At 41.2% G+C, this 283,978-nt stretch overlaps 20 protein-coding genes and 11 non-coding genes across 42 annotated transcripts; 21 read left to right on the top strand and 10 right to left on the bottom strand.

Moving 5' to 3' along the window:
* Nucleotides 1–14,275: 14,275 nt before the first annotated feature.
* On the bottom strand, nt 14,276–15,312 carry LOC129091760 (mitochondrial import receptor subunit TOM6 homolog). The gene is made up of 2 exons (XM_054599455.1): nt 15,264–15,312; nt 14,276–14,484 (listed from the first exon to the last, which is right to left on the bottom strand). The coding sequence occupies exons 1-2, from the start codon at nt 15,310–15,312 to the stop codon at nt 14,351–14,353; spliced, it is 183 nt and encodes a 60-aa protein (XP_054455430.1). The 3' UTR covers nt 14,276–14,350.
* Nucleotides 15,313–15,373: 61 nt separating this feature from the next.
* On the top strand, nt 15,374–17,900 carry LOC129091759 (NADPH oxidase organizer 1-like). The gene is made up of 8 exons (XM_054599454.1): nt 15,374–15,485; nt 15,597–15,677; nt 15,768–15,840; nt 16,218–16,401; nt 16,492–16,688; nt 16,801–16,911; nt 17,120–17,469; nt 17,607–17,900. The coding sequence occupies exons 1-8, from the start codon at nt 15,411–15,413 to the stop codon at nt 17,898–17,900; spliced, it is 1,365 nt and encodes a 454-aa protein (XP_054455429.1). The 5' UTR covers nt 15,374–15,410.
* Nucleotides 17,901–28,013: 10,113 nt separating this feature from the next.
* Nucleotides 28,014–37,548, bottom strand: tex2l (testis expressed 2, like). Its single transcript, XM_054599453.1, has 11 exons — nt 36,163–37,548; nt 34,062–34,262; nt 33,299–33,629; nt 32,236–32,504; nt 31,840–31,989; nt 31,634–31,733; nt 30,973–31,105; nt 29,859–29,996; nt 29,176–29,385; nt 28,270–28,390; nt 28,014–28,187 (listed from the first exon to the last, which is right to left on the bottom strand). Exons 1-11 carry the CDS (start codon nt 37,546–37,548, stop codon nt 28,014–28,016), a joined length of 3,213 nt encoding a protein of 1,070 aa, XP_054455428.1.
* Nucleotides 37,549–44,186: 6,638 nt separating this feature from the next.
* On the top strand, nt 44,187–46,039 carry neurl2 (neuralized E3 ubiquitin protein ligase 2). The gene is made up of 2 exons (XM_054599420.1): nt 44,187–44,964; nt 45,924–46,039. Exons 1-2 carry the CDS (start codon nt 44,187–44,189, stop codon nt 46,037–46,039), a joined length of 894 nt encoding a protein of 297 aa, XP_054455395.1.
* Nucleotides 46,040–47,141: 1,102 nt separating this feature from the next.
* On the top strand, nt 47,142–49,806 carry msrb1b (methionine sulfoxide reductase B1b). The gene is made up of 4 exons (XM_054599352.1): nt 47,142–47,313; nt 48,033–48,175; nt 48,285–48,402; nt 49,176–49,806. The coding sequence occupies exons 1-4, from the start codon at nt 47,259–47,261 to the stop codon at nt 49,190–49,192; spliced, it is 333 nt and encodes a 110-aa protein (XP_054455327.1). The 5' UTR covers nt 47,142–47,258; the 3' UTR covers nt 49,193–49,806.
* Nucleotides 49,807–65,856: 16,050 nt separating this feature from the next.
* LOC129091299 (heparan sulfate glucosamine 3-O-sulfotransferase 6-like) lies at nt 65,857–85,249 on the top strand. Its single transcript, XM_054598869.1, has 2 exons — nt 65,857–66,682; nt 83,681–85,249. The coding sequence occupies exons 1-2, from the start codon at nt 66,177–66,179 to the stop codon at nt 84,297–84,299; spliced, it is 1,125 nt and encodes a 374-aa protein (XP_054454844.1). The 5' UTR covers nt 65,857–66,176; the 3' UTR covers nt 84,300–85,249.
* A 19,041-nt stretch (nt 85,250–104,290) lies between these two features.
* On the top strand, nt 104,291–109,288 carry meiob (meiosis specific with OB-fold). Of its 5 annotated transcripts, XM_054599292.1 has the most exons (14): nt 104,302–104,389; nt 104,622–104,736; nt 104,922–104,979; nt 105,149–105,280; nt 105,510–105,582; nt 105,755–105,950; nt 106,945–107,045; nt 107,237–107,289; nt 107,476–107,571; nt 107,711–107,803; nt 108,113–108,257; nt 108,388–108,574; nt 108,896–108,982; nt 109,070–109,288. In XM_054599292.1, the coding sequence occupies exons 2-14, from the start codon at nt 104,680–104,682 to the stop codon at nt 109,181–109,183; spliced, it is 1,392 nt and encodes a 463-aa protein (XP_054455267.1). In that variant the 5' UTR covers nt 104,302–104,389; nt 104,622–104,679; the 3' UTR covers nt 109,184–109,288. The 5 variants fall into 5 exon arrangements, with proteins under 5 accessions (XP_054455263.1, XP_054455267.1, XP_054455265.1 ...); XM_054599288.1 differs by having other exon boundaries at nt 104,291–104,367; nt 107,237–107,571; XM_054599290.1 differs by having other exon boundaries at nt 104,302–104,382; nt 107,237–107,571.
* A 659-nt stretch (nt 109,289–109,947) lies between these two features.
* On the top strand, nt 109,948–113,695 carry mlst8 (MTOR associated protein, LST8 homolog (S. cerevisiae)). The gene is made up of 9 exons (XM_054599054.1): nt 109,948–110,024; nt 110,330–110,511; nt 110,900–110,951; nt 111,050–111,212; nt 111,297–111,372; nt 111,534–111,686; nt 111,797–111,921; nt 112,013–112,176; nt 112,920–113,695. The coding sequence occupies exons 2-9, from the start codon at nt 110,383–110,385 to the stop codon at nt 113,036–113,038; spliced, it is 981 nt and encodes a 326-aa protein (XP_054455029.1). The 5' UTR covers nt 109,948–110,024; nt 110,330–110,382; the 3' UTR covers nt 113,039–113,695.
* Nucleotides 113,696–114,210: 515 nt separating this feature from the next.
* Nucleotides 114,211–118,018, bottom strand: bricd5 (BRICHOS domain containing 5). The gene is made up of 7 exons (XM_054599430.1): nt 117,965–118,018; nt 117,567–117,704; nt 117,324–117,473; nt 117,097–117,204; nt 116,780–116,782; nt 115,592–115,742; nt 114,211–114,305 (listed from the first exon to the last, which is right to left on the bottom strand). Exons 1-7 carry the CDS (start codon nt 118,016–118,018, stop codon nt 114,211–114,213), a joined length of 699 nt encoding a protein of 232 aa, XP_054455405.1.
* Nucleotides 118,019–118,572: 554 nt separating this feature from the next.
* pgp (phosphoglycolate phosphatase) lies at nt 118,573–122,025 on the bottom strand. Its single transcript, XM_054599196.1, has 2 exons — nt 120,863–122,025; nt 118,573–119,674 (listed from the first exon to the last, which is right to left on the bottom strand). The coding sequence occupies exons 1-2, from the start codon at nt 121,455–121,457 to the stop codon at nt 119,349–119,351; spliced, it is 921 nt and encodes a 306-aa protein (XP_054455171.1). The 5' UTR covers nt 121,458–122,025; the 3' UTR covers nt 118,573–119,348.
* Nucleotides 122,026–122,216: 191 nt separating this feature from the next.
* On the bottom strand, nt 122,217–125,192 carry zdhhc4 (zinc finger DHHC-type palmitoyltransferase 4). 2 transcript variants are annotated; one of them, XM_054599135.1, is made up of 7 exons: nt 125,060–125,192; nt 124,633–124,755; nt 124,431–124,504; nt 124,114–124,292; nt 123,231–123,356; nt 122,857–123,101; nt 122,217–122,755 (listed from the first exon to the last, which is right to left on the bottom strand). In XM_054599135.1, exons 2-7 carry the CDS (start codon nt 124,753–124,755, stop codon nt 122,456–122,458), a joined length of 1,047 nt encoding a protein of 348 aa, XP_054455110.1. In that variant the 5' UTR covers nt 125,060–125,192; the 3' UTR covers nt 122,217–122,455. The 2 variants fall into 2 exon arrangements, with proteins under 2 accessions (XP_054455110.1, XP_054455111.1); XM_054599136.1 differs by having other exon boundaries at nt 124,114–124,208.
* Nucleotides 125,193–127,950: 2,758 nt separating this feature from the next.
* grid2ipb (glutamate receptor, ionotropic, delta 2 (Grid2) interacting protein, b) lies at nt 127,951–163,490 on the top strand. Its single transcript, XM_054599311.1, is given in 27 exon segments — nt 127,951–128,026; nt 128,942–129,195; nt 129,346–129,675; nt 129,763–129,917; nt 139,082–139,360; nt 141,647–141,732; nt 143,821–143,890; nt 145,840–145,992; nt 146,176–146,331; nt 147,233–147,384; nt 147,661–147,792; nt 148,956–149,041; nt 149,307–149,457; nt 150,167–150,468; nt 150,986–151,030; nt 151,561–151,841; nt 151,843–152,323; nt 152,813–152,965; nt 153,336–153,423; nt 154,010–154,099; nt 157,337–157,533; nt 157,620–157,775; nt 157,860–157,946; nt 158,032–158,161; nt 158,495–158,613; nt 159,762–159,926; nt 163,419–163,490. Coding segments are annotated over 27 exon segments (4,446 nt in total).
* A 2,190-nt stretch (nt 163,491–165,680) lies between these two features.
* arhgap17a (Rho GTPase activating protein 17a) lies at nt 165,681–193,423 on the bottom strand. 3 transcript variants are annotated; one of them, XM_054598436.1, is made up of 22 exons: nt 192,898–193,423; nt 185,814–185,853; nt 182,016–182,120; nt 181,776–181,808; nt 181,236–181,312; nt 180,447–180,558; nt 179,718–179,794; nt 179,409–179,526; nt 178,646–178,714; nt 178,372–178,453; nt 177,188–177,315; nt 175,591–175,702; nt 175,070–175,151; nt 174,845–174,925; nt 174,626–174,739; nt 174,357–174,448; nt 173,607–173,757; nt 172,433–172,711; nt 171,521–171,669; nt 170,203–170,745; nt 170,073–170,094; nt 168,013–168,053 (listed from the first exon to the last, which is right to left on the bottom strand). In XM_054598436.1, exons 1-21 carry the CDS (start codon nt 192,948–192,950, stop codon nt 170,090–170,092), a joined length of 2,502 nt encoding a protein of 833 aa, XP_054454411.1. In that variant the 5' UTR covers nt 192,951–193,423; the 3' UTR covers nt 168,013–168,053; nt 170,073–170,089. The 3 variants fall into 3 exon arrangements, with proteins under 3 accessions (XP_054454410.1, XP_054454412.1, XP_054454411.1); XM_054598435.1 differs by lacking the exon at nt 170,073–170,094 and having other exon boundaries at nt 165,681–168,053; XM_054598437.1 differs by lacking the exons at nt 170,073–170,094; nt 172,433–172,711 and having other exon boundaries at nt 165,681–168,053.
* Nucleotides 193,424–196,677: 3,254 nt separating this feature from the next.
* On the top strand, nt 196,678–203,238 carry lcmt1 (leucine carboxyl methyltransferase 1). The gene is made up of 11 exons (XM_054599060.1): nt 196,678–197,058; nt 197,519–197,610; nt 198,052–198,173; nt 198,659–198,735; nt 199,344–199,405; nt 199,539–199,641; nt 200,880–201,000; nt 201,186–201,287; nt 201,396–201,487; nt 202,228–202,325; nt 202,541–203,238. The coding sequence occupies exons 1-11, from the start codon at nt 196,973–196,975 to the stop codon at nt 202,561–202,563; spliced, it is 978 nt and encodes a 325-aa protein (XP_054455035.1). The 5' UTR covers nt 196,678–196,972; the 3' UTR covers nt 202,564–203,238.
* Nucleotides 203,239–204,498: 1,260 nt separating this feature from the next.
* On the top strand, nt 204,499–207,873 carry LOC129091515 (aquaporin-8-like). Its single transcript, XM_054599176.1, has 5 exons — nt 204,499–204,755; nt 205,095–205,221; nt 205,598–205,806; nt 206,790–206,924; nt 207,831–207,873. The coding sequence occupies exons 1-5, from the start codon at nt 204,499–204,501 to the stop codon at nt 207,871–207,873; spliced, it is 771 nt and encodes a 256-aa protein (XP_054455151.1).
* Nucleotides 207,874–209,420: 1,547 nt separating this feature from the next.
* On the top strand, nt 209,421–211,536 carry LOC129091304 (aquaporin-8-like). Its single transcript, XM_054598878.1, has 5 exons — nt 209,421–209,802; nt 209,921–210,047; nt 210,157–210,371; nt 211,060–211,194; nt 211,283–211,536. The coding sequence occupies exons 1-5, from the start codon at nt 209,543–209,545 to the stop codon at nt 211,326–211,328; spliced, it is 783 nt and encodes a 260-aa protein (XP_054454853.1). The 5' UTR covers nt 209,421–209,542; the 3' UTR covers nt 211,329–211,536.
* Nucleotides 211,537–211,977: 441 nt separating this feature from the next.
* Nucleotides 211,978–213,441, bottom strand: hbae5 (hemoglobin, alpha embryonic 5). Its single transcript, XM_054598400.1, has 3 exons — nt 213,309–213,441; nt 212,773–212,980; nt 211,978–212,194 (listed from the first exon to the last, which is right to left on the bottom strand). The coding sequence occupies exons 1-3, from the start codon at nt 213,401–213,403 to the stop codon at nt 212,066–212,068; spliced, it is 432 nt and encodes a 143-aa protein (XP_054454375.1). The 5' UTR covers nt 213,404–213,441; the 3' UTR covers nt 211,978–212,065.
* A 3,937-nt stretch (nt 213,442–217,378) lies between these two features.
* Nucleotides 217,379–218,524, top strand: LOC129091853 (hemoglobin subunit beta-like). The gene is made up of 3 exons (XM_054599559.1): nt 217,379–217,532; nt 217,639–217,861; nt 218,290–218,524. The coding sequence occupies exons 1-3, from the start codon at nt 217,441–217,443 to the stop codon at nt 218,416–218,418; spliced, it is 444 nt and encodes a 147-aa protein (XP_054455534.1). The 5' UTR covers nt 217,379–217,440; the 3' UTR covers nt 218,419–218,524.
* A 1,439-nt stretch (nt 218,525–219,963) lies between these two features.
* zgc:163057 (Hemoglobin subunit alpha-D-like) lies at nt 219,964–223,517 on the bottom strand. The gene is made up of 3 exons (XM_054598800.1): nt 223,118–223,517; nt 222,336–222,540; nt 219,964–221,208 (listed from the first exon to the last, which is right to left on the bottom strand). Exons 1-3 carry the CDS (start codon nt 223,207–223,209, stop codon nt 221,080–221,082), a joined length of 426 nt encoding a protein of 141 aa, XP_054454775.1. The 5' UTR covers nt 223,210–223,517; the 3' UTR covers nt 219,964–221,079.
* Nucleotides 223,518–233,869: 10,352 nt separating this feature from the next.
* Nucleotides 233,870–273,082, top strand: rhbdf1b (rhomboid 5 homolog 1b (Drosophila)). 5 transcript variants are annotated; one of them, XM_054598587.1, is made up of 19 exons: nt 233,870–234,267; nt 258,406–258,551; nt 258,673–258,806; nt 264,527–264,755; nt 265,171–265,377; nt 266,155–266,277; nt 266,536–266,678; nt 266,779–267,033; nt 267,130–267,241; nt 267,364–267,438; nt 268,077–268,238; nt 268,832–268,932; nt 269,159–269,222; nt 269,412–269,506; nt 269,972–270,047; nt 270,363–270,463; nt 270,632–270,785; nt 270,878–271,101; nt 271,902–273,082. In XM_054598587.1, the coding sequence occupies exons 2-19, from the start codon at nt 258,435–258,437 to the stop codon at nt 272,095–272,097; spliced, it is 2,568 nt and encodes an 855-aa protein (XP_054454562.1). In that variant the 5' UTR covers nt 233,870–234,267; nt 258,406–258,434; the 3' UTR covers nt 272,098–273,082. The 5 variants fall into 5 exon arrangements, with proteins under 5 accessions (XP_054454562.1, XP_054454564.1, XP_054454563.1 ...); XM_054598589.1 differs by having other exon boundaries at nt 233,871–234,267; nt 264,527–264,635; nt 271,902–273,081; XM_054598588.1 differs by lacking the exon at nt 233,870–234,267 and adding an exon at nt 237,884–237,949.
* On the top strand, nt 249,455–249,548 carry trnai-uau (transfer RNA isoleucine (anticodon UAU)). Its single transcript has 2 exons — nt 249,455–249,492; nt 249,513–249,548. It is a non-coding gene; the product is annotated as a tRNA-Ile (tRNA).
* trnai-uau (transfer RNA isoleucine (anticodon UAU)) lies at nt 250,331–250,424 on the top strand. The gene is made up of 2 exons: nt 250,331–250,368; nt 250,389–250,424. It is a non-coding gene; the product is annotated as a tRNA-Ile (tRNA).
* trnai-uau (transfer RNA isoleucine (anticodon UAU)) lies at nt 250,886–250,979 on the top strand. Its single transcript has 2 exons — nt 250,886–250,923; nt 250,944–250,979. It is a non-coding gene; the product is annotated as a tRNA-Ile (tRNA).
* trnai-uau (transfer RNA isoleucine (anticodon UAU)) lies at nt 251,800–251,893 on the top strand. The gene is made up of 2 exons: nt 251,800–251,837; nt 251,858–251,893. It is a non-coding gene; the product is annotated as a tRNA-Ile (tRNA).
* On the top strand, nt 252,355–252,448 carry trnai-uau (transfer RNA isoleucine (anticodon UAU)). Its single transcript has 2 exons — nt 252,355–252,392; nt 252,413–252,448. It is a non-coding gene; the product is annotated as a tRNA-Ile (tRNA).
* trnai-uau (transfer RNA isoleucine (anticodon UAU)) lies at nt 254,099–254,192 on the top strand. Its single transcript has 2 exons — nt 254,099–254,136; nt 254,157–254,192. It is a non-coding gene; the product is annotated as a tRNA-Ile (tRNA).
* On the top strand, nt 255,249–255,342 carry trnai-uau (transfer RNA isoleucine (anticodon UAU)). Its single transcript has 2 exons — nt 255,249–255,286; nt 255,307–255,342. It is a non-coding gene; the product is annotated as a tRNA-Ile (tRNA).
* On the top strand, nt 257,199–257,288 carry trnai-uau (transfer RNA isoleucine (anticodon UAU)). Its single transcript is given in 2 exon segments — nt 257,199–257,236; nt 257,253–257,288. It is a non-coding gene; the product is annotated as a tRNA-Ile (tRNA).
* On the top strand, nt 257,743–257,836 carry trnai-uau (transfer RNA isoleucine (anticodon UAU)). Its single transcript has 2 exons — nt 257,743–257,780; nt 257,801–257,836. It is a non-coding gene; the product is annotated as a tRNA-Ile (tRNA).
* trnai-uau (transfer RNA isoleucine (anticodon UAU)) lies at nt 270,194–270,287 on the bottom strand. Its single transcript has 2 exons — nt 270,250–270,287; nt 270,194–270,229 (listed from the first exon to the last, which is right to left on the bottom strand). It is a non-coding gene; the product is annotated as a tRNA-Ile (tRNA).
* A 3-nt stretch (nt 273,083–273,085) lies between the features above and the next one.
* Nucleotides 273,086–273,179, bottom strand: trnai-uau (transfer RNA isoleucine (anticodon UAU)). The gene is made up of 2 exons: nt 273,142–273,179; nt 273,086–273,121 (listed from the first exon to the last, which is right to left on the bottom strand). It is a non-coding gene; the product is annotated as a tRNA-Ile (tRNA).
* Between the last annotated feature and the right edge of the window lie 10,799 nt (nt 273,180–283,978).

Below are 283,978 nucleotides of genomic sequence, written 5' to 3'. Positions count from 1 at the left end.
ACATGATGTTAGTGTGGCTACATAAAACAGAAATGCTACAGTTGTTTGCTATGCTAACACATACCTGTTTACGACCAAACACGGGCACACACACACACACACTCGCGTTCACACAGGAGGAGGGAGGGAGGGAGGGCTCCGGCCGTCATCAGCGTTTACACCATAGCTCGCACGAAAACCCTGAAGCAGCAACAAATAGTCGCCCTATCGGACCAGACTACCTTTTGGCCCGGAAGTGACGCGCAAGTGACAGGAGCGCAAAAAGAAGAGGCAGGTGGAGGATGGCTGCTTTTATACCGCCCACCTCATGACGGCCACTAGTGGTACTTAACCGTAACTAACATGGATAGCACCTCTATCCTGCTACATTCTACCCCACCTTCTTGGATCGTCGTCCCGACGATCAACACAACAAGCTAACTCCAGGGTCTAAACAAGGCAGACACTGAGTTGGACACAGAAGCAGAAGGGTTGGCCACTTGCGCCCCTCCAGCAGGCCGCGGAAGACGATGCACATTCGGGTGCTGACCAGCCGTTTGACGTGGGGTCCGGCGTGGACCCATGTTGCTGGAATCAGGGCAAGTGACCAAAGGAGAACATGAGGATGCCCCCGGGTTGGAAATGGATGAAGGCCCTTGGGACATAATTGGTCCGGCGGATGGTATGGCAGAATTGGCCACAGAAGGTCGTTGGTCAAGGACTAACAAATCATACTCAAATGAAGGCTCCTCTTCGGGAGATGGTTCGTCCCTGGGTGACGAGTTGTGGGAAGAGGCAGGACGAGGTGAGTCCACCCCTACGACCGCCTTCAGCATAGTGCGGTGGACCTGTCTGCCCTTTGTCTCATCGTCTACTGGCGCAATAGTATACACTGAGCCACCCTCTCTAGGCATCCTCAACACTCGATACTTCATCGAGCTCCACCGATCTCGGGTCTTCTGGGGCCCCCTGGCCCTGAAGTCGCGCAAGTACACCAACTGCCCTTCCTGCAAAGGCAAATCCATTACATGCTGATCATGGACTCGCCTTCGCCGAGCGGCAGCATGTTTCAAGCGCTCCCTTGCGCCTTCAAAGGCCACCTCCAAGCGGGCTTGATGCTCTTGCACCCACTCATGGATGGACCCCCCGACCGGGCTCTCGACCCTACCCAACAAGAAATCGAGTGGTAGCCTTGGTTCCTGCCCGAACATCAAGGCAAAGGGAGATTCTCCCGTTGATTGGTGGGGAGTCGTGTTGTAACAATAAAGGACGTGAGGAAGACACATATGCCAATCCCTTTTACGAGACACTGGCAGAGTACGCAGCAGGTTGTGGAGTGTCCGGTTGAACCGCTCGCATTGACCATTTCCTTCGGGGTGGTACGGGGTGGTACGTGATTTTACGATACCATACAAGTTACACAATTGTTGAATGAGCGAGCTTTCGAAGTTACGGCCCTGGTCAGAATGCAAACGAGCGGGGACACCAAACTTATAAAACCACTCTGACACCAAAACCCTTGCTACGGTGGTTGCGCGCTGGTCCCGAGTAGGGATAGCCATGGTGTACTTACTAAAAACATCAGTAAGGACCAAAACGCTCTCTAGACCATTCTGGGCCGGCTCTAGATAGTGTAGTCGATGGCAAGGATTTCGTTGGGGCGGGAAGCCAAGAGATGTCCCATGACTCCGTGCACCCTTGGGTGAACATCCTTGGCTACTTGACACCTCTCACATTGCTGACACCAACGGGCTACATCGGAGGACATAGCAGGCCAGTAGCATCGAGACCGGAGAAGCGCCAGTGTTCGCTCCACCCCTGGTGACCATGCTCTTGGTGCACTTGGGTCAGGACCTCGTCTCTCAGTACATTGGGTAACAACAGCTGGTACATGGCTTCAGCACCATCAGGTCGGAACACTTTTCGGTACAGGACATCATCCCTCTCAAGCAGGCGATCCCACTGCCGCAGCAACACTAACGTAGCTTGGGAGAGCTGTGCCCGCTCCTCACTACTAGGACGCTGCTTCCTCCTCCAAAACACCAACAGTTCCTGTATCACAGGGTCAGTCTGTTGAGCGAGACGAAGTTCAGGCGGAGTAAGCTGTGGCATGGCTGTGATGGTAGCTTGGGTGGCCTCTGCCTTTCCCAAACCCAACGCTTGCTGCAAAGCCTTCGGTATGGTTGTCCCTGGAAGCATCGCCTCTACATCCTGGGGACCAGATGGGTGCTGACGAGAGAGAGCATCGGCATTGGTGTTGCTCTTCCCTGATCGATACTTGATCTCGAAATCGAAAGAGGCTAGCTGGGCTGCCCACCTCTGCTCAGTAGCAGCCAGCTTAGCAGAAGACAAATGACTGAGGGGGTTGTTATCAGTATACACAACACATCTATTTCCCAACAAGTACTCTCTGAACTTCTCTGTCATGGCCCACTTAAGGGCCAAGAACTCGAGTTTCATAGAGCTATAGTTCGCCATGTTCCTCTCTGTAGGTCGCAGGCCCCTGCTAGCATAGGCTATCGGCCTCACCTTGCCCGCCTGAGTCTGAGAGAGGACTGCGCCCAAGCCACCATAGCTTGCATCGACCTCCAGAATGAATGGAAGGGTGAAGTCTGCATAAGCCAACACGGGCGCAGTGGTGAGCTTCGCTTTCAGTGTTTCAAAGTTCTTGTTACACTCTTCAGTCCAACACCTGGAAAACCGCTGGTCAGGCTTCTTGGTGCCACCACACTCAGCCACAGCCCTATGCAGAGGAGCTGCCAGTTTAGCGAATCCCTCCACAAACCGCCGGTAATAACTGGCGAAACCAAGGAAAGAACGAAGCTCCGAGGCAGTAGCGGGAAACGGCCAATTAGCAACCACTTCAATCTTGGCCGGATCTGTGGAGACACCATCAGCCGATATCACATGGCCCAAGTAGTGCACCTCTTTGCGAAAGAACGAGCACTTGCTGAGCTTGGCTTTAAGCCCCTCGCATTGAAGCCGCTCCAGCACCACTTTGAGTCGCTCCAGATGCTGTTCAATAGTGGAGGAGAACACAACAATATCATCAAGATATAACAATAAAGACTGACACTGCTGGTCACCAAAGATGCGTTGCATCAACCTTTGGAAAGTGCTGGGCGCATTACAGAGCCCAAAAGGCATTCTGTTCCACTCAAATAAACCGAAAGGTGTACAAAACGCGGTCTTTGGCCGGTCGGTCTCAGTGACTGGCACCTGGTGATAGCCACTGGTCAAGTCCAGGGTTGAAAACCAGCGAGCACCGGACAATGCGTCCAAAGACTCTTCTATGCGTGGTAGAGGGAAGGCGTCTCTGCGGGTCTTAAGATTAAGCTGCCGGTAATCAACGCACATGCGTAGTTTGCCACCCTTTTTCCGTACCAACACAATCGGGGACGCGTAGGGGCTGCTACTCTCCCGAATTACTTGAGATGAGAGCAGTTGATTGATGTGTTCCTTCACCACCTCATACTCTGAGGGTGGAATGCGCCTATAACGCTGCGCCACTGGAGTATCATCAATCAAAGGAATGTCGTGGGAGATGAGGTTAGTACAACCCAGATCGGTGTCACTGGTGGAGAATACTGACGCGTAATGTCCAAGTAGTGACCTCACCTGACCCTGTTCACCAACCGACAATGGCGACACATCCACATCGTCCACCTGTTGCTGCACACTGGGTGAAGCTGTCTGGGAAGACACAGTGGCCACCTTTGATGGCACCTCGGTGACTCCTGCAGGAAGGCTGACCACGTTCACGAAGTCCAGTGTGCCAACAACAGTGCGGGGGTACAACATAACATCGTTGCAGCCAACATTAATAACAGGTATATAGGCTGTACCCCTTATAACGCAAACTAAAGAAGGGGACGCCAGCAACCCCGCAGGCAAACCAGCATCCAAAGGCTCAAAAAGTACCGTAGAACCTGAGTACTGCTCAGAACATGTGGCGGCCACCATTCTCATAACACCACCCGGAATCTGCCAGCTCCTCTTACCCCTGACCTTCACCGCCCCTGGAGTGTCTGAGGGAGATAGGCCACTTGCATGATGACACTGTTGCAGTGCCTGCACAACTGGCTTGGGGGCTTCAGAGATACAGACCTGGGAGAACAACGCTACACCATGTTGGCCAAAAAGGTCCTGGTAGCACTTACGAATCACGTTCATCCCCAGGATACCAGGCACTCGAGAAGGCATGCCACCAGGCGGGTCCCTAACCACCAAAACACCGCATTGCGGCATCAATTTGCCACAAAGTTTCACGTCAAGTTCCAAATATCCGAGGTACGGAATAGTCAGACCGTTGGCAGCTCTGAGCTCCAACCAATGACAAGAACGGAGGCGCTCCTGGCCCCAAGGTTCAAGATGTTGGCGAAAGAAGCTCTCAGAAATGGTAGACACCATGGAGCCGGTGTCCACCAGACAAGGGACCTTCATGCCGCCCATATCGACATCCAACTGGGGGCAAGACGAAATCAATCCAGACGCATCCAGGTTATGTGAAACAGCTTGAGAGCCAGTGGCGGCCCCACCCGAACTGTGGCTCTGCAGTTCGATGGGCACTAGTTTTCCGACATAGAATGAGGGCGAGATTGTCGATCAGCATTCAAGGGGGGTCGTGAGGGAAACTGTGAACGAGAGGGAACGCGCTCGCCATTACACTCATTTGCATAGTGTCCCGGCTGGTTACAACGCCTGCATATTAAAGGCCCAGGCCGTGGTGGACGACGGTACTGGTTGGAGTTTTGTAGCTGAGCAATGCTTCCCACAAGCTGATCAAGCTGCTCTTGTTGACGCTTCAACATCTCCCTCATCTCGCTCATCTCAGACACCGCGGTAGGTGGGGCAATAGCCTGGGGGGGCACCATGAACACCATACTGGACACCATACACTAAGGGGACCGAGTGGCTGCGACCTCTCGCACCACCAGCCAAACCCTCACGCTCCCATCGAATCGCCTCGGCCCTCACCTCAAGCAAGGTGCTATCAGGTTGGCGACGCACCAACTGCTTCAACTCGCGTCGCAAGGAACTATTCAAGAGGTGCTCGACAAACTGATCTCTCAGAAGGGCCCCGGCGTGTGGCATGTCAGCGGGGGGCGCACCGCTTCACTTTCCCCATGAGGCTCATCAACGCGAGGGAGAACTCCTGAAGCGTTTCTCCTTCTTGTTGACCTCTGGAAAAGAAAGCTTGCTGCACTGCAACATACGACTCTGAGCACCCATACAGCTCGTCTAAAATGGCAAGTATTCTAGCGGGGTCCTCTCTCTCAGAGGCAGAGCGATACTTTATCTCCTCCTTGGCCTCTCCCTCTAGGTGGTCGAACAAAAAAAACGCCTGGTCAGACCGGGACAGATGTCGAGCCCTCACACTCGCCTGCACCTCCTCCACCCACTCACTCAATCCTACGCCTGTCCTTCCCCTAAAGATGGTACACTTCCTATCCCTAGGCACAAAAATTAGTCTCTCTGCTACAGAGGGAACAGAAGTAGGAGAGGCAGCAGGTACTGCTGAAGAGGTAGACGGTAGAGCACTTGAGCCAGCCTGTCCCTGTCGCAACCGCTCATTATCTGCTTTTAACTGTGCAATCAGCTCTCTAAGTTCCAGAGTTTCCTCCTCCATGATTACTACAAACTCACTACACTACTAGTAGCTACGATGATGCAAAAGCACCACGAAAGTCAAACCTATAGTGAGGGAGAACTCCCTCACGAAGATCCACGAGGGGCCACTGCTGCTTTGTCTCTGATCGCCCCAATCTGCACGCACAAAAACAAAATTTAGATCGCACCAAATACAGCGAGCAACACAAAAAAAAAAGAAAATCAAACAAATATGTATACAAAGGAACACACGTCTCAGCCGTTCGAAAAAGAGTGATCCTGTCAACAACGCCAAATGTGGCAAGGTGGTAAGCGAAAGGAAAATAAACTAAAAGATCTAACTAAGAAATAAGAAAAAGGAATCAACAACGCCACCCTGGGAATTTCACCTCAGGGAATTGATGTAAAGTGCAAAGCACACAGGTAAGTCCACTCGTTTAGAAGGCATGAGACGTAGTTTAAATGTCATAGAAAAATACAATTTATTCAATAACTTCTTTCCTCTTCAATGCAAAATCTTCACCATGCAACAAAAAGAAAACAAACAATCCACACGAAATAGTTGAGATAAAATAGTTGAGATAAACGCAAAACTAAGTAAGTAATCAAATCAAAAGAAAACAAACAATACACACAAAATAGTTGAGATAAACGCAGAATTAAATAAGTAATCAAGTCAAAAGCAAACAAACATGCAAATAAGTAAAACACACATTAACACTCATGCACACACAGATGGGGGGAAACCCCGGTTAAAAGACACACTGGATGAGCACCCTTGGTAGAACTACTCGGGGGTGCGCCGCAGCGACAGGCGGCAGTAGGCACGAGGTGCCAGCCGGAGCAAAGCACGTGAAGTAAACAAAGCGGCGTGCAGCAGCAGTGAAGCGGAGTAGCGTGGGAAGACAATATCAGCCTGGCAAAGCAGCAGCGAAGCGGAGTAGCATGGGAAGACAATATCAGCCTGGCAAAGCAGCAGCGACCCCAATGAGCTGATTGCAGTTGGTCCTGTTTACGAAAACATGATGTTAGTGTGGCTACATAAAACAGAAATGCTACAGTTGTTTGCTATGCTAACACATACCTGTTTACGACCAAACACGGGCACACACACACACACACTCGCGTTCACACAGGAGGAGGGAGGGAGGGAGGGCTCCGGCCGTCATCAGCGTTTACACCATAGCTCGCACGAAAACCCTGAAGCAGCAACAAATAGTCGCCCTATCGGACCAGACTACCTTTTGGCCCGGAAGTGACGCGCAAGTGACAGGAGCGCAAAAAGAAGAGGCAGGTGGAGGATGGCTGCTTTTATACCGCCCACCTCATGACGGCCACTAGTGGTACTTAACCGTAACTAACATGGATAGCACCTCTATCCTGCTACACTTATAAAGCATTAATTAAACATTGATTAATGCTTATTAAGCATTAAATAACCATTAATTAATGCACCCTTATTGTAAAGTGTTACCTAAAATATAATACAAAACCACACACCATCTCCTCTTTGGTAGGAGATGAACTTGATTCTTCTGACACTGATCAGGCCCCATCCAATGAATATGAAAATGAGACCGTCGTTGAGATGGAGGAAAATGCACCAGGCCAAGACTCCTTTTCAGACTCCTTTTCCCTTTTCACTCCCATTGATGATGCTGAAGATGTCGAGCAGACACGTCCACACAGGGCCGCTGACAGGTTTGGCTGGGCCCGGGACAAAATTCTCTCAATGGGCCCCCCCCCAAAAAAAAAAAAAAAAACCACACACACCTCTATCTCACTGGTAGCCTGTTCTTCCTCTCTCTCATCCTGTTTGGTAGCCTGTTCTTCCTCTCTCTCATCCTGTTTGGTAGCCTGTTCTTCTTCTCTCTCATCCTGTTTGGTAGCCTGTTCTTCTTCTCTCTCATCCTCTCTAGCCTCTCCTATAAAGGTGAACATATTTCGATAAAAAGGGCTATATCTAAATTAACAGGGGTCAAAATGAACCATTTAAAAAAGAACAAATTGAAAACCCCTTAATTTGACGATTTAACACAGAAAAGAATAGACTGATCAACTTGGCTAACTCTATCCCAAAGACTACAAAAGTTTAAAAATCTAAGGTTTTTTTTTTTGTTCCCAAAATTGTCAAACGCCGAAACACAACCACAGAATTCCCTTGTGCAGCTCCCAAACACATGACGTCGGGATGACAAGCCCATTTATTACGGATAAACCAAAAGGATTATTTACAACTTTAATTGGATAGGCTATGGATATGGACTGAGTGAAGTTATGGCTTTCAGAATCATACCACAATAAAACTCACGCTATTGTATTCACTTAGAGCTCATTAACTGCACATTTCATCGACCATTTTTCACTTGACCAAGGGGAATCATGTCAAGGGTACTTTTATTTATCGCCAGACCCGCGTTTATGTCCGCTGAACTTCCAGAGAATGTTTGGGGAACAAGGCGGAGCCCATTCATCTGGCGAGTTTCAAGTTAACGGCAATCAGAAACTAAGTTACAGGCTACCCCAAAACGTCACGTTTATAACCCATTCGTTACATCCAACTCTATCTAAATGGCAATTTCACATGTTGCCATGCCACTGGCTTATTTTAAACCATGAGCCGCGTTACACTGGCTGTAATTCAGCTGACTGGGAATGATTCTCAAATCAATTCAGCCTGATTGGAGTGCGCAGCGCGTGCCTGCCTGAAACATTTGATTTGGACATACATGGGCCTATTTGCGGGGTAATGTGCATATTCTAAGATTCAATTAGATATAGGCGTATGAAACACAGTGTAATAAAGCCGTTGTGGTTATCAAATTATTCAATGCCCCCTGTCTGTCTGATATTGATCTCCGTGTGACTTGCTCATGTGGTGCTGCGCTAATATGTTTGACACGCCGCCTGTGCCTGTGTTACTTGACGACGGGGCTGGAAAAAGTTGGCCGTGTCTTACCTGGCTGTGCTGCACAGCTGCCTTTACTGGTACCTGCAGCATCACCTGAGTCTTTTCTGAAATATTTATAAAGAGATCCCCTCAGGCTTTCGGCTTCTTCCTCTCTTTTTCGCCTTTCTTTTTTTTTCAGGGCTCCTGACTTGTGCATGTTGAATCAACTCGCGCACTGACCACTAATGGAATGATGTCGCCAAAATGGTTTGGTCTCTCCAAAGACCAAACCATTTTGGCATAGGGGTGATAGGGGGTTATTGGCCGTTTTTTCAAGGGCAATGAAGGCAAACAATCTAGGAGTCATTAATTGAATGCAAATAAAGCACTTTTCTTCTCTAAATCAACACATTTTGAAGTATACATACAATAATTAATCCCAACTTCATGGGGGTCCAGTTATGGGCCCCCCCCATTCCAGGGCCAGTCCAGGGCCCGGGACAACGTACCCGTTTGTCCCCCCCTGTCGGCGGGCCTGCGTCCACATCTTGAAGAAGACTCATCTGCTGATGATGATATTGGCGATCCAGACTATAAACCATCCTGTAATGAGTCCTCTGCCCCTGAAAATGAAAACAGCCTAAACAATACTGTCCAAAGGAAACGAAATAAACGCCTCAGTCCAGGAACATGGAAGCAAAATGAATCCAAGGAGAAACGTCTCAAAGGAATGCCATACAACCTCAAAGGTGGCAAAGAACGAAGTGCAAAGGCTATGGGCCCTCCCTGTAACTCGAAGTTCTGTCAAAAAATCCCAACTCGAGGCTGCCAATCCATTACAGAAGAGCAGCGGCAGTGGATATTTCAGAAAGTTTGGTCAATGAACACCTGGAAAGAACGTCAGTTATACATCACTGCTTTGGTCACAAAGGTTGACATAAAGCAAAGGAAAGTTGCTGAGGGATCCCGACGCAGTATATCATTTTCCTACCAACTGAAACTTCAGGATGGAAGCAGTTGTAAGGTGTGCAAGTCACTCTTTTGCTCTACAATTGGTGTCCCTGAAAGAACCATTACACACTGGCTGAACGAAGACACCATCGACCACGACGATCAAGCAGCAGCCCCGCCATCTAAATACGGACCTAAGAGTGGTAAGCATGCAAAGCTGGAAACTTGTGTCACAGATTTCCTTAAGGACTGGTTGAAGGACCTGCCCACTGTTGATTCACACTACTGCAGAAGCACAGCAACCTACAAAAACAAGAGGTTCCTTCACCCAGGCACAACCATCTCCCAACTACATAGGGAATATGAACAGGCGGCTGCAACTGTTGAAGTGAGGGCAGTTGGGATACGACATTTCACAGATGTGTTCCATGAAGAAAACTATTCCGTATTCATCCCGCGAAAAGATCAGTGTGATGTTTGTGTTTCATTCAAGCATGGGAATATCAGTAAGGTTGAGTATGATGCTTCTTCGACAACTTGCCTCATCAATAGGCATCAGTCAAAATAAGTGAGAATAACCCAGCTCAGATAAGCTGGAGGGAGAAGTGAGGAGATGCACATGCCTCCTCAGCGTTTTGTTAAGTTATTAACGTTAAGGCTTAGGCCTACCCTTCCTCATGGTCTGTTACAGTAGTGGGAAAAAAAAGAAATGCACTGTTTTGCCTCACTTATTCCAGAATTAATTCGGCCCAAGTCAGGTTCAAAATTTAGTAAATCACAAAGGCATGTTCATAAATTGGCCTAAGTCATCTTATCCTCTTATGTTACACAATTGACTGACATCATTATTTGTATATCAATAGTAATCTATTGTCATAACCTTTGTGTTTGAAATGATTCATAAATATCATATACTCTATATATGGTTCAGTTTTTTCTGTTTTCTGAACAACTTGAAAATATGACTTAGGCCATTACTTTAAGAGGGTGACGGTATATAACTCTTTGTCTGTTGCTTAGGATTTGACATATCCTACCTGTCCACCCCTCGTCCTCATCCAAACATACTGTTCACAATGTTGTTTGTTCATTTTATAATGGATGCCAAAGCCAGTGTCAACTTTATTGGTTCCTTTGTTAGTTTATTTTTATTCATATGGAAAATCTCAAGTACACCTAATAAGTAAAATTATTCTAAAGCCAAACACCCAAAAGGTTGAAGTTTGATTTATTGTCATTGCACAACACAAAGAGTTGCAAAAAAACCCACTTTTTATGGAATGTGAAGATGAGTTGAGGAGTCTGACTGCCTGAGGGAAGAAGTTGCTCTGTAGTCTGGTGGTATGATAGCTGATACCTCCGTATTGACTTATTCATATGGAGATTTTCGTATTAGCATTACTACAGAGAGTGACATACTCCATGAAAAGTCTCTACAGCTTTTGGAACCGACTGAGAGATGGTCCAGCTGTAATCAGCCGTTGCCGCCTTCAGAAAAGGGCGTTGCTTCACGTGGCGTTTAAAAGAAAAGGATGGGTAATTTCTCTACAAACAAACTTTTTGCACCACCTGCATGTTCAAACCGAAAGTGGGGCCTTTTTTGTATCTGCATACAAATCAACGAAAGGATGCAAATTGACCCAGTTTAGACGACCGGAAAATTTAAGACAGAGCTGGAAGAAGAAGAATCCAATGGAGCTGTTTTTTCTGCCTCTGACATGATGTACAGTAAAAAACACAGCAGACATAAAACCCATGAGTGAAATATGTGAACGCTTATAATTAAATTGACCTATTTGGCTCTTGTTCAACACTGGCTCTGTCTTGTTAATAGCAGGCTAACACGTGCAGGTCAAAGCCTGCTAATAACCGTCCGGCTGCTCAGGAAACTAGCTCAACTATCTCTTTACCTAGTTTTTTTATACTAAATAAATGAGTTTTAATATGTTATTTAAAAAGAGAATGAATTCACAACAGGAACTCAATAATATTTCACAGAAAACATGTCTAAAATTTAAATTATATATATATAGCAGTCCTGAGTGAAGTTTATAAAGAATGAATAACAAAGACATGAGTCAGTATTGGTCCTTCCCCCTGTCCTCTGTCCTTCACCCTCTGCTGATGGGAGTACCTCAGGCTCTGATGGTGAAGGGATAAGAGGCTGCTTTGTCTCAGCCAGCAGCTGAATTTACAAGCATTTTAAGATACCAGGCAAAAAATGCTAACCTGTTAGACTACAGTCAGGTTTCTATTTTAGCTTGTTTGCAACAATTCACTATTAGCCAAGCTAGCTTTGCTTCTGTAATCATAGTGGCATGCATGAGAAACTGTAGACAGAGAAGATTGAAAAAGCGCTTTTCTGAATGTACATGTTTATATTTGTTTGACAGGTGTATTGGCTTTTAACTGGCCAAGGTTTTATTGCACTGTAACAGTAACTAGCATAATTGTCGTAGTTATCGTCATCTCACCTGAATCACTTCACTGTCTCTACCGCGGCCTCTCTGCTTCGCTCAGTATGTGCTTTTATGAGTTTGTGTGTGTAGTTGGAGAAGCTCGGCCCGACACAGAGAGCTAAGGAGATGCACGGTGCAGTGTGTTAATAAGTTACACCAAAATGTTTAAAAAGTAAGGATAAAAGTTATATAATTAGCATCGAATCATGTTTAATACCGGGTGTCGGTACTCATCTCTATTCATTTTTCTCAACATTTTCTTTCTTTTTTTTTGGTCCTCCAAAAGACAAACATGTTAAAGTTCCTGCACATAGTTGAATCAGTTAACATGCAGCACTTTGATGGATCATGACAAATCAATTAAACATATTATTGCTGTGTATTAAAATACTTCAATAATACTTTACTTTGGTATATAACTCTTTGTCTGTTGCTTAGGATTTGACATATCCTACCTGTCCACCCCTCGTCCTCATCCAAACATACTGTTCACAATGTTGTTTGTTCATTTTATAATGGATGCCAAAGCCAGTGTCAACTTTATTGGTTCCTTTGTTAGTTTATTTTTATTCATATGGAAAATCTCAAGTACACCTAATAAGTAAAATTATTCTAAAGCCAAACACCCAAAAGGTTGAAGTTTGATTTATTGTCATTGCACAACACAAAGAGTTGCAAAAAACCCCACTTTTTATGGAATGTGAAGATGAGTTGAGGAGTCTGACTGCCTGAGGGAAGAAGTTGCTCTGTAGTCTGGTGGTATGATAGCTGATACCTCCGTATTGACTTATTCATATGCAGATTTTCGTATTAGCATTACTACAGAGAGTGACATACTCCATGAAAAGTCTCTACAGCTTTTGGAACCGACTGAGAGATGGTCCAGCTGTAATCAGCCGTTGCCGCCTTCAGAAAAGGGCGTTGCTTCACGTGGCGTTTAAAAGAAAAGGATGGGTAATTTCTCTACAAACAAACTTTTTGCACCACCTGCATGTTCAAACCGAAAGTGGGGCCTTTTTTGTATCTGCATACAAATCAACGAAAGGATGCAAATTGGCAGCAAATTGACCCAGTTTAGACGACCGGAAAATTTAAGACAGAGCTGGAAGAAGAATGTATGTGTGCCTGAGAAAAAACCTTTCAGTTGTACATTGATTAATTTACACTCACTTTAATTGACTAATAGCAATGCATGAATGATAATGTAGCCTAGAAATAAGTATGCTTTTGTGTTATCAGCTGAAAATATGCTAATTTTCACCCATATAGTAACCTGTTGATACCAAATATCACAGACTATTGGCGCATCCAAAATAATGACTAGACACTTTGGATAAGACAGTAATTCAATGATTTGCTGAAAACTTTAAAAGAAACGATTGATACCACTCCAGCTCTACAACATAATTCTGCCTAATCTATAGCTGATTGAAATTTGTCAGACACAAGATCCAGCTAAACCTGTCTGACCAGAACCTGAAATACCTGAAATGTTGTTTGTACCTGAAATCTAACGTGTGTGTGAAACAAGCTGTCAGCAGATAGTAAAGGATTACCAGTTTCCTGTCAGAACATGTTCTTATTTATTCATTATATATATTTTTGTTGTTGCTTATTGTATGATTATTTATATTGTCCATATGTGTACAGTGTGTGCTGCATTATAACATGTTCACAATGCTGCTTCATAATGGCTAAGTTTCACATAAACATGTCAATAAATTCTTATTTACACTTAAGTAATAAGGAGTTCCAATTCAATAAATAAAGAAAAGAAGTGGGTATGTATTTGGTTAACCATAGCTTTTCAGATATTTCTACATTAAATATGTTGTATACTCTGAATATCTGAATACTATGCTTTGTACATCTCTAGCCACATTTAGCTTTTTGATATTGCTTTTTTCCCCTATTTTTGGAGATAAATATCCAAAAGTAATAATAACATTACATTACAGTCATTTAGCAGACGCTTTTATCCAAAGCTACTTACAATCAGTAGTACATATTACATATCATTCACCCATTGGCTACTATGCAAGGTGCCACCATCAGACTCTAACATTCATGCAACATCCAGTCCACACCGACGGCAAGCCTTCGGAAGCAACTTGGGGTTAAGTGTCTTGCCCAAGGACACATCGAACCACCGACCCTCTGATTGGAGAACTACCTTGCTCTCCACTACGCCACAGCCGCCCCAATAACAATCTTCATGATATAGGGTCTTGTTTTTAAAGGTGTCAATGTTCTTTCATATTTCAAACTCCACACAGAAGGGCCGCCAAACCCGGGATTTAATATACACCGAACTTCCACAATGGTAACATGTATTTGTCTGGTTTTCTCTAACCTTTTTTTTTGAAAAATAAAGAAAACTATTCATTCAGGACCCTGGTTTCTTCTTTGTTGGTCCAAGACACCATTATCCTGGTTTTAGAGGCGATGTATTTTGAATCCGTTATGTCACGGGCTGAGGAGACAGCAGGTCAAAATCTGAGAGATTTCTTGCAACCCAAACACCAGCTGCAAACAAGCCCAGGTTGACCAGTAGATTCCTCCTGAAGTCGTTTCTGTCTGTTGCAAACCGACAAGCTGAAACAGAATAATTGTGGGAATGTTTTTCCATAACTGTCACGGTGTGTGGTGTGGACCCAAAAGCAGGACGACCAGGAGACGGATACAGTTCTGGCGCTTTATTTAAAGCAGAGAACTCAGCATACAGACAGGCAGGATAAGACTCACAGAGGGAAACAGGCAGGGGATCCGGCAGACAGAAATCAGAGGAAGCGGAGGTTAAACTCCGGGTCGGGGACAGAAGGCTGAGTCGTTGACCGGGGCACAGGCAAGGCAGGTAAGTCCAGACAGGCAGGCAGGGTCGGCAACGGGAAATCAGTCCGGGGAATAACGCTGGAAGGTCTGGCATAATGCGGAGTACGATCTGGCAGTGAGTGTGTGTGAGACTGGTGTTTAAATACTGCAGAGTTGATGAGTGGATTGAAGGCAGGTGTGTGTGGCTTGGAGCAGGTGAGTGTGATTGCAGAGCAGGTCCAGGTGTGAAGTGAGACAGACAGGAGGAGTGGCAGACCCAGGAGGTGGAAAAACACAGCAAACTGCTGTGACCACAACAATAACTGTGACTCTTTAACATCTGAACGATGTCAAAATGTTTTCACACTCAGACTTCCAGCTTTGTCAATTATGAATATATTCTCCGCAATATGGTGTCACTGAAATGTTAAAACTAGCACTACATTCTTTTGCATGATATCTGACTTTCATGCCGACTTCACTAACAGACGATCCAGTTACACTTGTGTGACAAAGACTCTGCATGTGTGCATACTTTTTTCCAGCCCTCAGGTGTTGCTCACTCAGACTCCTCCTCCGTTCTGTGAAGCGTATATAAAACGCAGCAAACATTCAGATTTTTGTCAGAGCAGCAGAGGCAGTTCAGCTCGACACTGAAGGTCAATAAAGCAGCTATTCATCCTGACAGCTCAGACACAATCAACTGGACGATGGCCGTTGATCAACGCTTCATAATCAGTGCCCGCATTATCGGAGCCGTCCACAGGGACACACCAAAACTGAAGGTGAGTGAAGACCTCAATTGTTATTTATTTTAGGGGTTTAATGTCTCTGCTGTATTTGTGTGTGTGTGTGAAAGTTTCTTGTCTCTCATCATTTATTTTCTCTCTCCACAGATGTTCATGATATCTGTGTTGTGGTCTGACGAGACTGAAGTTATTGTCTACAGGTCCTTCAAGGATTTCAAGAAATTTCATGTAAGACCAAAGAAACCCACTTGCTGTACTCGGTGTGCTGTTTATATTGTAGGAAAAAATATTAAATTAAATGTTTATTCTTTCCAACAGAGGCAGCTGAAAAAGAGGTTCCCTCACCTGAACCCTTTCAGGAAAAACGACAGAGTGATTCCAAAATTTACAGGTAAGATTACTTCAACTGTGGTTTACAAGATGTATTTAAATGGTCTCTTATGAGCAACTGTGTATTTGTGGCCATTAATTACAGGAATAGCCAACTGAAACAGTTAAATATCTAAACAAACATGGTTTGTTTAGCTTGCTTGTCCTCTGAGGTGCACTGATGTATCCTTAGAGCATCGTTTCAGTAGGCATTAGTGATGTGTCTTATTTGTGTCTTTCTTTGGTCTTTGTTGAAAGGATGTAAGCATTTATAAAAGACCATGGAAATGACATTCAAATATTTCTAAGAAAGATGCTTTATAAATGTATTTCTTATATTCCTCTTCCACTCAGCATATGTTGTATTAATCCTGAAACTGTTTCCTCTCCTCTCTCCAGGGCAGGTCAGGAGGAACAGTCTCCAGAAGAAAGGATCCAAGCGATCTGTCCAACGGATGAAGTTCCTGGAGAGCTACTGTGACAAGCTGTTGAAGTGCGACCAAACTGTGACTCAGAGCTCAGAGGTGGCTCAGTTCTTTATGCCCAAAGACCATGACCTGCAGCCAGACTTCACCAAGAACAGGTAGGTTGTCATGTCAGTGTTTAGGTCAAATCATGTGAGTGTTTAATAGAAGCTCTTGATTCTTAAATGACTGACTTTTCTCTCACACAGCATCATGATCCTGCTGCCTGATGGCTCAGGTGGAGGAGGGGGTGATGTGACTCGCCAGCATGCAGGCAGCATCACTCACCCGTTTGTCACCCAGACTTACCGCTGCGTGGCCGCTTACGAGACAAAGGATACCAAGAACCGTCCGTTTAAGGTCGCTGTGGACGAGAAGCTGGATGTCCTGATCAAAGACCCTGCAGGTCAGTGCTTAATGTTTTTAATGTAGTTACTTCCATGAAAATCAGTAAAATCCTTGAGCTACCCCCACACCCATTTCTGTGATGCTGAAAGTATGTTTTATTTCCTCTCCAGGTTGGTGGCTGGTGGAGAATGAAGATAAGCTTTTGGCTTGGTTTCCGGCTCCCTACCTGGAGTTATGTGAAGGAGAGGATGATGATGATAATGCTGGTTTCCAGCTAGCAGGTGTGTGTTACTTGCATTCACAGTGGAATATTAATGAGCAAGAATGCACGTAAGAAGAACTGATGTCATTTAAGCATCTTGATTACAGAGCTGAACCTTTGTAAGCCTGACATTGGTGTGACATCATGTGGCAAAAACTCATTTTAATGAAGATAATATGTAGCTGTACAGCAGTTCCTGAGCTTGTTGTCTTGTGTGTGACCTTTAGGTGCCCTGTACTGTGCCGTGAGGAGTTACTCTACTAAGAAGGATGACGAGGTGTCTGTGTCCATTGGCTCTGTGGTGGAGGTGCTGAGGAAGTCTGACAACGGCTGGTGGCTCATCAGGTTCAATGGAAAGGCAGGTTACATCCCCTCCATGAACCTGCAACCATACAACAACCCACGGGCAGGCCTTTACAGCCTGCAGAAAAAGCTGCACAGCTCCACTCTGAACCTGGCAACCAGCAGGGAACCTCAGGCTCCTCGTCCATCCGGCATCAACGAAGAAAATAGTCCACAACGGGATTCTGCAGGTCAGTCCAGAGGAGAGCCCAGTCTGCCAGGGCGTCTCCACAAGGCCCGATCTCTGGATGTTCTCTCTGAGACCTGGTCGCAAACGGCGACGGAGAGGGAAGCCTCAACCTCAGAAGGCAGCGCAAGCAGCTTGAGCAACACAAGCACTGAGATCAGCTTCTCAGACTTCTCCTCAAGCAGCGAATCATCAAGTCCAACAGTCAGTCCTTCAGCCTCACCTCATTTGGTGTCAGTGACAGTGGGATCAGCATTCCTGATCTCAGCCTCTACGACCACCGAGGCTCCAACACTAGCTCTGACAGCTCTGGATCTTTAAGCTCCAAAGGAGGTGAGACGGCTTCAGTGGCTCCCAGGATGCCACCCAGACCAAAAACAGAGGAGATCCTGACCCGCTGTACCACCATGACCCGCAAGGCAGCCCTGGCTACGAAGACCCGGCTTCAGATTCAGCCAGAGTACATCCACAGCCGCTAGGGAATCACAAGACTTTGATTCATGAAGTATTCATATAACTTATGTTACCGGTTAGACCCCATAGGGTCTGTCAGTCAAGTGTGTTTTGTGCGGCATTTTAAATATCTTGATTTCAATTTTTTGTCATACCAGAGATTGAAGATATAGTAATATTGGCTGGGATGATTAACGTCGGGCTCAGTGTGACAGGAACTGGGATTTGATGATGCATGCCACTATGATTACAGAAGCAAAGCTAGCTTGGCTAATAGTGAATTGTTGCAAACAAGCTAAAATAGAAACCTGACTGTCTGTAGTCTAACAGGTTAGCATAGTTTGCCTGGTATCTTAAAATGCTTGTAAATTCAGCTGCTGGCTGAGACAAAGCAGCCTCTTATCCCTTCACCATCAGAGCCTGAGGTACTCCCATCAGCAGAGGGTGAAGGACAGAGGACAGGGGGAAGGACCAATACTGACTCATGTCTTTGTTATTCATTCTTTATAAACTTCACTCAGGACTGCTGTTCAATGTTCTCATTGGCACCCAGATATACTCCATGTCATTAAAGAAGATATTGCTGCACCAGAAGGGAGCAATACTGAGAGCAACACAATCTCAAGTGCCTATGTGTCAATGGGTCAAGAGTTATGTGGAAGCACTGGGGCTGGAGAAGGAGAATGTGTTCTAGCTGTGGTACCAGTAAAACTGAAATCCAGAAAGAGTGAAAGGTATGTAGAAACATATGCCTTCATAGATCCTGGGAGCACTGCAACCTTTTGCAGTGAGGAGTTACAGAAAACCCTAAACCTTAAAGGAAAGCGCACCCAGTTTCTTCTTGACACAATGGGTCAAGACAAGTCTAACAGTCACAAATTGATGAAGAGTTGTGTGCTTTCAGACCTAGAAGTATGTGGAATCGAAGAAAACGCATACATTGAACTGCCAAAGGTGTTTACACACAGCCACATTCCAGTAAAGAAAGAAAACATTCCACAACAGGAAGATATTTCACAGTGGCCTTACCTGAAAGACGTGCATCTCCCACGCATTGAAGCAGAGGTTGGTCTGCTCATAGGGGCCAACATCCCAAAAGCCATCGAACCATGGCGTGTCATAAATAGTGAAGGTGAGGGGCCATATGCTGTCAAAACTGCCCTGGGATGGTTGATAAATGGACCTCTCAGAAAGGGAGAAGACCTCAAGACAGCCAACGGTAAACTGCAGAGCTACACCGCTAATCGCATCTCAGTGGTGGAGATAGAAGAATTGCTAGTGAAGCAGTACGATACAGATTTCCCGGAAAGAAGTTGTGAAGAAAAGGATGAAATGTCTCAAGAGGATCGCCAGTTCATGCACCTAGCCACGAGGTCGGCAAAGCTGGTAGATGGACATTACTGCATGAGTTTGCCACTGAGAAACGAAAATATCAAAGTGCCAAATAATCGTTGCATTGCTCAACAGCGGGTTGATACACTTAAGAGAAAATTCAAAAGAACTTCCATGAAGATTACAAAACCTTCATGAAAAGCATAATTGAAAAAGGTTACGCCGAAAAAATACCCAATGAGCAGCTCAGTCGCGGTGATGGCAGAGTGTGGTACATTCCTCACCACGGGGTGTATCACCCTAAGAAAAAGAAGATAAGAGTTGTTTTTGATTGCACTGCTACATATCAGGGAACATCACTAAATGAGCAGTTACTCCAAGGACCAGACCTCACCAACACACTCGTTGGTGTCTTGTTAAGATTCAGAGAGCACCCTGTGGCACTTATGGCTGATATAGAGTCCATGTTTTATCAGGTGAAGGTCCCGGAGGGAGATGCAGATCTGCTACGGTTTCTGTGGTGGCCAGAGGGTGATACGAATGGCAATGTGGAAGAGTTTAGGATGAAGGTTCACCTTTTTGGCGCCACATCTTCCCCTAGTTGTGCTTCCTATGCCCTAAGAAGAACTGCAGAAGATGCAAAAGAAGTAACAAGCACAGAAGCAGTTGAGACAGTGCTAAAAAACTTTTATGTCGATGACTGTTTAAAGTCAGTGTCAACAAATAATCTGGCAATCAGCCTAGTACAAGACCTCCAAGACTTGTGCTCCAGAGGAGGTTTCCATCTGACCAAATGGGTGAGCAACAGTAAGACAGTCTTGTTGTCTATCCCTGACAAGGAAAGAGTTCCTGAAGTCAAAGACCTGGACTTAGGCCACAACACACTTCCCATGGAACGTGCCCTTGGGGTCCAGTGGTGCACAGAGACTGACAACTTCAGGTTCCAGATAAATGTGCCAGACAAGCCTGTCACTAGACGAGGGATCCTGTCCACTGTTAGTTCTATTTTTGACCCTCTTGGTTTTTAGCTCCACTCATGTTGCCAGTGAAGCTCATCTTGCAAGACCTGTGCAAAACGAAGCATGGCTGGGATGAAGAGATAGAAAATGGACATGCAAAAAGATGGCATGAATGGCTGTCAAATTTGGAGATGCTGGCAGGATTTAGTATACCCAGATGCATCAAGCCAGAAGGGTTTGGACCTCCACAGTCAGCACTGCTGCATCATTTTGCTGATGCTAGTGAGGATGGTTATGGGACTGCATCCTACATTGTGTTAACCAGCCAGGAGAACAAAAAACACTGTTCTCTTCTAATGGGGAAATCAAGAGTGACACCACTGAAGCATGTCACAATACCAAGACTGGAACTAACAGCAGCTGTTGTGGCTGTCAAAATGGACAGAATGCTCAGACAGGAACTTCAAGTCCCATTACAGGAATCAGTTTTTTGGACTGACAGCACAACAGTGCTTAGGTACCTTTCAAATGAAAACACTCGCTTCAAAACCTTCGTAGCCAACAGAGTTACCACAATAAGGGAACATTCTCAGCCTACCCAGTGGCGTTATGTCAACTCAGCGTTAAATCCAGCTGACCAGGCTTCTCGTGGGTTAAAAGCTGAGAAGTTCATTCAAAGCAAAACGTGGAGCCAAGGTCCTGCCTTTCTGCTGAAACCAGAAAGTGAGTGGCCAAAACTATTGGATCAAAAGGATTCAGTGATAGAAGAAGACCCAGAAATCAAAACATGTGCTGCAGTCATTGTGTGCAGCACAAAAGACAGCCTGGACCCAGTTAACAAGCTAATCAATTACTACTCAGGGTGGTTACGATTGAGAAAGGCAGTGGCATGGTTTCTCAGACTAAAGGAGACACTGATGCAACTAAAAAACAAAAGAAGACAGTTCCAAGCTACTATCAGTCAAGCTGAGAACAACCCAGAAAAGCAGAACACGCTTACACAGCAGATGAAGAAATTCAAGTCAACAATGAAACCAAGTCCACTATCACTGGAAGATTTGGTTAAAGCAGAAACAGAGCTCATACGGCTAAGTCAGCTACAGGATTACACAGAAGAAATCAGTGCTCTGCAAGGAAATCTACAGACTGGACCCCCTTTTGCAGGATGGGATACTGAGAGTTGGAGGCAGGCTTAATAAATCTGCGATGCCACAGGAGGCTAAACATCCAGTTATCCTCTCAAAGAATTCACCTGTGGCCAACCTCATACTGCAACACATCCATCAAGAGATCGGACATTGTGGACGTAACTACATGCTTGCTATGCTGCGTCAAAAATATTGGATCCCTCAAGCTAGCTCAGCTGTCAGGAAAATAATTTCAAGATGCACCGTGTGCAGAAGATTCAACACAAAGGCTGGTAGGCAAAAAATGGCAGATTTGCCAGAAGACAGGTTGCTGCCTGATCAGCCACCCTTTACCAATGTGGGGGTTGATTTCTTTGGTCCTTTTGAAGTCAAGCGTGGACGGAGTCTTGTCAAACGCTATGGCGTGATTTTCACTTGTTTAACCGTGAGAGCTGTTCATATTGAAATAGCCCACAGTCTGGACACTGATTCCTGCATTAACGCCATACGTCGGTTTATGTGCAGAAGAGGACAAGTGACAACAATGCGTTCAGACAACGGAACAAATTTCGTTGCTGCAGAAAGAGAACTGCGTGAGGCAGTTGAAAACCTGAATCAGACAAAAATACAGAACACCATGATACAAAAGGGCATCAGGTGGATATTCAACACCCCAGCAGCTTCTCATCAGGGCGGCATATGGGAAAGACAAATCCGTACTGTGAGAAAAGTGCTAAATTCTGTGGACAACAGGCACTAGATGATGAAGGACTCCAAACTATCATGTGCGAAGTCGAAGCTATCATCAATAATAGACCTATAACTCAAGCGTCAGACGACCCTAACGATGTGGAGGCCTTAACACCTAACCATTTGTTGCTGCTGAAAACACAACCCAGCATTCCACCTGGAATCTTCGTCAAAGAGGATCAGTATGCACGACGACGATGGAAACAGATACAGTACATGGCGGATCTATTCTGGACCAGATGGACCAGAGAATATTTGCCACTCCTTCAGGACAGACAAAAGTGGAACACCCTACAGAGGAACTTTGTGCCAGGAGATATCGTCTTGATAATGGATGAAACTGCCCCTCGCAACTCTTGGATCATGGGTCGTGTAGTAAAGACATTACCAGACTCCAGTGGAACAGTCAGGCGAGTCAGTGTAAAAACCAAAACCAACACACTGGACAGACCCATAAACAAACTCTGCCTGCTGAAGCAAGCAGTGGCAGTGTAAAATGTATTTACCTTTTGAACATGATGTAAACGAATGTATGATTATTGATGCCTGTTGAATATTTTATGGCTCGTTGAAAATAATATTTGGTAATTGTTTTGCGGTCAGCATAAGCAATTAGGGGCTGGAAATGTAAGAGCCATATTAGACTTCATAAGATGTGTTCAGTTATATAGTAACGAAAAATGTTGAAATGCTCCTTTAGTTACGCTACTGACGACGTCATAGCCAATAGCCCTCAGTTGAGGTTAATCAGTCTGCGGAGCAAGACAGTTTTTTGAACGTAGTGCCAAGTTGAGCACAGAATGAATCTTGTAACTTTGTTTTTTGTCGAGTAAACTTTTAAAATGGAGTTACTGCCTCTGAAGAATCATTTCGCGTCAAGCTCATTGCAAATACGCAGACTGTTACAGTAGTGGTAATGTGGATCACCAGACAGAGAGAAGATTGCCGCTACAACTGCTATATATATAATTGAAATTTTAGACATGTTTTCTGTGAAATATTATTGAGTTCCTGTTGTGAATTCATTCTCTTTTTAAATAACATATTAAAAATCATTTATTTAGTATAAAAAAACTAGGTAAAGAGATAGTTGAGCTAGTTTCCTGAGCAGCCGGACGGTTATTAGCAGGCTTTGACCTGCACGTGTTAGCCTGCTATTAACAAGACATAGAGCCAGTGTTGAACAAGAGCCAAATAGGTCAATTTAATTATAAGCGTTCACATATTTCACTCATGGGTTTTATGTCTGCTGTGTTTTTACTGTACATCATGTCAGAGGCAGAAAAAACAGCTCCATTGGATCAAATATGTACCTAAAACAGTTTGTCTTGGAAGTTCCTTTTTCCTCCTATCTTGTTCCTGAAACTGCCTTTGCAGAGAAGTCCAGTCTGCTACTAAATGATGGGAGCTTGAAATGAACAGTGCTTCTGATTGTGATAGAAATTATCCAAATTTTAGAAGTTTTAAGATGAATAAATATATACTGTACCGACTTACTAATACTATAAAAGCAACAACAAAACCAAAAAAGATTTTGTAAGACACCATAAATTTCCCCCAAAAATATATATTATTGACCATCTTTAGTGAATGCTAAGGTAAAAATGACCTCTCATATCTATGGCAGTATTTATTTATAAAATAACTTCAGTGAAAAGAAACCATGGACAATTATTATATTATTGAAATATTTACAATGAATGAAGACATTCTGACATGTCTTCATTGTCTGGCAATGAGTTTAATAACGGCTGAATTCCATTTAGCTGCTTCAGTGTCAATGTCCTGGTATTTTTCATGCTGGCTAACTGTCACAGTCATACTGGTAGACTTGAATAGAGCAATCATTAATGTGATTTTAACACTTTTAACACGTGATTTTAGTTAAGTATTTTAACACTTAATGTGATTTTAACACGTGATTTTAGTTAAGTATTTTTTTCAGATCTTTTTCTTAATCCTTTGCTTTCTTATTGTAACACCCATCCCATGTAGCTATATGGTATTACGTTAATCTGCCAGGTGTAGTAGTACTATGGGCGGGGTCCTGGGTACAGTTTTAAACCTATCATGTTCGGCATTGAGCCAGACATAACACCCATTAAGAATGAAAATACGCCGAACTTTAGTATTAGTAACATTACATCCAAAGTGATGAATTGTATTTGTAATTGTAATTAAACATTTTTCCTAACACTGGCTCTTAAACATCTAAATGCAAAATCCTGAATAGTATACTTTCTGTAGAAATATTTACTTTTCCTTTGCTTATGGACATCATGTGCTTTACTTCTTATCATATACGGTTTCACATAAAAAAAAAAAAAAAAGAAGCTTTGCACCAAATATAAATATTGGGAATGTTTCTGGTCATACATAACAATGATGGCGGTGTACAGTGTGATATGTGTCTTATAAAACTACTGACTGATTAAAAGTACATCTCGTGCCACTTCCTGATGATTCCCGGTTACTGTGGGAAACAATAGCTAAACACACACACCCATGCACACAAATAGTTGCCATAGAACTGGTTTAGTGACATCAGTCTAACCAGAGGGCATCTTTTCCCATCAGCAGCACCTGCATGATGGGAATCTCTGTTAATGCTAACAGCTAACATAAGGATGATCCATTCAGTTACATTATGATGCGTTCAGGCTCTGTTCAGTTAAAATTTGTATTTGGCTAAGGTAAATTATAACCTATACAAGTTGTGTTCAAATGAAATCTAGTGGCCAAATACTCAAAATAAATACATCATTTGTAGGAGATGTTTTTTACAGCAATATAAAATAGATATAAGAGGGGTCATTATGACCTAATAACTTCCTAACACTAGTTTTAGGCAGCTTATAATAAATATTTAAAACTACTAATGGCAAGATGACAATGACAATATAACAAAAAACGATCTATCAGGCGAAATGGATCTATCAGCAATTGGTATCAGCGGCAAAAAAAAGTGATCAGGGCATCACCAAAATTTGGTTATTTTCCTTTTTTTTGCTGATCTGATCCTTGACTCAAAACCATAATATGAAGTAATAGTTGCTGTCTATATAGTACCTGAGGATAACATTTTTCCCTCATCACTTACCTTGAAAATGATTTAAGAAGAACGATGATACTTTGAATGTACACATAGGCATGTGTGTGTTGGAACGAATAAAAAAACAAACTTATCTTTAAGGGTGAGAGCAATCAGTCAGTCATAGGCATATGCTGTTAACAGGTACAGCAGTGCTGTAGAAGTCCCTGCTAAATGATGAACAGATGCTGCCCTCTACTGTTCAACAGTTTAGAGCTGCAGTTGGTAACTAATAATAACTTTGTTACATTTGCTCAAACCGTCACTATATCCTGACAAGAGTACATGAGATAGATCATCTTTAAAAAAAAAAAATCAGTTTCCTCCTCCTCCTTTTATTGCTCCTAATTGCATTGCAAGATTCCACCGCGCCCAAATGAAAACAACCAATGAGAGCCAAGAAGTCCCTCCAACGCATTATCAATAATTACTTGGTTATGGTGCAAGTTTGGTTCAAATCAAAGGACCAGGCTATACTCATACTATACCGGAATGTGAAACATTTCAAAATAGTTGATGATGATGATGATGTTAATGACTTCATGTAGATTATTTTTAAAGTGAAATAATAAACTTTGCTGCAGCAAAGAATTTGCATCTCGTCATTAGACACTCAAACACATTCCTAGGTCCTGTCTAATGAACTGTCTCAAAATAACTCAACAGTGTCCCACAGAGCGACATGTGCACACACATACACACCCTCCCACACATAATCACACATCTTTCCCATGTGATTTCATTTCATGCATCAGTACTTTGCCTTTTATACAGGCTGTTTTCCCACCACGATCTGTTGTCGTTTTGTTGAACAGTTAAGTTGAATCTTTGCTTTTAATCTTGTCTTCTGTGTTGTTGATTTACTTGCTTGTTCTTCAATAAATGACCATTATCTTCTACTGCGTTTGCTCCCATGTTTTATCTCAGGGTTGAGATGGTTGTATTTGAATAAATCCTGAGCTAATAAGACATGTTTCTGAAGCATTAGAGCAGAGCTCAAAACCATTACAGAGTCTCTTCAAGTGTTAAAGAAGCCCAGAGTGCTTGCAGGGAGTAAGATCTGTCGTGTGGAATGCATGAGCCTGCTCACCCAAGCCAGTCTTTTTTCTCCATCTTACATGTTTTGTCTAAATTTGATGGTGTTAGCACTGATGTTACGTCATAATTATTGCCCAGCTTTGGTCATCTAATATCCAATGTAGCCTTCCCACTTAATTGCAATGTTTTTTAACAGGATTATCATTGCATTACCTTAACTTTATTTCTGATAATCCCTTCGTGGATAAGAGCCTACAGTAACTAACATATTTGATATACTGTCAGTGTGAGCTTAAACCCCCCATGCATTCATATTTAACCACTATAGCCCCTATTTTACCAAATGGATCACATTATTATCAATAATGCAATATATACCGAACCGCAATGATTGAATGCAATAACAAAGAATAGTTATCAAAGAATCAGGTAATTCACACCTCTTTGTATACCCTGGTGACCCAAATAAAATACAATAAAATAACACCCAAGGTTTTATAATTCAGTTTGTGGTACAACAATGTTGGCACGCTTGTTATAGCTAATTTGACATTTTCAAGGAGAATATTGTATGTACTCACTGTCCCTTGGAACTCAGCGAACTGTTAGGAACATAATTTAAACAAACCTGTCCAGCAGTGAGCTGCGGGATGAAGAAACTCATCCTGAGGCTCAGCACGTGTGCATAAAACACACGCTCCTCTGACATGCAGTTAAGAGGCCTGAGCGCCTCTGCTGCAGCAACACCTCTGGCGGCACCGGAAGCACACTAAAGTTACCTTCAAAAGTCACAAACACTCGACGTTCTATTTTTAGCTCACTGTACTTGTACATATCATTTCATCTCACAGTGTCCACACTTACTCAGTAACTCAGTAAGTCTCTTCTTTCAGCTAGCGAGTGCGCACGTGTCAGTTAGGTAGAAAGAATGTATGAAAACAGCTCCAACTCGGCTCACTATGCCGTCTTAACAGGTTGCACACTGAAACAAAAGCTCTTAACTTTGAAGAACAACATTAAATGAACAGGTTGTACGAAACTTAAGAAGCAGTTAACGGCTCTGTCTTTCACACGGAAATACATAACAAGGACACTATTCTGTCTGACAAAATATAAGGGGTTTGTGCTTTATTTTCTAGAGTTTGATGATAGATTACATTATGTGTTGCCCCTTTGTTTTAATTATTGAAATGCTTTGTTCATTATTTTTTTCAGTTATCAATAAAGGTTTTTTTTCTACTTCATCCTAATAAGGATCCAGCCAAATAGCAAATAATGTGTTTTAGGGTAAGTTGATGGTTGATGATAATTTTTCATTTTTAATTGTTTTTGGAGATTTGCCATATGAATAAATATAAATATCAAAAGAAACAGTGTCAGTCCAGAAGCTGACACACAGGTGAAAACCTGGAAAATGAACAAACATCATCATTGACATCTTTAATATACAGCAATGTTATGTTTAATTGTTTAGGGTTTTTTTAAATCATGAGGCATTAAATTAGGTATATGCAGGAACTGCAACAAGGGCTCCTTAAAGGATTGACAAAAATGTCATCTTTGCTGTAAAAGAGAAATGTAATAGAAAAGGTAGGTGTTCTTCAGAGTTTTATTTCTTCATCTTATATCCAAAGTGACATTGAGCTGTAAACATCATTGCAGTAATAATCTCATGGGGATCAATCATATGTAAACATTTGTAAAAGGTATCACTTGTAGTCGTTTGTACAGCAATCTGATACAAAGAAATCCCTGACTCTCCATCAACCACACAGTTTCACTGTGAATTTAACAAATCCACATAGCAGGGTCCAGTTGTCCTTTGATCATCAACACGAGGCACTAGTCAGCCTCTGCCCCAGGGGTCTCAGGTGGGATCCTCTCTATGGACTCTGTGGAGGAGCTTTGGGAGCGTTGGGACTGAGTGGACAGGTGCTGGGAGGCTTGAGGGCTGTCCACCCCTGAGTGCATCAGGGGTAAGTAGATGTCATCCATGTTTGGGAAAACAAACACTTTCTGGAGAAAGAAAAAAATTATGATTGTGAGGAAAGCTAAGAAAATGACAGCACTGTAGGTGCTGTTGTCTATTTATTTTTACCTGAAACTCGTCCTGCAGTTTCTTTTCAATCCACTCGGTGACATGACAGAAAGTCACCTCCCTCTCCCCTAGTTTGGGACGGACATGCAGATCCAGCTTTGGGGGCACACAGAAGCTGTACCTATAGAAGAGATTTTAACATATCTATCACATCTTTATTGAACAGCTGTTTTCAGTCTCATGTTGTCTCAGTGCTCTAAACAGCTCCTAGTACTCAACAAGAATGGGTTGATAGAATAAATAAATGTTCTTTTGGCAGGAGGTTTGGTGCGAGAAGTGAGTCACACCACAACAGTGACAAACACAACATGCTGCTGAACATGAAGCAATTTGTTTTTGAATTCGCATTATTTCTAGAGCTGTAGTGGGTTTTAAGACATGCAGGAATTTGTGACAGAGAGTGCAATTTATATAAAAATGCATATATATATAGTTTGAAATAAGGAAATCAATCTCAATGTCTAGAGCTGACAATCTTTGCTTATCTTATCGATCTGTATTGGTGTGGATTTGAGTGTGGATTGTAACTAGCGACACATCCCGGTTGAGAAATGCCAAACTGGGTATGAGGTCATTGAGAAACAAACCTTAAAATGTCCAGCAAATTATGTCTCTTTGTTTTAAAAAAAAAGTGTGTATGTTAACATAATGAATATCGGCAGATATATCATTATCAGAACTGTGTTTGTGTTTTCAAAAGAGAAATTATTCGAAATAATTCTGAAATAATTTGAAAAACTTCACAAATAATTTAATTTGCCTGCACAAGACTTACTACACATTTTTTACATAAACACAAGAAAAGGGAGTGAATACATGCAAAGTGCCATCTGAACAAGACAAAGTTGTTTTTGTTTTTTATGAACTGTGGAGAGAAACTGCTCTAATGCCTCCCTCAGTATTTACCATATCCTGTCCGTAGGGGGCGGCGGGATGTTGACGACCAGAGTCCCTGACAGCTCCTGAACCTCCACAGTCAGCAGCAGGGGCGTGTTGGACATCTCCTCAAACTTCTTCTTAATGAACTCGTTCTCTGTCGCCTTCTGGAAGTACTTGGATTTAGCGATTTTGTCCACAAATCTCAAAATCTTCCGTCCAGTCTTCCCGCCCCCTGTGCTGTAAGACAGGATTAGAGGAGAGGAGAGGAGAGGAGAGAGAGAGGGAGAGGAGAGGAGAGGAGAGGAGAGGAGATTTAGTATTCAGATGCTAAAGTCAGAATTTGAGGAGAAATGAGAGTCTGAAATGTGAATGAAAAGGAAAGCGACAGCCATCTGGAGTGTGATGTGAGTGCAGATTAGTTTCTGCTTTAGAAAAGTGAGCATTCACAACACAGAAGGGTCGAGGTAACACTTAAAGGTGTTGTTTACTAGAAGTTACACTTTCTCCCCTTTTAATTAGCTGTTTATGTAAAAGTCTTTGACTCACGATTCACACAAAAGTAGCAGGTGATGGCACTTTTGTGGAATTCTTTAATTAACGTAACCCACTTTGAACATCTTCTTTCTGATGTTAGATACAAAAAGTCATATAAGTTTATGTACTAGGCAGTATTTCTGTTTGATACAGCGTACATTTATATCAGCATTTACCCATCAGGAGCTGGTGTGGATCCTTTCTCTCCCACTGGAGCTTGAGGCTCAGAGACAAGCGGCTCTTCCTCATCAGATGAACCAGCGCTGGAGGACTCCTCATCACTGTCCGCCAACACGCTGAAGATGGGCCTAGAGCTGGAAAGAGAAGATAAACGGATAAGTTATTGATGGGCGGATGGATGTCAAAACTACGGCATGCATGTAAGCATCAGTACTACAGAACTTTTCGCATTAAAAGGCTAAATTTAACTACTCAGACTATATGGACAGATGCACACACTGCAATTTCTGTGTCTGTGGCTTGAAAAGATTAACTAACATAAGTTTTCTATCTCTTCGTAAAGCTTCAGATGCATCACAGACAGCTACAGTAAAGCTCCACCTTGACTGTAATCCCCACCACTGCAGGTCTATGACAGGCAGGTCTACGCTAATCAATGTAATGTGGAGATCTGCTCTATAGATCAGAGACACAAGGGATAAAGGGATGGAAAGAAAGGTGTGTAGGTGTGTATTTGTGTGTGGGCTATATGATACGGATGATTTACTGTCATGTGGGCTATCACCCCTGCTACTCGGCCTGTGAATATGATGAAATAAACCTATAGATGATGTGGCACACCACAAAGAGCAGACATCCTACAGCCTGTAAAAACAGCTGTAGGATGTCTTCCTTCCTTTTTGGTTGGAGCTTCCTAAAGTCTGAGGAAATAAGCCTGGTGATGACATCAGGCGGGGGAATTATAACTGGAAGCTATTGAGTTGCATGATGGGGATTGGAGACTTCAGAGCCTATGAAGCCTAATACTTCAGCAAGGATTAAAAGTCAGAATCAGCCTATGCTGCTTCCATTTTCAACATAAAAAAAAGATATGATACATAAATCAATAGAAAATGACAGAAAACTGTATCCATAGTGCTCACCCCTATCAGTCAGTAGGTGATACTAGTAGTGGCCGCTGCTACTACTACCATAAATGATAATATCACATTATTTTATACACAAAAGGAAGTTTAGAAGAACTGGCAACAGACAAAAAGCAACAAATACAAAAACATATTCAGAAAGGGTAGGTATGTTGTGTGTGTGCATAGTGTGTGTAGTGCTGACCGTGGGCTGCCGGCTTCAGTTGTGCAGTCGGCATCCTGACCGCCCTCTTTACCCAGCTTGGATAGGTTGAATTTTGTCTGCAGGGTCATCTGCAGGGCTCCAGTGTAGACCAGCTGCAGCTCCACCCACAGGCCTGCAGCAGGCAGCAGGAGGAGGTCAACACCAGACCACCAAAATCAACACACAACTCACAGGCACACACACTGCATGGTGGGCAGATTAAAACAGCTTTCACAGCGATTATCGAGCCTTGAAAATTAAATTTAAAACAAATTACGATGGATTATAAATCCCCTTTAGGAACTGAAAACAGGATAATTGGTTGACGGGCGGTTGTGTAACATTGAGTTGGAGGGGGGAAACAGAAAATATCATGAGGTCGGGGCATGCTGACACACTTTCCCCTCGTCATCAGGAGTGTTGTCGGCCAGATTGCCTGATTTTAAAACACACACACATATACACAAGCCAATATGCTCTAAATGTTGAAGGCCGTGGCGTAATGGCTCTCCTGTGAGATTTCAGCAGGATAACAGCATCTGATCTAATGCTCTGCAGTACTCAGCTGTAATCACATGAGCAACAAGTAATCTCCACACTCATCTTTTGCGTGTGTTTGCATATTGGGTTCGTGCATGTTTCTGTTGCAGTCCTTACTCACCTCTGTGGTTGACCTCTGGTCTGGAGGTAGCAGCGATTTGGGGCATAGAGCAGCCCATATCCAACTCAGTCAGAGTCAGCTCATTCATAAAATAAGGCAGCTGTAAAATAAAATATTAAATTAGATAAAATGCATTACATTCATTTTTAGCCCTTTTTGTGACTTAAAATTAACACAGTCATTTTTTAATATAAAACTTCTCGCACTCTGATTTTGCTCAGCTTCTTCTGGATCTTGCAGGAAACCACGTCGGCCCAGTGCTTCTCCCGCAGGAAGTCCCAGAAGATTCGACCAATTAGAGCGTTAGCCCACGCAGTCTGGCTCGTCCCAGGCTGCTCAGCTAGATCACAGGTACACTATATTAAAAGACAAATGAGTAAGAGCTAGGGGAGGACAAGAAAGGTGCAGGTTGAGTACAATTTAGAGCTAAAAACAGAAGAAGAATAGTTTTATTTACTTTATATTAAATGCTGGAAATGTCACAATGCTACTTTATACTGGTCACACTTTACTTTCTGCATATGCAAACTGTCCAGCTCTGGAATGTCCCTACAGCCTCACTTCATTTGCTCCACCTAATTTTATCGGCAAGCATGACTTACATTTCCTTTGATAGTGGGACTTGTCTCTGTGCTGCTGGCTCCAGGACTTGAGAGGGGGGTCACCTTCTCTGTGGCCAGGAGACGAGCCATGTAGCTGGGGTAGTCCAGCAGGGAGAGGCCCCTGGTGCTACTGGAGGCCTGATTGACAGGAGCTGAAGGTACTGCAGATGTGAAGGTGGCATCGTCGTCACTGCTGCCCACTCTGCTGCAGCTTCTACTGCTTGGGGCATTGCCTTGGGCAGCAACGCTCTGTGCCACTGCTGGCTCACCTGGGACAATACAGGCAGCATTTGGAAATCAATACATATACGGTTATAATAATCATAGACAGAAAAAGTAATTAATTCCATTTCCAGTACAGCAAGCGCAGTCCACTTTGCCTTTTCACCGACCAATCTAACTGCTTCTACTATAAATTAAGCTTTAATATTTTACTTCAAAAGTTGTGCAGCCGTCCTTTCATAGGTAGGCTTTTAATGTGAAAAAACCCTCAGGAACCGCAGGATTGTAAATATAGCATGCCTCTGTTGATGTAATGATGTAATTAGTGTGGAAGTTGACATCGTATACAATTTACCACGTCAGCTTGTCGCTTTGGCTAGAGCTAGGCTAGCTGTTTCCTCCCATTTCCAGTCTTTATGCTAAGCTAAGCTAACTGGCTGCTGGCTTTGGCTCAATGTAAAAACACAAGAATGGTGTTACTGTTCTAATATAACTCTGCAAAAAAAAGAAAGAAAATCACAATATTTCCCAAAAGGAGGTTTGACTGATGACACCTCAAAAGACTGATTATTATTAGATAAATCAAATGCAAATGGGTAGGGTTTTGTATATTCCAACCTTTCTTCAAAACACAGTCAAAACAAAGCAGCTTTTTTCTGATGCCTTTGGCCTGTCATGTCACAAATCAACTGTGAGATCTGTGTGTTCCCTTGAAAGGGATAGGCTTTGAAATGCAAAGAATTGGAGCATGTAATCCATAATCCACACATATATAGCATTTGTATAGATGCCTTATCTGGAAGCCTTCTCTTCTCTAATGCATTATTAACGTTTCTCGTACCCAATCTGGACAAACATCTGCCAGGCCTCTGACCGTCCCTCTCCTTTTCCCCCTCTGTATCCATGGATGCAAACAGGAAGTGACGAAACCACTCTTCTTTCTCTCTTCCTGTGCGTCCAAAGAGGTATAGAGTGGTGGGAAGGTCACAGAAGTGTTTGGAGGAACTCTGTTGTGGACTTGAAGTTTCAGCTCCCGATGCCTCTCCACGACTCTCCTCCGGCCTTCCTCCCTCATCCTCCTGGGAGTTCGATCCCCCGGCCAGTTGGATGCAGATGGGATACTTTGGATTCCACATCCTTTTCCGAGCCAACACAGATGGCAGCAGGAATACCTTTGGGGATCAGTAGCAGAGCTTTGTTGCGGCAAAGTAAAAGGAATGGGTAATGCAGTGAGATGTCCCATTTATGCATCATTCATTAATTCTGTTGTTGTGATTTAACCATTTCATCTTAAATAAACTTTATTTTAATTATGCTTTTCTCCATCTTTGTTTATTAACTCTCAGGCATTCCAACATCAGTGCATTAATTTATCCTATGCATTCATTAAATGGAAAGTAACGCTATCACAAAGTTGGACGAAGTTTACTGCAGCTCTGCCCTACATATTGTATCATTACATCAGCAGAAACTCAAAATATATCAGGCCTTCACTTTCCTTTGTTTATACCATTAAAAAAAGATACAACAGCCTCAGATACTGAACAAAAATTCCCATAACTAAGACAAAAAAAATCCTATAACAAGTTATTTAGTCATCATACTTTGCTCTTTGCGAGCTGAAAGGAGCGTGACTTGACGAAGGCGGCCTCGTGGATTCTCTCATCGTACGTGGCCCGGCGGCTGATGTTGTTAAGAGGGGACTCCAGACGGAGACAGGAGCCCTCCAGGGCGGCAAACACTGAGTGAGTCAGAGCTGGGTGGTAAGTTTCTGGGTCGTAATCATGTATCTCATTCATCCAGCCCTAAAAAGGCAGAAAATTGTTAATGCAATCATCACCATCCACAGTTTCAAGTGAGTAATAAACGTGGTATCTGGAATTGTCATGTTGTGATGCTTGTAATCAGCCTAAAAGTGAAGTAAACAGCAGCAAAAAAGTAAATGTTATTTAGTGTGTCTTTTGTTTGCCCAACTATCAAACCAGATCAATTCTTCTCTGTGGATTTCAACACGAATGGTTTTAAACATGGACTAATGAGTTGAAGAACAAATGCAGCCAGAAGGCGAGTCTGCAAGCTGAGAGAGGATCAGTCATCCATGATAATGTTGGTACTTGGGATTATGCATGGAATATAACAAAAAATAGTTTTGAGTTTTTGAGAACTTGATTTGGCCTCCTAGGCAAGACTTTTCTTCTGGATTCATGCTGTTGTCAACAAACTTGATAAATCAGAGAATTTAGGTTACAGATGATTCAAACTAGCAAACTGAACTCAGAGAAGATATATTCTAGTTTTAGCCATAGTGGTAAATATTGTCATTCAAGCCAATCAGCTAAATTATGTCAAAAGTTACGTGTTAGAACTAATATTGGGAAATGACAGCCTGGCGCAGTGACTGTCAGGAAATACTGTCACCACATGATTGTGTAAAATTAAACCATTATGTTGATAATTGAGTTTGAGAGATGCTGGCAGGTGAAGTTTTGAACTTCAGACAGAGCCAGCTAACTGTTTCTAGTCTTCATGCATAAGAAGCATAGATATACAGGATTGTAATCCACCCTCTCTACTGAATCTCTGCAAGTAAGTGAACTTTCCAAAGTTATTTCTTTAATATCTGGACTTACATTGGACAAAGTAAATTCAGATTCTTGGACAAAACTATGCAGTTTGATAGATAAGACCATTATCAGTTAAGAGCTTTAGAGAACACTTTGCTCAGTCTAAAATATGCTGAAGTGTTCATTAGGATGGCCACATGTGAACTGAATGCTACCATATAATCCCCTTTAGGAGCTTGATGCTCCCTCTTAATGTTCCAATTTACTAATAAACAGTGTGTCAGTCTTTGCCCTCGTGTTGGAAGTTTGCCCTCAATTAAACTCCAGACTGTTCTTAGTCTGTCGTCTCATTACAAGAAACCTCGGAAACCCTGCAGTTGTAACTTTCACATCTCAACAGCCGTCGGACTGAAACCGAACCGCTAATGACCAAACAAGGGAATTATGTCGACACTGAGACAGTAGACCCCCATTCCAACCTACCGCCACCCATCTCCAACCCACAACTGTCCCTCGCACTGACAAATTACAGCTTCCTCCTGCCTATATCCTACACTAATGGCCTCAGGAGCTGCCAGCGTCTGGGCGGAAGCTGTCCTCTCCAGTTGCCTCGTGTTTCAAGCTCAGCCAGGAGGAGAACAGTAATTACCACAGCAGCTCTGATAGGATTTTTTATTAAAGCTTTAAATTGCACTCTGGGAATCTTATGTCGTTACGTGCCACTTTCAGAAGCTTAGGTGCTTAAGTGACTTGACATTGTTCTTTCAGAACAAATCAACACAAGTGAAAACTAATTACAGGTCTTTTTTTTTTTTTTTTTACTGTAATTGGAATAAACATGAATTCACTTTTTAAAGTGAATTCCGATATCTGTGACTTTCTGAGTTTGGTTTCTCCCCGTTCCCACTCTTTGTGCAAGGCTAAGCTAACTGGCTGTAGCTTCACACTGGACAGACAGACATGAGAGTGCAATTCATCTTCTCATCTAACAAAGAAATGAAATTCAAAGCCTGAGTATTCAGGTGTTTGATAAAAAGACATGTTGAAAAATGTGTTGATATTAGATTGAGACAGCAGTGGCTAAAAATAAATTGACAACCAAAATGTGACACTTTCCTCCTTGATGACTCATCAGATTTACCTTGAGGTTGTCAGGCTCAGTGCTGACAGTGCCACCTGACAGAATCCCCTCTCCTAACAGAGTCTGTGCTGGTCTGTGTGGAGGTACAGAGCAGCAAGACCTGGGGGAACCCATCCTGATGAGTAGCAGTCCCAGTAAGAAGCCCAGTGCCAATCCCAGAGCCAGGCCAGAGAGGTATGGACTGAGAGGTAGGATGAAATAGCCATAGGACAGCACTGCCACACAGAATAAACTCATGCGTGGCAGAGGATGAAGGGGTTGAGAAAAGTCGGAAGTCCTAACCGGGGGTACTGACATCGTGGGCGATCTCCTCGCCTGCTCGTGAGTCTCCACGGCCAATACCTGCATAACGTCGCCGTCCGTACATATTTCCAGCTCCTCATCCCTGTGATGTTGTCTGTTGTGATGCACAGGACAGGGGCCACGTTGGCCTCTCCCAGGATGTCTAAAAGAAGGCCAGTCAAACACAGGCAAAACATCAGCCTCTGGTTTTCTAGTGCTCCTCACAGGAGACTCAGAGAGAACTGTGTCCGTGCTACCTTCACGCCCCAAACTTTTGGAGCTGACCTGGTGAGCGCCTTGGCTCTTACACTGGTGTCTGGGACTGCCAGCGCTCTCCTCTCTCATGATCTTACTGAACATGCTGCTCAGAGGCTCTTGCACGGCCTCTGAGAGCTTCCTCTTGGTGTCCTCCAACTCCATTTTGAAGAAGCCCCCTCTCAGACCCTCTCCGCTAGGGGAGTGTGAGCTGGGAGAAGGGGGTGCGGTGCGGGAGTCCCCATTGCTGCGGGTTTTTGGCTGGGTGAGCTGCTTCCACATGTGGAGGTTGAGGCGGGAGTCTGACTTTGACTGCGACACCTCTGGCTCTGAACGGGATATCTCTGTGGAGATGGACTTCACAAGGCTGATAATGGGCCTAGGTCTGAGAGTGGAGCTTTCTTTGAGCTCCAGCTCTGTGGAGAGAGACTTGACCAAGCTTGCAAGGGGTCGGTGGGTGGGTGAAGAAGGGCCTGGGGAGAGGAAGCTGGGCCCGGTGGCGGAGCAGTACCCCAGAGAGCCAGGGTCTGAAGGGGAAAGAGGGACGTGGAAAGCTTGGGACTGCAACTTTCTGTTGTCCTCAACAGAAGGCTGCCTCTCCTTGGAGAGAGAGATGGAGGGGTAGTCGTCATCATGGTCGAGGGAGAAGATGAGCTCACTGTCATCCAGGCTGTCCCATTCTCCCTCTGTCCCAGTCAGCTGGATCACAATCCCTCGAGGGAGATGCCTCTTGGTCCCAGTGACTGGGGAGAGGCCAAGAGCTGGGCTGTGGGGCTCCTGGAGAGTTCTGCCACCTCTTCTCCCTTTCTCATCGCTTCTTCTCTCCCCATTTGTTCCACTGTCCGCCATTTCTCGACTTTACATTGCACAGCCAAGGCACCTAGGAGTCAGTGAAAGAGAATAAATAAAGAACACGGTCAGCTACTTTATTAAGCCTCGAAGGCTGAACAAATAAAAGCAGCGAGAGAAGGAGCCACGGAGAGAGGGGAAGGGAATCTTTTCTTCGCTTGTGCCTCTTTTTAAAGAAACTGCTTACCTGTGCAAACTCTGCATTAATGTGAGAATGACACGTAGTAATCTGAAGACTTTCGACCCTAATAAGCACCTCTCCCAAAGCTGTTGCTCCACATACTGAAGGGGTTTTAGAGGCATGCAAAAATAGACAAGACAGACTGTCTCCCCCAAATATTGCACAAACTAGGGCAGCTCAGGCTTGGATCTAATGTCTTTTGGGGCTGATTGGCTGTCTATATAGAATTCATTCAATCTCTGTGTTTTTTGGACGCATCAAGATGAATTGGAAAATAATAGTTTGAGTAGAGATGCAGCCTTTAGGGACTTTAAAAAGAGGATTTATTTTTGGCTTTGTCAAAATTGTTATCTCCGGACAGATACCTATACGTCATGGGAAAATAAGGCATTACCCCGTTCACTCTCTGAAGTAGTACTCAGCACGCCATCTCTCAAAGGAAGCAACTACAGTGTCTTCAAGCCTCACCCCCTACAGAGCTAACTGTCAGCCGAGTCACAACCCTACCTCCTACCTAGCTCTTCTCGAGCTGTTTAAACAGTTTCTTATGTAACTCTGAAATTAATAGTGAGGGGAGTTTAAATATGCCTCCCCACCCCTTCATCCACCTCATGTTGCTTTTGTAACACATTATGCAGCCACCACCCACTGACTTGTCAAAATGATGCTAAGGCCACCACAGAACAGGAAGGCATGTGTGTTATCAGCTGTCATTAGTTGGGAGAAAAGAGCAGCTCTGCATCACTGGACACAACCTGGGAAACGGCAGGCCCAGTGGGGACCCTTTTCACTCGCTGTATCTCTGGGTCAAGTGCCCTGCTCTTGCAAGTCAAACCCCACCTCTGACTGGTTGCGTTTACGTAACTGTATTACAGCGCTTTGTGGCACAATTTCAACCAATTCCACAGCAGCTGGTGGATTCTGACTAATCTGCTCTCACCCAAAATGGACGGTGGGGAGATAAACCTCACAGACACACATGCAGCCAGGCGGCATTAGACCCTCATCAAAGCTTTTCACAGGGTGGGAAGAGGGACCAGGACCTGCTGCAAAGTGCCAGAAAACAAACACATGCGCTCACACGCACATCAGGCAGGCTAAACCACTGTTAAGATAACAATGTTACGTCCAGGCTAATTGTAGAACACTATAACAGGACTGGCCGATGTCGCCATATTGTCAAGCTAGTTTGGAAGCTTCAGTATTTGGACTCTAGTTGCTGCTGTATTTTTTGTTTTTTTTCACTAATCCAAATGTTTGTTTATTTAGTCGCTGCAGCTTAGTCATCTTTTTTGAACAACCTTATTGTAACTGGATTTGAAATAAATAAAAGGACCAAATCAACAAGTTAAGGGAGATCTTTAGGCCTGGAGTGTTACAATGTCCACTGTGAAGAGGGCTTTAAACTAAAACATGTTGTTTTAAACCAAAACATGTTGGTTTGACTGCAGACTTTCAAATAAGACTAAGAGTCTGCAGGCAATGCTATTATTTCTGTGATGCTTCACTTACAGTATGTACCATGCTAGCATGCAAATCATTGCTAATTAGCACTTAAGACAAAGTAAAACTAGGGCTGATGGGAATGCCTTTAGTTGTTGCTAATAATCTGAAGTAGTGTAAAAGATGGTGCAGAAATAAAAAAAAACATGTTATTACAATTCATCCTGTGGAGACATGAATGCATGCCAAATTTCATGGGTATCCATTCAGTAGTTGGCACGATATTTCACTCGAAACTACAAACGATGTATAGATCGATAGAGCCACAATGCTAGCATAATATAAATAGAGGCTCAAATTGACGTTATTAAGCAATAAATGCATTATATAGCCAGACTCAGGGAGTTGGTAAGAGTTGATGTATGGTATGCATAGATTACTGGTCCTTTTTTAAATATTTATTAGAAGAATTCTTAACTTAACGGTACCCAACAAAAACCCTAATATTGCAAAAAGGTTGCAATCGCTGGTGACTTCCCAAACTGATGATTTGTGGTTTAAATTGTCACAGGTCAAACTGAGTAAAACTTGGACAAGGATAACCAAAGAAAGGCAAGAGCAGAAAGAAGAGCTGGCCGAGTGCAGTATTGTAAATATAAAAAGTGCAAGTATTTTAATCAATATCTGCTTCATTTTAGGTGTCCAAGCATATTCTATTTGTGGGAAGTCATTTCAGGTTCCTTAACCAGCAGCATACAATGCTTAATAATAAACTCTAATGTAGTAGCTGTTAACATGCTCCATAAGGCTGCGTGTGAAGTACAGGATGATCGTGTGACGAATGTAGCACGAAACACATCACACATCTGCTCTGAGTGCACTGCAATGTGTTTGATCAAATCTTTACCATCTCAATCAGTGAAAGCATCAGCCTAACATTATATCTCAGTGTGTTTATGTAGAGGTTTTTGTGTGTTTGCCTGTGCCACCTTCTGATCAGACACGAACAGTAACAATCTCAGATTAACATTAATGCAGGGTTTAACTGTGAAATCTGACAAATCACACAGCCGGATTATAGGCTAAACCAACATTTGGTGGAGTGTGTTTCCAAGCTAGCTCATCTCCCTGACCCTGTGTTGATTGTAGCTATTAGTGACGTCACAATCCTTCAGAGGACCGATTGCTATCAGTGCTCTTGTTTACTTGAGGTCAGATGCAAATGCTTATGTACAGGGTGCAGGGGGTCACTGTTTTGATGAGTTGGAAAATAGATTGTAACCAAGGCTTTTCTTTCAAATAGTTCACATATGTCTGCATAGTCCATATGTCCACATAGTGGCTAAGCCTGTTGATCCCCTATGAAAAAATGACAAACTTTGTCTGGTCCTATAGCTTCTCAAATGTGAGAATTTGCTGCTTTTTTTGTCATATATGAGAATAAATTTTGTTTTTTACTTTTAGTCAAATAAAACATGAAACTAAAATATGGCACATGGGCTCTAGGACATTTCCCCCCCCTCTACTTTCTATTATTTCACTGGATAAATAATTCAATTCAATAATTCGACAGATTAATAAAAAATAAATACAAATTGTTAGTTGCGGCGATTCCAGAATGGGTAAAGTACGCCTATGGGCTAAAACTGATCTGAAAACAAAATTCAGTAGGGTCATATTACAGAATCAAAATGTAAACAATACAACACATGGCTACTTGTGCTAAACTTCAGGTCACATAATTCAGTGCAAACCTTCCGCCTTCACCCCGAACGCTGCACTCGTTTTACTTATGGACGACTAACAAGTGTGACATGCAGACAAGACAAGTTATAGTTACTGAGAAAATGCTGCAAAACGCCATCAATGCTGCACTGTCCGGTATGAGACCCAGGCAATACATATTCTTGCAGACTCCTAGTCTTATTTATTTTTTAAATTGCGTTGCAAATTTGTGTAGCGCTGATGATGTTTTTGCAAGGGGAAACAAAGAATAACAACATAAATGGAGAAGAGGAATAAAATATACTTACAGAGAAAAATGATTTGCATGGAAATGTGACTAAACCCGCCGGTCAGGGATGTCGTCTGCCGGTTCCCTCTCCATCTGTGTGCGCAAGGACCGCGGAGTGAGGAGTCTCAACGCTCTCACTCACTCTCTATCTCTCTCTCTCTCTCTCTCTCTCTCTCTCTCACACACACACACACACACACATTCTCACACACAAATACCTCCCCTTCACCGACTGCCTGCATCCAGATGTGTCATGCGCTGCCGAGAATCACAGCTCACCAAACTGATTATGAAAAGCATGGCCGCGCTGCATGATAATCCAGATTAAGAGTCCTGCAGCCCCAACAGACGCACACACACACAAAACTCACCCACACTACTTTGCAATCCACAGTGTATTTGCTGTCTATTTGTATAAAACACGGTGGGAGCTAAAATTCAGCTTGAGGGTTAGTGTAATGTTCTAATCTGGGTACTCAAGTATCCAAATTATTACTAATAGGTCAACTTTTTTTGTTCAGTGGCAAAAAGATGGAAACAGTCCTGTGACAATAAAGAAAGAAAAAAGAGGATATAATAATGAATGTCATCCCATCTCTCTTTCTCCTTCCCTCCTTCCATCTTGGCCTACATATTACAACCCAGAAGCCCTAGAAATGACAATGTGAGGAACAGGCCTAGTGGTGTGCAGGCTGCAGCTGGGGTGAGAGACAATAACCCCCATCCATCAGTGACTTGAGGACAAACTCCTGAATAGCGTGGCTGGCTTCATGGAATGACTGACAGTATCACCCAAGATCCCATATTACAGGAATATATGCGCAGAATATTTTTATTTATTAACTGTTGCATTTGTATGATTATATTTTGCTGATGTCTTTATACTGATAGTTTAATTTATTTGTATTAAGCAGGATGATAATGAAACTTAGCACCAAGGGCGGAAACATGGGAATAAAGTTGCTTTTTATCTGCAATTTTGAAATTCGACATGGACTTTTAATGTTTTATAATGTCCTAAATCCAAACAGGGAAAGCTCCATACTATCAATAGAGTAAAAAAAAAAGGTTCGAATGCGGACATTATGCAACAACGTGAGGGCGAATGGCTTTTTCTTCGACAAAAATCCCATGTGCCTCAATTTTGGACTCCTGTAGGATAACATGGAGGACAGAAACAAGTAGAGTCTTCCCATGACAGAGCCATCATGTCATCAGCAGGGCACAGCTCTGTCCCACCAGAGGTCCATAGGAATTTTACATGCTGACCTCAACAATGTTACGGTTGTGGACCGCCAGCAGCAGTCACTGAAAGTCAAACTGACTGTCCTGACTCATCCTTTGTCTGCTGTTCAGCCTGGTGTCTGTGTGAAGACCACCTGGTACAGCGCACCAGAGCTCATGCTGCATATTCCATTTAATGAGGCCCTGGTCTTGTGGTCTCTGGACCCACTCAATACCAGAGGATTGACCGTGATGTGCTTAACTTTATCAAAGAGACTCTGGGCCAGAGTATGTGCTGGACAGTGTGAAAAGGAACAGAGAGCAGTTATAAGCACCCTTCCATCTTGCAGACCTTGAGCAGGTGATGAAGATTCAATGTTGACACCAGAGACCAGCATTAATAAGTAGATCTGGAGAAGGAGAATCATCATAGGATTGATGATAAAAAAAGAAAATTATTATTATTATTTATTATTATTATTATTATTATTATTATTATTATTATTATTATTATTATTATTATTATTATTATTATTATTATTATTATTATTTTGTGATTAAAAAGGCATATATTTCACATAGAGAGAAAAGTTGGTTGCAAAACTTTGGCATAATGGTCAATGCTAAGCATTGTGTAAGAAAATTAGAGAAGTAATGTCAGTTATACAGCAATATTTATGCTTGTTTACATTAGCTAGCAATAGCCACCATTCGATAGTGGTCATACCAGACCAAGTAAAGCTCTAGAAGCATACTCCCCAAGTGTAGTAAAGTGAGTAAAGGTGTGTTTCATTTCTCAAAAAGATACCTTTTCATTTTCTAAGCAAAATAATGTGTTTACTTTTAAGATGTAGTTTCACTTTAAGCTATAGGGTTGAACAGTGACCTCTGTCCCACATCCAGCAAGGACATCATTTCTTAACTGCACACAGCAAATTACTTAAAATTAGACCTGTTATATAACCAATGATGGCTGTAGTGGGTATAAGGGGTAGCTCTAATTAACATACTGTATAATTAATACGACTTGATAAAAATACCTCATACCTTAAGACTGAAATGATATGATGTAAATCAGCAGCCTTTACTCTCAGTCATACAGTATATCATGAATATAAAATCTGCTTATGGTTTTCCTTTTAAAATATAATTCTTCTTCATATTCTTATGCTATAACTCCATTATCATAATACATCTCCACAGCCCTCTCTCTCCTGGTATATTACTTAATAATATAATTGCTGCTTTACATGAGAATGAAACCCAGACTGTATTCGCGAGGCATGACTATATTTAGAGTGCAGCTATGAAAGGCTTGCTGTTCAACATATCTCCATGGCATATGGTTTTATGAAGGGTTTGTGAAATTGAATGAGTGCCGGAGCCCAGAGGCCTTTGTTGCTCCATCTAACCCCTTTTCACTCTTTGTGCATGTCTAGTGTGAGTGAGTGACTGTGTGCATGTGCAAGTTGGCCACCCCCCCTCAACACACAAACACACACACACACACACACACACACACATACACATCACACATACCTTGCCATCTGTTGACATATGCAGTTCAAAAATAGCCCTCCACCAGAAGCTTCTCTGAGTGGCCCACAGACAGGCAGAGCAGGGATCTAGTCTTTCGTCTGTGCAAGTTGCTGCGCCTCTACGGAGACCATGTGCGTACCGGCAATAGTCCGAAACCTTTGCAAGGCTGTTTGATTGGCAAGTTTCAGTAAGTCTATCTCTGTTTCTTGTGGGGTTTTTTTGACAATCCAATTGAAAATGCAGCCCTTTCCCGACCAGTTCATGGAGTTCCACCCGATACATGGCTCAAATGTCAGACTGGACATCTCAGGAACCCAGGCCACCCGTGTGGAGAGCTTTGCAAATGGAGTGTGTTTCAGCAAACACCCTCTGAAGCCCGGGGAGATTTTCCTCATAGAGATCGAGGACAAGGAGCTGGGCTGGTGCGGCCACCTCCGGGTCGGCCTGACTGCCAGGGACCCCGGAAACTTAGACATGGTACCCGAATACTCCATCCCAGACATGACAGACTCAGGGGACAGCTGGGTTTTCGCCATCACTCGCAACCACAACAAGATCATAGAGGATCCTGGAGCGGGGGGTCAAGAGGCTGGAGACGGAGGACTGGCTGGGGGCCGGAGGCTTGGAAGAGGGGAGGATGGAGATGGAGGAGCTGAGGGAGATAGAGGAGTAGGAAACATCAAAACAAAGACTTTCTTTACTGACTCTCACTTGTACATTGAGGATGTTCGGATCCCCAGAGACAAGCTGGTCGGTCGGAGCAGGCCCGGACGCTACAGCCACATTTTGGACGACTTGTATAAGACCAACACCCTACCTCCCACAGCCAGACGCAGCCGGATAGGAGTACTGTATGTGGCTAAAGGGCAAGACCTGGCTGATATGCACATTATCATCAATGGTGAGGACATGGGAGCCTCGGCAAAGGGGATTCCCTCAATCCAGCCTCTCCATGCTGTGGTGGACGTCTTTGCTGCGACCAAGTGTGTCCGGATTGTCCAGGTGGAGTATGGATGTGAGTGTTACATTGATACTGTTAATCAATCATCATGTTACTGCATAACATTTTGCAGGTGATCCAGAAAAAGACACAAAAACAACCGAGAGATGTTGTTTGTAGTCATTTGAGCCTCTATGTAGTCTATTTGTGTCCCTTTGAGGTCACTTTGTGTCTCTTTGTGTTTTTTTGCATCTCTTTGTATTTGTTTTTAGGGTCTTTGTAGTCTTTTTGAGTTACTTAGTAGTCATTTTGTGTCTCTTTGAGGTTGTTTTGCATATCTTTGTAGTTTTTTGGGGTATGTTTTGGATTGTTTTGCATCTTTCGGTAATCGTTTTGCATCTCTTTGTAGTCTTTTTGAATCTCTTTGTAGTCATTTTTAGTTGTCTGTGGTTGTTTTGCTTTGTTTTGCATCTCTTTGTAGTATTTTTGAGTCTCTTTGTAGTCGTATGTTTTTGATTGTTTTGCATCTTTTTGTAATCATTTTGCATCTCTTTGTAGTCTTTTTGAGTCTCTTTGTAGTGGTTTTGCATCATTTTGCATCTCTTTGTAGTCTTTTTGAGTCTCTTTGTAGTGGTTTTGACTCTGTTTGTGCTTGTTTTGCATATTTTTGTAATCGTTTTGCATCTCTTTGTAGTCTTTTGGATTCTCATTGTGATTGTTTTATGTCTCTTTGTAATCATTTTGAGTGTCTTTGTAGTCTTTTTGCATTTCTGCCATTTTATGGAGTTCTGAGTCTCTTTGTGGCCATTTTGTGTGTGTTTGTTGTTGCTTTACAAGAAATGCTTTAATTAAATTAACTAATTCACCACACTTCTACATCTGTATATAGGCTCTGGCCCAGAGACCCATTCAGTAATCCATCCATACTTTTAATGCATAATTCTTCATCAATTCTCTTTAATTTTCTTCATTACTGTGATTCTGCTAATCCACACACGGTTTGTGTCTTTTGTCTTCTTTCTCTGTTGCTTCAGTCTCCTCCTTGCAGACATTGTGTAGGAAAGCCATCCAGAAGCACATTGTCCATAGGATGGCCATTGACTGGCTGGAGCTGCCAGAGGCTCTGAAGCACTACTGCAAGTATGAATGAAGGATACAGACCTGCAATGGACAGAAATATAATTTCTGATTACTCTCCCTGTTTCTACCAAGAAAAATATATTTATTTTCATGACTGAAGCCTGTGTCTCATTTTAAAAATAGATCTAAAAGTGTTTTTACAGCTATGCTATTGATACCTGCCAGACACTGATAACGCTGACATGATTTCTCTGAGAGGACAACTTAAATAAACTCACATTATTTGTTAGGTTGTCTGTCTCTGTCATTCTGCAACTTCTTCACTCACAGCGTAAGTGTTAGGAATGTCGCTGGTATTGTTTTCACCTTGTGCATCTATGTGTGCATCATCGTGGAAAAATGTTGTCCTGCAGACACACACTGTGGCTGGAAACTACCACAGTACTTTCCCAGGTGTGTATATGTCTGCCTGCAGAAAGATTTTATCAAACGCTAGAGTCACCGTGCAAGAACGGAAACTTTACAGGTGTGTAGGTTTTTGGCCCCAACCCGATTTGTTGTCATAGCTGGCAATATGTTCTCTGACTTATATATATGATCATCCTCAGCTTGCAAATAAGAGAGCCATGTCTCGTGGTTTCAAATAATCTGTCAATTTAGATAAATGTAATGATCAAAGCAGTAGATAATTCAAGTTAAAATGGGAATGTGATCACCTCAGCTGTAGTAGGTGTTTGCATGCAACAGTAAGAAGGTTCTATCCGGGTGATACTAATACATTTTCTCAGATATCGAGTCAGACAATCAGACAACCTCATGACAGCAGGAAAAAATAAATAATTGGAATGTCTCCTGAATTTGGGTTTTTACAAAATATGTTTGAACGAAGGAAAGTCTTGGTATGTGACATGAAACGGTGACTAAGAGGGAAAACATACAGGCTTGTCAGAATCTTAATTTGATTCAAACTTTATGATACAAGCTTTAACAAGTACTTTCTCAAAATGAGGCAGACTGTGGTGATGATGCCATCTAGTAAATCTGTTATAGGATGTGTACAAGGGGTCAGTAAAGTCCAGGTGCACTCTTGTTGTCAGACACTGACATCTGGTGTACATACAGGTAACTGCAGTGGGAGGAGCTCCCGTTTAATCTCCATCCTGGATCACTTCACACGAGAGGAGGAAAAACAGGAGAGCGTCCGTTCATCCGTCACTGCCGTAAGAAGAAAAGACTGAACCAGATTTATATGTGCTTATCCTTAAGCTGACCCGTGCAGATACTGCAGCATGTCTTTCTGTAAGTTCTTTGGCGGTGAGGTCTACAAGGATCATTTCAAACCAGGTGAGCAGGCCCTCCTATAATCCAGACCCTCCTTCTGGTCTGGATTATAGAGGTGTTCGGCCAACGTTTGGCTTCATATGGAGGGCTTTTAATGGCAAACTAGTATTCAATTGTTATGTAATATCACAGTGATGGGTAGAGAGGAAGGGCACGGGGTGTCACGAAATTGTCAAATTAAATAATTGGTAATTTTTACCATGGTATATAAGATTTGTAAATTCAAAGTGAAGTTTCTAATAGAAATTAAAATAATAATAATAATCTTATTACTAAAAATAATAGTAATAAGAAAGCTGTTGTTGATAATTATGGTAAGAATTCAGCAGTAATAACAGTCATTTTATTTGATATTGAAATACACTTGCACTAAAGTTGTGGTATATTTAAGTAAATTGACCTTATTGCAGTTTTTCCAACCTAGGCGTTTGACCCCTTTAATAAAAAGCCATTTGGCCTCCTCCTCTTTGATGACACAAGTTTTCGGCTGGTCAACCAAAGACAGATTTTTCTTGCAATAAATGTATTGAGTATTTCGGAGAAAATGACAGAAAAATAAGAATAAAATACACCTATATTTTGATTCTTTTCTTGGGAGTTTATCCCTTTCATTATAAGTTTTACCTTTGGACCGATTTTCCCTATTACATAAAAAAACATCTCTAAGGGGAGAAATGAAACAATGCAATGCAATGGCTTTTAAAAGTAACTGTCCCCTGCAGGTATGTATGTGTGCTCCCAGTGTAACCATCCACTGTTCTCCAGTCGGTCCAAGTTCGCCCACTCGTCTCCCTGGCCGGCGTTCACTGACACCATCAGAGAGGACAGTGTCACCAAGATGATGGAGACCCTCACTGCCTACAAGGTCACAGTCTTCTGAGCCCACCTTTGTTTTTCAGCTGCTGCATCATTTCACGCACATCAAGCAGGATGTTAGCCAGGAGGATGACGTGAGTGTGTTTTTATTTATGCAGGTTCTGTGTGGCAAGTGTGGCAACGGGCTCGGCCATGAGTTTGTAAATGACGGCCCGGAGGAAGGAGTCTCACGCTTTTGAATATTCAGTCACTCGCTCAAGTTTGTCCCAAACAAAGGTAAAATGACCACAGACGTGAGAGAGACATATGCATGTGTGCAGGCCAGAGGTTTTATTGTGAATGAGGACAGCTTTAATTTAGAGGAATACTCTAAAAAGTAGAAAATAATAATGAGATCCCTTAACAGCGAGGTCTGTATATTCTGTAAAGTAGGTCGTTGTCTATGCAGAGAGATGTTGGTTTTGAGTGTGTGTGGTTTTTTTTTTTAAAGATCCTTTGTGCACAAAGCATAAATTCAATCCTATTCACATCCATTCCTCCAGGGCTGCAGCAACAAAGTGGCACAGGCCATAAGGAAGGCGTATTAGATCCTATAGTATAATAATAATATAATAATACTCCATTACAAGTAAAGGTCAGTCATTCAACAGCTTTCTTGAGTAAAAATACAAACTTATATACAGCATAATGAACTAAAAGTAACGATTAAGTCAATCTAAAAAAAAAAAAGATTTATTGATTGCATTGAAAGCATGTTGACATTTTTAGTTTGCTGTCACTGACCCCTACATGACATTTTAGAAGCATGTGTTTTTGATGTAAAATTGTTAATAAAAACGTAAGTTAATGTTTTTAGATACTTTCCATTACTGTATTTGCGCCTAACTAAAAAATGTATGTCTATTTTCTAATTTGTCCACTGACCATCGATGCACTGTTCTGCTTCTACACTACACATTCATCTATTTTTGTATGTTTTGACTGATATCATATTTTTTGTGTATTTGTGAATCAACATTTTTCGTGTTTCTCTTTTGTCTCTGTCCCAGTCAAGGACAAGCAGTGAAGAGCGAGGTATGAGTTTCTACTCCGGCTGCTGTAACTGCGGCTCAGTCCAGGACCAGTGAACAGGTCGGGTCAGTGTGTGACGTGGACGGGGAAAAGGCCTGAGAGGGACGTCCTGTCCACTGAAGAATCTATGACCAGCCTGTGACAAAGTGACCGGACCTCACATCTGCAAATATTCCTTTACAAAAAAAAGTTACATTCCTCAAATACCTCATACTTAAATACATTTTAACTCGATGATAATACATTTTAAAATTTAAATCATATCAGTAGATGCACATTATCTTATTAAGAAATTATGAATTTTTGCTTGGTTTTTCACTATCTGTTTAATTTTACATGATATTGCTGCTATCAATTACTCCTAATTACCTCCTAAGGGTAAATGTAACCGTATTATCTATGCACTGGAGAAGCTCACATCAGTCCACTCTTTTAGTATCTGTTTTGTGTGTTTATTTCAAGATTTTTTTGAACTTTAGAACTTTTCTATATTTGCATTTTACTTTGAAAAATTCACCTAGAGCCAAGAGTTCAGTGGACAAATGCAAAACATTTTGATGACTGCTTGTTACATGATATTGATGAGGAACAAACAATAAATAATAGTTTAATAGATTTTTGTCATGTCATTATTTTCAGTGAAGGTACGTCAAGTACTGTACTGTACTGTACTTGTATATTTCTATTAATGTAGTTTTATACTTCTAGTTCAAAACAATTCAAAGGGAAATAAAATACTTTTTACTTTATCACATTTATCTGATAGCAATAGTTTATTTATGAATTAAGATTTTACATTCCAAACATATGAACATAAGAAACATGATGCACTGTAATAGATTAAACTACCCAGGTTGAATACAACACCATGTTAAGTTGTTGAAGTTCCTATTCCTCTAAAATTAGCTCTACTTCCACTGACTATAACAGTGAAATGCCACTATATCAGTAATTATAACTTAAGAACAAAATATAAGGCACAAGAAGAGAAACTGATGTTCCTCAAACTGACCTCTAGATGGAGCTATCATCCTGCTAGATCACAGATAGTCTGATGTAAACAATATGTGATACTATCTGTTTTTGTACAGTGTTTGGTGTACCTGCAGGTGTAGCAGCTTGCTTGTTATGAGCATAAACTGTCCGTGTTTGTTGTCGTGCATTAATTATGAATGTTGGTTGTTTCAATAGCTAACATGGGCCCGGGCTCTCTCTCTGTGGTGCAGCTCCAGGCCTTTTTCTCTGGGCTCTGGGGGTTGGCAAAGACCCCGAGGTTCAGAGGAGTAGACCGGCCGCCTGGTGAGAGACCGAGGGGTATCATTACAAAGGAAGTAGCCTAACACACACATACACACACACACACACAATCACAGAAACATGCGTGCTAATCACAACACAGACTGCCATACTCCTCTTGGACAATTCTCTCACGTCTCTTTTCACCTGATGTTATGTCATGCATTGATACCTTCACATACAGCATTCACACACACACACACACACACACACACACGGCAAAACACACACACACAAAAAGACGCAAGCTGTCCTTCATTTCATTGGTCTCGCCACAGACAAGTTAAGTTTGAAGCATGTTTTCTTTCAAAACATCACTTCTTGTAGTGTGCAATTATGAGAGGTCATCATAACATGTGTTGAGGTCGTTGAACTCTCGGCATCAACAATTTGATTATTCTGGAGCACCACTCCACATACATGCAACTGCACTTCTGCACGCTGCCAGAGGTATTCAAATGAATTTCAGCCCTCAGTGTGATGGAGAAGCCTGACCTTGCATTGAGGTTGCTATGGCTGAGTAAATCTCTTCCTGTGTTGTCTTGGCAGGCAAACACTCAGCAGTTTATTCTTTCAGTGGTTGTTTTCACCCAAGATGCCTTGCTGTACTGTGAGTGTGTGCATTTTTAGCATAGGTGGTCCCGCTAGTAATCAAACCCACAACCTTGGCAGTGGTGGGGTTATGCTCTGCCCATCAAACTGTACAGGAGTGGCTATGTATGATAAACATAAAGCAAACACAGGGACATGACAATGTGATTGCTACGTCAGTTAAGTGAGGTGAGCTCTAATTAAAGCAAAAAAGCAGCCCTTGGATCATTTTACGCTGTTCCATCAGTCTTTGAGGTTTGATGCATTCTGGCCGTAATTTACACTTCTACACACTGTACTTTAATTTGTCATTTATGCTAGGTTACTTCAGTCTTTCCTCTCATTAGCTTTCCCTCATCACCCATTCTACATTTTCCTTCATCCTTTCTACTTATTTTTAGTTTTTTTCCAGCTTCTAATAAAAAAATCACCCTAATGCAGAGCAACCACTTACCCGCTACTTTAGAAGGACATACGCGCAAGTTTAAGTAACAACAGATGAAAAGAAAGGCTGTGTAAAATATGACTCAAAATGTTATAAATATAAAAATATTTTCAAAATGCAGCACAAAAGTAACCTGATGAAGGTCTACATACCAAAACGTTGAGACTGAATATACTTATATGCAAGTGAAGAAGACAGTGTGTGGGAATTTTTTTGTTCTAAAATGCAGCACTGTAAAATTATATTTTAATGTAAACTAGTTCTAGGCTTACCAAAATATGCATCGGCTTCTTTGAGTTTTAAGGTTTAATGCAGTGGTTAACTTAAGAACTAATGTTAGTTAGCTACTTTCAATGAGTAATGTCAGAATAATGTTACTCCCCTTTGAACCTGCTATAACTTGGGGAAACTGGCTAGCTTCAGATTGAATACAATGAAAACACATTTTATTTAATACAAGACTAGAAACAGGGATTTATTTTGATTGTTTTTAATATTTAACAGCCATGCTAGCCGATCTGTGAGGCTGTACTTGAGCACCGTGTTGCTTTGAGTTAAAAGCTAATGTCAAAGTTCTAACATGCTCACAATAATGACTATGTTAAGAAGGTATAATGTTGACCAATGTAACCATGGGTTAGCATGCATGCTCCACATATCTGACCGTTGGAAAGTTTAAGTATTTGTCCAAAACATAGGTAGACTTTACAGATATTAGCCGTTGGCCGGCTGGCAACGTACAGTACACACCAACCGCATTATGTTCGGCCAGTCTCTCCTTTTTTTTCTCTGCTCTGTACTTTGGTGAAGAAGATTCATTCACACCAATGTTGCCGTACTTTTAATTTTCAATTCAGAGACTGAACCATTCCTTTCATGGTTTTCTTTTTTGTTCTTTCATTCGTTCTTTGCCTTACTAGATATCTGACTATATTTACATAATATTGTCCTCTGTTTAAAGAAAATACTTAATCAAAATAACAATTATTCTCCTTTCAGGTTGATATAGGTAAATGATAGTAGTTTTTCTTTCATTGCTTCACTATTCTATTTTCCAGTAAAACCAGAATTCAAAGGAGTGTTTTGGCAATAACAAAGTGTCATGTGTCTGGACCACAACTACCAAAACTGGTTTGAACAGACATGCAGTTCGTAAAATGTGCCCAACTATGAGACGAAAACATAGATAATTTATGATTCATATTCAGACCCAAGCAGCATTTTGGGTTTCACTTTGTGTTTTCCAATGATAAAATGAAAGTATCAACAGAGGAGAAGCCCTCTCTCAATGCAGTGTAAATTCAAGAAACCTTTTTTGTACCAGGGAACTTGAGGTTAATGGTGAATCCCCTCAGAGGGAAGACATTACGCTGTTGGGTCACACAGGCACTGCATTAACCCGGCTGCCCTGAGACAATTTAAACACAGGGTTAATGTTTGATTCAGTGGGGGAAAGCGCTACCTTCACAATGTTATAAAAGGAAAGGGTATTCAGAGGACAGCTGCATCTTCTAAAAGGTATTTTCTTTGCACTGTTGCATTCAAGAACCCCACCTTTCCTTTTCTTTGCTGTACTGATCCATTAAATGTTAAAAGTTCCGGTAGAAATCCCCAACTTCAAAATGATTGAAAGGGTAAATGAAACCAAAAGAGTGTATTCTATGAAAGTAAATGCTTCGGTGTACAAAACAAACACTTGTTCAGACTTGATCAACATTATTTTAGAGAAAGTGCATTGAAAATCCTCCATTGTACCATTTTCCCCAAAGTGGATAAACCCCCAGGGTTTTTCAGAATAGACGACATTTCACATTTATGGTCCGTAATTTCTTTGGGTTTCAGCTCATGAGCTCCAGATCAGATAAGATGATTATTCAAAATTGCCCCATCAGTCATTGCTAGCCCTGAGCCAAAAAACAGGTGGATGACATGGTGGTTATTAGGCCATATTAGAGCAGGATGTCGTGCCAAAACACACACAAACACACACTCACAGAGACAATGGTTTTGTTATGGGAAAGTGAAGCGCTATACTCTACATCTAGATTAAGAGTTAAATTTAACCATTAAACATTCATGTAAATGCCTCCACTCATAGGGGCAGCTGCTACACAATGAAAGCTGTACCACACCAGCATCAGGGCATGTTAGTGGTATCCTGTCCTACAGGAAGATAGTCTAATCTCCTTTTTTTAGGATTAGTATACAGAATCTGGCCTTCCTGGTTAAATCTCACTGTTATTGTGAAATGGCCGCCCCTCCCTCACCAACAGAAACTGTGGTTTGAATGTCGTGCTCTCAGGAAGACAATCTTAGGCCTCAACTTGCTCATTCACTCAAAGGCGTGTGATGTCATTTCGTACTAAAGCAATTATATTATGGTTAACTGCTCTTGGCAGCCAGCTAGTGTATTAACAACAGGGTGGGTCTGTGATGTCAGCAAAGTACCGCTTATAGAGTGATAAATTTCCCCAGGAGTGATTGTTGAACATTGGTGCAACATAATGAAATTTAATGGATGCAAGTTCACCTTTCAAGTGGGACAGTATGATAGCGGATCTCCTCGAACAGAGCACTAAAGAAGGAGTAGAGATGTTTCCACTTGTTTTTTTTTTTATTTGTTTGTTCAATTGTTAAGCAGTCCTTACTTTTGCTTGAAGCTCTATGGCCTCAAGCAGTTACTCCACTGATATTATTTGCACTTCCATAAATTTAGGAAATTCATTTTAAAACAATTGGTAAAAATCAATTCAGCAGAAATCGAGATATTTGCACATTGGGAGTCGCAATTATATTCTCCCCGAAAAGTCTTATTTACACATGCTTGTACCTTTGACTTTTTAAGGAAGAAGCAGATTTTTCTGACGCAGTTGTTAATATTTTGAGCCAATATGCCGATCAAGCCGTAGAAGAGCTCCATCTGTGAGACACATACCTGATTAGAGGAAAAATGAATGGTACTTTTACTTGGAACCCTTGGCACCCCAAATATCTCCTTCCACTTTGCATAGCCTCAAGATCTCTGGTTTGAAGCCACCCTGGAAACTCTGTTGCTTTTCGTACTCCTCTTTCTCTCCCCAGGCTTAGTAGTATTATTGCAAATGACACGTAAATGACCTACAAGCGTAAAATCTGTGGAGATTTGTGTGACATTTGACACATTTTGACACCTAAACTGTTAATGTTATTGACATTTTAAACAAATACAACAGTAGCTGTTTATTAACAGGGCTCAAGCAATGCTAGCCTTGAGTTTAGGAAAGTAAGTCTGGTAACAAAAGCTTTAAATTTGAAAAGTATGTTGTGTGAAGATTGTGTGGTCAGAAGTTTAATCATAAACTGTCTACAATCCTCATCATCCCGCAGACAGCTAACCAGTCCATCAGTGGGACAAGAGTCACTTAGCATCTGGGCTAAATTATGCTCCATCCTCTGGACACACAGACAATCGCTACCATCCATCTTGATGTCCTGACATGTGATGCCTGTAGAGTGCAGCGCCCGGCTCACCAGGGTCCGCCTGTGTCCCCAATGTCAGCGGCATCTGTCAGGTCTCCGCGGACCCCACACACCTATGGCCATGCATCATACCCAGAGATACAGAGCATTGAGCTGCGGCTCAATAAGTCGGTGAGCGGGCGGCACAGACAGCGAGGTATCGACACCTTTCAGCTTTAAATGGGGTTTGAGCTAGAAGGCAACAAGGGTGTTTGCTGACTTATTGCCTTTCTTCTTAGATGTCTACCAATTGCTTGGATTGTCTAAGTCGAATGTGTCTCAGACGCTGCCTGACAATCCAACAAGCACTTCATTTGAAGCATACTTATGCCTTTAACAACTTCAAGTCGGCATCATGTTAGATGCTTTAAGAATGTGTAAAAACTTAAACACACCAAATGTGCATTCAAGACTCTAAATGTAAGGATTCATGTATTGCTTGTGGAAAATCTATATGTGTGCTCATCCAAACATCAAAAAGCCATATATTTTAGCACCTTTACATTTAGTTCCACTGAGAACTGTCGATAGTTTGTTTTGTGAATTACACAGACCATGACATTGCTTCTGGAAAAACATGTTTTCAAAATGATTTTGTTGGGTATTTTATTCCTTCATTTGAAGGTTAATAGAGGACAGGTGACAGGAAGTAAGGGAGAGTAAGATTGGTAATGACAAGCAGTTTCCTGGCCTGACACAAGCTGGAGGCGTTGCGGTTCATGGTTGACACCTTAACCCCGAGGCCACAGGGTTCCCCCACTGTTTGAGATTTTAAACGTCATTTTACAAATGAACTTCTATTCACCTCCATTCTAATCTGGGTAAATAAAACCAAGGCTATATTTGAACAGCCATGATTAGAAACAATAAATGTAATGTAATGTGTTCTGTTTTGTTCTGATGTCTCTTGTTGCACTATCCACTTTGCTGCTGTAATCCTGCAAATAGTCCCCAGCTGTGGGACTAATAAAGGATTATCTTATCTTATCTTATTTTAAGGTAATTTGCTAGAACTGACCCTTTAATAGACAACAAATGAAAAGCAGGACCAGCTATACCCCGGTTCAAAGTTTACAAAAACTGCTTTCTGGCATGTCTGGCAGCAGCAGGTAGAAGCACATCCAGGTTGAAGCTACATCCGCCCAATCATCACCGTCTGGTTTCCCTTCATGCTTAGTCAACATGTCTGCATCGCGGTTGACAGCGCCGCTGACTGTTTGTAAACATCGTCTCTGAGCGCCGTCTAACCGCGTTATCTTCAGTCCCGAGAGCAGATAACAGCCGAGCACAGCGACCGGGATCAAAGCTGCTGAGCTCCCTGAGCCAGAGCGACGCACGTTCCAAAAACTATTTAATCAGGAGCTTTTCTCTTGGCCCCCGCTGCAGACCTGGAACTGTGATATGCTCTGAAAGCAGACTTTGCATGTGTGTGTGAGTAAGTGTTGTTTTGTGTGGTGGCAGTGGTTAAGGGGGTCATGTTTGTTTAGGCTGCCTGTCCCTCTCAGTGGGTCAGGTTCAGGCTCACAGAGGTATAATTCTGTGGTGAGACTGCTGAAGAACTTACTAGTTTTCAAAGTTTTCCTGAGGCCCTCACGCTCCACACTCCATTGATTCCCACAGCTTAAATCGTCCAATAATCAAATGGAGGATTCTATGGCATGTTGACGAAGTTATAACTTTAGAAAGCTGGGCATCCAGACCAATGCTGGCATTAGTCATTTTTTTATTCTGTCCTTGGGTTCTGCTAACTACCTATCAGATGGTCTACCAGCGCGGTGCGTGTCTATATTTACAGCCGCGTCCAGCTTCTGATATATCGTCCTCCTGCATGGATTTCATAGCAGAGAAGAAGGGACCAGAATGATTATAGGCCAGCTTTTCGTTGCATGAATGACATCATGACTGTAGATCACGGAATCGTATGGTTTTGGAAATCCTCTATACGCGGCGCAGTAAATCGCTCGGTAGCTGAAGCGTGCGGTCCAAGATTCTTGGCTTAAATGTTTGAATTTGATGCAGAGGAAAATGGAGGGTCAACGAGGGGATGCCTGCTTGCGAGAACACACACACATATATACTGTGCTCACGTAACCTGTGTGAGTGGAATGGAGAGCTGATCAGCACATTTTACAGGGTGGCCTTATTGCCTTGAGTTACAGCTGCCAGATAAGCTATCAGAGGAGCTGATTGCTTACTGCTGTGGAGTTCAGCACAGCTAAGCTGATAGCACTGCTATCATTAAAAAAGCCCGACGTCACCTGTACTGTGTTTGGATATTGGCTATTTTATGACCTAACTTTTTGTCCTACTCCACGTGAAACTTTTCAGTTAAAGGAATAGGTCCTTTTCACAGCAGCCATTTCAAATGTCAAAATGGCTGCTTTGAAAAGGGCCTATAGTTTCTAAAATGCATAAATTTGCTATATTGCTGAGAGTCAGATGAGAAGATCTGTACTGCTCTCATATCTGTCATAGTTTAGTAAATGAAGGTCCCCAATTAACGTGTTCTTGATTAATTCTGTGTAAGGTGTAGCTGTTATTTGGATTGAATCACCTGATCAGATTTAAAGAAAACCTGCATGTATAATGGTGCTGGCCTTTAATAATGGTGATGTGTGGGGGAGTTTGGTGACAACTTTCTTTGTGTGAGACAGATTCCATCCAGGTGAGATAACCGGCCAATTAGTGGTGATATGGAGGGATTTTTTAAATTTATTTTTTAACTCTGGACAGAGTCATGCTATCTGTTTGCCCATGTTCTTGATCGTATCTGACTTCTCGTAAGAAATTGAGATTGAAAAAGAAATGTGAGATTAAGAAAGTGAGATTTGAAACACTGAACTACACGAACCATGGCTCCCAGTTCCCGAAGAGTGGAATCTTCACCTTTCTTTTGTAATGTTAAAATTAATGTATTGCAAGAGGAACTAACTCCTAAGCGTCCCATTGTTTTGCTGAAAGTAACATTTTGTTTCAACCACTTCCTTCTCTCGATCTTGTAGCAACAGAGATGTCAGATGTCAAGAGATAAGCTGATTTTTGTCTGCATCTCAACACTGCATGACGCTCCTGAATCCTTATCTCCTCCTGTATTGTTACACCACAATGCTATAAATGGGCCTAAAAAGCTGGAAGCATGTGATCATATCAGCGTGCTGTCATCACATATCCACAGATCCTCATGGATTTCACCAAATCCTATTACACAGAGAGTACATTTATAATGACTCAATGAAAGTCTAAATATTTGTTTTAGTGCAAAACTAATGTTTCCTCTAAGCAGGAACCATCTGACGTTAATTTGTTCCACTCAAGTTTTTCTCTCAACCAAGATGCTTTTCCCTTCACAGTTTATACAATAAAAAATCTAAAAAAATCAGGCAAGAAATAAACACAAATGAACGGTTGCTTTTGGTTCCTGTAAACAACCAACCCAGAAACACTGAGGTTTTATTAGAGACAATGGCCACTGTTTAACCACAATGCCCTGCAGTAAATTTGATAAACCAGGGAGGCATCATGTTGGGTCTCATGGAAGCAGCTACTCTCACCTTTTCCCTCTGCAATGACTCAGCTGTGAACTGGCAACACCGTTTTTTATTATTACCCACAAACTTCCCCATGTCACACAGATAAGCTACTATCCTGTGCAGGCATGCCTGGCACTTTACGTGCCTTCTTTACTCCACAATTGAAAACATCTTTCGAGCAGCAAGCACGTAGCCACACCCATGTGATAATGCACGGTGCTGCCGTGCCCTATACTTACCCAGCTCGCCGCAGAGCTCTGCCCTGCAGTTAAAGCTGAGAATATGGCCCTGCCACTGGCTTTCACACAACACACAGGCTAACAGTGCACAGATGTAAGGAATCTCATTGGCTGCTGCGTGCGCTGTGTTTGTAAAGTTTTTTTAAATGGTCATCTGCCAGGTTTTGTTTTCTTGTTGACATCTTTGGTGCCGAGAACAAATTCCTACATGTTTTTCAGTGCTGAACTAGAGTAACGTCAATGAAAGGGTTCGTCCGGTGGTTGCTGCAGACCTTTGTTCCCTGGATGTTGTGTTGATGGAGTATGAGATGTGTCTCGTTGTAATTTTTTTGCAGTAGGAGTATAATCAGCCCCCACAAAGTCATTATACTTGCTCTCATTTTGGCCAACAACGTAACTGCAACAAAAAAATCCTTGCAGGCCAAAAAGCATTTTGCCCATAGACTTCGATTAAATAAGAAAACTCCTGTAAAATGTAATACAGGCAGCAAACAGCAACAAGATCAATAATAAGTCTTATCATGGTTTTGTATTTATATTGTAAATTTGTATTATTAATGTTTTATGTAATATCTTTAGTGACCCTCTTTACATCCAGCGCCATCATTACCACACACTTTTGTATTTTTACCAAATATTTACAAAACTAATGACATTTCAAACCAAGATGGTGAAAACAGTAAATAGTAAACATGTCATCTTAGGGTAAAACACAGGTGTAATTGATCAAATTAATTATGGTGCCATTCTATTCAAGGTGTCACAGTCATTCGAGGGAGGCAGCATGCACAATACCAAGGCCCTTGCCAACCTAAATGGAACAGGGCCATGATTAATGTTATTAATTACACCTGTGTTCACCCTTCAATGGCATGCCAAAATGACTGCTGTGAAAAGGGCCCATTGATGCCATATGGGTTTGATTTCTAGTTCTTATAATACAGTCATGGGTAATGCGGCATTCACATGGGTACATACTGTACATGCCATAATTACATGTAGCCGGGAGGGACTAATCGTTCATGTCAGCCTGCTACTTGTCATTTGTCAGCCAGAGATATCAGTAATTTCTGACAGCTTAGCTCCTTCCTTGGTAAGCTGTAAATACTTTATTATCAACACACCTGTGCAAAGCCACCTTTAAAATTATATCAAGTATTAAAACTAATAGACCTAAAATCATTTCATCAAATTCAAAAAGAAAAACACTTAACAATCTCTCAGAGGTGGAAATAACGAATTACAGTTGTAAAAGTCGTTTTTTGTGTACTCCAAGGCTATTTTTTTGTCTTTTTAAAAAAAAGTAATTTTACATTTAATTAAGCATCACACATATAGTACTTCGCTACATTTCAAGACGCATCCCTTACAGTTTCAAATGTTTTAAGTTTACATGTAATGCAATTAATTTTGTAGCTTATGTTATTTAATTCAAAGGTATATCATAGACACAGTTAAACTTGAGTAAAATTTCTATAAAGTAGTACTTTTACAAGATGAAAATATTCTAGTACTCTTTCCACGTCTGCAAAATGTGTAGCTAATTTAGGCTAATTTCCATTTTTCTGGTGAGACCACAAGATCAGCAAATTCAGAAACCAAAGTTCGAATAACAGAATGAGTCTAATGGGATCCCTACTGCTGTTAACAAAATTCATCTTCTTATCATCTAACGTCAGCTGTGCTTGCTGCTGACATGTAAAATCACTTTATAAGATCAGTTATCAGGATAACAGCATTGGAAGTGTAACAGCTTTATCTGAACTTTGGACTGAAAAAAACCCTGCATGTTACTCATCCTTTAATCCCTGCTGGCCCTTTAATGAGGATGATGTCTGGGAGAGTTTGGTGACAAGTTTGTGTGTGTGTGCGTGCGTGCGTGCGTGCGTGCGTGTGTGTATGAGAGAGACACATTCCATCCAGGTGAGTTAACAGACCATTTGAAGAGCAGCTCTTCAGTAGCTAGTCGCATGCATTGTATCCTCAGTGATCCGCCACAATACTGGGACAATGCTCTGTATTCTCCTGCGGGACAATGACTGCAACGCCCTTCTGGACAACTTGAGAAGTCGGGTGTATTCACTTTGACCTGAAACAGTGAGGGGATTAGCTATTGTGAGTAACACAGAAACAGAAAGCCTTTTAAAAGAGACACAAAGCAGAAAGTCAGTGATTATTCATGGGTTTGGAAAAAAATTCTGCAATCCCACCACCAACTGATACTTGACAGAAATTTAAAGTCACTGTAACTTTAAAAAGACAAGGAAAAGACCACTTTTTATACTTCCAAATAATGACAATTTGGAATTTTCTCTAATGCTTCTGGAAATGTGGGCTGGTCAACATCTGTTGTCATCCCGAGTAGAACGCTCTTATTTTAGTAAGCCAAGAGCTGGCCCTAATGCCTCTTTAGGGTTTTGATCAATTGTATAATTCCTTTTGGAAGATAAAATTTGGTTTCACTTTCAGAGATGAAGTATAATATTTGGTGCTGCCACTAGTTTGTCTGAGTGTAAAGTCAAGGTGCAAGTTTTTATTGGACAGTACAACATCTGCATCAAAAAGTCAGTTAGTGGACCTTTTAAATTGAGATTATTTTGTCACAATACAGCAAGTTACAGTGGTTTGCACTTCCTTGTTGAACTTTAGCAAGTCCAGCCTTGGGGTACTCTGTATTGAGAAAGGCTTTGAAGCAGCCGCCGCAGGTCATCACAGGGACTTTACCGAGGATTACAGAGCACAACAGTCACTGCTGGGCTTTGTACAGCTGTCTGCCTTCCCACAGACACAGACCTTACACAGGTGGGTAGGAATTCAACACCGACGATGTCATTTACAGATACAGGTGTGTGTGTGTGTGTGGGGGGGATGCCTTTCTTCAGGTGTTCCTCTGTAAACTGTGGAAGGGAGCTAAGTTCCCATACATTAGACTGTCATTCAGGATTAGACGGATACTGCACATGATAGCTGATATTGGCCTAAATATACAGCACACTCTGCAGATATGAGTTTCCTTTTTGTCTGCAGCTACAATATAGTGATAACCCAGAGATTTTTGTCCATTTGCCCATGTTAATGATGAACCAATTATAGCATATATTTTTATGTTATGACTTATGTTTAACTCAAGTATTTCACTATAACATTTAATTAGCTTGTATCCCACTATGGTAATTAATTGTATCAACAAAAAACAAACCAATAAACATAAATGTTCAAATTCAAATATGACCAGTATTGATACAAAATGTTGCTGAATTTCGCCTAAAAAGCAAAATATTGTATCTTTATTTTGACAAAATTGAGTTAAGACCTGAATATTACTCTGTTTTGCGATATCAAAATGTATAATTTCTGAGAAAGCTAAAAACCAAGCCAAATCTAACTGTATTCTTTATGAAAACCACATTTATTGGACTCTGCCACATAAGGCACATAAGAGAGGGCTAAAAGAAAAGTTAGCTAGCAGGACAATTAGCCATGTTTTGCCTTAGCAAAACCTAAAACTACATTACTTCGTAATTGTCCTCTACTGTTATCTGTAAAAATGTAGAGAATTATACGTTGATAAAATTTGTTTGTTATTTCACATAACTAAATGACGCCAATTCAATCATGGTGGACAAAACGCCTAGCTAACGTAAAACTACGGCTAAAGCTAACTAGTTTAACAGAAAAGGATAACAGCTTTCTCAGCTGGCATCTTAACAGTAAATACATTTACTATTAAATTAATAAACAAAATAAAGTTTATTTTAAAAACAAGTCAAAATGGAGACGAAAACTGACAATCAGTTTGTAGATTCACCTTCGCATCCCATATAGATTTTCCAAAGGCAGAGTGCCCTTAAAAGATATCTTGCAGACAAATATGAGCCACTTTGGCGTAAAATTGCCGTCAAAAAAAATAAATCCTTTGAACCTTGCACTTAGAGAAAAGACGCCACAGACTCTATATGGAACACGTTAAACAAAACAAAGCAAGCCCACATTATTGATCACTTTGACTACAGAGTGGCACGTCTCCGATTGTTTTTCAACACCACAGCGGATCAATATGGAGGAGTGCTCGGAGAGTACAGAAGGGTAAATGATGCCTTCTCTGTTTAGAGACTAGGGGGAATTGACATACTGCCAGGTTAGAGGAGGCCTGGGTCGATAGATATTGTCATCCCCCTCAGATTTATCATCCATATGGATGTGCTGCCATGTAGCACCTCACTTATAGTTCAACATATAGGGTGAAAGTGCCAATAAATTGTGATTTATACCGTAACACATATATTGTAAAAAACTATTTTTGGAAAATGGGTTTAGTATCCTGAAGCATCCATTTCAGAACCGTCTGACACTGAAGGCTCATTATGGGTTTGGTCAGTCCAGTTTAACTCCACTATGGCACAATGAATCGTACCAACTCCACAGTACATCAAGCATAATGTCATCTCCTCAACCGTTAGTACAAGGATCCCAAGTGTGGTTGAAAGAACAGTAGTGAGAACAATACTGAAAATCTAGAAATGTGAGAGTTTTGCACTCCACGGAGAGACCTGTGAACAATTGAGCTGCAGCTCTGTTGAAGTCTGGTATTTTTAGCTTTCTGTTGGTTAGTTACTTTTTTCCGGCTATTTTTGCTTTCTATTTTGACATATTTTGTTTGAAACCGACATTATTTTTGATTTATTTACAGTTCATATTTCTGGACTAAATGTAGGCTATATCTTTTTTGTTTTCTATCCATCATGATTAGATTCAGTTACAGCCTCAAGCAAAAACCAGTCCTGACTGCTCTTCGTGCTCCGTGTAAAATGAGAGGTCAATGTTAATGTATTTGTCATGTAACTGCTGTACTTAAGTAACAGCACTTCTGTAGTCATTTTAACTCAGTAACAGCACTTACGTATTCATTTTTAGCTCAAACCACAATCTTTTCCTAAACCTAACTAAGCCGTTTTTGTTGCCTGAACATAACTAAGTATTTCACAATCTATTTCTAAATCTAACCTGGTAGTTTTGTAGCCTGAACCCAACTAAGTTGTTACCTGTGAAGATGGAAGTTTATTTTTTATGTGACGAGGGGGAAATTGACACATGTTGCTGGACTTTAGTTGAAAAAAGGAGGAAAAACGTTTTGGTCAGATATATAAAAAAATTGTATGAGGATACGTTGACTCTTGTGCCAAATTTCAAGGGCGTGGAGGCAGGTTGTGCCTGACGTTGCTAAGCGACCATAAGCTAGTTAGACTTAGCTAATCCTATCAATGAGTTCTAACATCTCCATAAATGTTTATGAAAAACTCTTGGTAGCCCTGCACTAAAGTGATTAGCTTCACCTCCATATTTACAATAGACCAATATTTACGGAAGATAGAAAAAATGATCCACTGGCTGTAATTGGTTGTTCCTTGTCACATGACGAGCAGTGTGCAGTGCTGGTTCCAAAAGTGAACTACGAAGGCGCTATAGGGGATATTTGCGTGCCTTAACAGCATCACTCTAACTTTCGAGTGTGCTTTCCGACAACAACTGATTTGACATGATTTCATTAAAATGAATATGTTTTAATAACAGATCACGATAGTTCAGATGCAAAAGTAACATATGAGTGCATTTTTTTTAGCTTAAGGTAAGGCTAGCCATCACTATCTCAACAGTGAGCTTACTCTTATAACTCTGTAGCTTTAGCTGTCTATGAGGGAGAGTACGGTAAACGCTACAGCAGTTTTTAGTCCAGATAGCTTGGTCAGATAGTCCCACACCATGTTTCTGTAAGTAACAATTGTCCCCTGGAAAAACAGAGAGATCAGACAAACCCACAGAACCCTTTATGTTAGATTTCTTTCTATCCTTAAGTTGGCAAAAATAGCAAATATGGCAGAGGGGAATGATGGCAAAAAATATGTAGCCCTTATGTTTCACATTGAGCAGCCATAGAACATCATAATATTTCATATAATGTATTAACTTTGAAGCCACTTGAAGTGGAATTTTAAGTGAAACATTGGGTTCATAAACAAATAAAAAGGAACAGACATTCCCAAGGGGAAAAGGTTGCAGAAATGAAAACAGGGCTGACTTTGCAGCAGTATAGGCGATACGTCCAGTCCACCAGTATCACAAGGAGGGACATTTCATCTTGTCCGTGTCTTTGCTGAAAATATAATCTGTGTCCTTAGGCTTTCTTGGCAACATTCAGGAACAAATGTCTAGATTTCAATGAAGTAAACAGGGTCTGGTTCCAAAAACCTGCATATCAGCAATTGTCTCATATGACAGCTAATTCTCATTTTCTTAAACTCTTGTGAATGTTTTTCGGATTGTTGTTTTGGTCTTAATTACTTAACACTATTTACCTACACTGCAAAAAACGATGTAGAGAAACTGATGGTGGTCTGAGTTTATTATACCTCAGTTAACTATGGTCTCTCTCTCTCTCACACACACACACACACACACACACACACACACACACACACACACACACACACACAGGGAGAGAGAAATCAGAGGAAGCTGATGACACCTGTCTCTCCCTGTCGGGCAGGAGTGGAAAGGTTAAATGTGTGCGTCATAGCTGGCTCCATGGGGGTGTGTGGTCAGGAGGGCCAGCAGACAGCAGGTGGCCGAGCCCCGTCCACGGCAAGCAATTTAGGCAAGAAACAACCCAGAGCTCAGACGTCTCACAGTGGATGATTTAAAGGGGGGGGGATTGCATCCTCAGTCCGCAATCAAACCAAATATCCCCTCTTCATCATGTTCCAGATATTTTTCCCTCCTCCTCTTCCTAGTCATTAAATGTAATTAAACTAATGGCTGAAAATAATTGGATGTATTGGCTATGAGAGTTTGTCCCTCTCCGACAAACTTGGAGAGACGGTGCAAAGTTCATTATTTCTCGCTGTTATTGTAATGTCGCCCGGGCCGACGATGGAAGGGGCGTGTGTTTGATAAACAGGGCGTGGATTTGGCAGTCAGACTGGAAAAGGGGTGTCGAGTTTATTTTTTTTGTTGTTTTTTTTTTTTTTTTTTTTTTGTTACAGAGCCACTGTCTGCCAAGGAGCCACGGGAGCGCGCAGAAGGCACGGAGCTCTGACGCACAGCCTCCTCTCAGCTCAGCCGCACAGGGACTTTGGTCGAGTTATGAAAAAATCTGCAAGTTGTCTTTGATGGCGAGCTGACGAGATATAGATATATATATATATAGATATATATATATAGATATATATAGAGAGAGAGAGTCAAAGGGCCAGCGAGATAAACTGAGGAATATGCGGAGCTTTTTTACGCGCAAGGGGCAAGTTTTCCGCCACTTGCTGTGTTTTGTTTTTTTCTTTAAAAAAAAAATCACTGAGTGGACTTTTAGAAGTATGATTTATTTTGATGTGGCATGTTTCCTGCGTTGTGTCCCCGTGCTCCGGTGTGCGCCTCATGGGATGTAGTAAATGGAGAGCTGCGTTCAACTTCGGACACCTGAGGGTGCAGTCCAAGCTGTCCGTCTTCTTGACCATGATCATTCTCTTCACTTACCTCTTTTACTGCCTCAACGGATACTGTGACTCCTTGCCTCGGCCAGTTTACGACCAACAAAGCAATATTCAAAACAAAAACACCCTCAAGGATGGAGGAGACGCGTCGGCGCAGGACGAGTCTCAGGTGGTCCGGGAGCAGCTGTCTGACCTGTCTGACAGCGGGGCTCCATCCGACAACATCTCGATAGCCAACAATTTCGGCAGCAAAAAGTTCCCCCAGGCCATCATCATCGGGGTGAAGAAAGGGGGCACGCGGGCTCTGCTGGAGTTCCTGCGCATCCATCCGGACGTGAGGGCCGTCGGCTCTGAGCCACACTTCTTTGACCGCTTCTACGACAAGGGACTGGACTGGTACAGGTACGCAGTTTGTTGTTTTTTTTTTTGTTTGTTTGTTTTTTATTTAATGATACAACAACGAGTTAAATATTTACTGAATTCTACGCAGTTCCGTGCTGTCTCAAAATGGGGAAATGACCCGGGCTTAGTAATGAACTGTGAGGGTCAAAGTTCACGGACGCCTGATTAGAAGTTGTTGCCGCTTACTTTCACTTTCCAGAAGCCAGACTTTTCCTTTTTCTTTTCTCAGGATGCACAGAAGCCTTTTTTAGTGTCACGTTTATTAAACTGGAGGCATTGATTTAAGAGGAATTAACTCAACAATGTAATGATCTTATTCCTGATGGGTTATACATTGCATGTGCAGTAGTGGAATCAGGTCAAGTATAGCAAGTACACATTTATTTATTTATTTATTTATTTATTATGAATTTTCTCTGTAATGCAAAATGTGCATGATATCTCTTTTATCATCAATACTTGCGCATAGTGTTTTTTGTAGAACTTGTCGGGGTGGCTGATGTCTGACCAGCCGGCTGTATAAAAAGTTAAATCTCATGTGTCTTTGAAATCTGTTTCAGTGTTTATAAATGTACGTTAATAAATGATGAAACAGTATGAGGATTTCAAATGTGGATGTGAGCAGTTTTTAACACTTTTTAGTGCCATATGTAACAATAACTTTTTTCAGCCCTTTTTTTGTTTTTAACAATCTCGGTGCTTTAAATGGGCTTTTCCCATGCTGTCGTCAAATTATCATGCTGTGTTTTTTAGTTCTTTAAAACAGGTAAATGATGACATATAAGTGACTGAGCATGATGTAACAAGAGCAGAGCCATTTCAGATACACTCTGCCCTCATTAGGCCCACCTGAGGCATGTTTTGATGCAGGCGAACATCACCTCATGCGTGGTGTGATCAGTCCCTCTCCCCTCTTCATTAATATCCCTCAGCAGCAATAAGAGGCTCTGCTGATAGCTTCCAAGGATGGCAGCGTATTCAGTCCCCTGCCAATAAATTGCTGTTTATTGAGCTGACGCGCTGCTTCCCTAAGTGTCCAACGTTGGTCCCCCGAGGGCCTCACTGCCGGCCTGATCACAGAGGGAGGATGGGTTGTTGTGGATGGTGGTATTGTGGATGACCTTCCTGTCAGGTGTTTGCTCGAGGATCAGCCAAAATGGGTTTTTTCGAAGATTGACAGCCTTCTCTCGCCAAAAATAGAAATGACTTTTTTTTCCAATGAAACCCAGACACGAGAAGTCCTTTAAGGATAGCAGCATGCAGTGAGATGCATTAGTCTGAGTTGATAAACTAAAATGTGCTTTTAAACAGCAGTGCTCAGAGGAACTTCCGTGTTTTTTCTGTGATATCTGATAGCACAGAGATGAGAAGAAAAAGAGACAAAGAGGGAGGAAAGGACGGAACCATTACAGAGGCAGAATCAGGAAAAAAAAGATCAGGGGAGTAAATTACGGTTTGATAAAGAGACTAATAGAACAGAGAGAGGAGAACGTTGGAGGTGTGGTGGAAAAAAATGTGGTTTTAGAGAAGAAGATAGAGAGAGGCTGTGAGGGATCAATACAGCCGGGTAATGATCGGTTCCCTGTGAGGCTCAGGTGGAACAGCGCTAAGTGACATCAGAGATCAAAGTGTGTGTGTGTGTGTGTGTGTTGGTTGTTATTACTCAGTCTGGTTTTCTGGAAGAGGTGGAAGACGGGGTTTTCCTGGTGCATGTCCGATGCATGTGGGATGATACAGTTATGAGTGATCAGGGCCGCAGCTTGAGGCAGTTTAATGTTGCGTTCCTGAATTGCTAAAACTGAATCCCCATTAGAAGAGTTTCAACGCAGACATGTACCATTAATTCAAGTAGTTGTCGCGTCTGGAAAACAGCTTGTTGCTATCGATTTCACAAAGGGAGAAGACGCAAAAATACATGAAGAAGGGTTGGAGAAACAAACTGGAATTTGAACTGTTTTTGTCGATAAAATGTGAAAAGTGCCCATCATCATTTTCCAGCATCCAAGATGACGTCCTAAAATTTATTTTCTTCAACAGAACATTAGTCCATAACCCAAATATATCAAGTTTACTATCATACAATCAGCAAACATCCCAGTAACCAACATCAGTGAGTGTTTGACAGTATTGCTGGGAAAATAACTGAAAGATTTATCGATTATTAATATAATGAATCCTCTGTGGGTCTACTAATTAATTGGGTGGAATTTAGGAATTATAAAATGATGCACAAATCATCTCCAATTCCAGCATTTAATGCAAACGTAATGCTATAAAAAGGTTAACTTGGATGTGAACACTTAACCCCAGACATTTTACCCCATGTTTACAAAATGTGACCTTTTTCTCTTTTTTTTTCTATCATTACTGCCCTAAGAGGTTAACAGTGGGAATGTCATGTCTCCCCCAATATAATAGGAATAATAGGAATACCCCTACAAAGCAGCAGCTATTTGATACCATAGACTACAACAGAATATTAAACGATATCATAATGTATTCTCTAACCTCGTATCCTCATTCTATTTAATATTTTTTGCCCGGCTTCAGATTTTTCCCGATGGGGACGGATAGTAGATTTACAGAACTCCCTGAATTCAGAGATGCACAAATTAACTTTTCCGCTGTCTTCTCCTCTCTTCAGTAAATCATATCCATCATAACTTTATAATCCTTCCAGCGCCAGAATCTCATTAGACGACGTTGTGGAGGTTACAAAATGTAAACCATACTTTGGTGTTTTTACCTTTTAACTTTTAATCATGATACTTTTTTTTTTTCTTTTTACAAAATGCGTCCAAATGTCAATTTACTTCAACTGTTGGCCGCATTACCTGACGGAAAATCAGCATGGTGCACGCCACAATGCCAATTCCCACTCTCTTTGCATTGCTTTGCACAATGTTGTAATTGCGCTTTTGTACTTGATTAACTACACTAATACTTTAAACTTGATAACATATGAACTTTGGAAATAAAAATATTAGTTCTAATTTAATCTTATATGTGTGTGGATGAAACCCGAATGTTTGATGACATTGCATTTTCAGCTGAAGCCACACGCTCTAGGATCTGTAGTTATGGTGACAAAGCAGAACACTTGAAAGCGCTAAAGGTGAGATGACCAGCGACCATAACGCAGTCCTTTTATGTTAAACTGACCCTACCTTGTACTCTCTGAACACAGACATGACGTGTTTTCTCTTTTTTTTCTCTTCCTGTCCTTTTCTCTTTTGAAGCCGTAATGAAACGTGTGTTTTCGCTCCGTCCTAATCCGCTGATAGCTCGCGTCAACACTGTGTGAATTGGACCGGTATCCTGACAGGTCAGGCATTAACAGGGACAGCTCATGGACGTTCAGAGTGGCTGAGAGGGATTAGGCCCCCAGTAGCGGTTAAACAAGGCCCTATGAAGCATTAGCCAACACCAGCCCAGCCCTTCGTCTTCAGTATTCCTGCACCTCAACCTCCACTGCTATAAGGGAAGCTTATTGCACCCAGGGGTGGTGTAGTTCACTGGCCTACGGACAAGCAACAATTTTTTATATATGAGACAGATGTTAATGTTCCGGGCATGTACCTAAAGTCCATAGGGGAGTTATGCAGTTGCCATGGAGGACGTGGAAAAATTGTGAAGTAGCTAAACTTATTTGAATAAAAACCAAGAAATTATGATTTGATTTTATAAAATACATCCACGTATTGAGTCAGATGCAAAACAGAGACTGTCCTCCCCAAAAATGGACGGAATCGTTTCAGCAATATGCACAAAAACCACTTAGGTTTGCATAGCCCTCTAGCCTTATTGATTGACAAATATCAACATTGTCCCCATGTATTGTAGCCTTCCTACTGTCCCTTCCTCCTTCCCTTTCTGTCCTCCTCCATACTTCCAGATATCATATGAAGTTATACAAATATTCATCATTTAGTGTAATTACATGTTAAGTACCCAGTGAATCACATATATCAGATTGAAACAGAAGCGTTGAATGTGAAGCCAACAATATCATCTGAAGCTGGCCTGGAAAGCATCACTCAAACATGTATTCTCTGACAGAGCTCCTCATGTCAAAGCGCCGTCTGAGTTCCTTGAGCTGGGAGAGGGGAGCCTTGGCCCCCGTCTTCAGCCGGTGACCAAGTAAAACACATGGACATCCTTAAAGGAAGCATTTGGCAAATTGTTGTAGAAAAAAATATGCTTATATGTGGAAAAGCCTTGGCTTCGCCTTCAACTGGAAACGATTCTGTGGTTTGGTGGTGGAGAACGAGGGTTTAGACAGCCATGGTGTGCGAAGTGAGTGTGAGCATGTGTGCGAGTCCGGACTCATCCACGCCGCTTCGGCTCGACCTGTAATTCCGTCCGCTCCCCCTGTTCCTCCACCTTTTTCTTGACGCTATAAATATCCAGGAGATATAAATGTCATCTCCCGATATCGATCACCTAAAATAGGTTCCCTCTATTGATCTCCCTCCCCTCTGCCTTTATCGCGCTGTTGCAGCAGAAATGAATTAACTTCTGAATATTCAATCTTGTTGACAAGGAGCTGTTACTCCCTTCGACTGCTGACATTTATACCCCACAGTGTGAGTGTTGCTGAGGTGGATTTATTGGCTTGTTCAGGTCAATCAAACTGTGTAATGTAAAGCTACTGGACGAATCCTGGCTCCTGTTAAAGCCGCTCTCCTTAGAGTCGATGTTCTTTCTCTCTGTCTCTAAATCTCCTTCCTTATCGTCTCATTTCTCTGTCTCATAGTCTCCTCTCTCAGGAAGCGCGTTGTACGATTCAGCTACCTAGACAGGAATGTCCTGGTTTTATTTCCGGTCAGACTTTTTTTACCATTCACATGGGATTCTTCGGATGAATTCCTTTCTGCTCGCATTCTTGGGAGCTGCATGTTGCAGATTTTTTTCAGAGGGAAAGAGAGGCTTTAAAGTAAGAATTTTGGAAAAATAGGAAATGTATAGATCTTGCTGGAAGAAAGAAGGCTTTGTGCCAAACAGAGGGTTGAAAGCTTTTGCGAGTATTTGAAGCCGCTGCAGCTTAGGAAGGAAAAAGTAGTCAGTTAATGCATGAACATGAGCTACGCCATCCGGCACGTCTGTCAGAGCTGATAAACATGACATGACGCATGCTGCTATTTACACATATTTGTTTGGTCAGAATTAATATGTAAATTAAGGATGGAAAAAGTATAAGGATATAATCAAACATGACTTGATCAATTGCTGTTGGACAGGTATGGATTTCTACTCGGTGTAAAAAAATAAATAAAAGGTTTGATCAAACTCAGTCATCAATATTTTGACAGCTAGTCATTGGACGACCTTTAGACTCCCAGCATGCCGCGTCTCATCCAATCAGAAATAATGGAATAAGATGCACAATGACAGGCAAACTATGAACCTCACGACACTTCAGCCACAGCTACAGAGCACAAAAAACAGAGGTGTTTGTGTCGTCCATCACTGGGACTGATTTTCATTTCAATCATCTGGGTTTTAAATGCAGACTGTCAGACTGATAGTATGCATTTTAAATAACAGACTCAAGACATGCAGTTGCTTTTACTTAGTCATCAAAGTCTGCTTTTCTTGTTAAACAGTCTGAGATCAGGATGACTGACAAGCCGCCGTGTTTAATGGTCCACAACAAAATAATCATCTTTCTGCTTCCTTAACCGTCTCTTCTCTACGTCATTTGCTTTTACTTCCTCTTCTCTCTCCGTTTGTGTCATCACTGGCATTTTGTTTCAGATTATGTGCGTTTAGTAAATGAGTGAAGATGAGGGAGGAATTTTAAATAAGCATTTACTTAGAAATAGACACAGGGAAAGAGGAATAGAAAATGGTGACACAACAGCATCAGTCATCAGATTGCGTAAGCTATGTGCAGTTAAAATATAATTACAGTTTTGAAGTACTTGTACCATTTTATGTCATTTTATGTGGTAGTGATTAAGACATTGTAGCCTAATAAAATGCCATACTAAATATTACTGGTTAAAATTATGATTTTTTGTTATGATTAATTGATTGGTTTATAAAATGTTTGAAAATAGTGACATACCCAATATCAGGTCATCGATCACTTGTTTTGTTCAACCAACAATCAAAAAGCCCAAGATATCTAGTTTAAAATGATATGAAACACACAAAAACCCAGAATTCCTTTGAGTAAATTTGGCATCTTTGTTAGAAAAAAAACCCAAATAGTTGTTTCCAAAATCGAAGGGGAATCATCTTATCAACTAATCCAATAATTGTTTCAGCAAGATGATGATTTCAGGGAGCTCGTGGATTGGTGTCACACTTTATCCAACAGTTTTACATTGAAGAATAGATCTGAATACAATATTTACTCACTTTCTCAACTTAATATTGTTAAGAGTGAATACGATCTAGACCTGCTCCATATGGAATGTTCCCTGAGATAACTATGTGAGTTGGCGCTGTATAAATAAAATTTAAATTATTTTAGTCATTGGAAGAGATACTGACAGTTACATTCATACAGTTACTGCTGGTTGGTTTTGATGGGCAGACAGATACATGAACCCACATCCAGTTAACCATCACTGGTCTGTCTGGAGAGGCAGGTAATTATCAACTGTGTGTGTGTGTGTGTGTGTGTGTGTGTGTGTGTGTGTGTGTGTGTGTGTGTGTGTGTGTGTGTGTGTGTGTGTGTGTGTGTGTGTGTGTGGCCGTGGACCTCTCACTGGTGTCTATCTCTGTTTAATGTCTGACTGCCTGGGTGGGTGAGGGGTCGTGAGAACCTGCAGCCACTCTGAGAAACCCACAGAAAAACACACCTTTCTTTGTCTGCCATTAAACCTTCCTAGAAAACTCCCGTTGGTTTGACTTAACCGACTTCAACTGCTTAATTGTCGGTGATGTCTGTGCCGGCTTTGAGAGGAAATTACATTAATTATGCCTGAGACTCTGGCAAAGAGAGCTGGAGCTGAATTTAAGGACAAGCAAACCATCAAACAAGACGCTGTGATGGGAGGAAATCTGGAAAAAACGGCACCAGCTCCCGCTTCATGTCCATCCAAACTTCACTGTGTCCTGCATGTTTGATGTGTGCAAACGTAGCCAAGTCCTGCTGAGTCCACTCTGATGAGCCTGATAGATGGCACTAATAGCAGACCGCTGAATGGACTGTTTCCAGTTGTTAACAGTCATGCCTCTGCCAGCGGTGATTTCCGGTTTTCAGCCAAAGACACTGCTAACAATGAGCTGAGAAACCACAAGGAGTGGCAGGCTGAAACTGCTTGGAAGTGAGTTTTTGGCATCATACAGTATCGAGTGTTCTTATTGGTGGGGACCTGGGGAGTTGCCAGACGAGCAAAAGTCCATATTGAGTCGATTACAGTGTTCCTGAGTTGTCTCTCTGTGTGTGTGTGTGTGTGTGTGTGTGTGTGTGTGTGTGTGTGTGTGTGTGTGTGTGTGTGTGTGTGTGTGTGTGTGTGTGTGTGTGTGTGTGTGTGTACTGTTTTAGAAAAGCTGTTTAATTAGTGAAAACGTGGTTGTCGTCTGTCGCCTGTGCAGACTCAGAGGGAAGGCTAAACATTTAAGTATGGACATGTTGACTCATGTTTAATCTTTAACTGGACCTGCTGAACTGAAGGACAAACAAAATCTACAGTCCGGGTGTTTGACTGTATGAAAAGGGACTACATATCAGTGAGTATTACAAAATATGTCCACTTCCTCCAAAATGAAAAACAATGTAATATGTTTAATAATTGGATAAATGGAAATACTTGCAATGTAGCTTGTTAACACTGGGAATAACCATGAACTGAACAACACATGGTTTCTGAAGAGCCAAAATTAAGCTCAAAGTGAGCAGCTCCGGCCGTTGTCATCTTGGCAACGGCGAAAAATGGGCAAAGTTGTGGAACGTGGATGGAGCCGATGCAAGCTGAATGAAGCCTGGTTGCTAAAACAACTAGCTCAAAGATAACAAGCTAGCTACGGCTAACAAGCTAGGCTGTTGCTAGCCGGCTATCGTAAACCCTGCGGTTTTGTTTCTCCTGGTTGCCGCTTGGTACCGGTGCTAACATATAAATCAAAGCAATACTTATTTTGTAATTCTCTCACCGAATAAACTGGAGCACATGACTTCTTTATTCAAATCAATCAATTTATTTGTTGCATGAAATTTTTTAAGTTAACTTTACAACTCCAGTGAAATGCAATACCTTATGCTCTTTCAAATTGTGCATTAACATTAACATTATTCAATATAAAGCTCGCTACTCCTACTATTTTATAGAGTCAATAGAGCACATGGAAAAAGAGTTGCGGTTCAATGCATCGGTATTCCAGGATTTGGCCAAGTTTCACAGACATTACAGTTCCTAGTATCCTGTTGAAAATTGACGCCCCTTTAGCACAGCGCTCATCCAGCGGCAGCCTATGATTCATTCGTTTTTTGGACCAGGCTGTAAACATGTTTATTTCTGCTGTGAAGTTGTGCACGTTAACATGGTGGTCTATGTGGATTGACTCCCATCTGGAACCAGCCTCAAGTGGCAATTTGACGGACTGCATTTTTTGGCACTTCTGCGCTTGCTTCATTTTTCAGCCACGGAGGTTACCGCTTGGGAGTAATGCCCTTGCAATATGCATATTTCAGAATTTTCCCACAATCAAATAATTGATACATTTTATATCCGTAAAATGTAGAATAACAAAAAATACCCATTGTGTTCTCAGAACCTAAGTTGACATATTCAAATTTCAACATTGAGTCCATTATCAAAATCATTCCCGTTCAACCTTTCGGTATCAACTTATTCGGTTGATTGCTTCAGCTTTAATGTGCTGATCAATTGACATGATTATTTCAAAAGACCTCTTCCTGAAGGAATTTTACATTTACAGTAAATGACCAGTTAACTTGACTGAACTGAGCCCACATACATTTATCTTATTGGCAGCTCAATTATGTAACTGTGGAAAGGACATCATGCCATCACTGGGGTCAGGATCTAACCATTCTATCTATCCAGCCTGTGTTCAGGGGATCGGATGAAGGCAGGGTGGGGCCCCCCGGGGCCCCCGGCAGCTCGGAGATAAAGCCACACAAGTAGGCCACTGTGGGCCCGACAGGAACACGACTGCAGATTTTCCCATTTGATAAGTCAGGAGGGGTGGGAGCAATCAGTGCACACACACATGCATACACTTACACTCATGTGGACACATACTGTACACTAGCACATAAACATTCACACACACATAACTGGCTTATTTCCATGTTCCAACATTACAGGTTGTTACGCTATCAGAAAGATAATATCACTGCATCCCCTCTCCCTGTTTGTCATTTTCTTACTGTGGTAATGTTTTAAGAATTAAGAACTTTGGTACTTGTTAGTCATTGCTGCGATATTTTTGCCCTTTACCTCCCAAATATACCTTAATCATTTTATATGTGCTTAATTAATAGGCTTATTCCCATCCTGCCAAGAGTTAGATGAGAGGCTTGATACCACTTTCAAGTCCTACTCTAAATATAAGGAAACAGCCAGCAGCCAGTTAACTTAGCATAAAGAGTGGAATCAGGTGGAAACAGTTAGCCTACATCTTTCACATGCAGTCAGACATGAGAGTGGTATTCATTTTTTCATCTAACTAGAGCCCAGTGATATGAAAAAAAATGGATTTTCATTTTTAAATATCTTCCTGAAAAATCTATTCAAGTGAAATAATAAAATCGCCCAGCTCTTCATCTCTGCCAAGAAAGCAAATAAACACATTGCTCAACATGTCAAACTATTCCTTTCGGACAAATCCTTAATGTGTTACATTAGACAGCAATTAACAGATTATTTAAACAGTTTGTAAGCTAATGCTGAATGTTAAAATGGTGTAGAATTAGTAGAAATTCACACAAAAGCACGCACACACACACACACACACACACACACACACACACACACACAATGAGACACACACATAGATCTTCCTCTGTCATTAGGGCCGCCCTGGTTTCTCAGAGGAAACTCTGACCGACCACTTCTCACTCACTCACCACTCTCAGCAGACCCTCTGATGTCTCTATTAGCTGTTACGCCTTTATTTTTCCCCTCAGCTAGACACATTCTTCAGCTCTTTCCTACCGACCTACCCCATTGATGCGAACCTCCTCGGTAAAAATACTGCTCACCACCCTGGTGATTCAGCCAGACGGTAACCTTCGGAGTGTGTAATGGTCCGCCACACACATGCTGAAGTGAGATACAGTAACATTAGGTGTGGGCAATTTGGGTTTATGTAATAGAGATATCGTGTAAGGAGCTGATGGATAATCTCTTGTAAATCCTATATTCAGTGTGCATGTTATCTGCATGTCTTGATAATAAGGCCCTGCTTGCCTGCTATAGACAGTAACATTAGTTATACATCTTTGATCAACCCATCAATTTTCTGCTGCGTATCTGGGTCCAGGTCACACAAATACATTTTTTGAATTAATAGGAATTATTATTATTATTATTATTATTATTATTATTATTATACAGTACTCGGTAGTACTAACAATAAATGAAACTTATATATCAATAATTATTCTATAATTTTATTTTATATACTTAATAAATGAATGTAGGCTTTATTGTTACTACTGATTTTCTGTTATTTGTATGTAAAGGTATTAAAATGCACTCTTCGTGGTATTTAAAAAGGTCTTAAAAAGTCTTATTTAATAATTGAATCTCGTTAACACTGCAGACACCCTGTAAAAAGATTGTTTCAAGACCGTTTTCACCTGAATTTTCTACTTCGCAAGAAAATCCCCTGAAACTGTATTTAGACACAAATACTCCACAATGAAACCCAGATGCAACTTTGCCTTTTGGCAGCCTCACGATCAGAATACCTGAAAAAATAAGAAAATGTTCAGTTTTCTCTCCATTTTTCATTGGATACATTTAACAAAAAGCTCAATTTTGGTCAGAAGCATCATAAATGCAATGGCCCTACTCCAACACATACACGGAGAAGTACTACTTTACTTCCCCTTTTATTGAGTTGCTTCCAGTCCTCGCTGACTTCTAATCAGCCCACAGAAGCTCCTCACCCTGTATTTGCCGTCAGTAATGACAAACCTCCCTCTGCGCAGCAGCTTTTACAGATATTTGAACACACACAGGCAGACTGTATCTGTCTTCATGTGTTCCCTCTGTAGTGGTAGAGGATGTCGATGGGTTTTAAAATTCCTTCACACGTGTCAAATGTATTCATAACAATCCCACTTTGAAGGACACAGTAGAGGCCAAGTGGAGGCTTTGAAGTTGTAAGAAGGAGATGGGGGGGAAAAGTGGGGAAAAGACAAGGTAAGTGGAGGAGAAACGGAGGGATGGATGCAGGAGAAGAGGAGGTTACGTCAAGTGTACGAGAGATAAATCTGCACATGATGACATGTTGCATTACATGATCCCTGTGATCCCCGGTGGTCTCGCCCTCTGAATCACAACCATCTGCCTCTGACCTTCAGGGTGGAAGAGTCCATTTCCGCGCAGTGCAGGCTGGTGGGGATTAAGAGGGTCCGGGGGTCTGGCCTCGGGCCCAGCAGAGCCAGTATGGATCACAGCTTTTGGAGCTCCGAACCCCGGCACCGGAGGGGAAACTTCCTAACCCAGAAACACTTCCCTCATCTCCGCCACACACACAAACACTCAAACTGAGGACTTCATTACTCCCAGATGTGGATCTATGTGTTTACGTGTGTGGGTGTATGTCATAGAAGAAAGCGCAGAAAGAGAGAGATATGGTTGGTGTACAAACAGAAATGATATTGGTTGGAGTGTTTACTTCCCACTTGAAAAGCCAGCGTGTTTGCACTACCTGCAGGTGCCTTTTTTACTTTATAAGTAAAATAAACTCTCTCACACACACACACACACACACACACATTTGAGAAGCACTTTAGTAGGCGAACCCTTTAATGCCCTTAAAGCCAAAGAACAGTAATTACAGTAACAGTCAAGTCAATATCGGTTGCTGTTGTTTGCCCTTTGTTTTATGCCCCTTTTAGATCATTTTACCCCTTAAATATCTGGCTGGACCATACATCAAATCCTAACACCTAAATAATACAAATATCGTACTCTGCCTTTGGAAACAATCTTCAGGGCATGCAGGGTTGAAAATGCAGTGTCTACAAACCTAGTGTGTTCTTTCAGCTTAGTTTATAGCGATCAGAGCAGTAGCTTTGTTTTTCTATCTGTATATCTGTCAGTGTACCACTTTCTTTTCATTTAAATCAATAATCTTATATATTTAAAAAAATAATTGTGATTATAAGACAGTTAAAGGGGGTAATTCTTCTATTTCGAATTGCGCTTTACATAGGGGGGACACTCGCAAAGCAAATTTTGTTTTTATTCCTGTATGTGTCAAACAGCGTGATATGGGCAGTAACTCCTGCTCTACTAAGCTAGGCTAGCTAGTCTATAGCAGCACCTGCTAAAAAATTGTTCTCACTCAAGATTGGATTTAATGACAGCATCATTTATATTTACCCAAAATGTTAGTTCATCAAGTTGATATTTCTACAAAATATGCTAACAGCTAGTTGAAGGCAAAGAAAATAAATATACCTTTAGCTAAGACTAGCTTTAAAGCTAACTCTCTGTGGCAGCAGTTTACCAAGCCACACTGCAGAATGCAGTTTGGCCTGTATTTTACTGCAAATTCTGCGTAGTGTTATGAAATTTACATTTCTTTGGCACAATTATTTTTTTATGCACTAAAAATGTCAAAAGATTCTAGTATGAACTCCCTATTGACCAAATATGTAGTTATCTCAACTGGGATTATAAGGCAGGAATGAAAGTAGACCGTGCTCGTCTCCTGCTCGTCTCGTTGCTTTTTTGTTGAGAGCCTGAAGCAGGTCAGTATACACAGCTCACTCACATATCCTCATATTTTTGTTATAAACAGTAGCCTATTAGCCTGCAGTGCTTTAAACAGGCTCTAATAAAGCTCAGCCCACCCACAAAGAGCACAGCTAAATGTGAGCATGTGAAAGCTTCCAGACACATTTGTATGCACAGATAAACGCACATCTGTGCACTTTCAAAGCCGACCGCATTCCTGCTACAGATGCTAACGGTAAAGGTGTGATGAAAACATCAGGTAGCCAAGTTTCCCTAAACACTCTTTGGAAGTATCAGATAAAAAGAACAAACACTATGTTTTCATCTTCTTGAGAGAAAAAGAGATTAGATGCTTCAGATCAGCGACTCCAGGTTAATGAGAGTATGACGTTGCTGCTGTTCTTTTTCTTTTCATCAGTGTTTTTGCCCTCTTTCCTTTTATTCTTGCCCAGGATTTTCTTCTTCTTCTTCTTCTTCTTCTTCTTCTTCTTCTTCTTCTTCTTCTTCTTCTTCTTCTTCTTCTTCTTCTATCCATCTATTTCCCCCTCCTACCTATACTGTGGCCTCCTCCTGGGCTTTCTGTTGTAGCCAGGTTTTTTTTTTGTGATTACAGGCTAGTGGTTTCAAAATGTAAACATGATGTCAATGGGAGCCCCACTCAGCCTCGAATGGAACACCATGGCTTCCATTAGACTGATTGGATGAAATCAAACATCCCTTTAGTGCTATAGACACACTCGCAAAAAACACCAAACAGTGCAAACACACTAGCACTTCACTTATTTTTGCTTGCAGACTGAAACGTAAATACAGAAAATATCTTGCATATCTGGGGCCCACATTGTTGTTCTGTAGTGTGTTTTTCTTCACATTCCTTTCAATGACAATAAAAAAAAAAACGAAGTAATGTTCTCTCGCAGGATGTTTGGAGTCAATCTGTGAAATATTGGAAACACAGGTAGAAGAGGCAGGTAGAGAAGAAGTAGATGAACCAGACAAGCAATTAACACAAAATAACCTTGCATATTAGTGACAAATGAGAGTCAACGTATCAAAGGGTGGATCTCGTTGTTAAACTTCCCTTGGATCCAAATGAAAAACGTAGCTTTACATTCAGAAAACCTATTCTGCCACTCACGTCATGTGGTGAGCAGAAAAAAGCCTGCAACCACAGCCTTTAGAAACTTGGTTTGAGAGCCATAGGTTGCAGCTTATGCTTTGGCCTGAAGTGCTCATCGTAATACATCCCAATTTGTAGAAACAGTATTGTTTTTCCAAACTTTTCTCCCTTTGGTATTTGCTAGATTTCTCTAGTTTTTCGTTTAGCCCCAGCCCTGTAATGCAGCTCAGGGTTTCTTATGAATACCATAATAAGTTGTGTATCTGTTGTGACCCTCATGGTTTCATGCCATGGGACATGCTTTGAGACTCGGAGCTGACTGTGTGTTGGATCAGGGAGGGAGAGGAGGAATGGAGTTGGCTCCATCACCACACACCAGAGCTCAGAGCCCCGTAAGCTCTTCACTTACAGACCAACCACGAAGACTCCGACCCAGCCGTCACCATATGCCTGCTGAGGAGAGTGGGGGGGGCATTGAAATTAGCTGAGGGGTCTTTCACAGATGCAACATTGGCATTCCTCATTGCTTAGATTTCTATAACTCAAACTGAGCCTGGGATTTAGAATCTGCTCTTTAAAACTCAACATCAACTTTTGTTGTATTTTTTTAAAAAGAAGAAAATTGGCAGGATCAATATTTTTTTTTTCAAAATGGAGGTCATTAGATTTCATCATAACGTTACAGTAGCAATTGATTGAAATAAATGGCACGAGACAGATGTGTTTTCCTTTCCCTCCCATTTCCCTCTTTTTATATACAATCTGCTCTGGCACGTTATAATGACTCTCAGTCAAATGCAGGCTCTGGTCAGGGTTTGTTGAAATTTTTTGAGGCAGTACTACGTCTTCTCAGCCTCTGAGTCATCTAAGTAGGAGTAAAGATCAAGAGGAAGAGGTCAGCCCAGTCCTCTTAAGAGCCAAAGTGTGACTAGAATACCTCCACCACTGATTATAATAGCAATGTGAGGGCCAGTTGCAACAACCAGGATTGAATGTGAACACATGGCCACCATAAGACAATACTCCTATGGACTTTTGTCTCTTTTTCTTTCCTGTAAGCATTACTGCGGCCAAAATATTAAACAAATTAAAGGATCATTCCTGTGTATTACAACTTGGGTCTTATTTTTGTAACTTTGGTACTCATGTCTGTCTGCAATGACCACAATGTACTCACCAAATTAATTCATGAGATCTGAAAGCGTGGCAATACTGCTGTAACAAAATATGATAGGGCAAGAAACGAGTGGTCAGACGGTGTATAAATAAGCCCAAATAGTTAATATTTCCAAACTTTGGCTAATCCAGGGATTCGTTGAAAATATGTTTGATTGTCTGACTTCTTATGGTGCTTGCCCTTCTGGACTTCTTTAGTTTAAGTAATGTTCCAGAGTACAAAGATGTCAGCAAGACCCTTTCGCTGAAGATATTTTGACATGCCACACTAGGAAAAGAACAGGTGTGAATAATAAAATCAATGATGGCTGAATTCCAATTTGCCACTTTGGTTTCAGAGTCCGTATTGTTCATGCTGGCTCACTGTTGTGACTAACTGGGACATATGACACACTTTTTCCTGCTATGACAAGTCAAGATGTCTGTAAAAAAAAAAAAGGCCTATCAACTTGGGGAGTACCAAGTTTTTATCATCAATTCTATGAAAAAGATGAAAAAAAAATAATATCTGGACTAGTTGTAGTAAAACCATGATTAATTGTCTCTTTTGTGTAGTTAAGTAGGTATCTGCTACTGGTAACTGCTTTCTGATACGAGACTCTTTGGACTTTAACAGTAGGAAGGATACATACATAAATAAAAATAATAATAAAATATAAAGATACATGTTCACAATGATTTGTTATTTAATATCCAGTGTAATTAGTAGTGGAAGGGATTGCAATTGGAAATTCAGTATTTTCACTACAGTCACTAATCCCGGTAACGCTTTGTTAGCTTGGTGGAGGGGCTGCAGTTGCTGTTGGACTTTACCAAAATAATATAATTTTTCCTCTCTGTAACTTCAAAGCCCTATTTTCACAATGTGTGTGGTTCACATTAGCAACTGCCTACAATCAGGAATCACAGTTTTTTGTTCAGAGTTGGACAGTGTAAAGCTCTGTGCAGTCATTGGAGCTAACTTTCTGCTAGCTGTTGATATTCAGTAAATATATCCAAACAATGCTGGCTACTTGTTAAACCATAATGTCTTATTGTGTTGTTTCTACATCCATTGAATACAGAATATGGGTGTTAAGAGTTGTTTTCTTGATATGGAGCAAGTAACGAACAATGTAGCTAACTTTAATTACTTTTACTTAGCAAAGAAGCGTAAATACTCTTGATTTAGTAAAATATATTAAGTATTGAAACACTTTTTAAACAACTTGCCAAATACTGTATGTGTTCCTTATTAACTTGTAGTACACATCAGGAATTAAAGTGAAAAAGCATTGAGAGTAACTTTTCCGACCCTGCTGTAGGGCTACAAATACCAGTGGTATGACAGTAATGTTGCTATTATTTCAGTCTTGTGGGACGCTCTCCCAGCTACAAGGACCATGGAGGGGAGCCCAGCCTGTTTATAAGGAGGCAGCGGATGAGAGGAAATTACTTTCCTGAGGTTAATATAGCCTTGCGGTTTTCCTACAGTAGCCGCTCACAGACTCCCTTCCTCCCAGTCTGTGCTGACACGGTCACTCCATCAATGCCAGCAACTAATGTCATGTTTATCCCCCTCTAATCACAGATTTAGCCCACTAATTCCAAAGCAAAATCAAAAAGCCTTCAAGGCAAGTGAGGCATCGTCAAAGGAATGCTGTGTGAATTAAGAGCAAATCATTGGAATGTAATAATTTTTACTAATTTATAGTATGTTATTTTAGCAATATAGAACTTAGAGTGTGTTGGCATTTTCTCAACTTTACTCTCACGGAATATTTACAGTTTAAATAATGGCAGTCTTTTTGTTTTTTCTCCGTCATGCAGGAACCTGATGCCTCGTACTCTGGAGGGTCAGATCACCATGGAGAAGACCCCCAGTTACTTTATCACTAAGGAAGCCCCTCACCGTGTCTCCTCTATGAGCCGCCACACCAAGCTCATCGTGGTGGTGCGTGACCCTGTGACCCGGGCTGTTTCTGATTACACCCAGACTCTGTCCAAATCTCCCGGGCTCCCGTCCTTCCAGAACCTGGCCTTTCGCAATGCAACCACAGGCCTCATCGACACATCTTGGAGTGCCGTGCGCATCGGCATCTACGCCAAGCACCTAGAGACCTGGCTGCGCTTCTTCCCGCTCTCAAGCCTGCTCTTTGTCAGTGGCGAACGCCTTGTGACGGACCCAGCAGGGGAGATGGGCCGAGTCCAGGACTTCTTGGGGCTCAAGCGCGTAGTGACAGACAAGCACTTCTACTTCAACCAGACCAAAGGTTTCCCCTGCCTAAAGAAGCCCGAGGGGAGCAGCAGGCCGCGCTGCCTGGGGAAGTCGAAGGGCAGGCCCCATCCCCAGATCCCCTCGGATGTCCTGCATCGGCTCAGAGACTTCTACAGACCCTTCAATCTCAAGTTTTACCAAATGACCGGCCACAATTTTGGCTGGGATTGATCGACTACTCGCCAAGGCTATTAAAAACTGTTAGTAGCGTTCTTGTTTAGCCACCTACCAAAACCAGACAGGGATAGCTTGAAGACATTGTGTATTACCAAAGCTTTTACTGTGCTTTTTCTTCATTTCTTAAGCTATGAAAACTCCCTCCTTTCTCCAGATTTACATCAACCATGCTTACAACGTTTGTGAGAGCTTCAAACCCTTAGCAAGCAATGCTAGAAGAACACTTTTGAGAAGTGCTGGTTGCTGCTGAAATGTGATGAGGGCAAACCGGATTGAAGCATACTGTCTCCAGAAAGATGCCAACACTGCAAAGAGATGTGCCTGAGCTTAAACCAAATGGCAAAATAGTAACAAGCCTTGACAGTCTGGCAAAGCTACTATAAACCAAATTACATATCAGACTATTGGGACACGAGAGCTCTGCTGAAAAAAACACTGTCACATTCAACGAGGAAAGAAGCAAAGGGTTTCGAATTATGCACACTGGTACAATTAAGAAATTAATGTAAATGTGTTTTGTCGAGGTATCACTTTATCATTCAGAATCCTTTCAATCCAATAAGCATTGTTCTGTTCGCCTCTGTCACGTTTATTCTGTGTATGAAGTTAAATGAAAGCTCCCTTTCTGGACTGTCCTTATTAAAAAATAAAGATGTAGCATACGCAGGAGGATACCTGGTACTGGTGGAAAAAAAAGGACCAGAAATGTATAACACAGCTACTATGTGCTGTACATTTGCTGTTATTTATGTTGCCAATACAATGCTTGTATAAAACGTTCTCTACAGACGACACCTGTATCTGTGATGTTTTCTACTTCATTTAATCAACACTCACCTCTACAAACGGTACTTACATGCAACTGTATATTTCTAAAAGCTTAATTTATAATATGACAAACTATTGTTGGGATGTGTTCTCTAAAACTTTTGTATATGACATGCTGCAGGAAGTTCTGACTAAAACTTTTATTCTAAAATGTGTTTCTGGCTCATTTCTGCTTTGAAGCACTCAGTTCGTGATCTTGGTATTTATTCCAAACAAACCAATGTTGCTGCTGCCGGGAATCTAAAGTACATCTGTTTAGCAGATGATTTATTTTTCCTGGAAGAGACACAGGATGACTAGAAAAGAAATTACAATTAATCACTTTTTTGCAATTTTTGTGATGGGATGGCTTAGTAGGAAAGCTGACATTTATTTATAGTGTATTAAAATGCTTTAGATTGTTTAATCTTTAGCCTTTGCTTATTTAAAAAAACGAGTGTTAGATTCACAAAAATAATAACGGAATAAATACAATTTATGTCCAAGGGGTAACAAAATCCGCCAACCAGACGAAATGTCAGGGTGATTAAACATTTCCTTCTTTTCTGAACTTAAGTCAGTCATTCCTTTCATTCATGTTTAGTGTTTTAATATGTTACTCACCTCTCCTTTCATTTCAGATCACTTCACTTCCTGCCTTTGTGTTTTTTCCCGCCAGTTTTTTATTGTCTGCCCAGCCCTGATTAGTTTCACTTGTCCCTCGTTAGCACTGCAGTCACTAGACCTCCTGCTCACCTGTCCCCAATTTCCCCATCAGTCATTTGCTACGTATACCAGCCCAGTTCATTTTCTTTTTGTCAGTTCTTCATTGTTGTTATGTGGCATTCTGCTGCCTGTTTTCCTCGCACCTGTTTCCCAGTCGTACCTTCTGCCTGTTTATATTCTTGCCACCTGCTGAATCTTTAATAGATCACATAAGTATGCCTAATGCCGCATTTAGGTCCAATCCCTGTTGAATATTCCCTGTAACGTGACACAATCAGCAAATTAAATCAGTGCGCCAGTAAAATTTAAAACAGCATGAAGGCCTGCCACAGTTCACAAAGCTGTTTTCAATGCTTAACCGGAAGCCATGCTGGAAATATAACTGCAAAAACTTCAGATGAGCATATTGATACCGTGCTCTTGTTTGGACGCTGAATATAAGAAGCTAGCACCAGAAACACATTTTGTTACCGTCAGACAGTGGTAACAGATTCCATTCTGCTTTCTGAGCTAAGCTAACAGGCTAGCTGGCTGTGGCCTTATATTGAACAGTTATTTACGAGAGTGGTTCTTCTCATCTGACTGAATTTACAAGAAAGCAAATAAGCTTAATTCTAAATGGGTAGAGCTATTCATGTTAGCATAAGCGACTGGTCATTCTTTGGCAAACATTTCCCAGTTGCAGAAGTTGGTGGTGGGGGAGTTTCTGAGGGGTCATATGGCGGCGGGGTCTAAATTTGAAGTTAACGCAGGACAGTGGCTTTTCCGATGTGTAAGCAATCAATTCACTGGGCTGATTGCAGACCTTTTGGGAATGGACAATCTTTGACCTCTGCAGTCCCCCTTGACCTGTGAGCCTGGCCGCCATAAACTGCTGACCCGCCACCGACACGCTTCTTAATGGAGTCGCCCTGCATGAGCTATGAGCGTGGATGCATGCTCTCACACACATGCACACCCGCCAGCTCACAAATAAACACACACACACACAGGCCTACAACAACTCCCCCACTGATCCATTAATATTGCATTCTCAACCTCGGGGACCTCCACTGAAGGGAGATGGTCCAGATCAATAACTGCCTGTTTAGTTTATAGGCGGCGGGGATATGTGCTTATACATACCATGTCCCACTGTCACTTTGATTTAACTCAGGGTCGAACATGGGTCGCTATCACAGATTTGTAAAATGTTATTTAGCATCTGATATATCTTCCATACATCTGTAATCAATGCAGGACCTAAACACACATACACAAGGGAGCACACATGGATCCTAGCCAGGGAACGACTTTAATCTTTCCCGGGGCCACACAGTCCGGTGGTTTCTGTTCCATCCGTCTACTATCTATCGGTGGTTGTTTAAGTTCATATTTTATTTCATTACAAATCCGAGGTGGCATCAGTTGTAGTTTTCACCACAGAACTTTAAAGCAAGTTTCAGCTTGTTTGCGGTTTTGGTGAACTGATTTATTGCACTTACTGTTTTGAGCTACACGTAATGGAACATTAGAAGCTAATGAGACAGATATTTCCAGATATCTGTATCGGTGGACACCTAAAACAGAGCTTAAAGGAGTTTAAATATTTTACTTTAATTTGCCAAATGTCCAGAAACTGGACCCCAAATGAATAAAATTGCTTTGTATCTTCATTTTTGTTCCTGCTGCCCTCTGAGAGCAAAAAAAGGTTTAAAAAACCTCTTCATATCAACAAAGCTTCAGTTCAAGAAAAGTAACTATTTATTGAAAATCTCAGCAGCCTTTTTCACCATGGGCTACATTTTCAGAATAGACTTTTGGGGATGATCAGTTCCCTTTTTACTAAAACTTGCTAGCATTTGATAGGTGGATGGGGTTCATTTTCCACCCTGCATCCTCTCCAGTTATAGAATATCTTCAAGTCACGCAACCCCATTCACGGTTGAGCAATGTGTAAAGTGAACCAGCCGCTACGTCGTCGAATTTCCCGGGGTGGGTGAAAAGTTTCCTTTATGTCTCTCTGCACCAAAGAGCCCTGAGACTTGAGATAGCAGCAAATCTCTCATTCATCAGCTGACTGAAGTTATTCAGGCCTGAAGGTATTGATATGCAAACAGGCTGGTTCAGCTGCAGGTCTGCAGAACGGACCTTTATCCAGAAAGCCCTGGCTCCGTTCCTGATGCATTTCTCTGTCTCTCACACAATGACCTCCCTGTCAATGGTCCGTGTGAGCGTCTGGCTCCACTGAGGGTGCATAGGATCCAAACACGCATGGATTAGACCAAACCCGGATATTGGGATGGATGGGCGAATGTCACCCCTTCAGATCTTTACACTCCTAATGAAAGTGATCAGTGACCCTTGTTGAGGGGGGGGGTCAAGTGTCCTCACTAGGGCGGGAGAGGAATGGCTGCATGAGGACTGCCCGCCAGTTTGACAGCCTGCTTACAGGTCACTGCATGGGGTCAGTCAGGCAGCTGAAGGACAAGTTTTAGGAAACCACAGCACACCACACAGAGCTTACCACAGCTGGTGCTGCATGGTGAAAATCAAGCATTATTTCGTTTAGTGAAATTTCAGTGTCCATACTGAAATACCTATCATCAAAGCCAGAAGGATACATTGTGTGGGAGCCATTGATATATCTAACAAATGTCATGGTAATGCATTAAATAGTTGTTTATATTCCAATTGGGTCCAAAGTAGTGGACCAACTAAAAGTTGAATTAGGGTGATAATGAATGTGAGTTTATTTAAACATCAAATTGAACGTGTAATAACGATGTAGCACTAAATACACAGTATCAGCTGTGTTCTTCGAAAAATTGTAACTCCTACTTCTTTAATATTTCTGCAGAAGGACGTCAGGTCCTTAATAGGTTGCCCAAATCCTGCTATCGTTGTACTCCCCCTGAATAAACACCTAAATGCCCATACTTGTTTTAAGTAACCGAAACTGAAAACAGGCCCGTTTTGTTGAGCATCCACACACAGTCTACTGTCCACATTCCTCTTTAATGACCCAAACAACACCTCCTCTCACTCCAGAAGGGACTTGAGCAACTGGTCACTGCTCCGCTCCATGGCTTGGTCTTCTCTGTGGAGGTCAGGATCAGCCCTCTGGTGTGGCCAGAGGTCAGAGTTCAAAGAGCATTCCACCACCAGGGTCATCTATCGTCATTTGACCCTCATATGCAGAGGGTTATTCTCAGACTGAGCAAGCAATTACAATCTGCTACCGTCCCTGTGTAATGGACTCATTTACTGTGAATGATGGAGCTAAATTGGTCATTATTGAGGAAATTGCTCAGGGAGAAACCCTTTCATTGACATTATAATGTATGATTCCTTATGTTTTGCCAGATCGCAGTGTGACTGTGGAGGGATTTCAATCAACTACAAAATAATATATCGAGGTCGTACATCTTAATGTGATGTCAACTGGAAGGAAGCAAAGATTTAATGAAACAACTGCCTACCAGGGGGATTTTTTTTTTGTGGGTGGAGTGTGTGCTGGTGCTCATTTGATAGAGGTGTCATCTGTTGCCCTTTGAGCTCAAAGTATGGACGTGTGAGGAAGAGGGAGAGTCTGCTGTCAGCAAGACCTGAGTCTGAAACTTTAACTCTATCAACCTCACCACAAGGATATTTTATTAACATGTTACACATTTTGTCTGACACTTTTCTGATTTTGGCAAAATCTTCCGTTCCAAACGCTAAATATCCAGTTCCTTTATATAATGTTGTTGCCAGTAAGTAAATTATATTTCATACAACCGGACACTGTATGTTTAGGACTGGCCACAGGCTGAAGTAATTCTCAGATAATTATTACGTCTCTGTCTCAAAATGAAGAGCTCTTGGCTGAGAAGCTAACATCAAAACATGCTTCTCTGTTGTAGAAACCAAATATTCCCAGAGTTAAGAGGTGATGGGAAGTTGGTTTGTTAGTATAATGGCTGGACTACTTAAATGGGCCTGGACCAGAACTAAAATTGACTATAAACAGATGCAAAACAATCACAAAGAAGCTACAAACTACAGAAAAAAACCCCACAGATAAATGACCACAGAGAGATGCAACATGACTACAAAGACACGCAAAGCAACTACAAAAGCTGTCGATTGTTGTCATTTTGTGTCCATTTCAGTCTGTTTGTCTTGAACTTTTTACTGGGCAAACTGTCTCATATTCTGTTCTTGTCTGTGGGCTATTTATAGTTACAAACAGCAGCTATTTGTTTATATAGTTTCATATTTTATTTATAAATATTATAAAGAATATTTTAATTTTACTGAGCAATAAAAACTATTAATAAAGTACCCTTTATTAATGGTCAGAACCAGTGATTTAAATTTGTGTATCAATCTCACATTTACTCTTTTAAGAAAAGTGCCCCCCTTCCTTAAAATGTACCATGTGGCCCCCATATTCAAAAGCTATACAACAAGCCTCTAGAGGGACTGCACTGGCAGTAAAGTGATTGAGCTATGGACAGTTCTTCCATGAAAGAGGACTGGTGAAGCTCACTCGTACCCTGCAAACAAGAACTTGGTCAGCTCAAAAGGGAGCTGAAATCAAAGCCTTGAACATCAAAACGACGTCCTTCAGACTCTCTCAGTCCGTCTGTTGTCTGTTTATCATAACTGCCTGAAACGACGCCAAACCTGTGATTGGTTTAATATGAGGCCTTCTGTACTTTGACAAGCAAGCTTCAAATTAGGAGAAAACACTTGGTTCTGGCTGCAAGAGCCGAATTCCTCCAACGAAGCGGAGAGGATTTGCACCCTTGTTTCCTCTCTAATTAGCAGATCAAGGGAGGAACAAAGACATGTACCATACATTAATTGCAAATTGCTGGGAATACATCCAAGTTCCTGTGTTACATCCTCGTATATGCTATTTTCCATTTGAACGGCCTCCTGATGACAGTTTGCTAAATGAATGGGCCCTCTCATTGATTCCACCATATGTTCAGCAGAGCCAGTTCAATGAGGTTTTGTGTTTGTTTCGGATCCAAGATGTTTGGTGGTTCAGTCATTTAACATTTCAGGAAAGAAGGAGACGGAGAAAGTGGAGAAACAGCCAGATGAAAAGATCTCAGGTCGTCTTTTCATATAAACAAGAAGCTGGGTTAATAACCAAGAAGGTATAAAAGCACAGCTGACAACTTGCCCTCAGGGAGGGTCATTAACACCTAATGAAGCTGACCCCCGAGTGGGTATCTATGGACGACCTTTGACCCCTTAAAGTGCATGTCAAACTCCTGAAACAGGCTCATTTTTAGAGAAAGGCTAGATGTCCTTCTGGGGATATGCTGTTTTTTTTTATAATGAACTCTTTGATTAAATTATAAATGATATATAGATGATTTCTGCTGAAATTCTGGAATAACTGTGTAAAGAAAAAATAAAGAAACAACACAATGTTTAGCATTGTGAAATGAATAAAAGGTATTTTCAATGATCTCAGAATTTGAGTGAAGCATAGGAAAAGACAATTAAGTTATTCTCTTTAATGTGTACTCATAATAATAAAACATTTTAAATATTAAAACCTCTAAACAAAAAAGAAGTTATGCTAGATATAATAAGCTTTCATAAATGTTAAAGAAATAACTGATAATTAACTGATTATTCTTAAGATTTATTTAGAAAGATTTCTTTTACTAAATATTTAATTTTGTTTAATTTAATGTTAAATTAATGTAATTTCATTGCAATTTTCTTAACACAGGAGCTTTTGCAAATGTGAGACTTTTGCAGTTAGCATAAGAACCCTGAACGACCAGAATTCACACTGCAAAATGCATCGATCCTTGGTGCCAAGTGCTTGTTGCAGTTTTGTTTATGAGCTGTAATTGTAAGTGTGTTGGCTGTGATGTCTGTGATGTGCCGTTCATTGGATTATCTGCTGACAAAGTTTCTTTTTTTTTCTATGCACACATGGTATTTTCTCTATTACTCCTTCCAGTTAAATTCATCATTTCCTGTGTAGGTTGAATGGCTATTCATGGGGCATAAATTTAGTCACAGGCAGATGTGATTGCACCTATAAGGCGCTCAAACACACACACTCACATACACAGACAGACATACATACAGACTGCTATTTCCCATTCCCAATCCTACACTTTCCTTCCACCCCCCCTTTGTTTTCCCCTCTGCACCAAAAGGTAAATTAGATGCCGTTCCACATAACAGATGTCTGGGGAGTCAGGTCTCCTCTTGTACGCTTTAGTCTGTCTCTAAAGGCTCTCTCAGGTCAGATGGAGTTTCCTCTCGCTCTGGCTGAGGAGAAAGAGTATGTCCTCAAGGACCCGATCGTCTTTCACCAGCTCGGGAGACGCTGCGGAGAAAAAAAGAGTAGAAATTCCTGCTCTAATGGAAAAATGTGCTGTTGCTATTATTGTTGTTATGTTCCTTTGAGTTCATTAGATCAGTGATCTGTGATTTGTAACTTTGTCTGCGCTTTATGAAGCAGAGCGTGAGGCAATCCAACCAATATGTCCTATGTTAGTGAGTGTTTGCTGATACTGATCATTTAAAAAAATGTATGTCATACCAAACATATATTAAGGTTGAGTTATAATCCATAAGCAAGTAAAAATAATATAGTAATAGTAAAACCAGTATTTATTTTTGTTTTCATTTTACTTGTGTCTTTTAATGTATTCTTTAATGTATTGTTTGACTTAACTATAGTATTAAATAGTAAATAAAGTTTCCCGAGACCACAATAAAATTATGTCTAAAACTATCTATCAGTGCTTCTTGTCATACATATTCTTGACATACATATTAGTGCTGCTCAAAGTTTACTTACACTCACTGTGGGCTAGTCATTGAATTTCAGTATCCCAAATATTATTCGTCGGCATGAGAGATGATCATCAAACTTTATTATCTCCAGTGATCACCCGAGCACATTGGAGACAGCTTCCTCTTCATGTGCACTGCTGAGAGCCAGGCTGTAGTTAATTCCCACTTTGGAGCCAGAGATGGGACCAATATCACATCTCATCCCTTCGGGGGCCTGACAGGGGACCAGATCGCCTCCCCATCTCATTATTTAATATCAGAGCGCTTTACTCAGAGGCTACGAGGAGGTCAGAGATTTATGGTCAGTTTTCAACGAGAAGCATGTACACACACACAAAAAAAAACAACACACCGGCCCTCGACTTACAGACACCAGTTTTCCTGCAGAGATGGCAAAAAGACACAGAGATAGAGAATGAGAAGCAGATTGATGGTGATTCAGACGGCACAAACAGGGTCACTGAGAACAAGAGGGAGAGCAATAAGATGGGATGAGGGCGATTAGACAAGGATGGAGAAAGAGGGAATGAGTCCAGTGTCCAGGTCAGGCCTTCAACACCGGGGAGAGAAATGAGACGAAAGGACCCAACAAAAATAGAAATCATCGGCCACACACACACTTTCCATCTTTCTTTTCCAGACCCAGTAATAAACACACAAGCTGAGATAGAAGATCACCAACTATAACTACAAACAGATGTGGTTATCATCCACAAATTAAATCAATGAAAATTGATATAATATGAATGCACTGACAATAGTGGAGTCATAATAACTCTCCATCCACTCCAGAATATCACATTGTTTTCTAACCATGGCCGTACACCGCAGTTTGTCCATTGTGTCACTCTGAGGCAGATGCTCAGATGTCAACATCCTTTGGTTTGAGGAATAAGACTTTAACAAAGAGAACAACAACATAGCCATTATTTATGTAATTTATCCCAATGACTTTAAGTAGCACTCAGCAGATGAGAAGAGGTTGGAAAGACAAACATACTGATATCATTTTTATTCATATGGAATGACTGCTCTGAAGTTACAGCTCAGACATTTTTTTAAATAGGGGTAAAGCATTGATACAGCTGTGGTTGTTCTACAATGAATGCTGCATTTTCAAACAAAAAGATATTTCATTGAGTTTGAAGTCTGGTCTGGAAACCGAAACAAATAGGCCTACAAGGATAAACTGAAATACCAGACCCTATACTAGACATTTTAATAAATATCTGATTTTGGCAGGTCACCGTGAATTCCTCACTAATACGATGGAGGTTGAGATTTCATTTTTCAGCCTATTGGAAGATGTCATGAAGTCCTCATTTATCTAAAATACAGAATTTAATCTATAGACTAAACTGTCCTAAACTGGTTTCAGTGGACAGTTTAGTGTGTTTGAATACTATATATATATATATATATATATATTATATATATAGCATATATATAGTATATATATAATTAAGCAAAGGGCCCAAAACCATGGCTGTAGACTTGTCTTGTTTTACTAATCACCCCATAATGCAATTCTTCCTTTTTTTTTTTTTTTTTTTTTACAAATGAAGTCATGTTATATCATGCAAAACTGCACCTGTCAGTTAATAGTGAATTAGTGAAGAAGGGAGTAGTTTCACATACAGCTGTAATCTGCATTGATTTCGGTATTGGAAAGGTCAGTTTAAAATGTGATAATTGGTAGAACTGAATGCTACCTTTAATATGAAACCTTCACTTTTAGTACAGGCCTTTTTAAAATCCATACTGGTCAAAACCTAATCCCTACATTCTATTCAGGCCACCATAACAGGCTCCAAGTGCCATAAGGCATCCATCTGTCCCAGAGACACTTTACATTCCCAGAGACAAACGTGTAGCCTGGACAAACCATAATCCACCCCCCCCCCCAGCCCCCAACCCCCAGCCCTCACATGATGCACAGTCAATCCCACTGCCCCGATCTGAGAGGATGACACTAACACGCAGGTAATAGAGCACATCGTAACCAGCGCACGAAGGGCTCCTGCGGGCGTGATCAATAGGCAGCTAAAGGAACAGGTAATATGATATTGATGGAGCCGCAATTACAAGGATGGTGAACAGACGTGTGAGATTTTATGCCTGTGTGTATGTGGCATCTCTGCAACCGCCCGTGCATGCACGTGTGTCTGAGTTAATATATATTTTTACAACACAAATGTATCTTTGGCCATCTTGACATGCCATTGCATTCAGAACAGCCACTCTCCAGTCTGACACACTGGAGTAGTCATGAGGCCTAAAGGAAATCAATTACACAGCGACTACGCTGTTATTATCAGGACTGCATTGGCACTTACTCATGAGTTAGTCCCTATTTACACATATATTAGTTGTTATCGGAAAATAAACAAGTAGCAAAATTATATTATAAAGATGAATGAGCTTTCAAATCACTAATATTCAGTTGTATATGACAATCTGCGGCTATTTCTGTACATTTCTGTATAATTTTAGTGCAATAGCAGGACTGAGCAGCAATGAGCGCTTTCAGTGAAAATCCTTCTAGATGTGATTGTTCCTACATGTACTGTAGGTATGTAGTCCCAAGGCCAGAGTGAAATGCCAGAAATCCAACTCTGGTGGTCCAGAGTATAACGTCACTGACAGTGAAGGGGAAAACGACTTAGAGGTCAAAATAAATGTCCCAAAAAGAGAGTGGGAGAGCAAATCAGCGATGCTTGTGTCTGCTAATCCAAATATAACAGACGTCTGTGTAGGTTCAATAAAAAAGGCCAGTTTTGAAAGACAGACAGAGACGGTGGGCTGGCATGGAGGTCTGTATCCGGTGACCAAACACAGTAAAAGGGTGAAGGAGGCAGAAGCAAAATTGTTGGATTTAAGCTCCAAAATAGTCCAGACAGTCACCGGACAAATATAAGCCTGCTGCCTTCACAGACTTAATCTCAGGCAGAAACTGAAACGCTGACATACAGGTCAAATTCAGAGGAAATATAGTGCACTTGTCCTGATGGAGCCATTAGGATTCCCTGCATTGCTGTAGGTCTGAACTAACCTGTCATCTCCAGCACTGGCAGCTGATCTTAGGACAGACGTGTCACTGCGTACTGAGCCCAGGGTTACGGCCCTGGTCTGCCCACCCAGGAAGCAGCAGCACCCACTTTCACTTCCAACGGCTCCACTCGTGTCTCCATCCACTCTGTCATACGCTTAACCAAGCTTAACACCACAAACTACGTTCAATCCACTGGTATTTACTGCATGGTTATTGTATTGTTATGAGGTGTTTTTATTATTTTGTCTGCCTCACTTGTGAGCTGCCAAACTGACATATGCAGAAATGATATCCAGATGTCATTGAATATTATTTTATTCACAAATAAGTAGGGGCAAGCACTCACAAATTTTCCTTTGTGCATTTATCCTTTTTATTAAAACAATAGCAACAGTCTTACGTATACAGATGAGACAGAAACACACACTGAGGAAGACACATTGTGAAACATATCTGGACTGTTGCTAGGGATTTAATAAAAAAGAACAATTGAGAAGAAATGTCCTAAGTGCTTGTACTACTTACTTGTGACTTAAAATAACACTATAAGTAAATAAGTTTGCTCCTGTTCCGATTGTGTGTCTAAGTGGGTTGCCGGCGTTAAAAGAAAAGTGCAAGACATTTTTAAGTGCTCATCCTACTTATACATAAACTTAGTGGTTCTTAGCCCATGACTCGTATTGCAGCATCCAAGTAGTGTTTCCATACACACACGTTTTCCAGTCCACAAGATACACACGACATGGTGAGTAACACTGAATGGAAACTTCTGCACGTTTACTAAAAAGCTCCCCAGGGCACCTGTAACCAGGCATTTTCATTTCGGTTAAATTTGAATAATTATTAATTTCAAACAAATAGCGACTGTTAAAGAAAAGTATCTTTTTTTTTGTTGCAATGTTTTTGTTTCTTTCCCATCCTCACATTGTATCCCCTTAAATTTTTCCTGCACCCTTTTTGGGAGTCCGAGCCCTAAGATTGGGAACCACTGTCCCAAGGACTTTGAGAGATTTCTAAATAAAAGCGACGAGTAGAGTCCATTCTTTTTGATTATAAGTCACTAACTTGATCAACTTCTCATTCAGTAAGTCAATGGAACTCGCCTTGAGTTCTCTTGTCTCCGGTTTTACATTCCTGCTGCTCTACATCTTCATCACATTCTCAGTGGGTTCTTCACTGTTAAAGCCCCAGAGACTCCCTGCATACGTTCCTATTTATTCACTTATTTAGCTGAGCATTACATCCTCTGGCTTCCATTTTAATCAAGACTCGGCTTAACATCCTTTGTGAAACTGCAGTTGACGTTCCATTACCCCTGGCAGAGCCTGTCTCTGTGCTGCCCACAGGCTTACTCTCTCAATATATCTCCCTGTGTGTTCCCCCTCTTCACCGCAGCATCAAACCCTCAGAGTCTGACTGGTTTTTGCTGGGAAGCTTGGTCATTCCCAGTCACATTCTCTTTCTCTCTCTCTCTCTTTGTCATCCCTCCCAGTCTCTGCTGGTCTGGGCTGGCTGCTGAGGCCACGCTAATGCGCTGCAGTACATGATGGCCCTGGCTGGGATGGGGCCATAATTCGTTCCATTCCTTTTTATTAAACCCATAGCCACACTGTTATTAGCGCTTGGTGAGGAGAGCTGCTCTGCAACAGCATGATGTCTTCCATATGTGATGTTAGTACCATCCCAAGGAGAGAGGACTGGGAGGGACAGATGAGATGGAGCCTTTTCCCTCTAATGGCAGAGTTAGGGGTTTGAAGAAGGCCTAACATCCAACAGGATATGGGTTCAGAGTGGGACACCTCGCTCACACAGTCGTCTAATGGATCTGTGAAGCACTGCAATGTAAGACTCATTATGGACATTTCTGCAGTGGCACAGTATAGAATATCTCCTGTACCCGTCTTTAATACAATTTGTGCTTCTATATTAGCAAGTTAGCTAAGAACTGCAATGTCTCTTAGAAATAAAGTAGGGGGAAAAATGTACAAGTAAGAGTTTTTTAGTATCAGCATCAATATTCATTTTTGCAGGAATCCTGCCCTATTTTGAAGAGGTGGTAAAGGAATAGTTCATTTTCGGGACACACGTGTATTGTGAGTGTTCTCATTAGTTCCAGCTGTAAAAAAGTGGTGGAAAAATGACAAGCTGTGGTTTTACAGTGGCTTATGTGTGACGCTAATGCTATGCTAACCGGCTGCTGGCTGCATTATTACAAGCAAAACAAATAGGGGTTATATAAAGTAAAATAAAATAAAATATAAGAGAATAATGCTTACTTCTTGTAGAGTTTTAGAAGAGAAGTTGGATGCCATGATAATATTTGTCTTTTAGCCTATATGAATCCACAGCAAGGAAAGGGTTAGCCTAGCTTAGCATGAAGACTGGAAATGGGGGAAACGGCTAGCCTGGCTGCCTAGCAGCACCTCTAAAGGTCACTTATTAACATATTATGTCTAGTTTCTACAAAATGTTAGCTAGGCTGCTGGTTTTAGCTCCATATTTAATGGACAAAGAGGTATCAATTGCAACACAAGGTGTACAGCACAGACAGCAGAGGTCTCTTGTCAAAGGGCAGAATAACCTTTACTTCTTGAGAAATAACAATATCAATATATATCTGTAGGTCTCTGTTATACACTATGTTATCTGTTATGCATATTAAATCCTTCACTAAACAAATCAAAACTTGATAAAATGATAAGACAGAGGAAGAGAAAAACAGAGACACTTCTTACTACACAATGACCATAAACAATGGATATGCATTGAAATACAAATCTAATAAATCATATATTGTTTCATATTGTTACTATGAGATTCCTGAATTCTATCTGAACATTTCTAACCAGTATAGGAGGACATATTTTCTAGGTTCCATTCCATTCCAAAAAATGAAGATACAAATGATTAATTCCCAAATCTACTCTTTGGAAAGTCAAAGTCTTACAAGAAGTTCAATAATATAGCAAAATGAGTTTTATATTCCTAACAGTAAGCGCTTTACTCTACATGATGTCCCTGTTATACAAACACTGTATATTTCACTGTCTAATGAAACTCTCCAAAGACAATATTCCATTATGAATAATAGAAAAACCGTCCGTCTGCATATGTTGAGGCCATACGGATGATACTTTACACAGAACATCAGTCCCACATACCATAAAATCGGCACCTAAACAAAGAAACGCTGAAATCATTTAACAATCAGCTCATAAATGCCATTATAGCGTGAAACTGGGTCCTGCTTTGTTCCACTTTTAGGGGCGATGCTCCAGAATATAATGATTTCATTGTTCATTGGAACACATGCGGCAAAGAAATGAAAGCTTCTGTTTCATATATCATTTGGTAATAATTGAAGAAATATGTTTCTCCCCTCATTTGAGGAAGAAAAAAGACACTTCAAAGATTTTTTTATATATATATATATATATATATATATATATATATAAAAAAAAGACTCTTGGGGTCAAATGTTGAGCGAGATATTTCTGTCAGGGCTTGTCAGAGGGGGAACTACCTAACCAGTGGATATTGTGAAGACGTTTGTGATAGACTGGGACAGTATGGCGGGCTTTGATGTCGCTGAAATACAGTTCTGGGCCCTTTCACATTTAAAAATGATGAATGGGTGAAAACTTCTCTGGGTAACATTAAATTGACAGTGGCAGTACATCAGGTAGGTTATTTGTCCAAGAGGATAAAAAGCTTGAAATATGTGATACTCTGCGACTCGATACTGAAAACTAGGTATGCACTCACGCATATTTAAACATACAGCAGGGATGTCAAAATGCAATCACTTACTTACACTTACCGAAAATCTGATTCAGAGTGAGTAAAACAATACCACACTGTTTTCCAGAAAAATATCTCATACCAAACATCTTGTTATTCCACATTCAGATTGGAAACTGCTGATATATTATATTAGGAGATGAAAAAACACATGAAACTGAACAAAAAGGTCCTTCTTCAAGCTCCAAAGTTAAGCCATACTAACGTCACTCCTCGAAGGATGAAGATGCTGGTCCATTGGTCGATCCAACGCTTTGGCCCAGACTGAAAAATGTTAATAGCTAATGGATGAATTGACATTTATGGTCCACAGTAAAATAATCCTGATGACTTTAGTGATAACCATACTTTTCCTCCAGCACCACCGTTTATGTTACTCTTGGGATGAATTGTAACAACTCTGGTGAGTCCTTAACATTTCCATCACACCATCATTAGATCGAAATACTTTTTCTATTACCACATAGCTGCAAAACGAAGCCTTAGCTGTACTTTTTGTTTAGGGGTTGCAAATGAGAAAATGTCAGCAAACTTGCAACTAGGAGGGTAAACATGTTAAACATTATATTGGATTTTAGCATTTTAGCTTCATCAGTGTGAACATGTTAGTGCTGACGTTAGCATTTAGCTGAGCACTTTAATACAGATTCTTACGTTAAGTCCCAAATACATACATACTAATACAGTATGTGCTGCATACTTATTGTCATAGTTTACTGTTTTTATAGTTAGTTTACAACAAAAATAAACATACTTAACAGCTTTATACTAACAGTGCAACTCTGAAATGTCAAAATGAAATGCCAGTTGAATTTCACAAACAGAAAGAATAAAAATGTCTTCCCAGCCGCCATTCCCTTTGGGCATTGCATTGTAGGAGAATAGCATCAATCAACATGTGAAAACATCGTATTTAGTATGCAATCTGTCAGATTTTTATCACAGTATGAATATACTACATACTAAAAACTGGCTTTGAATTAGTAAATTGTATGGATGTGGGAAGTGCAAGTATTCCAAAGTTATTCCAATTTTTACATATACAGTTCAGTAGACATTTTTAATTACATTTTAGCCATCATCCATGCACAGCCGTGGTTGTTGAGAGGTTTGTCAACCGATGCCACAGACAGAATTTCTTCGCCCATCCCCCACTCAGTCTAACTTGTGTACAAGGACACCGAAAATTTGGATTAAGGCCATAACTGCAAGCCAGACAACAAGAGGATGAAAGAAAAGAGCATGCCTGAGCTGGGTACGTAGGTGGTGGTACCTGTTTTGTGTTGACATTGACGTATTAGTGGCTAAACTACAAGCTGCATTAAAACAACATAATTTTTTTTTACATTGAGTAACGTGGGAATGTTAACTAAGAACACACTACGACTGAAACTAATTTCCGTCATGTTTCACAACAGAAATGTCCCTCTGTCCTCATTTATTTTTCATTTTGATGTCATGTTTCCTGTCTCATTTAAGTCTCATAGGTTCGGACTCCTAGCAATTACATGACCAATGCCACAGAGTTCCTACGATTACCTCAATAGGGTGGCACACAGTAATAATGGGAGCTGACATCATGCATGCCACTGATTTCTGTCTTTGTGCTGCTTTTCAACAGCACGCTATTAACATCATGTAAGGTTTCCTCCACAGCCGTACACCAACCCCCCCTCTCTCACTGGACACGGGGGATGAGGAGACAGACTACATTGTTCTACCAGAGCCCAGCTGGATTCAATGGCTGTGAGCAGACCCAGCGGAGCAGCAGCTACAGTATAGTTAGTCACACAGGTGGCAGGGAAATTACAGTGTACACATACTTGTAGTTTGGACGTATTCCACTTCTGGAAGCCAATAAAGACTGCAAAGGCGGCAGCCAACGACTGCAAAAGCTATACTTGGATGCAGACGTTTGGGCCATGCCAAGATATTGCTCACCGTTCAGACCAATATGTTTTAATGATCCGATTCATAGAAATAATGATTGGTTTCATTAGATCCTCGCAGGATATCTCTTTGAGGAGCTTGCGCACTGAACATTTTTTTTAATCATTAACAATAGCTCTATTGTATGTGTGTGCGTGCATGCTTGCATGTGAACTAAAACACTTTCGTTCGCCAGCCCAAATACTACAACTTGTCTGCCCGCTTCCTGTCTATGTTTTTTTTGGTTCATCACATCTGGATATAGTTTTTCTAGTTCTTCCACTAGACTTAGATCAAACTATAAGTATGTGCAGCTCTGCTGTTTGACAGAGAATGAACACACAGAAGCCTAAAAAGACACTACTGTATGTAGCTGTCACTTCCTTACATCCCCCTCTTAAAGGACTTGTCTCTGTGTTGTCTTTGTGTTGCCATGCCTCTGAGCAGCCACCGGTGTCCTTGCTTCCTCCTCTCTTCTCATGTTTTACACAGCTGGACCACAAATCTCCTGTCTGGTGCCATCGGGGAGGTCCAGTGGGCAGTTGCTAAATATGGACATTGGTGGAGGAAGTATTCAGATTTTATACTAGCAATACCACAATGTAAAAATACAAGTAAAGATCTGATATTAAAAAGAGCAAGAATTTGAGGATGATGAGCAAAATAAAGTCTCACAAAGCACAAGTGGCCGTGTTTCCACAAGAAGTATTATTATTCTAAGTGTGTAGTGCAGAAATGCAGTTTTCTTAAGGAGCAGCAAATGTGCTCACGACAAGACGTTGATGGATGTATCAGTGGCACGATATTGAATTTCCACAGAAGAACAGCACAGAAATCTGCTGCTTAGTTGAGATTGATAAGTCGCATTTCTTAACACAATCGGCTTAACAGAAGTGTAAAGGACCTAAAATATGGCTGCCTGCAAGCCTCATGTGTGTAACTTTACACATGAAGGCCTACTAGTATTTTAACGTTACAACCGAGAAAAAGTGTCTTTGGATGCAGTTATACTTAGTGAATGTACTGACATGCATACTGAAAAGAACACACACAAACACACAGTGAGATGATGGATTAATAGCCGAGAAGTGGTCAGACGGCTCCAGCAGGCCCTCCAGGGAGCCGACCTGCGGGCAGAGAGGCCACCCAATCACAACACATTCCTGCAGTGACTGTGGTTGCAGCCCTGCAGATACGCCGTCCTGCAGGTACGTCCTGCTTGTCTCTGAATAAAGTCATGCCATCAGAGGTGACAAGCAAGACCTTATGTTACTGCTTATCATAAAGAAATCCCAACCGTTTGTTCAAGCCACTTCAAAAGAAACACCGGAATATCGGGAGAAAGTTGATGATTGATGACAGATTAACTGAGGCCATGAATTCATTACGGATAAATCATTGAAGCAAAAGTAAGTTTTAACTTGATTTATCTGATGATGCTTTACGGTGCTGCTGTGATTAATGGACTCACAAACTGTAGTCAGGCAAACCTTAATGAAATTAGAATTTGAAATTTGGTTTCATTTGAATAGCCAGGCACTGGTGCAAATAGCAAATGGATTCCTCTGCGTAGCTACATGTTCGATGTATTTAATCAGTTCACATTATACAGCATTATACAAAATCCATAGATACATTGATGGAACATTACACACCACGCTGTCTGCAGGGGAATAATCTCACCGTGTTGTGTTACTGTGTGAAAAATGCCTTTATGGCTGCCACCGCACTGTTCTCTCTTAGCGATTAGGAACACATTGACCGTGGAATCACATCAACAGACATATTACTGTCTAAAAAAATCAACATTAGTCACAGGGATGAGATATCCCCACCACAAGGATTAGTCACTGTCAAAGAGGAAACAAGGCTGTGTGAAGCTGAATAAGGGTTTACTGTTACACCTTTTGATTCCTGCTTGGGTGTATGAGACAGTTTCACACATCAAATGCAACTGTGTGCTATCAAAACAAACCAGGAAACTGTCAAATTCATCTCAACAAAGCCGTCTGAGAACAAATCCCACGCTGTGGATGATGACTGGGATGGATTATCAAGGTGATATTAAAGTCTGAGGTGCAGTGATGCCTTTCACAGTAGGGACTCACATAGTGTACACATATAATATGTGTGTCTGTGAGGTGAATGTGTGTGTTTAATTGACAGCTCCCTGTCAATGGGTCCATCAGTGATAGCAGTTGTATTGTTCAGTCCCGTTTCATGCATGTTTGCACAGCTGTACAGATGTTTACTGTACTGAATGTGTGTTGAAATTGTTGATTTCATCCTTGGCATCATCACGCATAAAGTCTACCAAAACATTGGGTGTATGCAGGTCTCTTTTCATTACAAAACTGGAGGAAATATTCTAAACAAATTAGTAATAAATGATGTGGATGTTTAATTACAGCATGGTCACATTCCAGTGTCTAATATGCCACGTGCAAATTATACATTTTTATATGGTTTACATTAGTGTATGTAAAATTGTTAAGGAATGTTTTATGGAGGACATCAAATATGGTTAAATAATATGGTATTTCATACATGGCCCCAAACAGAAATGTAACCAAAGAAAACTACATCCATAAAGATTTGTTTGAGAAAGATGAAGTCAGAAAAAAAATGGTGGTGTGTGAGCTTGTTTGCCGTTATGGGCTTCTCAGAAAAGTCTTGCTCCATGAGACTGAATATTTAAGTAATGGTTTAGAAAGGCAATAGTGGTAATTTAGTTGATGTGATTTTATTGGACAGAAAAAAGAAAGTTGAGATGCAAATATCATGTGTTTTAAAGTTTTTTTATTTTGCCTGTAGGATATTGGCAACATTTAAGCTATTAGCTCCCAGATTGTTTTTTCCGACTGCATTTAAAGGCAGCATCTATGTGTGACGTGCAACAGTTTTGCCGCGATAAACGTAACAAACTGAGGAGAACAGACGCGGGTAAAAACAGAAAATGTATGAGGTAGAACATAGCTTAATTAGATAAATTAATATTATTCCTATTCTCCCACCATGTTGTCAGTCAGAGGTGTGATAACAGTGATAATTTATGACATAAGTGTGTATTCGTTTTAAACTAAGGTATCGACTAATAATATTAGAAACTGATAAATGCTTAAAAAATGTTTTATCCAGGTGGAATTAAACCACAGCTGTTACTTTCATTGTTGTATTTGTTTTGCCTCTTTGGACAGAGTCTGTGAATGCCACAATAACTGGACTGTAAAGGGTTTTAAGTTATGAATAAGCAAAATGGCTGCTCAGACCTACATTGCCATATCTGAGCTTCACCCCAACTTCTCCCACCCGGTGAGTTCAGATGATTTCAGACAATATTGCCAATGTAATATCTTTTTGTTCCTGCAACCCTTGAAAGAAAAGCAATATCTCTTAGCCAGGAACAATTTCTGCAATTGTGCAACAGGATTGTATTTTAACTGCATTGAGCTTTAACAATAGCTGAACACTGTCATTGCCCTTGTGTTGTTTTGCAGAGAGTGCTAGGCATCATTATTGGGAAAACTGATGTCAAAAGCTTTCCTGACAGAAAAAGTAAGTATCTTTTTATGTTTGTGCACATCCTTTTTACAGCAGTACACCACCACCCTCTTCTGGTGAATAGATAAATGAATATGACTTCATATCCATTCTCTGAGCTTTTTTTTCCTCCTCTTTTTCATTGTAATGCAACATTTATTGAACCCATACATCTGAATTTCAGACATTGGTGTGGACAGATTCACTTTTAGCTTCACCATTAAGGACTCACATGACTTCTTCATTAATGGGACGGCCTGGGGAAACGATGGATACATCAACGGGCTCTCCAACAGCTTCAACACTGGAGACTGTGGTCAGGAGTTACTTACTCATCAATATCAATACCACTAGTCCAAAATAAAGCTTTGGTCATGTCCAACTTGTGATGTATTTCGTTACTTGTAGAGTGAAAATCAAGTTTCAGTATAAGTCGCAATAGAAAAAAATAAGCAATTTTTTTAAATGTTTAATGACTCTAAATCTAAAGCAAAAATATTTTACTTAATGTATACGCACATAACTGTCTCTTATTATTTTTCCAGTCATCGTTGAAAACCCTTTAGTTACCAACAAAGACCCAGAGAAAGGGGACAGATTCTGTCCCACAACACCAAGGTAAATAACACTTGAAATACATATATTGTAGAATAATTAGTCATGCTAACCCTGTGGTGCTTTAAATTGCTGAAGGGTAGTGAGGTTAACACACTGTAATGCTGTGTAAAATATTATGAAACATAATGTGATGTCTGATGACGATGTCAAAGGCCTGTATCTGCTGTCTCAGCCTCTACAGGCTGCTGGTGTCGGAGGCTCATTCTCAGGTGTCTCTGTGTGATGACATCGGCACCATTGAAAGGCTGCTGCCACTGCTACACCTGCCAGTGAAGGACTCCCGAGATTTCTACTCTCTGGCAGACATTGTGGCCAACGGGCAGAAGCTGGATGGCACAGTGATAAATATACTGGCTGCAGTGAAGTCGGTAGGGTGCCTTAAGGTCACGATCTTTCAGTATTTAAGAGTATTTTGAGAAGTTTGCCTTTGAGTACATTCCGGCTTTGATGTATCAGTTATGTTTTGACTAGTTTAGTGTGACCACATTTCCATTAACCCGCCGCAGCTACTTTGAATTAAGTTGTTTTTTTCCTTACATTTCCCAGAATGCTTTTCTCGGTAGGCTAGGTCATGATTGTAATGTAAATGTAAATGTAATGTAAAATGATTTACAATCAAATAATGTTGCTTGTTAAATCGATCATGGTTCACACGTGTGATGAAATCTTTGGCGTATCATTGATTTCAAGAGGTATTTTGTAAACGGAGAATGAGGAGAACAATTGAGGATATCATTGAATAACCAAAATGTGTTTTCACACACTGGGTACATTAGATGTGTGGTTTCAGAAAATAAGGTGGAAAGTAGGATGTCAAAGTTTCCTGATCTTTAAAATTACATGAACAAAAAGGAAAGGGTTGTTAAAAAGTAGTCCTATGTAACACATTGTGAAAGTCCGCCATGAAAAAGTCATGGTACCTGTTAGTGAGACTTGGATAGGAAGCCTGATTAGCATGGAGGGGGACGTTTTTGACAGAGATAATGAGGATTTTCTACAAAACGAGCTCTAAAAACTGCGTCTGCCTTGAACTTGTGAATTTATCGTTGCCAAATCTAACCATCATGCATTGTGCGTTCAATCCTGCACAGGCCTGGCTTATCTCTTACGGGCCATTTGAGTGCGAATGCTGAGCAAATATTTACTTGGTTTTCAAAAATGACCAAATTCATATCTTCTGAATTGCCTAATAGACTTACACTGTGTCTGTTTTGTATCCTCGCTGTTTGCCCCTGGGACAGACCAACGGACCATAACGGCCCTAAAGACATGCCTCGGAGTTCAGACGGAACCCTCTGCAGTTTTTACAGGAAGTGAAGATGTTGTGATAGGAGCTTAAAATGATTCTGTTTACATTTACAGATTGGAGAGCTGAAGCAGTTCACCACCTCAGACAGGCGCAGTGGCCAGAGGCTGGAGGTGAAGCTCTTTGATGACTCTGTGTCTTCCTTCCCTCTCGTCTGGTACGTCCTGATGCTTTATTCATTTGGAAAATGAATAAAGATGAATAACTATTGTCCCTTTTGATCACTGCTATGTATATTTAGGTTACCAAAAATTTACTTTGGTGTCATGAAACTTTAGATCAACCCGCTGAGCTCGATGTGTGTTTGATTTTCACTGAGTAGCTCCCTGACCTCTGTTTCGCTCACAGCTGGGACAGAGAAGCCATTCAGCTTGTGCAAACTCTGATACCCAAGGAGACTGGTAGGAAACAGCGGCTGCTCATTCTCAGCCACAAAACAAATCTTTATTTAACTTTTATTCCTGCCTGTCACGTCCCATTAACACACTGTACAGAAGAGAAACATGGAGGTGTACATCTGAGACGTTACTGTGTGTTTATGTTTAAGATAGCTTACTGTTGTTTTAACTTCTATTCTTCATTCAAAGTGCTCTTCATAGCTGATGCAAAGATTAGCTTTGACAGCTTTCGCAGCGGCATGACGGCATCCGTCAACTCGAAAACCATTATCACCGTCAATCCTGGTAAGATATCAAAGCAACGCATGCAAAAGCATGGGATCTGATATGACTGTGCGTGCGCAATTAATCAAAAACAAGGTTCTCAGCCGTGGTGTACAGTATCATCTTACTGTGGTGCAAGTCAATCATCATCCTCCCTCAGACACCAGAGAGGCCAGTCTGCTGTTCAGCTATGCTAAAGAAGTATCAGAGTCGGGTGCTCTGGATCAAGATGAGAAGCCAGAAGACATGCCTGGTAGGTTATGGTAGAAATCTCAATGCATTTTGAAAGTGAAACTCGGCTCTTATTTCTCTTATGTTTGACTTTTCTTTCTTTCGTTTCTTTCTTAAATTTCCTCATGAGTCCGGATGTTAATTGTCAGTACTCTATGTAGTGTAACGCACTGTCTGTCTTGGTCTTTTTATGGTATTAATATATATATCTCCACCCTGCCACTTAATCCCTCCTCTTATTACACACTGAATAACAGAGACAATGTGACAAGTGCGGCATGTGTGCAAAGACGGCAGGCATGTAAATGTGGTGCTGCTTTTGTCTCTGCAGTGGACTCCATCACTGACGTGTACACGGTGAGCCAGCTGAAGCAGAAGGCCCAGGAGAATCCTGAGCCTTTCTTTGGCATCACATACAGCTTCATCTCCAGGCTGGACCTCGACTCGTCTGTTTCAAAAGTCATCAAGGCGCGGTGGTAAGTTCAAACAAGTGCATAGAGTGGATGCATTATTAAAAAGTTGATGCTGAATAACAAAAATGACTTTGTCTGCTACTCATGGCTGAAAAACAGTCCCTTGATCAGTGTGTTTTTCTCATCATCTCAGCTCCAGGTGTAAGTTTCAGGTGACTGAGGACGCACAGAGCTGCACCAACCTGCTGTGTCCAGGGAGGGATCAGGCTCTTTTAGCCACCACAGGCTTCGACCTGCTGGTGGACTTTACAGACCACACCGGCACCCTGCATGCCTGCAGCCTCCGGAGCCCAGTGGCAGAAAAGACACTTGGCTGTACGGTCAGTACCATTTTACAGGAGGAGGATTATTCAGCATCTATTCTACAAGTAGTAGCTCCTGTGCGTAGGGATTAAAGAACATGACAGGAGCAAATGAATAAGAATGCATGTTGAAAATAATAAAAAAACAAGGCTACACTGCTGTATTATCTATATTCTTACAACTAAGCTGGAAGGTCGGAAAATATTTGCTGTTGTTTTAGATCTATGTCAGATTTTATATTTTGCTGTTATGATTCAAATAACTGGTACCGTTGATCCAACACATGACAGGTCTAGCATCTGCGCTTCAGGTGAACATTTTTGTTCCATCTTTTGTAGACCCAAGAGTTTACCAGTTTGACTGATGATGAGCGGACCGCCATGAAGTGGAAATTTCTTTTGGAGAGATGCAAAATATATGTGAAGGTATAATGGCTTTTGAATGTATTTTGCATGTGTGTGTTAGCTATAGAATTAAATCATAAGTTGAAAGATTATTTTAATATGTTGTAGATACTCCCTTCCACCAAACTGAGGAGTGGGACCAGGGGGTTGGTCCTGGACTGCTCGGTGGCTGATCCAGGAGAGGTGAAGCAGCACATGTCTGCCCTGCTGCAGCGGCTGTGATCACAACACACACACAAACAGAGCAGGAAGCATGTTTGTTGCAATTGGCTGCTTTACCTGCTGGTTCTTTTCTGATTGAGATGTTAACAAGGGCAGTAGTCATGTTTACATGTGCAGGATTTGTGTTTGGTGAATGGATACATTCTCTGTATTATTTATTAATTTATTAAACGTATTCAAATATATATATTTAAGAATGTACTGTTGGCTTGAATGTTTTTTTAAAACTGTTAAATAAACTAACTTATACGTTTATTATGTCAAGTGTCAAATGTATCAATGAACCTTCATATTACCATGAAAAGATGATTTGATGAACAACCAGGATTTAAAACACCATACTCAATTTTCTAAATTTTAATTTACTGTCTACATTTTTTGATTAAATGTTCTAATTAAAGGTACTGTTGTTACATTTACCCAAGTACATTTTGACTAAATTATTACTTAAACCATATACTTTTTTTTATAAATTCAAAATGACATCCATATTAGAGTACATTATTGTACTGTTGGTTCTATGTCAGTATTCATTTACTGCATTTATAAAAGCTTTTTACATTTGCTGAATTAAATTTTAAACCAAAGTAAAACGCCATTAAAGCAACAGTTTATTTTTAAAAGGATTTTAGTTGGTACTGGTATTTATTTTAGATGAGTTGAATTATTGGTCTTTTTAAACCTATAATGCTGTGGTCCATTTGTCCTGCTATGATAAAATACGTCAGTAGGTGGCGCCAAAGTGCTGTTTATCAAAGCGGAACCTTCGAAACATCGTTGTATGTTGCTACGGGACACTTAACGGGGACGTACAGGTTTGTCGTCAACAAAACAACTCAAGGTAATCTAAACCTGTCTTTTTTTTTTTCTTTTAAGTTGTCGAAATTTACTTTACACAATATCCTACAGTGAAAAATATTTCTAGTCACATTTGTCTAAAGCTGTTTACGTTGAAACGTTAGCTTACTGTCTTCGTGGCCCTTAAATAGCGAGGCTGCTTTGCTAAAGTTAGCCTGCACGATAACGCACAGGTTGACTCTTATAGTTCCACAATGTCACAATGTATTAAACCACGTTCCTGTTAAAAGACGACATTGAATGGTCGGGAAACTGCAGCAGCTGACTGTCTCCTATATTTCCATGCAGTGACTCATAACGTTTCATGCTTCGCTCTGAGCGGTGACAGCCAGCAGTCAAGCATGAATGTGAACCAGGGGACGGTGGGCAGCGACCCGGTCATTCTGGCCACGGCTGGATACGACCACACTGTCCGGTTCTGGCAGGCCCACAGCGGGATCTGCACGAGGACAGTCCAGCACCAGGACTCTGTATCCTCACTCTGACTAACCCACAGTGTGTTTATAATGTGCTGTTTTAATGATTGAGGACATTGGAAAAAGAGACAATATGATATTCTACTTTGTGTTCAAGCTATTCTATCAACAATAGTTTTATGTGAATATAACTGATCCTGAATCAGAAAATACCCCCATGTCTCAGTAAAATCGACATGGACGCTGTCAGAGGAGTTGTTGTTTACTGTCTTTGTAGCAGCTCAAGGATTGGTCTGTAATGTAGATGACATCATCACTACAGTGTGTCCTGTGTGTTTTTTGTATAAAGAGAGACTTGGTCAAGTTCACCAATAACAGCCACGCTGTAGAATAATAATACAAGTAACCTAAACAATCCATTTCTTTAACATTTTGCTCCCAGCAAGTTAATTCACTTGAGGTCACACCTGACAGGAGTATGATTGCAGCTGCAGGTTGGTTCAGAATTTCTCTCAAATATTCTCCTTATCCTGGATTGCATAATTTAATTTCTAGCTGCTTTATTTTACAATAATTTTCCTCTGTTTTTTAGGTTATCAGCACATCCGCATGTACGACCTGAATTCCAACAATCCCAACCCGGTGATCAACTACGATGGCGTTAGCAAGAACATCACGTCTGTGGGCTTCCATGAAGATGGACGCTGGATGTACACAGGAGGAGAGGACTGCATGGCTCGCATATGGGACCTTAGGTACTGCAAAGGAAGCTCACCGTTCTGAAACGCATTAACTCTACGTTCCAGGAACCTAACTTTGACCCCTACTGCTTTTCCCAGGTCAAGAAATCTACAGTGTCAGAGGATATTCCAGGTCAACGCTCCAATCAACTGTGTATGCCTGCATCCCAACCAGGTGAGACATGCACACTGATTCATTGTTTGGTGCTAATACTACTGTTTACCTTTTATTCAAGCAGTTTATGTGTGTTTTTTTATTTTTTATTATAAGTCAATTAAAGTATATGCTTACTGCTCAAAAATGTCAGACAGCGCTCAGTGTTGTATGTTTTTCAGGCAGAGCTGATTGTTGGAGACCAGAGTGGAGTGATTCATATCTGGGATTTGAAGACTGACCACAACGAACAGCTGATTCCTGAGCCAGAGGTCTCAATCAACTCAGTTCACATTGATCCAGACGCCAGTTACATGGCAGCGGTCAACAGCTCGGTCAGTTCCCAAAACATCTTAAAAGGGTGCTGTTTATTTATACGTTGACTTGTTAAATCATACTGAATTATTAAAGCATCCTGTTTAGTTTTTATTGCTTTTCTTAACAGGGAAACTGTTATGTGTGGAACCTTGCTGGAGGCATCGGAGATGAGGTGACTCAGCTCATCCCAAAGACTAAGATCCCTGCACACAAACGCTACTCCCTCCGCTGCAAGTTTAGCCCTGACTCCACGTGAGTGCCCTTCTCCTCTACACGCTATAAATGTTTCTCCGGTGTTTGCTGCTGATGATACAGAGTTTTTGTGTTTTACTGTCACCTCCAGTCTGTTGGCCACCTGCTCAGCAGACCAGACTTGTAAGATCTGGAGAACGTCCAATTTCTCACTGATGACGGAGCTGAGCATCAAGAGCAACAATCCTGGAGAGACATCGAGAGGCTGGATGTGGGACTGTGCTTTCTCTGGAGACTCCCAGTATATCGTCACTGGTCAGTACACGAGCCCTGGCAAATGGGTTATCATCACAACATTGCAATGTCCATATACTTGCATCATAACCATTCTATAATGAGATGCTAAGCTATCATCTCCAGATAAGGGAAGTGTTACTTGCAGTTAGACCTGAACACAAGGATCCCACACTTAAACAGTGCTATGTTGGAGTTAATATATTGAATTAGTTGGGGTTTTTTTACTTGAAAATTATGGGGAAAATATTAGGTTATAATTAATGTATAATCATGAGTAAAAAACAGCCGATTTTCTTAGACATTGCTCCTACAAAAAAAAGAATTCCCTTAAACTGCAGTAGTGCAGGCCTAGCTTTTTGTGTTATATGCATTAACTGCCCTTAAAGTTGCAAGCTATTGATAAATATGACCATTTGGAAGACCTTTAGAAGATTATTCTGCACTGATGCACATAGGACCACACATTGCTGCCATTAATTGATAAACAATTAAGGGATGCATCAACAGAGATTTTTTGGTTCAGTCCAGATAATATGGTCTATGAAGGCTGTGGGAGTTTTTATTGGCGCAGTAAAGCTTAAAAAGTACAGGAGCTACGTGAAAATGTCTTTCTTTATTTCATCAATCGAGTTGGGTTTTTCTCTTAAATACTGCCGTATATTTAGGCACAGATTAAGAGCCTTTTAGAGAGAAGCAGGTAAAGGCTTTATCGATTTTGGGGTGAATTTCAGGGTCTGACTCTTCTCTTCTTCCATCCATAGCCTCCTCGGATAACCTTGCTCGTCTGTGGTGCGTGGAGACGGGGGAGATCAAGAGGGAATACAGCGGCCACCAGAAGGCCGTAGTGTGTCTGGCCTTCAATGACAGTGTGCTGGGCTAAGGAGGAGGAAGATGAGGAGGAGGAGGAAGGAGATGAAGCGATGGCAGACAGTCTGTGCAGAGGTGGTGCAAGGACATAAAAGCAATGGACTCTTTGGAAGATGTGCCTCAATTGGGAATTCTGAAAACTGCTCCCAGAAATGATCATCGGGTTGATCAAAGTTGAGACTTGTGTATGAACATTATGATGAATCTCAGCTGTGTGTTCCAGGATATCTTCAGTGCTCTGACAAATGCATGCAAGTATTCAGCAAAGCAGCAAGGCCAAAATGTTTATTCATTAAATTGAAATCCATCTTAAAGGGCCAAACACATTTTTAACCAAATGTAAACTGTTGTACGGGAAAACTTCTGTAGAAATTGGTCATTTGGATTGAAACATGTTAGACTTCATTAAGGAACTATATGTTTTTAACTTTATCACTCAATAAGGTGCACAATAGATCCTTTTCGACTCCTTGTTTTTAGCGTGCACCATATTTATTGTATCAAAAGGACCACATGTTTCACTTCAACTTTGATTTATTTCTCATATGTGATATGTATAATTCATTTGATACTATGGATTCAAAGTTAAGTTGTGTTATTCTTAATGATCACGTGGATTGTCGAGAGAAACGATGTACAGAAAATGATTCCACAGTAAAGACAACGTTATAAGAAGTGAGTTTTGTCATTCTTTTTTTTTTTTTTCCAGTCTGATGAAGAAAAATTGTCAACAAATACACAACAGTCTTTTATTTAGCAGATCAAAAAAATCTTATTGGGTCTGGAACGGTTACACATAATTATACTGCTGCAGTGGGTTACAGGAAATACAATTCGAGGCATGTAAAAAAAAAAAAAAAAAAAAAAAGGGATCTTTCTTCTGTAATCTCTGTAGCGTCCCAGCAGAGAGGATATTATACATGAAGAGAGTGATGATGGGGCTTTGGCGATAACCGTGACAGCCTGTCTCCATCTCTTCTCTCTCGGAAGGATGGAGGTGGACTGGGAGGGTTGGCTGCTTTACTGGTTTGCTAGCGGCTGTTTGGCAAAAAGGAAACAGTCAAAGCTGGCTTTTGTTCTGTTTTCTTTTCTTTTTTTTTTTTCTTTTCTTTCTTGTAGAGGGAGCTAAAAAGACAACTTTGTTTCCCTGATCTTTGGCTGGGAGGAGCGCAGGAGAATACACAGTCACTCTGGCAGGTAGTAGAAGCACACGGACACGCAGATGTTGCTGGGGAAGCAGATGTCGATGCAGAAGTAGACCAGCCTCTGTTTACCCAGGCCTAAAAACAAGACACAGACCATGGTGACTGTGAAAGCAAACATGACAAAATACTTAACAAGATACATATATAGTGCAGCATTTATTGTTGAATAGTTCAAAAATATGAAACTTTATTCAGAATATCATCCTCTAATTCTGCAAACATGTCTTTCTCTATAACTAGAGAAAAAATAAGCTTACCTAACAAGCCTACTTAATTTGTCACAACTTTAAAGCAAAAATGATAACAATTAAAAATAAATTAGTTTTTTTTTTCTTGGCAGTAAAGCTTAAATAAATTTCATATTTACATAATGATTTATTGGCAATATTTAAAATATTCACGATTTTATGGTCCAAAAGCAGCCTGGTTAAAGTGTGGTACAACCACATGTAGACTGTTAGGTGAGTATAAGTTGAGTGTCTTCTTTCAGCTTATCATTTACTGCAACAGTGGAAAGGTCACTGCTGGACGTCATGGATTAGTTTTAGGTTTCAGACTGACACGTTGGCTCTTTACGGAGTTGCCAGCTGGCTTATTTTAAAAGCTCCCTTCATACGGTGCCTTTAGGTACTGACTAATGAACCCAGAACTTCGGACCATGCGTACTTTACTAATATCTAAGATAACATGTGATTTGACACTTATTAATCCAAATGTCAGCATACAATTAAATAAAAATCATACCAGAATTTTCCCTCTGAGGTGTGTGCACCCATTTAAAACATAAGGCTGGATTTAAACTATATCTATCTTATTGTCAGAAAATGCCAAAACCAACATTGTGTTAGTGTGTCTCTAAATACTTTCTGACTTCTCCACCTTGTCTCTAGCAGTCAGTGCGAAGCCCATTTGTTTCTACTAAATACAAAAACCTTTATAAACAAGCCCAAAAAATTCTAAATATATATTTAATTATATAGAATATTATTAACAGAGGCTAATGGAAAAGATAGGATCTGTAGCTTTTAGCAAACATCAGTTAAACAGGAGTAAAAAGGGCATTTGTTAGGGACAATTTTCAGTAGTGGATTAGTACACATTTAGTTTGCTGTTGAGTATTTACAGTACAGCAGCAGGTCAAAGTAAACTACAGCGCCCGTGTTTATAGTAATGAAGGAACATGTCATCAAGTGCATTGGGTGACATTGTGGAGTCACTGATGCGGCACAGAGACGCTTTTATAGCCATGGTGGTGATCAACACTTCGCCAAAACCTTGTCCTAACATTTCCTAAAGCTTTTGAACATGACATTTGATTTTTTTTACGTCACAGAAATCCTGTCTTAATACAAGGTTCTCACCATCGACCCTCCTGGTCCAGTGGATGGTGCTGTCCTGACACAGAGCCTGGAGAGGCTCCTCCAACGTGGACACATCCACCTGACTGGCCGCCAGCACCCCCAGGAACTCCATCTGCCTCTGGGTCTCATTCCTGGACAGCTGGAACTGACTCTGTCGAGGACAGTATCGCAACATCTCAACAGAAAATCCCCAATAGGCAAAGAGTTTTTCATCAGCAGGGAGCAGGGAATGAATAGCGACACCTAAGCTGCAGTGTCATTTAATAAGTGTGAGAAATCATATTCCACTCACAGTAGCATGAATAAATTGGAGTCAAAGCAAAGGAGCTATGAAGATGAAAACTAAGATTGAAACTCAAGCTGCTATTAGCCTGATAGTGTCGCTGATGAGGTCAACGCAGTTGCACATTGGCGCCCTTATTCGTCACAAAGGCTGTGTGTAATTGCACCACTTACACCTATGATTGGCTCGGATAGTGAACCACTTAATGTGCCGTTGTGCTTGAGGGGGTCGCGTAACAACCAGTTTTTCCCTCTGCTAAAAAAGACCAAGAGAACCATTGTGAGGTAGAATAGAGGGACTGACTAAATATACTCTCTATCAATAAGGGGCCCTTTCCCTCCCATCATAGATTAAATGACCTGAGGAGCCGTATGAGACATGTGACACCACAAGATGGGATTGAGAAAACACTCGATTCAAGACTCAACTAAAGGTGGGAAATGGTGCTTTTGTGCAAAAAACTGAGAAACAGAAGTCTTGTCTAAGTTTACCTGCACGGTCCCACATCATCAAGGCCATTTACCTTCTCCTATTGTCAAATGACAATTGAGAATCAGATAGGCCCACACAAATCAACTCTGATCTCAATTCAGAGCCAACAATGGACGCCAATATTACAGATCCAGGTATTTGTCCCAGAACAGATACACACAGGCCCTTCCCTTAATCAATCAATGCACCAGGCTGTGTTTAAGTCCAACAGAGGAGTCTTAAAAGCTAAAAAGGCCCTCACACAGAGTGGCCTTTGTGCTCTCCGGGGCTCCGGCTCGCTGCCGTAGCCTCCTGTAAGAAGATCCTGGACACGCTGTGGGGGCCTGCAGGGATCAGATGTGCTGAGGAATTCAGCCATGGAGGCATGAGAGAGGGAGACTATACGCCTCCTCATACGTCCCTGTCTGCTTCACCTGCTCTCTTTGTGCGGAGCGGCGAGGAAGTCATGCAAAGAAATAACCTATGAAACCCAGCAAGTCCTGGCTCAGTGGGGTGTTTCTGGGATTAAGCTATGAGTCAAGGTCAGAAATGCCAGTTCACACATTAGTGAGGCAGTGACATTAGAAAAACACTTGGCAGAGTGAAAAGGGCAAACTTTCTCTTTCTTCATTTGCCCAGGTGCATTTTTCATCTTAAGCTTTGTCGTCTCACATATCCTGAACGCGACGAGGGAGAAACTATCATGTTACGCGACCGCTCTGTTCTCACCGTGTTGAAATGTCCCTGTTACCTTGTGTGTTGATTCGTGGAGGAGGGAGTGCACGTTGTCATAGTCAGACTTCTCCATCTTACGCAGGAAGCAGCTCTCCTGGTCGACGGGCTTGTAACATATCAAACCCTGCAACGCAACGGCAGACAATCAGACATCAACATGATCTGCAGATCGGTTATCCCATCACTCACACCGTTTGTTACCCATAAAACACATCACATCTCCTGCATATCACCTGGACGTACATGTTTGATATCAAAGAGCACCGTGGATGTTTGATTTGCAGGTGAGGTCACAGAAAAGGTCACCAGGTCATTCTGCTGGTCCACAACGACCGACTGGTTGATCAGAACTCCAGTCTGATCTGGGACTGTGATTCGGACAATCTGTAGAGACTTAAAAAAAAACAGGCCGATTCATGTAAGCAATGCAGATCTCAGGTCCGAAACAATGTAGGAAATATAGAGGTAACGGTGGCAGTCATATACCTCAGAGTGAGGCTGAGAAAGCCCCAAGTGCCCCGTCAAACCGAGGGTAACGATGACCAGGAGCAGAGAGGCTGAGAGGCTGAGCCAGAAGGCCTTGTGGGGGAAGTGGGACTGGGTGGACGCAGCAGAGCCCCCATCCTGAAGAGGAGTTTCCACACACAAGAACCAGTGACTAGGTACTTTATTTGACGTAAACATCACAGACTGATGAGATTGTTTTTACATAGATCGAAATCTGGAAGTCCCAACCTGTGATGCAACTATTACTCGTAGCAAAACTGGATTTGCGTATAAGCAAAAGAAAAATCAAACGTGTCCTGCCTTCATCCCTGTGCAAGCTAAAATATACTTTTCCTCAGTCAGTAGTTGCTCTTTAAACTAAAAAGCCATCTTCTTACCGTGCACTGTGCTTCCTCCAAACGGTTTTCCGAATGTATCCAACACCTCACCATCCTGTGTCCCTTGACGGCTCCTCACTCGGTCTGCTCGTAGCTACCGGCATGGAGCTGTGGTCATGACTGAGAGGCGACACACCTGGCCAGCTTTCTCTTTGTCCCTGCAGACCCCCCACCCCCTTCTTCTTCTCCTCCTCCTCCTCCTCCTGTGGCCCTCCCAAAACAGTCACCCACGACTCTGAATCTTGCCAAACTCAATTTTCAAAGTCTTCTCTTCCTGCAATTTTCCTCCTTTTTGACGTCTAACGTGATTTATTATACATCTCTAACATTACCCATCTTTCCAATGCACGTGTTCCCCCTCACTCAAACACACACTTAGATGAGAGGACTTGGCCGCTTCTCCCGGTCCGGACAATGGACAAAGAGGGTGAGGCAGGTGCAGCTTGGAAAGCCTCTCTCATCAGCTGAGAGGCGATACGCGGTTCTGACTGTTGCAGCATCCAGCCGATGACAGTCCAAGGTGACTTTAAGCACGGGCCTTAGAGGGATGTTCACTTTGCTTTCACTTAAAACTTAAAGCCACATAGAGCAGACGCTGATTTAGTAAAGATAGTTTGAGTTTTATTTTTATAATTGAGCATTACTTTCAGTGATTCAGGGAGTCAAGGACAAGTCAGAGAAAACAGGAGGTAAAAGGAACATTGGGTTACCTTTAAAACATTCTATTAATCACTGTTTCACTAATGAACTGATACCTGGTATAACCAGGTAGCAATGCACCATCCCATGAATACAACTGCAAGTGTTTGCATTTTCTGCTGAGGTGTGAAAATACATTAAAAAACTGAAAGCTCTAGTCAGACCAGTTCAGTGCCTTTTGGCCCCCATCTGTGCCTGTTACTTATAGACTCTAAAAAGGCTATAAACCTGGACACACACATATTACCAAACTGTTGACACACATTTCTGTGCTCATTTCCCTCCTTGAGTTTGACTTATAGTTACTTAAGGGGAGATTGCATCACAGGCTGGGCTCTACTAACTCCCTTCGCCCAAAAAGGAACATACACACATTGAATCAATACTGTAAATCCTTGTTCGTAGGTTATTTATAATAAATCAATCTTTAATATCATGTTAAATTAGCAGGTTTTAATCGTGGTTTAGTTAAATAGTGGAGTCTTTGTCTCTTCTGACACGCATCAGCCAGCTGCTCGGTTGTGACTTAGCTAAAGAGATGATTAATCATTTTAATCTAATGAAAAATATTCCCTTTTAGAAGACAATGGAGTCTGGCATGTGACGGGCTAGCCAGAGTCCTCAGGTTTAAAGCTGCTAAGCTTTCACATAGCTACACTCCATTCCTGACACACTTGCTGCAGCTTCATCCCTGCAGAGCTGGAAGAAGGTCCGCGATGCTCTCCACGTAATAATCCGGCACCATCCCCTGCCTCTCAGCGCAGCCGCTCTCCCGGTGGGCATCGGCGTCCGCCACAGTGCTGACCCCTGTGAGGGTGAGGAGGGTCTTCAGGCCGCAGTTGGAGCCCAGCATGATGTCCGTGTCCAAGCGGTCGCCCACCATCAGGCAGCGGCCGGGGTCCACGCCGAACTTGGAGGCCACGCAGTCGAACATGAAGTGGTTGGGTTTGCCCACCGTCTGGGCCTGGCGCTGGGCGGCTGTCTCCACGGCCTGCAGCAGGCAGCCCGTACCTGGGAGGACGAGTGAAGGGACAGAGGGAGAGGAGACTTTTTAGGCAATCATCCTACACATCTGCTCCAACTGTTTGGCCTCATTTGTTATCAATAGGCCGTTTTCATGTCATTGCAGGGTAAACACAGGTGTAATTAATTATGGCCCTGTTCTATTTAGGTTGGCCAGGGCCCTGGTATTGTGAAAGCTGGCCCTTTGAAGGACTGTGACTCACTAAATAGAATGGGACCATAATTATTATATCTATTGCACCTGTGCATACATGCTATGACATGACAAAATGGCTGTTGTGGAAAGAGGCTGTAGATAGTTTAATAGTAGAAAAAGCATTCCACTAAGATAAAAATCTGAGTTTTCATGGGACTTGATCCACTTAATATGTTAAGTGATCTAATGCTTATTTTTAATTAAGACATCAGCATCGAAATCAGGTAAATAAAATTCCCATACTGGACTGGTTAGGTTTACAATTAAAGCTTTAATGATGTGTCAACTTTGAGAGCATTTTGGATGGGCGGAGCCTGTAGACATTGTATGTGAAATAACTTCTAAAGAAATGCCTGTGTGACCTAGAAAAGTCACACAGGCAAAAGTCACACTTTCTCCAGAAAGTAGACTTGATCTTTGTTGTATATACAGCTCCAGCATCTGACAAGTGTTTTACAGTTTTCAGCATTTTTTTTTTTTTAGTCCGTGCAGGTTTGAGTGTAGGATGTTCTTTTGTAATAAACCTCAGCTTCCCATTTCATGCATTTGATGACTTGACAAATCCAATAATGAGGCCTTAAACAGTACCAGTCAAAAGTTTGGACACATCTTCTCATTCAATGGTTTTTCTTTATTATTATTTTTATTTTTTTCTACATTGTAGATTAATATTGAAGACATCCAAACTATGAAGGAACACATATGGAATTATTTGGTAAACAAACAAATGCTCAACAAACCAGAATATGTTTTAGATTTTAGATTCTTCAAAGTAGTTGAATGAGAAGGTGTGTCCAAACTTTTGACTGGTCCTGTATTTCCCCAAACAAAACTCATTTAAGTAGTGCAGAACCTCCACTAACTCCGTTCAGCCACTTCAAGGTGTGTGTGTGTGTGTGTGTGTGTGTGTGTGTGTGTGTGTGTGTGTGTGTGTGTGTGTGTGTGTGTGTGTGTGTGCGTGTACGGTGATGTATTCCTACCTGGGACTGCCTTGCCTCCCTCCAGGGGCAGCCTGGTGTCCCTGTTGGTTCCCACAAACAGACAGGCCGGCTGGGTCAGGTACTGCATGGCCCTGTTCACCTTCATGTAGCTGAAATGTTCATCGAAACCGACCACCACCGCCTTCACGTCCGGATCCAGAGGCACGTTAGCCCAGTCGTTCTGCTTCCCGGTGACGTGGTCGGGTCCCACGCCGGTCTGCTGGATCCCCACCGCCTCCAGCTCCTGGCTCATCGCGTCGCTTCCTATCAGGTACACCTTCCCCTCCAGCCCGCAGACGGTCTTCAGGTACATCGCGGAGCAGTACGCAGTCCCAAACACCTCCTCCTCCTTCGCGTTGAACCCCAACGTGGACATTTTATCGACGTACATCTTCCTGGTCTTGGTGCTGTTGTTGGTGACGAAGAAGACCTTTTTCCCCCTTTCCTTGAGCAGGTTTATGACCTGAGCGGCGCCGGGGACGGCCTGGTCCCCCCTCCAGATGACCCCGTCACAGTCGAACAGGATGCTGTCCACCGAGTCCAGGACCTGTTTCACCAGAGCCCCGCTCAGCCGCGTACACTTTGACCCAGACATCAGGGGGAGAGTTGGACCGAGCGCTGTCAGATTCAAAAAATGAATAACTGTTACCGGTGCTGCACGGTACTCGCCCTACCGAGCAAAGTCAGCAACGTTAGTGCTGTCATAGAGTGAAGTACTGCTGTGTGTAGAAACTAGCTTCAGCTCTGTCAACGTTGTTTGGTTAAACAAGAGTACTGTTGAAATGAAGCAGAGATAGAAAACCTGACCTTCCACTGAGTGTTGCGTCAATGCTGCGTTTACTTCCGTACCGGCTTAAAGAGACAGGCACACCCGTGGATGTGTTTATTGTAGTTCTATATTTAAAAAAAACAACATGGGAACAACTCAGGTAGAAGTCCACTTCCACCAGGTCAAGCTTCTGTCACTAAGCAATGCTCATTACCTGTGTTTGTCTTAAAAAACAACATAAAAACGGATACTACAAGGGCATTCTAAACATTACAGCTGCTGCTAAAAGCAAAGCACACTGTTCTTTTAAGGGATCTTCTTAGCATCAAACTACACCTCCCATGAGTATTTTGGGCGAGCGTACGCTGCTCTTACTGCTGGCTACATTGACACCCTGCCAGAATTTTAACCTATGAAACTATGTCAATATATTATTTATTCCCATTAAAATATACCAATGCAAACATTTATAAAACCTGAGTTTCCAATGCCATGATCATGTATTGAAATAATTACAGTGGCAGGACATAATGTTCCAGCTTCAGAAGTGTTTATGCTTTAGTTGAAGACAGGCAGAGGATAAAAAAGGTTTAATCAATTAAATAACAGACGATGCTTTTATGCAATAAGGATTACTTTGTGTTTGCTGCCAATGTTGTCAGAGCTTTCCAATATGTGACACCGCATGGGAGATAAACACCAGAGCCCATGAAGAAATTGCTAACGCAAACTTTATTTCTTCAGTCAGCAGTAGTTCTTAGGGACAGTAAACCTCGGGGGATGTTCAGTAAATGCAGCATAACATAGGTGGCAGTATGGTTTTTTCAGTTGTCTTTCTTCTGAATAGGTTGTGGAGGGAAGAAAATCTCTTTCAGGTTTCGGCGTAGCCCTCTGCTGTAGTAGTATCTTTTAGAGTGGTCTGGCGCTGGGCTACAGAGATGGTCCGCTGTTGCAGATGGGTAGCAGTGCTGACACATGTAGCCTCGACTTTTGTACCACTCATTGGAGGTCTGGTTGACAAGAGACAGGTAGGAATGGAAAAGGGCATAACCCGCCAGGAGGAAGAAGACGAATAACAGAAATCCCAGCATGAAGACAATTCGGGGGAAGGTCAAGAACAGATGCTGGAGGGACAGAGAGAAGATGAAAAAAAAAATCTTGTCAACATGACATTAAATTGGCTGCAGCATATGAAACGCAGGATGTCAGCAGTACTGAGTCTCACCTGTACAACAAACAGAGGCCCTGCTGACTGCTGCTGGCCAAACTCATCTATATAACTGGCCCTCAGGAGCCCTGACCGCAGTACAGCATGGAACAGCATGTCTCCTGTTAGGACGGCAATGTCGCCCGCCATGGCGCACACGCTGAAGAGGTAAAGCAGGAAGTAACGTGTGTTCTGAGCACCGATGCAGTTGTTCACCCAGACACAGTGGTGGTCAAAACGTTGGACACACCTGTTGCAGACCCCTGAAAATACAGCGTTTACAATGAACACGGAGTATGATTCGTTGTTTCTTGTTCCAATGTGTTGGCTGAAATATAACACAATATTTTCTATGGTACATATTCAATACTATTTAATATCTATTTACTCACTGCAGTGTTTGGAGCGAGCCGGTTTGATGAGCTGGCAGGTTTCACAAGAGACTCCTGGGTGAAACAGCCTCCTGTCATAAGGATAGATGCTCAGCTGGCCAGCAATTTTCTTCTTCGTCACTGTGCCTGCCAGAGGAGAGAGTAAAGGAAAAATGAATGCAGTGTAATAAAACACATCACATTGTAGTATTTCAGACCTTATTTACACTTGGAGAGGTCTGGTGATTTGTATCTCTGGCTATTTGTGTGAAATAAAAGCAGAATCTACTTTACTCTGAATTAACTGGAGATGTATAAAGTCTATAATATTTTATACTTATTAAAACTGCTTTTCTGCACGGGCAAAATCTACAAGGGACTTGTCCAGAAGTAAGGTAGACAAACATCCCTCTTCGAGACTCAATCGAATGATCTTTATAGGGAATTTAGCAGCAAATGTAATAGGAGTATGGAATGCAAACAAAAGCATATTTCTAATATAAAAAGACGATGATGATTTAAGTTGACTTTGGTGCCCAGAACAAAATGGCATTTTAAATTGTGGTGGAAATAAGCACAGTGTCTGCATCTGGCATTCCAAAGCTATAGACTCACACGAGTCCCTTGATTACCAGACTCCCCCGGAAAATATTTTTAACATCCAGGTGAAAAAATGTAATTACTGATGTGCATGGGTGATATGCAATTACCACCATTCTCAGTTATTTATTATAAGACTCCAAAATATTCCAGCATACTGACAAAGAATACATCTCAAACAGGGTCTACAAGTTATACAAAACTCACACCTCAATGTGTCAGGGCTCGTCTCCCCTGCCTGTCTCATAAATCAGGTTCTAACAATAAGTACGTCTGAATAAACCTCAGCTTAAATAATACTAACCTGGATCTCTCCTGATGCAGAGGTAGAAGAAGAAGGTCTTGATGACCAGCAGGACATAAGGCACAGACAGACTGGTCAGAGTGGTGTCCATCTCCCTGCAGAAGCCAAACACCTCATAGGTGAACTCTGCATACACAGCACCCTCTAGCAGGATATGCAGATAGATGAACATGTTGTTCCTGCAATCAGAGCAAAAAAATATAGTCGTATAAGTGTTTGGCACTAGAATTAGAAAATACAATATTAGACCATTTAAACACATATATTCTGACAATGTATGGAATGTGTATTTCTGGGGAAAACTTAAAACTACAAACCTTTGATGAAACAGCTTGTGTAAGGTCCATTGTGAAAACTTTTGGAGCCATTTTGGCGTAAATGGTGCAACTACCTGTGATGAGAATTGCCAGCAGCTTTACTTGCAGTGGACGCGTGTTTTCTCTGTATTCTGATAAACTAGTCCAACAGCGCCACACAGTGTCGAATTGCGGAAGTACAGTTAAAATACTTCATTCTTACCTTTCCTACAAAGTTGAAGAGGATACTAAACGGGGTTTGCTCTTGGCCGGAGTATTTGCAGACTAGGATTATACATGTCAGCACCACTACAACGTAGACGGCGAACAGAGTGAGGAAGTCCATCTAACAATACAACAACAACAACAACAACAACAGGTGTTTATGGTACAAAGTCACCACGTGCAGGGAGCGAACTCAACAAAAAGTTACAGTTGTGTCACTATAAAGTTTCTATGTTTGTTTGAACACGACGACAAAAGACTTTTAAGCGAAATAATGGAGGGTGTGTCTTCAAAATCTAAATCTCAGATGAACACATTGACGTTAGCATGCTAACGTAGCCCACCTCAGTTCTCTGGCAAACCTGCACATCTATTCGCGCTTCTTTTACATAATAAAGCCATTTTCTCATTCATTTCCCTCCTACCTTCTAGTAGAGGTTACACATAGCTGCCTTTCAGTGTTTTGTCTCACGTCAACATAGCTGTTTTTGCCAGCGCTATGGCCACCGGCATCACTTTCGGTGCTGCCCTGTAAACAATTGCTACTTCCTTAGCAACGATGTGGCTAACCTCCAAGCTAACAGCTGAGAGGTCTTTCTAACCTGCTGAGGCTGATGCAGGGGGTGGGTGTAAAGGATCTGTGTCAGTATCTAGCTGCAGGTCGATAGAAATGTGAAGTTTATCCAGTTGTTTCCTTTTACATAATGCTAATACATATATATTTTTTTAAACTTATAAATAGGTTTTCACAATAAACAATCAGAATGCAATGTTTGGGAGTGTCTTGAATGCCTTTCTCCTGATGAAGACCCCTTATTTCTCAACACTTTCAACTATAACCATCACATATTCACCATTAAAGCCAAGTGTCCAGTCTGCTATGTGTTTGTGAGAAATTTGTGTTTTCTGAATGAGGAGACTTGATGCACTTAAGATTTCGATTGGATTTAAGAGTTCAGTTTATTACCTGCAAAGATCACAGAATTGACTCCTTGTCAGACTTAAATAAAAAAACACTTATCAAGACTGCACAGTTTTCAACATTTTCACTCCTGTTTCTTAGTATTGTTTTCTCTCTGCCATCCAGTGCTCCACACAATGCAGCGAGGCATCACAAGACACCTGTTGGATCTGGTTGCCGACATGGCCCAACACTCATATTACAGTTTGCAGTCCTGGAGAGGGGAGCATTATCCGGGAGCTCTGCACGGACATTTATGTATGCTGTTTAAACAGGTACAAGATGTGTGATGTTCTGAACTGTGTGTTTAATCATTTTAGATGTTTTCTAATGTAAGATATGTTGTCGGTCACAATGCATTGAGTGTCTTTGCTGTTACAGTTTGAGGTTGAGAAGTGTTTCTAAATACTTTTCATCTTAATGATGTTACAGTTTTGCTTTTTATAAAGATATATTATTTCAGGTCCCTTGATTTTTTTATTTAAAAACATCTAAAGAATAATTTATGCACAAATGTATAAATGATTTCTCTGTAGACAGATTTGTTATAGTTTTACTAACTGAGTGGGCAGTTATAACAGACTCAGTTGCCTGTGTAATTTCAGCTTTCTGTCTCTCATCTTGTCACACATGAGTAACTCTCCTTGCTGTAGTGTAAGAAGAGAGTTTGGAGAGATTGGTGTGAGCAGTGTCTGTTTTGAAAAACACCCATTTGTGTTTAATTATTTAGTTGGTACCGGACTGCCTGTTCCTTAGTGATTTATGACGGTTTGCGCTCCAATAGAGCAGTACTTTCTCTTTAGCCCCAAATTAATTTTCATTTAGCTTAATTATTGACTGCAACAGCTTTTAACTGCTACTAAACATTGTTTTATCTGATGAGCCCTTACAGTAATATAATATAATATAATATAATATAATATAATATAATATAATATATGATAATGGCATATCATTTAATTTAATTTAACAAAACATTGCGTTTTTTTATTGCCTAACAAGAGTGATAACTGTGGAAGCACTTCCCACACCAACAAGTACATAAAAAAAAAAACTACCACAAGGGGTCACGTGTTTTATGTTTCACCATGGTGACCAGCATGTCACTAACTTTGCCTTTTGTTGTTAATGATGTAAAAACAAAAGATTGAGCTAAAATATGAGGTGCTAAAATCCCCATAAAGCTGTAGTAAACATGTGAAATTCTCGGTGTGTTTGTTGCACATAGTCAATTGACCCATTGCTTATTTGGATCGAAATTTTGATTAGTGCAGATTCAAGTAAAATATCAGTGAGGTTAAAGCATTCTGCTTGAGTAAGACATTATGACATTTTTCCACCACCGCCCCAAATGAAACACACATCTTATTTTAACTCATTCCTTTTTTTATTACATGATGATTTCCCTGCAACCTGAACATAGCAAGGACTCTACAGCTTCAACCCTTTTACTCCTTATTATTAGTTATGTGTAATATTGGGTCATTTACAACATTAAAGCCACAAGGATTAAATTTTTGGGTGAAAAAAAGACACTATGGCAGATTGCAATGTACACCGCTACAAACTCACAAATCCAACTCTTTTACTTTAACTTGGCCTCTGAAACAGGCTGTATATTCAAATTCTGACTTAACGCAATAACTATAATACGTGCACAATTCAGGTATGGTTCCACGATATTCAGTGTATGTATTCAATAAAGGAGGGGACCATGTGTTCTTTCAGTATTAATGGGGGTTGGAGGAGCGTTGAAGATTCAGCTCATAATCTTACTAATCCTACAGGCTAAAGTCTTAAATTGCCCCCACTGCCTCTCACATCCCACATGGACACACAGAATTCCAGGCATGCAGACGCTCCAGTTAGTACTCATCAGGCTTTCTTGCATCGACGCAGAGTGATTCTGGGCCAGTAGCGGTCCCTCGGAGAGCCACCTAGCCAAGAGAGGAGGAGGAGGAAAAAGACACAGTGGTGTATTTATAGAAAAATGAGGCCTCACAATACCCGTTTTGGAGAGCGAATTATTAAGGAACAGAGGTGCCCGGGTGCATGCGTCCCAGTTTTCTGATTAACACTGTGCAAGCAGGCTGGCCCAAGGATGAATCAGGGATGAGACGCAGGACTAACTCCTTGACATACTCGCAGAGAGACTGCTCTCGCTTCTCGTGCACACTCACCCTTTTGCTCACGAGGACACTGCTGTGGTTTCAGGGTGGACAAATGGGGCAATGTTTTGAGTTTGTCTCCCCTCCTGTTTGACTTTGGGTTGGTCCTTTTTTTTTAAACATTACATCGAGAAGACAGATTGGATATCAGGCTGCTAGCAGGCCCCCCTGCTATTTGACATTCAAGATGAAGAAGTTTTTGCAAAACAAAAAAGGCAGATACTCTTTCCGACGGGGCTCTCGGTATCCATCTAAAGATTTCTGTAAGTCTTATCAGCTTCGTCCAGTGTCTGAATCCTGCTGCGTTGAGGCTGTGGAGCACATCATTAGCCACCAGCTGAGCCAGAGGCTGTATACGTCATTATATTAAGCAAAAGCCAACAAGTCAATTTTTGTAATTCTGTGTTTTTTATAGCAAAGATGTTATTCAGAACTGTTAAATGTGGCTTAGCTCATTGTCATTTTAATATATCACTCCAAGGTTTGGCCAATACAAGAGCCTCTATATTTGCAAACTTACCTCATATGGTTTATTTAATGCCACTTTGAATCTCTTACCTGCTTAGAATGGGTCAGTGCAGCCAGTGGTGTGCTCTCTATTGCATAATAACCATTCAACAGGAGAGACTTGCATGTGCACTGATTAAAAAAAAAAAAAAAAAAAAAAAAAATTGCTGGAGGAACTTTTGCCTCTCAAGCTAATTAAGGTCACAATCTCTCCAATGCCTTAATTTGATTGGTTGCTATTGCGTTTGTGAACCAGGTCAAGGACCGCTGAGTGTGTCACGGTTCAGGGTAGAGGGTTACAGAGCCGCACTCAATAGTACAACTTGAGACACTGGAGATAGCAGGAGGGAGAGAGGAGACGGGGCACCAAGGCTTAGAATTGGAGCTCTTCTAAAACCTACAGAGGACTATTTGATCTGTAGCTTTTATTGCAATGTCGATTGACTTGAATATATTGACCTCCGTGGGTAAGTGCTTGTGTTTGAATGAGTATGTATTTCTTCATTTATTAGCATAAGGTCTCATAATCTCACAGATGTTCGTGTGCAGCGAATCTCCAAAGTGGAGGACTCTGTGAAGTCCTTGGATTATTTCTGGTTACTTGTCCCCCATCCTTGAATCATTTCTTTCTCCCATTTCACCTATTGCGTCCCATCCTCTCGTCCCTTAAGTCCTCAGCATGCCGTCGTCCAACCAGGGCTGGCCTGACGAGTTCGGCTTCCAGCTTGGAGGAACTGGACCCAGTTACATCCTGTCTGTGGAGGAGGGCAGCAGTGCTCACCTGGCGGGGTTGCAGGCAGGGGACCAGGTCCTGGAGATCGAGGGCCACAATGTGTCAACGCTCGGTCCCCAAGCTGTTGTCGCCATCGCCCAGACTCAGAAGAACATCCCTCCCAGTATCGGAGTGGTGTCCCGCATACAGCAGGTCTTATTTACAGCTTTTTAAATCCATTAGAGCAATAAAGCATATTGATTGATGCCATAGTGCATTAGCTGTTCTTCCAGATCATTCGAGAATGATCCGGGTTATGTTCTGAAACTGAATAAAAATGTCATATCTTTTCCTGGATCACAGATGGACATCATACCTGGTCCAGACGGTCGTTTTGGGTTCACCATCGTGGGAGACTGCCCCCTGCTGGTAGAGGACTGCTCGCCTTGCTCTCCAGCCGGACGCGCAGGTCTGAGGGCCGGGGATTACGTCATGGAGGTCAACGGCATCCCCGTCAGGCAGCACGAGACGGCCGCGGCGCTGATCAAAGCCTCCCAGGGGAGGACGCTCCGACTCGGGGTGCTGTGTCTCGGCCCGAGGCAGAAACACAGCATCAGCATAGAGGACAGTCAGACGGGAGGAGAGGGAGCGAGACTGGACCGTAAACATAAAGCTCTGGAGTTCAACAGGAGGGTACGTTTGTATACACAATGACAGCTTAATCTGGTCCTGTTGTATGTATTTTCCCAGCCTCTAACATCATTGTCCTTTCACCATCAGGTTGACCAGATTTTAGGTGACGAACCTGAAGTGAAAGAGAAACTCTTCACTGTGCTGAAGCAGTACGCAGCCGAGAAGAGAGTTGAGTGGTTGGCCTCGGTCCTGCCCGACATACTCGCCACTGATGAGCATCGGCAGCTCATCTCCAACATCAGGTAAGAGCCTGGCATTTCAGCTCCAAATACAATGTAATGCAAAGCATGGTATTGAATACACTGCTGGTAGAAAGTGGAGGAAAGATTTGTGAGATGGCTGCAAATTCATGCTTTTTCTTTTTCCTATTAAATCCAATCTTGAAACCATATGACAAGTGGCAGAACATTGACCATAAAAAGAAAGCAGCATCCTGGGCACTCTGAGACACATTTAATGTCCACAAGACATCCATGTCTGAATATTGCTAGAGGACACTTCTTGCATGTTATCCTCCTCTGTCTCTCTCCATGTTTCCTGTCATTCCGTGCTGCCAAACTGTCCAATTAAGCCAAGGACAGTTTGTGATTCTGCAAAGCTTCCAGTGTTGTTAAATTACTTCTCCCATTCTTGGTGTTGTATCCCACACACATTCCCACTTGTCATTTTTTAGTCCCAGTGAAAAAATAAAATACTCTGCAGGGATTTGAGTCATAATGAGCACGTAAACAGGCATTTTCCTGTTGCTCATTCTGCAGGATGGATTAGAGGGGGTCTCGACCGCTGCCATCCATTTCTGAGCTACGCTTTAGGTTTAGGCGGGGCCCCATCTGCCACCCGGGGTCAATCCACAGTGACCCCTCCAATTGGCTTAAAGTGTCATCAGTGTTAGTGAAACTGGGAGACTAAACTAACATGTCGGGGCCCGAAGCCAAGAGTTTTTAGCTGTAAATGAGGATTGGCAACGTGAACCGAATTCACAGCATGGAGGTGACTGTGATGATGAGCCACAGACAGATTTAGTGGAGTACTCGCTTTGTGAAAACATGATTTAATGCCGTACCACCATGCCGCTCTGTATCCCCAGTCCATAAAAAAAAAAAAAAACAAAAAAAACTGGAGCTACACCCAACAGGTTTTTTTGAAGGTTTTCATCCATGAGTCGGACTAACGCCAGATAACTAAATGTGAAAAACCCACTCAGGTAGCCAGAGTTATGCGGTTGTCTATGCGCCAAAATGATCAGCACTCCTGCCTTTCTCTAAATCCCCAGACAGTTTGTCCACAGATTGCACTTCTTCCACAAGCAGAGCCAATCAGACCTTTTCATTCTCTTACTACACGGGCTCCCTTCCACTACTACACCACTCGGAACTCTTTTTAGTGGTATAAATATACCGTAAGAAGGGTTTCCAGCAATAGGAGGTCAGTGTTGAGGTACTTTCTTTACCTGAAATGATTTTAGGCGACTGGATTTTTCTCCCTTAAATTGGTCATGAATAATTCAAACATTGAGAACTCCTCATTGGTATTTGTACAATAGAGGACACTCCTATTTGCACGAGCACCAATAGTAATATCAATGTAATATCTTTGTGGTTCCCCCCCAATCTCACAAATCTCTTACCTCCCCTCCTCTCTCTAGGGGAGGTTTTGTGTTTTCATCTGATGGATTTTCTTCTCATTATTTTGCTCAGAGCTCAGGCTGTCCCCCCCCCTCTCTCTCTCTCTCTCTTTCTCTCTCTCTGTCTCTGTGTGGTGACCGTTTCCCTAACACTTGGTAAAGACAGTCCCACCGTATCTTTTATCCCCCCCCTTTGAGGCAATACTGAAGCAGTAGGTGTGACTGCCGTTCTGCTCACTATTAGATGGTGCAACTTAGTTTATAGTTGAGCAATGGGTGACAGCTAAAGCGATGAATTGTCTGGGGTGAGTACACCTTTCCGATCTCTCCCAATGGAATTGATTGTGCCATGAGTGTAATTATGTTTGTGAAGTGGGAGGTGAGCTAATATTTAATGCAGTCTGATACAGAACAAGACTCCAGCTGCTGTTGATGTTTGATATCTGGTGTTTTTAGCTCCGAAATCCTGTATTCACTGTCGGTTTTCTAAGCTTTCTGAAAGGCAGTTTTCCAGTTTTAAATCTATAATTAATGAAGTCAAACGAACCGTCAACAGGGTGTTTCTCGTAGTTCGATGTGATGGGACCAGATTTTTGATGGACACAGCTGGCTGTAACACAGTCAGCACTGCAAAGGCATTTTATTGTGCCCGCCTCTTATGTGAGTGAAGTCATTAGGTTGAGTGATGTTCTGCTTTTAGGATGTAATCTCTCGCCAAGTGTTTGAGGATGTGCATGCTTTCAAGCTCAATGTTTTTCTAACAGATTACATAAATAGTCCTTTTAAAAAGCTATATCTGTCTGTATTTTAATGAATATGTGTGTGTGTCTTAGCTGTATATAGCAGACACATTTTAAATGTACCACATGAGGTCTGCCAGTAACTGGTGCAGGTCTACCTTTTTAGCTGTATGGAATTCAACTTGCATCTTTCTTACTACAGTGACAGTTGAGCCCTATAAAATATTAAGAGTGATTAAAGGATGATCATGGGTGAGAATGATCAACACATCTGCATTTATCTGCTCCTCTTGACCTTCCAATGCATGCCGAGCACAAAGCTTTCTCCTTAAATAGTGCTGATAATGATGGTGTTTAATCTTAACTGCAGGAGTCAGTGGAGCTTGTTCGCAGCTACTGCTGAGCTGCTACACTGCACAAGAGGAGAAACATTAGTGACTCACAGGTGCCAAGCAAACAGTTTTTTATTAAAGTAGTGATGAGCACAAGTAGTACTAAAGTCAGCACACGGGTAAGTTGGAGAGGAACAAGTTGTCTTTTTATAGTAGTTGGCAGATTTTGGCACTGCTTAATGTGACCAGCTTGTTTAGGCTGATGGCAGAACAAAAAACAGATTGCTTTTTAATGGAGCAACAGCTCAAGGGATGCCCGTGCCGGTCATATTGGTCCATCACGGTGGTTCAGACCAGTGGTTCTAAAGATTCTCTCACTCCTTTAAAAGTACACCGTGACTGGCCCGAAACATTTTGTGTCAAAAATGTGTGTTTACAGTTTACAGCAGTTAAGGATTTCATGGAAAATTGAAATATTGAATATAACAAGGGGGTTTATTGAACCTTTTATAGTATATTTATTTTAGGATTTATGCATGGCTGATGTTGTGTTAAATAGTTTTTATGAAATCGTACATTCCCCTTGCAGTACTCCAAAGTACACCTAGGGGGTAATAGTACCCCCATTTGAGAAACACTGGTCCAAACTGATATATATTGACTACTGAATGGATTTCTATTACATTGTGCCCACTGACTTTGACTAATTCTTGGTTAACAGTCCCAGTGTGTTCATGTTTATTCCGAGGATCAGATATGGCTGATCTTTTTTACAAGCACAGTTTTTAATCATTTACTTTTGACAAGTTCCTGGACACAGACCAGGCACCCAGTGATGCAACAGTTATTAAATAATTATCTTTTAATTCCACTGGCTTTATCCATAAATACCTGACCCACCGCTGTGCCTTTTTTGGCGGTACCCAAGAGAAACAGATAATGTTGGGCAGCTTCTTTCCAAAACATTCTCCATTATTTTTGACCACACACGCTGTTGCTCCGCCTTATGTGTGTGTTAAGATATGGCATCAGTTGCGGATAAGCCACATCTGGACACTTGAAATGAAATGAGGTCTCCTCTTTGTAGTTTTCTGCTCGTCATTCATCCCTTTTGAGAAATCTGTCCCTTCCTCCCTGCTTGCTTCCTCCTCCACACAAGCCTCCTTCAGATAATTATAGATCTCTGTTCTTTATAAATGAGGTCAAATCAGAGCGCTCATTTTGTTTCCAAGAGTTGACGCGGAAAACTTTTTGTGATGAGGCGGCTGTTTCAACGGACGGTTGTGCATTTTTGAGGTGGATGAACATCTGCATTTATAAAAGCATAATGCTGATAGAAGCAGCTACACACACAAACACACACACACACACACACACACACACACACACATGCAGACACTTTTCACACAGGTAGCTCACTGTAACGATGTGAGAGACATATTATTACTGTGATATGAATAGATGACAAATAGCAGGGAAGCGAAGATAGCAAACAGAGAGTGACTGTGTGGGCTGCTACACCTACACCACTACAGTACATTTATTTATATCTCCAGAGTCTGCTCTTTGTAGTCTGTGCTCAGGCAATACTATCTCAGGCTGCAGTCAGATTACATGAAGGCCCTTAAACCTGATCAGAATGATGATAAATAAATGATGAGACAGGGACAGCAGGCTAAAAATATGTGGCCCATATCTTTAACTGAAAAGATTTGTTCCAAAAAGTGTCAGCCACTGTAAAACTAGTGTTAGCATTGAATTAAAATATACTGTGTATGCTTTTTAAAGGCACTATGAGTAGGGTTTGCCGCTTGTGAACATTCAAAGTTGTCCCACTCCTGCCCGGCTCGCCAGCGGTTGACAGCAAACCCCAGATTCACTATAATATCATTTTTGGAAACAAGCTTAATCCGCTTGGCGTTTCCTTTCACTTTCTGAGCTTTTTCGGTGCTGTGTCCACCATTTAGGCAGCTCTTTCTTGGATGCCTGCTTACGATTTGTAAGCTATGGTCACTACGTTTTTATAGAGGTTGTCGCCCAGCGATGCCCCAAACACAGCAAAATAAGAAAATACATGCAGCAGGCAGGGTCTGTGCAGATACAGAAACAGGCACACACTTCTAAAGGGTTATAGATTAGAAGGGATTCTTTTTGCACAAGCCTGTATATAGCTTTTTAGGAACATCCTATTTGCTTTTAAAAGAGATTTTGTAATTTGATGTTTGCTTTAATCTTTCAATTGAGTCTTCTCCAAAACACAAAAAAGGCCTGTCAGTAATTATAAATCAGTGGGTGCTTTTTTTTTTTATATTCCTTAAAACTCTTAAACTCCTTTGACTTGATTGTTGCTGTGAAAAGATACAAATCAAACTGTAAGCTCTTAATGCACTCCATTAATTCAAGCAGCAGGTGAGGTTAGCTTATTGCTGGTCTTTTGTCCTGTGTTGTTGTGGTGCTGAATGGAGAGCTCCTGTAAAGAGTGTAGCAGCATACATTGTTACCACAGTGTATTTTTTTGATTCCACCACTGGAGGGCCCAAGGTCATGAATGTCTTAATTCTTCTATATTCTCTATTCTCTTGAGATAAGGAAAAATAGGCCTTTTTTTGCCCAATAGATGTTTAATGTAGCGTTTTTGCAAGGTACTGTATCTCCTGTGTCTGTGTACCTTCAGCATAGAATACAAGTGGATTTGCATGAGCTCAGCTGCAGTGGACTGCATCAGCTTTTATCACAGACAAGCAGCAAGAGTTGGCTTCAGTTTGTATGCACCACAGTCCTGTGAATATTTTTTTTACCTTTTGGCTACATTTACTTACATCTCATAAAGAGATTGGTATGATATCTGTAAAATTCTGTGTATAAAAAACTGCTCCGTCTGCCCTGCAGCATCAGAATCATTCTGCGCTCCTGTCTGCTTCTTCTCATTCAAACATACCGATGTCAATATCAGTATTGTCCTAAAAAAGACGGACTTGGTCAGGCTTACTATCTATAGGACTATCTATACAGTTTGAGTGAAGCTATCATGTGTGTTTCTTTCTTCAAAATTAGCTTTTTATAAGGGAAACCACAAGTTCCACATGGAAGTGAGACTTTAAAATACCTTATAATAAAACTCTTGATAACAGAATGAACAGTGGCCAGGCCTCGTGTTTGCTGTGAAGCTTTTCTCTCTCCATCACCTTCTTTCTGTGCTATAAATGTGTCCTAATTGCTTTATTTAGCTGTCAAAATTGTTTTTATGCAGCTTAATTAGCTTCTCGAGGAAATGGACAGTGGAAGCAGTTGTCACTATCAGTGCGTTGGTTGCTAATTGCTCCACTGGTGATGCTTTTCACAGACTGCACTTCCCCCGGTCTGCTTATGTCTGATTCATCTGATCAGCAGCGAATAACACAACACACTGGTGTAGGTGGGAATCAAAACAGTTTGTGAAAATCTGTGTTGGGGCTCCGCTCTCTATTTGATGTTAATGGCTCTGTGATTTAACAACGTGGAATCAAACAATTAACTTATGACTCACTTCAAGTACCAGCTGGGATTTTGGTTGTCTTTAAAATACATTTAAGCAGTGTGGTCTAAATTTTTCACATTTAATATAGGTGTGGTTTAAAAAAGACATGGTGGTAATATATTGGACATGCTGTATGTTTTCCCTTTTTTATGAGAATACATTTTTGCTTTAATAAATCCTCATAAATGAAGTGATTTTGGGCCAGTTTTCACTTCTTTAAGAGGCTATTTTAATGGGCTTAAAGTGATAGTTTGACTTTTTTATGAAAATACTTATTTTTTGCCATGAGTTAGATAAATCCTCATAAATGAAGTGATTTTGGGCCAGTTTTTCCATTTGTTTTAGGACTGGGGAGAGGCTATTTTAATGGGCTTAAAGTGATAGTTTGACATTTTCAGAAAACCTGTATACACTTATTTACTATTCCACTCATGCATACACACTCCCATACGGACTTAGACTTCCACATCCCATACTTTTATTATAATTTGAGCACTTGGATTGGTTTGGTTTGATTAAATACTTATTTTGATTGGGAAACTGTTGTCTCCCGTCTTTTTGTTGTGTATCTAGGCCAGGTGCATAACACTTATCATCAAACTCTTAGCAAGAAAGCAAATAAGATTATTTCCCAAAATGCCAAATATTCCTTTAACAAATATCTGTCAGTGAGATTGTTTAGCCTCTACGAAAAGGTTTGAATATGTTTTGAGACTTTCAAGTTATGGTATTGCGATCTTTTTTCCGATAATTATTTAAGAGATCAATTAAGATTCTAAAGAAAACAACAAAGCTGGGGATTGTTTGTATCTTTCAATATTAGTGTGTATATGATACTTGTGTTTTTGTAGCACCATCAAGACAATATTTTTTTCCAATACCTTCCTCTGAAGAGAGCCACACATCTCAAAAACTAGCACTTTTTTGTTTAACAATAGAACTCCTAGTTCCAATGTTGAATCCTGTCTAAGCACAAGAAGCCATGTGTGACCTTAACTGGAATATAACAGTCTAAAATAGCAAAATTATTATCTAAATTATAATCAGTTTGATTAAAGGACATTTAAACAAGACTGCAAGTCTGACGTGAAATAGTTTGAAACCCTGTGTTACTGATACATTCTGGTCAGTACAAAAAAAAAGGAATTAAGGTTTGATAACAAGCCTAGTAAACGAAATAAAACGTGCATTTTGTGGCACAATAAGCTAGCAAAATGTCAAAGAGGGGGCTAAGTGTGGACTGTACTTGCTGTTTCATGCTGAGGGCTGTCTGTTTGCCAAACAACAGTGTCGACTATGAGAACAAAACAAAATGGATCGTCCCACGCACGCCACGACAAGAGACAACATTTCATTCAAGTGATCAGGACTGCTACCATGAGACAAGGCAACCACCCACACATGCATGCACACTGGCTTTAATAACTATACCTGTGAGGATGTTCACTCTCTACCCTCTAATTTGTTCTAAGGCATGACTAACCTTAAAGGATAATTAGACCAGTTTTTATGGTGGGCACACATAGTGCTGTACCTAACAGCATTTTCTCTGGGTAATTAGTTTTGTAGCCAGCGGCCGTAACAGACAATATTGCAATGTGCACAAAGATATGATATGATCCTTGAGTCAAGGATGAAAGGTATTCTGGGGAAATAAATCACTAGCTAAAAACCAACACAGTAAATCACTACATCTCTGATTCATTCAGGATCACAGACGGATGATAGAAAGTGTTTGAGAAGGCAAGCTGCTTTTTCCCTTTTACCTCATCTTCTGTCATATCATTCACTTTAATATTAAAAGTTTTACATTTTCAGAAATGTACATATTTGTTTACCTGCCCAGAGTTAAATGAGAGTCTGCACTGTAAATAAGCAGCTACCACCATTAGCCTAGTAGCTTAGCTTAGCATGAAGAATGGAAACAGGCACAAACAGATAGATAGCTAGGGTCTAAGAAAATACTTTCTCAAGTTGCATCATGGAAATTGTTGCAACCAACATTGTTGGAGATTGAGGCATACTATGGACCATAAAGTCAACATATCTCCGTCTCTGCTGAACCGATTTCGAACATTCGTTTACGAATTTGTCTCCCTCTCGCAAGTCCCCCAATGTCATGGAAGTGTAATACTGAAATCTCTTGGCTACCCCTTCAAGAACATATAAAACAAAGGAGCTTCTAGTGTAGTGTTTGTGACGTTTGTTCCCCATGTTGTTGTTAGTGTTTAGTGAAAATGACATTAGCTGAGCTTTACTCTATGCTGCTGTAAGCCTGCAAATTTCCCCGCTGCGGGACTAATAAAGGATTATCTTATCTTATCTTATCATCATTAGAAGAAGCTGTTGGTAAAATACTGGATTCTTAATTAGAATGAGAATAATTAATTTAGTTGAAACCTATCTACCTACTTAGTGCTGTTTTTGATTAGGGTTAATTATACCTCATAAAGCCAAATAAAACAATTAAACATTGAGTGTCTTGGAAAGGTTTTAGTTCATTAAGATGATGACAGCTTCCTGCTCTGTGCTCACACTGACGGAGTGACACAGAGGTGAAGCGTGGACGGAAGTGTGGGAGAGCCAGAGAGAGTGAGGATGACATAAATGCAGAGAGAGAGAGAGAGAGATAGCAGAGGAAGATCCCGTGCTCGCTCACTCCCACACCTTTTTTCTCCTGCTGTATTCTGGCTCTGGTTCCTCACGCTGCTGCAGTGAGAATCTAGCAAGCAGCGAGTGACGACAAGATTTCCTCACGGTCTCACATCTCGGAGAAAGATCTTTTCTCTCTGGCTGAATGGGAGTTTAACTTCTCTTCTTTTCTTGTCTACGGGGACAGCATCCGTGTCCGGGGGGGAGAGACCCCTCACCTGTCAAACAAAAGCTTTTTTCTTTGAGTCTTGAAGGAGAGAGCCTGTTGATTTGAATTAGTCTGGACTTGGATTGTGAAGATTATTTCAGCAACGATCCTGTTGATCATCACTTTTGAATCTCTGCTCATGCTGGATGTTTGACTTGCTGCTGTTATTTTACTGGACATCCAAGGTTTTTGGTTCTGGACTTAAAATGGATTGAGGTGGATCCGTGATGTAGATCCATTCTCTTTTTCTTTTTCTCTGCGGCAACTCTTGTGGACAAAAAAACTAACATCAACCCCCCTTTTATTTCCCTCACATGCCACCATGTTCGCCAGAATCTTCATCCCCAAGAAGCACCGGCAGCGCTTCGACGAGTCCGTGTCACAGAACGTGATCAACCGAATCTGCCGCAGCAAGAGCATCAGTGAGCCGCAGGGCAGAGTCCGGCGCAGTCGGAGCGAGGATCACTCCGACCGACACCATGGGTCCAAACGGGCCAGCTCAGTGCCCAGAGATGGAGAACCCGGGGGGAGGGGGGAGGCGGAGAGAGACAGGGGCTTAAGAAAGTCCGTCTCTGGGATGCCCGCACATCCCCCCATCGGACCCAATCAGAGGTGAGCACACGTGTGTGACAGGTTGTTTTAAACTGAGTCTTTGGCTCTGTTTTAGGTGTTGGAAACCAAGCCACAAGCAATTTCATCTCAACGAATAATGCAGCAGCCAACTATTTACTTCATTATTTAGACAGGATGTTTTTAAAAATAAATATGAAACAGAGGACAGTGTGTCTCTTTTTTCCATCCCTGTTGTTTTTCCCTGTCATCTCCAGATTCTTCCATCCTTATTCTTGTGTTTTGAGTCCAGTCACAAACTTAAACCCCCCCAAATCTGTGTATATAAAAAGATATTTACACCAGTAAAACCCAGATATAAATTTGAAAGTTTTAACGAAGCCAAACTGAAATGGACATTTTCTTGTTTGTATGTCATCTATTCAACGTGTTAATCCTGCACTGTTTCAGAGCCCCTGACCATTCAGCCTCCACCCACTAACATGCTGATCACACCATTGTCCAATTAATAACACCAAAGTGGACTTAGTGCAGGATTAAAGAGGGCGGCAGTACACTCCCACACAAACTAACTAACTAAATGCCCAGATCCATCCACATGGGAGCGTAGATATGCAGCAATATCTCAACTGTAATCTTATTGGCAGGTCACACAATAGGAGGTACACTGATGGAGTTAGATGGGAGAGATTACATCATGTGGTGTAAGTGTCACAGTCACAACAATAAGTTGTGCTAGATGGTGGTGCATTTCCGGAACTGAATGATACCACTCAAGAGTGTTGTGCAACACTATTGACTCTACAGTAAAAACAATAGATAGAGACATAGATAGATAGATACATAGATATATAAATACATAGATACATAGATAGATACATGGATCATAACACTTAGGCCTAATCATTTTCAAAAATAAAAAAATATATTCTTTTATCAATCGTCCCCCAGATGTGTTTAAAAGGTTGTTGTAGTACATTTACTGTTTAGTATATTTTATATTACATTTACTATAGTGTATTTACAAGATGACCCGTTTCTATAGAAACTAAAAAATCAATCACTATAGATTGGTAATTGTTTATTTAGGCCAGTATTGGAGCTGCTGCGCAATGAGCGATAAGTTGATGTCTCAGTGGTTTCCTTGAGTCTTATGAGTATAAAGTACAGCTGGGGTAAACTGATCAGGAAAGGCTTTGAGAAGTCTCAAATTGTCAAGTGTGCCTCTTTTTTTTAGCTTGTAAGCCCAAACACCCTCCTCTCTCACACACACACACACACACACACACACACACATAAACACACACAGCCAATGCGCACATCTGCATTTAGCTCGTCTTATATAACAGCCAGTAACCGCGGCTATCAAAGAACAGATCTGTCTGTTTTTCTCTCCCCTCCTTTAGTCTATTTTTTGTCTTCCCCATGTTTACGTATTAAGGCAGTATTGCCTTGAATCGTTTCCATGGCAACGTACTGGTGGATAGACACCATAAGTGTCTCATCTTTGATGTAACGGGAGGTTCCACTGTGTATTCCTTCTCTGGGGTGAATAAGAGCAAAGCACCAACATCAGCGAAATGTCAAAGCTTTTATTTTTATTTTGAGAATGTCCCAAATTATTTTTGTTTATCTGGAAGCTGGAGAATAAAACAGAGAACACAGAGTGACAGGAGTCGAGGCTGCACTATTTGGGATTGTTATTTGTTAACAAAAGCCTAAATCACAAAGTTGGATTCCAGAAAAGTACTGTAAAAACAAGCGTCACGTCCCAACGTCAAACTCCCACCTACAGGATGTGACAATGATAACAAAGGAGAAGCACAAACAGCAGTGAGTGAGTCCTCCATCATCCAGAGACATCTGGGCTCCATGTACATTCACAGAAAGATTGTCAAGCATCAGCGTAGTTCAATGATTAATGCTGAAACCATCAATGACAATAGTTGGAATTACTGATTAATCGTTTAATCCATCAAATGCAGAACAGTCTCTGACTCCAGTGTCTCACATGTGAGAATTTGCCACCAACTCTGTTTTCTATTATTCTAAACTTAACATTATTAGGTTTTGGACTGTTAATTGGACAAATCAAGCAATTTGAAGAACATTTTGATTGGTATTTTTCCCTCTTTCTGACATTTTATTGCCAGAATGATTCAAATGAAAAAAATAAACTAATCATATTGTGTCTCAGATAAAGTTGGATTTTTTTTTTTTTTTTTATATGAACTTTTATTATGTAATTGATATAATAAGTCAATGATTATTTTCATGCAGTGTCTGTAAATCTTCTATTAATCGCTCTCACTTCCTGCCGTTCCTCAGGATCGTTCGTGTCTACCGGGGGAAGAAGAACTTCGGCTTCACGCTCCGAGGTCACGCCCCCGTCTGCATCGACTCCGTTATCTCAGGTACTGCTTCTATCTTAAAACCTTTGCAGTACAGTCCTGATAGATGCCCCCTCTCTGTGTGTGGTGGTTTGGCCCAAACATTGTTCTGTGTTGGCTGGCGAAGGAGTGGGGTGGGGGCGGATGTGTTTTATGTGGGTGAGTCTGTTGTGGTGCCAGCCGCTGGGGGTTAAAGTTGGTCAGGAGGTGTTTGTGTGTGTAATTATGACTGTACCAGGAAACGTATTAGTGTGACTCACCAATGAAATGTTAAGAGTAAAGCACTTGAAAAAGGCTGTTCTGTACAGTAACTGACACTTAAAGTGCTCCGTCAGTGTTACGCAGTTACATTCATGTTTATTTTTATGTTCAATACAAATTGTAATAATTGCAAAATTCATTATTACTGTGTAGATATTGATGATTTAGAGAGGCAAATAAGTATTAGAAATTCTTACAAATGATATATGAAATAAATTAGATGTTGTATAAACATCACATCATTTTGTCATACTTTTATACTTATCACCCATCGTTATCCTGCACTTCACACACGCTTCATCACAATGTTCTAAACTATTATTTGATTAATAAGCTTGTGATTTTTCTTCACAGCATCTCAGAAAAGCTTCAAAGTTTTCATGCTCTGTTAACCTGCAAACTTAAATTCACAACAAACAACCAAGATATGATAGCCGATGACATCATATAGGGATGCCAACACTTTGGGAAATATGCTTGTTTGCTTCCCTCCGAGAGTTAAATGAGTAGATAAACACCACTCTCATGTCTGTCTGGTAAATGTAATTATAGTATTTTTCAATTTTTTAAATAATTTTTGGTTTTGTTACCTTTGGATAGAGCCGGGCTAGTTGTTTCCAGACAGATTTCAGAGTGTTATCAATCTACTAATCTAACTCTAGTTAGGGATGCAAATAGTCAAATTTCCCAAAGTGTCAAACTATTTCTTTGAGGTTATTAAATTGTTGTATTATCTTACTATAGATCAATTTCATAGCTTCTGTTGTTGATTCAAACATCTTTTCTATATAGATTTACATCAGAACATGGACTAAGGTCAGCAATGCAGACTGTATTATTGTTTATTTATTTAATCAGTAGAGCCTGCAGTTGTGCTATTTCCACTGCTTAATTAGATTTTGCATAATACACCACTAGCTGCTTTTTACCAGAGAGCTTATTGGTAGAAAATTAAACTCACAGTTAAATATTTGTCGGCGTTAAGTCTTTTGGTTAGCATTCTAATTACTTCCATTCTTTTTAATTTCCAGCAGTAAAGGGTTATTTAATAAACTGTTATTGCTCTCCCAAACAAAAGTAGCAGACAAGAGAGGCTGTGAAGTTACTGTTGAGGGAATTTGCCAGGTTCCGTGGTGATGAGGGAGGTGTGTGTGTGTGTGTGTGTGTGTGTGTGTGTGTGTGTGTGTGTGTGTGTGTGTGTGTGTGTGTGTGTGTGTGTGTGTGTGTGTGTGTGTGTGCGTGTGCGTGTGCGTGTGCGTGTGTTTGATGATGACTGCACTGTTCCCGCCCACCAGCCTCTCCCACCATCATGTGCTGCAGTGGCCAGAAAGTACTGACTCAGTGGGCCTTATGGAGGTTGGTATGGAGATAGAGGGGGTGGATAGCATGTCTCTCATCGTGATCTCAACACTGATCCGGTACTGAGGATAAACATCTCAAACTCCAGGATTTCCAGTGCACACACACACACTACATAATCAAATGAATAGTTTGTTGTGTCCAAACTTTGTGTACAAACAAAAACAATGACATGACATTCAATGTGAGGAAGATTCAGCAGTGAGTTGACAGATGAGGAGGCGGTGGCGGACGGGTACAGTGCAGGCAGAACAGATTCCACCGGGGATTGTTTTGACAGCACTGTTGCCTTTACGTAATGAGAATTTATCATGGAGATCATCTCACTTGTTGACGGGCTTTGTTGGATGTCAGATTGACAGCATCACATTAGTCACCATCTCTCCCTGCTCTGCCCGTCTGTTCGGCGCACCTTGTTAGCCGGTGAGTGTTTTGCCAGAATCCCTTTTCAATCTCTGATTTGATTTTCTGCCATCTCTGTCTCCCTCTCAGATAGTCCTGCTGAGGAATGTGGAATGAAAACAGGCGACCGTATCCTCTTCCTCAATGGACTGGACATGAGGTTTGTCTTTAATGGATAACATTATTATTATAATTAGCAGCAGTAGTAGTTGTAGTAGTATTTTGTCTTTACCTGCTGTCCAAGTTCTTGAATTTAGGCATTATTTTTAGAGATGGCTTGTTTCTCTCCCGGAGAATCCATCTGCTGCTCTGAAAACCATCTTCCACTGTGCCAGATAATCCATCACAGAACACATGAAGCTTTTATTCTGGTTACAGTTTTTCTTTAATCATTATTTCACTGTTTCTGAGCTGAATTGCAGCAGCTTCAGGTCAGTCATCCTCAGGAGAAATTTAAAAGTCTCAGCGATGAAATAAACCCTCTAGCTAGCTGAAGTATTGATATGAACAAACAAGCGTAGCCTAATTGAGAAATACTTGACAGATTTATAGGACATTTGCTGTATAATTCAACAGTTTGAAAAATGTACTTTCTTTACATTCTGGCAGAGAGTTGGATGAGAAGATCTAACTCTCGACTCCAATCTCACTATTCTTTTAAGTCTAAATGCCACTGTATCCTCCTTTAACATCAGCATGTTTGTCTGTGCAGGTACATTGTGTACATATATATGTTTGAACCGATTCACACGAAAACAGCCTGTAAACTTCTCTTGTGGGAGTACCCTTTGTTTTTGTGTGGACTTTACAGCTTCTCGACCTTCTGCCTCTTGATTTTCTGAGAGTGAGTGTAGGAGTGCAGATAATAAATTCAGAGTGGATGAAATTGAACTGTACCTATACGAGCTCAGCAAATACCGTATATAAAGCAATGTATCAGCCAATGCACCCAGCGCTGTGTGGAGAAACAGCATTACTCATTCTGCCACCCTGATAGCCGTGTGAGGGGAGAACCGCAGAGCTGTTCCCATGGCTGCCTGATGTACTGATTTGATTGGCGCTGTATAATTTTGCTGCTCTCCCTGATAACACGGTGCTGCAGCAGTAGGAGGTGATCGGGAAAACAGTGGGAGTTGTTCTCCAGAGAGAGAAAGAAAATACAAGTACAAGATATGTTGGAGCTTTCAGTGTGGTGTTTACAGAGTGAACATATGGTGTGTGGTATCTACAGAATCTGTAATAATAATGTAAACATTTGTTTGGACAGTCCTCATCTGGGGTGTATTAAAACATGTAAGAATTCATCAATTCAGTATCTCATTTAAAAGAATAGGATGTTCTGACTTTTTGTACCATAATCTAAAAAGTGTACGTCTCATAAGGACTCATAAAGGAGTTACTGGGTAAAAATCTGTGCCAAAAATCAATGCATTTCACAGTGTTACGTTTTATATATGTTGTTGTTAGTTACTTGATATGAATTTCTCTGGAAAATTTTGAGTTTCATTTAATTTGTTAGCAATTTGTGATGACAAGTGAAATCTTACCTTGTTCTTTTTTCATCCCAAATTATTTCAACTTTAACAGACAGACTAGCTCTTACTAGCTTTTTTCACCGTCTTCATCGGTGAATGCAACTGGAGTGTGGAACTTGAGCACATTTATACAGTACTCATAAAAGAATTTCACGTCATACATTTTATTATTATTATGGGTCATGGGAGCTATAACAAATCTTTGAGTAGGAGAATATGACTTTTTACACCCTGGCAAGGAGTAGAAAGAAGAGCTGAAAAAAACATTTCTGCTACACAAAGTTCTGTTATGTTTAATTTTTTAAGCTATTATTAATAAATTAATTACAACTCTAATGTATTCTGATACTGTATAACAAGAGGAAAATCCCCTTGATTTACTTCTTACAATGAGTTTACCTTTTCAACTGTCAGCATGTCTTTGTTTTCAAGGGTCACAGGCCTTTTTTAAGAACCTTCTTATATGAATTACATGATCACTACTCAAATCCATCTGCTTTATAGCTCAAAGTCCATCAACTCTCCATCATTAACTTCTGTCCCTCTCTTTCTTGCTCTCTCTCTCTCTTTGTAGGAACTGCTCCCATGAGAAGGTGGTGTCCATGCTGCAGGGCAGCGGGGCGATGCCCACCCTGGTGGTGGAGGAGGGTCCGTCTGAGTACTCCTCAGACCAAACCGACCCAGAGGAGTCTCCAAGCCTGGCCCCCGCAACGCTACCGCGCTCCAGGTCAATAAACACCAACTGCAACCCGGACATTTTAATTTGCAGCTCATTGTCCACAGGGACAAACAAGTTCTGCTGTATTTTTTTCCAATAAGGATTGCAGAACAAACCAGAAACAATTCTTAAGTGAGTCAAAATGTACAAAATAAAGAACAAGGGGAATATTCTTCTCTGTCTGCTGTGCAGGTCTCCAGCCCTCAGTTCTCTGCAGTGGGTGGCAGAGATTCTTCCGCCGAGCATCAAAGTCCACGGGCGGACCTTCAGCCAGCAGCTAGAGCACCTTCTGACCATCCAGGAGAGGTACACAGTCTGCAAGTCCCTGGAGACCTTCTTCCAGCACAGGTCAGTAGTATGGAGAGGGCCTATATATGAAAGTAGTAGACAGGGAGCATGGAGGGATGTGTGAGGAGTAAGAAACATGGAGGGCTGCAGTCTGCAACAATGCAATATTAAACAGATGGAAGAGAGCTGAGGGAGGAACTGAGGAGAGAAGCAGCTGCTGGAGTTGGAATAGAGATTTTGGAAAGTAAGGGAATAATTACAAATACTCGCGGCTTCAATCTGGCACATCAGTACATTAGGTTGGCAGCTCCAAATGGGAGCAAGAGACAATGATGTTGCCTTAAAGTTAAGTTTTCAGCAGTTGCCCAACTATCTTGGTGACAGGGCTCTCTTAACTAGCTAGCTTACATTGACAGAAATTTAGCCGTTGCCTGGGAAACTGTGTTTTTTTACCCCACTCGATATTTGAGGCTGCTGAGGATGCTCTTAATGCAGGAGAAAGAGAGAAATGTAAAAATAAAAAAAATACTGGTGACAGGACAGTGAGAGAGAAAGCAGTAAGGAAAGAAATGCACATAGCTAAGCAGGAAGTTGAATCTTCCCATTACACACTGATAACATTTCCTCAAGGATGAAGGCTTGAGCACAAGAGATGGATGGAGCTCTGCAGATGATGCAAACATGTGAATCTGTAGGATTATAAGCAAAATACCCAATGTACATACAGTATAACCCCCCCCCCCCTGGAGGCCTAACTCCTACCACAACTGACATCCCTGCTATCCTCCCACCTTTACATAATCTGTTTCCATCCTGTATCTCATTCTCAGATGCATGTTTCATTACGGATGCAAAGACTATAAATCCAAGCCAACTCCTGACATCACATGGCAATACATTACCCAGCAGCAAGGGGCTTGGTTCACATAAGGATGTGTAAGGATGCATTGTGTGTTTGCAGGAATGTGGACACTCTGATCGTTGACGTGTTTCCGGTGTTGGACACTCCGGCCAAACAGCTGATCTGGCAGTTCATCTACCAGCTGCTGACGTACGACGAACAGGAGCGCTGCAAGGGAAAGCTGTCACGCTTCCTGGGTATCAAGAGCAACGGTGAGCCTAAAAACACGACTTTGGAAATGATACACATACAGTATACAGCAGGCAGTCAATAAGTTGCTTGTTTGATTAATTGTTTCTACCGTGTGAGGTAGAAACAATATAATTAAAATGGCTGATGAAATTGAAAATCAAGCTTTTATAATCAACCCCCCAGATGTTAGATGCACTGTGAAGCTGTTTCTTTATAATTCACACAGGTGCAAAGGAGCAGCTGTGCTTGATTAACTTGTGATTAACAAAAACATTGTGTGTGTGTGTGTTTTGCAGTGTTGGAGCCTGACGTAGGCCCGGAGCACCACCGGCGGAGCAGCTCCATGCGCGTGACTGGCACGTCGTACCGCGGCATCGTCCGAGAGAGGAGCTCTGACGACTGCATCATCGGGACTCACCTGGGAATGGGTACGCTGCACATGACGACAGCAAGAACAAGGATTTACTGCCCTGCAGTTTAAAATCAGTGTTTTCTCCACGCCGTTAAAACAAGGTTTCAAAAGCTTTCCAGCTCCATTCTAGATTAAAAACTTTATCACCAAACAGGAGACACTGTCAACTGAACAGAGATTTATTAATAATTAGTTTCTCTTAAAACCTGGCTTACTAGGTCATCTGAGATTCAAACATTCCCCTTCTATAAACTTAAAAGGTAATGATATTTCTGTTTAGTGTTGACAACTTGTTTCCGCTGCCCTGTTATTACAGGTTTATCTCCTCTTCATTATTCATTTGCTATTCAGTATAATTGCACCTGTTTTGGGTTACAATCTCCAGACATACAAGGTAAATATGGGTAGAGATGGTAAATGTTTTGGGTTACAATCTCCGGACATACAAGGTAAATATGGGTAGAGATGGTAAATGTTTTGGGTTACAATCTCCGGACATACAAGGTAAATATGGGTAGAGATGGTAAATGTTTTGGGTTACAATCTCCGGACATACAAGGTAAATATGGGTAGAGATGGTAAATGTTTTGGGTTACAATCTCCGGACATACAAGGTAAATATGGGTAGAGATGGTAAATGTTTTGGGTTACAATCTCCGGACATACAAGGTAAATATGGGTAGAGATGGTAAATGAGCTTCCTGCAGCAGTTACTGTGGTATTTAAATTCCATTGAGCAAGGCATCTAACCCACCAGTCGCTCCAGTTGAATTGCTCAGAGCTCTGTAATAAGGGCAGTGTTTGCACTGGTCAGCTCCCAGGTGGGAATGTGTGTAATTGTTAGAGGTGTGCTCAGCAAATCCTCTGTGGATTGAAGGCTACATGAGACAAAAATGGCCATCATACATTCATACATGATCTCCATATCTCAGCTGTGCTTTTGATAATGTCCCCGAGCTATCAGGTTGGAAGCACATACAATGTTTATTTCCAGCACATTTCATTCATGGTTTCAAGTGTTTTCCATCGCCATTGCTAACTCCTGCACCCGGAGCCAAGCTTTTGTGTATTGTTCCTTTTGTGCTGTCCCTTTCTGCTTCATCCTCTCTCCTGTCTTGACTGGGGGTGGATGGAAGGAGGAGGCTTATGTGTCACTCTTCATGCCTTATTGTGCTTTAGGAATTCATGTGGATGAATCCGGGAGCCCGGAGGAGAGGCAGTCAGGAGACGGAACCTCCTTCCCCGAGTCCCCTGACCTCAGTCATGTAGGTATAACTGCAGCTTTTCAGCGCCTAGCTTCTCAACAACTGGCATAATGAATGCTAGTTATGTTATCTGTGCTGTCTGGTCTCACATCATTTGAAGGTCTGCTGGGAATTACTTCAATTTAACATGTGGTATTAAAAATTTGATCCTTTGGTTTGCAAATTGTTTCTAAAAAAACAAAAACGCTTTAAAAGCCACAGACCTTCAAAGCGAATGTGTCGCAGCGATTGTGTGCTAACCAGCTGATCATACCTCCACCCGTAGATGACAGGGGTGTACACGGAGCTGGAGAACGTGTACGCAGGGAAGGGTGTGCCGCACATGCAGGGCTGCTCCTCAGCAGAGCCAGAGGGCCCGGGACAGCCTGAGGCCTACGGGCGCTCTCTCTCCCCCCTAACACTCCCCCCTCTCACAGGTACTCTGGGGCTGACACACACGCCCAAACACAAATGCATACACACACACAAACACAATGTGCGCATGCTTTCAGACACATGCTTTCATCAATGGTTCATAACCATGTGCCATTTAGGGTTTGATGCATTTGTAGAATGAATTATTGAATTCACATATTAAACCTCAATGTCACATGACTGATGCTATGTTCAAGTCACACTAGAAATACTGTAAATACAAGCTCCTGAATTAGAAAAAATGTGATGACATTTGTCAATACAGGTGACAAACATGGCACCTACTAAAAATGTCACATATATTATTAATGTTAACAACTCCTCTACTCTGCAGCCTCGCATTTATAGAAGGTTTAAAATTGATAAAATCATTTTCGATGTTACGATCAGTTTGTTTTACCAATCCGATTGGACATGGCATGATAACCACATGTTTATGTTAGAACTCTTAGAATTCTACAATCTAATTATGAACATATGGGCCTGCAGTTGATCTATTTGTTGCCATGGTAACCTCTCAGAGGAAAGGATCCCCAAGGCGACAACATTGCCAAGAACGTCACACATAATCTCTTGAGGGAATAAGTAACATAATGTTTAAGTTATTTAAAGATTCTCTTGACGAAACATCTGCAGGGTGAGGATTAAATGTAGCACACTGAACACAAGCGCCACCATGATTCCAACCATCTTTGATTCACTTCCTTACAGGTAGTCGTAAATCTGGCCTGTCCCTGTCCTGGAAGGAGCCTCTCCCCACTACAGTGTATGAGATCCACCACCAGAGCAGCGTGGACTCCAACCCCTACGTCAGCCTGGAAAGCCCCCCCGCTTCCCCTCAGCACTCGGATGGCAATCCCAACACGCTGACCCGCCGCAAGAAGCTGTTCACCTTCTCCCGCCCGCCTCGAAGCCGGGACACGGACAAGTTCCTGGACGCTCTGAGCGAGCAGCTGGGCCACCGGGTCACTCTGGTGGATGACTTCATACCTGGGGAGAATGACTACGAGGAGGTGAGGAAGACACGCCTCCAATCTACTGCATCATCAGCTGTAATTAAGCACACACTTAGATTACATGCTTTATGTTTTTTAATTAAAGTATTTTCAGTAAGTTTGTTTTTATGTTTTTATCGTAGAGTTATATGTTTTAATATCTCATCATTCCTAGCTTCGCCAAACATTGCATTCATTGTGGGTCTGACTTCCGGTTAGTTAAATAGTTCATGCAACGTATCATGAGACCAGAAATTATTATATCTATTTTTTCATTTCTAATTTTTTAATAGTTGTGATACCTTAGTAAAATTGCTGTAAACAACTGAGATAAATGAATTAAATGATTGACAGCCTCTATTTCATACCAGTAATACTATTTGTACCTTCACTGCTGCAATTCTTTTCATTTTAAATATTGTTGTCATATCAAATAATAAGCAAATTCACAGATGTAATAACATTGTAGTGTTGCATGTTTACATTAGAGCAGCTCTAATGTGCGCTACAATGAACACTTGTGTCACATGAACAGATATATGAAGGTGGTTGTCATGGTTTCAGAAGAAGCGGGGTGCCTGTAAGTAAAACATGATACTCAGTTACACAGTAGAGTCTAACTTTATCTAAGGTTACGTTTCTATCTAAAGGTGCTGGCTGACGTAGAAATCATCAAACAAACATTACAGCCGTGCTACTTCTTGGTCAGGGTGTTTGTCGTCAGAAATGGGAAGAGCAGCATTTTGAACACAATTAGCAAGTTATAGTTAAAAAAACTGATCTTTTTTAGTATTATTATTTTTGGAATTTAACGGTTAACTTCCCATTATTAGATTGCATTTATTGTGTTTCATAAATAGATTGGTCAGTCATAACATTTAAATGCATGCGTTTTTAAAATGAGGTTATTTTAGTTTATTTTGTCATCTTTTATGACTTTTTTGTGCCATTAGGTCCAGATGAATGTGCCATGCAGGTCCAGATTAATAAGACCAGTCATATAAATAAAGCCCACACAATGCATTTTTTTTATTTTTTGATATGTATTAGCGTATGTTGAGGTGAGAGTTGTGGTTCTCAGGTCTGATGGTGTACCTCTCCTCCCCCCAGATGAGTTTCCAGGAGGACCAGGACTCGGGCTTCATGCCTCGCCAGCTCAGCAGTGGCAGTGAGGACCAGAGCAGCAGCGACGAGGCCTCCTCCCCCTCCTACTCCTCAGGATCTGAACCCATCCCGCCGCCTCCCACCCAGAGCCCCCCACCTCCCCCGCCTTTCCAGGCTCTGATACCGCCTCCTGTTCAGTTCACCGACCCCCTACCGCCAGTCCGCTTCTCCCCGGAGCATGTCCCCCGCAGCCGCATGCCCTTCCAGCCGCACCACCCCATCATCCCTCCCCCCGCCCCCACCGAGGACCCTTCTGTCCAGCCGCTGTCCTCTCAGCAAAGTGCTGCCCACCAGAGAAGAAGCGGAGAAAACTCACCATCGCTTTCAGACCACCACCTCGACCCGCCTCTCGCACAACCACACCACCCTGGGTACCACCACCACCCTGCGCTCCACCCAGCCTTCTCGCCCCTGCTACCTCCCCCGGCAGCTCAGCCAGCCCCAGCCTATAGTCCAGCCCTCCCCCCAGCCCTCCCCTCAGCCGCTGAGACCGAGCCAGCTGGTCCTCCAGAGACACCACCAGCTCCACCACCAACACAGCTACCAGGGCCCGCTGCCGCCGTCCCTCCAGGAACACGGCTCGTCACAGTGTCAGAGCCAAGGCCTGACGGGCTCCAGGCTGCTCTCCAAGCCTCCGGCCTCTCACTCCACCCTCCCCAGTCCCACTAAAACCTATGAAACCCCACGACAGGAACACCAGTCACAACAGGTAACATATACATTTACAGTAGTTCTTACTGATGATGAGTAAAAAAAATGGTAAATCTCCAGCAAACGTCAGCATCTGCTGAAACATCAGTGTGCAGTATTGAGTGTGATATCATCTTTTATGTCTAATGTGTGAGTTTGTAAACGGCTCAGGAGTCCTCTGGTGAAAATGTAGGTTGTGAGCGGTTGCATATGTCCCATAGAAGAAGATTAAGATAAATAACATTATTTTTACAATCAACACTTGAAATGATGAAGGCACTTGACAAGGTAGTACGAAATGTAGTACAATCCTCCTTACTTTTTTTTCTCTTTACAAAATGTACCAAAACACTGGCAACAAGGAAGATCTTGGGTAGATAATAATGAGAATAAATATGAAACAAAATTTAAATCTGACCCCTAAACTAAAAAGAAATCTGGTTTGAATTAACATCAAACACTTTTACTTAGTTTGTTTACAAGACATTTATCTATCTCAATCTCCAAGGCACCGCCGCCCCCACCTCCACCCCTCCCACCACCCTGCGATCCGCCTCCGCTGCCCAAGCCGGGCAACCACGCCTCGGACACCAACCACATGAGTGTGAAGAGGCTGCGCTGGGAGCAGGTGGAGAACTCTGAGGGAACGATATGGGGTCAGGTGAGTCCATTACATTAGTCTATGATAACGTGTGATTAAAAAAAAAAAAAAAAGAATGCATTGGCTTTGTCTGAAAGCTTAGGTACAGTAAATACAGTAAGATTACTTGTGAATCTTTGCACCTTGGATGTGAATTTTCTCACTCCTCCTACAGTTCTCTTGTCATATTTGGAAAGACCTACTCATCTTGTCTGTTGTGTCTCTGATGACTCATGGCAGCATGGAGGCACTAATCTGGGTTTTGTAAATAGAATTCATGGTGTCTTTACAGCCCTATCAGACATGGAAAGAAAAAACTGTGTTCTGACAGCTCCTTGTAAGTGACAATGCCTTGACTGTGTCATCAGAGTGTGTCCTTGTCTATGTTTAGCTCGGAGAGGACTCAGACTATGACAAGCTCACTGACATGGTGAAGTACTTGGACCTCGATCTGCACTTTGGGACTCAACGCCGATCCAGTAAGTCGTTGTGTACTCGTGGTCACCCTTTGTCATACTGCATTGACATCATAATATCTTTATTTATATCAAGCAGATCAGCTGTTTACAGTGTAAGTAAATATATGTGTTTATCTATTGACCTCTCTTGTTTTGTTTGTACCTTCACAGTCATGATGTTCTGCATAACCTGTTTTGGAGCTGCCTCAATCACCTGTTCATCAAATCCATTCTCCATAAGGCACCATAATCCCCACAATCCTCTCCTGTGTTGACAGAGATCAGTAGTAATACAGCTCTGCCAGGGGAAACACACACCAAACTATTATTTATTGTAGATATACCAGACGATTTGGCCTCTTGTGACTCAAATGGTAGAGCTGTGTTATTATCCCATCAACCTGCCACATCTAGCCACTGTGTGTGTGTGTGTGTGTGTGTGTGTGTGTGTGTGTGTGTGTGTGTGTGTGTGTGTGTGTGTGTGTGTGTGTGTGTGTGTGTGTGTGTGTGTGTGTGTGTGTGTGTGTGTGTGTGTGTGTGTGTGTGTGTGTGTGTTGACCCCAGGTGCCTGGAGAACACATCCTCACACTGTTGTTAATATTATCAGTCTCTCCTCCAGAGCCAGCCTTCTTGCCAGAGAACTTTAAAAAGAAAGACGTGGTGGAGATTCTGTCTCATAAGAAAGCCTACAACGCCTGTGAGTACCATAAAAACATGAGAGACGGTCACACCTAAAGGGTCAAGTTTCAAGTCTTTGAGACACCTGGAAAATGACACATAACAGTATTTTAAGATTGCAATAAACTAGATAGATTTTCTCAATTGACCTGAACTTCTGCTAACTATTTTTAAAGAGTGTAAGTGATGGCAAGTAAAAGCATTCACCAAACTTTTCACACAGCTGTCACATACAAAAATGGTTTTCAAAACATTAAGCACAAGTGCAGAACATGAACTCAGTGTCAGGTCAGCTCACAATATTCTTAATCTCACTGAGAGTACAACAGTTGTCATACTGGTTAATGTGAGGTTACATTGAAGTGTATTACAGTATGTCAGGAGAGATTCGATGCCCATCCAACAACAACAGCAACGGCCTCTCTAACACAATAAAAGTGATATTTTTTTGGTCAGTTTTGGAGATTTACAAACACTATGCAATTTCCAGTTCAGGTTACACTCATAGGTCATGGCCACTGGTGATGATGGGATTCAGATTAGTTTTGTCACTCAAAGCTTTTATATTCAAGGTGTCTGTACAGGAAATAAATCTATAACCTAATGTAAATTACATAGCTTATGTAAAGTTACGGAGCAGAAAACAGACCATTTTTTTTAATTTTATTATGTTCACGACTAAATGACTGCAGGTTTGAACTTAATGCACTGTGTTGAAAAATAAGGTTGATTGTCATTTTTCTGAGTTTTTTTATTACAATATGTTGTTCTTCAAATGTGTCTTAACTAATTCAGACTAGCATGCTGTTATCAGGCTTAAATTATCCTGTTATTTCTTATCCAACTAATTTGGTTCTTTGAGCTCATTTTGAGGACAGATTTGTTAATCATGGATGGAGTAATCTTCAATATGCGCTCTTATTTTGAATAAAAAAAAAAACCTGGTCAGTGTTTATATGATTTGGTGATCATGTGATTGCAGTTACACGAGGTAGGTGTGTTGGGATCACTCCCAGCATGTACTGGGGCAATACATTCATTTTGTGTGTTCCTGCGTTGTTACTGGTTTTATTATCTTCTACATTGTTACATGTGAAGACAGTTAAACTACGAGTGAAGTTGGTGCATGATAGGTGAAGGTTCCCATTGAACATGAAAGAGACTGTTTGGTGATAATGAGAAGCCTGCTATTAAAATAAATCCTTACCTAAATCTCTTAAAAAATAGCCTAAATCGCACAATTCTTCATCTTTCTGACGTTAATCATTTATATATTTGAGTTATTCCCATTTCGTCAAATTGAATCAGAATCTTTCAGTTGAGTTCATGTCTTTCTGCTCACTATTTCTCAGACTATATTTTGTTATTTATTGTTTGTTATATTTCTGTATATTTTATCATGTATAAGTATAGGTAACTCTTTATTGTGAAACAAATAACAGCTTATCAACAGATCATAAGGATTTCTCAGTAACCTGCATGTTCTCATCTACACTCTTTCGTCATAAATCTAAGAAAGAGGGCCATTTGTATCTGTAAATGAGTTAATGTATGGAGTTTATTATCATGATCCAGCTAACTGTCAATAATCCTGTACTTTTGTTACTTTTACTGGTTCACCTGCTGTATTAGTTTTCTGTAAAATGTCTTTCTGGCTGCCATGTTTCCTTAATTGCATATTAAGAGCGGGGATTCCCTACTGCCCCTATCGACTGCCGTCATCCTCTCCTTTTTCTTCTTCTTGTGATTAAGAGAATAAATGTCTATGTTCTCTTAATGAAAATGTGTCGTCACTTGGTGATCCAAAAACAACAGGTTCCACTTTATGATTAAGAATAATTACCTTATTCTTATCATTTTCTTCATGGCTCATTAAAAAGTTGTACCAGGCTCTCTTTCTCTCTCTCATCAATGGGGTTAATCACGCACCAACATCACTCATAGTCTGATTGCATTCACAGGTCATTTCTAAGTATTATAGAGTAAGAAAAGTGGGAATGTTGTGAACACAATGTAGAACAAAAGAAAACCAGTAACAATGCAGGAACACATATAATGACACTTGTCTTGTAACATTGACTCTTTTGCCCCAATGCATGCTGGGTGGCTTCCCAACACACCTGCATCATTTTACTGCAATCACATTATCAGCACACATAAATGCTGTTAATGCTTTCAACTCAACTCATTTTGCCTTAATTGCAAAACAAGAGTGTACTGTTATCACATGATCAGCACTCAGCAAATCATATAAACAGTGAAGACAGTTTAAATACTCTACTCATTTAACCTGTATTTCAAAATAAGAGCACTGATCCAAGATAAAGTCATCCAGGATTATTAAATCAATCCTTAAACTGAGCTCAAATAATGAAAGTAGCTGGAAGATAATTAACATGATTATTTAAGCCTAATGACAGCATGGTAGCTTTAATTAGTTAGGACATATTGGAAATAAAATAGGAAGTAACATATTGTTAAAATATAGCAGTGAGTAATACATTAATTTAACAGTGATAATGGCTAGTAACACAAAGTGTAATCATTACATCTGCTATAATATCTAATCTTTGAGCAAAATAACCACTGCAGACACTATTGATGACAATTTATCTACAGCATTAAATTATAGACCATTCTTTTTTAACATGCAACATTTATTAAAATTGAGTGATAAACGTGTCGATAAAAAAGCATTTTGTGTTAAGAGGTCTGTAATTGGAAGCCAAAACAAACTGTTAATTACTGTTAAATACAAGTGAAAAGCCAATTTTCTTTAATTTATTTAGCTTTCTGTTAACAGTGTGAGTTGTATAAAAGTGGTACATCTTGGGATATTAAGGATTTCTTTTTAAGTGATAATATCTTAACTGCCTTGGATGCAATGAGTGAAAAAAATAACATACTGTATATTACAAATAAAATAGAAACTGAAATCTCATTTTGGCAAGCAGATGTGGCTCTGTTACATTAGAAGAGTATACTAAATCATACTGTGGATGATGTGTTCAGTTTCCTTGTGTAAGAAGAATTTGTTCTGCTATTATCACACCTGTATTAGAAGTTTGTTTTTTCATTCATTTGCTGTTGTTAATTGCCGGGTTTATCCTGGGATTTTGGATTTAATAATCAATCTGACCCCATCATCAGAGGGGGATGAAAGGTTTTTTGGGAACATGTTGATCCTCTTCACAATGTGAAAGAAACGCACGTAAATCCTCCATCCTCCCCCTCCTTCTCCTCCTCCCCTCTGCAGCCATCCTCATCGCCCACCTGAAGCTCTCCGCCAGCGAGCTGCGTGAGGTCTTGATGAACATGACCACCGACAGGCTGGAGCCCGCCCACATCAAGCAGCTGCTGCTCTACGCCCCCAATGACGAAGAGGTCAAACAGTACGAGCAGTTTGAACAGGACCCGGCCAAACTGAGTGAGCCCGACCAGTTCATCTTTCAGGTACACAAACAAAGAACGCTCAACCACAGTTGGAAAAAAAAGCAAGCGGGAATGATTTGAGTGAATGAGTATTTTGTGGGTTTCAGATGCTGATGGTGCCCGAGTATAAAACCCGTCTGCGAAGCCTCCACTTCAAGACCACCCTGCAGGAGAGGACGGAGGAGATGAAGGTTGCGTACGATTACATCTACAAGGCTTCAGTGGAGCTGAAGAGCAGCAAGAAACTGGCCAAAATCCTGGAGGTAAACATACAGAGCAAGCAAAAGAATGTGAAGCAATCTATTTTTGTATAAATTGTGGTTATTAACTTGTTTTTTTGCCCACAGTTTGTACTTGCAATGGGGAATTACCTAAACAACGGCCAGCCCAAGAGCCACAGGACAACCAGTTTTAAGATCAACTTCCTAACTGAGGTGCAGCAATAACCCTTGTGTTTCAACCATGTTATGTTTATCACTCTGGTTTCTGGTCATTCAGTCTTTCCTTTCTATCTCGCAGCTAAGCACAACGAAAACAGTAGACGGGAAATCCACCTTCCTCCACATTCTGGCCAAGTCTCTGTGCCAACACTTCCCTGAGCTGCTCAACTTTTCCATGGACCTCACAACAGTGCCACTGGCAGCCAAGGGTACGATGAGGTTACAGCAGCAATGCTCTTCAACTCTGCTTTTCCTTCTTAAAAATCATTTAGCAGCAAAAAGCAGGCCTTCCATTCTGTGAAATGCTCATTTCCATGCAGTACACGGTGTGCTGTGTGTCACTGCAGGGCAGGCAAACTTAACTAAAAGCATCTGATTTAATGGTGATTTATGCTGTTTGGTGAAATTTAATGTGTGTCTTTATAATAACCTGGCTGTTAAAACTGATATGCAGATTTTCTTGCTGCTGTTTTAACCATGTACGGATGTCAAAAACTGCATCTGTTTTGGTAACTCATCACCTAATATTTCCATGTGTTCAGTGAACCAGAGGGCCATCACAGCAGAGCTGAGTGACCTTGGCACCACCATCCTGGACATCAGGAAGGCCTGTCTGAAGATCCCACCCACCTCTGAAGACCACTTTGCCTCTGTCATGAGCGTACGCTAACTGCTTTACATATATAATACACATCAAACATAAAGTATTACATATACCAGGTCATGGGAGCTACTGATTGCTGACATTTTGTGTCATGGAAGGAAAAGTTTGGGGAAATATGCTTATGCTTAGCTTTCTTGAGAGTTAGATGAGGATAGCGATGTCACTCTTATGTTTGTAAAGTATATATGAAGCTGGATCCAGAAACTGTTTAGCTTAGCTTAGCATAACGATTGAAGCAGGGGAAAACCGCTTGCTTGGTTCTGTACAAAGTTAAGGAAATCTGCCTACCAGCTCCTCTAAAGCTCACTAATTAACATGTTAAATCTTGTATGTTTAATTTATACCAAAGCTAAAGTGTAAACATTGTCAACTGCCCAGCACAAACCCAGTAAAGAACGCAATTGTCGTTTTATACTTTTACAGACAAATCAAACAATATATACGTTTCAGTCTTTATGTTAAGCTAAGCTTACTGTCTCCTGAGTCCAGCTTCATATTAAACAGAAATAAATGAGAGTGATATAAATGTACTAATGGACTCTGAGAAAGAAAGTGAATAAGCTTGTATGCCACAATGTCTAACTATTTTAAAAAATATATATATTTGTTCATTTTCGTGCCAAATAATGACAATTATTAAGAAACTGTATTCTTCAGGACACTTAAACATACTTTTGTTTTCCTAAATTACCGATTTAAGTAAATGAGATGTGATACAGCTCAGCACATGTTGAACGCATTTTTAACAATTGGTGGAAGTAGTTGTGCAATGATTTACCTTAAAGGGATCATTCAACAATGTTGTATTGCACTTCCATGAAGTTCAGGGAATCACAACATGTATTTGAAGAAAAATGGTAAGAATCAATGAAACCAGCCAAGATATCCTGACTTTAAGTGCCTAGTATAAGCCACACCCCCCAAAACACTGGATACTGCATTCCTCATAATGAAATTCAGTTACGTCTTTCATTAGATCCCCATGCATGGGGATCTAATGAAACACCTCCAGTTTGTATAATTGTGTTGCAACCCCATCAGGGTTATTTCCTCACTTAAGAAAGCTCCTCATGACAAGTAAACTGACTTTGACGTTTATAAATGTGTGGTGTGCCTCTTTAACGTGTGACCTTTTGCACCCACAGAGCTTTTTGGAGAACAGCCACCCTGCGATCCAGTCCCTGGAGTCCCTGCAGACCCAAGCAATGGAGGAGTTCTCCAAGGTGGCCTCCTTCTTCGGAGAGGATAGCAAGTCCGCCAACACAGAGTCCTTCTTCGGCATCTTTGCAGAGTTCATCTGCAAGTTTGAGGTGAGCTAATACTGTACTGTTCTCTTCAGCTGTGTTGATAGAAGCAGCAAGGATATATTTGACTTGTTCCTGCAGGCAAGCAGCTCATATTTGAATACACGTGGAAGGTATTTGACTGATTCAAACCTTCAGAACAATAAGGTATTCAGCTTGTGCTTTCCGTAGACTGCTATGACATTTTTTCATAATTTGAATGGAATACTATACTATGACATCTTTTTTCAACATGTTATGCTATGGCTCTTCCTGTCACATTTTTGTTGCATACATTCGTAGGATTTTTTTATGTCTTCTTTTAGCATGCTATACTATGACAATCTTTAATGTCATACTATACAATGATATGCAATATTTTGACATTTTATGGCTTGGTATGGCATGCCATTTTGTTCTATGGCGTACTATACTATGACTATGATGATTTGTTAAGACATACTATGATATGACTTTTTTATCACTGTTTAATTGCATACTTTACTATGATTATATTTTTTGGCATTCTATAGTATGACATTTTTCATGACATACCATACTCCAACTTTGAATGACTTTTTTTAATCACATTTTATGCCATACTATGCTATGGTTTTTGTATTACTTTTAGAACTTAGTATTCAATGACCTATTTATCACAGTTTTTGGCATTCTTTTTTTGGATTATTTTTTATGCCATACTATACTATGACATTATTTTTCATGACAGATGAGAAATAACTTTTATGGCCTTTTTTTCTGACATACTATAATATGACTAATTTTACTTTTTTTTGTGCTTTACCATGATCTTTTTATGGCACACAATACTTTTACTTTTTATGACTCACTATACTAAAACTTTAATGCCTTTTTATGACAAAGTAAAATATGTTTTTTGTGTCACTTTTTTAGGCATACACTACTTTGACATTTTAAACTTCTTCTGCCTACTATACTATGACATTGTTTTAGTTTTTTTGCCAAACTGTAGTATGACAGTTTTTTATGGGACACTATACTGTGACTATGACATACTATAGTATGATTTTTGAAACACTATTTTATTGCATGCTATACTATGACATTTTTTACTTTTTTAGGCATACTTTTCAATGAGCTTTTTTATGACAAAATATAATGTGACTTATTTATCACATTTTTATGACATACTATACTTTCATTTTTTAATGAGATAATATAAACTATGACTCTCTTGTATCACTTTACGATAGAATACTATACTATATTTTTTTTAGCAAACTATACTATGGTTTTTCTTTTTCACTTTTTTTGCATATTATGCTATGAATTTTTTTTATGGCCCATTATGCAATGATGTTTTGTGGCATACTTTAATATGACATTGTTAATATGCCTATGGCATATACAGTGGGTACGGAAAGTATTCAGACCCCTTTAAATTTTTCACTCTTTGTTTCATTGCAGCCATTTGCTAAAATCGAAAAAGTTCATTTTTTTTCGCAACCCATCTTGACAGAAAAAAACAGAAATGTAGAACTTTTTGCAAATTTATTAAAAAAGAAAAACTGAAATATCACATGGTCATAAGTATTCAGACCCTTTGCTGTGACACTCATGTTTAACTCACATGCTGTCCATTTCTTCTGATCCTCCTTGAGATGGTTCTACTCCTTCATTGGAGTCCAGCTGTGTTTAATTAAACTGATTGGACTTGATTAGGAAAGGCACACACCTGTCTATATAAGACCTTACAGCTCACAGTGCATGTCAGAACAAATGAGAATCATGAGGTCGAAGGAACTGCCCAAGGAGCTCAGAGACAGAATTGTGGCAAGGCACAGATCTGGCCAAGGTTACAAAATAATTTCTGCAGCACTCAAGGTTCCTAAGAGCACAGTGGCCTCCATAATCCTTAAATGGAAGAAGTATGGGATGACCAGAACTCTTCCTAGACCTGGCCGTCCAGCCAAACTGAGCAATCGTGGGAGAAGAGCCTTGGTGAGAGAGGTAAAGAAGAACCCAAAGATCACTGTGGCTGAGCTCCAGAGATGCAGTAGGGAGATGGGAGAAAGTTCCACAAAGTCAACTATCACTGCAGCCCTCCACCAGTCGGGGCTTTATGGCAGAGTGGCCCGACGGAAGCCTCTCCTCAGTGCAAGACATATGAAAGCCTGCATAGAGTTTGCCAAAAAACACATGGAGGACTCCCAAACTATGAGAAATAAGATTCTCTGGTCTGATGAGACCAAGATTGAACTTTTGGCGTTAATTCTAAGCGGTATGTGTGGAGAAAACCAGGCACTGCTCATCACCTGCCCAATACAATCCCAACAGTGAAACATGGTGGTGGCAGCATCATGCTATGGGGGTGTTTTTCAGCTGCAGGGACAGGACGACTGGTTGCAATTGAAGGAAAGATGAATGCGGCCAAGTACAGAGATATCCTGGAAGAAAACCTCCTCCAGAGTGCTCAGGACCTCAGACTGGGCCGAAGGTTCACCTTCCAACAAGACAATGACCCGAAGCACACAGCTAAAATAACAAAGGAGTGGCTTCGGAACAAGTCTGTGACCATTCTTGACTGGCCCAGCCAGAGCCCTGACCTAAACCCAATTGAGCATCTCTGGAGAGACCTGAAAATGGCTGTCCACCAACGTTCACCATCCAACCTGACAGAACTGGAGAGGATCTGCAAGGAAGAATGGCAGAGGATCCCCAAATCCAGGTGTGAGAAACTTCTTGCATCATTCCCAAGAAGACTCATGGCTGTACTAGCTCAAAAGGGTGCTTCTACTCAATACTGAGCAAAGGGTCTGAATACTTATGACCATGTGATATTTCAGTTTTTCTTTTTTAATAAATTTGCAAAAAATTTTACATTTCTGTTTTTTTCTGTCAAGATGGGTTGCTGAGTGTACATTAATGCAAAAAAAAAAAATGAACTTTTTCGATTTTAGCAAATGGCTGCAATGAAACAAAGGGTGAAAAATTTAAAGGGGTCTGAATACTTTCCGTACCCACTGTATGTAACATAATTTATTGTGATATTTCTTTCATGACATCCTATACTACAACTTTTAAGGCCATTTTTATGACATACTATAATCTGACTTTTTTTATTACATTTTTATGGCATGCTATACCATGACTTCATATGACATACTATACTTTGACATGTTTTACATTTTCAGGTATACTATTACATTTTTTTTATGGCACACTATAATTTGACTTTGTTCTCATTTTTTAATAACAAACTATACTATTACTTTTTAGGATTATTTTATCGCATATCATACCATCATTTTTTTTTTACCTACTATAATATGACTTTGTTTTGGCACACTATACTATGAATGTATGTTGACATTTATATTGCATACTATACTATGAAGTCTTTTATGACATGCCAGCTATAAATTGATTGAACTGCAAAGTGATGCTTTCTGTGGAATTACCAAATGTGCTCCAAATCTAATAATAATATGTTGAAATAAGTATAAATCACATGAAATTATGGGTTGTGTCTTGCAGAGAGCCCTCACTGAAACCCAGACTCCAGACAACCCCAGAAGTCCCAGACTGTCTTCCCCCCTAGCCTGGTAAAAGCAAGAAATGCAGGCAGATGTCTGTTAAAGTGGACAGGCCGGTCAGCTCCATTTTCACTCTGCTCTCCACAACCAAAGTGCCAAGATCACACACAGAGACACTCAACCCAACGGGAACAGAGACCACGTCTGCTTTAGCAAAATGAATGAAAAATACACTATATTTATCCGTAGATAACCACAACAGCTAATGAGTGCTCCGTGTGCTATATTACTGTTATTTCAGGTGCTGGGTAGAGCAGGAACATTCAGGTGTCCACAGGTCAACAGGAACTCACCACACACTGATGATTTAAACCAGTAGTTACATTATTTACATCTTTAATTCAAACATTACATAGTAGATATTAAAAGTTACATTAGGGAAAACATCCATGCACATTTTATTGCTCCAGTGCATCTTCATGCTGCATTACAATGAGATGTAAGTAATAAAAAAAAAAAACGTAACGTGGTATGGATATTTAGATTACTTGCTATGTTTAATACATGACTATATAAAGTTTATATTTTCTACCAGATCATATTTGAAAATTGTAAAGATTAAGCATAGATGTAGACAGACGAGTTATCTAGAAGCAAGGTGATTCACAGGTATAGTTTAGTTAGCGTGTACAGAGCCAGACAGTTCATCCAGCGGTGCACTCACAGCATGATTTGATTTAGAAATAATAAATATATGATTTTTTTTCTTACATCATGTATCCACATTCATTTGAAACCCTGCACCACTAAATTTGCATCTGAATTTGTGAAACTTCCAATATACTCAATTAGATGGTATTATTTCAATAATTTCAAATTCAGTGGGATTTAAAATCAACATCAAGTATTTAGCAGCGATCTAATTTCACAATTATCTATGAAGTTGCTTCTGGAATTTGAATTCTTCTGGCCTCACTTGGCCTCCATCATTTTCAATTTGAATGACAGTAACACACGTTATAGAAAAATCGCATTAGCCACCTTACTGCTAACCAGTAAAACCAGTGGTCTTCAGGTCCCTTTACATTTGTGATCAAGGATGAAGACATTATGTTTTTGTTTCAGTGGCTTAGACATGAGGTCATCCACCTTTTATAGTTGGCTTTTTAGTAAATACATCCCAACCAGACTCAATCCTGATCCATCCATAAACCACTGAAGTCTGTCCAATCAGGCCAGTGAACAGCACATGGACTGGGAAGCCTCCTTTGTCAGCAGCCATTCAGCATCGGCATTGTGATTTAGCCTGTCTGGACTCGAAATTCATTTCATAACATATTTATTTGCTAAACATTATTCAGAACAACTTCTACAGTGAGGAAACACTAATTAAATCAGCACATGGTGAAATCTGGCTCAAAAAGCAACTGCTTCTTAGAACGTGTCTTGTTTTTGTCAGTACAGAAAGATGAGAGGCTGCTTTATTATGAAAAAAGGCTGAGCTGTGTGCTTCTGGCCCTTTCTCAAGTATCTCTGAATGTTGTGAACAAAGCGTTCAACAAGTGGGTGGCTGCTGAATGAATGAATGTCAAATGTGCATGTGGAAAAAAAAAAAACCATCCTACTGTAAATGGTATTTTCCTGCTTTTCTGGTCGTCACGTTGATCTCTTGACTCATCTACTGTACAGAATACCTGTAGCTGTGTTGTATTTATGTTGATGAACTATTGTTGAGTGTAAATTTACAGTTTTTGCTATGCACAGCTCATCATTTTCATTTTGGATTGTATGCTTGTGTGTCTTAGTTTATTTTCTTATTCAAGAGTGTCATCTAGAAATGTACCATTTTATTTATTCTTTATGCACAGCTTTAGTCAGGCTTACGAGGCGACTGTGATCTCGTAAACATGCAATCCTAGCTGCTACTAGTGTGGTAACAGTGTATCTTGTCCTAATCAATTGCATGTTGGTGCAGTTAATGTATTAAGATGTGCAGCTGGTAGCATTCTCCCTCCCTGTATATTTAGGTTTAAAGTAAATACAGTTCTGTTGGTCTAGTTAGCTTTATTTATTGGTGGCCTACAGGCTCCCTTTTATAATCATTCCATATGTTTTCATCATGTTTAACCTTTAAGTTTTGTTCAATGCTTTATAATGAATAATATGTTTTTGATCTATAAAAAAATATAATGCTTGAAAGAAAAAACTGCTGTTAATGTTTGTACACAAACATATAAACCATCAGTAGATTTAAATAGTTTCTTCATATACTTTATTTTCTTTGGAAAGGTGTATAACCAAGCATACATATTACATGTTTTTATTCCATATTTAAGCTCACCAGACGGCATACATAAAAAAAACAAAAAAAACTATGGAGCTTAAAATGCAGCATAATCATTTCTAGTTTAATGGCATTTGTTCGTCTTACAGAGCTTTGGGATACCAAGCTCCCTTGATACACGGGGATAAGGCAGCCAGGTACAGGAGCACAGATAGAGGAGGAGATTATAACGTTCGATCGTCTCTGAAAAACAAAATTAAAACTCGTTTTCAGGGCAACTGCAGCATCCAAGACTTTCTCCATTGGTACCATATCGGGTCAGTTCTCATGGAACCACACTCACGCATTACATCAGAGGCCAAAAAGCTAAAAACTTGCACAGAAAATACAACAAAGCATTTTTAAATCATTTGACCTGGAAAAAAAAGCTAACACCACTTCACTACTGAGGTTTCACAGCACCGCATGCTCTCAGCTCAGTGGGAAAGACTGGAAAAAAAAAAAAGAAGAAGAAAATCCTCTAAACCAGTTCACCAGGAAACCACTCATTGGCCTGCGCTCAAGTGCAACATCAGCTGTTTATGCATCTTTCTGTTCAGGCTGTTAAGAATTGCCCTTTCACTACATCCGCTCACACACAGCCTGTTGTGTTTTAATGCCCCCTCAGCTAAACACAGGAGCAAACACAAAAGATTGATGTAAAAACAGAAAGGCAAAATACTGACTGTTCACGCTGGGCGGGTATTTAATCCTGCTACTTCCGCTTATAAAACGCAAAGAAATCAACCAAAACACTTTTAAATACACAACTTTTGTGGAACAATACAGAACCATACAAGACTTCTATTGCAGAGGGTCACAATTACCTTCCTTTACGTCCCTGAAACATACTTGTTGCCAAGACAGCTTCTTGGAAATACTGTAGTACTCGGAGCCAAGTATATCCTCCATACAGTAAATATATAATGCTTATTACACGGTTCCGGGAGGAACCCATAAGGCATGATTTACATTTAAAGACTGCATTAATTACGTCAAGCCACAGGGAATGTGTTTTTTTAAATCAGTAAATAAATACAGGAGTGAGGGAAACAAAGTAGCATTGGGTTTCCATACAAAAATCAAGTGTTTGAGACGACTGGAAACCTGCAGTCACCAGCTACACTTAAAGCAACAGTTTTGGTTTCTACGTCACCTGCTGACTTCCCCCCGTGCTATAGAAATACCTCTTTTTTTTTCCACTTTCTCGTTCTAAGGCCATTTTTAGACATTAAAAAAATACAAAACCTTGAACCAAATTCAAAACGACTTTCCCCCGGTCAGTACCCATTGCTTTCTATTGCTCATCATTGACACAGTTGTCTGATGTCATAATCATCAGCGGTCCTCTGCTGTTTGATTGTCTGGAGCTTGATCTGTAGGAAGCGCAGAATAAAAGATAATGGTGGCGTCTGCGGTATACAGTAGAGGCCAGTAGAGGCTTTGTGTCACAAAGTCTTCTCATGAGCACATCTCGCACCATTGTGGAGGTCAAGAGGACTGTAAGTCAATAATGGTAACGTAACAGCTTTAACAGCAGGACTGGAAACGAGAGCTACCTGAAGGGGATTGTGGTGGTGGTGCTGGAAGTCAAAGTAAGTGGTCCAATATGGAGAAATGCCCTTTGACAAGAGAAGCAATTAATAACTAATCTGCTCATTATTTTCTCAATCATTGGGTCTGAAAAATGTCATAAAATACTGGAAAATGCACACTCACAATTTCCAAAATCATATCGAAGTGGCTTGTCTTTTGATATTTTTGCTTAAAAAAAAAAAAAATATTAATCAACTATCAAAATTCTTGCATAAATTGGTTCCAGGTTAAAAACAGACATCATCAGCCGTAAAATCGGCAAAATCAACACAAATTAACCTCGTCTATTCAACGTAATCCACCATCATAGCCATTGTTTTCCAAGAGCTGTGGGCCTCCACCATGGTTGCCAGAAGGTGCATCATGTCACAGTAAAGTCCTTCATACAGGCCGGACTGGGAGAACAAGACGGCAGAGGAGGGCTGCAGATACGGGCTGGGACGAAACAAGAGCAGGCTACATGAGGTGTGTGTGTAACGATTAGAGAGGAGGTGTGTTGGGGGGTGCTGGACCGGAGCGCGTCATCGTCTCCTCCTTATAGGACGGTGCTCTCAGTGTCCAGATCACAGTCTTTGGGAGGAGGCAGGCAGGAGGAGGAGGAGGAGGAGGAGGAGGAGGAGGAGGAGGAAGAGGAGGAGGAGGCTGTCGCTGGCTGCTGGTCTACAGCGAACTCAGGGACCAAAGCCCGACTCAGCCCTTTGAAAGACATCGCCGGGTCTAGAGAGCAAGAAAAAAGATGAGGGACTATCATAAGCATGTTTTTTTTTTTTTTTAATGCTGGACTAAACAAGACTTATGTTACAAAAAAATCTCTACACAAACATTCCTCAAAAGATAAATACACTATTTAAGCCCACATCATATGAACATGGCCATAATCACAAACATGTGGAGCTTTGTCCTGGGAGAATGAAAACACTTAAAGCTGTTGCAATTATGCCATCCAATGCAGCTGTGTAATATTTTCCATAGCTTAAACAGCAGCAGGGGCTCAGCAGTGAAACAGCAGCACAGTGGGGTGGATTTTTAAACAGCAGGTGGCGCTGTTTGACCACTGAAAGCAGAGTTGCAACGAGCAGTGAAAAGAAGATGGAAAAATGTGAAGAGTGATGAGGCAGTTTTGACTTCCTCAGCTGTGTGATCAGAAGTGTAGAATTTTTTTTTTTTTTTACTGTAAATCTATAGTTTATATTTTAATTAATGTTAAACAAAAGAGCAAAAGCTTTGAATGTGTATGTTAGATGGAGCTGATTGTATATTCTGAACAAGTGTATCATCTTCAGCTGGGATATTAGTGATATTAGTGACATGCATGTCAGAGTTACACATGCTTGACACATGGACACTGGTTTTAAAACTCAGAATCATATCATGTAATGAAAAACAAAAATAAATGATTCACAATATCACACTTGAGTTACTGATCTGCAGTTAATTGAAAAAATGCCACAACTCATTGTATGTCATAAAAATTGTCATACTATAGTATGTCATAAAAATGCAATAAAACATGTCATTGTATAGTATGTCATAAAATGTTACAAAAAGCCAGTATAGTAGCTCTTAAAATAGTCCTTTTATAGTATGGCATGAAAAAGTAAAGTGTGCTACAATCCTAAACTCATCCTTGAGTCCAAATGGATGTTTGTGTCAGATGTTGTGAAATTCCCTCCAAAAGTTAATGAGTTATTGCTTTCAAGGGGACGGGACAGATGTGAGTTCACCGTGGCCTTTGACAAAGAAATCCTAATAAGTCCAAGGTGACGTTTGAACCAAATTTGAGGAAACTCCTACAAGGCGGTCCTAAGAGATCGCATTCACAAGGATGCGACAAACATACATACAGACGGATGGACAAGCTGAAAACATAATGTGTCCGGCTAGGCTGTTGACGGCCTGGAGGCATAGAAACAGAACATAAACAGAATCTACCCACTGAAAGTTATGTGTTTGAAAATGACCAGTTTGTTAATTCAGTTCTCGTGTGAAACCTGTATTCGGCCTCAGCTTAAAACCCCTATGGTATTACTAATGATACAACATTTCAGTGACTGTGAATGACGATGATGACTTATGATAAATGATGGCCCTGATGGAAGACATGTCATATTTCATATGGTGGTCATTTATTGTTGCTCAACTGAAGCACCCATTTCTGGTGTTAAAACTTAAGTTCTGTATTAGATTACTGTTTTATGAACCTTCTGGAAGGAACAAGATCTTGCCAGTGTTGGTTTAGGAGATGTAACATTAATTTAAGGAGTCCTTAAAGCAATAAAAATAAGGGATGTGACTAATTTAGTTGAACATAATGGGTAACAAGAAAAGGTGAAAGTAACGTAACGTGCATTTACATCCAGCTGTTTTATGCCCATTTTCAAGTCACAATAAAAAATATTGCAAGAGTTTTTGCACTTGCACTGAGGCTGAAAAGTTGCTGTTTCTATAAAAGCAAAATGTGATAAAGTGCAGTGAAAGCAGCTAATAAATAAAAAAGGAAATTTATCTCATTGATCCCTCTGTTTCTGAGGTTTACTGAACCCAGACTGGAGAATTATTGAAATAGCCATCCAGCACTGTGATACACAGTGTGACAGTCGTGCATCAGGGCTTCAGTAGGTACATGATATCTGATAGAGGCAGCAAGCAAATAAATGGCTGTGGTCATGGGTATGATTTCTGGAGGCAAACAAAAAGAGCAGGTGCTGCTAATGAAAAAGTTAATTGACAACAAACCTCTCACAAGTGCCTCTTTAACCTGTGGAGGTTGTACAATGCAATACTGTTAGAAAGAGAGCACATTAGTATTCAGCAGAGAGTAAATACTACAAGTTTAAATGCAATAACTACAGGAGACTCCACTCACCCATCATCTTGTAAGCACTGGCACAGATCCCATTGGTGTCACTGGCTGGTGTAGTGGGCTGGGGTGGAGGTGGGATGTTGGGTCTGTTCCGGGGTTTTGGGACCGGTCGCGGCCGGGGGAGGGAGCCAGTCTGGTACGGAGACGGGGACGGAGGAGCTACATCCTGGGCGGTAGTGGAAGGCGGAGGGGTGTCTGGAGGGGTCGGGGTGCCTGGAGGTGAGGGGTCCGAGCTCTGCTGGTCCCCACCGGGCTGGCCGAGCGATGCGGGCTGCGTCGGAGGGCTGGCTTGTGACGGAGGCTCCGGAGGTGGGTGGCTGGGTGCTTGGATCGGGGGCTGGTTGTTGGAGTGGCGTCTGGGTGTGGCACACGGCTGCGAGTAGGGAGAAGTGGGCGAGGTGGGCGAGTGGCTGGACAAGGGTCTGGGAGTCGGGCTGAGGGAGTGGGAGGAGCCTGAGGAGGAGGAGGCGTGGTTCACTGAATTACAGGGCTGACCGGGTGGAGGGTTCATTGGTTTGGGCGGGGCAGGAGCCTGCTTCTTGGTACCTGAAATTTGATGGGGAATCTTTTGATTATTGGTGGAAAAGAATAACAAATATAATACCTGACAGTATAAGTGCTACGTCCTTCTGTAAAGGTTATCAGATACAGTTTATATGCTAAGACAAGTTGTTTTACATACAAAGCTCCCACTGTAATATCAATAGAATAGTTTTATTATTATCAGCAGAAATATGAATAAAAACTGAAAAAAGTGGGGAATGAGTGCAATTGTTTCTGCTGAACAATTTAAAATAATTTAACAATTAATTGACAGCAATAAAAGCTGAGAGAAGGTAAAACACTTTCAGGAAATACTAATTAACATTTCATTTCTTGTTTGTTCAATCCATACAAAAAGACAAAAATGTGAATCAGTGAATGATGAAATAAACAGTTTCACTAAGTTTTGTCTGCCTTCAACCTCAGTCTGAACACATCTCAACACAAGGATAAACATGTGGAGTTCATAAGGTTTTATGAGTTTATAAATGTAGGCTGGTTCTATACAAAAGACGAAGTATATGTTTTAAAAGGAAGCAAGAGCATGTGACGTTAAAGTGAAAATCCAAGCAGGTCTGGCATCTACATGCTGGACTAGCTGTATGTGTGTGGAGGTCTTAGGAGTGAGAGCAGTGTATGTTGAGTTACAGCAGAACATCTGAGATCAACTCAAAGGATTTATTAGCATTCAAGGGTAAAAACATGTTTGACCCAGCTGACTGACTAGCTTTATAGAAATATGTCTCTTTCTGAACCAGATTATCACACAGACTCTTACCTCTACGCATCATATGAGGACTGGGCCCCATGGATCCAGCCCCGGGGGTCCCAGTGCCCAGCTGCCCTGCAGCGTGTCCCCCTGCTCCAGAGCCATTCCTCTGGAGCAGGGGGGTCGGGGCAGGTGTGTGGTCACGTAGCTTTGGGTAACTTTAGAGTAGAAGGAAAAACAAAAGAAACTATTATAAACCTGCATAACTTCTGAATTTCTGGTTATTGCATGCTTATACAACAGCATTCACTTCAGAATGTTTTTGATTGAAAGTTATTAAAAAAAGATAAGGCACAATTTTTAGCTGCTGCATTGATAAACCTCACGACTCTTATCTGGGTGTTTCATCTAAATGTGCCTTCCAAACAGTCTGTAGGACCAAAAGAATGCTGAACTGTCTGGATATGAAGGTTGTCCTTTCAACAGCTAAATCAAAGACACCCTTCAGACGTTGCATAACAGGCCCCAATGTCCGGGGCTTTTTGAAAGCAGTTTGGGCCAGTTAGTGCGAGGTTCCTGCTGATTCCAGTGATTTTGGGGAGGAAAGCAGAGGGAATGGGAAGTCGAGAGGCCCTGGGAGTGAACGTTAGCGGAATGACAGCAGCCATTGTTGTGCTGTGTCTGTGGGCTAAAGTCAGACAAGTCTGCATAGCTGGAACCGGTGGTGGTGTAACAAAACTTTGTGGTTTTGAAAGAGAAACAACAAGCTGTACCGGAGGAGGAGGTGTCTGCGAGACATTAATGCATTAATGATCCAAATCTACTGTGATCCAAGAAGCCAATCAGACAGACCTCTCGGAGAAGGCACTAATGTCTTCCCCATAACGTGAACACTAAAAGTACAAAAGCATTTATGTCGGTCTGTATGACGTGCTGTGTCGTTCTCCACCTGCAGCAGAGATTCAAAGAGGCAGCCCTTACCTGAGCTCCTCCGTGTGCTGGGCTAGAAGCTGCTGAGCGGCTGCGAGAGCGGCCAGACTCTGTGCCAAGCTTTGCTGGGAAGCGTCAGGCCCCGAGCCCCCCCATTGAGTCTGTGACTGGGGCTCAGCCCAGGGCTCGGGGGCCTGAGCAACTGCGTGCCCCTGACCTGGAGCCTCCACGGGGGGTAAAGGAGGCTGGAAGGCAGGTGAGGTGTGCTGCTTTCTACCTAAGGTGTTACTGCCTCTACGAAGGGTGTGGTCCGAGTGCTTGTTAGGGGTGCTATAACAGGGGGGAGCAGGGAGACAGTAAGGGAGAAAAAAAAAAAAAAACCAAAGCTTTGATCAAAAAGTCACAGATTAGACCAGGAGAGAGAATCACCACCACCACAGAGCACACAGATAGAAGCAATTAAAAACAGTGTTAAGGATTGTATTTAAACAGGCCCTATTATGCTATTTTCCGGGTGCATATTTTTTATCTCAAGTTACAGTTACAACATGTTTACATGCATTAATGCTCATAATCTTCCTTGTTTTTTTTCATCCTTGCTGTCCTGCAGCACCTCTTCTCACCCTCTCTGAAATGCTCTGTTGTAGCGCTTGCTCCTCCCTCCAGAAAGCAAAGTCTGCCCTGATTGGTCAGCTAGCCCGCTCTGTTGTGATTGGTCAACGTTTCACATTTCAAAAAACTTTTTCTCCGGAGCTTCAGCTCCGTCTCTCTCTTTTGTTTGATTGAAATTTGGCCAAACTAGCCGGAATGACTTTTATGTCACATCTGTTACATTGTGACCTCATAAAGTTATGGAAGTGAAGGAGAGAATTCAATGGAGCCGTTTCAGGCAGCTCAGGAGCTTCTGAGGGGAGGGTAACTCCTTTTAGGCGTGGACTTCAGGTTTTACACTCTACGGACCTTTTACATGTACAAAAATATACATAACACACTAAAGGAGAGGGGTAAAGTGGAAAACATAATAGGGCCACTTTAAAGGATTATCAAATAGACCCCATTATGTACGATAAGCAAAAGAACGGCATCAGATAAAGAAACAGGATTATAGGCAAAATTATTTCCAAAGCAATTAATTGGAGTAAGTAAGGAAATGCTGTGGGAGCTGAAGAAGCAATGAAACAAGGTGTTTTTTAGTATCTGGACTAAACAACTACAGGTTGATTACTTGTCTTTATGTCGCGCTGTGTCGTTCTCCGGTCCCACCATACTGCCGGGCCTCTTCCTTTCAATGGTGCCACAGTCATAGTCAAGGTGATTGTTATGGTTGGATGCGGGTGTCGGCATCGCAAACATGCCGGACACGTTGAACTCCACATCTGTAGGAAACCGAGAAGACACGACAAGGCAACCAGTTAAAGTCAGAACGGAAGTCACAATGTGAAAAGATGCTCATAATCAGCTTTATCTTACCAGCATGCTAGATAAACCACAGCAATAATGCAAAATGTTTGAACCAAAGTGTAAAGTGTAAATAGCGGCCCATTATAAATAAAGAGTACAAATACTTTTTGTATATAATTGTGACAGTTTTAACCAATAATGGTGGCTACATTTATTGGTAAATTTATGGAAAATATTTCTAAAAAGGGCAGCTCCACATACTGTTATTTGACTGACTTCTTCTACTCAAAGTGGATTAAAGGGAATATATGACATCTGTTTTCTAAGTTTTCAATGTAGCCTTTGGGCTGACCTCCAAAGTCCAAACCAAGGTTTGAGCCTGGGCAGACACAGCAGTGATTTTAATCTTGGTCCGTGGGAGCTTGATTACTGCTGACTCATTCTTTATTTCTAAGCAGTGAATATCAATCGTATTCATCACAAATCCCTGGTGTAAAATAGGCCCTGATTGGCTACAAAGAAGGAAAAAAAAGGGTCAAATTAGAAACTGCTGCAGAGGAAACACATGACCTACCCTCAGGAAAGAACCAGTCAGTATGCTGGATGATGGGCTCCACGATGGCCACCACGGTCACAGAGGTAGCTGCAGCCATTTCAGCCAGACTCCTGGGTGGACACGTACAGATGAGCAGAAATTAGATGCTTTCTCACATAATGGAGGGCTGAAATAAACTGAAATAACAGGCTTTCCTCTTCACCACCGTATACGAGGACTGTGCCTCTCAAGAGGTTATTGCATTTCTCTTGTTTTGCTACAGTAACTAACACATAACCCCCTCTCACCCCTCAGTCTTGGCCCACAGCAGGTTGGGTCCCAGGACGATGGCGATGTTGCTAGGAGTCATTTTGTTCACCTCGCTGTCCTGGGCCAGTTTGGCTAGAAACTTCACCAGATACCTACAGGGCAAACATGGGAGTTAAGGAGCACAGCTGATCTCATTAAATAAAAGATATTTAATCATTGCCATCATGACCATTCTCTCGTAGGTTTAAACAACTGACCTCAGGTTGGTTTTATTGTTCTTTGGTAGCTTATCACATACAACCCATAGCGCCTGGAGCCTCTTGTCTGGGTCTGATACACTGGAGAGAGAGAGAATGAAAGCAGAGCACATTATTAGTTCAGTTTCCCAAATTAATCATCCTATCGTTTCTCATAGCTGTACAGAGATAGACCCATTCAACATTGATATATTGTATCCCCAGTGATAATGTTATGGTCCTTGCCTGGAAGCCTGGATCCATTCATCATAAAGCTGGTACGTCATTAATGGTTCAGGGAGTTCCCTCAGGTAGGACTTCAGAGCTCCTGAAAACACACAGATATATTTTTAATATTTAAGCCTCTTTTCCAAGCAAACAAACATCCCCTGGGAGAGGTTTCATTATAACTTTCAAATTGATTAGTGAATTGTGAAATACATTAAGTTAAATATCAAATATAGTTCTGACATCTTTATTGGGAATTCTTATACTATTCAAACGTTAAGGTGGCAGGTTTGAGATAGTGACTAGTGGATTCTGAAGTGACATTAAAACAGAAATAAAAATTGACATTTAAACATTACATTACATTACAGTCATTTAGCAGACGCTTTTATCCAAAGCGACTTACAGGAAGTAAGTTTAAACAAGTTTAAACTGCCCTTAGTATAAAACCTTACTTGTTTATAGATTTTAACTAAATATTAATAAGTCATACACCAGGAAACAATAAAATTCAAATATGACTTTGGTTTGGGACGTACCAGCGACAGCATGGGGGTCAGAGTAGAACTCCTCCAGTTGTGAAGTGGAACAGTCCAGCGCTGCTTTTAGCTTCTTTAGCTTGGACGCCCCTGCTGCGATTCGGAGCAGACCCTGAACACACCATCACATGAACACAAGTAAACCACAGTAACAAAGACACAGGCGGGCATTCAATGTGCACACACACAAGAGACCCTGTGCTTTCTCTACACACTCACTTTCCTAACACTCAATTACAGATACTGTCTGTATAAATCCACTATATAAACACCCCCCCAGCTGCACATAATGAAACCTTAAAGCAGGCAAACAAAAAACACCCACCACTCGCAGCAAAACACACTCTTTACTTTGGCACTTAATCTTCACACCATAATGACACAGACTGACTACCCAGGGAATGAATATAGGTCGACAAATAATGTGCTTTGCAGTTAAAACTCGCACACTGTGGCTCTTTTTTTTTGCACAGACACGTACACACGCACAAGAGGAATCTGATTTATGAACAGGAGATAAGTAGATTCTATTGTATTCTAAATTTGTATTGGGGAGGGACATCACAAACATATCATAAATCTCCTCTGCAGCATAATGGCTGTCAGTTTCTTTGGAACAAGCATTACAGAGAGGCAGGAGCTTCCCCTGTTTATGGGTCGTCTATCTGCCTTTTCCTGGAGTCTGAAGATGTCCATGTGGGACAAACAAGTTTAAAGCTTGGTTTCAATTACATCAATGACCAGCAGAGCCGCTAATCACAGCCACAGCTCCATGTGACTTTTAATGAGCCATGCCAGCACTTTATTTTACTTACATGGCAAGAGAAGGAAAACAAAAGGAACAGTGATGTCAGTTAAGCTAAGAAAATCTCAATACAGGGAACAAGCTTGGCGTTACATAAGAAGTGAACTCTAAAGAATTATTGTCTGCTAATAACCAAAACATCTTTGGATATAAAACATTAATATGTAAAGCTGCATTCATCACTTTTGGCTTCTAGGGTGCAGAGGACCCACCGCTTGTCATGGTATATTTGTTTTTTGCAAACAGCTGTTTTACAAGCTGATTGATCCATGAAAATGTGTTTCCGAGCAGCTTTTGTTCCCGGTGCTGGTCAGGTAATATACAGAGGGTTTATCAGAGCTGGTTTGCATAGAGCGGCTGAGTGCTGCTCTTTGAAAACAGACTCGATAAAAGTGACGGAGACTCAACTGAGTAAATACGTGGACCATAAAACCAAAACAATGAGCTACTGGAAAATTTGGCATTAAAGAATAATCAAAGGAAATCAGCAATTTAGTCAGCCAAGCTACTCTTTTCGACTTCAATTTAGGAGTCCAGAAGCATCACAACCCTTAACACCCATGTGACAGTAATTTGGACCAACCAATGCACTTCTTTTAAAAAAAAAAATTGTCATTTATCACACACATCTTACAGAAAGACAAGATGATCAGTATCAATTTGATTTAACTCAGCAGATTAATGGTTGCATCCTTCTATCCATACAGCAGAATAATAATATTTGATGCCACGAACAGGGAAGATTTCTTTGTACTGTTCCAGTATCATCTTTCCGCATTTTAACTTCTTTACCTCTTCCTTCATGCCAGTCTCTAGAAGCATCATGACGCAGGCCTCTATAGGCAGAGCGATCTCCCTTCCACTCCTCTTCAGGTGTTCCTCCAGCCCGGTGCCAAATGCAGGCTTCTCTGTCCACGAGTCTAAATGCAAAGAGAGCAATTAGAGGGGAAGAGGAAGAGGCAGTGATGTTAGACTGTAGTTTCATTTGCAATAGTTTCTACTGTTGCAAATTGTGTGTATCGTCTAACACTCTGGTATGCATAAAAAACATTTCTAAAAATCAGCACTGGCCCAGGACTTGGGCAGCTTGTTGCCGGTCTGGATGGCAGATTTCTGGGTCAAAACCTCTCCCACGGGCCAGTTCCCATACCAGAACTCACTCCCCCCCTACAGGGTGCCGTCAAATAATAACCACATGCTCTTTGTCAGCAGGAGTGACTGTTCAATCCTCTGTCTGTGTGCATGACTGTGTGCGAGCTAATGTGCTAGTGAACAGGGAGGCAGAGGAGGGGTGGGGGGGGATTGCAAAACCCAGGTGGTTGTGATGTGAGAAGTGGAGGGGGTGTGTGAGCGGAGTTGGTGAGTCATCGCCACATGCTGGGAGACCAGGCTCGTCTGGTTTAGACCACATGTGTTTAACCCAGAAAAAAAAACAAGATTCCTTGTTTAAGACCATCGTCATGGCTGCAAAATAAAAAGAAATGGAAGAAAGAAATTTCTTAAATGGAAAATTAGATTATTTTTGGAGAGCGGAGAAAACAAAAGGCCATTCTTTAATATCTGGGCCTCAGTTGCGACCTTTTAACAAGTACCTTCTGGAAGTTAGAAAAATAGACCGGAGTGATGTAATTGAAAGGTACAGTAGCTGGTTTCCTTTCTCCAGCCAATGTGAATGAAGAGTGAATAGGAAAGTTGTTCTGCTCCTAGCAACTACTTGTCAGCTCACCTTTGAGCAGCAAGCCTTCTCACACTCACACCCCCAACAGGAAAAGGTTTGTTTAAAGGCACACCAAACAACACAGCGACCAAACAAAAACAGGAGTAGTCACTCTGGGAAAAGGTGCATTCTTCAGGAAATGCAGACAGTGGTTTCCATAATATGTTACGCACAGAGCCTTCTTGTATGTCTTTATTTTTGCAATGCTGCATTGTTTTTAGGTTGTGTATGCATGAAGGCATCTTTTCATGTATCATACCTTGCTGAGCCTGGATGGTTGGCAGGACGTTCTCCAGAACAGTGAGAGACTTTCTGTGGTAATCAGCCTGAGCTTCTAAGAGCTACACAAACACAAACCACAAGGAGAAAGAAGATGAGGGCGGGTCGAAACAGAAGAGCGGTAAAAAGACATGACAGCAGAGTGAATGAAATGGCTGGCCAAGTCTGTTACTCCGCAGCTGTGAGCGTTCTCTCAAAAAAAACTGATGCAAACGCAAATTTTTTTGGGCTTGCTGATGACACACTGTACTCACTGTTACAAAGAAGCAGGCATAGTCCCCTTCTTTTGAGAAGAAGCTGTACATGTCTGCAGCGAGTTGATCCTGGGTGATAAAAAAAGAAAAACAATTAAATGTAGGGCACTGAAAGATGACAGACATAATCTTAATACATTCACAATGTGCTTTACAACAAAAAGAACAGTCAGTGAGACAAAAGGTAGCTTTGTTGCTGTAAACTCCTCGTGATTTATTAAAGATTCAGCCATGGTGTCGCACGTCTATTAGAATGTGTATTTTAGGTGGTACAAGGGGCAGACGTCAGTGGTCAGTTAAGCCGCTGGTCAATGAACTACGTGAGTCATAAATCCTCCTGCTGTTGGCAGGACCCAATGAGACTGGGAGGGAAAACATTTGCAGGGGAAACACAAGGCTCTGTGCTTCCTGGATAGAAAACCTGACCCATCACGCAGCCACTGCACACTAAAACTCACCAGTGATTCAGTTCAATAGATGCAAACACAAGCGCACGCTAAGCTGACAGGGCATTTTCAGTGTGTGTGCGCGTGTGTGTGTGTGTGTGTATATGTCAGCAAACTGGGTCAGAGGGCCCAGGGGTCTTGGGAAGTCTAGTGTTGTGGTTATTCGTTTCCTAGTTTAAACATCTGATTGGACCTAGTTCCAGTTGCTTTAACTCTATAAATGCCCTCTCGTATGTCCTGCTGTGCTACTGATAAACAAGACTCTAAGAAATGTTCCTTATGAAGGCCCATGACTCATCTTTTCTCATGCTGGTTACCTTGCAAAGCTCCACTTTGTTCATGGCCTCATCCATCTCCTCCTTGAGTAGGTCAGCCTTGGCCGTCAGTGCGTGAGTGTTTGTTCCTGAGATTATTGACTTGGTTGCCTGCAACCATCTGAGTTTGGAAAAGACACAGGAACGTTTTAAAATGTAAATGAGACTACTTGAAGTTGTTTTAAGTCTTAAAAAAAGTGTTACTCTGTTCACCAGCTCAATTTAACGGTGGTCTGGATGCATCAGCTGACACAACATCAAAGTTCAAAGCATACAACATGATGAAGGACAGTGAGCTGTGGATGGACAAACCTTGCTCTGGCAGAATCATAGTCCAGCACTAATTTGGCCAGCTGTTTCCTCTGCTTCAGGATGTTGGGAATGTCCAACTACAAAACATTATATCCACAACAAACACAAGTTGAATGCGCCTGAGAAGTTAGAATGACACAGATTTGACAATTGTTGTGATTCTTCTTCCTGGACGACTGTCTGTATGTTTCGCCTGATAAGCCTTTTAATGGCAAATAATAGAAATGCTTACAATTATTTGCAAGTTTGTAAAGGTTGATTCCAACTGTTGGGGCATTTACTCTTATTTCAATTTGTTAGGTAAGTGATAACAAGGACATTTACACTTAAATGGGAGATAATTACTAAAGCAAGTAACCTGTAAATGGAAGTCTTGGACCTCTCTAAACCAAACAGCAGTGCAGATTGTTAGGAGTATCAACTGTAGCAATTGCAGGTGTACAAGAAACGACCCAAAATGCTAGGTTTACGGGTACAAAGATACACATTTCTGATAAAATATCAAATATTACTCATGTTTGTGAAACCATCTGTAATGACGAAAGTCCTCATGTTATCAGGATCAGTTTTGTTTTTACTTCTTCTTCTCCAATCTCACAAGATCGAATTAACACAACAGGCCTATGTGAGTCCAATGCCACAGGGCAGTGTAAACCCAAAGAATGCAAATAGTAGCCGTGTGACTGCACTTGACAACGAGGCAATTCTTAATATTTAACTTAAGTTTACCTCTGCTAGCTGGCTGAGAGGATCCAGAACGTCCTTCTCTATCTGCAGCTCATGTTGCATCAGTTCTGATGCCAGGCGATTCTCTGCCTCGCCGCACACTTCCATCATCTTCCTGTTAACGCACATATCAGCACAAAGAGAGAGAAGAGTGTTAAAGTCAAAACCTAGTCATGTTTATGGCTAATCATCCAATCACATCATGGGGTGAAGGTGTGACATCCAGTGTAATAATCGCACATCTTTCCGACGAGATATATAACAACACAGAAGGATGACAATCTGTTCCAGCTTTTTCCTGTGTTCCCAGTGAACAATCGTCATCATTTCCAGCTGCCCAGAGCCTGGAGCACAGTGGCCTAGTGGCAGCTCATCTGCGATCATGACTCACAAGTTCTTTTTCAGGAATTAGACCCCTAAGCCTTGAAATAAAAAGAGAACACACTCTACGCTGACTGACCATCTGATGTGCTTTCCCTTCCTCATTACTTTCAGACAGACACATGGCTGCTGTGTAGATTTTGGACACATTCACTTTCTAGATCCTTAACTACTAAGTGTCTGCTCCCGTTTTTGTGTGTGTGTGTGTGTGTGTGTGTGTGCTCTCAGTCACGTTAATGATCTGAACCTAGTATAAGGGGAACTGCTGAAAGTCCCGTCAAGAGAAAACCAGGATTGCTTGCCCTGGATGCGTGGCCTCATATTTCACGCTCTCTGGGGTGCATCTGCTCCATTAGCAACAGTTGCCAAGGAGGAGCTATTGTCTGGCCAGTCATTCGGTTGCAAACTCACCCTATCAGGGAGTCCTCTCCCAATTGGTTTCCGCCTTCGACCATCGCCTGGGATAGTGCAGTCAGAGGAAGCTTTTTCTGTGGAAGAGGGACAGACGGAGACAATGATTAGACTTCCATTTCGACATAAATCACGACACTACTAAATATGCACAAAAGATACCCATTTCTATACAGTATCTTTGGAATTTGATGTACAAGCCAACGGAAAATCCCTCAAGGACTTTCTATTGAGCAGTAAAATTCAGTCAGGAAGAGGAAGAGAGCTTTCTGAGCACAGGAGGAAAATACAGGCGTTAAAAGGGATATAAGACGCAAACTAGGGAAGTGATACATCTATCAAACGACAACGCTGGAGCTTGTTTTCTTTACAGTTGCATAGTTTACATTCATGAGAGGGCAACATCCTGTTTTTCACCAGAGAATCCCAAAAACCCAAAAGTGTCATGCATAGTGAGTAAAGATGACAGATGTCTGAATGGGAAACGGCACAAGTGGTGCTGAGAACCAGAGAGGTTGAATAAGTAATCTGTGTTTTTACCTGACCATTTCCTGTATAGAGGCGTGGTACGGACTGTGGTGCATTTTTGGGTGGTGTGGGGTATAAAACACAAAAGAGAACGGACACTTTGAATGAAAACATCTCAAAAATTGTGTGGGAGGTTAAACAAAAAATAAGTTCATTAAACATCCTGGGACAGTTGAATGATCTGGTTCGTTTTTAAACATAAACTGCAGCTAAGATGACAAATGTTTCATTGTAACAAGCTTGATGTCTCACATGTCTCTTCTCTGCGTCTGCACCGATGTGTCCCTGTAGACATGACACCATCCGCTTGTGTGTGTTGTGGGACACCACACGCACCAACTCCATGCGCCGCTCAATCTGTGCAGAAGACAAGACATGGAAGTACGGATCTTTAGCAAACATCTTCTATACATCTTCTATATACATGTCATACTTCATCAACAATTTAGAAGCTGCTGTTGATATGAAGCGATTGTGTTGTCAAAAGTTCAGCATTTGGTTTAAAAAAAATAAAACACAACATTTTGATAAACCCAAGTACTACATCCTGCTGTGTTTGTGCCAGTACAAGTACACGGAAACACACACATGGCTCCCAGTCTTTATAACCACACTGTGTCTCTATAAAGCATCACAACACTGTGTCCGCAGTGTTGACGGCTGATGAGGTCCAGCTCCTTGCAGACATTTGATTTGTAGCTGCCTGGAGGGAGTCAGGGGTCAAAGTTCATGCATGATTGATAAGGCTTGTCCCTGCGGAACGACGCTGGAATGTTATCTTTGAAACACATGACTCATCGGAAGTGTCTCTATAGCAACGGCCATTGGGCTGTGACCGCAAGCGAGGGGGCTCTTTGGCTTTAAAAAAAAAAAAAAAAAAAAAAAAAAAAAAGGCCTTTTTGATTACACAGGCTTTCTCCTGTCTGCTAGCCTAACTACACAGATCCACTCTGTGCTTTTAGCCTGACAAGATATAATACTGTCATTGATGAGAGTCACAGCTATTCAGGCTTAAAGGACAGAGGCCTTAACTGAAACTCTGCAGGATGACTATTCTCTGTCCTTGTCATGCCAGGTGCCTGACTGGGACTGTCAGTGTCAACATTAGGCTGGCTGTCACGTCCCCATGAATAGAACTGATGATTGCAAGATACCGTTCAAGTCTACTTGAAAGTCTGACGATGAAAAAGAACTGGTTTAAGTTGGCAGCGCTTGTGAGAGTCAAAAGTAGGTTGCATGCTCCGCTTCCAAAGAAAACAGGTGTTGTCTTCAGTTTAGTTTGAGGATTAGAAAGCAAAACTGGCGAGAGAAAAGGAGGAGAAAAGGAGTCTCTCAAAGGCACAAACATGTACTAAAGAGTTGGGAACAAACAACGTTCCAAATATAAATGGGAACACTGAGGTCTAGAGGGCAAAACTGGGCAGACATGGAGGGAGACAAATGCACAGGGAGGATCAACCAAATACCAAGCAATTGTGTTCCAAAAACAGAATGCAGTGGGATCTCAGGAATTCCTCGGCAGATATCTGCCTTTCCGAACGCCGCCCCCTCCCCTCCTTTTCCTTCCCTCTGTTCTCGCGCTCTTACGTCATTCCCCGACCCTTGGTGGCCCCCCGGCATTCCCCAAAACAGCTGGGTCAAATACAAACCTGCCAAACACACACATACACACACACACACACAAAAACACACTTCAATAAGCTATAGTCTTGGGGAACACTTATTAAACTCAGCCCAGTTAGTACCTGGTACAAAAGGAGCAGGGGATTCCCCTCTCTGTGCTCTAAGTTGGACGAAGTTCCCATGTGGGTGTACTGGAAATGTTTGGGTTACATGGCACTGGGAGTATTCCTCTTCCTTTCATTGTAACAAAATGGGGTTAGACATCCGACACCGTACAGTAACAAAAAACCAAAACAAATATACGGAGGAGTCAAGAAGTCCACCCAGCAGACGTCAGGGTGTGTTTTTTCCTCCCGCTATGTGATGAGGTCAACACTTGGTCAATCCCACGATGCGTCATAGAGCAGGGAATCCCAAACACCAAGTTGGATAGACAGGAGGGAGACAGACAGACAGACAGACAGACAGACAGGCAGACAGACAGAGAGGGTGTCTGTCTCTTTGCCGGTGTTTGTTTATTGGTTTCCTAAGAGAGGATGTTAACATGTCTGGACAAGTACAGAAGGAACAAAAATAACATAACATGAAGCCTTAAGAGTGGAATCATGCAGTGCCAAAAGCTCAATACCCTTTGTTCGCATTAGGGATATATGACAGTGTTAACAACAGCTGGTTGCTACCTTATACAATGCTACGCCCAACTACAAGGGTGCGTGCAAGCAGGCACCCTCGTATTTCTGGGGTAGAGAAGCTGCAAGGAACCGACAGCTGGCTCAAGAATGCTGGGTGGCCCTTACGCACCCTGGAGGACCATATACAAAAAAGGTCTTGAGATGCAGGGGCTAAGAATAAGGACTCCCACCTCGGATGTACATGGGTTCAAACCAAAAGACAAAGTAAATCTCAGATGGTGCTTCCAATGCTTTTTTTTAATGCTCTTTAAGTTTGTTTCTTCACAAGACTTTGCAGATGGAAGTGATTTAAGGAAGCTTACACTGTGAACATCCTGGTAAAACCAAGAAGGTTTTGTTGTGGAGTGTATTAGAGGGGAGAAGGCTGGAGGCTGATGGAGAGACTAAAAGTCAAAAAATAGCTTGCATATAAACACTGCACAAATATTCTTGGAAGATAATAAACTGAGTTTTTGTTTTGAGTGGGTGGAGAGACAGTCATCCAAAGAATTAAAGGGGTTGAGTGATTTCTGTCTACTGCACAGATTTCACAGAATGATTGTGACTTTGAGGAAGTCAATTGTCAGTCATAATATTAGTCCCCGTTGGTGAAAAGCATTCTAAGCGGCAAGTCCCCACTGATCGCTTAACACAACTCATGCTGACTCAAAATCTAGCTCTGATGCTCTAGCTGTCACTTTTGCCCATAAAAGGCCCATATTCACCAAAAACACCTGAGACAGAAGAAGGTATTAAAAGTTGTGTCAGTGCTGTCTGTTTATGCAACGGCTACAAAAGAGGGTGTGGAGGAGAACAGTAACATTTAACGGTGTCAGACATTGTGGCCTTTGCTGTTCCCAGGGAGTAATGCCGAGTTTGTTTTAACATCTATGACACCTCCCGTTCAAACACAAAGACAATCTTCATCCCCTGGAATGTCTTTGCTGAGCGGCCAACAATTGTTCCAACCAGCTGTCTGCCTCAGACATGATTCAGGGCAAGACATTTTCCCAGAGGAAATCCCTGCACCAGCGGCATTCCACACCCATACATAGAGCTTATAGATTATGTAACTTACATATATATATATAAACACAGCGTCACTGATCTCTGTGCAGCTTGTTGATCCCTTGTTGTTACTACAGAAGGGTTTCTCAACCGTGTTCCAGTAATCCCAGAGTTTGCATGTCTTATTACAACTAAGTGCTGCAACCACTGATTAGCAATCCCCAACCAGAGAGGAGGCTCTAATAAGTGGTATCAGCTGCTTTTTGGCTGGCATGGAAACCTGCATACTTTTGGCCTTTGTCAGCGCATGGTCCAGCTGCTCATTTAGCTTCAATCCGACTCTTTCCTGCCAAATAAATCTAGTCTAAATGTTGCAATGCTATCAGAAGTGCACAGTGCTTTGGTGTTTGTTCTGGTCGTATGGTAATATTGAGATAAGTCAATGCACAGGTGTAGCAGAGTTTCCTGGGAAAGATGAAAAGTCAACAGGTGTTGAGAACTGAAAAATTGCAGGTGGTTAAACTACAGGCATGGGGGGGTAACTCGCCATCGCCGAGCATGAAAACAGTTTACCTTTTCAATTTATTTAATTTAACATAAATGGAAATAATTTGGGAAGGTATTTTGAAACAAACTGATATGATTCACTAAAACTAGTCCATGGACGGTAACTCCAGCCACTGCCCAACAGACGCAGCCATTCCAGTTAAGAGCTGGTCAGAGCTCTCCGGTCAGATTAATGATTTACCTGTAGGAGGTCATCGCTGAGGACTTCTGTTTTCTCCGCTCTGTGGGTGAGAAAAGACAACAGAGAGCACACAGATTAGCACTGACAGACAACCAGAACAGTTAGGCAATCGTACGTCAACACAGTGTGCAGTCACTGTGAAAATATCTGCCAGACGAATGACACCACTCCTGAAGGACTGGTTTCCACGCTCAGCTTGGACACTGAAAGGGTGACAAGTAATGAAGTGGGCATCCGAGAAAGGGCGGGTCTCTTTAGCTTGTTGCTATGGCTCAACCAGCCGTGTAACAGGCTGGAGGCAAAACAACATAACAAATGGCAACGACTCAGTTAAGCAGAAGGAAAGTTTTCATTTCTTTAAAGCTAGCGAGGCTCAGGGTGTCGTGCAGCTCTGCTCTGCCTGAGCCTATTAATAGCAAACTAATAGTTGGACTTGAAGAGGTCAGATAGATTATTCACTTAAAGGGAGAAGGCTGGGAAACACAGGCTAAGCTCATACTGCTTATCAACACCTTCACACACTGGTGGCTTCTGCATCGCAGTCAAGAGGGTCAAGATTGTTTATTTGCAACCGTGAGAAAGAATAATTTAGCAAAAAAAAAAACAAGGCCTAGCGCTAGACTCGTTACTTTAACACAGATTATAAAGCAAAAACATCCAACTACATCAATCATGCATATGCAAGAGGGCAAACACTAATTATATCTGCCTGTTCATCAGAGAATTGATGCACCGATCCAGTTTTTACTCCATTGAAACTACAACTCAGGGCTTCAGCCAATATGTAACGAGGCCATGCATTGTTGAATTTTGTATGCTATTAATGCAGAGATTGAAACTAAAACGCTCTTAAAAAAGGTCTGTATTGGCTCAGATATCTAAGAATTTCATAATTATCTTTTATTCACATAATGACAAAACAAAGATTTTAAAATGGTGTAACAGAATAATTACCCGAACACGACTCATGGTACTGTACAAGGCATGCACATCATCAGACAGTTTGTTTAATTAAAATACAATACTGTGTACGATTTTTTGTAATTACCCTGAGAGGAATTCAAGTGTTCCATATGATAATTACATTAATTTGTATAAAGTGTAGAATAAACTCTCTCTATTTCCTGTTACGCACAATGAAGACTGTGCAGGTATTGTTGTGTGTAACTAATGTGCAAACCTTCCCGTGTGAAAGTTCAGCCTTCTGACTGAAGTGACGTGTAGACGGTGGCTTGCCTACATTTTGGGTGACTGGAGCTCTTGACACAGCCCCGGGCCCTCCTTCCAAAAACTGCTCTATGAACTATAGTAACCTCGTCACAGCTGCTCTCAATTACAACACACAGGCAGGGAGCAGGGAGAAACAGAGAGAGACTGACAGAGAAGGGATGATAGGACTGGGGGTTCGTAGGAAAGATATACAAATACAGAGATTTTGGGGGTTAAAGGAGTCCTAGAAGTGCCCAACTAGAATAATCTAGAGGCTCGGGATGAATGGAAAGATTTTCTGTGGAGGAGAGGCCTTTGCCAAGCTGGTGAGTGAGTGAGTGAGGACCTAAAAACCCACATAAACCTACAGACAAAACTTTCAACTTGCTGCAGAAAAAAGAAGTGAGGCAAACACACACAGAGACTATAATGTGCACACACACATGCAGAGCGGGATAATAAAGCCACAATATGGAATCCATGTTCTGGTGTTGCCTACATGCTGAAGAGCTCTTTATGTGGTTCTGTCAAGGGCCTAGTCTTTGAAAGTGTATTCATGAAGCAGACTCACTCTGTCATGAATGCACGACTATGGATCACACACCGCCTGTGCATATTGATCATACAGCATGTATACATGCACACATAGTGCTCAACATCAGCAGAACCTTGGTTATGGAGGTGCTAGCTGTGTGTATGTCTGAGGGGACTACATGATAAATGCAACTAGGACTAGGACTGGAGCAACACTAACTAGATTTTCACTATTATTTGAGCTCTGCCTACTTACGTCAATGTGAGCAGGAAAAATCCTGTGGGTGTATTCATGACATTTGCAATTATTGCCCTAACCTGATTATAATTGAATGATCAGAACACACGTGAAGACACTTATGGCATAATAAAAGCAACACTTGTTTGAACCAACCCCCCCCCAAAAAGCACTATGTCACAGAGGCAAAGCAACAACAAACAAAACAATTGTTTTGCCGACATCAGCTGACCCCACCGCGCCCTCGCCGAAGCAGCAGCCTTCCGAGAAAGTGTGTCAGTGTGCGCCGCATGTGACTTCTTAACAACACGAGAGCCTCGCTGCACAGCCGTGGCCACTCCATCAGAATGGTAACCATGACGATCTACTATTAAAGTGGAAGGGGAGTAAGTGAATACCGCAGCCATAAGCACAATAGAGCGGCTGTTAGCGGCCACTCAGCACAATCGTCGGGCCGAGAGGTAGGGAGGGTCTGCCTCTAACGGCTTCAACAGTTGGCAGAAGGTAATGGACACTGGACCCAGATAAAAGGAGCTGGGAGAACATAATTGAGTGAGTCAGCTCATAGAACCTCCGTAATGTGGCTGATTATGTGAGCTGTAAAGCCATCAGTAGACCTGGGCCAGAACGAGCAAAGCACGGGGATAAACACTGAAGGGCTTTTATCAAATGTGTATTGTTGTGGTACAAAGAAGAAGCTAAACCTGTCCATCATAACAAAGCAGGATGCTTCCTTTTTGGCACACTGTTGTAACAATTGATGAATGAGGAATGTGTAAACAACAGTCAATCATACCAAAACAACCCATAAAATGATCGTTAGTTTACTATATTATAAGAGAAAAAAAGCAGCATTTCCTAATATTTCAAAAGCTTGTATCAACAAATATTTCCCATTTTTGATTGATAGATGACACCAATGATTAATCATTATATAAATTATCGTCAATTCATTTTGATTAGATTATTTTTTTTAGCTCTTGTAGTGTGAACATTTTTCAAACATTACTCCAAAAGGTTTCCCCAAACACTATCACGTCTCATGAGCATACTTTGGTTTCAATGATCAAGACTGCCCAATAGTACATCCTTCCTGTAATGGAGGTAAAGTATTGAAATTAACAATACTATATATATTAAAATACATCCTCATTTTTCCCCCATTGTGGTGCCACACAGGGATCCCAGCTAACACACCTCTTTGTCCCCGAGGCCCTGGCATGGTGAGACACAGGGGGAACGCCCGGTGTCACCTGTCTGTGTTAATTCAACAGTGACATTTTGCTGATCCCTGTGGGGAGAGAGTCTTTTTAACACAACTCCATATCGAGTGAATCAAAGACCTTCAAACACAATAGGTCCACGTTAGATTGCACCACGCTGTGCTAGCAAGATTGTTGCTGTATAGATATGGCATCAAAAAAGGATTATATAATGCTACTTTTTACACTTTTTGTCACATCGCTCAGTTGAAGTAAAGGGAGTGATAATTCAACAATTTGGGATTTTGTGGACCCCACTTTGGCAACCACTGAGCTCGATAACAGAGATATACGGTCAGTAACTTGTTTTAAGCTCATGTCAGTATGGATGAGTTCATCATGTGACTCTCTTTTGGAAAAACAACTACCTTACCAACCTAGATAATCTCAAAGATGATGCAATTTGAGTTGAGAAACAGATGAACGTGTTTAAAGGCCAACAAGACCACGCTTTATTCCCGCAAGGCTACTGTTGGTCTGAATGCGGCCTTGGCGGTTCTGTTAGGCCGTTTTCGTTACCGTTGGACAGAACCAGGTTAGCTGTTTCCCCTGTTTCCAGTACTAATGCTAAGCTAACGTGTGACTTCATCTACAGGACCCTGAGCCGATTTGCCAGGACTAGTACCTACACTGGCTGTAGCTTCATATTTAAACCGACACATTTGAGAGTCAGATTTATCCGCTCATCCAATTCTCCACCAGAAAACAAATTTCCCAAAACATTAAACTATTGCTTTTAAAAAAGCTACTACTGTATAATAATGTGATTATTCCTACTGACGTTAGCAGGCACTCCGTATTTCAGGCAAGGTGGGGCACCTCCATCTCCACTTAAAAAAAATTGCGAGGTGTCCGGCACCCTGAAATGTTTGGAAATGTTTCCGAACCAACCAGCTGAGTAACTTATTCTAGCTGCTAGTGGCTAAAATCACATGAGTAGACTAACATAATGAATCAAGCCTGAAGGACAATTTCCAACAGGTCAAATATTTGTTTTTTTGGCTCACCTGTGTACGGCTCAGGTCCAACAGATTTAAGGCCTACGTCCTTCTCCATACCATACCCTTATTAGCAGCCTCTGTCCACACTCCTTTAAGGTAAACACCATGAGAACGGGCGATAATCAAACTCCTTCCTCAGCAATAAAAAAAACTTGTCTATATCTGTTTTCCTGACAGTCCGGGGTGATTTCATTATCACAAGCAAAACAGTGAAAATGAAAACTCTTAAACAAGACATGTACAGTGCAGAACATTGAGCTCCTTCTGGGTCTGTGCAGTGTGACTGTTAGTTGATCTTTACCTAGATAGTGGTTATAGCCCATGGCACCCTATTTATACCTTATCTCCTTTAAAGGGTGTTACTATCTGACCACGTTAACCTGCAGCAAACATGCATGTATGGGGCCCAGAGAGTTTAAAGATAGCAAACTAAAATATGCTTCCACAAAGACATTAAAATACTTGTTATGTTCCCTGGCATGAGTCTCAAGCTGCTTTCCTCGGTTTCTCTCGGTTTCTCTCCCTCTCTCTCTCTCTCTCTCTCTCTCCAGTCTCCACATCAATCTCCCCAGATTTCTCTCCCCTGTTCTCTAGAAAACACCAGCATGTCTCTGGGAGGCAGCTTCCTGTTTGTAGAAGAAGAAGGAGAGACTTCCTCGGAGCGGCTGCTTGCTGGACACAGTGTTCTGCCTTTGCACAATCACAGGAACCCAGGGGGCAGCGGAGATAGAGAGAGAGAGAGAGAGAGAGAGAGAGAGAGAGAGAGAGAGAGAGAGAGGGCCTTCGCACTCCAAACTTTTTGCAGACGCAGATGCACAAGCAGGCTCGGACTTAATGGACAAAGCAGAGTGTGCTTGCTTGCCCTGTTCCAAACCCTGACAGGTCACTCATTCAAAAGGGCATGTCTACGAGTTCACGAAGACTTGACCCTACTTGTGTGTACAAAAGAGCAAGCAACCACTGCATGCACACACACGTACAAATGTCTGTTTTCTGCATTACCCTCTTTCTAGTTCTGATTTAGTGCTGGTACAGTGCAATGAGGAAATTATGAGTATTCCAGCTGTACCCCAGAGCAGCAGAAAAGTTTCTTTAAAATGTTAGTTGCTCTGATGAAGGGCAACAAAACATTGTGTTTTAATAAATAAAAAGAGCTATACTTTCCTGCAAAGTCTTTTTTTTTACCTATAAAGGAAACTGATGTTCTAGGGAAATATTCCATGCCTTTAAATGCAGAAACTATAATCGACGTGGCAACACTGTCTCTGCCTATTTCAAAGATCACACATTTTAGTTGCAGCCTGTGGCTAGCTTTTTTATTTGGTACCATCCACTACTGGGCCGCACCTGCTGTCCGCCCGAGGTGCCAAACACTGTTGGCACCCATGTTGACACACTGACGACGACAAAATACACATGCACAAAGAATGCCACACATCATGACAACCAACCTCTTATGATGAAAACATCCTCTGGCATGTCTCGCCCTCCTTATCCACACAAGGCCAGGCTGAAGCCATCGCTACGTTAAATATCCATTTACAGAGGGACACTGTGTGGCATCACACAACAGCACAGTGGCACTAGTTAACGAGCCCCAACGCCGCAGAATGCTTTATCGTTGTTACTCTTTTTTTTCGGAGGGTGGATTCATTCACTTTATAGCCTATACACTGCGATGTGTTACAAGCTCAGATGGAGAGAATGCTCAGAGTGGAGGCAGACAGACTCTTATCCATCACTTAAACTCATTAATCCATTTTATATGTTAAAAGTTTGATGTCTGGTCGAAGCCAAGCGTCTAGTGTTTCACAAATGGAGGAGGCTCGCATAGTGCCACTTTATCAGAGAACCTTATGATGGAGAGTATTTAACAGCTCATCCACTGCTGCAGCATCTTAGTATTGTTCCATCTTTTTCCCCCACGCAGTTGATGTGGGATCTCAGCTGCACAAGGGGCATATATGACTAGAGATGTACTGGGCAGCAAAAGTCGGGACATACCAATATACGGTCATAATTTGGTGTCTGTTATCAGCTAATAGCTGCTTTGAAAACCTAACCAGTGTAATCCTAATAATATTTTTAACTGACAATATTGAGCCGGTTGGAGAACTAGGATTTTTTGTGATCTTTTTTCTAGATGTAGCTTACCGTCATGTTTGCACATCCAACACTTAATCACCATACAGTATACATTTATAAGAAGGCTAATGCCAAAATGCATAATGTTCTAAGTGTCTTTTGATCGTGTGGAAAATCTCAGATATCAATAAATATGTATTGGTGGATCCCAACCCGTGGCAACATGCCCTACTGTATGTTTTACCTCTATTTTACACACATTTTGACAGCAGAGTGACACCTTATAACGAACAAACGGGACTCAAGATCATCATTGGGCTCCTTGGTGGTGTCCATTCCCCATGCAGATGTTGCTAACACTGCATGGATGGCTGATTAAGACTTTGGAGGAGGACATCTGGTTTGGTTCAGACAGCAGTGTGGACACATCAAGGAAAACATTCCCACCAATCCAGATTGTTATCAACAGTCACATCCTTAAGCCTGGTTGTCACCTCTCAAAAAAAAAAAAAAAAACCTCATTCATTCACGAGAGACTGTCCTCACAGTCTGTCTGCAGCACAACTGATTAGATTAGTTAATGTGATTTTCTCTTTTTTGTTTTTACAACATCCCACTGCCATAAAGTTAAGGACACATCTGGTTAAAAGTTTAATTAAATCGACAAGCATTGGAAGTAAGATGAGAAAGACCAAGAGAAAGTGTGTTGCTGGTTTGCTGGTGATCAGTAAACAACGCTGACTTTAAATACTTGCCTGCCAACTGTTTGATTGGCGAGCTGTTTCATCCGATTGAACTGCTTCTTCATTTTCGGTCCTTTGCCAGTCTAGTCTTCCGAAGTTACTGTTCAAAGCCGGGCTTTGGTTTGTCATGAAGTTCACAGGGCCTCTCTCCCCGTTTTAATTCCCCAAGCTGTCTCTGCGACAGGGAAAACAAGCAGGAGCCATTGAGCCCGAAAGCCAATTAAAAATAGTTTGTAGCCTCGCTAGCTCCTAGGCTAGCCGTTCCCAAGTGGAGATTCAAGAGAAAAGTTCCCGTCGGGGTGACGGCATGATCCGAGAGCCTCGTTTTTAATATGTGTCCGTGCATGGAAGTGTCCCGAAGTAAGATCCGACCAACTTTCACTGGACGCAGCCGTGGCTTTGCATGGCTCCTCTCGGTTGCTGCCTTGACCCGTTAGCCGCCGAGCTAACGTTACCGAGCCGGATAATCCGTCGGCCGCTTTTCCCCGGAGCAGAGCGGAGTGAACAGCAGCAGCAGCAGCAGCAGCGGCTCTCCTCTGCCACGGCCAGCACACAGAGAGAGAGAGCAGGAAGCACCGCAGCATCTGCCACACAGCACCACCTCCCCCTGGACACCGACAGGAGAACACCCGTCACATATACATACATGTACATATACATATACATATACATAAACATATACATATACATATACATATACATATACATATACATATACATATACATATACATAAACATCTACATATACATATACATATACATATACATAAACATATACATATACATATAAACATACATATACATATAACATATACATATACATAAACATCATATACATATACATATACATAAACATCTACATATACATATACATACATCTACATATACATAAACATATACATATACATATACATAAACATCTACATATACATATACATATACATAAACATATACATATACATATACATAAACATCTACATATACATAATACATCTACATACATATACATATACATATATAATACATATACATATACATATACATAAACATCTACATATACATATGCATATACATAAACATATACATAAACATATACATAAACATCTACATATACATAAACATATACATATACATAAACATATACATATACATATACATATACATATACATATACATATACATATACATATACATATACATATACATAAACATATACATACATATACATAAACATCTACATATACATAAACATATACATATACATATACATAAACATATACATATACATATACATATACATATACATAAACATCTACATATACATATACATAAACATATACATATACATATACATAAACATCTACATATACATAAACATATACATATACATATACATATACATATACATAAACATATACATATACATAAACATCTACATATACAGTATATGTAGATGTTTATGTATATGTATATGTATTCTGACCCTTTGCTTTTTTATTAACAGCATTTACTTGTACTTTTACTTTCAATACTTAAGTACATTTAATATCAGAAAATTACTTTTGATACTTAAGTACAGCAAATATCAGATACTTTAATACTTTTACTCAAGTAGTATTCTAATAGGTGACTTTTACTTTTACTGGAGTCATTTTCCAGGAAGGTATCTTTACTTTTACTCAAGTATGGCTTTTGGGTACTTTATACACCACTGCATATACTACAATAACAACAAAAAGTGCCACGATGAGACATACTGACTTTACATTAAAACATATCCAATCATAAATGTCTTTGTTTTTTCTGCAGCCCTCATACAGAGGAGAATACTTCTCTCTATGAGAAGTTATTGTGAATTCACTTGTCAAATGTATTTAAACCCTCTAATGCTGCTCCATTTATAATACTTATTATTTTATCTTGTTTTTGTACTATGTCTCTTGTTTGCACTATCCTCTATGCTGCTGTAATCCTGTATATTTCCACGCTGCGGGACTAATAAAGGATTATTTTATCTGATTTTATCTAACAAGTGACACCATACGACAGCCCCCCCTTGATGGAAAATCAGTCAGAGACACACATGTAAAAAAAATAAAAAAAAAAAATGCAAAAAGTAATATGAGTTTATCACATTGATTGGTCGCAGATACTTGTGGTATTGCTAGAAACGTTATCAAAACTTCCTTCAAATATATCGTGCATCCAAATCCTAAAAAACGCAGTGCATTCATACAGTATAATGGGTCACAAGAGAAGGAGTCTGATGTATTTTTCCAATATATTTTATAATCCCCAGTGCAAGCTAGGATCATCTCCCATCACTAAGCTGTTTTAATATGTTAAACCATCTACATAAATCCATTATAAAGAAAGATAAGCAGACATTTTACTATCTCCAATGTGATGATATTATGTAAATTACAAATAATTTGATGCTTTGGACACTTTTTGTACACTTTGTTCATCTGAGACCAGAGCCCGGATTTCCATCCTTACAACATACTGGAAATTATGTTATTTTCTTTGACAAAGTGCCTTGGAAAACATACATTTTACGTGAAACAAGTATAAGTGTAAACCCACATCCTTTTTGTTGTAAGGCAATAAGGCTATACTGGCCCTTAATGGCATGCAACTCCAGTAACTGATAGCAGTAAAATGATTGGGAAAGGCTTCGGTCAGAGGCCAAATGCATTATGCTTCTTTAAGATCGAAGATATAGATCCTTATGCTTTCAGCTGGTTATCAACTTCCCAACCGGGATAGAAATCTCTATAGCTATATCTATAAATATTTGAGACACACATTTTGTTGACAACCATGATGTGTAATAGTCCACGAAGCAGGTATGACATTGCATATGTCTGTATGATTCTGCTTGTGGCTGTTCAGAGCTGAGGTCTTCCAAAATTCACTGCCTCAAGATTTGCAGCTGTATTTCTTTCTTCCTGTGGATCCTCAGGGTGATTTGTAATACATCTGCTAAAGTTATTCCCACAAGTAAAACAGGGGATTCAAACGCCATTCCTTAGATGCCACAAAGACATTCTTGACAATATGAATGACACGAGTTGTCCTTATTGAGGTTGGCTTTGTATTGGCAGGATTTCCACACACAATTTGCGAGGAAATGAGACTGAGTGACTTTGAATTCCATTTTTCACATGGGACTTGATGGATGTCCTGTCACTGGTTTGCTTTAATATGTTTCCCCCCTTTGTAAATCTCCCTTTTTTTTAAAATCCACTCCACTCTAATTTTACAATAAAACAGATCAAAGTGGTTTGCTGGCTCTGGTGCATCTAATTCAGGCGCATATTTCATTGGTTAAGTTGATTTCTTTCTGTTTAGAAGAATCACATTTCAAGTTCTGAATTTGGTTTGGATACCTTCTACCGCAAGAGCAGTAAACTATCCTACAAATAATGGTTTAATGTAAAAAGCCATTCAGAAACGAAAGTGATTCTAAGCAAGTTGCTGTAAGACAAACTCCACAAACCATCAGTCCATTTACTGGCACTTTCAACCATTGCAAGGCTAAACCTATTATCTGTCCACCAAAAGTCGATGCTCAGTGCAAAACACAGTAAAGAGTACCAAGTGGAGATTGACATAATTTAAAAACACAATTCTAACGTATAAATCCAATGCTGAGATTGTGTAGTGGCAGCATAGACTATATTTAAGAAGGTTTAATTCATTCGTGCGCACAATGAGAACTTTGAGCAATTATGCTTTTAATCTGAAAAATGCTAACCGGAAGTGTTCACCATGTAGCCGGAAGTGTTCACACGTCTCTAACAGCGAGTTGTTATTAGCCAGCAGAATATGACTCCCTCGTAAAATAACCCTCATTTTCATCCAATCCGTTCTTTCTTTACTACACAAAAGTATTTGAGCAACCCGTCCAAGCTCACAGTATCATTCTTCTTCTCTCCCGTTTTGTTAAATAAACCTTAACCTGTCAAAATTGACTTAGCCCGTTAGCTTCTCTGAGCTAACCAGTGGAGAGCAGGTGGACGAGGGTGTGCAGCGCTTACAGTTTTAATGTGGACATAACATAACGTCAGGACAAGGATTATTAATGGCAGCCCGGCGACCCTTCACAGACAGTGACACCTCCGATGAAGCAGTGAGGGCGACCTGTGACGATGCAACCATATGCAAAAGGTAACAGTAAGGGAGTGCTGCAGCAAAGTCCATTATTTAACCTTACACTGGTACAGCTGTGATTGCATCATGTTAAGGAGTTAATGCACATTAAAGGTCATGCTTTATGATACAATGAACCCACTACGTGACTGTCATAGCTACTCGAATCAAGCTACGCATCCAACATTATGATGAAAGACTACATCTCAGTGGTAATGTATTATAATAACGTTAACATACACCGAGAACATGGGTCTCCCAGGGTGGTCCTGAAAAATAATATTATTATTATTTATTTTTTTGCCACATCATCTCCTTGTTTCCCTTGAATCTCATAGTGGGCAGGTGTACTCTGCTGCCCATGGTGCATTATGGGGACAGTCTGTGAGACATGTATGGATTCAGCCATACCATACCAGCAAAACCCAAAAGAGTATATATATATATATATAATTCTGTGTTATAAATCCTATTCTAGGTTTGCTACCAGTAAAAGCTACTGGAAGGACCCCTATCTCCAATATTTCGTAAGATCTGTTGGGGAGCGGAAGGCTCCTGAAATCAATAGAGGTAAGTGATGCAGCCTCTTCTTTCACATGCACTTTTCTTTGATCAAAAGTAACTCTTAAGCCTATTGAAGGAAATCAAGTGGTACAAATTATAACATATATAAAATGCACGACAAGGTCCCATGATCTGCAGTACATGAGATGAAATATCTGCAGCAAGTCCCTTATTCTCCCAACACTGCGGAGGTGAAAGAATGTGTGCAGTGCATAGAGTAATGATGACTGTCTGTATAACCAGCTTGACTTTACATTGTGGTTGTTGAGGATGTGCCAGCAGTACATTCTCCCACTCACACAGTCCTAATGTTGAAAAAGACTTGTATAGCTTTTATATCTGTGATCTGATTTGTGATAGGTATAATATTTGATGTACTGCATTGCAGAAAATGGCCTGAGGAATGTCTTTTTGGATGTGACCTATCCTCTTATCTCATTTTCACAGGTTACTATGCCCGCGTTCAAGGAGTTAACCATCTCCTTGATGCGTTTATAAGGAAATCAGAGTGTGACTGTCAAGTAATCAACCTGGGTGCTGGAATGGACACCACCTTTTGGCGACTTAAGGTTTGCAGCATTGCAGGACTCTCGACTTAATGTGACTCACCATTCTGATGGGACTTTTTGATGCTGTTTGATTTGATTTAACTTTCTGGCATCACATACACTTAATTGCCTTCCACTGCACAGACCTTTAGTGTATTAGTTGTTGCACTTACTGTATTCGTATCAGTTCGCTGCACTTATTGAATTCGTATTCGTTTACTGCACTTATCCTATTCGTAGTGGTTTGTAGCACTTATTATATTCGTATTAGTCTGTTGCAATTATTGTTTTCGTAGTAATTTGTCTCTGCACTATACTTTTGCTCTGGTTTATGCTTTAAGATGCTTGTTTAAGAAAGGAGATGCACTTATGACTTCTGGTGACTAGTAGTTCTCTTGAATACCTATGTTGAATACACTTCCTGTAAGTCGCTTTGGATAAAAGCGTCTGCTAAATGACTGTAATGTAAATGTAATGTATTTGTGCGTGTGTGTGTGTCACTATAGGATAAAAACCTCATGCCAAGGAAGTTCTTTGAAGTTGACTTTCCAACAGTTGTGGCCAGGAAAATACACAATATCAAGTAAGACTCCCATGCAATTATTATAATTATCATATCTATAAGTATTATAGTTTATATGTATCCCCCATACCGGGTGTAATGCATGAACCAAATCAGCCAAGGGCTTCCCTTATAGATTAGAAGATCTGGTTATGATGGTTATATATTATGCAATGTGTCACTGCATAAACATGCATTGATGAGGGAAATAAAATTTGAATTTAAGCTTTAGGCAGCTAGTATAACTGCCATTATTAGGAAGTATATTAAGAAGTACAACTGTATGACAATGGCTTTGGTATTGCAATGTCGGGTCAAGATCTGTAGAGGGAGGCAGAGCTACATTTACAGATGTTCAAAAGAATTCAGTAGCAGTCTGTTTATACCATATTAAAATCAATACATGTATGTAAGGATTTATTTTGAATAGGCTTTTTATAGACATATATTTGTATGTCTATTTTATATAAATATCAACTTCCAGTATTCAGATTAAGCTCTTTATAAGTGTTTGTATGAGAAAAGTTCACTCAGAAATATCTTGTATACTGAAGTAAGTGCAATATTATCACAATTATGACCATGGAAGCCAAAAAATGAAATAAATATAAACAATTTTCTTTGACTAGGACAAAACCGCCCCTGTCCAAACCCCTCATCGAAACCCACTCAACAGACTCCTTACTACTAGGTAATGAACAACAGATACAGTGATTACATAACATATCTACTGCATGTGGTTTAGCTCTGATAATCGTTGTGTGCATCTGTTTAGTATCTTCTCCAACCTCTTCACAGTGTGTGTTTGTGTTTTGTTTGCTCAGATGCCCACAGCCTCGACTCGGACCGTTACTGTATCATCGGGGCAGACCTCAGAGACATCTCCAGCTTGGATGAAAAACTGAAGAAGTTCCAGCTTAATCCAGAGTATGTGAGGACTTGTTTCCTTCATCTGAATTTTAAGCTTCAATCTAGTCACGCCAAGCAAACAGCGTATCAGGACGAAATTTTTATTTTGACTTCGCACTGCTGTCTGTCAGTTGTGTTTTGTTTTCTGCATTTCCGAGAAAATCCGAGAATTTAACTTTTTCTCTGTGTTTTCTCGAGATAAGTAACTCTAGGTAACAAAGTCACTGTGATGCAGATTTAATGCATAATGTCTGTAGCCTGATTTGAAAGGATACCCCACCAAAACTTCTAGTTTTGAGCAATTAACACTCAACCTACTGTGGACTTGAAATATGGCAAAATGTTTAACCAAAATGTTACTAAATATGCACCTTCATGGAGAGTGACAGCATGACATGAAAGCAGTGTACTTAAAGATATGCTATGCAGGACTTTCATAAAAAACAAAAAAAACAATGTATGGACTCATACAAAAGTAATCCCTATTATTCATCAAATTAAGAGGGATTAATCTGATGGTAATGTTGTTTTTTTTTAAGGCAAAATGCCAAGTGGACAAAGCTCGTTTCAAAACTAGAGTGAATCTGGGGTTGGCTTTCGCTATCCCTGCTGTATATGGTGCTACAGATGCTGTGCTTACAACCAGTAAGCTACATTTCCTGCATAGTGGAAGCTTCTGTAGAGGTTTTGATAAGTATTTTTCAATCGGTAGCAGTAGACCAATCCACATGTCTAATCTTAGGAGTTTACTGGCAAAGACATGCTTTCTTGTATGTGGGGTGTTTTCTATGGCCCCAGCTCGTAACTACCACATTGTATGCTTTATTTATTCAGGGAAGTTTCACTAAGAGCAATGCCCTCTTTTTCAGGAAGCTGCCATATGTGAATGGAAATTCACTTTTTTTTTTTATTATTAGTCTTTGTTGTTTAAAGAGCAAATGTCATTACACATTTCTGTTCTGCCTGCCAACACTAAAGGTTGAAAAGAAAATGTAATAATCCTCTGTGAATATGAGAGATTATATAGTTTAGGTAGTTTTAATGAAAGTACACGAAGGATAACAGTTAGACAAGATCATTTATAGATTTTAAGGTAGGTTGGCTGATGGACTGAATTACAGTTTCATTGTTTTCTACTGTGCTTAGAGCATATTACATTTGAAGCATATCAGGATCCAGATGACATAGTTACGGTCTCTTTCAGTGCTTTTCAGTTCTGTTGTTGTGGTAAAGTGTACTACTATTCTCATTCCCAGATTACCTACATTGCTCCTGTCAGAGTGTGTGCTGGTCTACATGACGCCCTCCCAGTCCTCCAATGTAGTTCACTGGGCTGCGGAAACCTTCCACACCGCCATGTTCATCAACTATGAACAGGTAAACAAGACAAAAGACGACTTCCAACTATATAAGAAGAATGCAGTTGTTTGCTTCTGTTATCTAAGGGACACCTTACGCAAGTATCTGTGTTTCCTATTTATAAAAAGGTATTCTAAATGACAGAAGTTGAATAATGTGGCCGAATGTAAGGCTCCCCCCTCTAATATTATCTGTGTGTCCAGGTGAACATGAGCGATCGATTTGGCCAGGTGATGATCGAGAACCTGCAGCGTCGCCAGTGCACCCTGGCAGGAGTGGAGGCCTGTCAGTCTCTGGACTCTCAGGTAGCCTCCAGCACTCAAACTCAATATTTCACAACTAAGAATGTCAAGTCCGAAAGTGTATGAATGTTTTGAGGATCAGCAAAGGGTTTTAATGTGCGTTATCTGCAGAAGGAGCGGTTTCTGAAGACGGGCTGGGAGCATGCTGATGCTCTGGACATGATGACGGTCTACAGTATGCTGCCCCAGGATGACGTGGGAAGGTAATGCAGGCCCAGAGCAAGTAGTACTTAGCACTCCATTAAATCCATTTGTCCAAAAGCTACTGTATTTGTCGTAGTTTAAAAGGGCCAGTCTGAAGGATGGAGGTGAATTAGCAGAAATGGAATATAATATTCATAACTATGTTATCATTATCATCAGCCTGAAACTCAGAATAGTGTTTTCGTTAATTAGCCCTTAATATATATCAATAGGGAGCAGGTCCTTATAATTGAATCTGCATTCTGCATCGCCATGTTTCTGCAGTAGCCCAGAACACATTGTGTTCTTCTATCAAATGTGACTGGAAAGAGTCATCAGATGTACTCTCAGCTTTGGTCTGGGGACAAGTTTTGAACATAAAACCTGCGTTATTAACTGGGGGTGGGGAGTTTGAAATGAAGTGGGCAAGGGTCCAACGAAAGATGTAACCGTGTTGCATTATGGGAAGTATAGCATCCAGATTTGTGGAGAGTAAACCATAGGAACTAAAAGTCAGGATATCATAGCCTCTGCTGCATGAATGTTGGCTATTGTCTCAGTCTGAAGTTAGTGTTTGATCAACAACACAGACACATCCCTTACAATGTCACAAACTGGAGGAGGGATTTAAATCAGAAGTTTGAGTGTTGGTGCATCAATTTCTAACCCTACAGTATTATGTCATATGTGTTATATAGTCTGATATGAAAGATCCCATTCCTGAACAGATGATGAAATAGTTTTGTTTTTTTTCTTATAGAATTGAGCGTCTGGAGTTCCTGGATGAGAGGGAGCTGTTGCAACAACTGCTTCAGCACTACAGTATCTCCTGGGCCACCAAGGACAAACTCAATCTGGGTAATGCACATGTTATGTTACAGTTCCATGTAAATGAATGGGCATGTAATCGGTAGTAGAAAATATGAAACTATGACCGCTTAGTTCCAGGGTCATGTATTTACTTTGTGTTACTAATATGTGTTAAGCGTTATATTATATTCTATATCTTATTTTCACTCATCCTGTCAGTTTGAGCGTCATTTAAAGGAACAGGTCATGCTCTGTTTCCTTAGGTCTGTCACAGTTGGCATTTTGAGTGTGAAACTGCTCCACTGTTGGACATGCTTTACACATGCGAACGCCAAAATCAACAACTGGAGAAGAAGTGGGAAGGGAGACATTGGGAAAGAGGAAGCCCATATTCTCCCCCACGTCCCCCGTCAGGGAGCTGTCCCGGTGCAAAAACTCCCGACATCAGCAGAAAGTGATTGACGAGCGTCCTTAGTTACCACGTACACGTCGAAGATGAGAGGTGATCACGATGAGTACTTTGAAGAGGTTTGTACCTCACAGTGGCACTGAACGTTTGAACGTATTCATTTGCTTAAAGAAATTTCAGTCCATTCACTTAAACAAACATATTATTTCAAAATCTGCTCACCTTCGTTGGATATTGATTACACTATTGTGTTTTCAGATGTCCTTTTCTGTTTTTGATGTGCCATTTTGGTTTTATTTATGAATCAACTGTACTTCCAGACTCATTTTCGTACAAAACATAGAAACATGCATGTGATAGAACCAGTTTGAAACTGCAAGAAAAGCATTATTTTGCAACTCTTGGTTCATTTACATTTGCCCATAAAATGTTTTCTATTCTTGAGCCTGGTTTTCAAACAGCAAAGAGGACATGGGACAGATAAGTTTGTGATAGACTTTATTTGATGAATGCCGTTCAGGTGCAGTTGAATAAAAATGTCCTTTTGTGTAAGACTGTGTTGCTCTGTTCATTTTTGTACTTTGTTGTGGACTATATCAACCTATTAGCTAGTTTATCTGCAGAGGGAGGGACAAGCAGATATTATCAAAATTAGCTGTATGGATGTTTGTGTGTTTAGATATACTGTGAGTACTATGACGTTTATTGTGTTGTAAGCATCAATACGTTTATGGTTATAGATCACGAGACTGCTTCTATGTGAAGGGGTTCTCGTAATGATTAACCTACAATTATTACTAACTACAATGTAATGGTAATGTTGCTAGTACTTGTTGGATTGGTAAGTGATTGCTAACAAGCAGTGAGTACATTTACTGAAGTACAATTATGAGGTATTTACTGCCACTTTATACTGAATCCAGTGGTATTCACTCGTTTGATAAGTTTAGTTAGGCCACTAGTTACTTTAGATTTAAATTATGAATACAAAATGTAAATCAACTGATAAATGATGATGTTATATTATAGATTAAGCTTATCTGCAACATATAAACTAATAAACATTAACACCATCTTTAATTGTTGTAACAATAACGTTATCTACAAAAGAATGCATCAGTTATAATCCAGTAATCTTTATGACTGAAATGGGACTGCCTTGTGAGTAGTTTGTTTTTGGTACTTATATTATATTTTGATTATATATGATATTTTGATGCTAATACTGTTGTACTTTATTACTATTAAGAAAACAGATTTGTTTACGTGTAACAGAATATTTTTATACTGTTGTATTGTTACTTTTATTTAAATAAAACCGTAATGATTCTTCCACCACTGCTAACATGTTCAGCATATCAACTTAAAAGTGATTTTATATATAAGGGTTGTGTCCACTGGCCCCAAAGGTGGCAAAAAAAAATCAATTATTGCAGGTTTAACATGAAAAAAACAAAGTTCACACCCTCCTCAGATGTATTAAAATCATTTTTTTCCATAGAAAAGGAAAACATGTGGTATTACCTTAACAAAACAAGTGTTTCAGCTGTGCTGACAGCCATTATCCTTATCTCTCTAACACCATACTAATCATTTTATGAGCTTCTCCTTATTACCAGCACTCTTGGGAGTATAAACAATTGCAGGAAGGTGGGGCATCAGAGGGGGGAAAAATCTGGACGTGCGTATATCCTTAATGGATCATCCCGAGAGTGGCACATAAACTAAGGGTTCATTCATCAGACCACCTAGTGCGGGCTGTGGTCTCCACCAGTGGAACAGGGCAGAAAAGGTTGTATTTTTTAAGCCATCATGTCAGAAACAAAGACACAGGTCTTCACAATAGCTGAGACGGGAGAGACGGCATCTGAGAGGGGCAACAGGAACAAGAAGAGATGCATCTTTGAGCAGTATGTGCAGCCCTGCCTGGCTGAGCTGTTTGGGACGAGCCTGTTTGTGTTTGTGGGGTGTGCCTCTGTTATTGGGAATGTGGGAGCAGGTGTCATCCAGCCCGCTGTGGCACATGGACTGGCCCTGGGAGTGCTGATCATGGTGTTTGGGCAAATTAGGTAAAATACTGTTAAATGCTTGATGATGTTTGTTTTTGAGTTAACTGAATATTTCTTGTTTTTACCAAATTAGAAAGGTCTTAATTCCCTCCTAAATGCATGTGTAGAGCAATCAAAAACGGACTTATCTAAAGTGAATTAACCTTAACATGTGAGTTAGTAATTGTGGATATAAGTTGCATATAGTTTGTCACCGACTTGTTCTATTTGATACAACAAATTTAGAATTTATAGATATACTAAGAATCAAATGCAGATTTTGTTTATTCCATGTCTCAGGTGACATTATTGTCAGTCTGCGACATCATTTGAGAGTAAAGTCCATTATGTGTATTGCAGTGGGGGCCACTTTAACCCTGTGGTTTCTCTGAGCGTCTACCTGTGTGGAGGGATGGGGCTTCCCCTCCTGCTGCCTTATGTGCTGGCTCAGATGTGTGGAGGCATGATCGGTGCGGCTTTGACCAAGGTGGGAAAAAACTGTGGAAGTCCAATTCTGTCAAGAAAAACAACAAAAAAAGATGAATCAATCAAAAATACTTAGAATAATTAAAAAAATGTAAAAATGTCTGACTTATTATGTCAAAGTTATTAGATAAGATATTAGACAATATAGAGGTAGTAATTCAAAATGTTGACATATTATCTAGTTTGACTTGGTAAATACATATTTTTACTTATTTTTTTTACTTAACAAAAACGTTTATTTTAAATCCTGGTAACACTTGGTCTTGATTTCCTGGCATGCTGTGTTGTGTTGAACAGAAATAAATGTAAAAATATATGAAAACCAGTCAAGTTTATCATGCATTGAATAATAGATATTCACTTTGATCTACTTTTAGGCAGTGTTCCCCTTTAATGTGTATAATGCGTCCCTCGGAGGAGCCTTTGATGTAGTCAATAAAGATCTGGCTAAAACCACTCTGGCTGAGGTGATGATGACCCTGTTCCTCATCACGGTGGTGTGCATGGGCGCCGTCAACAGCAAAACCCGATCACCGTGGGTTTCTTTCTGCATCGGCCTCACTGTGACGGCCAACATATTTGCAGGGTAAGAGCCTTCAGAGGAAATTCATCCCCAACATCACCATTATTCCAGCTACGTCTATCAATCTTCTAGATCATAGGCAGAATTTTTGAAATTTTGAGGACATGACAAATATTTTTATATATATTTTTATATGAGGCAGTTCTTATTCCTATGGAAATCAATAACTGCTCATACAGTCAACTAACTATAAAAAAACTGTCTTTCAAGACATTATCAATTTTGAGAGATATAATTTTCTCCAGGAAACTTCCTAGGGAATAATGGATCCATAAAGAGAGTCAATGTTTTATTTCTCTACATGAAGGCCTCCATTTTTCAAGCTGATTGAATTCCTGATAGTCTAATACAACATTTTCTAACTATTGTTGGCCTAAAAGTTTAGAAATTCAAATAAACTAAGTCTGAAAATACTAACTTTAGCATTAAAAATTGTAGGTTTTTAAATAGAAAGAGACAGATGACATGACCACAGTGTCTCAATATTTTCCGCCACACTGACCAGAGCCCTCCTCCACAGGTGTATTTATCATGATCACTTATCAGTTGGATTCCATGTTCATAATTGGTTTTGGTTACCAACTTTTGAAGGGCAGTTTAATGTTTAACCATATCTATCTTTTCTATTTTCTGACAACTTGGCCTGAACCCTCCTCTTCAGGTGTATTTGTTGTTTTCACATATCAGATGGATGTCTATAGTCAGCATTGGTTTTGTTTATTACCTCTTGAAGGGCAGATTCATGTTTAATCAACTCTATCTGTAGGAAATATCAAAGGACAATTTTGATACAATGTTTGTATTTGTTTTGACATTTGAATCTGCATAATAACAAAACTGTGGGCAGAATTTTAGATTTTATGCTGCACTAAAAATAACAATCCAATAATTATGAATCAAATATAAATGAAAGGCATGCTCTTGTGCCGTATCACTCCGGTCACCTGCTGAGTTACAGTGTTGCCGTGTGCTGGTTGTTGTCTCAGGGGGTCGTTGTCTGGAGCCTGTATGAACCCTGCTCGGGCCTTCGGTCCTGCAGTGGTTGCAAACCACTGGGACCATCACTGGATCTACTGGGTGGGACCCACTTGTGGCGCGCTGCTCACTGTCAGCTTCATCAGGTATTTACAGTTGAGAACACAGTCGTATTTTTCCACTGTAACTATTTAACAGGCTTTCTAGATTCTTTTTAAGTAAGTATTTGTTAGTGGTATGCAGAGGGAGCTGTTGTTGAAACTTTAAGGCATCCTGTTACGTTTTTTGACCACTAGTGGCGCTATGGAACAGTGTTTTTACAAGTTAGTCGACGTTTTAAAGGGCAAGTTGGTTCACATCCTGCCGATGGTTTAACGCTATTCAGCAACAACAAAAGCAGTGAAGAAAGTTGCCATCAAGCAAACATGGATGTATACCATGCAGTATTTATTGTGGTAGAGTTAAACATAAATGGGTTGAGCCAAAGAGGCATATAAATAGAGAAAGCCGAGATGGCAATGATTCAATTAATATGCCACACGTGATGCTGAAATGTCAGCAGTGTGTCGGTGACTATCTCATGCAGATTGATTTTTCCTAGTAAGGCAGTTTATAACAATAGCAACCTCCCTCCTCCTTTTCCACTGGACTTCAGTCCGACTTTACACAGAGCCAGAAACTGTGCTCCGATAACTCCACCCAGTGATCTTCAGTCTGACCGCTGACCTACTTCACTGTTTTAGTTGAGTCAAGCTATTACTAACTTCTTAAACATGCAGGGATTATGAGACAATGAGCCCCTGGGAACAGACATGTAACAGATCCCCCAGACTCAAAGTGGTTTAAAGCAATTTTTTTGCAATCATTTTGTGTATTTTCGTAGTTGTTTTGCACCTTTTTTTATATGCATTTTGAGTCTTATAGTTGTTTTGTGTCGCTTAAATTTTGCAGCTGAATCCCAGAGCCTTTGCCCAGTTCATCCATGTTCTCAACATTAAATCTACTCAGTACTGATGTGAATGACGAATAATTGACGTATCACTCTTTTCCAGGTTGCTGTTAGGTGACGAGAAGACCCGAATTGTGATGAGGTGAATGTGTAATTTATCAAAGAGGAGAGAGAGGACATCCCGACTGACCTGATGACAGCGTTTCCATTTGGATGTTCATGCAATAGTCCACAAATAGACAGTAATATTATTATTTGTCAGCAAAATGTGTGCCTTGAACAAGTGATAATTGTTGGCTCCTACTCAATGAAATGTTTTTTTACTTCTAGACTCAATAAAGTGTTAGATGATATGATAGGGAACTGATAGATACTCCTAACTTGGACTTTACATGCTCGATCACTGCTGGAAGACATCCAGAGACATTTTATATTTCATACACTACATTTTATACGCATGATCACACTTTCTGTTATCTTTCAACAGTCTTTTTGTAGTCGGTCAAGGTCCTCAATGGAAAACCATGCTTTGGTTTATAACTTGCTTTATTACTTAAAAGGTGGTACAAGGACAGGCCACTGCTAGATTAGAATCATAAACCCGGTGCCCTTAGATTAACTGAACAAAGCAGTAAGTGAGAATGAAAGGCTTTCTAAAAACAAATAGATTTAAAAAATATATATGTGCATACCTAAAAAATGGATGTGGTGGCTGTAATAATGATGAAGAGGGATCATAAGCACTCTATTGGGTGTGCAGGTGCAGAACTATAGCAATCACACAGAGAAACGGCATATAACATTTTTGCTTCACTAAAGTAGTGATGGAAAGAGTAATCAAATAATATACCTACAAACACAACTCATAAAGGGTCTGTAATATATATGAATACTAATAAAATGTCAGATTTAAAAACAGATTGGTGACAAAGCAAAAGACAATCCAAGCCTCCAGGGGAACACAAGACTTACAAAATGACCTTATCTTGTGTCCCCGGTGGAAGAAGTATTCAGATACTTTACTTAAGTAAAAGTAGCAGACCACAATGTACTTACACAATGTACTACTTACTAACAGCCAAAATGTACACACGTATTAAAGTATGCAGAACAATTCATTCTTAGATGGTGTTGTATGATTTATTAGATATTATATGGTTGTTATTATTACTGGTGTATTAATGTGCAAGTAACCATTTATTGTTGTTGTTGGTTGAGGTGAAGTAAATTTGACTAGTTAATAAACTATTGGGCAGTTTGCTTTAAAGTTGCTGGCCAGAATTATGGAAGAATTTGGAAAGTATTCAAAAGAAGGGTGTTTGCTTTAAAAATATGATATATTATATATAAAAACCCCTTTTATCAAAGACGAATGGAATTTTTTTGTAATAATAAGAATAATAGGATTGTATGATTATAATATACACTAAAGCTGTTATTCTCAGGGAATTACAACGGGCTGCATGATGAAGCCCTTCATTCATCTGACCCCTCTGACTGATGTCTACCTCCAACAGCTCAAGTCTTGTTTTAAACCTTATGACCTATTTTCCAGAAGGTCACCCTGAGGACTCCTTCAAGGACTGGATGGGCGGGGATTGTTCTGATTCGAGGAAATTCAGAGTAGCGTTCAGCTTTGATGTTTTATGACCAGTGATGCAACTCCAACTCAGTGTGCCAGCTATTGGACATGAATATATATATATCACCACAGCACAGGCTGATTGAGGTCTAGGTGCTGCAGGTGCAGAGTATTTGTGACAATCCTCCCGGGAGCAGAGGTCTCGTAAAGGCAGAAAGAAAAGCAAAGCAGCCATGGGAGTTGAGAAAATGGAAATGGAAGACACAGACTTTACTCTGATGGAGAAGGGTAATAAGCCACCTGCTCCAAAACCTCCCAACAAATACGAGACTCTGTTCCAGCCCTGCCTGGCCGAGATAGTGGGGACCATGTTCTTCGTTTTCGTCGGCTGCGTGTCCGTCATCGAGAATGTGCCGGCGGCTGGACGCCTGCAGCCGGCCCTTGTGCATGGACTGGCTGTGGCAGTGATGGTGGCGGTCATGGATAACATAAGGTAAAGGTGTAAGGAGTAGAATGAAATAGAGTCAGACGCAGGAATTTGGCAGAATCCTATATTTGGAATGGGTAGAGGAAAAAAAAAGATCTGATCTCTGCTGCTTATCTTCCTCTAGTGGCTCCCATTTCAACCCTCCCTTCACTATTGCCATCTACCTGTGTGGAGGCATGGACCTGATGATGGTAGGACCCTACCTGGCCAGCCAGCTGATTGGAGGAGTCCTGGGAGCTGGAATGGCCAAGGTCAGTTGAAATCAAAGTGCAACATTTCCTGCAATGATGCTCTCTTTTTGCACACACATATAAACATATAAAATCCAATTCATAAAATCTTTAATAATGCATTTCATAGATGATGACCCCTACAGACCGCTACTTAAACGCAACAGGAGCAGCGTTTGATATCCTCAAGTCAGAGAGCCAGCTGTCTGGAGCCATCTTTGGGGAGGTGGCCATGACCTGCCTGATCACCATGGTGGTGCTGCTGGTGGCGGTCAACGGCAAGACGAAAACGCCGCTTGCTCCGTTCCTGGTGGGCTGCACGGTTATCATCAACGTCCTGGCAGGGTGAGATAAAAGGGCAATGACCATAATGTGTCAACAGTTTATTGTGCAGTGTGTTAAACATTAATATGGGATATGAAAGCCAGCAGCTCCTCCCTCAGTTTCTACTTTCACTAGCATGATTGAACTTTTCTGATGATGTTAGGGTGCTAGGGTTAACATCTTTCAGCCCCTTGCCCACATTTGAGCTTTTTTCAAATTTTGCAGTGGGTGGATTTACGCTCAGACCTTGGGGTGAGCTTACACTTTAAAGGTGTCCATAAAAAATAAAAAAATAAAAAGATAACTAAATATTATTTATTATAAATAGATAAATAATATGTATATTTCTATTTATTTCATTTGGAAGGCCTTGTTTTTAATCTAATAAGATTGTTTTCAATTATCTGTTATTAATACAATTATTACAATTTATATGAAAATAAATATTTAAATGTATTAACAAATACTTTAACCTATGCTGACAGGAAACTGAATGTATTGTTTTGAATACAAGTGCAAATGTTTTTTTGTTATTTCTGATCTTAGAACCCAAAAAATTCAAATGGTATAACCATGTAATGGTGACTCTGGCTGTTTTTACTATTTATGCCAATTTAAATTTATATCATATTCTGCTATATATAGACGGAGAGAGAACATCTTTCAAACTATATTCATAATTCAACTGTTTTTTTTCCTGTCGGTGCAGGGGTGACATATCAGGGACGTGTCTGAACCCTGCTAGGGCTTTCGGTCCAGCAGTGATGACCAACTACTGGGTCTACCACTGGGTTTACTGGGTGGGACCCATCGGGGGATGTCTGGTCGCTGCTGCGTTGCTCAGGTAAGAGAAGCCAGATATGATTGAACGAATTAAATGAATAAATAATAAATCATGCTTGTGGACTCACAATGTCTCTCTTGTCTTTCAGGCTCATTCTGGGTGACGATAAAATACGAGTCGTTATGAAATCATAAGAGCCTCTATTGTGTGTGTTTATTATACAATAAACCTGGAAACATTGTCTGTCTCACTATGTCAGATCCCCTTCGACTCATGCCATAATGACATGCGGTCAGTTTTAATGCTGTACTTTAGTTTTCTTCCATGTCAAGCTGTGTGATCATCGTGTGTATTTCTCTGTATTAAATAAAGAACAAAACGTGTCTATCCATTTGTCCCCCATGTCTGTAGACATTTGACTCTTGTGCATGTATAAAGTGAAAACATATCTCAAGAAGTACTACCCGGAGCCTTCCTCGTAGCACTTATTGCACTCCTATTAGTTGTTGCACTCACTGTATTCGTATCAGTTCGCTGCACTTATTGAATTTGTATTTGTTTACTGCACTTATCCTATTCGTAGTAGTTTGTAGCACTTACTATATTCGTATTAGTCTGTTGCAATTATTGTTTTCGTAGTAATCTGCCTCTGCACTATACTTTTGCTCTGGTTTATGCTTTAAGATGCTTGTTTAAGAAAGGAGATGCACTTATGACTTCTGGTGACTAGTAGTTCTCTTGAATACCTATGTTGAATACACTTCCTGTAAGTCGCTTTGGATAAAAGCGTCTGCTAAATGACTGTAATGTAATGTTTCAGGAGACATGAAAACCACAGTATGATCAGTTTTGCATATGCAGTTTATTCCATTCTTTTTTCACCACGAGTTACATGATCGCCCGTAGCGGACCGCTTTCCACACTGAGCAGTTTAGCGGTATTTCTCAGAGAGAGCCAGGGACACGCCACAGAAGAATTTATCCATGGCCACGTGGACCTCCGGGGTGAACTCCTTTGGGAACATGATGGCGAGCACCACCAGAATGCAGTGGGAGAGGATCTGTGGATGGCAGAGGAAACAATTGTAAATGAAGGCTAACAAGAAAGGAGGTTGGTTATTTTCCACATTCCTCCAAGCTTGAAATACGAAATGCCATTTGAGTGCAAAATATTCTTCAGAAAATAGTGAATCAGCTTGAAAAACAAAGACGTCTCCTTCTTTTGTCAGATTAAACAAAAATGAAGTCAGGACTAAGTCTAGTCTAAACTAAGATTTATTTAGGCACAACATCAATGCATCAATTTCATGTGTCGATTGGATTTATCAGAAAATAGCATCATTATAGCCTTAACCAACCCTATGATGGGCTATCGGTTCACATCCAGGCTTCGAAAGCATTGGCATGATAGCTTGCACCTATTTTAGTACAGTATTTTTGAGTATGTATTTTAATGTGTCATATGTGTGTGTGTGTATGTTGGATGTGAGTGGACCATCTGAGTCCATAATAAAGATTTATACTTAATGCGTAATTTATACCCAAATAAAGCTCTAAAAGTGCCCCACAAGTCATCCTAACGTGGGTATAACATGAGAGGAACATGTCCTTCTCATGATGCCAGTGACCCCTGTCTCACCTTGAAGTTGGCCGGGTCCACTCTCAGGGTGAAGGCGTGCTGCTCGCTGAGATCCAGCAGGCCACCGGTCAGGTCGTCGATCTTGGCCACAGCCAGAGCGACTCCAGACATCACATTCTTCCCGTGGTTCTTCACGGGAGCAGAGTTGGGACTCAGGTCTGACCAGTGGGTGAAGTAGGTCTTGGTTTGCGGGTAGACGACGAGCATCCTGAAGGAGGAGGAGGAGGAGGAGGGTAAGTGGTGGGCATGTTTGAGAGCTGGCGCAGAACAAATTAATGAAGTAGGCCTTTCTTAACCCTGTATCTTATGAGATACGTTTTGGGTTTTTTTTGTATGAATGCCAAAGAAAAACAGGCTCCAATGGCGCAATGGTTGTGAGTTCGAGCCTCACTTGGAGCATACCTGGATATTGATGACAAGACACAACACAAAAACTGTACTAAATCCCTAAAAGTAGTAATTTGCAAATAGAGTAAAAGCACGTCATAACACTACTTCCAACTTTATCTTGAAACATGGGTAAAAGTGACACTTACCTGCCCAGAGCGTCAGCTCCAATAGCATCAGAGGACTTGGAGATCTTGCCCCACAGGGCCTTGACGGTAGCCTTGTCTTTCTCGGTCAGACTCATGTTGCTTCTTTCTCTCTTTCGCTGACTGGAATAGTTTTGGACCTCTGCTTAAATTCAGTTGCCTGGAGGGGCACACCCATGGCCACCGATGCCAAGCCGCCCCCCCCTGACTCATATCGGACCCTCCCTCCCGGCCTGATAGAAAGCTCGGTGGCCGGATGCCAGCCTGAGGTGGTATCAGCTGGTCGCATCGTGGGCGTCAGTTGGCAAAACAAACATTTACTTGGGTAATGCGTAAAAAGTGCCCACATGTGGTCAACAGTATATGACTAAGGAATGTTAATTTCAATGAATTACGGAGAAGGGATGGGATTAAATAAGTGTAAACTTCTTCCCACCCCTTTTCGAACATGTTACAATTATCAAGTATTTATCATTTATGTATCGAATTATGCTTTCTATTTTGTTTAACATCAATAATTTGTGTATGATATATATTTTTTGTTTTCTTTTACATGTTCGAAATAAATTTAAATCAAATCAAATCAAAAAATAGTATAAGCGTCTCAGGTCCCAGGGGTCATCAGCACCGATGGGTTGCTGGGTCAGTTTACTCCCTCCTGAGTGACCTAAAGTAAATATCAATCATCTTGATGAAATTCGTTCCCTCCAATTTATTAAATGGTATACAAGACTTATTTTACCATTTCAATCAACCAGTCATTACATTACATTACATTACATTACAGTCATTTAGCAGACGCTTTTATCCAAAGCGACTTACAGGAAGTGTATTCAACATAGGTATTCAAGAGAACTACTAGTCACCAGAAGTCATAAGTGCATCTCCTTTCTTAAACAAGCATCTTAAAGCATAAACCAGAGCAAAAGTATAGTGCAGAGGCAGATTACTACGAAAACAATAATTGCAACAGACTAATACGAATATAGTAAGTGCTACAAACTACTACGAATAGGATAAGTGCAGTAAACAAATACAAATTCAATAAGTGCAACAACTAATACGAATGCAATAAGTGCTACGAGGAAGGCTCAGGGTCAAGCCATTATAAGTTGGGGTATTGTGCTGTGGCCTGAAGCAATTAGAGATTAAAAACGAAAATGCTACATTTTCAAAAGGAAATCCCTGTTTGGATTCAGAACACTTACTTTTATTAACTTGTAGTTGTCGTCTGTTTATATGGTTATTGGTTATAGGCCTCTCGCACCACAGAAGAAATGTTACATTTTTGGCACAGTGTGAGGATTTTTCCGTTGACAGGCTTATTTGAAGTATAAGTCCCTTGTTATTGAAACGAAGGCCTGTGCAAAAAGTAGAATTTGGTTGAATGGTTCTAGAAAGTTGGTTGAATTTTTGGCCAAAATGCCGAACTCAATTATGCATAATATACATTTTATTTCTATATAAAAAGCAGTAAATGGCATTGTTTTGACCGCTGGTAAGAGTGTATGTTATTATTTGGCAATTAAAAGGTGAGGTTAGCTTTCAAAAATATCATTTATTCAAATAGAATTTCCAAAATTTTCAGTCACATTAATAACAAAGGGCATTTTGAGTTTCATATACTATTGAAACAAGGATTTTCTTAGCTTTCTAAAGACATCACATCATCTTTGTAGCCAAAATAAACAAGACATGTCACTGAACTGTGTAACTGTGTAAAGAAAAGTGTCCCAGTTTTGTAGCCTTTTTGACTTTACATGCCTATATTAAACATTTAATGTTTTCAGAACTGTGCAAAAAAGAAAAAAGAAAGAAAAAGAAAAGAAAATTGTCCTCTTTAAACACGGCGACATGCTCCCCACAAACCAAACACACAGGTTCACCCTTGACTCGTGTCAATTATAGTCTAGAATCTAGACTATAATTGACACGATTAAGCCACGAAGTAAATTTTGAGCATTTTAATTGAACTCCCACACAGCAAGAACACGTTTGGGTCATTTAAGGACACCGGTTACAAGAAATCAGTTGAATGCATGCTGCCACATCCTACATTTGTTCAACAAAACTATAAATAATTACTGTATTAAAATTGCGGTCGTATTTTTGATGTGATTCATCAGGGATTCATTTAATATTTTAAATCGGCATTTTTGCTCTGCCCATGGTTGTATTCGATATCAAGGTTATTATTTCGGAATCTGGAGTTGCTAAGCATATATGATGTGAATACTCTTCAGATCGGCACTTTCGTTTTCCAGTTTTTCAATAATTTACTTCCTTCTTCTTTTAACAGTTTTTTTATAACCAGGTCACAGATCCATAGTCATCAGACCAGATCTGTAGATCTCCTTCACCGGCAATTTTTCAGAACAAATCTGGGACAGTTTTCTATTAGGGACAGAGGTCCAGTCGTTTGGAACAGTTTTCCAGCTACTCTACGTAAACACTCATCTTTAGCTACTTTCAAAAAATATCTTAAAATGCACCTAATTTTAAAAGCCTATGATAATATGATAAACTGAATGTATGCTGTATTGTCTTTTTGCTTGTTAGTTATATCTTTACTTTGCTTTTTTACTTTTACTCAAATGTATTCTCATTTTTGTAAAATGACTTTGTAGTTGTTTTATCTCTATAATTTTACTTTTGTTTGTCTTTTCTTTTCTTTTACTTTATTTTCTTTACCTTATTGTATTTTAATGTCAGGTGGACATCCTTAATAAGCCCTTCGGGGTTTCTTTTGTCCCACCCGTGCATCTATGTATGTCCATGCAAATCTTCTTGCCTTTTTTAATCTTGTTTATTTGCACAAATAAAAAACTAACTAACTAAACTAAGGTTTTAAAAAAATGGCGCTCACAACGTTTATCACCGTTATTTTCTTCATTAAAACATTGGTGAAGTTTGGCATCTGGTGCCAAGGGTGGATGGGCGCTGCTGGAGATAATGCCAGGGTGGTTTTACAGATACACCCTGGCATCCATCTGCTCTGCAAATTCAGTGGCATTTGGCCAAATGAAACCAAATAAACAGGAATACTTTTATAATTTATCAGAATTTACATTTGCTTTTTTATCCCTGTTTATATTCTTATCATATTAAAATGCCGAAAATAATCAAACATAAATAAATAAAAATGATTTACTTATTTAATAATGAAAATAATAATAAAAAAAAAGAAACAATGTTTATTATCGTATATTTGGTGTTTTTAATAAATAAAAACCTATTTTAATAATTAACATGTTCTCTCAAGCGTCACTGAAAAGCAATAAATAATGCTTTCGGGAAATTAGCATGGAAAACTAACAAGACCTCAATTGAGTAGTTGAGGATTCAATGAATGTCCTGAGTTCTGATAACAAGGCCCATCTTGCAAGTTGCACTAAGTTAAAGGAACGAAACACTGGACAGATTTTTCCACAAAGCAAACGTCTTCAGAATGGAGAACTAAAATGTAAAAAGAGTTTAATGTGCAGTTTGTTCAGATTTGAAGTTGTGTGTGTAGGAGTGTTTCTTTAAAACCAAGAAACGACCTAAATAAAGTGTGCAAACTTCCTTCCCTAGCACAATTGTATTTGATTGCCTCCAGTAATGGTGCAAATCGCCCATTTAACTGCTTTCTGAAGGTTCAACCTAAAAAAAAAATCTATCTATATAAAAGTCTATCTTTTTAAATATGTAATTCGATCAAGTAAAAAAATAAAATAATAGTAGTAGTAATCTGCCTCTGCACTATACTTTTGCTCTGGTTTATGCTTTTAGATGCTTGTTTAAGAAAGGAGATGCACTTATGACTTCTGGTGACTAGTAGTTCTCTTGAATACCTATGTTGAATACACTTATTGTAAGTCGCTTTGGATAAAAGCGTCTGCTAAATGACTGTAATGTAATGTCATGTAATAAGATTGAACATATCTTGTTTACTTTTTTCATTGGCATTCCAGAACCTTCTGGAGGAGTCTGCAGCTTATCTGACTCTCTTCATCTCCAGCCTATCACAGCTGCCCTCTCCTCTGAGGAGCAGGGGGTTGAGCCCTTTAAAAAGACGCGGTATACAGAAATACACAGTATTCAGAATACTCTTTTTTTTGTCAAGCCTGAACAAAAAAAAGAAACAAGAACAACCATGGTGGTCTGGAGTGACAACGAGCGCGCCATCATCAACAGCATCTTCTCCGGCCTGGACTATGAGGAGGTCGGCCCCAGCGCCCTGGGCAGGTACGGAAGCCTCCTGAAGCACAACCGCTCTGATTTGTTAAGTTAAATAGAAAAGAACATGAACATTTGTTAATCCGATAGAATGGTTCTGATCTCAACCCTGCAGGTGTCTGGTCGTCTACCCCTGGACTAAGAGGCACTTCACGAATTTCGGTAACCTCTCCAATGCTGCGGCCATCCAGGGCAACCCGAAGGTCGCAGCCCACGGCATCAAGGTCCTGCACGGTCTGGACATGGCCCTGAAGAACATGGACAACATCAAGGCCACCTATGCCGATCTGAGCGTCCTGCACTCGGAGAAGCTGCACGTGGACCCCGACAACTTCAGGGTAAAGTTTTCTCTCACTTTATAGTCAGTTCCTAACACACACTTAAAACATTTATGGATTTCTTTGACGACAGTGATTGTTCCCAGGGGCGCCGCTAGGGATTTTGGGCCCCATGAAAAGAATCTTTACAGGGCCCCCAACACAGCGGCAAAATTTTTTGATGCTATTTTACATACAATTATGCATTTTAATGGTATTTTTGACTATCATTACCATATTTGTGAAAGAAGAACAGCATGACAGTTGACATGTACAGTAGGGGAAGAACTGAGCACTCTGAATACTAACTCACTAACTCTGAATTTTTTCTGTATTATAATTTCATCATCATTAGGGGCCTCTCTGGGCCCCCCTCCATCATGGGCCCCTAGAATCCGTCTCCTTTACCCCCCCTTTTCGGCGCCCCTGATTGTTCCCCCTCCGTGTAGGTGCTGTCTGACTGCCTGACCATCGTCGTCGCAGCCAGGATGGGAAACGCCTTCACACCAGAGACCCAGGCCGCCTTCCAGAAGTTCCTGGCCGTGGTGGTGTCCGCTCTGGGGAAGCAGTACCACTAAACCCAGCAGCAGCTGGACTACCACGAAGGAGATCTGTTTCTAGATTTGTTTCTATGTCACTTTTCTCCTCGATAATGAAATAAATTTACGCTGAAGCAAAGTATAATTATTGTCACTATCGTTTATTTCGTGCGTGCCATGTTTGGTACTGATTGAGTAAAAGCAAAGGCAACATTACAGACTCCAATAAAAAAATAAATAACATTATTACTTTTTAATAACGTATATTATTAGGCTATAACATTTCATTATAATAAATATATACTTGGGTAATGCTATAATGCATGATTCTATAATAATAATAATAATAATCAATCCTTTATTAGTCCCACAATGGGGAAATTCTTTCTCTGTATTTAACCCATCCCAGAGGAGCAGTGGGCTGCAATGAAGCGCCTGGGGAGCAACTTGGGGTTAGGTGCCTTGCTCAAGGACACCTCGGCATGTTGTAGAGGGGTTTGAACCACCAACCTTGTGGTTACGGGACAAGCGCTCTACCTCATGTGCCACAGCCGCCCCATGCATGAAATACTGCAGGATGTATCAAATAGCAAACGATAAAGTCACCATGGCTTTATGTGATTAGTTGTCAATCAATACATTATCAATTAAGGAATGTTATTTTACAGCTACTTCATACATAAATTGATAAGCATTTACCAAATGTGCAGTTACATAATGCATTTACTTGCTCGGTCTTTCTGAAAGCAGAACCTATTCTCAAACTATTCTCATAGAAATATGAAGCTCTTTTGGATCAAACTCATCATGAGATGCAAACATTTCAATAAAAACGGGGCAAAAGGGCCTCTTGGATGTACCTATGGGAGGTAAAATGTGACAGGGTGCCTTATATGGTGGCCCTCATGCACCATACAAGTTAATCAAGTGAATAAATAGATTAATAAATACCGTATTTTTATTATAACGCTATAGTAGTAATACTAAATGCACCATGACTTTCTGCAAGCTCCATTTATTATGTTGCTCCTCCCTGTCTCTCATACGCTAAAGGAATCTGTGTGTGGATTTCAGTCTTGTACTTCCCTGAGACGGTTGAACTCATCACGCACTTTGACAACCTCAAATTGGAGTTGAAAACTGATGAGAGCTTAAACCCTCACGCTGCCTCAGTTTGACGAACGAAGCCCAAAACCACATCAGGACAACTGACAGAAAAAAACCAATAAGATGACCTCATTTCGACCTAGTGCAACTTCCTAAACAGGCATAGAATCTATGACACGAGAGATTGTTTATCTAACATTATATACAGCCATTAGATAAGGCAACACCGTGTTCAGCCAGTGGCTCCATCTGTTTGTCTTGTTAAAGTGAAAGTAGCCTTTTTAAGCTTCAGTTTACATATTCATAGCTAGTTTACAAACTTGAAAACACTGCTATGACAGTAGTTGTGTGGAAAATAACCGTGTCACTTTTTATGATTTGCTAATTTCAAGTCTCTAATTTCAAGTCTTTTTCAATACAGCATGATGTTCATTTAGTAAATTATTGTCCAGTTTAGAGTAAAATAGACTAGAAAGCGGAGTTATTATATTCCTTTATTGATCCCCATGGGGGAAATTCAAGTGTTGCAGCAGCTCAACTACACAGACACAGACAATAAATACACATACTATACTATACAACTACACAGACAATAAATACACATACTATACAACTACACAGACACAGACAATAAATACACATACTATACAACTACACAGACAATAAATACACATACTATACAACTACACAGACACAGACAATAAATACACATACTATACAACTACACAGACAATAACTACACATAGTATGCTTTATAGGGCGGGCTTACTGTGATTGACAGGTCGCTGCCACTACCAGAGCGGTACACCAAAGCACTACGTCACTCCAGTGCAATCCAAATATGGTAACTTCCGTTCCATTGGTTGCAAAAAAAGCCAAGATGGCGACGGCCAAAACGCCCAACTCGAGGCTTCAATACGGCAGTCCACAAACCAATGGGTGACGTCCCGATGACCTTGTCCACTACTTATATACGATCTATGATTAGCGTGTTTACCACCACCCACTGGACCAGAGTGTGGAGCAATAAATAAACAAAAAAACTAGACTTGAAACCATTCATTTCATTTGTATATTTTTTTGCATTATTTCGGAATTTAGCAAGCGCCTTCATCAATACAAATGTCGATAGGCCCTTTTTCACTGCAGCCAGGATAAACACAGGTGTAATTGATAAAAAAGTATCATGGCACCATTGCAATTTTGGGTCACAGTCATTCCACTCAGCCGACATGCGCAGCACCAAGGCCATGGCCCACATAAACGGAACAGGGCCATAATAAATGTCATCAGTTACACCTGTGTTTACCCTGCCATGGCATGTCCAAATGGCTGCTGTGAGAAAGGCCTATTTACACATTTTATACACTTTATTTATAGTATGCTTTGAATATGGGCAGCAGTAAGTCATTGGTAATAAATGGGATAAATCATGCAATGTCCTATGATATTTTATATGGTAATACAACACAATAGGAAAAGTGTTAATTGCACATTTTATTAAGACAAAATATTGCATTATGACAACGACACATACATAAATAAATCACATCTTATAGCATCATAAATGGTTCATATATACGTGGCTGGGTCTCATCTGTATTTCTCGGCGAGTACGGCTGCGAACGCTGACAGGTACTTGTCCATCGCTGCGTGTGCAACTGGTGTGAAGTCTTCCCCCATGTGACAGGCCAGGGTGACGAGCATAGACTGTGAGAAGAGCTGCAGAGAAGATAAAAAATTATTTTTTAAATTGAATTTAAAATAATCAACAACAACAAAAAACTATTTGGATACCAATAAAAGTTCAGCTAGTTCACAGTAAAAATCCTTCCATCCTTCCATGTCAATGTTACATTTGGTATTTTCCACACTATTTCATGTTCCCAAATGTGTGTAGGTATATTTCTGTTGCAAGTACATCAACAGTATGTGTTAAACTTCATGAGCTGTTGGTAGAAATATGACAGCCATGTTTGTTTCAAAGCTGCTCCTGCTGATGTCAGTTTGATCTGATATGGACACAAGATGACGTCACTTTCAAACCACTGAAACTCAACTCCACACTGTTGAAACCTTTACGGCCATTTCAATGAGAAGTTTAATGTGTAAATGTGTGTATAAAGTATATTTCACTCCAATGCTGTACTCAAGTTGAGCACAAATTTGACATACTTGTACATATTTTGCTTCTCATGCCACTATACATTTTTACTTCATTAAAATTCAAAAGGGAAAATTGTACTTTTTACTCCACAACAATTATTTAAAAGCTTTAGTTACTAGTTACTCTATAAATTTAGATTATTACACACAAAACACAAGGAAATGTACAAGTACAGAAATTATTTTGATGATCATTTTGTCATCTTTCTTGCAAGAAATGCAAAAAAGAATAACTAATTTGAATTATCTCAAGGCTCGTACTCTTGGTTAGAAAAAACAAAAATGTTAAAGTTCTGGGTATTGACAGCAAGCATTTATCATTATTTTCTGAATATGTACGAAACAAAAAAAAAAAAATTGAGAAAAGAATCATCAAAATAATTCATAAATGAAAATAATCATTAGGTGCAGTCCTGTACAAAATAGTAAAAAAATCGCTCCACCTCAACCAACTACAAATCAAAAGTTAAATCCTGCTTTAATATTAATGCATGAGTAATGATAATCCAATGATATAAAATATAATAGTTCATCTATCTGTCTCAGGGGGTTTTTTTTTCTGTATTGGGTATTTTAAGTACATTTTCCTGATTATACTTAAATCCTCTCATGCTAAATGGAGTGTTTTTTACATGAAGTACTTTTACTTGTCTGATGCATCACTGATGTTCTTGCTAAGGCACCTTGAAGTTTGTCGGGTCTATCCGGAGCTGGTAGGCGTGCAGGGTTTGCAGAGGAGCCAGGGTGATGGTCAGCTGGCTGATGTCTTTGGCTCCCTCTGCTATCGCCAGAACAATCTTCTTCCCGTGAGAGAGCATGTGAGCGGAGCGAGGGCTGATGTCTAGGTGGGAAAAGTAGGTCTTGGTACCAGGATAAGAGGCAAACATCCTGTCGAGGGATTGGGGGTGTTTTATCAGTGGTGTTGCAATGATGCACATTTGTAATTGACACACAGGAAACACTATCAATAATGATGAGTTTGGCGACTGATGATGGCCACTCCTAAATCATCATCATCATCATCATCATCATCATCATCATCATCATTGCTGTTAACTCACAGCCCCTTTCATTAGAACATTTCTGATCAAGCATCACACCACTATCTCAAGTTTGATGACTCAGCAAATTCTGAGTAAAACACCAGTGTCAGGATTTATTTAATGATAGCCCAACCAACAGTTAACAATACATACTTTAACAATGGGATAAAGAGTATTCAATGACTTATAAGGCAGGAAGTTGTTAAGTCAGTAGTAAGGGTTTGTTTATTTTTTGAAATTATGATGAAGAGCCAGGATGAAAATATCTTTAGAACATTCATAAACACACACCAGATCTTTGTGGCAGATAGGTGGGTTACATCCAGCGGTCTGTCCTAACTATCCATCAATCTAATATCTTGTACTTTTATTTCTAGCAGAGTTTATACTTTTGTAATATGCTCAACAGAGCAAGAACCCACCTATGAAGCGCGTCTGCTCCAATATCATCTGCCACAGGAGTCAGTCTTCCCCATATTTCTGCAATGAGCTCTTTCTGCTTCTTTGAGAGCATCGCAGCCTGTCGAGCTGAATTTTAGAGAATTCCCTGAAAATCCAGAGTGTGAGGGGACTTTACAGCGTAGATTCACAGCAGGCGTTAATCAACCATTTTATCATCACCAAAACGCAGAAACGGATGGTGAATAAAAGAAAAAAAATGTCCTGCCGTGTGTAGAGAACGTGTCGTGATGGTTAAGGTCTCGGTGGTCGTGTTGTTTCCCTGCTCTGTGTTATCGGGCAGCAGCCAGGGCAGGGTGGGGGCTCCGCACCACTGCGCTATCTACTGCTTCACGTGCGTCACTCTGCGAGGTTTCTACCATAACATTTGATGTGCCTGACTGTCAAAGTCCACCTGCTGTGAGGTTCAAGAACATTTTGAGAAGGTTGAAGTGATGTATTTGCTCTGGGGCTGCTTTCCCTTAACTAAAAAGTAAAAAAGTGAAGCTATAAATAAGTACATTAAAATGTTATCTCTATCTGAATTGAGTATTAGTAGTTAATAGTTACTTCTTGTTCAGAGCTCCAACTTTTTCACATTTCTTTGTGTTTCCTGAAACTGCCACATTCTAGACCATGACAAGGACAAAACATGTAAAATGTGAGTCAGAGGTTTTTCCCTGCCAAATATATTTTACTGTGCAGGAGGCTTTTCAGATAAAGTCTTTCAGCTGCTGCTATCTGCAGCTCCATAAGCTGCTGGTTAGGGGAAGCAGACGTGAGGCCAGTGTGCTTCAGATACCATTGTGAGAACCATGGAGATGAACTTCACCCAGAAGACCCAACATATGTCTTTTATTAATGCATTTGAACATATCAACAGTTCAACAGTAGTGCTTATTTCCCCAAAATGTTAGAATTCATTATATTATCACATACCAAATGCCAAGCTGGCCTCCGGGGGCCCCTGGGCTTCTGAGGTCTGGGGCTCCAGGACAGTCGCCCACTGATCCAGTCTTGAATTTTAGGCAGCAAACAGCAAAGTTACAATTTGATGAACCACTTTTTGTCACTTGGACTGTTCAAAGACCAAATACAAGAAATGAAAACACAATATGGAACAAAAAAAATGTGAGTTATTCCAGTATTGGAATAAACAAAAATAAAAGAACCAAGTTTGAAGACATACTTTCAGATGACTGTGCTCCTAAAACTGTAAATCGACGGAAATGAAGTCCTCTTCAAATCGTCATTCTGGACAAGACAGACGAGAAGAAAATCTTCAAATGGATTATAAAGTGTGTAACTGTTTCTACATCGGTGCATTGCCCTCATTAGATCATCTCTGGTTATTAATGGGGCTTTTGCCACATTGATTGTCAACAATTTTGAGAAATTACAGAAACAGCTAATTGTTTCTCATGTCATAAAGGGTTGTCTAAGGACGTCTCTGCAATAACACAAGAGAGTTTGGGTTGGGTGAGGGAGGGTAGTCTCTGTCAGTGAGATTATCACGTAGGAACCTCACATCACCTCTAGAAAGCTCTACAGTAATTATGGTGACCTTGCATGACCCCCCCTCCACCCCAGCATGCTGCAGTTTCTGTTATAAAGGACCTGCAATGTTTTACATCACTAATGGTGCTTTGCCAGTTTTGTTTAATGCTGTATAATCTCACAGATTAACACAATTATTAATATTTACAATGATTGCATAACCACTATATCAGTAATAGCGATTTAACAGGTTGATCTCGTGAGTTTTGGTCACTTTGAAAATGTACAAGTAAAATTAATTTAACATCTGGTACACATCTACAACAAATGCACTATTGAAACCTAAAATATTTAGCTTTTATTTATTTGAAGGGTTGCCGGATCTTCTGTGTTAGCTGGGACCCAGACGAGGGCTGACTCAGCATTAAAAGGGGATCTCATGACCTCACATGCGGTTTAGTAAAAATGCTCAGTCATGCTTTTTGTTTCAGTGTGATAACCAGCAACTTACCATAATTAATATTCTATTCTACTATATCATGTTACCTCACATAATTAAACTTTCAGAGTTATTCTGTTAAATTTAAAGGTATATCACATCAGAGATGCAGACCTGGAGTCAGTTTACACCTGTTTAGAATTGAGGACATTCAAAAAACACATTTTGGCATGTGTCAACTTGCTGAATGTCTGTTTATGAATACTGATTTATCTGATTTATCAGATCAGTAGGTTTAATGTGTTGTCAGTTCACCTTACCTGCTACAGGTAAAACTTACCTACTCCAGGTGAGACTTGAATTAACAACCTCAGCATCGCTCTCACACATCATACACGAAAGAATACATAGTTGCCCTACGACAAAAACAGTGAGGATATCTGCTCACACCATGGCAGTAATAATACAAATGAGTCTCCGTCTTCATTCACCAGTAACTGGCCAGAAAAGCAAGCCAGTTAAACATTGACCCTGAATGGTGAGGGGCTGATGGCACCTCCTGCTATCATCCCAGCAACATATCCTTAAGTCACAGAAACCTGAAAAGCATCACCTGCTGGCGATGGCCTTTTTTGTCTTAAAGTTCTCTTTAACCACAAGAAACGGATATATTAATGAATCAAATTTGAAACAAATACAACACCATCCCTGCCAAATATATTTTACGGTGCAGAAGGCTTTTCAGATAAAGTCTTTCAGCTGCTGCTATCTGCAGCTCCATAAGCTGCTGGTTAGGGGAAGCAGACGTGAGGCCAGTGTGCTTCAGATACCATTGTGAGAACCATGGAGATGAACTTCACCCAGAAGACCCAACATATGTCTTTTATTAATGCATTTGAACAGAGTAGCAGAGTGAATAATGACTATGTTTGAAGAAGCAACGAGTGGTAACTGTTTTCTTTTTTTTTTTCTTTTTTACATATCAACAGTTCAACAGTAGTGCTTATTTCCCAAAAATGTTAGAATTCATTATATTATCACATACCAAATGCCAAGCTGGCCTCCGGGGGCCCCTGGGCTTCTGAGGTCTGGGGCTCCAGGACAGTCGCCCACTGATCCAGTCTTGAATTTTAGGCAGCAAACAGCAAAGTTACAATTTGATGAACCACTTTTTGTCACTTGGACTGTTCAAAGACCAAATACAAGAAATGAAAACACAAAATAGAACTAAAAAAATGTTAGTTATACCAGTAGTGGAATAAACAAAAATAAAAGAACCAAGTTTGAAGACATACTTTCAGATGACTGTGCTCCTAAAACTGTAAATCGACGGAAATTAAGTAATTATGGTGACCTTGCATGACCCCCCCTCCACCCCAGCATGCTGCAGTTTCCGTTATAAAGGACCTGCAATGTTTTACATCACTAATGGTGCTTTGCCAGTTTTGTTTAATGCTGTATAATCTCACAGATTAACACAATTATTAATATTTACAATGATTGCATAACCACTATATCAGTAATAGCGATTTAACAGGTTGATCTCGTGAGTTTTGGTCACTTTGAAAATGTACAAGTAAAATTAATTTAACATCTGGTACACATCTACAACAAATGCACTATTGAAACCTAAAATATTTATCTTTTATTTATTTGAAGGGTTGCCGGATCTTCTGTGTTAGCTGGGACCCAGACGAGGGCTGACTCAGCATTAAAAGGGGATCTCATGACCTCACATGCGGTTTAGTAAAAATGCTCAGTCATGCTTTTTGTTTCAGTGTGATAACCAGCAACTTACCATAATTAATATTCTATTCTACTATATCATGTTACCTCACATAATTAAACTTTTAGAGTAATTCTGTTAAATTTAGAGGTATATCACATCAGAGATGCAGACCTGGAGTCAGTTTACACCTGTTTAGAATTGAGGACATTCAAGAAACACATTTGGGCATGTGTCAACTTGCTGAATGTCTGTTTATGAATACTGATTTATCTGAGTGATCAGTAGGTTTAATGTGTTGTCAGTTCACCTTACCTGCTACAGGTAAAACTTACCTACTCCAGGTGAGACTTGAATTAACAACCTCAGCATCACTCTCACACATCACACACGAAAGAATACATAGTTGCCCTACGACAAAAACAGTGAGGATATCTGCTCACACCATGGCAGTAATAATACAAATGAGTCTCCGTCTTCATTCACCAGTAACTGGCCAGAAAAGCAAGCCAGTTAAACATTGACCCTGAATGGTGAGGAACTGATGGCACCTCCTGCTATCATCCCAGCAACATATCCTTAAGTCACAGAAACCTGAAAAGCATCACCTGCTGGCGATGGCCTTTTTTGTCTTAAAGTTCTCTTTAACCACAAGAAACGGATATATTAATGAATCAAATTTGAAACAAATACAACACCATTCCTGTGAAATATTACTTAGTCAATTATAATATTTTTATTACTCCACAAGGTGGAGCTATGAGAACAAAAGATTGGGTCATACTATTTTCTTAGCGTCTTATCATTATATTCAGAGTCAGTAATAAATGTTTTTCTGATAATAAAATTAAAGTTTAACAGAAATGGTATATTTTAAGTAAATTTAGTAGAGTTTGATCTATTGATATGCATTTGACAATTGCAGTAATCCATCACAGTGATCATTTACCTACCCCAAAAAGTTCCTTGTCATCATGAGGTTAATGTAAGTGTCATATAATGTAAAAAAGTCTGCACCACATTGATGTTAATCATTTGAAAAAGTTTGTTGTTAAATGGCCAGCAATAAAGTGTATTATTTGCTGGGAATTAACTATAACATGCATACACATTAGCATGGTCCTTTAAATGTCACTGGATTACTTTATTTCCTGTTTTTTTTCCCATTTTGCTAAATCCTCTGCAGAAAACCTAAACCAACATTTATGAAGGAAAAAAAGGACAGTTAACACCAAAGACAGCAGGTTGAAAAAGACTAATTAATTCCTCTTTTTAATGGACGTCTTTAATTCTCTTGTTTCCTGGCCCAGCTGATTATCCTTAAAGCTTGTTTCCTGCCACTTGCGCATTGTAAGCAGTTACTACAAAGGGAAAGCAGTTCTCTGTATGTCCTGCACGTAATGTGACTCTCACCCAGTGTGCCACACAACAAAGCGCAAAGAGTGTTGCAGTTAATAGTGTTTAGACACAAGCCTCAAGGCCGCATGGAGACAAATATGAGTGTGTATGTGTGAATATATTTATGTAACTGTGAATTCTATAATTACCAACATGCTTAACACGCTGAACACACAATTGACACAAAATAATCTGAGATTGAGACAAAAATGCACCAAATATCAGAAAAAAAATCAGCTTTAAAGTGACGTGGTGCTGCATGTAACCAAGCAACTTGCAACTAAACAGTTAACTTGAGGAAATGTGCTCTCTTTGCAAACCCCTGCAGGCACACACATATGGAAACCTAGCAATTTATCAAAACATAAAGATCCATTAGTTGTGCTTTTTACCTGGGAGACTTGAAATACACACTCTTAAACATTTCACACATCTTGAATTCTGTTTTAATTTTTTTTTATTTAAGCAAAATTTCATTTTTATTCATCAATTTTTATTCATCAACACCTCTCTGGCGGGGAAGGAACCGGAGCTGGTGCGGGAGGTGGAGCGCTACCAACTAGATATAGTTGGGCTCAACTCCACGCATAGCACCGGTTCTGGAACCAAACTCCTGGAGAGGGGCTGGACTTTTTCCTTTTCCGGAGTTGCCCAGGGTGAGAGGCGCCGGGCGGGTGTGGGGATACTCACAAGCCCCCGGGTGAGTGCCGCTGTTCTGGAGTTCTCCCCGGAGAACGAGAGGGTCGCTCTCTGCGACTGGGAATCACAGGGGGAAAGTCTCTGACTGTCATTTGTGCCTATGCACCAAACGGCAGTTCGGAGTACGCGGCCTTCTTGGAGTCCTTGGGTGGTGTTCTGGAAAGGGCGCCGACTGGGGACTCCATAGTTCTTCTGGGAGACTTCAACGCTCACGTGGGTAACGATGGAGAAACCTGGAGGGGTGTGATTGGGAGGAACGGCCTGCCCGATCTGAACCCGAGTGGTGCTTTGTTGTTGGACTTCTGTGCTAGTCATGGACTGTCCATAACAAACACCATGTTTGAGCATAGGGAGGTTCATAAGTGTACTTGGTACCAGAACACCCTAGGCCAAAGGTCTATGATCGACTTTGTAGTTGTGTCATCAGACCTGCGGCCGTATATCTTGGACACTCGGGTGAAGAGAGGAGCAGAGCTGTCAACTGATCACCACCTGGTGGTGAGTTGGATCAGGTGGTGAGGGAGGCTGCCGGACAGACCCGGTAAACCCAAATGTGTAGTGAGGGTGAACTGGGAACGTCTGGCTGAGGATCCTGTCCGCAAGGTCTTCAACTCCCACCTCCGGAATAATTTCTTGTGCATCCCGGGGGAGGCTGGGGACATGGAATCCGAGTGGGCCATGTTCAAATCCTCCATTGTGGAAGCTGCTGCTAGGAGTTGTGGTCGGAAGGCGATCGGTGCCTGTCGTGGCGGCAATCCGAGAACCCGCTGGTGGACATCAGCGGTGAAGGAGGCCGTCAAGCTGAAGAAGGAGGCCTTTCGGGCTTGGTTGGCCCAGGGGTCTCCTGAATCAGCAGGCAGGTACCGGTTGGCCAGAAGGGCTGCAGCTGCGGCGGTTGCTGAGGCAAAAACCCGGGTGTGGGAGGAGTTCGGCGAGGCCATGGAGAAGGACTTTCGAATGGCCGTGAGACGACTCAGAAAGGGGAAACGGGGCTTTTCTCAGGCTGTGCTCAGCAGGGGGTGAGAACTGCAGACCCGGACTGGGGATATTGTCGAGTGGTGGAAAGAACACTTTGAGGAACTCCTGGACCCGACCAACACGTCCTCTGTGGAAGAGGCAGAGTCTGAAGACTCAGGGGAAGACTCGTCCATATGCCTGGACGTGGAACAGCGGACCAACTCTTTACCCTTGCAGGTCTGTTGGAGGGTGCATGGGAGTTTGCTCATCCAGTCTACATGTGTTTTGTGGACTTGGAGAAGGCCTTCGACCGTGTCCCTCGGGGAGTCCTGTGGGGGTACTGCGGGAATATGGGGTACCTGGTTCGTTACTACGAGCCATTCGGTCCTTGTATGACCAAAGTGAGAGCTGTGTCCGGATACTCGGCACAAAGTCAAGCTTGTTCCCAGTGCGTGTTGGCCTCCGCCAGGGCTGCCCATTGTCACCAATCCACAGGATTTCAAGGCGCAGCCGGGGGGAGGAGAGTTTCCGGTTTGGGGACCTCAGAATCACATCCCTGCTTTTTGCAGATGATGTGGTTCTGTTGGCTTCTTCAGAACGTGACCTTCAGCACGCACTGGGGCGGTTCACAGCGAGTGTGAAGCGGTCGGGATGAGAGTCAGTACCTCCAAGTCTGAGGCCATGGTTCTCTTCCGGAAAACGGTGGATTGCACCCTCTGGGTTGGGAGTGAGTCACTGCCCCAAGCGAGGGAGTTCAAGTATATCGGGATCTTATTCACGAGTGAGGGTAAAATGGAGCGGGAGATGGACAGGCGGTTCGGTGCAGCGTCAGCACCGAACCGTTTTGGTGAAGAAGGAGCTGAGCCGTAAGGCAAAGCTCTCGATTTACCAGTCCATCTACGTTCCAACCCTCACCTATGGTCATGAGCTTTGGGTAGTGACCGAAAGAATGAGATCGCGAATACAAGCGGCCGAAATGAGCTTCCTTCGTAGGGTGGCTGGGCTCAGCCTTAGAGATAGGGTGAGGAGCTCAGACATCCAGAGGGAGCTCGGAGTAGAGCCGCTGCTCCTTCGCGTCAAAAGGGGCCAGCTGAGGTGGCTCGGGCATCTGATCAGGATGCCTCCTGGACGCCTCCCTTTAGAGGTTTTCTAGGCACGTCCAACTGGTAAGAGGCCCCGGGGTAGACACAGAACACGCTGGAGAGATTATATATCTCGTCTGGCCTGGGAACGCCTCGGGGTTCCCCAGGAGGAGCTGGAAAGTGTTGCTGGGGAGAAGGACGTCTGGAGGACCCTCCTTAGCTTGCTGCCCCCGTGACCCGGCCCCGGATAAGCGGAAGGAAATGGATGGATGGAATTCCTCCCTTGTGGCTTAAACAGGATGGGCTGTTTGCTTTTATGTCCACTGAATAAGAATCAGCTCAACTGATTTTCACTTAAATTACTTTTCCACTTCAACTTTGCGATTTAAAACTTTTTGTGTCTTCATGTGGAATTCGAGGCAGGTGTTTAAAAATGCCTAAAGCTAGGAAAATATTTGTATGATTTTTGAACAATGTGACACATTGCAATTAAACTGAAAATAAATGTTTCTTTCATTGAACTAATAACACGAGACTGCAGGTGGAAGGAATCTAATAACACATTTAATTCTGCTCTTAATGTTTCCTAAAATGAGTCAAATGCTGTTTGACTGTTGCTGCTTATAAAGGTTCAAGCTTCTGATTCTTCTCGTGACCACTTCCTGTGGACAATGGTTGAGCTATAAATAAGTGATGTTAGGTGACACCGGTAGTGTGTGCTTTAATTCTATACTGAGACCAAAGTGTTTGTGAGAACACACAGCTATAGCTCTGAGTTATCATGCAAGTCCGGTTCACTCATCCGGCTCCCATGATGCTTTCTTTCTTTCCGTCCGTCTTTCTTTTTTCTTTTAAGTGGAAGCCAAGTATGGACTATTTGAAAAATAAACAGAACATGTGCACAAATTGCTTAATAAAATACTTGTGTAACCAAGAAACTGAAAGCTCTTTGAGTTTTTTTGTTTGTTCATTTTATCATTTCTTTTACCATAAGCCAAAAATGACTTCCTTTATTTTTTTAAGGTATCCATCACCACACAAAATATAGGAATTAATCCCCACCACGCCCAGAAACACCTGGCCGGGCTTGAATAGAGCACAATCTATAAACACAAATATGATCCTTTGTGCTGAGCTGTATCCTGCGCGCTCTTCCTTTTCACATCTGACGACCACATTGTTGCATTGACTGAACGTTGTGGTGAGCGGCGGCGATGAGAGATGGCGTTCAGACGAAGCCATATAAGGTTGCTGTCAGCTGTGTGGTTGGGTGAGGACAGTAAGAAGATCCAGCTGAGCCTGAACACCAGGACACTGCAGGGGAAACTGATTTGGCTAAAACAGAGGGTTGTGACAGGCATTTCTCCAAAGGGACAAAATGACACTACTATATGTCGATACACAATGTTGTCTTCATGCACTTGGAGGAGTTCTTTAAAGCAAGCACATCAGATATTTCCAAAATATCGCTCTCTTATAAACACCTAGAATTGAACACCAAAATATGGCACCTGTCAAAAGCAACCAACATGTCTCATAACAAGAGAATGAGTCAACCCGCAGTTTTACACTGCAGAAGAGTTACATTACATTACATTACAGTCATTTAGCAGACGCTTTTATCCAAAGCGACTTACAATCAGTAGCTCAAAGCTTATATTACATATCATTACATATCATTCACCCATTCACACACTGATGACAGGGCTATCATGCAAGGTGCCACCTGTCCATCAGACTCTAACATTCATACAACATCCAGTCCACACCGATGGCAAGCCTTCGGGAGCAACTTGGGGTTAAGTGTCTTGCCCAAGGACACATCGACTGCCGAAGCCGGGTATCGAACCGCCGGTCCTCTGAATGGAGAACGACCCTGCTCTCTTGAGAAAGAAAGAAATTACATTTAATCCGTCAACGTGTCTTCGTGTATGTGCGTGTGTGTGTGTCTGTGTGTGTGCAGTCCGGTTACTATAGGCATATCACTGGAAAGTACCCAACTTTCACCTGCTCATCTGTTCACTATTACCATGATGCTGTCATGCAGAGCAAACATGGATAAAAAAGAATAGCTTATGTGAACATGTTTTGTCTGTGTGTTAGCCCTGTGACGGTCTGGGAATAATGGAATGTGGGGAATAAATGAACACCAGGTGACCAATGGATCCAGACATCTGTGTCCGGCTCTTTTTTGTCTACAAAGTCTTTCTTAATGCAAGACATTTTGGACAGTTTAAGATTACATTAGGGTTTGAGACATCTTTCAGGAAGTGTAATATCTAAAACAGCTGAGGATTCAGCTTTGACTTAGGCCTTAATGTAGAACACACTATCCCCAGCAATGAAAGAGAATTCTTCAAAACACAAATTTGCCGTCAAGAGCAAAAAAGTGAGTAATATTTAAAAGTTTAGGTTAGAACTCATCATGACAGCCCAACAGAATATCCATAAAAATATAACCTCCCCACAAAAGAATATCTGGAATATTTATATCTTGTTTTTATACATTTTTGAACCTTTTATTTACATGAGCTGATATTAAAAAAATGCTCAAACATTAACAAGTGAATGGGCAAGCAAGGAAACAAACGAACAAATAAAAAAATAACATTATACATGAATTTATATATATATATATATATATATATATATATACAGTACCAGTCAAAAGTTTGGACACACCTTCTCATTCAACTACTTTGAAGAATCTAAAATATAAAACATATTCTGGTTTGTTGAGCATTTGTTTGTTTACCACATAATTCCATATGTGTTCCTTCATAGTTTGGATGTCTTCAATATTAATCTACAATGTAGAAAAATATATATGTATATATTTGGCATGTATTATTTAAGTTGACATAGCAGTTAGACCAGATTAAATGTATTTGCTGCAACTAATATTGTCAAACCTTATAATAACAGCCAACCTGCAGCCTTGGAACAGGTTGTCCTTAGCCCACTTCAACAGCTACCTGCAGTTACTCGGTATCACCGGTAGGCGGCGCCGAGCGGTCGAGCGGAGGACAGGCAGTCAGTGCGGTGTTCTGACATCCAGCGGCGGCGGCGGCGGCGGCAGCATCAGCAGCGTTGGCGGACCGGTGGACTACTACAGTCACACCGAATCTCTGAGCCGGTGCGGCGGAGGACTCCGGAGGGCTTCATACCGAGCAGCCCCTTCATTCAGGCTGATATTTGACATCTACACCGCCCCTCGCCTCGCTCACATCTGGAGCTCGCGCCTTGATAGTGAAACTATAACTTATGAATGTGACCGGCGTTAGCGACTCACCGGTGGAGCAGTGCTGGGCTGCGAGAACCGGACTCTGTTGGAAGGTAAGCGCGGAACCGAGACGTGTCATACCGAGCCGTGTCGCCTCTCACACCGGCTGTCAGTCTGCGCACACCCCGCGGTGCGTGCGCCGGTGTGTCGTTCTCAGTGCAGGTATGCATGGGGGGGTTTCTTTAAAGGCTCTGCAGTATACAGAGGGGGGGGGGGGGGAGACCCATGGGTGACAGTATTAGTTAATGAGTGACGTGTACTCAGAGGGAGAGCCGTGCACATCTGGAGTGCCTTTTTAAACCCATGCTCTCTTGTGAAGTCTCTGGACAGGTTGTTTGAAGGAGTCAAACGGATTGTTGAAAGTGAGAGGAACAGTGTGTGTGTGTGTGTGTGTGTGTGTGTGTGTGTGTGTGTGTGTGTGTGTGTGTCAGACGAACAAGGTCTTTTTTTTGCCAGGGGTAGACTTAGATGAAATCAGATTTTTTTTTTTTTTTGTCCTACCCATAATTCACCTTGTTTTATTGATGCCTTGCTTTACTATGACTGGAAGGCCAAGGCATGGGGAGCTTCATCATGAGTGAGTGTGTGTGTGTGTGTGTGTGTGTGTGTGTGTGTGTGTGTGTGTGTGTGTGTGTGTGTGTGTGTGATGTGAGAGAGAGAGAGAGAGAGAGAGAGCATAAGGCATTCAATACCATGTGACCCACAGGCCAAATCCCCTCGATATGTTACACTCCAAATGCTGTAGTAAATCAAGTTGCATCACGTACAGTACATGATGCACACACACACACACACACACACACACACACACACACACACACACACACACACACACACACACACACACACACGTTGCCAGAGAGATAAATTGATTTGATAAATTGACGTGCTGGTGAGATGTAAAGGGGGCAGTTCTGGTTGCCGGCTGTGCAGAAATGACACAATGAGACAATTAAACCACTCGCCCGTGTCATCTAGGACTTGTTTTGGCTTCCTGTTTGGGAAGATGGCAGGAAGCAGACTTATGGGCCAGATGGCAGGAGCATACACACGCAAACTTGTGCACACACACACACACACACACACACACACACACACACACACACACACACACACACACACACACACACACACCTGGAAGAGTACAGGTCCCACTGAGGGAAACAGGATCAGTGGCCAGGGTTTGAACCTGTGGCATGCAGCTGGGGACTCAGTGTTGAGACTCTGCAGGGACCTTCTGGAATCTCTTCTTCTACTCATTATTATGAGCTGTGTCCTGCTTCAAAACGAATACAAGTTACTTCCAGCAAAGAAACAGTGATTTGACAAAATCTGGTTCTCCTTTCTGTTTCAATTCACACCGTTCTGTAGCTGCTGGAAGCATCTAGTTGTCCTGTTGAATGGGATCTAACCGACTGAGAGAACATTCGCTGTGGATTGAATGCTTTTGTTTTGGAGGGAAACTTTTAGTAAACCTAAATTTGCACATCTAACTATAAAGAAGCTAATCTCTGTCTGTCTGTCTGTCTGTCTGTCTGTCTGTCTGTCTGTCTGCCTCGAGAACTGCCCACCTGATCACACACTTGACGGATGTTTTGCTAGGGACCCCAAGAAGTGCTTTTGTTGAATTTGTTGCAAATTCAAAACACAGTGTTGTAATTAAAGTGGGGGTGAAAGGGAGGGATTTTGGAGCATGCATGTAAAAGATGTTATCTCAATAATTATTTGTATTATTGATTAACCTGCTGCTGATTTCCCTTGATTAATCAATCTTTTTTTAATATTTAAACTAGTGAAAAATGCCTAATACAATTTCCAGAAGCCTTAAGTGACATTTTCAAAAGTCTTGTTTTGTCCAGAACCCAGAAATATTCAGTTTACTGTCACCAAAACAAAACAAAATAAACAGATAAAAGCAGTCTCTCATTTGACTTTGAGAGCTGTAAATAGTAATGTTTGGTATTTTCGAATAAAAAAAAAAAAAATATCCAGGTAGTTAAAATAAACATTAAAGATAAAGAAAATTGTTGTTAAAGATGAGTGAAAAACTCAAATCACAGTAAAAGTAGAAATGGTCCTTTAACCTTCCCTCACTGAACCTAAAACTAATCACTGGTCATTTTAACTGTAAACTGCTTTGCAATGAAACATGTCCTGACTTTAACACTCAAAATTACATGTGAAAGTGCCTCACATGGTCTGAAGCCAACACACACTCACACACACGCACGCACACAGAGTTCTAAACAGGAAGTCGACAGCATCCTGCAAGAAGTGAACCGCCACTCTGTGTACGTTAACGTGAATACGGTAGTGTCTGTGAGCACGGTGGCGTTCTGCTGGTGTGTTTTTGATGTCTTTGTCTCTCTGCTCCTGGCACACGCAGGGTTAAGCGTGTTAGAACAGGTTGGATAGAAAAGCAGCAGTGACAGTAGCAGGTTTATTTCTGGGCCGCAGCTCTGAGAAATTAAATGCGCCTTCATGTTCACATGGAAACCTCCGGCCGCGTGCATCACGCTGGAAAACTGGTTATTTTTTTCCAGGAGCCCTCCAGCATTTTCACAAGACAATTTCTCATGGCAGTTTGCCCACCAGTGGATCTTTTCCAAACTGTGCTGTTTGTCTGTCTTGCTTGTGTTTTATCACATTGCTTATCAGTGCACAAGTAGTTCTCACATCTAAAATACCGTCAAAACTTTTGAATAGAATTTTAACAAGTGATTGCAGCTAAAGCAACTTCAACAAAAGCATGAGACAACAGCATGTGGAGGATTGTACTAAACTGCCATGCTGTTCCAGTAGTATAACTTACTCAACTCGAAACTGCTGCTTATACCAGGTTTGTTTAGTGACAGAATTGAGACATTTGGATGACTATTAATGTTTTATGTCATGTCAGATGTCAGAAAATTGTTTCAAAATGCCCATCACAGATCCAAAGTGAACGTCATTTGAAAGGTTTTTGGTCGCTCAAGTGTCGTGGCTTTAAGTGCGGCCAGTCGGTCCACCACTTTGCTCCAGACTGAAATATGACATCATCTATTGGATGAACTGCTTTTAAATATTTTTTCAGACATTAACATTCCCCTCAGGGTGAAGTGAAATAACTTTGGTGACCCCTTAGCTCCACCTTTTAGCACGATGATCAGGTCATATTATGATTTTGTGCAATACTTTTTGTTTTTTGACCAAATACCTATAAAACTAGCTACATTCCCATCAGCCTCAACTTTGTGTTTAGTGCTAATCAGTATAAGTTTGCATGCTTACACACTAACCTAAGATGGTGAACAAGGTAAACATTATACCTGCTAAAAATGTCCATCATAGCCATGTTGTTGCGAGCATGCCAGCTTAGCTCAAGGCGTCCATTTTGGCCAGACTTGGAGATGGCACAGTCTTGGACAGTCTAGTTTGACTCATGGGACAGTGTGAACTGTTTTCTAATGTATCAGGATCCAACAGGCTTGGTGATTTACAGTGCTGCACAAACAACAGAATGATTAATCCCCCACACGTTTGCACATACGCACGGAGGTGACTGTGGTTATCTGCAACCATCTGTCGCTTGTTTGCACAAAATGTATCACTGTCACAGTGACATCAGAGCTGCAGTTAGAGAGCGCAGATGGAGCAGATACCTGCTGCCTTCAGATGGCTGTGGAGAGAGTCACCACCAGTGTGAAGGAAAGGCAGCCGGTGTAGCCTGTCAGCTGCTGTGGACGATTTATTCCGGTAAGAATTATTCTTAATCTCGAGTCTGTCTCTCTGGCATTGATATCATAATCCCCCCCCAAAAAAGATGAATGCTTTCTGAGTGATCACATGTCTGCATTCTCCAACTCTCTGTCTCGGTTTCTCATTTATTTTACATTCATATTTTTCTTTCACTGTGCCACGCTCGCTCTTTGTTCTCATTTTCCCTCACATTGTCGGGTTGAATTGAAACCACGATGGCCTTATCAGCATGACAGATGCACGTGTGCTAGAAAAGCACAGATAAAACTCAGTCACAGATGATAGAAAAGAAGACAAAGCAAGTTCATACTTGCATCCTATTTTGTTTTCTTTACAGAACAAAATAGAATAAAAACAAACATACAATATATCAATAAATGTCTTTGTTGTTGCCCTCAGTGACATAACTATACATTAGCAGTCATACTAATCCTTCTTTCCACACCCAGTAGCATTTTAATCCATCCTCTGTGTTGAAAGTCACCGGCTGGTTTCATTTTCCTTTTCCAGCCCAGAGATGGAGACAGAAATAGGAGCGTGCATTAAACAGATTGTCGAGGGTTAAACAGACTGAAGGATCAGTGGAAGTATGCACGGACGGGTCACTGAGAGATCCTCAGTGGATCATAAGATAAGATAAGATAATCCTTTATTAGTCCCGCAGCGGGGAAATTTGCAATCAATCAAGGGTATGATGGGGGTGATGAATAACGGTCATTCGGTCCATTTTTATGAATCTTTTCAATAAAGTGTAAACTAGGTTTTTATCAGCTGGGTTGAAGCTGCATGAAGAGGTTTATTGACTGTCTGAGGAAAATGTCTGAACCATCATCTGGTACTGGAGATATTTTACTGTAACAATTAATGGCCATACAGCTGAGCGTCGCCACCACAGACCCGTTATAGATGGGACTGAAAGCAAGTCACACATATTTGTGCTCACTCAACTGCTGTGCAATAATATTGAAACATTTCTGGTTTTCCCCAGGAAATTGGTTAGCAGAGATGGTTTAAAACACATAAGCACCTGCTTGGATTGTTTGAAAAGCATCTCCCTGAATACTTTCTTACAATATTTATTTTTTGCTTACAGTTGAATAGTCAACGCTTAGATCGGTTTGGTCAAGGTAGCATTCGTACTACTACCACTTGGAGTGGCAGAAGCTGGATATAAACCATTCATCCATTACTTTAAACTAATTGATTAGACCTTTCTGCCTGCTTGCTAACTAGTTAATGTTCATGCAATCTCAACTGCAACAGAGTACCGATTTTTCGGGGATTTCCGTAACTTTCGTTTTTGCTTTTTAAATAAGTTGCTCTAGTCACAGTCAAGTTGATCTTTCTTTGTCAACCCTGGCAACTGCAAAAGTGTCACATACGGTACAATACAAGTACTACTACAATTGGACCATTTTACTTTTGTGTTCTGCAATATATTACACAATCTCTTCACCACACACTAATGAAAAGACCAAAACCATCAGTTAATTGTTCCTACTAGTATCATATGACTATGTGAAGCCTGACTTCAATGAATCACATTGTTGCACTGCGGGACATGTAACGTAGTATTTGTGTCAATCCCGCATGAACGATTCTTCATTCGAGCAGTAAATACAAATGAATCCGCATCTGAAAATAGTCCCTAGCAACAAATGTCCTTTTTACTCCTGTTTAAGTTTAAAATTTTGATGTCCAGTGCCAATTATACGCCAGTTAAAGGTAGGGAAATCCAAAAGAAACATTGTAGGATTCAGCGTTTTCATGGTATTTGTTGACTTTAAGGAATTAATGCCAGCCTCTTGGAAGCTTTTCATAAGACATTTTTAATGGGAACCCATCATCTTTTTCTTTGAACTTGTAACAAAAAGACGGGATGAATAGCAAGCTGTCTGTCAAAAAGGAATTTTAATCTGCCCATTATGTGGCATATGCTGGTCACCAAACTTTAAAGTCTGCTTGATGACAATGCTGTCCCCCGGCCAGAGTTCTCCTGAGAGAGACTCCAGACTTCTCCATGAAGATTCCTGAATGACTTTTCACTGTCTCTTTGAAACCACAATTATGGCCTCCATCTTTCCCTCTTAATATTCTTTTCAGAGCCAATTCTCTCTCCCCCCCGCTATCTTGCCCTAATGTGGCATCTGTGGGCAATTACCAATACGGTTTCATACAAGGCCAGCCAACAGAGGAAGCTGTTGTGTTGGCGCTCTCAGCGTGAGTTTGCTGGCTTACGTCGAGGGATGGCAGGAAGGAGGGACGGTGGGAGGGATGGGATGGCTGCTGAGGAGGTCTATTCATGTCTCCAGGCGAGGCCATACTTGAGTAGACTCTTATTGTGACGGTGACCTTCCTGTCACCATGCAGCGAACACAAAGCAGCTTCATATGAGGGTCGGCTGCGCTGCTCTCTTTGTCCCTCATCCTCTCTGTCAACTCTTCACTCTGTCTTTCCACGTCTGTGGCTCTTTACTGTGTGTTTTAATGTTTGCTTATTGAATTCTCCTCACATCATCCATCAAACAGTGACAGATTTTAATTAACCGCAGTGGGGTTTACTGACTTACATTACAAGACAAAGACCCATAAGATACATAGTAAAACCTTTATGAAGAGATTTTAACCACATTTACGGCTATATTTAAACTCAAGGAGTGGTTGCGTGACCTTTGACATTTTGTACGACAATCGGAAGATGTCCATGTGAAGTGTCTTCTTAAATCTTAAATGAGAAGTGCTTTCCATATTTTTCTTCTGTACTGTGTCCTTGAGAATCTTCCAGTGGATAATTAGGTATGATATACGTATGATGGCTAACCCGTCTCTTAGAAATTACATTAATATACTACAATTTTGGTACATTTTTTGGGATGAGGCAAGGCTTAGTTATTGTACCACAGGAAAGGGATCGGCAAGTAATTAGTGGAGATGGTGTTTGTTCAAACACCGACTTTGACACCGGAGACCAGGGTTCGTTTGACTTCTACGTGGGGTTTAGGTTTAGGTAACAAAAGCACTTTGGCAATCACTCTCCTTGTAGCTCAGTTTTGGTCTCCACCAACTTCTGAGGGAATTATCTGGCTCTTTGGCTAAATGCTCCACTATGTTCTTCAGCTACCTTTGTCAGCTGTGTCCGTCCCATGTCCACAACAATGTTTCTCTATGACTCATGGGGCTACAATGTTCCTAAATTCTACAGATGTGGTCAACATGTGGTCGATCAACTCCTCTACTGTAATCGTTTTGGCATTTTGGATAATAATTCTTCTTACCTGCTGTAGTTTGAGAGTGATACCTGTAGTCAACAAACATAACAATGTTGCTCTACTGTTGATTTGATTGTTTTGTAAGACCTCAGTAATAACATAGTAATACTCATAAAGTTTAGAAAAAATGACTTGTGCGCAATTACATAAACCTCATGATTATAAGTTTAGTTTGCCCTGTTTTGTTACAAAAATGTTTTGGAGTTCTGCCTTTTCTTGGATGTTTGTAGTTCTTGGCAGAGCAGCCAGACAGAAGGTCGTACATGGAGTTCAGCAGCGATGCACTCTTCATTTAAGAGCACTGGTGTGTCTCTTGCAGCGTTCTGTATGATTGATGGGTGAGTGCTGCATCCCAGTTGTAGAAGTGTATGCATACTCTGAGAGGTCCATTAAATGTGCCATATTACACACAGTCTCTAGTGTCTTTCAGTTTGCAGCTATAATCTAATCTTTAAGGCCTGGTTAGTCCCCACAGGGCACTTTGGCCTCAATTACTCGACCACATAGGAAGGAAGAAAGAACAAAATGCTTTAATGCTAATGCCAAATGAAGTAAGTAAGTACCCAAATGCTAATATTTAAAAAAAAGACACATTCATGTTTACTCAAGGCAATATCCTATTGTAGAAGCAGAAAAAATTGAATTTGCTTTATTATAAAGAATCAGCAGGGCAATATATCAATACTATATATATATTGATATATGTAAAGTGTTGACTGTAAAGGCTGCATAACAGTAAAGTGATGCAATTTTCTGAACTTACCAGACTGTTCTAGCTGTTCTTTTATTTGGCTTCCCCCACTTAGTCATCATATCATCATTATAAATGATTATTTATCGTATATCTCACTGTGTAAATATTTTGTGAATGAAACAATAGTCACCGCCAGGATATATTTAATTTTCTCCATATTGCTCAGCCCTACTGTGAAGTAAAAATATCTTATATATGAGCCAACTTTTACTCTTTTACGTGTATTCGGTTAATGCTGTGTCAGCACAAGGTGTGGCATGCTCGTTAAGGCCATTGTTGTTTGGATTGACTCAGGAAATGGGTGTGCAAAAGAAGAAAAAAAAAAAAGGGAAAAAGTTATCATCCCTCATATCAATCACACCATCCTGCAGCCTGTGGCGGCTTCTGTCACCAGTTTCTACTTTGTAAGAGACTCGACTACAGGAAGAGAGCCAGACTTCCTCACCGCAGAGAAAACTTCTCCATCCTTTCAAGTCTTATACCTGGAACAGTAGCTGAGAAACCGTCATACTCTCTCTAGTGGCATGTTTGGCAGTCAAATGAAGCCATGAGGAGGTGTTGAAACAGTTGGAGGGATGAATAGCAATGCTGGATTTTTCATTTGGGTAAGGTTTTGTATTTCCTTGCAGTTGCCAGGGATTATTTACTGTTTAAAGATGCTATACTTAATATTCAGAGCATATCTTTTGCCTCCACACCGTTATCAACTTGACGCAGGTGAGCCAGCGTCTTGCAGCTAACGGTGCTAACAGTGCAAATAACGTCAACGGTGCTGACAGAGCTAGCAGTGTTAAGCTGGGAGGAAACGTTTTCACATTCTCAAGAGTAATGTGACAGTCGCATAAAGTGACGGACCCTCAGATATTTTTGACTAGATGGATGGATGGATGGATGGATGGATGGATGGATGGATGGATGGATGGATGGATGGATAGATAGATAGATAGATAGATAGATAGATAGATAGATAGATAGATAGATAGATAGATAGATAGATAGATAGATAGATAGATAGATAGATAGATAGATAGATAGATAGATAGATAGATAGATAGATAGATAGATAGGTTTTAAGGCCCGTAACTTCAGTCATCACCATCGTTTTAAAATGTGTCTCTTGCACATTCATCTTTCTTTTCCCTCCACACGGTATCATGCTGTTTATTCTCTGCTTGGGCTGCAATAGATTTCCTTTTTTCTTTTTTTTCTCGTTGACCTGCTTTTTCCTCTTTTCTCCTACCTCCTTTTATATTCTCCCAACACGACATAAAAGTTTCTCTGCTTTTTCCATCCGTCTCCATCTGTTGCTGTACTTTCCTCTTCCCTCTGCAATGATACATTTCAGGTCAATCTGCAAACAACATGCACCGTGGGGCGAGTGGTCACAGCTTTATAGTCGCGTTAACACTGGTAGAACATTTACAACCATAACGAATGCTTACGGAACTTTAGAAACCTGTTTTTAAATGTCACCAGGGTTGGCTGTCAACATTTTGATGTTTTACAAAAGCCAACCACAATAACCTTGAGGTGTTTTTTTTATATCATGCCCTGCAAAGATCATACCACTTTCTTTTTCTAGTCTTCCTGTGCAGGCTGCTTTGGAAGACGTGTGGGTGTGAGATGAAGTGCAGTGGGTCGTGGTTTGAATATTATCAGATTTAATAGCAGCTTTCCCACAGGCCACAAGCCAATCTAGGGTAAAGGAAACACATGATAGCAGTAGCCTATGCCGGTCCTTTTTATCATCTTTGAATTATTTTAATTGGAGACATTTCTCACAGAGAGAATGATCTGAGACTTTTTCGATGATTCAAAAAGGTGAAGACCAAGAAGTGAATGGAGTGAAATGGGATGCAAGTTACTTTACAGGACTGTGAGGTATGTCCTACCCACAGTGGAGCCACACAGTGGGGCTGGTTAGACAAAGGTTGCAGAACGGCCGCAGATCTAATATTTGTGCATATGAATTGTAGTACTTTGATAATAAAGAAAAGATAGCAACTTGCACAAATTACTCATCTTTCCAGAGACTGAAACGAAGTGCCACACGCTGTCCAATAGCGGCAATAGTTGTAGCATATTTTTGTTAGTTTGGTAACGCTTCGATGTAGCATTTAAACATCGATAAACAATTACATAAAATGTTAGCGTCAATGAGAAGACTTGGAGCTCCTGCAACGCCACCAGATTGCATTTGAATGTTTACTGTTTTATGGCACAGCAGTCGATTGCTTCACACAACAGGGTGAGGGCACTGATTTTCTCCAAATGGGAATTTGAAGCTTCTGAGATTTTCTCTCAATAGCAGATGGTTTAAGGATTGAAAGGCAGATGAAAAAAACAAAACACTTGAACGAGAAAACCAAGTGTCACGAGGGAGCGCCAAATGCACACAAAGCTTCAAAGGCCTTTTTGTGAAGGAACCTGAGAGGGGTCTTAATTTTAAGAATCAAAAGCAGTGACAAAGAAACTGGCTTGTGCAAAATACTATATATTTGTTTTCTGCATTCATTATACCTTGGTTTCACTTTTTGTTGGTATGTTTCAGAGAATGTTACATACAGAGTAGCTCTAAGTAGCTGCTTCCTGTGCGCGTGGCTTTATAGTATGTGCTTGTAAATCGGTGGGACATGTGAAGTGAGTTGAGGCATAGCGGCACAGCTGCTGATTGACTAATGAACTGCTCACCCTCACTCTTAATCTGAGCTAACGAAATTGAAAGACAGACACCACTTTAGACAGATGGCTTCAACTCATCAAGATCCTCGGTGTGAGGCCGTCAAAAATCTCTCAAACTGCAGTTTTGTGTTAGCATTTTGAATCAGGAACCAGTGTCGTATCAGGTATCTTCCTAAGAAGGAATTTGCCTTTCTGTTATGATCACAGGAAAAAGTTGGTATATGATAAAAAAAATTATGATATTTTGAAGTCACGAAAGCCTCAAGACGCCAAGAAGTCAGGGTTGAAGTTGGATGAAATACTGGTCGGGTATAAATGCTCTTCTGTTTTCTCTGTAGATGACATTTATCATTTATTGTTTTGCTCTCCAAGATGACGATTGCCACAACAGACATATTGCTCTGTTGTGGGAGAGGTTTGATCATTTATGAGTGTTTATTTGTACAGATCACACACACACACACACACACACACACACACACACACACACACACACACACACACACACACACACACACACACACACACACACACACACACACACACACACAAACACACACGTCATACTACAGCAGAACTATGCAAACAGAAAGCAAATTCAATATTGTGTTATGACTGTAACATCTGGCGCAGATGAGAGCCCAGAGCATACGTGGTCCTATTGGGGGGGGAGGGGGGGTTGGAGGGTACAGAACACGGCATAACTCACTGTTAATCTATGTGACCTACTCGTGCTTTGTTACATCACAGCAAACAGGATCATGGAGAAAAACAAATGCGGATGTACAGTTTTTTTAGAATCTTCCAGCTGCAGGATTTGGCTGGGAACTGTAGAACAGATTAATTCATAATATTCCCTGAATCAAATCTTTTGATTTATTTATTTTTTGAGTCTCTGGTGTAAAGCATTGGTCGCCTCTCTGCCCACAGGAGGTACTGAATTCAAATTCAAGAGGAAAATACAAACTATTCCCAACATCACATATTTGTTTGCCTTTTTATACTAGTGCATAGCATTACAGGCCACAATAGCATGCTACATGAAGGGTGCTTAACAATGTGAAGTTCAAGATTTCAGCTTTCACCTGGAGCACGCCATTTTTTTGAGGCTGCCGTTGGTCAGTTCCCATGACCACAACTTCAGAAAGCACCATCCTGAAAAAACTGCATTAACCCCCTAAGTCAGAATGGACCCAGTGGTGTTGTTGTGCAGGTTATAGTGGCAGTTAGAGCAGAGCAACGCCAGCGTGATGAAGTTCAAACTACCTGAGCGTTACTCTGCTGCTCAGTCCCCAAACAATTAACTTGGAAGTGCTCTGGTAATTGCCAGTTTTACAGCACCTTCCTCTTGGAGAGCAACAACAACAACAAAAAAAGGACACGACTCTTCCCCCACTGCACCATTCACCTGCCAAATATCAATAAATAAAAGTTTGGACCTTTTAAACAGAGCCTACACAAATGAAGCCAGAGTAGCCAGGGTTATTGTGATTTATTCTGGCTCATAAAGTGCCAAAATTGCCTTTTCAGTCATGAACAGATTTTGGTAGCTGTTGTTACTTGATGCAAATTTGCAATTGAGAATCCACTAAATAGCTTCAGACAGAGCAACCTGTAAAAGCTGCAGTGTCCCAAGCTGCAGCCAACCAAAAAAAAAAAAAAAAAAAAAAGGTTTGTCAAACCATAATTCTGGCAGTACATTCAAAGTAAAAATCAGCATATATGAAGAAATGAAAGTCAGACAAGAAGAAGAGAAAAAGAGGGGGGAGGGGGAGAGCTTCAGAGAATGAGAGGAGACAGAGCAGGGATTACGTTTTGGACTGCTTAACAGAAAGATCCATTCATCCATCTGCTGAATATTAAAGCGTATTGACGTTGCAGTCGCAGTGAGTTTCCATGCCACAGTGACTCTGGGCCTCACCATCAAAGACCAGAACCAGGGAGTGTGAATCGGTGTCGGGACAAGTCTTGCTCGAGTGCCAAGGGGTTGCCTCCGTTTCAATCTGTCTCGGCATGTCAGGAAATGTCCCCCCAAATGTAAAAAAAAAAAGGATCCAATTACGCCGCTGTTCTGCTACAGTTCCCTTAAGGCACATGAGGCTGCAGCGCTGCACACAAGTTCATTTCATGTGATACTTCTCAAAAGGTAACAGCCATCAATTGACATTATTGGTGGTGTGATTTGCAAATCCTTGTGTTGTAAATCTCAAAGCAGAATAAAAAAACCTGACATTGTTTAGGAGTTAAACCTCAGCAGTTGACTTTTGTGTATTTACTTTCACTTCTTCCACTTTGAAGATGAGTAACTTCCTGCCGGCTGCCGATGACACCTTCGAAGCGATATCGCCGTCCAATCAGGCAGCGGTATGAGCCTCTGTGGCCTGACAGCAGGACCGATGTCATGTGGTGTACAGCGCAGGGATTACAGCCCCTAATCTGCTTGTCAGGAAAACCCAACTAGAGAAAAAAAATAAAGAAGAGATCATGTAGTGGATGTAGGATGTTGGAAACGAGATGAGAAAGTTATGGCATCTCTTATTAAGCCGTATGGAGAATTGCAAAAAACGGACGTGTGACGCTGAAGCGAAGGCTGTCAAATGAGTGTTTACTGTACAGACTGTGTGCATGTGAGCGTGTGCATCATTCATTTATTTTGTAAGTACATTGGAGTGTGTGCTGCTGTCAGTGTGCACATCAACACACACTGAGTATCGCCACCGCAGAGTAAGCAAAGGATGTGGTTATGGATTGTTCCTGCAGAAGGTTTCTATTTGCAGGGGTGTGTTTATCCTTAACGGTCAGTCAGAGAACAAACTGGCTTCCACATGTGACCACAGAGACCAAAACACACACTGACAGGGGCAGCTGAGAGGCCAAAAGGAATCAAAGTCACTCTGTGCCTTTCGTGTCAGTCAATGTGTATGTATAAATACTATATATATATATGTATATATTTATATAACATGTCTGCTAAAAATGACAATTGAGGAGGATCATTCATCATTTTTCTATTCACAACGTATTTGTTTCGTCAGGGCTCAGAATTTAAAGCTACTACGCATATTTCTTTTTAGGTATAATGTTTACCATGTTCACTATCTTAGTTTAGCGTGTTAGCATGCTAAGATTTGATAATTAGCCCTAAACTAAAGTACAGCTGATGGGAATGTCATTTGAGTTTTACGCTTATTTTGTCGTAAACCAAAGTGCAAGTACGACAATGATGTTTGTGCTAGAGGAAAAAGTTAAGGGATCACCAAAATCATTAGGATTCATTCATTAGGAGAATAAAGTGATCCAGTATGAAACTCTACATCTAACTTCACAGAGTCCAATCCATTGTAGGAGATAGAAAAACTAAAATCCACCCCCCACCAGTAACCTCAGTAGATCAGTATGTAATGAACAAGCCATGATGTGTCTGACAGCTTTGTTGAGCTGGGTGGAAACACATGCTCTGCTTGTGCTCCTGCTGTGCGCTTACTGCTTTCATCTATAGCTGAGTAATCACACTCTTTATTTGCCCAAACACCCACATTCTACTGAGAGCTACAAGTTCACACCTGTTCTGTCGGCATTGCTGCACAGCTTCCTGGGAAATGTAGGCGTTACACAAGAAAAGAGATTGATATAATTTGGTGCAAAATAAGCACCATGGATGTAGTGCCACTGTGATTTTGTGTTTGCGTGCGTGTCGACATTTGGAAGCACAACCCGTTCTGTCCGTATCGAGAAGTCGTCCAGCTGCCTGTGTTGAATATCTTTTATCTTTTGATAGACTCGGCCGATGCCAGATGTTTGAGTATCGGCTCCGTTAGTTTGACGGAGGAAATTATTGTTCAGCCGATGGCTTTATGGAAATAGAGGGGGGAGCCTGTAATTTCACCCACAGCAATGAAAGACAGACTGATTCACAACGGAGATCTTACAGGAGCTACATTACGTCTCACCAGAGCCCCATGCAGATGTCCTATTATCCAGTAATAGACCCTCCACTCCTGCTCAATCACTTCCCCTTGGACCATGCGCTATAACCAGACTAGAGAAATACACATTTTTTCTTACTGAGTGCTATTGTGCCTACAGAATGTTGCACCAGTGACACAGTGAGCAGCAGGAAGGTGCTGAGGTTTCCAGTTAGTGCTTCTCCTGACCAGCTCAGCAGCTTCATAATGCATAACCCCAGGGGAAAATAAGAAATGATTATTGTTTGTGTTTGCACTTCATATTAAAAGTTGCAACTGCAAAAAGCCTCATTTGCATCGGTCTGCTCACTAGCTTTAATAGAGATGGAGAGATGTCTCGTTTAGACTTATACCACTGAAACGGTTAACCAGGAAAACCCCTTTCTCTCTCCAAATGCCTTCTTTTACCCATAAACCCATTAACCAGGAAAACAACAGGATGAGTGGAGGCTTTGGCTTACTATTCTGTGGCTTTCACTGTTTGTGTAGCTCGTTCGAAAGTCTGTTCTGTCTATCTCTATCCCGTTCATTGAGGCCCTATATGTGTATGAGTGTAAAAGACAGGCCTGCCTTTGAGAATGCTGACGCCATCTTGTGGTGCTGAAGCTGCACTTCAGACCTTCCAAACCAATACTCAACCACCTTCATCAAAGAGACTCCAGTGGCGCAATTGGTCAATGCCTGCAGCACCTCAGGAGCACCTCACACCATGCCGCCTTCAACTACAGTCAGGCTCATGGTCAAGGGGGACGGGATAGAGTTAGTGTAAGGTGGGCGTAGCATGAGGAGCTACAAGCCGCACTTTGTCTCTACTCACGATACTCAGCACAGAGGCTCCAGTGGCGCAATAGGTCAGCGCGCGGTACTTATAAGACAGTAACCTGCAGAGTGATGCCGAGGTTGTGAGTTCAAGCCTCACCTGGAGCACAGAAGTTTTAACCTGGACTCTCAGTCACAGAAGAAATTCCAACATAATGACATTATACATTATTAAATAGCGTGTCATTGTGGAAGAAAACCAAAACAGATGTCAGTCCACATGTGATGGCCATTACAGTAATTGTTCCCACCTTCATTAATAAATTAAATGAAGCTTTATATTATAAGCTATATATAGTATCAGCATTATGTAAGTTACATTATGTGCGTTGTGAAATGACCTTTGCTTGGCCGAAGTCTCCCATTAGGGTCTAGATTTACTAAAGCCTGACTACAGACCAGAGAGGAGATGCAGAAGTCGGGGTTTTCTCTCAGACCACTTGAATTACAACACGCTGGAAGGTTATTATGGAATTTTTGCCAAGTGAGGGCGATTACAAATGGCCTACCAAAGCTTTAATACCAGTACGTGAGGAGCTGTTCACTGCATGATAAAATGCCATTGTTCCTACAGAATGTGGCACCAGTGACACAGTGATTCACCTGACCAGCTCAGCAGCTTCACAATGCCTAACCCCAGGGGAAAATGCCTAATTTGCATCAGTCTGCTCACTAGCTTTAATAGAGATGGAGAGATGTCTCGTTTCTACTTCCACTGAAAGGGTTAAACAGGAAAACCCCTTTCTCTCTCCAAATGCCTTCTTTTACCCATAAACCCATCAGCCGTAAGGCGTAGGGTCAAGGTGACGGGATAGAGTTAGTGTAAGGTGGGCATAGCATGAGGTGCTATAAGCCACACTTTGGCTCCTCCCCCAAATCTTCCTGTCCAGGCTCCAGTGGCGCAATCGGTCAGCGCGCGGTACTTATAAGACAGTAACCTGCAGAGTGATGCCGAGGTTGTGAGTTCGAGCCTCACCTGGAGCACAGAAGTTTTAACCTGGACAGTCAAATGAGAAATTCTAACATGATGACATTATACATTATTAAATAGCATTCATGTCATTGTTGAGGAAAACCAAACAAATGTCAGTTTATTTAAGGGAGAAATGCTGTAGTCATGGATATGGATGTGATTGAGTAATAGCATCCCTTTCTGTTCCGTCTGGCATATGTGTGTATCTCAGTACAAGAATAGAGCCTTTTTCTATGAGTATGCCATCTTGTGCTGTTAAAAGATGCACTACTGTCCTTCCAACAAACACTACTAGATCGTCCAATTAGGTCCAGCTGTGGCCTGCAGCAGCTCAGGAGCAGCTCACACCATGCCGCCTTCAACTACAGTCAGGCGTAGGGTCAAGGTGACGGGATAGAGTTAGTGTAAGGTGGGCATAGCATGAGGTGATAGAAGCCACACTTTGGCTCCTCCCCCAAATGTAGCTGTACTGGCTCCAGTGGCGCAATCGGTCAGCGCGCGGTACTTATAAGACAGTAACCTGCAGAGTGATGCCGAGGTTGTGAGTTCAAGCCTCACCTGGAGCACAGAAGTTTTAACCTGGACTGTCAGTCACAGAAGAAATTCCAACATAATGACATTCTACATTATTAAATAGCATTCAGTTTTGGTCATTGTTGAGGAAACCAAACACATGTCATGCCCCATACTCTCATTGTTCCCACATTCATTAATAAATTATTTTAAGATTAATATTAAAAGCTATATATAGTATCACCATTATGTAAGCTACATTATGTGCAGTGTGACCTGTGCTTGGACAAAGTCTCCCATTAGGGTCTAGATTTACTAAAGCCTGACTACAAACCAGAGAGGAGGTGCAGAAGTCAGCGTTTTCTCTCAGACCACTTGAATAACAACACGCTGGAAGGTTATTATGGAATTTTTGCCCAATGAGGGTGATTACAAATGGCCTACCAAAGCTTTAATACCAGTATTGTTCCTAGGAGAATGTGGCACCAGTGACAAAATGAGCATTGTTCCAGGAAGGTGCTGGCACCAGTGACACAGTGATTCACCTGACCAGCTCAGCAGCTTCATAATGCCTAACCCCAGGGGAAAATAAATGATTATTGTTTGTGTTTGCACTTCATATTAAAATGCCTGCAAAAATTTGCATCAGTCTGCTCACTAGTTTTAATAGAGATGGAGAGATGTCTCGTTTCTACTTCCACTGAAAGGGTTAATCAGGAAAACCCCTTTCACTCTTCAATTTCCTTCTTTTACCCATAAACCCATCAGCCGTAAGCGTAGGGTCAAGGTGACGGGATAGAGTTAGTGTAAGGTGGGCATAGCATGAGGTGCTATAAGCCACACTTTGGCTCCCCCCCAAATCTTCCTGTACAGGCTCCAGTGGCGCAATCGGTCAGCGCGCGGTACTTATAAGACAGTAACCTGCAGAGTGATGCCGAGGTTGTGAGTTCGAGCCTCACCTGGAGCACAGAAGTTTTAACCTGGACAGTCAAATGAGAAATTCTAACATGATGACATTATACATTATTAAATAGCATTCATGTCATTGTTGAGGAAAACCAAACAAATGTAAGTTTATTTAAGGGAGAAATGCTGTAGTCATGGATATGGATGTGATTGAGTAATAGCATCCCTTTCTGTTCCGTCTGGCATATGTGTGTATCTCAGTACAAGAATAGAGCCTTTTTCTATGAGTATGCCATCTTGTGCTGTTAAAAGATGCACTACTGTCCTTCCAACAAACACTACTAGATCGTCCAATTAGGTCCAGCTGTGGCCTGCAGCAGCTCAGGAGCAGCTCACACCATGCCGCCTTCAACTACAGTCAGAAGTACGGTCAAGTTGACGGGATAGAGTTAGTGTAAGGTGGGCATAGCATGAGGTGCTATAAGCCACACTTTGGCTCCTCCCCCAAACCTCCCTGCACAGGCTCCAGTGGCGCAATCGGTCAGCGCGCGGTACTTATAAGACAGTAACCTGCAGAGTGATGCCGAGGTTGTGAGTTCGAGCCTCACCTGGAGCACAGAAGTTTTAACCTGGACTGTCAGTAACAGGAGAAATTCTAACATAATGACATTCTACATTATTAAATAGCATTCAGTTTTGGTCATTGTTGAGGACAACCAAACACATGTGATGCCCCATACTCTCATTGTTCCCACATTCATTAATAAATTAATTTAAGATTAATAATAAAAGCTATATATAGTATCACCATTATGTAAGCTACATTATGTGCAGTGTGACCTGTGCTTGGACAAAGTCTCCCATTAGGGTCTAGATTTACTAAAGCCTGACCACAAACCAGAGAGGAGATGCAGAAGTCAGCGTTTTCTCTCAGACCACTTGAATAACAACACGCTGGAAGGTTATTATGGAATTTTTGCCGAATGAGGGTGATTACAAATGGCCTACCCCAGCTTTAATACCAGTATTGTTCCTACAGAATGTTGCACCAGTGACACAGTGAGCAGCAGGAAGGTCCTGAGGTTTTGAGTTAGTGCTTCACCTGACCAGCTCAGCAGCTTCATAATGCATAACCCCAGGGGAAAATAAATGATTATTGTTTGTGTTTGCACTTCATATTAAAAGTTGCAACTGCAAAATGCCTGATTTGCATCAGTCTGCTCACTAGTTTTAATAGAGATGGAGAGATGTCTCGTTTCTACTTCCACTGAAAGGGTTAATCAGGAAAACCCCTTTCTCTCTCCAAATGCCTTCTTTTACCCATAAACCCATTAACCAGGAAACAACAGAATGAGTGGAGGCTCTGGCTTACTATTCTGTGGCTTTCCCTCTGTTTGTGTAGCTCACTTGTGCGAACTATCCGTCTCTCTCTGTCCGCTGCACTCAGACCACTTGTACTTGCATGTAAAGTCTGTTTAAAAAGCATGTGAGCAGACTCATCAGCCAACAACGGCATCTCTCTCTCTGTTAATTGAGGGCCATGGTGTGTGTGTGTCTGTCAGAGTGTAAGAAAAAAGCCCTGCCTTTTAGAATCCTGATGCCATCTTGTGGTGATGAAGCAGCATTTTTGCCCTGTATTATGGCCAATCAAGGCTCCAGTGGCGCAATCGGTCAGCGCGCGGTACTTATAAGACAGTAGCCGAGTAATGTTCAAGTGCAAGCCTCTCTTGGAGCTTTGAAGTTTTCACCTGGACTGTCAGTCACAGTAGAAAGTATATCATGTGCTAGAATAGTAGCAATAATTGATCTACTAAAACATAAACGATAAGGGTAAAGCCCCTGGGTGCAGAGTGAACTGATGGGGGGACGGGAAGATCAACAGACACAAATCACCTGTTTATTTAATGGAGTAAGATGCTAGTACGTCATGTCAGGGTTAAGATTTACTAAAACAAGTCTGGTTTTCTCTCAGACCACTAGAATTACAACACGCCGGAAGGTTATTATGTAATTTTTGCCCAATGGCCTACCCCAGCTTTAATACCAGTAGGTGAGGAGCTGTTGCACTACTGTCCTTCCAACAAACACTACTAGATCGTCCAATTAGGTCCAGCTGTGGCCTGCAGCAGCTCAGGAGCAGCTCACACCACCTTCAACTACAGTCAGAAGTACGGTCAAGGTGACGGGATAGAGTTAGTGTAAGGTGGGCATAGCATGAGTTGCTACATGCCGCACTTTGGCTCCTCCCCCAAACTTCTCCATACAGGCTCCAGTGGCGCAATCGGTCAGCGCGCGGTACTTATAAGACAGTAACCTGCAGAGTGATGCCGAGGTTGTGAGTTCGAGCCTCACCTGGAGCACAGAAGTTTTAACCTGGACTGTCAAATGAGAAATTCTAACATGATGACATTATACATTATTAAATAGCATTCATGTCATTGTTGAGGAAAACCAAACAAATGTCAGTCCACATGTGATGGCCATTACAGTAATTGTTCTCACCTTCATTAATAAATTAATTTAAGATTAATATTAAAAGCTATATATAGTATCACCATTATGTAAGCTACATTATGTGCAGTGTGACCTGTGCTTGGACAAAGTCTCCCATTAGGGTCTAGATTTACTAAAGCCTGACTACAGACCAGAGAGGAGGTGCAGAAGTCGGGGTTTTCTCTCAGACCACTTGAATAACAACACGCTGGAAGGTTATTATGGAATTTTTGCCCAATAAGGGCGATTACAAATGGCCTACCCCAGCTTTAATACCAGTATTGTTCCTACAGAATGTGGCACCAGTGACACAGTGAGCAGCAGGAAGGTGCTGAGGTTTCCAGTTAGTGCTTCACCTGACCAGCTCAGCAGCTTCACAATGCATAACCCCAGGGGGAAATAAATGATTATTGTTTGTGTTTGCACTTCATATTAAAAGTTGCAACTGCAAAATGCCTCATTTGCATCAGTCTGCTCACTAGCTTTAATAGAGATGGAGAGATGTCTCGTTTCTACTTCCACTGAAAGGGTTAATCAGGAAAACCCCTTTCTCTCTCCAAATGCCTTCTTTTACCCATAAACCCATTAACCAGGAAACAACAGAATGAGTGGAGGCTTTGGCTTACTATTCTGTGGCTTTCCCTCTGTTTGTGTAGCTCACTTGTGCGAACTATCCGTCTCTCTCTGTCCGCTGCACTCAGACCACTTGTACTTGCATGTAAAGTCTGTTTAAAAAGCATGTGAGCAGACTCATCAGCCAACAACGGCATCTCTCTCTCTCTGTTCATTGAGGGCCGTGGTGTGTGTGTGTGTCAGTCAGAGTGTAGGAAAAAAGCCCTGCTTTTTAGAATCCTGATGCCATCTTGTGGTGATGAAAGTGCATCTATTCCCTGAATCACTGCCCTGAATTACAGCCAATCAAGGCTCCAGTGGCGCAATCGGTCAGCGCGCGGTACTTATAAGACAGTAGCCAGCAGAGCGATGCCGAGGTTGTGAGTTCGAGCCTCACCTGGAGCACAGAAGTTATGATCTTGGCTCATCTTGACAGGAGATACTCTTTGACACATGCTGATTAACTATGGATTATTTTCATGAATCGGAGCAGGCAGAATTTGTCATTGTTGATGGAGAACAATCAGGTGTTATGCTCTATACATACATAAATTCAACCTGCATTGATATTAAAGTATGGAGTATCTATGGCTACATTGAAAATCTTTGTGAAGACACAGCATCTGGTTTTGCTTGTTGAGCAAAAAAACAGCTGTTGTTCCAAATATTATACTCTGCCTTGTGATGCAGGTTATTTGGAAAAGATGCAAAGAATGGCTGCAGTGGCTTTAAACATTTGGATTAAGCAGTTTGTTTATTCAGGCATTTTGCCTCAACACTGGATCTGTCTGAGCCCCACAACAGGGAGATGTGGATTACTGCTACACAGTCTGTCCGCTGTCTGTAATTACTCAACGAGGCTGGTCAGTTTTTTGGCTTTTGATGGTTGGTCATGTGTCTGCGACCGTATTTTGACTGTGTGCGTTGCTCTACAAACAACTCATCGTAGCTGCTTCATTCTTTTTGGCACGTCAGAGCATCAGTTAGTTTTACCAATCAGGTGTAAATAAAGATATATATTTCATACGTTGTAATGAGTACCTGGTAGACAAGTACGCAGGAGAAGGACGCGGATAAAAGGTAGATAGTGAAGTCCTGCACACTATCAGGGGTTTGTTTTAAGAAGGAATGCTGCAGTCATGGACATTCATTGGGAATTAAACACATAATAAAAATACAAAAAGTATGACATTTGTACAACATCCACAGGTGCAACAACAAAATAAACTGATCAAATAACTGATTAGAGAATCAAAGCTGGTCTATTAAAACATAATTGATGAGGGTTAAGCCCCTGGGTGCATAGTGCACTGATGGGGTGACTAGAGGATCAACAGACACAAATCACCTGGTCCATGGAGTTAAATTAGTAAAGCCGCATGTCAGGGTCAAGATTAAATACAGCGAGTCGGGTCCGTGGAGTTAATTTAGACTACCATGAATTTAAAGTCTCCCATTAGGGTCTAGATTTACTAAAGACTGACAACAGACCCAAGAGGAGGAGCAGAATTCAGGTTTTCTCTCAGACCACTTGAATAACAACACGCTGGAAGGTTATCTTGGAATTTTTTGCCCAATGAGGGTGATTAAAAATGGCCTACCCCAGCTTTAATACCAGTATTGTTCCTACAGTATGTGGCACCAGTGACACAGTGAGCAGCAGGAAGGTGCTGAGGTTTTGAGTTAGTGCTTCACCTGACCAGCTCAGCAGCTTCATAATGCATAACATCAGGAGAAAATAAATGATTATTGTTTGTGTTTGCACTTCATATTAAAAGTTGCTGCTGCAAAATGCCTCATTTGAATTGGCCAGCTCACTAGCTTTAATAGAGATGGAGAGATGTCTCGTTTCTACTTCCACTGAAAGGGTTAATCAGGAAAACCCCTTTCTCTCTCCAATTTCCTTCTTTTACCCATAAACCCATTAACCAGGAAACAACAGGATGAGTGGAGGCTTTGGCTTACTATTCTGTGGCTTTCCCTCTGTTTGTGTAGCTCGTTCGATCTATCAGGCTCTCTCTGTCTGTTAGTAGGTTTCCCGATGCATTTAGGCCACCTATACTTGCATGTAAAGTCTGTTTAAAAAGCATGTGAGCACACTCATTAGCCAATAACAGCATCCCTTTCTGTTCCGTCTCTCTCTCTGTTCATTGAGGGCCGGTGTGTGTGTATGTCTGTCAGAGTGTAAGAAAAAAGCCCCGCCTTTTAGAATCTTGAAGCCATCTTGTGCTGATGAAACTGGATTTATGCCCTAAATCAAGGCTCCAGTGGCGCAATCGGTCAGCGCGCGGTACTTATAAGACAGTAGCCGAGTAATGCCGAGGTTGTGAGTTCAAGCCTCACCTGGAGCACAGAAGTTAAGATCTTTGCTCATCATCACAGGAGATATTCTGTGACGCAAAGATTATTCTACATGAATCAGAGCAGGCATTGTTGATGGAGACCAATCTGGTGTTATTTCAACCTGCATTGATATCAAAGTATGGGGTATCTATTGATAAATATTACATTGAGCATCTCTTTGAGCAGAAAAAACAGCCGTTGTTCAAAATATTAAATCCATATTCTTTTAATTTAGTCAAAGTCCATTCTGCTCAATCCACATCCATCAGCTCAGGCTGTGAAACACCACCTAGACCTGTTCAGTGTCAGTGATGACACTCTGCCTTATGATGCAGGTTATTTTGAGAAGACACAGAGAATGGCGGCAGACCAGTAGACCAGTGGCTTTAAACATTTGGATTAAGCAGTTTGTTTATTCAGGTATTTTGCATCCAAACAGGCCCTGAATTATTGACAATCAAGGCTCCAGTGGCGCAATCGGTCAGCGCGCGGTACTTATATGACAGTAACCTGCAGAGTGATGCCGAGGTTGTGAGTTCAAGCCTCACCTGGAGCACAGATGTTATGATCTTGGCTCATCTTAAATCCAATCTGGTTTTATGCTCTATATATAAATTCAACCCTCATTGATAATAAAGTATGGACAATCTGTGGCAGAATTTTACATTGAGCATCTTTGTGAAGACACAGCATCTGGTTGTTGTTCAAAATATTAAATCCATATTCTTTTGATTGAGCCAAAGCCCATTCTGCTCAATCCACATCCATTAGCTCATGCTGTAAAACACCACCTAGACCTGTTCAGTGTCCGTGGTGACACTCTGCCTTATGATGCAGGTTATTTGGAAAAGATGCAAAGAATGGCTGCAGTGGCTTTAAACATTTGGATTAAGCAGTTTGTTTATTCAGGCATTTTGCTTCAACACTGGATCTGTCTGAGCCCCACAACAGGGAGATGTGGATTACTGCTACACAGTCTGTCCGCTGTCTGTAATTACTCAACAAGGCTGGTCAGTTTTGTGGCTTTTGATGGTTGGAATGCTTTTGCACGTCATGTGTCTGTGACCGTATTTTTAACTGTGTGTGTTGCTCTTCAAACCCAATTATTTTGTTTGTGCTGTCCAGCTGGCAGGCGTAGGGGGCGGCTAGCGAGCATGGATAAACCGGGAAGCAGGAACAGCAGCCTGCAGAGGAAAAAGCCGCCATGGCTCAAACTGGACATTCCCACCATCCGGCTGACACATCCGGACGACACGCCCACGCTCACCCAGGTAAAAAACAAGTCAGAATAGCAGAACTGTATTTAGAGTGGTAGTTTGGACAAGTAGAGGAGACTGCTCAACAAAATTTGGCGTCTAAATTAGAGTTTGTTGTTTGTATTGTGGGTTGCAGCCGGTGAAGAGGCTGCGCAGTGTCAGCATGCCAGGGGAAAACCCTCAGACCTTCATCGCTGCCTTGGAAACTTCAAACAACTACCTCAGACCTCCTCTGCAGAGATTGCCCTCCTTCACACAGTCCATCAAGAGGTTAGAAACACACACACACACACACACACACACACACACACACACACACACACACACACACACACACACACACACACACACACACACACACACACACATACAGAGGCTCTCTCTCTTTCCTCTCTGCTGATTTCTTCCGGCTGCAATTTCTTCTGGCTTCAGCTTGACGTATTCTCTCCTCCCCTCTAAAAAATCTTCAACAAAACTAATTTAAGCTGCAGCCTCCTTTCTGATTTAACACAAATTAATCTTGCTCTCTTTTCTTCTCTCTTTTCCTCCTTTTTCTTCTCTGATTTTACTTTCTTCTTCCTTTATTCTTTGGCTTTTCCCCCCACTGCCTCCCTGACCTCTTCTCTACACGCTGCAATGTGCGTTAAGTGAGAAAAGGGTGCGCTTTGAGCGGGTCAACACGGTTCCCCCAAAGGGCCAGAGGGAGCCCAGGAGGGTGTCAGCCGTCCGGAGGCGGTCCTGCATCCCCAAGATACTGACCCGACGGCGTTCATCTATACCAAAACAGATCATCAGGTACAGGAAAGGTGGAGCAGGGAGGGAGGGAGCTGATAACAGCGGATTAAAGGTGTCCGATTTTGGCACTGAAGTTTCTATTTAAAACAGTATGTTGGAAGGCAATATTGACCAAATGCTGTGAGAAATCTAGAATAGTTTGATTTGATGAAAGGAATGGTGCACTCCTAAATAGTCATCTTAAATTTCAGTATAACCATCATACTGTTTAAATAGGGAGGATGAAAAAATAATATATATAATATTGTTAGAGATATTTTTTAATATAAATGTATTCTGGGCTTTTTCATTTGTGCGGTGATATTGAACATATTTAATTCCAACTTAAAGCGTCTATAAGCAATATTTTTGTATTTTTGTTAAACCATAGATAAAATGGCTTTGTGGAATTTGGAAGTGATTGCTCGTAGTGACTATCCCATCAAAAATGAAAACCCAACTGCGGATACCCTCAGCTCTCTTAGTTTATTTTAGTTTCACTCTCACTGCTTTCATAGTTTGGGTTTAGGCGGCAGGTGACATATATGCTACATGCTCAACACCAGATAGCAGACCGACAAAGTTAGCAACCAGCTGGTGAACATAGTTGAGCATTTAGCAGCTAAAGAGTCAGATGTTTCGCCCAGGAGCTGGTGGAAACCAAAACGGAGCTAAAATGACAGCGAACATTGGACTTAAATTCATCAGGGGTCCAGACACATAACTTCAAATGATTGTGCTCCATATCTGCTCAATGTGCTTAATAGGTATTAGCTTGTTATCAAGTCTGCCATATTACCTTAGAAGGGTATATGTCCGAATAATATTTACAGCTTGTTTTTGACGCCCCCAATTGGCCAAAGAATAAGACAATGAAGCTTTAAAGCAGACCGTATTTGACTAGATATTTCAGAACAAATAAAATAGAGCTTCACTGCAGAAAAATGCATTGTTGAAAATGGACTATCTAATGAAAATCAAGGCAGACTGAGGAACTGCAAATAAACCGAAAAGCATACTGTTTCTCGCACAACGTTTCCCCTTGATATCTTTATTGACTGACTGTTGGGCAAAAGTCCCATTAGCCCATTGCAGTCTCTTTGTGCCACAGATGTGATGCCGCAAACAAAGTCTATGTCACATCAGCTCTAACACACACAGTGTATCAGTACCAGTCCAGGTGGCACACAGGACCACATGGAATGAGGCAAAACAAAATAACACAATTACTCATTCAGAGTATCTACGCGCCTCATGCAGCATGTTGGCCACATCAAAGCGCTAAATTGAATGTAAATGTTTGAACACGGGGGCCATGACTAAAACCTAGAGACACTGTCTTCAAAGGAGTGTCTTAATGTCTTAACTTTATCATGCAAAGGTTTACTAGCCTTGTATGTGTGTGTGGGTGAGACACGGAATTAATGCGTTTGATGTTTATGAGAGAATTAATGGGATTTAGACAAAGTTTACGGGAGGTTAGCTGAGGTACCTCATCCTCAAAAGAGTGCACAAATACCGGATAAATCCTTACTCATCAAACAAAGTGTTGCAAATGTTTGGTTGTAGAGTATCTAGAAGGAAACCCATTTGTTGATATGGCGGCAACAGAAAAAAAGCTCTTTATGAGTCATTTTTTATGTTAGGGAGCCATTTATTTTGACAGATCAGGCCTCAGACTTAATCATGTATCTCAGTCACACCAATGCTCGTGATGATAGGCGTTTAAACTTGTGTTCACAAGCTCCATTTGACTTCTTTTAAGCACTGACATGAATACATCGCTGCAAAGCAAAGGTGGGGTTCAAGCCAAACCTCTGCGGTGCCGCTGCTCTGCTGTTTGAGGGTGTATGTTTGCGTGTGTCATGTTCCGGCATGTCCCGGCGCCCTCCCTCCGTCTCTCCTCCCTCCTAATGTGTATGATGTCCCGTCCTTTTTTCTTCTCTCCTTCCTTCTAATCTCCCATTTCCTGTGGAGTGCTGGTGTGGAACCGGTGTTTAGACACACTCCTGCAAAACAAGGCAGAGAAAGAGAGAGGAGGACCTCACTGATAGGGATCGTTGGGGCTCTGAATGAGGGGGGAGAAGTATTCAGCTTGACAAGGACCAGAGCCGCTGTCGGCTTTGCCCAGTAGGTCACATCCTTTTGCGCGAACTCCTGAAGAGGGATACTGGGAGGCCCGCCAGCCACTGATGCGCACACTGATCACACACACACACACAAGACATATTGTGTTGTGTGCTGGAGAATTTAAGATCTTCCCGCTCATCAGTGGGCTGAGTGAGCGAGTCCAGCTGGAGGAAGACTGGAAGTCCTCCTTAGCACACTCATCATAGGGATCAGATTCCCGTATGACTGAGGAGATCAACGTCCAAGCTTTTCTCTAACCTTTGATTAACCGGGAGCTCACAGAGCAGGACGGGGATGTAACCCAGAGTCTGGACATGTGGTGATCATCCTCTCTTTGCGTAACAGCGAGTGTTACAAGGTACCGCTGGCCTGAATATCAGGAAATCCCCCTCATGGAACACTGTGTGTGTGATCTGCGGAGGATCAGTTTGCACACAGCGGATCAGGGTTTAGTACGGGTCTGGGGGTAAGTGGGGACAGTATGGTAGTGATGCTTGCGATGGAGGATCTGCAGCTCCACAGTCCCTGCCCCCCTCAGGTATGACCCAAACCCTAAACCCCTCCTGGAGCTCTCTGGACAGGTGAGTGTGCCGCGCTTTGAGGCACTTTGGATTGGGAAAGGAAATGTTGAACAAATCCCCCGTTGATGTGTTTCATTTATTGTAGAGGGATTAAGGTTTTCTTAAAATAGAATATAAGATTTAGACTGGCAGCTCATGTTCTTATAGCTTTTAGTCTTATGTTTTGGGTTTTACTGAACTGTGATAACTGTGATGTCTTTTTTTTTTTACAAGTCTGGAAAATAGTATTCAGATACTTAAAGGAATAGTTTGACATTACAGGAATGTGCTTATTTACTACTTATTTATAAAGTGATGAATGAAAAGACCGCTCAACACTAACAATACAGCAGTACCACGGTGTAGAAATACCCTAAAAGTAAAAGTCCTGGATTTAAAATGTAGCCCAATTAAAGGTACATATAAGCATTAGAAATATTGTACCGTAAATGCATTTCTGAATGTTAAGTAGGGTTGGAGGTTGTCAAGGTGGATGTCATTTGTTGTAAGTGATAGTGTAATAGATAAAAATGCATACTTTTCTTGCAATAATTGTGTTGTGTTATACTCGAAACCGCAAAGTAACAAGGAACTACAGCTAGATAAATGCCTCTGACATTAAACTGGAGTTGAAGTTCATCAAATTTGTGCTTTAATGATAGTATTTGAATGAATGTTGTTAGTTGTGTTCCCCCATTGTCTCAAAATACACTTCAGTGTTTCATTAAATGATACAGATGGTATTGATCTGAAGTCAGATCAGTTAGATTTTTAATTTGGATTAGTATTGTGCCAAAAAAGACAAATATTCAGACTCTTAGGAGTTTTATTTTTGTCACGGCGTGAAACAGCATTTTGATCTTCATGACACTAAATGCACCATTTAGTCCCAGAAATAATGACATTATTTTCAGTGTTTAGCCTTACTTTATGGCAGGATCACCATCCATACCTATCCATTCACTGGAAACTTGACATTCATACGCTTAAATGAAGAATTACCATTCAAAATAAAAGTTGAAAATCTCCTAAAAGGCTTTTGTTCAGTGGTGAAATAACATATTTATCCAAACAGAAAACGTAATAACTATCATCAATGTCCATATGTATCCTTTCTATTTGCTCTGTTCTCTATTTCTTCAGTGATATTATTTGTTTAGGTTGCACTAAGTTTTGCCCCTGGGCCTTTTCTCCCTGATGAAATGAATGCTGTCTAAGCCTATAATTACACAACAGAACATTGCTGCTCCATTTGCACAAGCCTTACCTTGAGGACATAAAAGCTAATTCATGTGGCTAAACATTAGATTTAATCTTTGATGGGTGATGGTTGTGCTGTCGAAAATATTTTATTTATGTGATTTGTGTGGGCGAAAACCACATGCACGCTTGTTGGTGCATGTGCGCACAAAGACAAATACCTGCTTATCTAAACAAACACACACAAACAAATGTCTGAGCGTTTGCATCATGTTTTACCGTCAGTAGTGGATGTGATGTTCATCTTGATACATTTCTGTATTTTTACAGAAGATTGTATCTTCACATTTCTCTCCTGTCAGAAGCCCATTCTTATTTCATTCTTTTTAAGACATTCCTCTCCGCGCCACCCCCTCCATGCCCCCGTGCAGCCTTAAAAGGCTTCCCCAGCTGGCGTCTTTCTTGACGATGAGAGCTGAGTGTTTATTACCGAGTGTTCTGCTCTCCAAACAGTCCCGTCCCGTCCGTCCGTCCCCCCCCCTGTGTGGCCTCCCCCTCTCTCCGTCGGTTAACATGCAGCCTGGCACGCAGACACTGATTCACAGGGGGGAAAAAAAAAGACCTGGATGCACATTTATTCCACTTGAAATGAGAAACACACAAACAGTCAGTTCACGAACTGCAACATCTGCTTCTTCAGCTCTGACTGACCAGAGAGCAGCAGGTCGTGTGAGGATCAAGACAGTATTTTTTCATTCAGACTCTCTAAGCTGGACAGGCAGCGTCCATGTAATCAAACGTGCACATGTACACAAAAGGGAGAAAAACAGAGGAAAATTCTAAAAGGGAGCTGAGGATTTGTTTGTCTGATAAGTCGCACAACAGACCCTAGTTTTAAGAATCAACAACCAGCTGCAATCAATCAAGTTATCATCATATTGTTCTGCTAATCAGGAGGGATGTATGGCTCAATCTGTCAAATAATATTTAGTGTGAGTGTGTGTGTGTGTGTTAGCATTCTCTGAGGGCTAAAACAGAATACATATAAAATTTTTAATAAAATAGGACAGTAATGTTATTATTATTTCATTTTCTTTGATAGTTGACGTGAAAGTTCGGCTAAGTACGTTATCATGATTTGCAGAAGTAACTAGAGGCAGTGTTGTAAGAAATAATTGTATTCTTTTATACCTGCTTTGTATGAAAGAGCTCCAGTGAAAGTGAAAAGTTTGTTAAATTTCTCACGTCAAATCAAGCAAACGTCAGAATAATCATTTTTCACTTATTTGCTAACCAGAATCCTTCCTTCTTCCTCCCCCCCATCAGGGGTACGGCGGACTGGTTCGGGGTGAGCAAAGACAGCGACAGCACCCAGCGATGGAGGAGGAAGAGCCTGCAGCACTGCAGCCATCTGTACGGGGGCCTGAAGCCGCAGGTGATGAGGGAGATGGAGCTCCACAGCCAGGACAACATCTCCCTTGCCAGCACTGAGACCCCTCCCCCCCTCTACCTCCCACCCCACCACCCCAGTCACCACCACTATGGCATGCAGAGGGTAGGCCGGCGCACGATAGAGGCATGGAGAAAGAGATGGGACAACTATTCACCTTTTCTAGCCTCACTCTTTCACTTTATTTCTTTATGTCACATCAGATCTTCGGCGCTTGCTTTACCTCTTTGTTTTGCCATCTTGCCTTGGGTTCAATTGATGGCTTTTTCACACATTAAGCAACTTTTAGTGTATAGATGTAAATTAATATTTAATGTAAAAGAATGTCCAATTCAGGCATTATTCCCCACTATAGGCATTAACAACTTCATCAATTTCACCCAAGTTTAGATGTGTCTTTTCCCTGCTTTTCACTCTTCTGTCTCTGTGTGTTTATTGTTGTTTGTGGCTTGACAATTGAGTATGAAAAACAAGCTGTGGTGAACCAACACAGTGCGTGCGTGTGTGTGTGTGCGTGCAGATCGTAGACCCCCTGGCTCGGGGTCGTGCCTTCCGCATGGTGGAAGAGGTAGACGGCTTCAGTGTCCCGCAAACGCCCATCACGCCCGGCACCGCCTCCCTCTGCTCCTTTTCCAGCTCCCGCTCCGCCCTCAATCGGTTGCCACGACGACGCAAACGGGAGTCTGTCGCTGTCATGAGTCTCAAGGCCGCGGCAGCTTTGATGAAGGTGTTTGTTCGTTCATTGTTTATGCAGGAGTTTTTATATAGGTCACCAAATATTCTGTGCTTTGCAAAATCTGTGCTTGTCTCTTTTTTAACTTCAAAACTACTGTCTGTATTTTTTATGTTTTTTTTTGCACAAACACATTGGGACCAGCTTTAACTGAGAAATACATGGGCATTTGTAATCCATTATAGGCAAACAGCAATAGACAACTCTCGCCAATCTCAAACAGTGTTCTTTTTCTATAAAAAATATTGATCTCAGCATATATGAAGTATATGTAGAATGGAGTATGGAGTATGGAGTTTTTTCATGCACATGTGAACACTTTAATCACCATAATCTTGTGTTTCTTTAAAGAGAGTCCTAGAAAAACTACATCCGTTATATTCTGCTATCCTGTCTCTAACACATATGGATTATTATTAGGTTTATCCTTTGCATTCAAGTGTGTGCAGGCATGTTATATATAATAGGAGATCAGCTTGTCATATTGCAGATTCAACTAATGCGAAATATTCTAAAGTACAGTGCAGATAACTCCTTTTACGTGGCCCTCTGGTGACTTCCACATGTAATATAAAGGGATGAATGGATGTGAGGGTATCTGAGGGCAAATGGGTCTCACTAGCAGATGGTCTATGATAATACACAACGAATGCTCAGCTTTCTGCTGGATCACAATATTCCAAAAGTGCAGAGCTAATCCACTGACACACAATCATCAGAAACTATCATTAAGCAGGTAGCAGTAATAATGTGTGTGATTCTGTTTGTCAGGGCCGGACATTAGTCGACAGCACCACCGAGCGATGTCACCGGCGTAGTTTCATGCCTCCTAGTTTCTATGAAGACGATACCGTGGACTTCACCGATGATCTGGACACTTCCTTCTTCACCAGAGTGAGCAGTGGACACACATAACCTTTGAATTAACAATATCAAATAAAAAATAATTGCAAGTAATTATCCACAAAATTACTTGAAGCACTCAATTAGGATCCATTCTAGTATTTATGTAGTTTTTTTGTAGGCACAACATTAATGTGTTGGTTTTAAGCACGTTCTTGTGGTCCAAGCACACAATATATATTCTCTTTGTATGTATTGTTGCCATATCAGGACCCATTGCACACTCAGCTTTAAATGTTATCTTTGCAGGAAGGCCTGCAGGATGAGTTGTCCAGCTATGCAGACGAAGTCTTCGAGACTCCATCGGAGGCCGACCTCAAACATCTGGATGAGAGCGAGCTCACAGGCAGCGCGCTGGATAAGAACGAACTGGAGAGGAGTCACCTCATGCTGTGGGTTTATGTTCTTACAGTTTTATTTACATGCACACATTAACCTCTGACATGTTGCAGGGGAGACAAACTCTCAACTCTTCCCTTTTCCTCAATCCAGGCCCTTAGAGAGGGGATGGCGAAAGGCAAAAGACATCTCTCTGGTCCAACCGAAGGTGCGTCTTAAACAGGAAGTGGTGAGCGTCAACAGCCATCAGCAGCGGGGACAAAGGATCGTGGTTCCTGTTAAGAAGCTGTTTGCCAGAGAGAAGAGGCCGTATGGGCTCGGCATTGTCGGCCGGCTCACAAACCGGACGTACCGCAAACGCATTGACAGCTTTGTCAAAAGGCAGATTGAGGACATGGACGATCACAGGTGAGAGGATGACTGTCCCCTGATGTGAAATAAAACAAAGTTGTTGCCAATGTCCCAGATAATGGAGAACCTGAATTGTCCACCTGTCCTCCCTAGGCCTTTTTTCACTTACTGGATCACATGTGTCCATTTGCTCATCACCATTCTGGCTATCACCATCTACGGCATTGCCCCTTTTGGCTTTTCACAACATGAAACTGTGGACTCTGTAAGTATATTTTAGAGCGTTTATAATGATTAGATCAGTATACTGTCTGAATGAATGTCTTGAATTTCCACTGGAAATGTATGAAAATACAGTACTGATTTTTATCTTCTTCTTTTTTTGAGGTGTTGAGGAACAAAGGAGTTTATGAAAACGTTAAGTTTGTGCAACAACAAAACTTCTGGGTGGGTCCAAGCTCAGTAAGTATGTTTATCTTCTATTTCTGATTGTGCTTTACTCAGCTCTTAAGTGTGGTGGTCAACATGGGAAAAGCTCCAGTGTATTAAGCTCAAGTTGTTTAGATCTGTGATACTTACCCAGGGGTGATCTGTACTTACCCAGGGGTGCTTTATGCAGTTTCAAAGGTTACTTGGGAACATTGCAGAGTAGCTCAACTAATCTGAAAAAACTGAATATTGAGTGAAATTCTGAATAAATGGTTAATAAAGATAGCTATATTAATGGTAATAGTTTAAATCGCTAAATGTAATGGTTGAGTGTTAGTACTGTAGTACCAAGTGTAAGCAATGTAATTTCAAGTGGTTGTAGAACTAATGCAAAACTTTACCAAACCGTTCTTAACATTCACTATACAATTAGATAAAAATGATTGTAACCACATCATCTTCTATATAATAAAGAGTGTTGAATAACATGCAGTTTAAAATCACTTCTCATGAACACATTTGGAACATATCAGCTGGTGTCGATAAAGGATTATTTGAGCCCATATGAGGCTGTAGGAGTAGTTCAGACAAATAAAGGTTGGGAACCAGTGGTCTAGATCCACAACCTCACTGGGCTGTAATGTGTCATCCCCCCACCCGCTGTCCTGCAGGAGTCGCTGATCCACCTGGGAGCCAAGTTTTCCCCGTGTATGCGTCAAGACCAAGAGATCCAGAAACTGATCCAGGAGAAGAGAGCAAGGGAGAGGGAGTCGGGCTGCTGCGTGAGGAACGACCGCTCCGGCTGCCTGCAGACTTTACAAGAGGAGTGTTCGGTCAGTGAAACCAACATGGCCATTTTTACTCATATTATATTGGAGACAGTACCCTTCTGGTGTGAAGTGTTTATCACATGTACTGGATATAAGATATACATGTTGATTTAGAGATTGATTCAGAGATCTATTGAATAGAAGTCCTACATGGAACACCTTTCAGGAGCTTTTTTTTTGCGCCATTTAGTTGTACTTATCATTGCACGAGCAAAATGAATACAGAACATCAGAATAATTACAAGCCACGAGAGCAACGCTAGTTTTGTTTTCTTCGTTTGAGCCAGCTGTGTTTATATTAGTCTGTTGCCCCCATGCTTTATAGCCTTATTTTAAGCCCCTGGCCAAATTAGGCGTCACAAAACTTTACAGGTGTTTAGGTGACATCAAAATTAAGGTCAAGTTAGAAGATGGGTGTGATCCGAGCAAGGGCGGTGGAAATAGGGGGGTAGAACATGGGAAAGGGGCCCTTAGTCCTTGCCTTTACACCCCTGGTCCGATATGGCGTCACAGCTTCTGTGATCCCTTCACAAGATGGTCTCTGGTGTTAACAATGATTTCTCTCCCTCCGTCTGTCCGTCCGTCCTCTACTGCAGAGCACCCTGGCAGTGTTCGTGAAGTGGCCTCAGCACCCCAGTGCTCCATATCTGAATGGAACACTACGCCAACATGGGGCAGTCTGCCATCAGGACCCCAGGTAACTTTTTCAAAAGCCTTAATGATCCTTGTGTGTTAACGGAGTACACATTTAGTTACCACTATTGCAGGGGTCATTATTAAGGCAAGAGCACCAGCTGGCTGTAATGTAAATACAGAACAGACATTATTTTACTCCACATGTGGACTGTTTTGTTGGTGCTCAGTCAAGACGGGAATGTTCACTGTTTGTTAATTCATAACAAACAGTGCTTTCGATTTTGTAGAATTTGTCTGGAGCCAGCCTCAGTTTCACCTCATCAGTGGGCTAATGACATCACCAAGTGGCCAGTGAGTTCATTCACATTTTAACAGTTCAAGCAGTTTATAATTTCCTTGTTAGCCATTGTTTTAAGAGCAAAAGAGAGTAAAAGTCTTCTGTAAGTTTCACACCCTAAGGTCTGAATGCAGCCCCTTCTTCCACGTACACATGACGACTAGACGGCTAGATTTAATGTTTCCTGTGCTTATGATCTGTAGGTCTGTACACAGTACAACTCTGGGAATCACACCAACCTCCCCCACATTGACTGCACCATCACAGGCCGGCCCTGCTGCATCGGAACCAAAGGACGGTAAGGAACAACATCAACAAACACCACAGGAGTACCACTAGCATAGATTTTCTAAATTACTGGTATTAAAGCTGGTGCATATGTGGCAATATGAACTATCTTCAAGTTGGACTATTTCATGATTAAATGTTAAATATTTGGGATGAGCTGCTCCTTAAAAACAGCATCGCTAATCGACTCATAGCTCTCTTAAATTATATAGAAAATCGTAAGTATATTGGACCTTTTTAACTAACTATATCATATTAACTGCAGAAGAATATGAAATGAGAACACTGTGAATAGAAAGTCTAATTTCATTGCAGGATCAACAGTTTTTATGTCACCAGGGTGAAAACACTGGACATTGGATCACATTTAATTAAACATTAAAACAAATATGTATTCATTTAATTTTAAAATCCTGATAGTTGGTAATTTTTTCCTGCTAATGATTTCTGATAATGCTAATGTTCCGTGTTGTAGATGTGAAATAACTTCAAGAGAGTACTGTGACTTCATGCAAGGCTACTTCCACGAGGAGGCTACCCTCTGCTCACAGGTAGGACCAACAGATGTTGACTTTATATCCTGCTTTTTTCTACAACAGCTTCTATATCTATATAGCTATTGGTAAATGCTTTTAAATGTCAAACACTATTTAAAGGGATTTCTCACATGCTTTCAGACATTTTTATTTAAAACAACTGCTCCAGGTGAGGCTCGAACTCACAACCTCGGCATTGCTCTGCAGGTTACTGTCTTATAAGTACCGCGCGCTGACCGATTGCGCCACTGGAGCCTGAAATGCAGATGATTTGAAAGGATTTTAGATGGCACTTTAAGTCCTGACTGTTCTTTTCACGCTCTCTTCCAGGTGGCCTGCATGGATGACGTGTGCGGTTTGTTGCCTTTTCTCAACCCGGATATTCCAGACCAGTTCTCCCGACTCTGGCTGTCTCTCTTTCTTCATGCTGGGTGAATTAACTGTTCTTTTTTTTTTTTTTTTTTTTTTGCACATATCACAATAGGCCTCAGTATTCAAAGCAACACTAAGACAGATGCTCTTAACAGTGAAAAATGGAACTGCTTCATCAGTTAAAACAGTGAATTGTAAGATGCGGTCTGTCTCCTCTGTGTCTGTAGGATCCTGCACTGCCTGGTGTCAGTGTTTTTCCAGATGACGGTGCTGAGGGACATAGAGAAGCTGGCTGGCTGGCTGAGGATCTCCATCATCTACATGCTCAGCGGCATCACTGGCAATCTGGCCTCAGCCATCTTCCTTCCCTACAGAGCGGAGGTACAGTGTCACCCTCACAGCCTAATGTCAAAAAGATGCTGCATTTAAGACCAAAAAAGTATTTTGTAAATGACCTGTTTCCTCTGTCTCAGGTGGGTCCTGCAGGCAGCCAGTTCGGCATCCTGGCCTGCCTGTTTGTGGAGCTGTTTCAGAGCTGGCCGATCCTCGAGCGACCATGGCGAGCTTTCGCCAAGCTGCTGGCCATCTCTGTCTTCTTCTTCTCCTTTGGTTTTCTTCCGTGGATTGACAACTTTGCCCACATCTGCGGTTTTGTGTCGGGATTCTTCCTGTCCTTCGCCTTCCTGCCATACATCAGGTAGATGAACAGATGGATGTGTGTCGCTCAATCCATTTGTGATCTCAAAGAGTTAGTCGGGGAGATTGATGCCCATCTTATATTTGTACGATATATGAAGCTGGAGCCTGCAGCCGGTTAAACAGCTAGCTTGGCTCTGTTCAAAGAAGGAAAAAAACTGTCTACCTACACCTCTATATCTCAAAAGTGTTTTCCCCTTCTTTGGCTAGCTGTTTCCTGCTGACTTCAGTTTTTCTTTTTTAAGTTAGGTGTTGCTATATGAACCGTTCTCTATTACATCATCTTTAAAGAGCCATGAGCACCATTGGTCTACCTGTATGAGTCTTGCCTGAGGTTTTAAAGGTTCTGAGTTCAAGTCCTGGATAAAATGAGATAATCCTTTATTAGTCCCACTTCGGAGAAATTTGAAGGATTACCGCAGCAGAGTGGATAGTGCAAACAAACAGATAAGAAACATAAGTAGAAAACAGGATAAAAACAAAAAGTACAATAAAAAAAGTAAACACACAGTAAACTATAATAAATAGGTACAAAAAAAACTTTAAAAAACAGCAATAACTATATATATATATAGTTATATTATATAAAGGGACAGAATGATTGTTAATATTGCACATCAGATTGGACGGGTTAGATGAGTTTACCACCCTCAGTTTACCAATCTCAGTTATTATGACTACATTTTGTCGTCTCGGTTCATATATACTTGCAGTGACAATGAAGGTGAATCTAATCTGATGGTTTTTATAGGACTTTAAACTCCATTATGAGACGAAATAACTCAGGTTTCTTCTCTTCAGCTTTGGGCAAACCGACATGTACAGGAAGCGGGTCCAGATCTGCGTCTTCCTGCTGGTCTTCCTCGGTCTGCTCTCCGCCCTGGCCGTCCTCTTCTACGTCTACCCCGTGACGTGCGACTGGTGCGAGTTCCTGACCTGCATTCCGATCACGGACAAGTTCTGCGAAAAGTACGACCTGAATGCTCACCTCCTCTGAACATCAGCCCACAGAGTTAAATGCCAGCTGGACTGTGTCTGGAGGTGCACTGACGTCACCACATCTCTAAAATGCTGGATGTTAATGACGTTGAAGGTCGGATTTTGAGCTGCAGTGCAACTTGTAAAACTTCTCATGGAATAATAAGCATTATATCAGGATAATATGTGGAGGTTTTTTTTTTATGGTGCAACGGACCCATCATGAACAAAGGTTATGCATGAAAGCCTTCAGGCATTTATTCACAAGCATGGGAACAAAACTATCAATGTAAAACAGACTGAAAAGGACTAACTATTGGTTTTATGTCATTGATCTCTAGCTGGCTAATCAATGACCAGTCACACTGGAAGAGAGCTACAAAGACAATTTATTTCCTGCCAAATTATTTACCTCTCTTCTGTGGTGAGAAATGGAATTAACAGCACCGCCTAGTGGCCAAAAGGAACAATACAACCTGACACAGCTGCAATGGATGAGCGGAGGATTTCTGTTTTTGTACTTTTTTTTACTGATGCCCAAACTGTTTTGTCCATTTACTGGATGTGCTTGGATTTCAAACTCGCCAAGAAACTATTACTATAAAGGGTGCCTTATTGACACACATGATGTCTGTTTGTGCCATGTATCAGTTTGTGTGAGCAGTTTCTGATGTTTTGGGTCGTGCTCCTCAACCTCTGTAGAAACTGCATCACACAATCTGACAAACTAATATACGTATGTGTTTACTAGTATTTGGCGGCTTAATTGGCACACCACACTGGAAACTTGAGTTTCCGCCACAGCCTTTAAAGCACTTAAATCACAAATGGATTATTGGTTTTTTTATACTCACCCTGTGTTACATCTGTAAATAACTCATTTGAATTTGGTGTTTTCATTCAAGGTGGTGGCGTTTTAGCTACCTGACAATAAACACAACAAGATACAGTGTTCAGGCCTTTTTTCCCATGACTGTGCTGATATAGTCCAGAAAGCTAAACTCTTGTGCTCCAGGTGAGGCTCGAACTCACAACCTCGGCATTGCTCTGCAGGTTACTGTCTTATAAGTACCGCGCGCTGACCGATTGCGCCACTGGAGCTCAGAATTGAGTTTTGAGGGTCTATATTTATCTTCCATGTTGGATCCCTACAGAGCATCAGGAAGCAGGGACAACACCTGGGAGTCTACAGGACCTGCTGCTGCTTTGGACATTTGGAGGCCAGCAGCTTACGCAGTTTACACTTGGATGCCAGCAGGCGATGCTGCTGCTGTGGGTAACGCAGGAGGTGACATCAGATCATCACCAGTCATTATAACTTTTTTTTTTTGTATGGCTTTTTTGGCCAGTTATTGGTTGCGGAGTGTTGGAGATATTGGCCATAGAGATGTCTGCCTTGTCTCCAATCTAATGGAACTAAATGGCAATGGGCTTCTGTTGCTCAAAGCACCAAAAAAAATACATGTGAACTCAACAGCAATGTCTCTTTACAAGTAACATGACCTGGTTAATCGAGATAATCCACACACCTTATTGTTTAATGTAAGGACTTCATTTCTTTCTACATAACTACACATGGACGAGAGGCTGGAAAAAACAGTTTATACATGAAACTGCTCACAACAAGGTCTTTACTAACCTGGTCACTATTTCTGAGAAGTGACATTGCTGTTGATTTGAGATTCACAAGCCTAGTGACATTTAGTTCCATTATATTGGAGGGAAGGCAGACAGACCAACACTCGACAACTCACACCAAAACAACCTAGATTGATAAATAACTTTATGTTTAAGAGGAAAAATATGTATTTTTGATTTTGGGTTGACCTGTCCCTTTAATCCCTGTTAGACCTGCAACAGGTCAATACTGCATTGGGGAATTCTGCTCAAATTGCTTTATAACATTTAATATTATAAAATAATTTTACTTCTCATAACAATCCTTAGGAGGTTTTCTGAAATGTTCAATTGAGTCCTTTTTTAGAATGACAACCATGTCAAATGAGGAAGCACCGGTACCGTAACAGCGTTAAAAGACGCGCATCGAAATTCACACGGCAGGTGGCCGCGTTAAAACGTGCGTTTTTATAGGATGACGTCCGTGTCGCCTCCCGGGCTCCGTAGTTTTACCAACGGTAGTTATAGTAAAGATAACTCTCTAAAGAAACACACCTGCATACTGCGACAGACAGCTCACACCGACCACCAGACTGACAGCCACGACATTGACATGACTTGGCTTGTTGGAATGGTTAAATTACTCAAACAAAAACAAACACTTCTCCAGGCCTGGGCCTTCATGCAGCCGCTGTCTTTATTAAGGAACATTTGTACATGTGTGTCCTTTTAAAGTATAAGACTACATGATGTTGATGCTCACCTTCAAAGTAAAACAATGTCCTCTTTAAACTATCTGCAAAAATATATATCACTGAAAACATATGTCCTGCTTAAACTGGTCAGGTAATGTGTGATTATGCACAATGATGTTTTCAGAGGGCAGTAGCTTAATTTGTGACTTTTATTCTTTTGTCAATAAAGCAAAAAGGGTTTCCTTTAGCTAGGTTTAGTGAAAGAGCAGGCCGGGGCATAACCGTGTCTTGTGATATTATTCAACAGCTTGTTGTTAGTGAGAACAATAACAAAGGGTTTTGTTTCCTGCCTTGCTTTTAAAATAATTTGTATTTTCACCTATATGGAGAACTGTGGTTGCAAGCTTTTTCTACTTCTTTCTTCTTTTTGTCTTAATTTAGACTTACTCTGCTGTAGCATTTGTAATGCCCTGTTGATAGCAGTACCAAGTACCACCATTTAACATGCAAACTGTGTGTCAAGTCCTCCTACATAATTGTAAATGTCAATCTGGCCATGTGTCTCTTATATGACCTGAGGACTCAGTTCAAACAAAGACTTAAGAAAAGGAATCAGGCCTGTTGTTGTGTTTCGTGGTTGCCCACTAGATGGCAACCCAAGACCAATAACCCACAGGTTGGACCTGGTAACAGGGTACAACAGGACTGCTGCTTTGGGCATAAAGCTTGAATTACTGCAACATTGCTCTGCTGTTCTCTGGGATCTGAATGTCATTAATTCAAGCAGGAGGGTTTATTAGCGTGCAGAACTCTTGTCGGTGCTCCCTGTGTGCTGCACCGCCGTTCATGACACATGATTGCTCTGGCATTCATTAAGTCTTGTCTGTAATTGAGTCTAGATAAGTCGGTACTTGTGTTTAGAGAGGAGCTCTGAGAGCACAAACACAGACAATACTGATCTGCATACAAAATACAACAGCAGAGCTTAATCTATTTGCATGTAGTTCTGCATAAAGTTGATTTAAATTTTGTAATAATGTCTTCAAAGGCCATACTTGCCCCCTTATTTCACACAGCGAGGTCACAGGCCACACACTCAAAATATTTATTAATAATACAGTAGGTAGAAACACTGCAACAGTGATGCAGGTTTTCCTTTTCTTTCTCCTCACACAGACATAGAAAGAGAGAGAGAGTGATGGAGTCCTTTGCCACAGCTAGCCAGTGTTATTGATTGTCAAACTATTTGACATTTTGGGCATGAGGTTATTTGAGGGCAGAGGGAATTTCTTTGCGGTGACCTTTTTTATGAAGTCTTGTTATTGGTGTGTGCTGTAGAGTGGATAGCCTGTGCTGACATTTTACTGACAGAGCTGACAAATCGAAAAGAGAAACAATTGGACTTTTTTAAGAAAAAGTTTGACATTGTGGGAAATATACTTATTGACTTTCTTTCTGAAAGTTCAATGAGAGGATCAACAACCCTAGTAGTATCAATCTATCTCTGCTGTAACAGCCCAATTTTCCCCATTTTACCAGTAACATTGTATGTTGAATTAGTACAGTATTGAATAAACTGACATACTAGCATTACATTGTTGTTGAGAATAGCTAGTTGCTTGTTGACTTCAAGGAAGTGAAGAATATTTTTGGTGTAACATTAGTATATATGGCATCCAGCAGCAAACGTGAACTGTAGTCATTCAGCCGTTGTCCTGTAAGGGCCTGCTGCGGACAACGTGTTCGATTCAGTCCTGCAGAGCCCTGAAGCCCCTCCCCTACTGCTGCACTGAGGGCTATTGCTTTTTTATTCAAAGTTTATTAATACCGAATGTGTTGCGTGTCCAAATTGCCAACTTGGACACTGCATGTCCTTGGGTCACCATAAATACATTAGCCAACACCAGACTCTTCTAGAGATTCAAGATATAACCAGTGTTGCCAGATCAGATGGACAGTTTCCATCCTAATCACAACTCAAAACTATCCTAATTCTACAAAAATCATTACCTTGCCAGAAACATGTGAAAAACTGTAAAACCATTACATGCCTAATAGAAAACACATCATTGGCATATGAAACCAAATAACCAAAGATAACATTTTAGATGAAAAGAGTAAAGCACCCACGGGGCAATCAGACAACCGAATATACAAATTCCCACGTTAATGATGACAACGACGTCAAGGAAGGTCCTCTCTTATCCACCCACAAGATATTTCTCAAATCAAATGAGTTGATAAAATGAGTTAGTGGACACAATGAAGTTAACTGAATTTTGTATGGGATTTTTGAGTGTAAAATTAGAGTTGGTAATATTGACAAAATGTCTGCAAAAAACGTTGACAAATGCATCCCAAATTTCCTCTACAAGCCCAACGCTATTTTTCCCAGCCCAGTCTGGCAATACTGGGTCTCCCCTTTTTCTTCTGTTTACCACGTCGCTCACAGCAAAACTGGTCAGGAATGTTTATTCACATCATACTCGTAACATTACTACAGTTTCAATGTCTAAATCTGTAGATTTTGTCACAGACTTGAAAATGTAATTATTTGTATTTATTCCTCAACACTTCCTGTTTCCATTTAGAAATAAAAGCCTTTTATAAAAAGTTTTTTTCTGTGGACAGAATCCTTTCATTTGTTAACATAACGCTTTTATTCTGAAATATTTGCACAGTGTTGGGGCTTGCACAGCTCCATACATTATTGGAGCACCAGTTTTTAATTGTCGATAATTATTATTTACAAATGAGCACATGCTTCTTAACCATTTGCTGTCCAAATTAAATATAAATAACATTATGACAAGCAATGTCTATTTAGAAAGAAGGGCTGGCAGTAGCAGAGTTGTGGACACCACACACATGCAAGCCCCTGCAGTCAAGCAAGTTAGCTATCACTTGTTGCCCAGGCATGCATATTATATATTATAATAATCACTCTCTGTTAGCTCCGAGTTTGGTCTCCACCAGCTCCAAGCGTAAAACGTGAGCTGTCTTGGCTCAGTCGCTCCTCCTGGGCCTGTCTGGGTAGACGCACCGGTTAGCATCATAGCTAGGTGAACGTTCGCGCTTACGAGGCTGTAGCCAATAAATGGCAGAGTATGGGCTGGTCTTCATGCCAGGCGCTCCTGCACATGAGCAGAACGGATCGGACGCTGGTTGTTAACTGTGTCTGTCTGCTGTTTAGTGCTGAGCAGGTAGTGTGCAGTGGGTTTTTTTTTGTTCTTCAATGCTCTGCACAGCTAAGAGTGAAAACTGCAGCTGGTGATAATCCTCTGTGGGTTTGTACCTTTGGCTGACCCTGCATTACCATTTGATACATTGTTATAATAGAAATATCAATCATAGCAGCGTTAAGCAAGATCTATATGTCATAGATTACACAAACAGCACTATGTGATCTAATATTCTCTGTCGCCCTTCCTCTTTTTTTGTCACCCAATAAAGCTGGCGGAGCAGTTAATAGTGACAAATTAATGACCCTGCCAACATACAGACCCTGACAAATCATCTCAGGACTTCTTATTCCGACATCCAGTGGGTGCTCGGCCTAATAGAGGCAGCACCCGAGAGCCATTAGACCCCCCTCCCCCACTCGCAGCCACCCCCATCCCCTGCAGACTCCTCATAGGAAATTATCTCTTCCCTCTACTCCCACCTTCCAACAGCCCCCCCCCCCCCCACACACACACACACTTGTCCCTTCTCCAATCTTACTCCATCCTGTCACATCCTCCACCACCTCCTCCTCCCGTCCATGTCATGCCTCCCAATTTCCATCACTCCTTCATCATTTGTTCTTTTTCCAATCCCCTTTCCACATCCCCACCGCACCCCACGACTCTCCATCACAGCTCCTATAGAGATGTTAATGTGACATGAAGAGGATGGTATCTACGAGCCATTGAGCGGCATCAAACGAGACGCACTTAGATAGCCCACGGATACTCCACCAACCACCCCCTCTTCCTCGTTCTCCTCATGTCATCTTTTAACAGATGGTTGGATTTTTTTTTTTTGGAAGATGTTTCCCATGTCAATTGCAGGCGAAGACTAAACTAAAAAGAAAAGAGGGGTTCTGGCAAAGGATGGATCGTGGTAAATAGATGGATGGATGGATGGATGGATGGATGGATATATGTAGCTGCTGTGGTGTCTGCAGGGAAAGGCGACCCTGAAATGGGACCCTGACAGCTGGCCAACAGGTGGCCACTGACAGACCCTCTCTCTTCATTGTGCCTGGAACAACCAAGACACACACACACACACACACACACACACACACACACACACACACACACACACACACACACACACACACACACACACACACACACACACACACACACACACACAAACAATACATACACTTACTCCTCAGACTCAGCACCCAGGCCATCAGGTGAAGGAGGCCGGCCCGGAGGGGGAGGGGTGTTTGTGTGTAAAAAGAGAGTAGGGGGGGGGGGGGGGGAAGTCAGGCCTAGCACACACCTGTCTGATGATCCCACCTATGGCAGAGTTGATGGAGAGTAATGTTATAGGCCCCCCTGAAACCACATGGCCCCATTTACCACCTGGACTGACACTAACAAACCTTCTCCGCCCATGTGTGTGTGTTTGTATGTTTCCATTTAAGTGTTTCATTTTATGTATTTATGTAGTTGTTAAAACTTTTTTCTTTTTACTTAATACTTTAATTATTCTTTCTTCATATTCTGCACGCAAACATCCATCCTTTTTACAGATTTAGTTAGTATTATTGACCTAAAGATATGGTTTCATGTTGCAGATTTTAAACAAAAAATGCAACACCATAATGGAAATTAAAACGATAGAAACCAAAGGGAATAAAGTGACTACACACTAATTTATTTAGACCTAGATGGACTGTTTTATAATTGTACTTTTGCAAGTTATTTTTCATATTACTCACTCTGGTTACATTCTTGAATCCATACATGTGATACAAGTGTCCTGCACGATTGTAATTACAAAGGTTTCAGAACCTCTAATTCCTATCCAAGCCCTTTATATCTTCCATTTACCTTGGCGAATCTGCAGCTACAATCATTAAAGTTACGTATAATCTCTGTGAGAAACTATTGAACTTCTCTTTATTGGATCACACAAGTGCTTTTAAAATGAAGGAAGTCACCATCTTCAAACCATCTTGATGGAACATGCTCTGACTGGGTTTGCGGGGCCTTGTTTAACGTAAAGTAGCTATTATGGAGTTTGTCATTAGCAACACCAACATCAGGTTGCTCTGAACTCTTTGGAGATTTTGTGGCCACAGGGGGAGTCAGGGGACATGTCTTATACAGTACTGTAATATGACTTACTTCCTGAGTGCCCCCCCTCCCTCCAAACAAACACATTTCCCTGTCATCTCCAGAGGACAATACTCCTCTACCTTGCCATGTGTCCTCCAGCCGTCCTTAAAACCTGCTCTTATCCTCCACTCATTGGCTCCCAGTCGCTAATTACACACACACAGGTGCACCTACACACACACACACACACACACACACACACACACACACACACACACACACACACACACACACACACACACACACACACACACACACACACACACACACACACACACACACACACACACACACACACACACACACACACCTCATTAGTGATCACTCTAACAATACTCTTCCTTGGATGCCCTCGCAGAAGTCTCTGATGGTTAGTAATTCCCTCTTTCTCTCTCTCTCACTCTATGCACGCAACTTCACCCCCTTTCTCCCCCCTCTGTGTGGGTTACTTCTCACTGGATTCATTTTTATGGAATTGTTATCTGATATTCACACAACATATCTGACAAGACGGAGAAGGGAATGTAAAAAAAAAAAAAAAAAAAAAAAAAGAAGAAAAAAAAAAGGTGAGGAAAGCCAAGAAACACTGTCTCTGAGCATGTGCCCCAGTATGTTTCACTGAAATGTACTGTCCAGTAACATGATGTGCACAATGGGTGTACCTCAGGGATCAATGTTAGGCCCAGAGGTTGCCTTAACCCAATAATTTTCATTGACTGAACTTTTAACAATGCCTAAAATCTTTAGGCCGTCTGTCAATTTGACATGATTGGTAAGTCCAGTCTCCAGTATTGCAGCAGAGCGCGGGTTCAGCCTTCAGAACAAAATTAAAACGGAACCACTGGTTAGGCCCCCTTTTATTTAGTCTGTATAACAATGATCTCCCACAACAGTGTCATTGTGTTATAATTACAAACATAAGATAAGATAAGATAAGATAATCCTTTATTAGTCCCACAGCGGGGAAATTTGCAACAAACATATGCCAATGACTATTGTATTCACACATGAAAAAACAGCTGAGCTGAGCAGCTGTAAGATGGCTACTACTATGGAAAGGATCCCACAGTGGCTTGATTTTTCAGTCTTTTTGATGATGCAGCCATGATATTTATGAATGTCTATGATCCTCTCCCAAAAGGTTCCACCATATTAGAAGTTGGGAGCAAGCTGGAGAACCACCAAACAACTTAAATTAACAGATAAAAAGTCATTTCAATATCAGTATTGTAAATTATCCTTAAACCAATCTCGGTACAGATCGGCTATTGTCGTCTAGTTAGCCTCTGGGGCAATGGCCAATATTTCTGGGGCTCCGATGAAGCCTGCAGATATCTGAGTCAGACTTCCTCTTCCACGACCTGGTTATTGTTTACCGTCCGATTAGCAACTTGAGACAAGAGAATGGATTTGTAGTTGAGAGACGACGTCTCAGTTTACAAGCTTCTTTCAAGCTAATATAAAGCTGAATCCTCGTCAGATTCGGCAAATGCTTCCCGTCTTTTTTGCTCTCCACACGGACTGTTGACCTTCATGCAACCAATTCTGCCTTCATATGCAGAATCTGCATAAAGAGATTAGCTTTAAACATAATCAGATACAATACATACAATAGTCACATTTATGTTTAGAATTATACATGGTCCTTCACAAAAAAAGTTCATCAAAGAAGAAAAAAAATGTAATTATGTATCTCCAGAAAAGCTACAAGGGTTTGATCCCTTACTGGCTTCCCACCATGTGTACATTGGCATGTACCACTGCCGAGCATTGAGCCCTCAGTCTCTATGCATAAAGGTCCATATAATCTACTTTCCCATGAAATAAAAGACTCTAGAATCAAGTATCACTTTTCTTGATATTAATCGACATATCTGCCTTATTCCTGCTTCTTAAAAAAATAAGCCTTATATTTCTTGATCTTTATTTTAACAAGTCAATTTGTATTAGAAACAGGTATAATAGTTTTCTACACTGATTGTTGTTTTTGTCTAAGACTTTTTCTGACTCTATAAACCTACTAAATGACTTAAAAAGGCCTATATTTTTGGAGTTTGTTTTACAGACCCCAGTCAAGTCCAACTAAATGTTAAACAGAAGATGACCCCACTTACACATATAGTTTTACAGTGGTAAAGGAAAGTGAACGAGCATTTCCAGTATCGTACCCAGTCATTACAGTCATCAGTGGAATGCGGCTCACCCACATTGCGCTTCTCTTATTATTCTTTATGAAACGGTCCGGTTCCCCCTCTCCGATTCTTTCTGTTTCAATTAGTTAGCGATGGGTCAATAGAGATGCATAGCCTTGAGGAAGGGACCATTGTGTCCAGTGTAAGACAAGCAGGACTAATCATTGTACAAGGCAAGTCTAGGCCTGCCTGTGATAGTGTGATGGGCCATTATGACTCAGCACAGGTGGGTGAGAAGGACATGCACGCTCAGTGAAGGTGAAATCACAATTACTGTGCAGTTGGTTGAATAGGAAACTAGAGTTTAGCATTTGACTTTGCTTCTGCATTTCTGGTTTGATCTACCCATAAATGCAAGTGCCATATGGGTAATGTACAGCTTTGTTCACCTGTCATGTCATGTGACAGCTCCAACTCAATCCAATTAAATGCTGCTTACAAATTAATGCACCAGTAATTATGATAAAATATTATAACACTTGAAGGTTCATCAAGAGAACTTTGATAGTATAAGTAAACAAAACCTGTTTTGCGACAAATTGTACAAATGGGGTATTCATGTTGTTTCACTTGTTTTACAAATAAAAGAGATGGAAGTAGTTTTAAGAAAATTTAAAAATAGAGCTTGAGAGAGACGTTCAAATTATGCTCAATTTTCTCATCTGTCCAATTGCTGCATCAGGTTACCTTGCTTGGTTTTAAAAAGTAATATAATATAATTCATAAAAAACTCCATACATGTAAAACGTGACATACTTTGTAAACCATATTAACTACAGGTTCCACAGCCCTTCACGTCTCACAGCAGGACACGGTGTTCCACTTCCCTGAACATGGCTGAGGGAATTTTTTTGCTGGTCAATCATCAACGTTCTCTGTTATAAGACGACCATGAAATAGGATCGGATTATGTGTATTTGCTTTGATTACTATTAAACATGTTTATGCAAAGCAAAAGCATTCCTCCTGCATCTTTGTGCCGCTCACAATGCAAATCAACCTCGATTTCAGTTCTCCAAACATTTTAAACATTCCCATCTCTCTTTCCTTTATTAAATCCTCCAGAGCAACAAATCAGAGTCTCCTCTGTCCAAGATACAATTTGAACACCAAATCAATGTCTCATGAATATTTTTTGGAATGCACCATAAGATGAGCCCACACAAAACACTATCATCAACGTTCTCTTCAAAACTTCATATAAAGTGCAATTTTCTCCCTGACTTTCAATTTATGAAACTTTCTGGAATATTCTGATGTTGATGGGCCACAGTATTGATTGGTCTCCTTTTGTGAAAATGCCATTTCATCAGGAGTTTAAAATTGATCTTGAACTTCAATCAGCTAATCATCCTCTGATAAGTCAGGAATCAGTCTTAAGCTCCTAACTCAGTAGAAGAACTTGGTATGAGCGGAGAAGTCTTGTGTTTACTGTGTGAAACCAGTGGAAAATTCCACAAGTGACCCCGCGACTCCAATAGATCGCTCCCTCTGCAACAGCTTCTGTCAATACGTTTAGAGGGATTAAGGTTAAATCAACAGCAAAAAGCTTTCCTCTCATTGCTTATCAGGCGACATCTGTAAACTCCACTCTAGTTTGTTGTTTAATCATTTTTCTTTATAGGAGTTCTGCCTGTGTGAGGTAGAGGGAACACACACAATGCTACATACATAACCTGTACTAGTCATCTGTTTTATCTTAAACTCTCCAATCTGTTTACTGTGGATCACCTGCGTCAATAACGGTTGGATGCAGCCCTTCCTCAAGATAAGAACCTCACTCTTTGTTTCCTAATCTCTCTCAGAATGGAGCGATTAAAGCACAGATTTTGTAACAGACTAATTCCAATAATTGTGCTGTATCATGTATCAGCTTTCGTGTGACGGTTGGGTGTGCGTTTGTCTTCATAAGAATCACTAGTGAATATCGTCCTATGCCTTTTTTGGCTCGGTGCTCCCATCATCTTTCATTTCTGACAGGCTTTGTGGCATTGCCGGGGCAAGCTTGGGCTTGCACAGCCAGCCCTCCCAAGGTCTGAGGCATGCAAACACACACA

Source organism: Anoplopoma fimbria, chromosome 5, assembly GCF_027596085.1.
Source record: "Anoplopoma fimbria isolate UVic2021 breed Golden Eagle Sablefish chromosome 5, Afim_UVic_2022, whole genome shotgun sequence".
Lineage (NCBI taxonomy): Eukaryota > Metazoa > Chordata > Actinopteri > Perciformes > Anoplopomatidae > Anoplopoma > Anoplopoma fimbria.
The sequence above is the reverse complement of the archived record's forward strand: the minus strand, read 5'-3'. Positions and strand labels throughout refer to the sequence as shown.

Coding starts and splice junctions, on each gene's coding strand:
- LOC129091760 (XM_054599455.1), bottom strand. CDS start 15,312: ATGTTTGCTGCGTTTTATATACGCTTCACAGAACGGAGGAGGAGTCTG. Junction 14,485..15,263: donor AGAACGGAGGAGGAGTCTGA/GTGAGCAACACC, acceptor ATTCTGTTTCAG/CTTGTCGGTTTGCAACAGAC.
- LOC129091759 (XM_054599454.1), top strand. CDS start 15,411: ATGGCCGTTGATCAACGCTTCATAATCAGTGCCCGCATTATCGGAGCC. Junction 15,841..16,217: donor AGTGATTCCAAAATTTACAG/GTAAGATTACTT, acceptor TCCTCTCTCCAG/GGCAGGTCAGGAGGAACAGT. Junction 17,470..17,606: donor TGCCAGGGCGTCTCCACAAG/GCCCGATCTCTG, acceptor CTCCTCAAGCAG/CGAATCATCAAGTCCAACAG.
- tex2l (XM_054599453.1), bottom strand. CDS start 37,548: ATGGCGGACAGTGGAACAAATGGGGAGAGAAGAAGCGATGAGAAAGGG. Junction 31,106..31,633: donor ACCAGAGGTCAACCACAGAG/GTGAGTAAGGAC, acceptor TGCCTGCTGCAG/GCCTGTGGGTGGAGCTGCAG. Junction 28,188..28,269: donor AACTGCAGGACGAGTTTCAG/GTAAAAATAAAT, acceptor TTCTTTCTCCAG/AAAGTGTTTGTTTTCCCAAA.
- neurl2 (XM_054599420.1), top strand. CDS start 44,187: ATGCAGCCCTTTCCCGACCAGTTCATGGAGTTCCACCCGATACATGGC. Junction 44,965..45,923: donor TGTCCAGGTGGAGTATGGAT/GTGAGTGTTACA, acceptor CTGTTGCTTCAG/TCTCCTCCTTGCAGACATTG.
- LOC129091299 (XM_054598869.1), top strand. CDS start 66,177: ATGTGGCATGTTTCCTGCGTTGTGTCCCCGTGCTCCGGTGTGCGCCTC. Junction 66,683..83,680: donor AAGGGACTGGACTGGTACAG/GTACGCAGTTTG, acceptor TCCGTCATGCAG/GAACCTGATGCCTCGTACTC.
- meiob (XM_054599288.1), top strand. CDS start 104,680: ATGGCTGCTCAGACCTACATTGCCATATCTGAGCTTCACCCCAACTTC. Junction 104,980..105,148: donor AAGCTTTCCTGACAGAAAAA/GTAAGTATCTTT, acceptor TCTGAATTTCAG/ACATTGGTGTGGACAGATTC. Junction 107,804..108,112: donor GAAGCCAGAAGACATGCCTG/GTAGGTTATGGT, acceptor TTGTCTCTGCAG/TGGACTCCATCACTGACGTG.
- mlst8 (XM_054599054.1), top strand. CDS start 110,383: ATGAATGTGAACCAGGGGACGGTGGGCAGCGACCCGGTCATTCTGGCC. Junction 110,512..110,899: donor CAGTCCAGCACCAGGACTCT/GTATCCTCACTC, acceptor TTTTGCTCCCAG/CAAGTTAATTCACTTGAGGT. Junction 110,952..111,049: donor GAGTATGATTGCAGCTGCAG/GTTGGTTCAGAA, acceptor TCTGTTTTTTAG/GTTATCAGCACATCCGCATG.
- bricd5 (XM_054599430.1), bottom strand. CDS start 118,018: ATGGTGAGGTGTTGGATACATTCGGAAAACCGTTTGGAGGAAGCACAG. Junction 117,474..117,566: donor TTTCTCAGCCTCACTCTGAG/GTATATGACTGC, acceptor TTTTTTTTTAAG/TCTCTACAGATTGTCCGAAT. Junction 117,205..117,323: donor TGCTCTTTGATATCAAACAT/GTACGTCCAGGT, acceptor GTTGCGTTGCAG/GGTTTGATATGTTACAAGCC.
- pgp (XM_054599196.1), bottom strand. CDS start 121,457: ATGTCTGGGTCAAAGTGTACGCGGCTGAGCGGGGCTCTGGTGAAACAG. Junction 119,675..120,862: donor GGGAGGCAAGGCAGTCCCAG/GTAGGAATACAT, acceptor TCGTCCTCCCAG/GTACGGGCTGCCTGCTGCAG.
- zdhhc4 (XM_054599135.1), bottom strand. CDS start 124,755: ATGGACTTCCTCACTCTGTTCGCCGTCTACGTTGTAGTGGTGCTGACA. Junction 124,505..124,632: donor TCTTCAACTTTGTAGGAAAG/GTAAGAATGAAG, acceptor TTCTCATCACAG/GTAGTTGCACCATTTACGCC. Junction 123,357..124,113: donor CTGCATCAGGAGAGATCCAG/GTTAGTATTATT, acceptor CTCCTCTGGCAG/GCACAGTGACGAAGAAGAAA.
- arhgap17a (XM_054598435.1), bottom strand. CDS start 192,950: ATGAAGAAGCAGTTCAATCGGATGAAACAGCTCGCCAATCAAACAGTT. Junction 180,559..181,235: donor GGAGAGGACTCCCTGATAGG/GTGAGTTTGCAA, acceptor GTGCGTTAACAG/GAAGATGATGGAAGTGTGCG. Junction 175,703..177,187: donor AGACTGGCATGAAGGAAGAG/GTAAAGAAGTTA, acceptor TGGTGTGTTCAG/GGTCTGCTCCGAATCGCAGC.
- lcmt1 (XM_054599060.1), top strand. CDS start 196,973: ATGGCAGCCCGGCGACCCTTCACAGACAGTGACACCTCCGATGAAGCA. Junction 197,611..198,051: donor GGCTCCTGAAATCAATAGAG/GTAAGTGATGCA, acceptor TCATTTTCACAG/GTTACTATGCCCGCGTTCAA. Junction 201,288..201,395: donor GTCAGTCTCTGGACTCTCAG/GTAGCCTCCAGC, acceptor CGTTATCTGCAG/AAGGAGCGGTTTCTGAAGAC.
- LOC129091515 (XM_054599176.1), top strand. CDS start 204,499: ATGTCAGAAACAAAGACACAGGTCTTCACAATAGCTGAGACGGGAGAG. Junction 205,807..206,789: donor ACGGCCAACATATTTGCAGG/GTAAGAGCCTTC, acceptor TTGTTGTCTCAG/GGGGTCGTTGTCTGGAGCCT. Junction 206,925..207,830: donor CTCACTGTCAGCTTCATCAG/GTATTTACAGTT, acceptor ACTCTTTTCCAG/GTTGCTGTTAGGTGACGAGA.
- LOC129091304 (XM_054598878.1), top strand. CDS start 209,543: ATGGGAGTTGAGAAAATGGAAATGGAAGACACAGACTTTACTCTGATG. Junction 209,803..209,920: donor GCGGTCATGGATAACATAAG/GTAAAGGTGTAA, acceptor ATCTTCCTCTAG/TGGCTCCCATTTCAACCCTC. Junction 210,048..210,156: donor TGGGAGCTGGAATGGCCAAG/GTCAGTTGAAAT, acceptor TGCATTTCATAG/ATGATGACCCCTACAGACCG.
- hbae5 (XM_054598400.1), bottom strand. CDS start 213,403: ATGAGTCTGACCGAGAAAGACAAGGCTACCGTCAAGGCCCTGTGGGGC. Junction 212,981..213,308: donor GGAGCTGACGCTCTGGGCAG/GTAAGTGTCACT, acceptor CTCCTCCTTCAG/GATGCTCGTCGTCTACCCGC. Junction 212,195..212,772: donor TGGACCCGGCCAACTTCAAG/GTGAGACAGGGG, acceptor TGCCATCCACAG/ATCCTCTCCCACTGCATTCT.
- LOC129091853 (XM_054599559.1), top strand. CDS start 217,441: ATGGTGGTCTGGAGTGACAACGAGCGCGCCATCATCAACAGCATCTTC. Junction 217,533..217,638: donor GGCCCCAGCGCCCTGGGCAG/GTACGGAAGCCT, acceptor TCAACCCTGCAG/GTGTCTGGTCGTCTACCCCT. Junction 217,862..218,289: donor TGGACCCCGACAACTTCAGG/GTAAAGTTTTCT, acceptor CCCTCCGTGTAG/GTGCTGTCTGACTGCCTGAC.
- zgc:163057 (XM_054598800.1), bottom strand. CDS start 223,209: ATGCTCTCAAAGAAGCAGAAAGAGCTCATTGCAGAAATATGGGGAAGA. Junction 222,541..223,117: donor GGAGCAGACGCGCTTCATAG/GTGGGTTCTTGC, acceptor ATCCCTCGACAG/GATGTTTGCCTCTTATCCTG. Junction 221,209..222,335: donor TAGACCCGACAAACTTCAAG/GTGCCTTAGCAA, acceptor TCTTCTCTGCAG/CTCTTCTCACAGTCTATGCT.
- rhbdf1b (XM_054598587.1), top strand. CDS start 258,435: ATGGATAAACCGGGAAGCAGGAACAGCAGCCTGCAGAGGAAAAAGCCG. Junction 266,679..266,778: donor GAGAGGAGTCACCTCATGCT/GTGGGTTTATGT, acceptor TCCTCAATCCAG/GCCCTTAGAGAGGGGATGGC. Junction 269,507..269,971: donor TGCATCGGAACCAAAGGACG/GTAAGGAACAAC, acceptor TCCGTGTTGTAG/ATGTGAAATAACTTCAAGAG.